The following is a 288,358-nucleotide window of genomic DNA, read 5'->3' on the forward strand; positions in this document are numbered from 1 at the left end:
TCATGTACTTGGGAAAAATATTATGGAGATGGAAAGAGGCCCGTGCTGAAAGCAGCACTGTGTTAACACCAGTCATGGCCATGGCAGAGGAGGATGGGCCTGAATTCAGGTCAGGCTCTGCAGCATCTCCATGGGACCGGGGAGGAGTTGCAGGACCTGCGGGGCAGAGGGGCAACCCTGCAGGTGCCTGAGCCACTCTGAGCTGCCGAGGGAAAAGGAGGGCATGCAAGAGCAGTGCCTGTCACGCTGCCAGCTCGGCCACACAGGCACTCAGCCACCCCTGCTCCTCTGCCAAGCTGTCAGGTTATTAACAGCTCCAGCCTAAAATGGTGCAGATACCAGATTGCAAAGGCAGTGGTCATTTCCATGGGATTTTGTATGGACTGAGATGTCCTTGAAAACAATCCTGCTCAGCCTCACCCTCTAAAATGAGCCCTTATGTTGACGATTGATAGAGAGACAGGAAAACTGATTCAGTGATTAGAATTCCATTTTACTCAGATTTTCCAAAAGCTTATATACCATTTCAGACAGGTTAATAATTTTCCACTACAATAATCAGGTTAAAAATCACACAGAAAACTCATACATTTTACAACAACTATTTGCTTGCAGAAGTGGATTGAATCTTCTTTCTTCCCAAAAGCAGGTTTAATCCCATCTTCTGTAATTTTCACAGTTCTGTTTGTTCCTGCCATGGCATCCTGGTTATCAAACCAGCTATGCTAATCAAGTCTGACTCTGTCTTGTGTAGTCCCACATCTCCCCCTCCTGTATCAACCAAGAACACTCTCTTGATGGCCTTATTAATTAATCTCTGTACACATTGAAGCAAACAAGGTATCATAACTAATAAAATTATTATTAAAATCATTACATGCTTTCTTATTTTAAGAAAATCTTTTAGCCAAGGTGTCAAACCCCAGCCACTAAACAGGTTATCTAGCCAAGATCCAGATTCTACCTTTAGTTTGAACACACTGTCCTTTAGCTGCTGTATGCTTTTATGGATAGATTCCGAGTGATCAGAAAGATTCATACAACACATTCCATCGAAATCTTCACATCCATGGCCTTGGGCAAAGAGGGGGAAATCAATGGTGGCCCGGTTTTGAAGGGTTGCATGCCTTACACTGTCAACATCTGTTTAAAATTTTGATAAAGCGGAGCTGGTGGCATTCGTCTGCTTTGCCAGCCAGCAGGCTACCTTATTTAATTGACTTAAAGCCTTTTTTGCAGCCAGTCCTGGCAAAAGTGAAGAAGCCAAATTCATCTGGGTCACAGACCACAAAGACAAGTCATCATCACAGTATTCATCAAATGCATGCAGACTGCACCTTATTCTGTGGGGATATTTGTGCTGTAAAATCACAAATGTATCAGGTGTTAGCACAGTCAGTCGTTCCAAACTACAGGGACCTCCCTTTATGTGCAAAGGGATAGCTGCCGAGGCCCGAGCTCCACAAACCAGAAACATTCCCGGTGGCAGCCACAGGGGGGCATTACTGGATTTAGAAGGGCTGCCAGAAGTGTGATTGCACCAAAAGGTCTGATTTTTATACACAGGATGAAAGGGAGAAACATTCCAAGCTTCAGACTGATTTTTTTTCCTGTGTAATCAAGGTTAACACAAAAATCCATTTTTACAGAACCCAAGAGTTCTAATTCTTGTGGCTCCAAGGGTGTTATAGGAAGGTAAGGAGTCCACTGATCCCATGTATCAACAGGATTTGAGCTCTGTACTATGCTTTTGGTAGTTTCTGGTATTGGCCAGCCATCTAATGGCAAACCGACTAAACAGGTTGAAAATGGATTTTCTGGGGATGCGAATGTTGGAGTCCATGTTTCCACGAATCCTCTGCAGAGAGTGAGAAGTGCAGGAATTGAATTAAAACCTTTAGAAACTTTAAAATATATAAAGCCACACACACATAAAGTAGAGATTTAAGCCTCAGCTTTAAGCTTCACATACCTTAAGTGTCTAATTGTTAGTGTAGAAGTACAGAGCTTCAGGCCTAGTGATAGAGTTTAGATATAACGAAAATAGAGTAGAGTACTGTTTATAATTTTTGGTATGAATTTTGAGCAAATAAGATAAAGTTTCTCACGTATACTAAGATAGAGTTTTTACACATAACAAGATAGAATTTTTACGTTGGCAAGATAGAGTATTTACACTAATATATATACTATATGCCTAGGTTTTTGATACTGCTTTTCGTAGTTTTTTGTAGTTTTACGAACTTTAAGAATTGTACCTAGATTGGGTAGTGTGTAGATAAAGGTATGAATATGCATTTGTAACATATAGATAAAAAAGTCTCTGGGTTGGAAGTGGAGGTATCGATTGATCAATACGATCTATCAATCTAACCTCCACCTTCTGCAACCTGGGGAAGGAGCCCTGCCAGGGAGCCGAAACGGGATTCTAAAGGTACCATCTATTGTAGTCTTTGTTGCTTGGGATCAGGGCCCCGGGGTCACTTCCCTTTCCCCCCGGAACTCTGGAGCTGCCAGGGACTCTGTGCGGGTTTGGGACCCCAGGACCCCTTCCTGCCACTGCGACCCTGCGACTGGGAACCCTGCTTGGGGTACGGAGTTGGAGGTTGTTTTATCCTAAGGCTGGAATGTTATGTTAAATTCCATGTCAAGACTACTGTTTATTCTGGTATTTTATTTCTAAGACTTTATGCTCACAACCAATTGTAAGATCGCTCATTTAGGACTCTCGCACCTTCAGATATATGCTTTCATGTAATAAACAACTTTGCATAAGACTTTAAAATATTCTTGGACCTTTAAGATCTATTAACCTGTAGAGATGGCCTCAGCATGCGGTAGCCAGGCATAGGGCATCTTGTTTGGTTGCATTAGCTAGAGTTATCCAAACATTTGGTTTTGGTTGATCAACAGGTCAGGATATGCTACAAAAGGCAAGCAATGCTAATAAGCACAGCATTTGATTTAACTCCATGGTGCTTTTGTTTGTTTGTTTTGAAATATGTTGTGGCAAAAGAAAAAACTTTTTTAGCTTATCCCCTTTTTGTCTTTTCTTAAGATTGTTCAAGGACTAGCCAAATATAAGGCACTCAGTTGTTTTGTCTGCACTCTATGTTGCAAACACGGCTATTTTCGGATCTCCTCAAAACTTCCCTCCTGAGAATAAGGAGGTGAGGACTATCCTTTTCTTGTGGCCTGCTGTAATTTAAAATTCAATGGCTGTTTTAAACTACGCTTTTGCCAAAAAGGGCTCAGTGATATCACCAATTTCCACACCCATTACACTAACATAAAACCCAAAGTTCACAGTTTCCTTTACAGGTAGGACAAAAGATGTCATCAGCTGCAGTCTGGGTGGGGTTCCTCCTCTTCCTCTTCTCCCGGGGGCTTGATGGTGTCCTGGCCTCCATCAGCAGCTGTCGGTTGAGGTTCTCGGAATGACTTCATATTCTTTGCAGGAATCCAGCAAGGTCCTTTTTCTGAGGAGATACAAGCAAAGCCCCTCCCCCAGGTGATCAAAGGGTAAGGGCCAAGGATTTTACCAGATTCTGGGTCACGGATTAGTACTGGTGGCTTCTTCTTGCAGGAAAGCGATGTGGATGATGCAAAAGGCCCAGTCATAGAGGGATTTAAGTCTGTCATTGAACAGTTCAAGAAATTAAAAACATACAGGGCTTTGCATAATCGTTCAGCAGGAGTGTCCCCGGCTCCCCCCTTTTGTTGTACCAGAAGACGTTTGAGAGAGCCATGGGCACGCTCTATAATGGACTGCCCTGTTGGTGAGTGGGGTATGCCTTTTTTGTGGGTGATACCTCATAAGGAGAAAAAATTTGCAACTCTACTGGAAATGTATGCCGGGTCCATTATCTGTCTTAATCTGTTGCGGAATTCCTAAGGTGGCAAAGGCAGCAGCGAAATGATGGCAAGCATCCTTCGCTGTCTCTCCCATGTGAGCTGAGGCAAACAGAGCACCTGAAAAGGTATCAATAGAAGCATGCACAAATTTCAAGCGGCCGAATTCAGGAATGTGTGTCACATCTGTCTGCCAAATTTGTAGGCTCTGTAGACCTCTTGGGTTGACCCCTGTGTTCACAATAAGAAGGGAGCAACGCTGACAGTCCGGACACATAGCAATGATACTAGAGGCTTGTGCTGGAGTTAATCCAAAAAGTCTTACTAAAGCCCCAGCATTTTGGTGAAAAAAGGAGTGACTCAGTCTAGCTTGTTCTATTTTGTTAGGCAAAACATGCTGCACTGATAAGGTAACAAATCTGCCTGGGCATTACCTTCAGTGAGAAAGCTGGGTAGATTGGAATGTGACCTGATATGCATCACAAAGTAAGGAGCCATCCTATGGTCTAACAGAGAGACCAGCAGTTTTAACCAGGACAAAAGAATGTCATTTTTAACATTTTTCAAAACAGAATTCTCTGCTCTCTGTACAATACCTGAAACATATGCAGAGTCAGTAATCAGATTAAAAGGTGTGCTGAATTTCTGAAACACTCTGACCACAGCAGCTAATTCCACTATTTGTGGAGACCCTATGTGGAAAATAGGGTTATTTAATTCATGTTCTATAAATAATTATAGACTGGAAACTGTAATATATTGTATAAAGGTATGTGTGTCTGCTCAACCCGCACGTTTCACGGACTTCTGTAAAGCACCTCTCCTGATCTCCCTGGTCCAAAAATAGAAGGTGAGAACACGACGCACTGATGAGACAATGAACACGGACCAACCTACCCCTGCCTACGTGCAGCGAAAATTACCAGGACTTACACCAGTCGAATGCTACGTGCCAGAGGGATCATCACACACTTCTACGACGGTTAAATTACTCAAAGCAAGGACTAACTCTGGACATTAGCATTTGAATGGGCCAGGGGACCCTTTCGGGATTTAGTATAAACAAAGTTAATGGCCGGTGCTTAGTGGAAACAATGGGAGAAAGGCTGCCGAGGGTGAAATTAAGGGTATTTAAGTTAAGCCTCTAGGTGGGCAAGGCGTGAACCCAGCTAGAGACTCAGGCTGCCGGGGTCTTTGTCTCTGGGTCACCCTTGGCTCATTTTTCCCGGGAGAAATTCTGTCAAGTAAGTGTCGCTGTTTGTGGGGTTTTGTTTTGTTTTTTTTATTACTTAAAATTCTGTAATTTGATTCCAAATTTTGTGATTTGAATTTTAATAAACCAAATTATTGAATTTGGTAATAAATTGTCCTGGCATTTATAACACCCTACAACAACAGCAATATCAGATTGCCAGGTTCCAGTTTCAGGATCCCTCCATACAATCACTGATTTACGGGTTTTCCCAGACCCATCTGTGAGTATTGTCATAGCTTGCAAAGGAGTCTCACTTCTCTTTGGCTTGGGGATTAAATTAAAAGAACTTAATAATTTGTGTTTAGGCAGATGGATAGATATCTGCCCTGGGTAATCTGCTAAAGCAATTTGCAATTTTTCAGACATCTGTAGCAACCAATTCAAATAAAACATTGTGAAGGGTAGATAGATACGATCAAAATCTTTCCCAGCCAAAGAGGTCAGTCTTTGACGAGCCTTGACAATCAACATGGCCATAAGTTTATCTTGCATGGAAATAGTCTTGGGCATATTGTTAGGCAAAAAGACTCATTTAATAATTAGCAGAGGGTCTGGTTTTTGAGTCCCACTGAAATATTAAGGCATAAGGCTATCTGTTAGGATTCAGAATGATTAGCCACAGTGGCAGTTCTGGAGCCCACCGAGCTGACTGTCTCTGAGAGATAGCATCAGCTACCTTTTGAAGCGCAATTTGTGCTTTTTGTTTAAGCGTCTGGGTGATAAGAGGTTGGGCTCTCCTCCCAGGAGGGCAAACAATGGCTCCAAATCTGCATTTGAAATCCCAAGCAAGGGACGGATTCAATTTACTGTTCCTAGCAATTTCTGTGCATCATGTAAAGTTTTGATTTTGGTTTGTTATAAATGTCCAGTCAATTCCAATTAATAAAATATTTTTTATTAATTAAAGAATTACAGAAAAAAATTTTGGGCAAACCAGCAATCGAAAGTGCAGTGTCAAGACCCGGGATCGGCACTGGGTGAACCTTAGCTACGGCCTCTATCGCACCGTAACTCCCCTTGTTCACAAATTTAGCATTTTTTGGGGCCCCCTTATATACAGTTTATTTTGCCTGTGGCCCCCATAGTTCTTTGTCTTCTTCCTTTTCCTTATGGGTTTCATTCAGCCGTCTGGTCTGCTGAATAGGGCTTTCCAGGGAAAGATGAATAATAATTTTAGTTTTTCGGGGAGTCTGAATAGGGAGATGAGATGGTGAATAGAGGGGTGTCCTTTCTGATATTGCTGCTAGATTGATATCGTTCTTGACGGCTGGGCACTTCACAGTCCCATCGCCCAGAAGGGTTGGTCTTCCCTCCTTTCAGTTGTTAATGTCAGTGCTTCTTGTATTTCCAGCTCCACCTTGGATTCCTGGCAGCAGCTTTTGTTCATCCTAAAGTGCATTCGCTACAAGCCCGGACTTGTTTGTTTCATTTATTCCCATAGACATATATATACATATATACTATAACACGAATTATCCCATGTTATTTATTACAGGTTGAAATTTGCAAGGGTTGTGCAGAAATAGAATGCATGCCTATTTGCCAGCCCAAATATTTCCAGGGAGATGTCTTTTGAACCTTTTCAGATGCAATGGTCAGGCCTGCTGAGGTAACAGCTTGGCAGACAGCCTGCACTGCTTCTTCCACTCGAATCACAATTTCTGCAGAGATAAGAATATCATCCATATAATGATACAACAGAACATAGGCATTTGTTCCTGGATCGAGCTCAGGATTTTTGCCATGTACCACTGGCATATAGTGGGGTTGTTGCACAATCTTTGAGGTAATGGTAACTAATGATATCAATTTAGTGGTGCCTGCACATTAATGCTTGGCACAGAAAAGCTAAATTTGGGTGTGTGAAAAAGGCATATTGTGTGTGTGGCTCTACGCAGATATTTACTATATGTAATATGCTAGGTAGAAAAGTTATGCAATATTAACATTTTAAATAATATAGTAAATGTAGTTTTTAACATTGAACCTAAGTAAGAATTGTGTGTAAGGTATTGTCCTTAGCTCAAGAGCAAAGAGAAGATAACCCAGAGGTTTCTACACAGAGAGAACAATTACAACAAGCCAGACTAAAAACCCCTCTTGGATGTTTCAGAGGGAAAGATGCATATCTCCTTGAAACCACCCTGACCACTCCAGACCATGCATATCTCCTTGAACCATGCATATCTCCTTGAAACCACCCTGACCACTCCAGACCATGCATATCTCCTTGAATCTACCCTGGTCAAGCGAGACCATTGTATATCTCCTTGAATCCACAAAGCTACCTGGTTAAGCCAGACTCCAGGACGCCAGGGGTTTTGCAAAAGGCTCTTGGCAAACGGGCTTTTCTTAGATAAAGTATGCATAATCATTAAAGTTTGCCCTCAAAAATAGAGATGCTTCTCTCTAACGGGGCCCTTCTTTCTCGCAGCTTTTGTCTGAGAGGAGAGGGGACGGTAGACCTGGGCTACCTTTCTTTGCTCTTATTGCCTCATTATTTGTCCTGTCTCTGAAAACTTTAAAAAGTTTTATTATTGTATTAATTTTTTTGTAACCAATTTTTATTCTTTATTAAATTTTCATAAATTTCAAAAAGCGAGTTATTGGCATTTATCACAGGGTGCATCATCTGGATGCAGCGCAATGTCAAAAAAACAATCTTTTAAATCAATTACTGTTAGATGCCAATTTCTAGGGATCATGGAAGGGGAAGGGAGGCCTGGCTGTAGGGGCCTCATTCCCTCAATGACCTCGTTTATTCTCCTCAAGTCATGCAACAGCCTCCACCCCCCCGACCGCTTTTTAATTACAAACACGGGTGAATTCCAAGGGCTATTAGATGGGACTATGTGTCCCTTTTCCAGCTGCACCTGTACAAGTTCTTCTAATATGCTCAGTTTTTCTAATGACGGGCCATTGGTCTACCCAAACTGGATCAGAGGATTTCCAAGTCAGTTTGGGGGTGTCGCACGCCCCACTGACCCTTATACAAAATTTGACTGCATAAAAATTCCCCACTGAGATAGAACATCTCTCCCCCACAAAACCAGCAGCACAGACAGCACAAAAGGCCTGACAGTAGCTACCCTCCCCTCAGGCCCTGTAATTTGCACCAGGTGTTGCTTTGATAGCTTTGACAGTTTCCACCCACCCCTGAAAGGACCTGGGGGACAGGCATTAATGGCCAATCATTAGGCCATTGATTTCGGGAGATGACTAATATCTGCGCAGGTATCAATGAGTCTGGTTAAAATTAACTCTTTTCCTTTCAGAGACACTTTGCATCGGCAGGTGGGATGCTCAGGGGTTATGCGTTGTGTCCAGAAAATTTGTGATACCCCTGTTGAACCAAACCCGCCTCCCCTCTGATTAGCTATTGGGGGTGTGGATAAGGGGGCTGCTGGGAAAAGAACAAGCTGGGCGATTCTGCTCCCTGCCAGGACCACACATGGGGGCTGTGGGGTCCAAGCCATGATTTTTATTTCTCCAACCATGTCACAGTCAATAACTCCCGGTAAAACAAACAATCCTGTTACTGAGGTAGAAGATCTACCTATAAGCAAGGCATGGTAACTGGGTACTAAGAGTCCATAGATTTCCTGGAGGGAGACAAAAACTGAGCAATTAGACAACGTTACTGCACTTCTTAGGGTGGCTGCACGTAGGTCAGAGACGGTCCGGTGGATGGGGGCTGGGATGGTTGGAAGCTGAAGGTTGCTCCTGGTTACCATGTCAGCTGCTGTGTTCGCTGTAGGATTTGTGTCTGCACTCATTGCTGTCCTGTGCTGTGAGATGCTTCTCTGTAAAAGCTGGCCATTTTAGTGAAACTTGAAGAGGCATTGATTATCGAAATAAAGGCAAAGTCTCTGTCCTTAAGGGCCTTCTTTTTTTTCCGTAACCAATTGTTATGTGTATTCAAAGGGAATAAGGCTAGATCTTTTTTGGGGCCGGAGTCGAAAGGCTCTCTGTCACTGCTAGAGTCAGTGTCTGCATAAGCAATTAGCATTCGGTAGCTCTGGGGTCGCTGGTGGGATAGCAGTAGGGCTACAGGTGGCGAACAGGCTCTATCCTTAGCGTTCGTCAGGGAGGGGGTGCAGACAGGGGACGGGGAGTCGGATCTGGGCAGATTTCAGTCTAGCATGGCCACTGGGGCCGTCTTCGCAATAGTATTGCAGACTGCCTCACTCCTCCCCTCTTTCTTAATCGCATCCATGACCGCCCTTCAAGCAGGAAGCAAGAGAAGCTCTGACTCGTGGCCAGGAAGCGTAGCCAGGTCGTAGAGCTTTACGCCAACTTTGTCCCAGTAGCGGAGAGTAAAAATATTGGGGAACATGCCTGGAAGTAACTTAAAGTCGTGCCTTAGGATAGAGGATTCATGCTTGCTCAGAAAGGCTAGCATGGTTTTATTAACATCTCTCTTGTCAAACATGTTCTGTCCCATACTTTGAATTCCCCTGGCTCACCTGTCACATTGCAGTGTACAGGCTATTGCGGGCCCAAACACAGTTCTCTCACCGTCACGATCAGTTCCAGGGGCGTCGTCAATTGCCGTCAGCTAGCTGGTCCTTCTCCTCACACAGAGCACCAGTTATTGACGATTGATTGAGAGATGGGAAGACTGATTCAGTGATCAGAATTCCATTTTACTCAGATTTTCCAAAAGCTTATATACCATTTCAGACAGGTTAATAATTTTCCACTACAATAATCAGGTTAAAGATCATACAGACAACTCATGCATTTTACAATAATTCTTTGCTTGCAGAAGTTGATTGAATCTTCTCTCTTCCTGTAAGCAGGTTTAATCCCATCCTCTGTAATCTTCAAAACTCTGTTTGTTCCTGCCATGGCATCCCGGTTATCAAACCAGCTATGCTAATTAAGTCTGTTTGACTCTCTGTCTTGTGTATTCCCACACCCTTACAAGTGCTGGAAGCCAGAGATTCTGTCTCCAAGCAACAACACTGCATGAACATGTCTGTGCTAGACTCTCACTGGTAGTGATTTATAAGAATTCTATTCTTGAAATACTTACTTTTGACTTGCTTTGTTATGGGTTTTAGTGGTTCCAAGCAGACCTGAAATAAGACAATGAAGAGCTGGGTAAATAAACAGCACAAGAGATGGGAAATAAAAGCAGCAGCAGCATGGTAGAATGCAATATGCAAATGTTGGCCAGCTTGGCTGCTGTGACAAGTGTCCTGCTGGGCAGCGCCACACGGATGGCTATGGATAGATGCCATGAGCTGTAGATATCACTGGGGCTTGTGGCTCCCCTCCTAACTCCCATTTTCAGGCTTTTTCTGCCATCATGGCAAAACTTTCTATTTAATTTTCCATTTGGAATTTTAGGGAGGTGCTAACAATCCCCCAGGCATGCAGCCGATGGCAGCTCCAGGGGCCTGTGCTGTCGGCTGCACTCACCTGCTTCCCCACCTGGCTATGAAACTCCAGCCCGAAGTAGTCCTTCTCCACAAGGTTGAGGTGGCTGCAGGTGAGGTTGAAGAGCTCTTTCCATAGGATTTTTGCTAGGAAACAAAAACAGCACAGAAGCAGCCGGTTAGGCAATGCTGACAGCAGCCGTGATGGGATTTCAGAGAGATGGGGAGAAGTTTCAGCTCCCTTCCTTCACCCCTTCCCTGACCATGCAGCAGCAAAATCTTACTCAGTAAATGCTGTTGGCTTCAGCATGTACAACAGTACAACTGCATGCTGTGTTCCCTGCTTTTGGAAATCAGATTCCTCCCCATTACTTCTCTCCCATTACTTCTCTCCTTTATTAAGGAACATAAACCAGAAATGAGAGCAAGAGAAAATAAACCATGTTTTGACTCTGTCTGCAACTATCACTGTCTGGGCAGTTCTGTCCCTGGCAAACCAGTGAGTGATCCCCAGGACAAGCACCTGCCTGAACCAGGGACAGCCATAGCAAACGTGCTTAATTAAGAGCCAACGGGAGCAGACCTCAAACCTGTGCAGTGAGTCCGTGTGCCCCAACAGCTGGGGATGAGCTACAATTATGGTTAATGGTAAATAACAGCAACAGGACCAGAGATCCTGTGCTGTGACCTCTGAGTCATTCGTGGGCTTTAGCAATATAAATTGTGGTGCTACATGCTGATAAGGGAGGCCAGGCTGTAGTTATTCCCAGTAAACAGAAAGACTTGGAGGGTGTTTTGTTAATTTGTTGCCATGCTGTATGACCTGGTTGAAGAACAAACCAGGAGGCCCCCAAATCTGGAAAATGCTCCAGAAAGCACCAGAAATTAAAATGGCAGTGACCCACCTCAACAAAACCCTGATACACCTTCATCAGCTAGTGAAAAGCAGACCAAAAAGAAGTATGGGTTATTGCAAAAGCAAGCTGGAGCAGAGAGGCCAGGTTAGACAGCTGCTATATTATAGCATGTTGGGTGATAGAGGGGAAGACAGGCTGCAGCTCCCTGTGGCAGTGGCTGTCTCCAGCAGGGATGGGAGGGACCTGGCTGCTGGTGGTGATGCACACTAATAACCACCTTTCAGGGCTTCTCCTGGGATGAAATTGCTGACTCTGTGCTGAAAGGCTGCAGAAAAGTGATAGCATAATAACAACATTCGCTCTCCAGCACTCCCAGTTCTCCTCAAAATTACTGGATCACAAGGGTAATTAAAAAAATTATAAATGTTTTTTTTCCAAGCTAGAATTTTTCTAGCATGAAAGGCCTTGGCCTTTGTCAGGCAGCCAGGAAAGACAAGCATTTCTTACTGGGTTATTACCTACCATATGCCTGATGGGAGCGACTCACTCTGCCCCAAGCCCAGCACTGCCCAGGGACAGGAGCAGCCCAAACCCAGGAAAACCTGCTCACTGGGAGACACAGCCCTGCTGCTGCAGGGAATGCTTTAGAAGCAGAGTCCTTCTCTTGTAGTGTGTTGCTTGCAGGTGTCCTGTCCTGAATTTTGGGGTGCTGAGGCCAGTGCTTCCTCAAGCACTGGGGTACAGTCATGCCCAGCAGCATCAGCCCTGCACTGCACTGAGAGAAGTGGGGTCTGTGCTGGAGGAGCACAGTGCAAGGCAGAAGCATGATCCATGGGACTGTTTGTCCCATGTCCAAGCCTTCAGGTGCCTCTGAGAATGATGCAGGGCCAGGTGAGCACCCATAGGCAGAAACCCCAGAGTAGAAGGTGAAAAGGAGAGGCTGCACTGGCCCTTCACGCCTTGGTGAAAGCACCTGGGACTGTGAGCAGAATCAGAAAGCCAGAGGCACTTCTAGAGGTAGACAGCAACACATGCAGCACATGGGACACACACACCCATGTCCCCAAAGGGACTCTGGCAACACCCGCAGTCGGATGGCAAAGCCCATTTCTGCAGTGTTCCCATAGGACAGGCTGCTACACTCAGGTCTGTGGTTTAGGGGTGAGCAACAGCTCGTGGGATTTGGTGTGATCTTTTCCCACCACCTTGGGAGATGCCTGCCCTATCAGGCATGTTGCAGCCAGCACAGTGTCATGCACCAAAAGCCACCAGCCCTAAGTCTCCCTGTGCCCTTGCTCCTCTGCCACCAGGCCCACACACCTCCTGTCAAGGAATTCCCAGCTTTACAGGGGACCTATGACCACAAGAGACTCTTTCCTTCATTCAGCTTCAGCTACTAGTTTTTCTGGGCTTGTTTGGTTTGCCCAGCAGCATCCCAGGCCCAGCCATGAGGTTTAGCAGGGAAGGAACAGTGGGGACATTCAGAGATGGGCCAAGCCCTTTCCCTCCCCTGCCCTGTGGGCTCAGACCTGTTATCCCAGGAACCACCTCCAGTGCTCAGCTGAAGGAAATCCTGGGAACTCAGTGGTCCCAACTGTCAGCAAGGATGCAGTGGAGGCAGAAGCCTTCCCGGGTCAGCATCCAGCACCAGGAGAAGAACTTGTTCTCATGCAAAGCAGCCTGGAAATGAGACCCTGCTGCACATGCCAGCAGCTGTGACACCCACGTGTGGCAGGTAGAGACATTTACACTGAGCATGAGTGCAGGGGAAATCAGGTCCTCTGTGTTTTCTTGCTTTTGTCCTTTTCCCTCCCATTATACTGAAGTACTTCACATTCAAAAAAGCTTTCCAAAGTCAGGAGGGGTTTAGGAAGAGTTGCTTAAAATATCTGCTCAAAACTTAGCCCAGAGCACTCCTTTTATACTGCAGAAGTCACTAATTCACTAGAAGCCACTAATTCAGCTACTCATTTACCACAACCACACAGCAGCAAATGCATGAAATGCCTAAAAGGGATTTCCAATACCATTCCATGCTAAAAAAGGAAATGACCGGGAGTTCCTCTAATGGAAGCTATTTGCTGCAATAACATGTCGTGCAGAGCTACAGTGCTGCGTTTTCAGCAAATAAGAAAACAGAGATGGAAAAAATGCAGCAACACTGTACCAGAAGCATCTTTTGAATTGTGTCTCACTATGACCTAATCTAATCAATGGGGGGAGGAGGGGAAAGCATTTTAAAATTACTAGTCTCATTTTTAAGGTGACTCCTGGACCAGGATAGGTTAATTAAACTAAACCAAACAATTTCCATACTGTGTCATATGATGGAATTTCTTTATAATTCTCTTTTGTGCAAAATACTGTGACAAAGAAACGGACCTGTGCATCTGAGAGAGCAGTTCTCAGACTGTGCTATAAACTACAGAAGAGGACAGTATAAGAAAAGCAACAGAACTTGAAAAAACCCTCATTTTATATTAAACACACTGCTCCCACAGGAGATGCAGGTAAGTACTAGAACAAATCTACTTGAATTAGCTAACTCAATTAGCTACTGTGATTATCAAACCCTAATCAACAGTAAATGTGCAATCACACTTGTAAAAAGAGCTTCTAACACACAGTCAAGACACACCTACTTTCAGCTATCTGTACACATATGCATAAATCAAATACCATAGATATTAATACTTAACATTTTAAACCTAGTTCAGAGCTAGCATTTGTTAAATGCGAATTATTAATCATGAAGTGTTGTGGGATGTAGGGTGTCCCAGTAATGGGACACTGCCACACAGAAAATAAGATAGAGTGAGTTTTTTTCCTCAGCTATTCACAGAACTACAGTTTTCTTTTTCAACTGAATGCCCAGGAAGAGATGTGTACAGATGTTTCTCACCAGGGATAACTCGGACAAATATGCTATTTTTATTCTGTTCCCAGACTTTACTTCCTTGCTGAATGTTTACACTGGCAGCCAGACAAATGAGAGAACTCAACACTTGTCAAGACCATCGCTTCATATTAACTGATTTACTAAAGATCACACCAGGTAAGTAAAAACCATTCCTCCTTCTTCACAAATAATGCCAACAACAGTGGAGTGTAGGAGTGCGTTGATACCAAAAAAACACTTATCAATTAGTACTATAAACTTTTATTTTGAATTTTAGATTGGTTTTCTTGTTTGCTGGGTTTTTTTTAAAGCTGAAAACCAGAAGATATGAGAGACCATGCAATCCTTCAGAGCAACAATGATGTGATTATAAACACAAAAAAATCAGTAAGAATATTATATCCACTTACATCAACTAGAAAGATCTTCTGGGAATCATCCAGGAACTGGACTTTCAGGTGCAGCATCCTCGAGCACGCAGCTGGGTGTGCAGCAGGCACGGCAGTCCTAGCAGTGTGAGCCAGGAGCCGGGAAGGGAGCTCTGACTCCTCTTGCACACATAATTCCCTCTCAGCTGGATGGAGAAGGCTGCAGTCACAGATGTGGAGAGGAGGCTGGAGCAAACGAGCTGACTGCCTAAAAACGAATTTAAAAAAAACTCCAACAAAGCAATACCTCCCTTGATTTAAATGTCACCACTGCAATAAAAGATGTTTTCTGCCTGTGAATTATGCGTGTAGTAATAGGGGGAAGATTGGCAGTAATGGGGCTGAGATAAACACAGCTCTTACAGGTGGTGGGCAGCAATGCGAGGGCAAAGCAAGCCCACACTTGGTACCACGGGGTCAGGGGAGAACTGAGCATCTCTCCTGCCAAAGTCACCCAGCAGTGAGTGTCACCCTTGCTCTGCTCTGGTTAAGGTGCACTGTGCTGCCTCCGTGGGGTGGGCAGATCATGTCCTGTCCACTGAATGATGTGTGGACGGGCTGATGTACTTCACCAGAGACTGGAAAATGTTTCCAACTGGACTCACAACTAGTGAAGAGGCAGAGGAGAACCTGCTCCTAATTCCCAGCTCCTACCCTGGTCGAGCAACTTAGTGAAGTCTCACAAGCCTTTGCGACAACCTGGTTCCCATTTCAAATCTGACAAGTCCACGTCCCCACTCATCAGCTCATCCTTGGAGTGCCAGAGCCAGCCACCCACCCTCAGACTCCCGGGCTCAGCCCAGGCTGCTGTGTGCAGCCTTGCTTGGTGTGGTGGGTGCCTGGGGACGCTTGTGCTGCTTCTCTGCCCCAGGTGCTGTGTTGCAACCGTGAGGCCTGGTAGGCCTCTCTGGCGGTCAGTCGCCTAAGGGCAGAAATGCCTAGTCATGGTGACTAGGCCAAAATAACCCTTCTCCCGTGCTTGGACCCTCTCTTATCTCCCTGTAAGACAATAGGTCACTTTCTACCCCGACTCATACTATTGGACCACTTCTCAAAACCTCGGTACCCTATAAAAACCCCACTTTTCCCCCAGCTCAGCAGAAGAGCTGTCCCTGAAACCCTTCACAGAGGATGCTAATAAAGGATCATCTGTGGAACTTGATATAGCGCTTCTCCTCTCTCTCCCTGCGTCTGCCAAGGCACCTTAGCAAGCTTATGAGCTGAGAATCACTGCAAAAGAGCTGATCACTGCTAAGAGCTGTATATCACTATAACTAAGCTTGCTAAGTATTGCCTGTGCCTGGGAGCTTTGCCAGAGTTGCTTGGGCAGGGGGGTACGCAGGTGCACCCCTATCCAGGAACAACCAAGGCAGCCGAGACTGACTGAAGCTACCGGGAGAAGAACAAAACCTGGCGCACCAACTGGGTAGAAAAGCCCAGCAGAGCAGCCTTCATCGCTAAGAGTAACTGCCTTGGTTCGCTAGAGTCCTTCTGAAGATAACTTCTCCGTTATAGAAGAATTTCTCTGCAGAAGCTGTCTGACGACCCTCCCAGTCCAGCCCTGAGGAGTCAGACGTTCGCAGACCACCCTACCAGCAGCTTTTGACCCACATTCGGCTGAGGAGTAAGTAGATTCCAGCCTTTTTTGTGCGCAAGTTCTTTACTTGGGTCTTTTTCTTTTTCTTTTTTTTTCTCTTTTTTCTGCTGGGAGGGGAACGGGAACCACATTACAATGGGATCAAAATATAGTAAATTAAAACGATCCCAGAACGAGAGAGACTTATATTTAGAAATCTTAGAAATTCTATCCCTTAACAACCCTTCTTTCTCTAAAAGTAAAATCTTAAAAACTAACTTGAAAAAGTTTATAAAATGGATTATTTCCCAGTTTCCTGATACTAATACACACTCTATCACTTTAGATTCTTTTTGGGACTCGGTGGGGATAAAAATATACACTTCCCAAATTAATGGAGATTTCTCTGTTACACGATTTCTACCCATTTTTCATAATATTACCAAAGTAGCAGAACAAGCAAATATTAAGAAATCTCCAAGTCCCCCCACAGAGAGCATTCCAACTTTATCTCTCCCGCCAGACTGTGTCCTTTCAAATGCTCATCTTCCCCCTCTCTCTCCAAATGCTGGCCACCACAGGGGGGTAGGGCCCGAGTTCGTCGTGCCTGCCGCTCCTGCTCCGCTCCCGCCCTGTGCCCCCGGGATCACTGTGGCCCCCGGCACGCCCATGCCTCCTTCGCAAGCCCTCCGCCCTCACCCCTCGGCCCCCCTTCCTACGGTTGCTCCACTTTCAGCCACCCCCCCTGGGGACTGAGAACACGAACTCCGTGCTGTCCCCACCTCCCCACTCCGTGCCGCCCCCACCTTCCACCTCCCTCGCGCTGCTCCCAAACCCTTCCTGCGTGCCTGCAAAGCCTGCAGAACCTGCTTATCTCATGTGTGGCCATCACCCTCCCCCCGCGGTACCTTCGAATGCAACTGTGCCTGCCCCTATAGACTCTGCCCCCCCAACACCCCACCCCCCCTGCTCCCTCTGTAGCGAATGTGGCCCCATGCAATCCCACCCTCCCGCCGCTCCCTTATCCCCAGACCATGCAGCCACAAAACCCTCATGTCACTCCTGAGACACCCCATGGTAGCATAACGCTTTTACACACCCCTCAACCCTGTCCCAGCTGCACTTCCTGTAGCCAGGCCTTGCAACCCTCTCTCCAGCACCCCACACCCCTGCAAAATGCCACTCCAAAACACCAGAAAAAGCACTCCTCATCTGAGGACAGTAGTGATAGTGAGTACAGTTCTGATGCAGATGACATTGATCCATGGGCTTTAATTAAAATGGAAGCCACTCGAGCAGGTGACTGGGAGTTGGCTCAGAAAATTTCTGCCTTCCCTGTAACTTATATAAAGGGAAAAAGAGGTGGTGCCTCCACTAGGATTATATGGGAGCCTAATACAAACAAAGAGCTCATAGAACTTCGAAAAGTGGCCAAAGAACACGGCAGAAGTTCACATATTTTTAAAAATTTCCTAGAAGATATCTTCTCAGCAAATGTTTTAATACTCCATGATGTTAAGAATATTGCTCACTGCCTCCTATACCCAGCAGAATATATGCTATGGGAAAGGCATTGGAAAAAACAATTAAAAACATTATCAGACACATACGCTAAAGATCCTAATAGGCAACATTTTTCAGTTGAACAGCTGGCTGGAGAAGGCAATTTGCAGAAACCCTCAGATCAAGCTAAAACTTTGTCTGAGGCAGCAATACAAGACTTGGCTATTGCAGCTAAGACTTCCTTACTTCTTACCCCAGATGACTCTATCCCTACCCTACACTTCTCTAATATTAAACAAGGAGTAGATGAAAGCTTTATCAAATTTGTGGACAGAATTAAAGATGCTCTGGATAAACAGATAGAGAGCATAGAGGCAAGAAAAGAACTGTTATGCAAACTTGCCATGAGCAATGCTAATGAACAATGTAAAACTATTCTGAGAGCCTTACCCTTGGATGCAGAACCTACCATAGAACAAATGGTGGAAAGCTGTACACGTCACCTCTCCACTGAAAACACAGTAGCCCAAGCAGTTGCTAAGGGTATTGCAGAAGGAGTTTCTGGTGCATTTGCAGTAGTGACTTCCAAAGACCAGACGCGCTGCTTTCACTGTGGAGACTTTGGACATTTTATAAAGGACTGTCCAGATAGGTCACCTACCTGAATCTCCCGTAACACCTACCAAATACCCCAAAATCGTCAGCGCTTCCAGCAGCGTTTGGGAAACTACTAGCGGAGCGTGGTCAGGCTCCACGCCAAGACAACAAATCAAAAGCCATCCAGACCCAACCATGCATCATTCCAGGAGATGCCACGTCACATGAAGGGGATCCAACATACAGAGCAATACAGACGGGAACCCGGCATCAGCTGGTAACTGCTTTATCCATTGACTTAAAAAAGAGAGATGTTTATTGTGTCCCTACTGGCAAGTATGGGCCAAAAGGAGGTCCTTTTGACATCCTAATTATAGGTGATACCGTTAATGGCCCGGATGAAATTTTTGTTTTTCCAGCAGTACAAACAGTGCACCCGGGTCAAGAAATCTTGGTCCAGCTGTGCTGCACAGACTTACCATTTTCTCTTTTAAAGGGAACTCCAATTGCACAAGCCTTTCTACTCCCAAAAAATCACAAGGAACAGCTTCCTCTCAACCCTATAGCAATGTGGGCACAAGTTTTGGGACCTAATAGGCCTACCATCGAGTGTGGCCTATCCTGCAAAGGGGAGAAGATCCACCGACTGGGACTTTTGGACTCCGGCGCGGACGTAAGCCTCATTGCACGCTCAGAATGGCCAGCAAACTGGGAACTAGAACTGGTACCAGGTATGATTTCAGGGATCGGTGGAGCCACAATGTCCATGCGAAGCAAGCACAACGTCCTCGTCAAAGGGCCTGAAGGCAAGTTGGCAACTATCCGCCCATTTGTGGTAAGGGCCCTCATCACCCTTTGGGGAAGGGATGTTCTATCCCAATGGGGAGCTTCCTTATAAATTCCCAGTCGGTATTTCTAATTGGGGCCACTGAGGAGCGTGCACTACCAGATACCCCTCAGCTCACCTGGAAATGCCAAACCCCGATCTGGATCGAACAGTGGCCCCTCCCTAAAGTAAAACTGCGCGCACTACAAGCCCTTGTAGAAGAACAGCTTGCCAAAGGTCACATCGTCGAGACCACCAGCCCTTGGAACTCCCCGGTCTTTGTACTGCAAAAGCCTGGAACGGACAGGTGGAGGCTCCTCCAGGACCTGTGTAAAATCAATGAGGTAATTGAGGACATGTGCCCCCTTCAGCCTGGACTGCCTTCACCATCGATGCTGCCCCGAGACTGGACACTTGCCATCATAGATATTAAAGACTGTTTCTTCAGCATTCCGCTGCACCCCCAGGACGCTCCACGGTTTGCTTTTTCTGCCCCCTCTCTTAACAGAGAGGCTCCACTCAAAAGATATCATTGGCTTTTTCTTCCCCAAGGTCTCAAGGTCTCACCAACCATATGCCAATGATATGTTGCTCATGTTTTGTCTCCCATTCGGAGCCTATTTCCAGATGCAATCATCTACCACTATATGGATGACATCCTGATCTGTGCATCAGACAAAGCCTACCTAGACAAAGCGGTTACAAAGACTATTGAAACCATAGAAAAAGCAGGGTTCGAGATCCGTGAAGACAAAATACAGTACACCAACCCATGGACTTATCTTGGATTCCAGATCCGGGAAAGGACCATCGTACCCCAGCAGCTCGTCATCCGAGATGACCCAAAAACTCTGAGAGACTTACATAGTCTGTGTGGATCCATCAATTGGGTATGTCCTCTGCTAGGAATTACAACAGAGGACCTCGCTCCCCTGTTCAACCTTCTCCGTGGCAGTGGAGACCTGGACTCTCCACGCACTCTCACAACAGAAGCCCGAGATGCCATCACCAAAGTCCAAGAAGCCCTATCTTCACACCGAGCCCATCGCTTCGAGCCTAGCCTGCCTTTCCAGTTTGTCATTCTGGGAAAAGCACCCCGGTTCCATGGACTGATTTTCCAATGGGATACTCAGCTTCGAGACCCTTTATTGATACTTGAATGGATCTTTACAAACTACCAACCTACAAAGACAATTACCACCTTCCAAGAAATCATGGCACATCTTATAAAAAAGGCCAGAACTCGCCTCCGTTCTCTCGCAGGGTGTGAATTCACATGTATATACTTGCCATTAACCAGCTGAAACCTGGAGCATTTGCTTCAGACCAATGAAAATCTCCAGTACGCCCTAGATAGCTATACAGGCCAAATTTCCATCCATATCCCAAAACATAAACTTTTTAATACAACCTTTAATCTGACCCCAAAATTAGTACACAGTAGAACACCTCTCAAAGCTCTAACAGTCTTTACAGATGGCTCGGGGTCATCCCATAAGTCTGTAATGACATGGATAGACCCTAAGACCCAAATATGGGAATCTGATGTCCAAATTGTGGAGGGATCTCCACAGATTGCAGAGTTAGCAGCTGTCGTCAGAGCCTTTGAGAAATTCAAAGACGAACCTTTTAATCTCATTACAGACTCTTCATATGTTGCAGGTATAGCTATGAGGGCAGAACAAGCCCTTCTCAAAGACGTTTCCAATCCAGTTACACCAATTGATTTCTGCATTAATATGCTTAATCTCCCACAGAAAACAACCTTACTATGTAATGCATGTGAGGTCACACACTGACCTCCCAGGTATCATTGCAGAAGGGAACAGGAAAGCAGATGCATTGGCCATGGCAGTAGAGACTGCTAACATCCATGACATCTTTGCCCAGGCAAAGTTGTCATATGCATTTTATCATCAAAATGCAGCTGCCCTTATCAGAATGTTCAAGCTCTCAAAAGATCAAGCAAAAGCTATTGTTGCCACGTGCCCGAACTGCCAAAGCTACCAGATACTATCTGTGGGGACAGGAGTCAATCCCTGAGGACTTAACAGCTGCCAGCTGTGGCAGACAGACGTCACTCACTTCCCACCTTTTGGAAGGTCAAGGTATGTGCACGTATCAGTTGACACGTTTTCTGGAGCAGTGTTTGCATCATCTCATCCAGGAGAAACTACACAGCATTCCATAAAGCACTTCCTCCTTGCCTTTGCTACCCTGGGAGTACCAAAACAGATCAAAACAGATAATGGCCTATGCCTCTCTTAAGTTAAAAGAATTCTTCAGTGAGTGGGGAATAGAACACAAGAAAGGCATACCTGCAAATCCCACAGGACAATCCATCATAGAGAGAACACATCAAACCCTCAAAAGAGTCCTAAATCAGCAGCGAAGTGAAACAAAAATCATATCTCCAGTTGAAAGACTCTGCAAGGCTCTCTACGTCATCAACTTCCTAAATGGCACAACATCAGAGCCCGACCCCCCAGTACTTCGCCACTTCGCAAATACCACCCAAGCAAAGCTTGCTGAGAAACCACCTGTGCTAGTGAAGGACCCAGAGACTCATCAAATCTCTGGGCCTTTCCAGTTAATTACTTGGGGTAGAGGATATGCGTGTGTTTCACTACCATCTGGCCCAAGATGGTACCCAGGAAAACACATAAAACCATACCTAGGCACTACAAACACTAAGTCAAACACTGACAAGAGTTCCTCTGAGTTGAATACAAGACCGCCTCAAAACCAGACAAGTTCTGCCTGGAGATGAAGGCGTCGCCAAATATCCACGTACCAAAGAAAAAACCGACCCATCACACGATAGCAGAAGAAACAGAAAAGATGAATAACATTCTGCTGCATCAGTCAAGCTATAAGCCAGACATAGCTTGAACACAAACTTGTCCTCTGAATTACGTTATCTTTTTTTTTTTAATTTTACCCTAAAAACCCCTATTATTCCCTTTCCCAACTCTTACCAAAAACCCCTAACCTCACACCCACTTACCCATCCCCTGCTTATAAAAAAAAAAAAAAAAAAAAAAAAAGGGGGGGGGGGAGGGGGGAAGGAATAGAGAAAAAGAATGAGGGGAAAAAACCCTAACCCTCTCCTCCCATCATGAAAGATAACAAATTTTGTTTATATTCCCTATCAGAAGTCTTATCCCTGTCCAGAGATGAAAACTGGTGCTCTCCTCACTTCTGTTTGGATGCTCTTCACCGTACCATATGCCTGCGGCTGGATTAGCCCACAGCCTAGCCATAATGTTTGGGTAACCTTAGCAAAAACATTGAAACAGGATAACATGTGCTTATCCATGGGAAGCATTGATAACCCACTTTCCACATGTCTAGTAGGGATTCTTTTCATAGCAGATGACTGGCCTGTCTATAACTCAGAACTCCTCCGCACCACAGGTAAGAGACCCAATGCAGTAGATACTTGGGATGATTGGACAGAAATGTTACCTAATGCCCTAGAGGAACCCCAAGAATTGGACTTGCTGGGGTCCACCAAAGCAGCATACTGTGTCAAATTTTACTATAGACGCCCAAGGAATAATGGGCCAGAAATTAACCAGTTAAAAAACACATACAGAAAAGACATATCACCCATTAACAAAGCCTATAACTATCCGGATCGGTGCAATTACACCACTCACGTGATATCTGTATCCTCTCTCCATCCCAAAGTACTACACAAAGGAACGTTTCTCATCTGTGGTGACCGAGTATGGGCTGGGATCCCCTCACACCTTCAGGGAGGTCCCTGTAGCCTTGGGAGACTTTCTACCCGCACACCAAATATTACCTTGTTACATAATTAGAAAAAAGAAAGAGAAGCAAATCGCCACAAAAGATCCTATACGGAATTTGATGAAAACTGTGATCCCAAATTATACAATTGGAATAAACCAAAAAGAATTGCTGTCTCCCTATTCTTACCATGGGTAGCTGCAGCTAAGGCCCTTGGTGAAATAAATCACCTAGGCTGCTGGCTTAGTAAGCAAGCCAACACTACATCTGCTGCCCTGAGTGATCTTTTAAAAGATGAGGAAACCACAAGACATGCATCTCTCCAGAACCGCGCAGCGATTGACTTCTTGCTGCTCGCCCACAGACACGGATGCCAAGACTTCGAAGGGATGTGCTGCTTCAATCCCTCTTCACGCTCACAATCCATCCATGCAAACATCCAGAAACTGAGAGAACTTGTGAAGGACTTAAAAATAGAAAAGAACTCAGACTGGGTCAATGACCATTTTGGTCAATGGGGATTAACAGGATGGGTTGCATCTCTTGTTAAGGGAATTCTGTGGATTTTCATTGTAATTGCCATTGTATTAGTTATGTTCTCATGCCTTGTCCATTGCTTTAAAAGAACTATTGGGAACGCCTTTTTATTAAATACAGAAAGTGGAATTGTTGCAGCTGTGAGGCCTAGTAGGCCTCTCTGGCGGTCAGTCACCTAAGGGCAGAAATGCCTAGTCATGGTGACTAGGCCAAAATAACCCTTCTCCCGCGCTCGGACCCTCTCTTATCTCCCTGTAAGACAATAGGTCACTTTCTACCCCGACTCATACTATTGGACCCCTTTTCAAAACCTCGGTACCCTATAAAAACCCCACTTTTCCCCCAGCTCAGTAGAAGAGCTGTCCCTGGAACCCTTCACGGAAGAAGCTAATAAAGATTCATCTGTGGAACTCCATACGGCGCTTCTCCTCTCTCTCCCTGTGTCTGCCAAGGCACCTTAGCAAGCTTATGAGCTGAGAATCACTGCAAAAGAGCTGATCACTGCTAAGAGCTGAATATCACTGTAACTAAGCTTGCTAAGTGTTGCCTGTGCCTGGGAGCTTTGCCAGAGTTGTTTGGGCAGGGGGGTACGTAGGTGCACCCCTAACCAGGAACACCCAAGGCAGCCGAGACCGACTGAAGCTACCGGGAGAAAAACAAAAGTGCTGCAGGGCCACAAGGAGCTGTCTGACCCCTCTGATTCCCCTCATCCATCAGAGACCGCCTCACTGAGCTTTTGGGTGAAAGCAGCCTTTGGGCAGGAGCCTCCACTTTCAGAAATAAATGCACTGAGCAGTGCCAAAGGCAGGCACTGGACTGGCATAGGGGATCATTATTGTTGCTGCTGGAAAGTCACAACCATACACGATCCTGTGGGACCCAGAATGATAGAAAGATTGTTCAGCAAACCAAAAAAGCCACATTTAGCGCTGCAGAGATTTTTGTTTGGCGCTCCCTTGCCTGTTTCTACTGCAACTTCCCTTGTAAGTTGTGGGAACTGACAGTGGTCAGAATTTCAGGCTTCAGACACTAGCTAGAGTCTGTAGGAAAGACAAGTGAGCAACTCTCTCATTCTGGCCTGAGAATTCTTGTGGAGGAATCCAAACAATCTTTGGGAGGTGAAAAACCGTTAGCAGGTGGTGTTTTTCTAACTTGTTTACTGGCAAAGATGTTTACAAAGAGGTGTAGGCTCTAAATGACCAATCATATTCATTGTACCGAAGTACTGTATAAAAAGAGTGTTTCTAATAAACCTTTGCTGTAATGCCCTCCGATGAAAGCTCAGAGTCTCGTGTCGTTATTTTGCCATCCCAAATCGTAACAATAGTAAGTCACTCCAGACTATTTGCCATGGCCTCTCTTACACTTCCCAAATATTCCTGGGGATGTCAAGACAGAGGCCATCAGGGCAACATAATACCTTGTCATCTCTGGTGCAGAGAAAAAGACCATAGAGCTTTTTATTCACAGAAAAATGTAGTCTTCTGATAACCAGGACAAAAAGGAGCCTGAAAGTCAAAGCCAACCTGCTTTTCCCTGTGAAGCTGTTGCACAAAGCAGCTGAGTCCATTGTGCTCCACTGCCAGGAGGGGACAGCTGTGCCACATGTGTTAGCACCATGTCAAGGACCAAATTTTCAGCGCTGCACATGGCCCTGGCTCTTTGTGTCACAGGAGAAGGGCAGCATCACGTACAAACCAACTGAGGGGGCTGAGTGCACTTTCTCTGCAGTTTAAAACATTTGTGCTGTCAAATATTGACAGGCACCAAGGAGAGGAGCAGCTCTCCTGTGAGTGGCTCTCACATCACAGGCACAGCTCCGCACTGGGAGCACTGTGGGGACACTGGAGTGGCAAGAGGGATGTATGGGGGTGCAATAGATGAGCCCCCAAAGCCCAGAAGCAGCCAAGTCTCTGCTACACACATTCCTAGCATGCCAGGGGCACTGACCCTGGACTCCACAGATGCTGTTAGAAGCTGGGCACCGGCCGGTCAGGTTGTGGGTGTAAGAAAAGGGTTTATTCCACTCCCTTGCCATGAAGGAATAAGGCTGTTTTGGGTCAGACAGGACCTCTGGCCACCCTATAAAGCTATCCATGGAGACAGCATGGAGCCAGCAGCAGCAAACAGGATAAAACTATGTAAACAAGAACTTTTTGGCATAGGATACTAAAGGACAGCAAGAAGAGATGTGGGACAAGCAAGGTTTGCTTGGGGCATGGACATTGTTGCTGTCTGAACAGATGAGAAACCTGTTTTACCCTCACCTATCTCCTTCTTCTGGAGGTGACTTGGGGGCCAGCTGGAGCAGCACACAGGGGGAGCACCAGGAGTAATTCCAGTTCCTGGCCTGAGCCAATGCTAAAGTCCAGCCTGGTATGCATGTCCTTCTTATCTGCAGGGGCAAGGAATAATGTGAAAATGGTGCAGGAAAGCACAGAACCCATGAAGGGCAAGCGCAGCCATAATGGCAAGTGGGGAGGGGACCCCAAGCAGCAGCACCAGAGCACAGTGGGGCCTGAGCAGAAGCATGGTGGAGTGAGTTCTGCTTCAGGGCTCCTTGCTCAGCCAGCTCAGCCCTTGATTTCAAATACTCTGGACCTTGCTACCACCATCCTGCATTGCACCAGCTCTCCCAGGAAGGACTTTCTTCCACTGAGTGCATCTGACCCCATATTAGGCTGGATACATTGGCTCAACGTCTTCTTCAGCCTCTCAAACATCCTGCAGCTTTCTGGGATGGACTGAGCAGAGCAAGAAATAAGTTTCCTTCCTCCCAAATCCTGTTGCCCCTTTTTCCAAGGAGAATACTCACACCGATGTTTGGGGGTTTCTCCTTTGTTCCCTGTTGGTGTTGGAGCAAGGGCAGCTCACAGGACAGGGCAGAGAGCTAGGCACTGCAGTTACAGCCTGCAGAGCCTCCTGGAATGGTGAGCCATTGTCACTGGGCAACAAGTGAGCCAGTTCAGAGCTGCTGTCCTGGTTTGGGCTGGAGATGGGCAAGGAAACGCCCTAAACCTCCCCACTGCCTGCCGAGAGAGGAGCAGGCTGTGAGAGAACAAACTCTGGCAGAGAAGGGACATAACATGCTACCCTTGCATCACTGCAGCTCTGTGCATTGCTGTCCCTTGGGCTTTGGCATGTTTATCTTCAAATTTGGTTTAGAGGAAAGGAAATGAAGATGGATAGATAAAATCATTGAATAGAGATCTGCCAGGGGATTTTAAACACCACAGTCCAAGAGGCAAGAACCCATACCCAGCTCATTGCTGAGCAGACAGAAGTGCACACTCAAAATGCCAGGCAGGACTCGCCCAGGTGGACTCTGGTCAGCTGTGACCTTTTATACACTCACATTTTACCTCCTCTCCCTCAGCTGGAGCTGCATTGAACATCCACGTTCCCTCCTCACCCAGCCATAACTCCCCCAGCTGCAGGGCCAAGGAGCAACCCAGCTCTTGGCTGCATCACTGAGAGCAGGCTCTGGCACAGCCACAGTCCTTCTGAACAGCTCCAGGCTCACAACAGGATATCCCAGCTGGTTAATGAATCCAAGGCATGGCACCAACACTGTAAACAGAGACATTTCTTTCCAGAATAGGGTACCTACCACATTCCTGCTGCCCCTCCAGGAGGAATGGCTTCACTCTCAGCTGAGGTCCCAGCTTATACACAGTTGCTTTAAACTCTTTATAAAATACACCCCCTAGAAAGTATTTTCAAAAAACAAAGCCTGAAAAATTGAGTTTGTTTAGCTTAAAAAGAGAACAAAGGAACAACAATCACCTGATTGATGCAGAGCCACTCCAGGACAGATCGGGAGTGCTCCCAAGCTAAAGAGAAAATGAAGTTTGCTGGAAATTGCAAGGAAGATCTGAGTTAAGTCTAAGGAAAGACCCTTACATTGTGAGGCAGAAAAAATACTGGAGCAGGCTGGAAAAAACAGTTGATTTAGACATGCCTGTTGGGGACAGTCCAGGGACATGGTCCTTCCTTTAAACCTTTAACAATGATCATTGTTTTACATTTACTCCACATTACATTTTGAACATATCTCAACAGTTAGACGTGACTTGCCATGTCCTGCCCTTCTAAAAACTTCTGCCTCAAAACTGTTCTATTTATTGAATATAATAAACAATGATACATTTACATTTTCATCAAATTTTGCTTGCCAACCATCAGCTAAAAAAACTGACATCAGTGTACTGAAACTCATTAGTCATAAGTAATTGTTGGGAAAATGGAAATAATTGCATTTTTTATTTTCTGTTTAAGTGGGGTTCACCTATTACCTTCCAACTGCAGGATAAGACTTCTCTGAGCAGCATTTTGATATCAGGTGACATTATACAGCAGCATTTTCCTCTCCAGTTTGCCCCAGTCCCACCCAAGGCAGAATTACAGAATCACAGAATCACAGAATCACAAAATAATGAGGTTGGAAGAGACCTCTAAGATCATCAAGTCCAACCTATGCCTTAACACCTCAACTAGACTATAGCACTAAGTGCCATGTCCAGTCTTTTTTTAAACACATCCAGAGATGGTGACTCCACCACCTCCCTGGGAAGACAATTCCAGTGCTTTATTACTCTTTCAGTGAAAATTTTTTTCCTAATATCTAACCTGTACCTTCCCTGACGTAGCTTGAGACTGTGTCCCCTTGTTCTGTCAGTTGTTGCCCGGTGGAAGAGACCGACCCCCACCTGTCTACAATCTCCCTTCAGGAAGTTGTAGAGAGCAATAAGGTCACCTCTAAGCCTCCTCTTCTCCAGGCTAAACAACCCCAGCTCCTTCAAGCATTCCTCATAGGGCTTGTGTTCCAAGCCCCTCACCAGCCTTGTTGCCCTCCTCAAGCATCTCAATATCCTTCCTAAACTGAGGGGCCCAGAACTGGACACAGTACTCAAGATGTGGTCTCACCAGCGCCGAGTACAGGGGAAGAATGACCTCCCTGCTCCTGCTGGTCACACAATTCCTAATGCAGGCCAGGATGCCATTGGCCTTCTTGGCCACCAAGGCACATTGCTGGCTCATATCCAACCGGCTGTCGACCAGCACCCCCAGGTCCCTTTCTGCCTGAACACTGTCCAGCCACACTGTCCCCAGCCTGTAATGCTGTAGGGGATTTTTGTGGCCAAAATGTAGAACTCGACACTTAGACTTATTAAACTTCATGCTGTTGGACTCTGCCCAACCATCCAACCGATCTAAGTCTCTCTGCAGAGCCCTCCTCCCTTCCAATAGATCAACACAAGCTCCCAGCTTAGTGTCGTCTGCAAATTTACTAATGAAAGACTCAATGCCCTCATCCATGTCATCTATAAAAATATTAAATAGAACTGGTCCCAGTACAGACTCCTGAGGGACACCACTGGTCACTGGCCGCCAGTTGGATGCTGCACCATTCACCATCACTCTCTGGGCCTGGCCATCCAGCCAGTTCCTGACCCAGCAGAGAGTGCTCCTGTCCAAGCCGTGGGCTGCCAGCTTATCTAGGAGTATGCTATGGGAGACAGTATCAAAGGCCTTGCTGAAGTCTAAATAGACAACATCCACAGCCTTTCCTGCATCTACCAGACGAGTTACCTGGTCATAGAAGGAGACCAGGTTGGTCAGACATGACCTACCCTTTGTAAACCCATGTTGACTGGGTCTGATACCCTGGCCATCTTGTAAGTGCTGTGCGATACCACTCAGTATGAACTGCTCCATTATCTTACCTGGTACTGAGGTCAGGCTAATTGGCCTGTAATTACCAGGATCCTCCTTCCTACCTTTTTTGTAAACAGGTGTCACATTGGCCAGTTTCCAATCGCCTGGAACCTCACCAGTGAGCCACGACTCCTGATAAATGATGGAGAGTGGCTTCGCAAGCTCATCTGCCAGCTCTCTCATCACCCTAGGGTGGATCCCATCTGGTCCCATCAATTTATAAATATCCAAGTGTCCCAGCAGCTCTCTGACTGCCTCCTCTTGGATAACAAGAGGACCATTCCGTTTCCTGGCACCACCTACCAACCCCTGAGGACAGTTATCTTGAGGATAAGCATGAGATTAGTGCATAATCTCATGCTCAAGGAATCACAGAATTAAAGTAAATCTTGTTCTTGTGATTATATCTTTATTTCAGCTTCATCAGCTAAGGTAAGAGGCTCTTTTTACCTACCTGCAATAACAGAGTAGGAAATCCCAGATAACTTCGATTATGCACTGAAGACTCCAAGCACAACTGCAGTTCCAGACACCTGAGACAAATTAACCCTAAGTGCAAAACATTCTTTGAAGTCCCTAAGTCCTGAAATATAAATTTATTTCCATTTCTGTTCTGTTTTCAACCTGTGCCGCACTGTGTTTGACTCCCAGGACCAGAGCACCGCCTCACTCTGAGCCGGATGATCCCAGGACAAGCCACTCGTTGCTTCCATGCTCCCTCTCGTGGTGTTGGTAGTGTCCCACAACAAACACAGGAGAGGACTCGGTGTACAGGGATGAGCAGGTCAGTCTAGCAATCACACATGCATCCATGGGCATTGCTGACTTTTCCTCCTTTTTCAGATTTTGCATGTTATGTAAAAACTATTACCAGGACTGCAGAAGGTAGCTTGCTGTAAGCAAATACAAATGACAGCACAAGCTGTACAAGAAACTAAATACCACCCTGACTCTGGTGATATTCAGACCACTTTATCTCATTTTTGATAAGCCAGTTGCACTGTGTTGTCAGCACAGCTATATAAAAAGCACACTGTGATGTTTAATTCAAACAGGTCACTTCAAAGACATAAGAAAGCAATTTATGCAGCAAGAGAAAGGCTCTTAAATGTATTGAATCAAAGGAGCACTGATGCCTCCAAGGACTTGGACATCGCACAGCATTCTGTGATTTCCTGCTGGGGAGAGGCACCTCACTGAATCATGATTTCAGAGTTAAGATTCTAGCTAAGAGTTAGAAGCAATTCATATTGAACAGGATGTAAGTTAGATAAGCAAATGATAGGTTAATGATTATTAGATGCTTCAACTAGAGCTAATTGTTAAATTGTTTGCCATTATGAGCTTGTTTATAGAAGGAAGTGGAGTAAGTGAACTGTTATAAGAATAGATTGAAACCAGTAAGAACAATGGCCAGCACCTGGACTTTATGTCAATCAGTCATGAGGCAGGGGACCTTGGATCATGCCAGAGGGTCACAGAGACCTGATGAAGACTCCTGACTTCATCCTTTGAGACCACCGACCCAATTCAAGAGAAGAATTGCGCACGCGTGAAGGACTAATAGCCTCATTTTAATACAGAATGGGGATGGGAGGTGCTGGGGTTATGCATATGTATTGTATGTAAGATCTTGAGAAATAAGATCTTATCACTCTCTACAACTTCCTGAAGGGTGGTTGTAGTCAGGTGGGGGTTGGTCTCTTTCTCCAGGCAGCAACTGACAGAACTAGGGGACACAGTCTTAAGCTGCGCCAAGGGAAATATAGGTTGGAAATCAGAAAAAGGTTTTTTACAGAAACGGTAATAAGGTATTGGAATAGTTTACCTGGGGAGGTGGTGGATTCACCATCTCTGGATGTACATAAGAAAAGACTAGATCTGGCACTTGGTGCCATCGTTTAGTTGAGGTTAGGGTTAGACTTCATGATCCTGAAGGTCTCTTCCAACCCAATGATTCTGTGATAAATAGAGGGCAAAGAACCTTGTTTGGGGTGGTCATGCCTTTTGGCGACGACTCCCGTCCCACCCGCCGGTGAATAAACATAGCAATTTCTAACTTTAATTAGTTAGAGGGTCTTCGTCCATGATCATATTGGTTTTTAACAACTCATCACCACACCTGTGTAGCAGTGCACAGCACTGGGCTGGTACCTTTACTTTTTGCTGTCCTTTATTTTTTCACACATGTTGCTGGGCCCCTTGCTGAGCATCAGGAAGGATCCTACAGCAAATGGCTTTGTCTGAGAAAGCTGCCAAATTGAGTCTGCAATGCCAGGTGAATCCTAGTGGAAAGGATAGAGTTCTAAGGAACTATACCGCTTATTTTCATGACAGATGTGGTTTCCCTCTTGGCTCAAGACAAATAACACTGGTTGAGTAAGCTATGATTACACCTAGACAAAGAAACGCACATGTTCTCCAGGTACCTCCAGGCCAATGGATCAGACCCATTCCACCATATAGATCTCGATCCTGAGTTTTATTAACACTTCCCTCCCAGGTAACCTCTCTACCTTCACTCTTTTTTTTTTCCTTTTATTCTTTCTCAAAAGACCCTTAATCACACTTCAATCCTACCAGGGTGCACCAAATTCCAGGAATACAGATCACAGCAGAGGAAAAGGCATGTTAAAGTCACTCTTCCTAGCAGGCAGTGGAGGACAACAGAGCAGTATCCACCTGAAGCTGGGAGCTTGCTACTTTTGTAGTGATCAAAGGTGATCCCCACTTCATGGCTCCTCTTTCAGGGCCTTCTGGCAGGTGGTGGCAGCTACAAGACACATATTTCCAAAACCAGGAAACATTCCTACATTGTGACTGTCCCAAGGTCTCAGGGGTACATTCACAAAACCTTTCCAGATTATTAAACTGGGTCCCAAGATAGAACCATTCAGATGATCCTGTGCTGACAACTACTTCACAGACAGCTGAAAGGAAAGGAATGCAGCTGGACACCCAAGCACTTCTAACCACAGCCTGACACTGGGCAGGCCTTGCAGCTGAAATCTTTCTTCTAATCTATTAAAACATCTGCATTACTGAGATTAGACTTAGAGCATTTGGTAAGGCTGTGCTAATTTCTGGAAATACAAATGGAAAAGAATGACAGGATCAGTAATGTGACTGTGGTCACTGAGACATGGCACTGCAAGGGACTTTGGAGATCCCACATGACAGCCCAACACAGAGGCAGGAGCTACACACGCCTCACATACTCCTTCCTCCAGCAGTGGTTATCCAATATCTTAGAAAATCCTTCACCACCCCACAAAGATGCAACTTGCTCCAGCACTTACATGTGCTCTGTGAGCAGCTTTCTCTTTTCTAACATAAATCAGCTTTCTGAAAATTCTGTTAAATTCTTGTTTTCCCACAGAAGCCATGCTGTGGGTGATTACACAATCATTATTAATTTGAAGAAGAGGGATCTAAGATCTGTCCCAGCAGTAGGATGAATCCCAAGCTGATGACTGATCATCCTATCTTGCCAGTTCCCCAAAAGACAAGTAGCCCTTCAGGAATGTCACAGACGGCAAGGGTATTTTCTCTTTTCTGGGCTGACCAAATAATTTAAACATAATGTCAAGGTAGATCTTCTAAGGACATAAAACTGTATGAACTAGTCAGCCTAGCAGCAGGAAAAAAGAAACAAATTCTGGAAAAGCCAGAAATTTCCCAGAAAGCTGACTGTTTGCTTTACTGAGTTGCAAACCTTTTATTAGAAGCATGAGTCTTAGGACTGAACAAGTTACATTGTAGTCTCACAAATGTATGAAATACTAATCCTTTTCATAAGTCTGAGAATTTTTCAACTTCGTTATTTAAGTTTAGTCCACTTATTTATTTAGATGCAAGAAGTCCAATTTCAAAGTTATTCCACAATGCTGGTGCATCTTGTGAAAAATGTGAAATGATTAATTCATGTTCTTATAATTAATGAAATGTTATTGAAAACTATAAAACTGTATATCTGTGTGTTATATGAAAATGTAAGGTTCAGGACACCTTGTAACATTTGGCTAAACCAAAATGCTGAAAAGGCAGGCGCCACCCGAGAAACTCACATTCAGAAAGAGACAATAGGTTTACGGGGAACTCGGCAGCCTCCTGGAGCACCGAGAGGAGACCCATCAAGATAAGGTGGCTGAAACATCAATGGTTCCTGACTACACCCTCTCCGGTCATCATCCATATCTCGACCATTCATCAGCCTTAAGGATCTATAGAAACTGGACATTAACATATGAACTGAGAAAAGAACTCTTTCCAGCCTGGTCGGAGACACCCTTGAGTTTGAATAGCTAGCCGGGAAACAAAGGGAAATATGGGGAAATACTGCCGAGGGCAGAATAAAGTGTATAAAAACTAAGCCCCGAACCGGGCAAATTTGTGAACCGTAGGGGAGACAGCAGACTGCCAGGTTCTGTGTCTCATGGTTCACCCTTGGCATTTTCCCGAGAAAAAAGACTGTCAAGTATCTCCGCTGTTGGTGGGTTTATCGAAATTCTGTAATTCGATCTTTATTAATAAACCAAATTATTATTTTAATTGGAATATCGTATTGGCATTTATAACAATCTGATTCCAAGCAAGTCCAAGCACCTCCACATCTCTAACACACCCTTCCCCATATGCCTCCAGGAGGGAAGTGCTACAGTTATGATTTTTCTTCCAAGGCAAGAACAATTGAGGTCACCCAGTAACTGGCAGTGTTGCAGAGTCTCAAATACCACGCAAGCCTAATCACTAGAAATATGCTTAGGAGGAAGTAAGGCACTGCTAAGAGAGCTGTCACAACACACTCAGACTGAACCAGCAGAACACCAAGGAGCACAGACATGCCACAAACCAAACAAGCAGCAAAGCCTCCCCTATGAGTGAATATTTTACCGGTTCCTACAACATGATAGACTCTTTCCCATCAATTATTTCAGTTATTGCTCCAGACCCTTTGGAGGGACTTGAAGAAAACAGCTTTGAAGGAGAGCACCAGCAACAAGTAAGCTGATTCTGTTATGAACAAGTTTCCCAGACGGGAGGGGCTGAACTGCCCCTGTCCTGGCCCCATGATGGGACGGTCGCCCCGTCCCCCCGGGGAAAGTGCAGAGCACGCATTGGCATGTTAAAAGAGCTCTAGGAGTGTAGCCCCCCTCCTCCCAGTTTGTGCCTTCGCCCAGCCTTTTGGAGGAATGGGGGTTTTTCCGTCTTGCAGAGAACCCCCATAACTGGGGGAGGCTGCTGCCTCTCAAAAAGCAACTGACCCCCTCCTGGCTAGAGGTAACCCCCCACACCCCAGCCAGTTTGAGTAGGGAGGGAAGCTGCCCTGAAGAAAAGTTGCCTGGCAACTTTTCCCTACCTAATTGAAATGTGAAAAGAAGCTGCCCATGCCTAGATAGCCCTATTTTCCTTTATAACTACCTCATTCAGCAGGTATACCTCAGCTGCGACCAGGACAAATGCATATGCATGCATATATGCAAATAAAACCGCCCCAGTGGATCCTGGGAGGGTTTTTTTAGGGAAACTGACCCCAAGACAAGAAGCTAGAGGCGTCAGAGGAGAATTAGGTAGTGCCCTGGGCGAGCACGAAGTGGATGCACCCCCTGACCTGGTTTGAAGATTCACCATGACCTATGAGGAGTTTGGATGGAATGAGAACCAGCCAGCCGAAGTGACTTAGAGAACGGGGAACTCTCGAAGGTTTCCCTGAGGGTAAAGAGCTGACTCTGCACTGCTACAGCAGACTGCTCATCTGCCCTGCCTCCTGATGGTTGACCAGAGAGAACTCCTAGCCATTCCTATGGGAACAAGGACTCGCTTGCAGAGGAATGATGAACTGGGACAGCACCTGCTCCTTTGGATGGCTGCAGCAGCGTGGAAAACTCCGATCGGACTCTGAAATCCTGCTGATGACTTTAATAATGAGCTGATCACTTTAATAAAGAGCTGAATATTAATAGAGGCATATGCCCTGCTCTTTTCAATTCCATACTAAATACATTGTTTCCACAGAGAACAAGTTTCATCCCTTACAATCCTGCAATCAGCACTATCACTGCCAGCCAAGCTCACTGCTGCCCTCAGCAGCACCAACACACTACTGCCAGTGGGACATCACCTCTGAATCGAATGCTGTGCTGATTTACAGCTCAGAGTCCTTCTCTGCTCCTTGCTGCTGTATTGGCCAGGCAGAGATACAAGTGGCTATGTAAAACATCCGAAACCCACATTATTTCACTTTCAGAGTGCAGAACATCGGGCCATGTCATCTCCTGACACAGAGCCTGCCTGCAGCTCCAGGAGCTGTTTGGCTTCCTCCAGCCAGTGAGTGAGCGGTGACTCAGCCAGCCCCAGCAACTACCCGGGCTGCTGCCTTTCCAGCACAGATAACTCACACAGGTCAACACGTAGTGCTTTGGAACCCATATCTCATTTTAATTAAGAGTAGACACTTCCACCTAGCTTCACACTGTAATTACAGCCCATCCTCCTGGGGCAGATACCAGTGTGCAGCTCCACACAAGGTGTGGCTGGCAGTTCACCCTCTGCCCTGGCAGGGTCTCTCTGTTATGGTTATGGGGTTTGTGTGGCTGTGGGTTGTAGCCCTGCACACCCAGCCGGACTGCAGGGCCAAGCTCTGCCCTGGGCAGTGACACAGTTACATGTCACCTGTGCTGGCTGGGGGAGTGGGGTGGGGACAGGCCTCTCGCCTGTGCTGCAGTTGGCTCCTGCTCTCTGATGGCTCTGGAGGTACACCCCTGTCCTCTGGCTGCACGGGGAAAGCAGGACACAGGAAGATTTCTGCAGGCACCTGTATAGCAAGTAGACCAAAGAAAAAGCTGCCATGAAACACTATATAAACAACCCCAAAACCAGACAGAGCAACATGACATTGCCACACCTATTTAACAAAGGATGCTACACAAGTCTGTGTAGCAGCAACTGAGTTCACTCTCAGCACCAAGACTTTTGAAAGATAATAGCCTTAAATAAAAATCTTATGTCCACATGGAAACAAACCAGTGTTGTAAGTCACAGGGGCTTAACAGCTGTACTCACATCACTTCCCAACCTACAAGTGGAAACAGGAAGCAGCTTCCTTAGCTACACTGAGTGCCATCAGGAATTGGGAGTATTATTGCTGCATTCTGACTTCTTTTAAACCACATGAGAAGTCAGACTCACACAGCAATGAACCCAAATAGCAACATCTCAAAGCAGACTGATCCTAAAGTGTCAGCTCCCATCCTCAGTGACACTAATAAGAACAGGGCATGCTTCACCCTCACCTCTCAGCTAGGTTAGGGAAGCAGACATTTCACCTAAAATCACTTAGAAGCACACTGCTCTTCTCTATCGTTTTCCTCTCAAGATGGAAACTACTTCTCTATTTCAGCAAAGGAAGTGTGAGCAAGAAGAAGGAACAGCACATAAACCTACCTACAAGATAAGGCTAACGCTGTTTCAGCTGGAGGAGGGGTGGTGAGCAGGCTACGTGGTTTTGCCTGTTGACACATTGCTGAGGACTGAAGGTATCAAGGTATCAACTTTTTCTCAACTTGAAATCACATTTTCCTTTAACGCACAGCTTTAGTTACAAACGCAGTACGAAAGGTCAGTGCCAAGACTATGTCCTGAGGAAGATGCACTTTTTGTTACAGGGCCCAGATGACAATCATTGACTTGGCAAATTCAGGGCTTTTATTGAGCATTTAAGATAATTGTTATCAAATAGTTTTGGGCACTTTGGTTTTCTGGAAAAATCTTGTGCCTCTGCTGTGGCAGAGCTCCAGAAGCACTCACTCCGCCAGGGTGGTGGAAAGATGTCAGCTCTGGCTGGAGGGCAGCTACAGACACTGCAAGGTGATGTCAGGACTTGTGGCCATCTTCACACACATAAAGCCTGCATGAAAACAAGAACGTTAAAGACTCGCACAAGACAAACACAGATTTCTTTTGAACAAAGCTCCATTCTCACTGGCCTGTGAGGAGGCTGCTCTGAACTGGCCCCCAGCTCAGGGAGTGCCTGCCTTGCACAGGAAGACAATACACAGCCCTTGCTCCCCCTTCTCTCTCCTCAGAGCACCTGAGCTTTACACCCAGCTGGGGCACAGCTGTACACCCTGTTTCCCCACACCAGGATTCACTCAAGACAATTCAGATGTGGTTACTGCATTTAGAACAACCAGGACCTCAAAAACAACCCGCAAAACAAAAAGCAGCAGCAGCAGCTTGTCAGTTCAGCCCACTCCAGAAGAAACTGAACACAGACTACTCACCCCAGTTTGGTAATACAGCTATCTATTTTATTAAAAAAGTTACAAACAAGTGGATTGTAGGGTTGTCTTACAAAATGACAAGAATGAATTCTACTGGAAAAAACTTTTTACAAAGCATTATAGGTAATTGTTCCATTTTTGCACTTGCTATTCCAGATTTCACCTATCACTGATAAAAATACAGTACATTAGATACAAGCTGTTAGGTTACATTTTTATTTGTAGAGCCCTACTGCAGTGATTTGAACAACTCCTAAACAGATGCTTTAGTAAAGACAATACATACTGCATTTATTATTAGCCTCTTACTCTAATAAGCAACTTCACATGCAAACTATTGAGGAAGCCTAAATAAACTTTTGGTCCCTTTTTCCCCCCAAAGTGTGCTGAAAAACCATCTCTCATTTTCCCAGTCCTGTCACTCTAAGCTGGTTCAAGTTTAAAGGTTTTTTTTATCTGTTTGGTTTTTTGTGGGGTTTTTTTTCTTTTTTCTTGCTGAGGTCAATGAAAATGAACACTGCTTTGAAAACTACCTATAGGAATGAACCACTGATCAATATCAACCAACTTTTTCCTTCTTAGACAAAAAAACCCTAGGACCTTTATGAATTACTTTCCTATCCTATTACTTCCTTACAACCTACAAAAAAGATAAACAACCATCACTTTAAAAAATCTACTTTGAATACAAGGTTTGGTTTAATTCTGATATTAAAGTGCAAACCTAAGTATTAGCCTCAGCCTGTTTATAAAGTTTGTACAAACAGGAAAAAATATTTCAAGTAATCCTACATAAAAAGAATCAGGTGTTTCAATAACCAGGCAGAAATCCTAGTGTCCTTTTCAGGATTCAAATTCAACACTGAATGTAGACACAGAATCTTTATTTCTGCTAATATTGTAAAGTCAGCCTGCATTATTACCAATAAAACACATTAATATTGAGATACTGTACTGGTGATCTTTTATTGTTTTAAATGCCATCATCCACAATACAATTTGTCAGTTTTCAACTGCTTAACCTCATATATCCATCACTGCTTTTACTGGAGCTTTTCTCATAGATATTTAGCTATTACAGGGAAAGAATGTACATTTCTAGAAGCATGTTCAAATGACTAAAGCTGGGCTCCTAAAAACCTAGAACTTTGGTGCAGTAGGTTAGCTGCAGTTAAATTTCTGCAAAAAAATTACACATTTTAAACCACTGCTAGAAAAAGCTCTCATGTATGCAACACGTTAATAAAGGTGAACAAAAAGATTTTTTTACTGTTCTTTGTACATTTTCATTCTGCTCTTTATACCTGTGTTATTGTTAAAATTTTCAAGTATTCAGAGAAAATGTTGATTAGGTAAACAATAAGGAAGGCAATGGCTGTTTAAAGCACGCTTGCAGTTAGTATCACTGAAACCTGGTGCTTTTACCCTTGTTACACCAGCTTGTCTCTAATATTAAACTTGTTTACTGGGGAAAAAAAACTAAAAAGCAATTTTTGACAGTGCAAGAAAAACTTCAACAAATATTGCTTAAAAATATTATTCAGAAAGACAAATATTAGGAACTATAAAATGTAAAGTGATCTTATTTGCATTAGATTTACATATGCAGAGGTCTACTAAATGTCTTACTGTGCCAGGCAAAGCTGAGCTGACAGAGTAGGCATAGAGCCCATTTTGAAGGATACATTATCCCTTTTCAAAGGCATAAAGAAGCACTTTGTAAACACGCAAGTTCAGAAACTCGGTAGAAGGAAAAGTGTGCTGCTGTTTTTCAATGCTACAATTGTCACATTCAATTAAGAAACCCAAGATTGCGAGAAACATCAGCTGGAGACTTTATATCCCATTCCAAGTAATCCCTACTGTCAAATTGGACTGGTTACAAACACATTGTCACAGCTGCATTTGCTAAGAAAAGGGATACTACATCCATACAACAGAGGTGCCTTCAGTATCTTTCCATGACACTGTCACACGTAAACAAAAAGTCTCAAAGAATGACCAACTACATTGTAGGAGAAAACCTTGCAAAGAGAAATAAGCACTGATGTGAGGTAATATACAGAAGTAACCATTTGTTTAAGGCTCAATTTATTCTCCATTAAAACTCTCTTATTTTAAAAGGCATTGAGTAGGTAATACTGAGTTTAATATTTAATAAATACAAGTTCAGAGTTGATTAAAGAAATCAAAATATTAAAAATGAACTCTTGCATATATATGAACTTAGAAAGCTAAAAAAAGAACTGATAGATAAAGAACAGATTTTAAAACTTATGGTAAACATGCTAAGCATTCTCATTAAGGGGTGCGGATCCTGGAGGCCACCAACCTTATACACTTAGATGTATGACAATGTGCTGTAATAGAGACAGGTTTACCAAGGCTCAGCTCTGCAACCTGGGCTGAAAGTTCTTCTAAGCAGCATCTGTGCAAGTTTCCTCTAAGTTTTATCTGCAATTTAAACAAACAAACACAAACAAACAAAACAAACAAAAACAAAACAAACAAACCCTAATGAAAACCATATTCAATACACATCCAAAGTGAACACGGCTCCTCCCCTGCCTGGAATAGCCAGTTTTCCATCCTGAGTTCCAAAGGACTATTTTCCACAGCAGCATTCCCAAATGCTCCACTAACTAATACAAGAGGCAAGCAGGTAACAACCTACTGCTATTCACTTTGTAACAGCTGCTGCGGGATATGAAATTACATCTAAAGATCTGAAAAAGCCACGAAATTTAAGTTCTCTTGTACAGATGCACCAATGCAGGACCTAGTGTATGTATAATACCCAGTAACATACAGCAATGGCCTTTAGCACAAGTTCTGGGAACAGGCAGATGAGCCAACTAACTCAGTTTTGACATCTGTGTTCCCAGCAATCAGACCCTCTAAATGACTCCTAAAAAAGCCCCTTAGCATTCAATCTCAGCAGGGACAGAGCTGTACACCACCATCCTCAATCAAGCACACCAACACATTATCAATGTGACCAAAACATTTTTGCATTTCAGATAACTTGTTTGTAGATCCCAGGATTTATCTGCAACGATATCCTAAAAGTCTCAGGCAAAGCTCAAAGTCTGTAGAAACCTGTCATATGCATGTGGCATGTACTTCACTCTAGCTTGATCCATGGCTTTTCAGGAGCCTTCTCAATTCTTTAAGTAATTTCTCCAAATGAGTCAGGACCTTATGTTTCCTACTGCACCATTTCTTTTCAGCTGTTGATTTGCTCTCAGCTAACAGTTTGTCATGACTCAGTGCTTTGACATAGCCAGGGTTCCCCTTCCTGCCTAACAACTGCTCAACCCCAACATTCAGGAGCAGCACTCCTGCCCTGACAGGAGCCAACAGCCAGATTTTTCTTGCTTGTTTGTATGTTTTCCAACTAGCAGCAATTCTCTCCCAGTCTGGTGAGATCACTCCCACCCCACACACTCTTGCTGGTCCACAAATTTTAGACAGAGAGGGTTCCTGTACTGTCAAAAGCAGTGAACCAACATTTAGCTTCTAATGGGGATGGATTAGACCTGCTTAATAGATGTTTTATCTTTGCTTAGAGCACAGAAGAGGCAAACCATTTACAGTTTAGGTCCTCATCCTACCAGAGTTAGATCCACCCCAAAAACTTCATCTAAACCCAGCATTCAATAATGTGGCCAGCAAAGAATTGCTGGGAATAGTAAGAACAGAAAAAGGAAGTAATGATATTTTCCTCCACATGCCTTTCAGCATCCTTGCATTTGCAGGTTAGGGACCTCCCAATTCAGATTTGTCATCTCTCCATTTGTGTTTAGTTACTAAAATTACCACTACACAATATCTTATCTGGCTTCATTTGCCTATGATATTTTATACCACTCCCTGGTCTCTTCTGTGAGCCAGCAGAAGACATGGGGAAGTTAGACAATACAGTATAATAAATGTGTCTGTGTTGCGCAGCCACATAGACCAGAAGAGAGTACTTTCAGTTTTTATTCCTAGAGAAGAATACTCTTCCTTCAACCTTGCTAATACCAGTTACTCATCAACACAGGGGACAGAAAACACTCATCAGAATCAGTCTTTCATCTCAGTGTTAAGGTGTTACCGATCCTGTTAGTATCAGAAAGACTTTAATGTACAAGCATTGTATCAGGTGCCATACTTTTAAAAAGATCCAAAATAGAAAACAGTATTGTACTGAAAATTCAAGAGAAATACTGGAGCAAGGAACACAAAGCAGGTCCTGGAACTCTCCCATCTCTGAATGCAAAGCAAAACAACAGAAGATGACTGCAGAAACAGGAAAGGGGAAGTAGGAAACAGGATCTGAGAACAACACACATTTTTAAAAGGAACTATGGGTTATCCTGACTATTCAGTTATGTTCCATCCTTCATCTCATCCAAGGCAGCTGACTGGAACAGCAGTTTAGCAAATGCTTGTCAAAAATGTCATGAAAGAGCCTACACATCACAGCTGACAGACAGGCCGAGGTATCAGCACCAAAAAGAAGTTAAGTGGTGCCTGTGAGTTAAAACTGACACTGGAACAGCCTCGGGCAAAGCTAGGCCCAGCAGAAAAATCCACCCTCCCGTGGGTTTCTGCACCAGAACTGCAGGAACACAAACTGTTGTATGTATTGCTCTGTGAACTGACACACCCAAGACGACTCCTGGACACAGCCAGGTTACAGAACTCAAAGATGATGATGATCCCAGGACACAGCTGTAGTTCAAGCCCACTTCCTACACACAGATTTTCAGAAAGCTGGTTCTACTTCCTCAGTTTCAATTTACCTAGGAGGGGTCACTCCTAAAGCAGAGGTCTGACAGGCAGCAATTGTTTCCTGGATCACAGATAAGCAGGATTACAAAGCTGATTAGAGCTATCACAAGACACCATCAGCACCTCTCCTACCAGAGCACATCAGACAGAAATTATCAAGCAGCAAAGGCTTACGATAAAGTTAATGAGATCCTATATCCAGTCAAAGAACAAGGATAGAGTGGGAGCCAGGAAGAGAAAAGTACCCCAAAAGTGTTAGGCTGAAATGAAATATACAGAGCATGAAGCCTGTGAAAAGCCAGAATGAGTAAGAAAAGTTCCAGACATGGTGAGAACTGGACTGAATAGGAAATGGATCAGGAAGGAAAGAATTGTTTGGCACAGGTGAGGAGACTATATTGGGCAGAGACAGCATTCCCCAGAAGCAAGGAAGCAGTTTGCTGCTAAAGGCTTGGGGTGATTGTCTAAGCCAAGCAGAAGGGAGGAGAGGAAATCCTTATCACAAAAGCTTAGATCCTCTGTCTCAAGAGCTCACAAAGATATACAGATGTTTCTTCTGTAGCAAGAACATGTTTAGGAAACCCACCAAATCTAGGCATAAGTTATCTTTCAAAGGAATAATGTGGCCCTGCCCCTTTTTAAATTTCACCTTTAAGATTAAATGTGCTACTTAGTGCTAATTCCAGAAGCAGACAGGTTACAAAGCCTCCCTTGGAAGCAATCAATTCCAGAACTATAAATTTCAAGGATAAAAGACCTGATTTTGTCAGAGTTTAAGACAGTAACCTGTACAAGATGAACCATTAGTAACCCAGGGGATTGCCATATCCTTTGGCATGATACTTCTGGTCCACATAATCTTGTTTGTGAAGCTGCCTTAGAAACAGCTGTAACATTGCATTACTATATGCAATTCAGGATATTACCCATGCTGCACTCAGTTTAAAAAAAAAGCAGTAATTTCTTAGATTAATTTCTTCCTAGAACTCTATAGACTCTGCAGGTGTGATTAATGTACAATGAAAGATTTTATTTGTATTTTCCTCTGCTCCAAAACAACAAGCTTGCTCACCTTTCAACAAGCAAATCTCAAATTTACACACACCTCACACAGTGACAGCAGCCCTTCCTAATTTCACAGAACTGGAGATAAAAACATCATGTATTATCTGTAGCATGACAATGCTAGGGGCCATGAGCACCTAAAACTTTATATTTACAAAGCACTTGATAACAATCTCAAAAACAAGCTTTGAGACTTCACTCTCTGACCTTGCACTCAAGATTAAAGAGGATACATGGTCCAAAGCTTCCAGTAATAACCTATTTTCCCTCTTGTCACTCAGACACAAAAAGCTCCCTTGAGTTAAGCAAGTTACTAACATGACAGTGGGAGTCTGAGCCTCAAGCAGTGCAGCTGTCAGGCGCAGTTCCTTCCCCTGAATTTCCACATCCTCCCTCATTCCTGCACCTGCCCTCGGAGATCACGAGTTGTTTGCAGAGACAGGTCCAACAGACAACTGGAGGTCTGAGGGACCAGCTGGCTGCACACAGAGCACACCAACGGTGCTTTGCAATAATGTAGATTCGAGCCAGCACTGAAACAAGACCTGCAACAGCTACAGGGGAAACAACACTGGGGGGGGTTCAGAACCACCTCATCGGACTGCACATCAGGGAGGAACAGACCCATTCACAGTGAGGTGAAAAAGGTGCTGAAAAAGACCACACATGAAAGGCCAAAGGCAGCTGTCCTGGAGGAAAAAAATAAAAACCAAAGCAACACCTGACACAGGGGAAGCTTTACAGAGGGCCCTCTGAAAGCTACACTCATCACACCTCTTACGAGTCACTGGGAGAGTCGTGCATTGGGAAGCCATTTTACAGTGTGTTCTCTGCTCTGGAGATTTGAGATGAAGAGTACTTTGTGCACGCCCTTGACTATTACATGTGGGCTTCGAGCCACTTCTCACTACTCAGGGTGGTTCTCTTGCAAGAGAAACTTATTCCACTGATAAGGCAGAAGGGTACTGTCAGTTTCTGTACTACAGAACTATTTCTTTTAAACAAGCTCAAAGTCTCAGAAAAACTACTGGGAAACTTGGTCACAATAATCCCATTGAACTCCAAGCTAACTCCCATTACTTGAAAATAATTCAGATACCAGCTACAAGAATAAACCCACTGCAACATCACAAAACACTTATGCAGAATAACATAGCATCAAATACAGCACTGACAGTCAAAATAGGTGCAGATGAGATAATTTACTTTGTGTCATTGTAAAATTACTGCAAGCAAATGCAGCATTCCCTGACTAACCCTAGTGAGGTAACACAAGAAGTCCATTTGACTCAATCATGTGCACAAGCTCCCATCTCCTTTGGAGGATGGCTGCCTCCAGGTTAGACTGCCTCATTTCAGACTCCCTGTCCCTTTATCTCTTACTGAAACACCATGTTTAGACACCTCAGGTAGTGATGACTTCCACCAACCTGCTCTGTATGGCCATGGTTGAGGTTTTTCTTAATTTCTCTCACTGGACGATGCAAGTTGTACAACACTGATCTTGTTTTTCAGGCAGGGAGGCATAGTTCATTTGCCTGACAATCTCAGCAAACAGTTCATCCACCATTGTTTTGCTCTTGGCTGATGTCTCCATGAAGGGACAGCCCCACTCTTGAGCCAGGGCTCTGCCTTCTGCAGATAAGACTTCCCTCTCCGACTCCAGATCCACTTTATTCCCCACTAGGATCAGAGGAACTTTCTCGTATCTCTTCACCCGGACAATCTGGTCCCTCATCGGCTTGATGTCCTGGTCAAACAATCCAGATGGTTAGTACATGCAAGGAATCACATGGAATTGCTATAGAACCACTAGAGAAACACATTTTAATAACCGTCACATGCAACTGAACATCAGAAGACTTCTTAAACTCATAGTCACGCAGATCTAGAATTCGGAGAAAATTTACTACCTATCACTAAGTTACTTCTTTTATACAAAAGCATGCACATTTTATAGAATTTATGTGCATATACAAACAGAAAGTGACTGCTGTGCTCTCAGATAGTCGGTTCAGCCAGAGAAGGACACAGTATTGCTGCTCTGAAGGCTGGTTTCAGCTTTCTGAAGAAGTTGTCTCAAGTCTAAAGACCTGTAACCCTATCAGGGGCATGCCATTACACAACCATTTAGGAAGTTTGTGCTTAGTTTACAGCTTGAGAAATCCATCAATTTAAATAAAGCCTTCTCAGTCCCGGAATGCTTAGAATAATTCATTGTGAATACATTTAATCACACATAAGTAACCAAATTAGATGCTGAAAGAGATTTTATTACCTAGAGATGCATTTATTCAAGTCTGAGCCGACATGGGAAGTTGACACTTGAAAGTCTGAGTCAGCCTCCTCTGCCCCCTGAGTGTTTTAAGTTACTATCAGTACTACAAATTCTTGCATAGTTCTGAGACAAATCAATCTCAGCGTTTGAAGTTACCACTGTGTAAAGAATTGCAGAGTAGTTTACACCTACAGCCTTCAGAGCAAACACACTACAGACAGACGGGAATAATTAAATATTAACACAGTGGATTACTGTACATCCATTCCTCAAATAATGCAGGCTCACTGGAACCCAAAAATCAGTGCAAATGAGAGCAGAAGCACCCCAATGTCACTGCTGTTGTTTTCCAGAGATAAGCATGTCTTCAGCTTGCACAGGGTTGTTTCGAGGCCTCTGCTAAGATAAGGTTTAGCCTTCAGCAGAAACCAACAGTGGGGGTGTGCAAGGTCTTGCCAAACAGCTGGAATACACCCAGCTCAGCAGCCCAAGCCAAGGCAGGAGTTACAAATCCCTGCGCTGAATGGAGTGCTGCTAAACTCACTTAATGCCCAAAAAACAAAGCCTCGTTTCTACAGGCAGCTTAGACCAGTTACTGGCTGAGACACTTCCTTTTATTTTGGAGTTTCAATAGCAGAAATCAAATCCAGATCCACAAATTATCGTGTATAGCTAATTCTCCTCTCCAGTACTCCCTCCACCTATGCTGTGAGAGCATCGAGTTCGTGCTGGACAGAAATATATTTTGGGGGGAGGGAGCGGAAAATAGCAGCTCATTTAACAAGTCACAACTGCAGAACAATGAGACTCTCTCCAAAAGCAACTGCAGAAACATGCCTTTTAGGAAGGAGAGGGGGTTGGAAGGGGAAGTCTCGATTTTAATATCGAGTGATTTCTTCACAAAAGGGGATTGCCAAGAGACTTCTGTTGGGGAAGTGGGAGCTAGTAATTTTTTTCCAGCACTGGGTGAGATTTAACAATGGTGGCATCCTGATATGTCCCTGAAAAGCAAGCAGTTTTCCATCAGGAAGCAGGGCTGGTAAATGCGCTCTCAAGTTGGGCATTTACACTTTTTGCCTTTCGGAGATAAAGCGCTTCTGTGCACACGTGGCTACCCCTAAAACTTCCTCCTAGGCCCAGCGCCTTCCCCGGGGCAGGGCCGGCTCCCTCAGAAGACGAGACATTGGGAGAGGTTACCTGGAAGGACTGCTGGTTGACTAGGCTGTAGACGAGGATGAATCCCTGCCCGTTCTTGATGTAGAGGTCGCGCATGGAGGCAAACTGCTCGGTGCCCGCCGTGTCCAGGATCTCCAGCACCGAGGGGGACGAGTCCACCTCGATCTCCTTGCGGTAGAAGTCCTCAATGGTGGGGTCGTACTTCTCGATGAAGGTCCCGGTGACGAACTGCACTGTCAGGGCGGACTTCCCCACGCCCCCGCTGCCCAACACTACCACCTTGTACTCCCGCATCGGGCCCCGCTCGCCGCTCCCCGCCGGGCCCGGGCCTAGGGCAGGCGGCACCGCGGCCCTCGCATAGCCCCGTCCCGCCTCAGGTGAAGGGCGAGGCCCCACTGCTCCCGCGCCGTCCTGGGGGGAGCGAGACCCCCGTCAGTGCCCGGCGCGGCCCTAGCGCCGCTGCGCTCCTTCACCGCCGCGCTCCTACTGTCGCGGCCTCAGGCGCGAGACCCGCCCGCCAGGGCCGCCCCCACCCGGAAGGGTTTTGCTGAGGCACCGGAGGCGGCCCCACCCCGTCACCTCCCACTCACGTCCGGCGTGCTGCGTCACGGCCCGCCCGAACTGCGCCCGGGGGGGGGGGGGGGCAGATTTGAGTGTGGCACCGAGGTACCCGCGCTGTGATGGGGGACTAATTTGCATGAGGCACCGAGGCACTGTCCCAGCCCGGCCCCCTATCATGGCGGCCTTAACATGGCGGTTACGGCCGCAGCCTCTTCAAGGGCGGCTCTGTGAGGGGCGCGTTGTCCTTCCACGAGCTCCTGCTCGGCACTAAATAACTTGAACGCCTTAACAAACTCCTCTGAGCTTCCTGCCGGGAAAAGACCCGCGGGGGAGGGGACCCGGTCTATGACACCGGCGGGTGTTGAGAGTGGGACACCGGCACCGCGGTTCTTTATCACTGGAAGCCCGCTGGGCTGGTGACAAAGAGGGTCACGAAGTCGATTAGAGGGATGGAGCATCTCTAATATGAGGGAGGACTGGGAGAATTGAGATTGTTAAGCCTGGAGATGAGAAAGCTTCGGGGTGACCTAATTGCCCCTTCCAGTGCCTGAAGGGAATTTACAGGAAAGACAGAGAGAGACTTTACAAATACATGTAGTCACAGGAAAGGGGGAATGCGTTCGGACTGAAAGAGTGTAGGTTTAGATTAAATATTAGGAAGATCTTTACTGTCAGGGTGGTGAGGCCCTGGCACAAGCCACACGGAAAAGCTGTGGCTGCCCCAGTACCTGGAAGCGTCCAAGGCCATTGATTGCAGGAGGTGAAATGAGATCATCTTTAAGGTCCTTGCCAACCCAAATCACTCCGTGATTCTGTAAAAGTTGTTACCTCTACCTGCAAGACTCGTCCCATGTCTGTGCACTTCCACAGCTGCCACAAGCCTCACTGCTCGGCTGCCACGCGCTTTCCCCTGTTTCCGTCGGAGCCCTTTCCATGAGAATCTTCCCAGAGCCAGCATGAGTTTTTGCGGCTGAGCTCGGGATGCTGTGTTCGGTGGCTCTGCACTCCCGCGGCAGGACTGACAGCAGGTGTCAGCACGGCACCAGAGTCATCCCCGGCCGCTGCGAGGACCGGCCCTGCTGCTGCCCCCGTCAATGAAACTCCCTCATTGTTAAGAGGAAGTAACTAAAAAAATCAACATCTGTTTTCTTTCTAAAATAAAATCCGCCAGTCACTTCAGACCCAACTCGATGATTCCCACCCGTAGGAGACACTGCCCTCCAATATAACCACATTTGTTTCTGCTGCTCCCTGTGGTCTGCAAAATTTCAGCAGGCACGTGTGAGGTGCTGGATTTGTCCCTTTCCCCTCTGCATCACCTGTTTGCAAGTCCAAGGCAGACACAGCTGCCGCACTGAAAAGAGCAGGGCATATGCCTTTATTAATATTCAGCTCTTTATTAAAGTGATCAGCTCATTATTAAAGTAATCAGCAGGATTGCAGAGTCCGATCGGAGTTTTCCACGCTGCTGCAGCCATCCGAAGGAGCAGGTGCTGTCCCAGTTCATTATTCCACTGCAAACAGTAGATGCCGAGTCCTTGTTCCCATAGGAACAGCTAGGAGTTCTCTCTGGTCAACCATCAGAGGGCAGAGCGGTGAGGGGTCTGCCACTGGAGTGCAGAGTCAGCTCTTTACCCTCAGGGAAAAACCTTGAGAGTTTCCCGTTCTCTCTGTCTCAGTCACTTGAGCTGGCTGGAGACATAACCCCGGGCAGAGGGGCTGCGATATCAGTCTCAGGAGTTCTGGAGACATAACCCTGCCACATCTCAGGCTAACGCAGCCACACAGGGGCAGCCTTTGGAGTATCCACACTAACTGAGAATTCGTTCATAACAGCACTGTGTCCATCCTGGGCTTCCAGCAGCCCTAGAGAGGTGCCTGGATAAGGCTAAAGCCATCCAAAGGTACTGAGGAGGTGACTCTGCTTGTGGCTGTTTTCACAAACAGCTTTATTTTATTCTCTTCCTTTCCATAAAGAGAACATGTGCATTATGGAAAAAGGTCAGTGAGGACTTTTGTCCTCCAGAACAAATCTTACTTAAGTTACACCAAATTTGATTCACTTTTATTTATTACATGTAAGTAAAAAGCCCTCTCCTTCCTTCACCGTTGCCTCCAGAATTGTGTTGTCAAGTGAATTGCTGGCAGGAGGCAGATGTGCTTGGATAGAAGATTTTCATGTGGCTGGTGAATCAGCTCAAAAACGTAAAAAGGTGAGCATTAAAACAGGCTGCCTCCTACTTTAGCCCCATTAGTAATCATGAGTTGTTGCAAAGTACCTTAATGCACTCAGGGTGCTCGGGATAAAGGAAAGCTGCAGTTGCTCCCAGAGGAGCTTCCCATCTAATTTTAACCACGACACAATCAGCGACAATGACAAATGGGGGGAGGGATAAAAGGGGCAAGGGAGGATGAGGGTGACAATAATAAGATTACACGGTCACTTAGGTTCATTATGTGCATGTCTTTGTGGCACTGCTGGTCCATTATGTTTGTGATCGGTGGAGGAATGACTGTGGGAGAGGAAGGGGCAAAGAGCACAGTGGGAGAAAAGCCAAATATATTTTTGTGCAATTGACTTTAACCAGCAACACCTCACTCTTGGGCTGAGGGGAAGCCCAAGCAGGTGGACCCAGGATTGGGAAACTGGATTTTTTTCCCCTCCTCCAGTATTGATTTGGATTGCCAAGATTTATTTCCCAGCTCACAGCACTTTATACCTGGGCATAGATGCCTACAGCTGAAAAGAAGGACCAATCTCAAAGTGTACCAGGTTGTTTGTTATCCTTAAGATGAGTCATTCCCTTCATTAAACAGTTTGCACAGCTCTCTCACCGCTTTGTGCCTTACCACATATCCCGAGCCACAAAAATAGCTGGTGATGTAAAAGGTTTTGAAACTCTGGATGGGAAGAGCTGCTTCTGCCATAAATGGCCAAGCCCTGAGCCAGCCATGCAGGGCACCTCCTGCCAATACCACCTCTGCCACTTCCTTGCTATCACCATCCCCTCCCAGTGAGGTGTGGCACATCCCGGGTCAAAGGCCTGATTTAATCTCTGCTGCCATTTTCTCCACAGCTCCTGCCAAGGAGATAGGAGCAGGACTTAGCCCTCAGTGCTGCCCCAGGAGGGTTTGCCCTTTCTCAGCAAAACAACCTTCCCAAATGAACATCTGGGCAGGATTCGATTGTTGCCAGAGCAGCTCTGTGCTGTTAATGGACTCAGCTGCTCTATGCTGTGCCTGCAGCCAGCAACAATAAAGCAGGCTCTTATTAAATTAACCTGCTAAGACACAGATCCTGCAGGGATGTACAAGGAACAGACAGATGGCACAAGCAAGGGCCAGGAATAATTGCAATTCCCATCTCATCAATGTGAGAGATGAATCCTGCTCGGTCCTGTGCCCAACAGGGAGGCGGGACTGGGAGCAGTGCCCCGAGAGGTGACAAAGTAGCATCTCCAAGCCATGGATGGAGTGAGGAGCCTGGAACATGTCCTGTGGATGCCAGGGTGGGACTGCAACACCCCCCAGCAGCCAAAGCCTCACCACTGCAGCCACAGTGTGGATGCTGCATGGCCACCACCACCTCTTGTGGGCTGTCCCCACTGCCATCATTAATTGGCTCTGACTCCCTGTGTCTGCCCGAGCTACAAACCAGGCTCTCCTCTGCCAGGAAGCCTGCAGCAGGCTGCTGAGCCAGGGCAGAAGGGATAGCCCAGATTTCACCTCAGTTACTGTCTAGCTGGGGATGTCATTTGCATAAATACATGCAAAACCAGCTTAAGACCTAGTGTCATTTCTTCTTCACCTCTTCCAGAGGTTTTGCTAATGTGTTTATTGTGCCTTATGGTGTTTGGCATGGAAGCTGCAGGGTAGGGACCAGCTCCTCAGGGCTCGAATGGCTACTGGAGCACCAGGGGCTGCTCTCACATACAGCTCATTCAAGGAGGTCATGTCATACCAGTTGCATAACTGCAACAACAGCTTTTAATCTCCGCCCTGTCAGGTTCCAGTGAAATGTGTCTTAGGGGTTGGATGTGTCCACCTGGCCCAGACTCCTAATTCTGGGGCTGTTTCAGAACCTGCAGAGATACTTTTCTTTTTTGCCAGCTTTTCCTGCCAATATAGATGACTCAGAGGCAAATCCTGAGGACCTTTCTCAGATTTCTGATTTTTTGCCATCCCTCAGCTTTTAGCCATTACTCTAGTAGCGACAAAAGGCATGATGGTGCTTCAAAAGAGGTAAAGGACATTTTCCAAAGCAATTACCGATTCTGAAGCAGAAGTAGGGCTGAACTGAAATAAAATTGATACAACAAGGAGGCTATTGGGATTTCTGGGAGAAACATCTCTCTGGCTTGTAGACATGGTACCAGATCACCAGCCATTTAGAAGAGCTTTGCCCAGGAGCTGAACAGCACCACAGGGGAAGATGCTGTTGCTACACCCTGCCACACTCACTCCCTGCAGCCCCTCATCTCCTCACCAGCCCTCTCTGCTGGTTATCCCCTCTGATGCTGCATCTCCTGCTGGTAGGATCAGCATCTGAGCAGGTCCCTGGGTCTCCAGGTGGGTGATGAGTCACCACTCCATGTGAACAAGCCAGAAGTGGTGAAGCCAGAAATGTGGTTTCATGGGTCATTCCTCTTCCTATTTTCTCCAGATGTCAAGCTCTCTCCTCATTGCCCTTCACAGTCCAAGCTGCTGTAATCCTTTCTGCAGTGCCTGGGAAGTGCCTCCAGCTATTGCTCACTGGGTCTGTGTTGGGCTCACGAGCTGCAGCTCCATGGCTTTCCAAAAGTGGCCTGTCCTCCACACACCTGACAGCACAGCATCTTCTCCTTGGGTACCACCTTCCACAAATTTCTGCAAAGCTGATGGGACGGAGCTGCCCTCAGATTTGCCTTTGTTAAATCATCAACTCATGGGACAGCCTCTTCATAGAAATACATACACATACATAATTTAAAGTTTCTAGCCAACAGCAGAGTAAAACTGAAAATACAGCTGCTTAAGGCTAAAAAGCCAGAAGGCAACAGTGAACACATAAACCAAACCTGTTGCTTTAAACTCCAAATGAAAAGAAAGGAGGGTGGAAGGTAAATACTCTGTCAAGATATATTTTTAAGATTTGTAAAAATAAAGCATAAAAAAATTTTAAACTGATGTCTTATAGAAAGGTTCCCATTTGCTTTTAGAATTCCACATGTTTTCCTTTTTTTATCATATTCCTGCAGCATTTGCAATTCAAATGGTACAGAAATGTGTAATCTTGCTCATGAAATTTGCTGGCCAAATGAAGCAGTCAACAATTAATTACAGTGAAACCTCCTGCTTTACTCCCATTGGTGAGAACAAGAGAGAGAAAATGTAAAATTCAACCCAAATGGGGTATTGAGAAAATAATTTAATATGATGTTGATCTTAATAAGCAAAACCATTTCTTTCCTCCCTCTTTTTTAGTAAATTGCTTTTCACTCAACAATTTCCTCACAGCAAAGTGACAAGTATTATTCTGAGTTGTTAATTCCTCCATGCAGGCTTTGGTGCTGGGCTCATTAAAGCGTGCTGAGTCCCTGGGCAGGCGCTGCCAGGTTGTGCTGTGACCTGAGACCAGAACACCCACTGCCTTGTCCTGTCCCCAACCCAGGGACAGGCGGTGTCACTAAGACAGCCAAGCACCTTGTCTTCGTGGCAGGGCCTCAGTGCCTTGGGTGGGTGACACGGGGACATTTCTGTTGGAATACTGGTGGCCCTTTCCTGGAGCATCACTCCTGGCTGGCATGGGATTTACAATATCTGAGTTCTGGCAGCACTCATGGCGTGTGGGAGATACACTTCCCAGGTAGGCAATGCCACTGTCACCAAATGCTGCAGGGTGGCACATCCTACTTGATTTAGAAACATGGAATATCAAATCAGAATATCATAGACCATCTTCCTGGCATGGCCCTGTTCCCCATGCTGATGACACTCACTTTCCCATCCATCTCTTTTCCCCAGCCACAGCTGAGGATGTGCAAACACATCAGCAGAGAGTCCCTGTGCCTGGCACATGTCCCCAAATGGCCACCCTGCACGTGCCTCTGATGAGGGCAGAGGCACATCTTGGATGAGATGCTTCCGGAGGAGATCAGCCTGAGGCTAGAGGGAAAGGCTTTCCACAGCAGTGCAGTGGCAGAGCCATGGGCAGTGGGAGCCAGGCAGAGCTTCTCCCCAGGCTGCCTTTGCCAAGAGCCAACAAACAGTCTGCAGAGCAGGAACATGGCAAGCTCACTATGAGACACTTGATCAGCTTCCCTGTCAAGGGAGGCCGATGGGACAAAGCTGTGTGTCCTCCACACCAGAGCCTATCAGCTCTCCTGGAAAGAACACCTGGCTGTTTGGAGACAATCCAGATACCAGCAAGGGTCTTCATAACACCCCAGAGAGCTGAAGCCTAGATGACATGTGGCATCCATCATTGTCATGTAAGGGAGCCAAACCAGCAGACCTCAGAGGTTGACTGCTCCAGAAGCCTGGGAACCAAGGGGTTAAAGTACTTGGCTAGGGAAGGTTCTGGGAGGAGAAAAGCACCTAAACTGCTTAATTGGAGTATTCAAATTAGATGGGGTTGCAAAGCAGTTAATTTCTCAACTTGAAAAAAACCAAAATTAATATTTGCCAGCCAGGATCAGAAGCAGTGGGAGCCCATCAACAGCTTTGCTGGGGCTCCTCGTGATGGGGAGGACTCCAGAGGTCTCTGCCATAATTACCTGCAGTCTTTACTATTTTGTTCTGCAGTTTATGAACTTGCTTGAGCATTTTGTGGATAAAAGCCAGTGATCTAAACCCCAGCTGTATTTCTGCTTAAAGAAGCAAAGGGCTGCTGCCTGGCATTGAAGTGTGACACTTTGCTGTTTTAAAGAATTTCCTAATTTGCACAGTCTGGAGAGGATCAAACCAATGGCTGGTGGAAGGAAACGGTGGCTCTGCCAGGCTGGTGCTCCCTCTCAGCCTCCAGGACAGGCAACCACCTCCCATCCCTGCACAGATGGACCAACAAACAGCCCTGCATGGACTGAGCTACCACTCACACTGAGGGCTCACTGATATTGATCCATTGCCTCATTGATCCACAGCCATGGACACCTCACTGTCAGCAGCCCCTGAGCAAGTCCAACCATGCCAATGCCAGGGAGAGGATGCTCTTCTCTCTGCCTTGTGCCACAGCAGACCTGGAGACAGCTCCGGTGTGGGGATATGGATTTGGGATGCTGTGGGGACACTGCCAGGGCTCATCCCTAGGTTAGTTCTTGTCTGTGGGCTGACAGCTCTCCTTGCTCTGGTCCATCTGCCTCACTCCTCAGGCTTTTCTCATCTACTTTTTTGCTGTTCTAATCTTTTCTCTAATATTTAATCCCATGCCAAATTCTTTCCCATCCTCTTAAAATTCTGCAATTGTCTTAAATTTTTTTCCTTATCTTGTCTGCATAATTGAGAACCATCTTGAATCCCTGTGTGTTCAGTCTTCATACCTTGTGCCGCCACTATGTTCCAATCACTTAAACATGATATCTTTGCATATTATTCCTGTGGAGACTAATTTTTGCATGTTTCTGTTACAGGTTGACACAGTTTAGTTTTTAGTTAAAGTGAAAATAGTTCCCTGTCAAAACCTAAGAATGTTTTGAAACTGGCACCTATCAGAGTCCATTCTTGAAAATTGACATATTGTTGGACCATTGAGGAAGCTAGATGCGACTTTGAAGAATACCCATATAAAATTCTGAGTGAGGGCAAGTCTTCCCTTTCTTCCCGATCACTCGAACAAGTAACATTGAGCCAAGCCGTTGTCTTACGATGGCCTAGGTCATCTTGGCCCAGCCCTGCTGCTCCCTTCCCCTTGGGGGGAAGTCGGCTTAGGGCCTGGCCATGCCTCTGGGCCCCGGTCGGCTGGCAGGGGAGGCGGCCGTGATTTATTAAAATATGAATATTGATCTAATATCAATATCCAACTGTGACAGACAAAAAACTCTCTAACAGTTAAAGTTAGAAAGTGTATGTTTATTGTGATGCTGGGCAGAGCGTGGGATAGCTCCCTAATGCAAAGATCACAGGTAATTGCAAAGCCTTTTATTTACAAAAATGTTGAATACACAAAATATAAATGCATATTCATACCCCTGTCACTTCCTCTTCTCCGCTTCATACGCTAATTGGCAAAAAGGCTATTAAGCATGCGTAGTTTGTTCCCTGAAATGGGTCGGTGGTCCTTTTGTGAGGAGTGGTCACCAAAAGGAGAAAGTAAAATGAGTCTTCCTCATTCTAAACTTTCAACCTTTTCAATGCAGATGTGATTGATGGATGGTAGAACTCCCTGTTTCCTGTTTTCCAGGACTATTTCAGTGGGTTTCTGGAAATAGGAGGTCTTGTGTTGTATTGATTAGTTTCTCTGTTTGACAAGCAATAAGTTATTAAATCCGGGGTAGCTTATCTTAAATCCGGTTTCTTTTAACCATCCTCTAACTGGTGTCCTTAACTGATCTCCATTTAATCCTGGTAAAAGAAAAAATCCTGGTTGTATGATTCCCAGAGTACAACTCCCTTTCCACCTGGAGGGGAGTTTTGGGTATGCTCTTTTTCCACACATCCAAAATAAGCCATCTGGTGCTTTCCAATAGTAATTTCTCTGTCTATTCATATTTTTCCAAAATTTGGAGACTTCTGGGATCCCAAAGTAAGGATTTTTGCCTGTATCATTACATTGAAAAAGCCTAATTTTGGTATTATATTTACAGTTTTCTCCTTTTATATTTCCCTGTGTCCAGTATAAAGTTGGTTCCTCTGGGATCCACCATGTAGAGGTTCCACTACTGACTTCATATCTTTTACAAGGAGTATTTCCCACTTCTTTAAGGAAATTTTTCCCAGTGCGCCAGAGACATTCTTCCCCTATCACTGTTGAGCTTAAAATCCACCCTTCTGGTCAATCTTCCCCCCCTGTAGTCGTCTGGTTCCACTTAAGGAGTTCAATCGGGCCTAAGCTACTGCCTTTCCATGGCCATTCTTCTGACACCAAAGCCCCTCCACCAACCAAACAACTGGTTATAAGTCCCTTACTTATTCTTTCCCCCAATTCCACAAACACTTTTTTCCTAGTCTTGAGATATCTATATCTTTTTCTAGTTGCTGTTCAAGTTTTGTATACAAATCTCAGAGTGAGATTGGCACAAAATTAGGTTGCTGTGCTAGTTTTGCCTTTTTGTTTACCAGTTGTTCTTTTACTAAATCTTGGGCTTTATTCTCAATAGCATATGTGAAACAAATCCATCTGCCCCCTTTTGGGCACTCCTCAACCTGTTACCACTTGTTCCCAAGTTTTTTACAATTCAGTATTTCTTCCTGTTGGGCACACAATTACTTAATTTGGATGGGTTATAACAGTGGCTGTTGACACGAGTGTGTGTGATAAAAAAGGAACCTTGGTGTCTTTCCATATACAGCTTTCAGTAACACCTGTGACATGACTTTGCTGGTATCCCAGGAGGGAAAAGACAAAAAATGGGTGACAGTAAAAGGAATAACAGAGGTCCGGTATGGCTTATACCTCCACCTTCCCTGCCTATAGGGTTGCTGCCCATAGCAGATGTATATGATCATCTTGGTGGAAAGTGCAGTGGCCAACCCGCTCTTGCCCTCTATTTCCTTGTCACTTCCTTTTTGCTAATTTCCAGGCAAATCGTCTTTGACACTTCTCACTGTTCCTCAAGTATTTTTCACTCAACAGGCACTAATAATTCCCATCCCCAAAGTAGATTTACTATTTTGGCAATTCCTAGTTCTACCTTGTCGTGGTTGCGGGGGGAGGTCAATTTTTCTAGGGGGATGTGAGCAGGCCAATCAGTGATCAGCTTTTCTGCTGGCACCTAGATTAGTCACTCAGAGGTTTAGACACGCCTCTGAGGACACAAAGAGTTAAGAAGCAAGACTCTAGGGGGGTTTAGCCTCTTTTAAATTCTAGTTTCAGCAGAGAAACATCTCCTCTCTCCTGCTCAGCTTTGGGCTGAGTGGGGGAGGGGAGCCACGTGGCCGGGCTGAAGACAACCACACGGTGGAACTAAAGTAAGCTGGGGCCCCAGGGGGAGAAAAGAGTAGACAAGACTAGAACTGAGCTGCTCCATCCAGGATGGAGGAGTAGAAAACTGTAGAAGTGCCTTCTGTGTGTGCTCACCCCCCTCGCCCCCAAACTCCGGGAGAAGGTGCCCAGCCACGTGGGGGTTGCTGAGCCTGAGAGTGCCTGAGCCTGCACCCTGCTTAGAGCCAAAAACTGTTAACCCTTGCTTGGCAGAAATAAACTTTTCTTAGACATTGATTCTCATGACTAGTGGTTTCAGAAGAGAGAAAGAAGCAGCCTAAGACTGAGATGATAAAAGGAGATGAAAAAAACCCCAGATGGGCAGAGATTGAAGAAGAGTGGCTTTTGAGCTGGACTTTTCTTGCATAATGTCAGCCATGGACTGAACTTAAGTCTCTTTTGAACATAAACTACATTTTAAGTAGATACAGCTGCCCCTGCTTTTGCTACAGTGACTAGCACTTGAAGAGTAGAGCGAGCAGAGAAGAGAGGAAGAGAGTGTAGTAGAGCCCTCTGCCCTCAAGGGAGACCTGCTCTTAGAAACCTCAGCCCCTGGGGAAAAAGGAGAGAGCTCAGCATGCAAGCATCCTTAAAAGAGCCCTGTATACAGCTTCAGCCTATGGACAGCGGTGAGAGCGCTAGACATAAGAAAAAAAAAAGAAAGTGTCACCCTAGCAGACTTCTCCGGGCGGTGCCACAGGTGACATAAAAACACATAAGGAGTAGACCCGTGTTTTCTGAAGAACAGTCTGTAGTGCGAGAGAGACTCCTCTCTCCCTTGCTAAATTGAAGATTAGTTTTTTTTAGTAGTGATTGTTTGATTTAAAACCCAAAAGTTTAGTCTGTGAAGAGTAATGTATGGGGGGTAGAAACTGAGAGAAAAGAAGAAATGTTCTGTGAAGTTATTTCTGTCTCTGTGTGTGTTTAAAAGATTTCTGTCTCTGTTCTTATGTAATGTAATAAAGTTTTAGGTTTTTTTTGTTTTCAAGATTTAAGCCTGCTCTGCTCTGTTCCTGATCACATCCCACAGTAGTTGTTAGGGAAAAAACATATATTCATAAGTGCATTAACATCTAGCCAGTGTTAACCCATGACATACCTGGATTGGGAATCGATTTGACACTTGACAGTTCATGCAGTGTGTCGTTTTAGTGAACTGCAATACCAAATTTTTGCACGATTTAAACATTTACATTTAACCCAGCTAGCCTGTCCTGTATTAGGATGAATCAGGCAGGGTATATGATATGACACTGATGGAAGTTGTAATTCCTCTTTGTATAAGTCACAGGCTAAAGCCAGAATATGGGAACTCTCTGACAAACAGTCCTGATCTTCCTGTTTGAAGAGGCAGTATTCCTCTCCAAGGGGGAGTATCAGAGGCGTCTCAGAATTTGTCCAGATGGTGCCTAAAACCACTGATACAAGCTTGGTCTTATTTCCCAATTAGGTGTGATTCTCCGTGTATTTCTTGGATCATTTGGGTCCTCCCAGTTCATTACTACCCAGTTCTCGCTTAAGAGTCAATTTGGTATCACCCAGTTGAGATGTTATAGTCCACTCCTTTGGTTCTTCTGCAGGTCCTTTGATCCTGCTGGTGTGGGTCCACTCTCGTTCCCTGGTCCGGATTGCAGCCTTGGTTGTCAGCAATACCTGAAAAGGACCTTCCCATTGCAGATTTAAAGATTGTTCTTTCCATGTTTTCACTAATACTCACTCCCCTGGATGGATATTATGGATTTTAAAGTCTAAAGGTGTGCTTTGAGGGATTATGCTTTTTACCCGCAAATTTTCAAGGGTCTTTGCAATTGTTTTAACATATTCTTTAATACTCATTTCTTCTACTTCATAGATAGCAGTTTTGTGTTGGGTGGTTAGAAAGGGTAACCCAAATATCATCTCATAGGGTGACACTCCCAGGTCTGACCTGGGTTGTGTTCGGACCCTCAATAGAGCCAAAGGTAGACATCTTACCCACAATATTTGGGTTTCAATCATTAATTTTGTTAGAGTTCTTTTTAAGGTTTGGTTCATCCTCTCTACCCGGCCTCAACTTTGTGGATGCCATGGGGTATATAATTCCCACTTTATTCCCAAAGCTCGGGTTATTTCCTGTAAAACTTTTGACGTGAAGTGTGTTCCTTTGTCTGAGTCTATTCTGTTAACCATTCCATTCCTAGGAATAATTTGTTCTAAAAGGGTTTTACATACCACGTTGGCTGTGGCTCTGACAGTGGGAACTGCTTCCACCCAATGAGTTAGATGGCATGTTATTACTAATAAACATTTCCACCTCTCTACTTGGGGAAGTTCAGTGAAGTCTACTTTGATACTTTGAAAAGGTCGAAGAGCTAATTCCAGAGCTCCTAAGGTTGTTTTTCTCATTACCTTTTTGTTTACCTTTTGGCAAATTATACATCTTTCGGTTACTTGTTTTGCCAACCCAAAAACTCCAATACACCCATAACTCCTTAGGAAATGATCGCACAATGCTTGGGTACCCCAATGAGTTTTTTCGATGCATGTTTTCTAATATTTTCCTGGTGAGTGGCTTTTTAAGTAACTGTCTCCCATCAGGAAGTTTTCATTTCCCAGATTCACCTGGCTCTCCCCCATCTCACTTAATTATTTTTCTTCTGCTTCACTAAACTTCGGAATTTCCAATTCTTCCTTGTTTGACGTCAAAATTAACATAACCCTTTGGATCCCATTCTCAGCTGCATCTTTAGCTTCCTGATCTGCAAAATTATTTCCTCTTATTTCTGGGGTCATTTATTTTCGGTGTCCCTTAATATGTACAACAGCTATTTCTTCAGGCAATTTTAATGCCTCTAAAACCTCTAAAATTAGTCCTTCATGTATCGATCCCTTTCCCTTTAAATTAAGTAATCCCCTTTCTTACCAAATTTTTGCCAAATTATATACTACTCCAAAAGCATACTTTGAAACAGTATTTATGATCCCTTTCCTATGTGCTAAATATTCAAATGCTCTTTTTAGAGCATATAATTCACAAGTTTGAGCTGACCAGTTTGAAGGTAATTTTCCTTTTTCCAGGGTTTGCATATTTTTCCCATCTACCAAAGCATACCCTGACATTCTTTTTCCATGTAACACCTGGAAGAACCATCCACATATGTTGTTTCCCCTTCTGAAAGGGCTTGTTCTTCAAGATCTTCCTGGACTTTAGTTTGGTATTGGATAATTTCTAAACAATTATGTGTAAGGTTACTTTCTGGTTCTCCATATAGGAATTGAGCTGGATTTAAACTTTTGTTTACTTCTAGTGTCAAGTCATCACTGTCTATTAAGATTGCTTCATACGTTACCATCCTAGAGTCTGTTAACCATTTTTCAGCTTTTTGGTTTAACACATTTCAGACTGCATGAGGGGTACACACAATTAGTTTACTTCCAAAAGTAAGCTTACGGCATTCTTCTACCAGGATTGCAGTAGCTGCTATAGCTTGTATACATACTGGCCAGCCATGACTAACTGGATCTAGCATCTTTGACAAATAACCTATTGGTCTCTTCACTCCTTCCAACTCCTGAACTAAAACTCCATGAGCTACTCCACTTTCCACATTTACATAAAGATGAAAAGGTTTTTCTAACGAGGGTAAGCTCAAAGCTGGTACTGAGGCCAGTTTTAGCTTCAGTTCTTCTAATTTAACATCATCTTCCCTGGTTCACTTTATATCACCTCCCTCTGTCAATTTTCCATACAAAAACTTAAATGCCTGTGTATATCCTCCAATCCATAATCTACAATATCCCAATAATCCGAGTAATTTTCTAATTTCTCTTTTCGAAGAGGGAAGGGGAAAAGATAAAACTCCTGCAATCCTTTCAGGGTTTAATTTTCGGCTACCTTTGCTTATTAAGTGCCCAAGATATTTTACTTTGATTCTACAAATTGCAATCTCCCTTTTGATACTCTTAACCTCTTTGCCCCAAGAAAATTTAGAAGTTTTATAGTAGCCTCTCTAACTTCAACTTCAGATTCTCCTGATAATAAAAGATCATCCACATAGTGGATAACTTGTATTCCGGGAGGGGTGGGGAAAGTTTGCAATATTGTTTCCAAAGCTTGCCTGAATAGGTTTGGAGATTCAGTGAACCCCTGTGGTAATTTGGTCCATCTTAGCTGCTGCTTTCTCCCAGAATTTGTATCCTCCCATTCAAAAGCAAAAATATTCCAGCTTTCCTCAGCTAAGGGGCAAGCCCAAAAAGCATCCTTAAGATCCACTACACTAAACCACTGATGCTGGGGTGGGACCTTACTTAGAAGAGTATAAAGATTAGGTACCACCAGGTACCAGGTCCGAGTTCTCTTGTTAACCTCCTGCAAGTCCTGCACTAACCTATAACTCCCACCAGGCTTTTTTACTGGCAGAATGGGGGTGTTATGTGGAGATGAACGAGTTTCCAACGTTCCATCCTTTATTAGTCCTTCTATTACCGGTTTCAAACCTTCTCACCTCTCTAAGGATATCGGGTACTGACATACACGTATGGGACACTCTTCTCTTTCAGTTGTGACCCTTATGGGGTCAATGTCCAGTCCTCCCCTATTTCCTTCCCCAGCCCAGACTTCTTTGTTAATTTTATCTTCATCCCCCTGGCCAAGTTTTAAAACTGGCTCTCATCTTCCCTTCTTCTGGTATAACCCCTATTCCCAACTCTACTTGTAAATCCCTCCCTAATAAGTTGCTGCCTGCTCTAGGAACCAATAGGACATCTCCCATCCAAAATCTATTTTCCCCTTCAATTACTACATCCTTAATGACAAGAGCTGTGAAACTTTCTCCTTTTGCCCCTGTTACTCTCACAGTGTCTTATACTATAACCCTTTGGAGTATTTAATAAACAAGTTCTTTCTGCCCCTGTGTCTACCACAAATTCTAATTCTTCCTCCTGGGGACCCACTTTTAAAGTGATCACAGGCTCCAAATGGTATTTGTCCCCCAGAAAACAGAGCCTATGACTTCCCTATTCCTCCTCTGGGCTCATCTCTCAGAAGATTTCACAGTCTTTTTTTAGGTGAGGGCGCGCACGTTTATAATGCCTCTCCTTCCCACAAAAGAAACAGGCATTTTTAGGGTGTTCCTGGGATTTGGTTCGCACAGGGGTTCTGTTTGTTTCCTTTTCCCTGTCTCTGAAACCTGAATGTCTAGGAGTGGTACCTGGGGGCTTGTGATTTCTCTGGAAGTTACTTTATCGCATTGTGGCTGCCATAATTTTTGCTGTTACTTTGGCTTTTTCCTCATCTCTTTGGACATAAACTTTCTGAGCCTCCTTCAATAAATCATTTAGTGTTCTTTCGTGCCAATCTTCAATCTTCTCTAGCTTCTTTCTAATATCTGGCCACGCATGAGTGACAAAATTAACTCTTAATAAAGCCTGGCCTGCTACTGTCTCAGGGTCTATTCCAGAATATTGTTTCATATTTCTTTTAAGTCTTTCTAGCCATTCAGTCAGAGTCTCTTCCTTTCCTTGCTGTCCTTCAAAAACTTTTTTCACATTTTGACTTTTGTGTGCTGCTTCTTTTATTCCTTTGATTACCAAATTACAATAATAATTCATATTTCTTCGCCCCTCATTATTACTTTGATTCCAATTAGGGGGTGTTATTGGCATTTTCTGATCTCCTTGTCCCCCTTGTGAGTTCTTTCTCTCCCAAATCCTTATTCCAGCAATCCTGATCATAAGTCTTTCTTCCTGAGAAAAAATGATACTCATAATTGACTGCGTCTCCTCCCAAGTAAAAATGTTTGGACCTAAAAACTGGTCTAATTGTTCAGCAGTACCGATGGCATCCTCCAATAACCCTTTAATTTCCTTTTTAAAATTTCTGACTTCTGAAGAAGTCAAAGGGGCATTTACAAATCCTGTATTGCCCCCTCCCATAGGTATTCTCTCAGGGAATATAAATTAACCTCTTTATCGCAGATTTTCTGCTCTTTATTCTTCTTTTTAACTGAATTCCCTGTATGTTGGTATGGTACCTCTCCTTTAAGAAGCGGGTTTCTCTGCACAGCAGGAGCTGTCGTGGCCAAGGGAACAGCAGCCGAGGCGGGGTTTGCTGGGGTTGTCAGAGAAGGAGAGGTGGGGGTGGGGGCTGGTCCCGAAGTTGAATCCTCTGGGGAAGGGGGGGGTGTAGGCGGTGGCTGCGGCCGGAGCCACCAAAGGGGTGGGGTTTTCCAGCGGAAACCAAACCGGGGCACGAACAGTTCGCATGGCGGCTGCTCCTGAAACAGACAAAGCAACCGGGCTGGGGCCGGCCGGAGCAGCTATGGGGGACGTGGCCGGGGGTGGGGCGGCCGGAGCGGCCGTGGCTGGCACTGGTGGGATCTTTAATGAGGACCGCAGGGCTTCCGTGGACCACGTGGCTGCTACGGGAGGAGGGCAGTCCCACGGCTTGTCCGGCGGGGCGGTCGTAGACCACGCAGCTGGGGTCAGGGTGGGGGCAGGGGCAGGCGGAGGCGCGGGCAGCAGCGGGGCAGCCGTGAACGGCGGGGTAGATGCTGACACGAGATTGGGGCCAAGCGGGGTGGCTGTGAGCGGCGGGGGGAAAGCCTGCATAGAGGCGGGAGCCACCGGAGTAGGTGGATGTGGGGGGGCAGGAGCCGGCACAGGATCTGGGTCGAGCTGGGCTATCCCAAACTAGGCCTCAGATTTGGGCCTGCAAGGCCTCAGATTTTGGCCTGCCTAGAAGTAGATAAACCTGTGGCACAGTTAGAAATTCACTTAAGGTGTGTACATGCTTTAGCTAAGATAGGATAGAAATACGGTCGCTGCCTTAAACTGTAATAGCTTACATACTTGTTCACGCTGCATACCAATAGAAATGCACCTGCTACTGTAAACTATTCTGTACGGTAAAAACCAGCCATTTCGTGAATAAAGAGGAGAACTTATTAACCATATTAGTTGGATCGTGCGTTGCTCTGTCTCCAAACTCCAATATCAGAGTCCCTATTCTTTAACTGGCGCCTGAACAGGGACTTGTTTTTTGCTTTTTATTTTTTGCTTTAATGCAGATACTTAGATGCAGACGTTTAAATACGGATTTTATTTGATTTTATTACGCTTAAATGCGGAGCTTAAATGCTGATTTTATTTTGATTTTTAAACTTTTCATCTGAACACAGATTTCGCCTTAATGCGGAGCAAGTCCCTGACGCTTAGACATTTCCTGAGCTCACAGGGCTGGAGTATTGGAGAGCGCTTGCCGCCTGATTCACCCAGAGGGGAACAGCGACACGAGGTAGAAAAAAGTAGTAAGCAACTAACGCGAAGGAGACAAAAGATTTTTAAAAGCATGGAGAAGGATTTTCGCGCGGCAGTGCAACTTTTAGCTACGATTGCTTCAAAAAAGGGTGAAAATATCAAAGAAACTGATATAGACCAGCTAACCATATGGGTTCAAGAAAAAAGAAGGTTCAACCAGCCATCGCTTCATTTTAGTGAAGCAGGATGGAAAGAAATAAGTGAATTATTATGGGACTCTGTTGTGTTGCAAGAGAAAAGCAAAGATTTGCTCAGAATTAGGCGTGATTTGGAAAAAGATGATAAATACCTTGCAAACATTTGCTGCAAAATGCAAAGTCGCAATTTTAGCCTTGGAAAAAACGACTCCCAGTCCCTCTGACTCAGGAGTCTCCCTCTCCGAGCCAGAAGAGCTGAAAAAACTATCTAAAATAGCCAGGTTCTTCAGTATAAATTCCATGCATTCCGTAAGTGAGAATGCAGCTCCGCTTTGCCCCTCTCTGCGTAGAATAGTAGATGCAGCGTGGTTCGAGTGCAGGAAGTGCCTTCACCAGCTCCCGGGGAGAATGAAAGCAACCAGGAAACAGCTCAGCCACTGGACTCAGAGGACGTGGTGAAAGACGAAGAGGCAGGCGGGGCCGAAGGCAGAGCAGGGCGGGCACAAGTGACGCAGCAAGGAGGCAGAGTTCAAGGCGGTGCTGAGAGCAGGGCAGTTTTAGATTTCTCCTCGCCAGAAAAGGAGCTGACATCATCAGCACATGTGATCAAAACAAACATGGCTGCGCCCATGTCAGCCTTTGTGAACTCAGACCCAGCTCAATCTAAAGCCCCTGCACCCCCACAGTCTGCATCAACGCAATTTGTCACCCTATCACTACTTTTCGACACGGGCGTGAACACTTCTATTATAAATCAACTGTACTAGCCATCGGATTGGTCCCTGCGAGCTCCCTACCCCCACGCGGTGAGGGTGAGCAGCATGAGTGTGCCCTCAATAAGCGCAGAACCTGTCAGTATCATCTTTGAAAGCAATCAAGTCATTGTGACTCGACCCTATGTTATGCCAATGCCCGAGGAGCTTCCAGGATTGTTAAGCAGAGATAGTGAAAACATAGAGTGAAGAGGACATATTTCAGCTTGATAAGATCCTCCAAGCCCAAAGCGAAGGAATTCTCACAGCACTTCAACAAGCGTTTCAACAGAACAGCAGGTGGACATTGTAAGAAAAGACCAGAAGAAGAAAATACAATCATCCATCCCTCTGTTGTAGAGCAATCAATCATTGCGTGGGAAACAGTGTAAGAAAGGAACATTTTATCAGAAAGAAGATAAAATAGAAAATGAAATGAAAATGAGCTTTTCGCCAGAGTTATTCATTGTGTGTAAGTTTGAGTTATGTTTTACGTTTTAATGTTGTTAAGATTAATTTTTGTGTAGTTTAGTTTGATTTTGAGTTACATATTACTAAATATATAATTTTAAAGTTTATTGTTAAGATTTGGGCCCTGATGAATTTAAGTTTATATTTAAGTTTCAAGAAGTTTAATTAGTAATGAATTTATATTTTTATTGATTTGCTGCATATAGATTTTATAAGATTACTGTATGTTGTAAATTTTTTATTAAGATTTGTTTGCGTTAGATTTAAATATTAGTTGATTTAAAAAGTGATTTATAATTTATAAAAGGTATGTTTGGTTAATTTGTAAAGTTTAGTTATTTCTCTTCAGAAATGAAACAGTTTCATTTGAAATGATGATGATAGAACATTGATAAATAAGATGTGAGGAGAAGATACAATTTGTTAGATCTTTGATTTTATTGTTAGTTGTGAATTGTTTTAGTCTTTTGTGTTTCATTTTGAATTCATTAGTGTATGAGGGTCTTGAGATACAATTTGTTGACATGTTAAGTATTGATATATTGATTATATAGTATGAAAATATATATAAAAATTGATAGTACTTGTAAGTTGATATTACAGTTAAGTTTTTATGCTTTGTCATTTGTTTATAGGGTTTTTCAAAAAGCATTTGTCATTTTGAATTTTTCTATTAGTTTTTTAGCCATTTAAGCATTTCGTAAATGCTTCTGATAAAAAATGTAGTTGTATTGTTAAGTGCAAGTTAGAACTTTTTCTTAAGCTTCATTTTAAGTACTTTTTTTTTGTGTAAAGATATTATAACAGTTTGCTGTATTTTAGGCATTTTATGTTTATTGTTATTAGAAGTTATATTTAAAAGATATCCTAGAGAGCATCACTCCAACTTAAAGTTTGAGTCCTGGCCAGACTCTGATTTTAACTTGGACAGATGTTGTTTGCCAACAAGGCCCAGAGGCTTCTGCTCCAAAAAATAATATGCAAGTTATCTTGACTTGGCAATTTGATCCTATTAATATAACAGCTGAATCAACTTTGAGGTGAAACCTGGTGTCCTTGCCCAGGAAAAGGTATCAGGATCTTCACTAAAAGAAAGTGTTTCAGCAGTTTGCAGTCTCTGAGGTAATGGCAAAAATGATTTTATAATTACATTTTACTTTCATTAGTATGCAAAAACATCTATTTCGTTCCCTTGCCTTTGAGAATACCAACTCACATACCAAGACTGTTTTAACTTCCCTTCTTCAGAGCTGTGGAGTCAATGAGATGCTAGTAAAAGCTGCCAGAGCTGAACAAGACAACGAGACAGCAGCATTCACCACAGCCATGCAAGATGCCATAGAGCGACAAGGACACATCATTGCAGCTGCGTTGACAGAAAGCAACATCGACTATCCCAGTAACAACAGAGGAGCCTGCAGTCAGGATACATCACCAAGTAGTGAAGAAGAAGAAACCGCAGACGATTTTGAGACTTTAAATTTAAAACTTGTGTATAAATGAATGGCAAGGACTGAGTACTGTGCTTTTATCTTATGCTTTTAATAGCTGGGATCTTAGAGTTTTTCTGAGTGAATCAAATAGTGCTTTGCTTGTAACAGTGTATACAAAAATAGTCAGCCGTGCCACAGACCCAGTTTGGATAGCTCAAAAGAAAAACGGGCAAATGTAGCAAGAGCAGGATGACTTATAGAATAAAGGTTTGAGCTATCCCAAACTAGGCCTCAGATTTGGGCCTGCCTAGAAGTAGATAAACCTGTGGCGCAGTTAGAAATTCACTTAAGGTGTGTACATGCTTTAGCTAGGATAGTTAAGATGGAAATACGGTCGCTGCCTTAAACTGTAATAGCTTACATACTTGTTCACGCTGCATGCCAATAGAAATGCACCTGTTACTGTAAACTATTCTGTACCGTATAAAACCAGCCATTTCGTGAATAAAGGGGAGATCGTATGTTATTAACCACATTGGTCGGACCTGCGTTGCTCCGTCTCCAAACTCCATTCTCAGAGTCCCTAATTCTATATGTAACTACCTCCTTCAGCAAGAATACCTCTGCTGTGACCAAGACCAATGCATATGCATTTGTATATGCAAATAAAACTGCCCTGGTGGATCCTGGAAGGGTTTTTTGGGAAACTGCACCCCAAGACAAGAAGCTAGATTCGTCAGAGGAGAATTAGATAGTGCCCTAGCCGAGCAAGGAGTAGATGCACCCCCTAGCTTAGTTTGAAGACTCACCATGACCTATGAGGAGTCTGAATGGAATGGGAACCAGCCAGCTCAAGCGACACAGACAGACAACGGAAAACTCTCGAAATTTTTCCCTGAAGGCAAAGAGCTGACTCTGTACTCCAGTGACAGACTGCCACTGCCCTGCCTTCTGATGGTTGACCAGAGAGAACTCCTAGCTGTTCCTATGGGAACAAGGACTTGGCATCTACTGTTTGCAGTGGAATGATGAACTGGGACAGCACCTGCTCCTTCCGATGGCTGCAGCAGCGTGGAAAACTCTGATCAGACTCTGCAATCCTGCTGATGACTTTGATAAAGAGCTGATCACTTTAATAAAGAGCTGAATATTAATAAAGGCATATGCCCTGTTCTTTTCACTGGGGCTCCCAGATGAGTCCCCAACAAGGGGGCTGCCACATGTACTTACACTGGGCTTGCCCAGGGATGTCTCTTGAGGCACAGCACAACTTCTGTCCTTTGAGTAGCAGCCATGGTCTGATGCAGAAGCCTGGCTTTCTCCAGGTTGTGGCCCTCACAACTGCAGGGGTTAGAGCTTGGGGACAAGGACCAAAGTGCTGAAGTGCCATTCACAGGGCTGAGCAGGGAGAGAAGGCTCCTCACTTGCCCACAAGCCAAGGGTTGAGCTTTGCCCTCCACAAGAGTGTGGGTCATTTGCCACAGCCCATCACCAGCGGCTAAAAATCTGGATCTTATACTCTGTTGCCTCAACAATTACCAGGTTAAAAGAAAAATCCACACTGAAAGCGGAGTCCAGAGGCTCCTCCAGGCTCCTGGCAACACACCCTGAGCTGGCCCAGCCCCAATTTCAGCTATTTACAGTCCAGGGGGGACACATTTCCGCAGGCAGCCCCCTCAGCCCCATCCTTGCCAAGCTGTCCAAGAGCCAGGGGTAGAGCTGTGGCAGTGTCAGATACCTGTGAGCAGGGGTGTAGGGGGACCATCACATCCCCACACTGGTCAGAAGCTGACTGTCACCTCAGCCCCAGGTAAGCGCTGACAGAGGGATGCTCCATCATTTGGTGCCCTGTGGAAGATGCAGGTTGGTGAGGCTGAAGGTGGGGAGAGGCAGAGGAGGAGGAGGTAGCAGATCTCTCCCAGCTCCTGCTCTGCAGCCCTGTGCCAGGACCAGCCAGGCTGGCTGGCTGGCAGTGGGCATTTGTGACTCATGATCCCTGATCACCATCCGATGACCCATTTACTGCCAGCAGGACAGGCCTCCCACCAGCACAGCAGTCCTGGAGCCTCACAGGAGGGTGGCTGGGCTTTGCCAGCAGCTGTGCTGATGCAGATGGGAGGGGAGGTCACTAGCCGCAGCCCTGGGATGCACAACCTGATGTGCCCCCTGGCTGGGTGGGTAATGGGGGCACACCAGGACCCTCTGTCCCAATGTTCAGTGTGGGAGAACAGGGGCAGAGATGGGACCTGTCCAGGGCCAAGCGTAGCAGGCCTTGGAGCCAGCCCAGATCCCTCACCTCCCACACCTCCCACAGCACCCTCCCTGCCTGCCTGGAGAGCTGGCTCCCAGCAGTGGGACCATGGTAACAAATGCCTTTAAAACATTCTTTATTAAGTGAGAAATCTCACTGTGCTCCCTACGCCAAGCCCTAATACAGTGTAGACCTAAATACAGCACTAATGCAAAAGCTTAAAGGATTTCCCATAACTGAGCAAAGCTGGCAGAGGGGTGAGAGCCTGGCAGGGGGAACTGCAGCCCACCTCCCTCCTCAGCACGGGCTACCCTCAGTCTAACCCCAGTCGTCCATATGTGGCCACAGCCTCCACCCTCGGACTGTTCAGTGTAGGAAATGAAAATCTTCCAAGGCCTCATCCTTCCCAGCTCAGAGCTCCAAGTTGCCCTCGTTACCCTCACCAAAATCCCCTTGATTTATGCAATAGCACAAGTAGCATTGTGACGTGTGACCTGTGCATCACCCGTCCTCCTGCTGCCAGCACTTCTGGGGCCCTGCCTATCCCTAACCTCGCTGAGGGTCACAACAGGGCCAGGGCAGCAGGGCTGGGCACATCCAGCTTCCAAAGCACAAGGGATACTCCAGGCAAGGGAGCTGCTGAGCCAGCACCTGCTGCTCCTGCACACCCCAACATCATGGGGTATGGGTGGCCACCAGCACCCTGCACCCCAGAGAATATATGGTCTTACCTTTGTATTTCCTCTGCCTTAGCACAGCCACACATGGCTCTGAGAACAGTGATGGAAATATCCTGTGTCTCCTTACTAGAATAGCAGAGTATGACCCTCGGGCAGGCTCACCCCCCTGGGCACGTGGCTGGTGGCTTTGATTCAGGCTTCTGTGGGGGAAAGCAAAACAGTTTTCTTCAATAAGAGCTTCCCAGAACGTTTACAAAGCACAGGCACCTTTGCTTTGGTGCAGCCACATGCAGCCCAAAACACCCCCCAGCGTCCCTTATTGTGATCGCCAGGAGCTGTTCACCAGCAGGAGCCCTGCCAGACATTCAGGTGCCACTGTGCTGCAGATGTGAGGGCAAAACTGAGGGCTGGCAGAGCTGTGCGGCAGGTGGGGCCACGGCCACAAAGGCTTCATGGTCATGGGGAACACAGGACATGCAGGAACTGCAGCAGAAACACTGCCATGGAGATGGGCTGAACATTGGTGCTGCGAAGCACTAAAGCAGAAGCTGCATCAATTAGACACAGGCTTTGAGCACGCAGTGGCTGTGGAGGGTGGGAGGCAGAAGCTCCCTTAGGAAGGCTCTGATAACATTTACAACATTTACAGGCAAATAATTTACGTCAACCATGGAGCAAAGCAGAAAAATACCTGTGGAGCCCAGCTGTAGTTGTGAAGAGAGAAATGGTGCAGCAGCACTGTACCAGGGCCTCCTGCCTGGCAGCGGGGATCTTCCTCAGGCAGGTGGTGAAGTGTCACAGTACCATCTCCTTGGGGCTGGATTTTAACTTTCGGATCCAGGGGAAGGGCAGTGGGAACAGTGGGGCAGATGCCAGGGCACGTGCCTGCTAAACAGACTAGCAGAGCCACCCTGAAAAAGGCAAATTGAGGAGGGAAGGGCAAAGCAAACATCGTCCAAATGAGCTGGGATTCCATCAGAGCTGGCTTGCTGGGTGGCTGCTCCTCCAAGCCTGTCTGCATGGCCTTCAGGCTGTGGCATTTTCTGTCTCCCTGTCCACAGACACCTCAGAGGTCTCCCAGCCCACTCAGGGATCCTTTGTTGGCATGTGCTGCCATCTTAGAGATGTACTCAAGGCACCGGAGTGCATCGTCTGCAGTAACAGCTCAGAGCACAAGTGAGAGAGTACAGGCTGTTCCTCACACTGCCCTGCATTCTGACATGACCCCTGCTGGGGAGAGTCAAGGGCTGCTTGTGTTGGAGAGCATATTTTAGATCCACAACTCATTGGGGATTAGCTAAACATTTCTCAATTATCTTACTTCTCAAAATAAAGAAATCAAATTGATCTATTTATACAGCACTAAGACCAGATTGAATACAAACTGGCTTTGGACCATCTGAATATGGAGCAAGTCTTGAAAAATCAAATTTTTCAACAGTCAAAGAAGTAAAAGAGATTTTCGTATTAAATTTGACTTTCCTGCACAAACAAGCCCCAATGAAAAAGTAGATGGGCCAGGTGCTGTAAGACTTCAAAATGACACATGCTGTAAATACAGCATCATGAACAATTTTGGTCAGATCCTTTAATCCAACTCCATATATAAAGCAGTTTGCAGCAGCTCCTCCTGTAACTTCTGCAAATGGGCCCCAGGTAAAATCCCACATCCCTGGCCCAAGGATGCTGTTTGGCCTTGAAACACAATTTGAAGTCTCTTGTTGATGGAGTACCCTCGATTTTCAGTGCTAGTGTAGGACTCTCACCCCCAACCTCCTCCATGGGGGAGGCTTCTGAGCAGAGCTGGTGTCTTCAAGCAGCCAAGGCTCAGCTCATCCCACACCTCAAGAAATGCATCACTTGAAAGCCCCTGTTTCCTGCAGGGAAAGCAAGCCAGACCAAAGCTAGCAATAAAAAGTATGAGCAACCATTCAGGAAAGATCCCATGCTTCCACATCAACTGCCTAGAAGTTTCAGTTCTACTTTTTTTTTGATCTTAGGAACAATTCAGACATTTAACTGTGCCATCCAATGAATCAGGTGTCATTTATAGAAGAAAGCTTCAAGTGGCCTTGACACACAAATAGAGTCAATTAACCTGCAAGAGGTCAGGGGAACAGGCTGATGAAAAAGCAGCAGTTACATAATTTGTCCTGGGCTCGGTCTGTCTGTTCTCAAAGTCAGCAGCTTGTCCTACTGGGGATGAGCAGTGTCTGCCCAGCCTCCTCTGGCAGTGCCTCCTCACCACCACTCCTGCCCCAAACTGCACCCACATCCCCTGAAACACATTCTCAAACTCCTAATCCCTCTCCCAAGTCCCCAAGAGTCAGATTCTTAAACTCCTTTGGGAAAACAGCCAAGGATCCCTCCCCTGCTGTGAGGGGAGGGAACTCCTTTTTGCTGGCACCAAATTCCCGTGGCTGCACCATTCAGGTTCATCCGTCATGCCGGTGTCCTGTCACAGATGCCTGGATGCCAAGGCTGCATCGACACTTGCACATCACAAGGGCAGTTACATCCTTGGGGCTCCCGACATTGTCCTCTGCCACCTACAAGTTGAGTGACACTGTGGCCTGGGACAGCCACGTGCCCTGGCTCGGTGCCTCCAGCTTAATGCCTTGATGGACCAAGTGGTGACTGCAAGCCAGTTTAAGGGTAAAAGCCCCTCTGACGCAATGCTATTGGTAAGAAGGTGGTGACCAAGGTGGCCTCACTGTTGAGCAGTTTTCTTACATCTAAATCTACACAACGTTACAGAAACGACAAACAAGCTCATCAAGATGCAATTTTCTCTTGCAGCAGCCTAGACCCAGCTCAGCCAGGGTGGCTCCAGACCATGGTGAGAGGCAGCCCCAGCCTGTGCTGGCCAGAGGTGTGAGCCTGGCCGGGCAGCCTGGGATGAGCTGGGCACATGGAAGAGAGCTGGGGAATCCAGGCTGCTGCCAAAGGAGAGCTCACTGTTGTATTATTGCAGTGGGACATTCAAAACAGTATCTGACATGAATGCTGAAAGAGAAAAATTAATACACACACCACTGTTCTACAAAAGCTGCAGGCCTTTGAATAGGAGTTGATTCATTCTTCATGGTTATCTTCAAATGCACAGCTGATCTCTTCTCTAATCACATCACAGACAGGGTCAGAAAGGAAGCATGGAAAAATACAAGCCAAGCAGACCATATCACATGTGTCTCCAAAGGTCTAAGGCACGAGAGAAACCAAAAGGCAGCATCTGGAAAGTTTTACTTTTTATTTTTCTAAAATACAAATGTCTGTCTTGTGTTAGTAACTTTATTATGATAGGCCAAATGCATCCAGTAAAAAGGAGGCACTGGCTACAGAATTCAAAATACTGAAGAAATTTTCTGGAAAGAAAATTATTCTGTTGATCTACACTTCAGATATAACATAGATTCAAATTCATTAGTTATTATTTTTACATCAGAATCTTTGAAGTTTGGGACTAATAAACTGGAACTTGAAAAGTTTTTAAAGTAAACTCCTATTAATATATAGATATGGATCCATAAAGAACATAACCAAGAATTTTATACACTTTATTAAAAGATCAAAAAATAAACAATAACAATATAGAAGTAACATACTAAAATGAGTAGCATTATGCACATTTCTAAAGCATGTACAAGCACTACAGCAATATAATGTGGCAAAAAGAAACAAATTCAAAGCATACACCCTGTTGGTAGCAGTTGAGGGAGTGAACTATCCTGTTATGGAACTGAAATACTGCATTAACCTACGCCTGTCTGGATCCAATGATATTTTAATTTCTTACAATTCCACAGGGCTAAGTGTAATCATTTGTATCTATTTTCTAAACTATTCCATTAAATTGATATCTAATGTTTCCCTTACTTTGTTTTACCAGAAATGCCTATGAAAAGAAGAATGTGCTTCAAAGATCTACTTTACACAGTACAGTATAAATGTTTTTATATTTTTAAATTAAAAATTGACAATTGAGGAGAACATTCTCTCTTTGATTTTAGTGATTGCCTAAAATACAATTCTCTATTTATTAAAAAAAATAGTGATTTGTTGTCAGGTGATGTAATAAAGGGTGAGGAGTCGGTTCATTTTCATGATCTAAAAAAATTAAAACAAAGCTAATTGGAAAGAAAAAAAAAATCCCATAATCCAGTCTAAGAATGGTCTTATCATCCCCTCATCTGCTAGGATACAAAAGCCATGGCAACAAAATCATTTGGCTTCCACCACTATCAAATAGCATCTGTGTACAGTAATAAAGAACTGGAACCTTGTAATTCGGTGTCAGGTAATTCTCTGTTGTGTGTTTGGTAAAATAACTTCATTTTATTCAACAGTTGTGTTATTTTGCATGTTTTAATATCTCCTTTGAGAGGCATAGAGAGTTATTTTTGATGATAGAGGATGTCAGTAAAGATCACTAGCAAAGATTTTAGCAGTGTTGCCATGATCATGCTCATACCCCGACAAAGTTTGACCAGCTATGATTCATTTCACATAGTGCAAAATATTTTTCTCTCATAATCCTAGAAATGAGAAAGGGCTTGATTATAGAAACTGATTATGGCAAAGGGAAGCCGTAATCGTGTGGTGGCTTGAACTAGCTGATTATTTTGTATTAAAATCTAGGTTATTATATAACACCAGGGAGCGAAGCAACATCTGATTTTTCCACATTTTAAAGACCCGGGGGCTGCTCCAGTTCAGCAAACCACCACTTGCACAGCCCCGTGGTGCAGAGTGAGTTGTCTGGGCACACACTGGCATCACCAGGAGTAGGGAATGCTGGCCAAGGAACAGGTCTTGGGCTTGGCAGCAACAGCTCAGCCCCCAACCCTGGGGCATCCAGCAGAGGGCGACAGTGACATCGATGTCACCTCCCACCCGTTCTGCTCTGGGGGACTTGACTCACTGCTCGAGTCAGGACCAGACTCATGGCAAAACCAGCTACTTTTCTGAAGCAAAACTGAGGCTTGGGTTTTGCAAAACATCCCCCCAAAAAACATTTTAAATCCCTTAAAAATCCAACAAAACCCAAAACTTGTTCCAATCAAAATTAAATGGGTCAACACAGGTGCTTCAGCTGCTCCAAAATCCCCCAGCACTGCAGAGCCCCAGCAGTACCAACACAAACAGGAACAAGAGGCTGCTCAATGAGGGGCCACAGCTTTGCTCTCCTTTGGTGGCAACTCAAAGGGGCTTGTTAGTCCCAGCCTGGAGCACCCAGCTGGCCACACTGCCACCAGCCTCCACCCTCCCTGCCTCAGCAGCATCTGCAGCACTACCATGTGCCTCTCAAATAAACACCATGGCTGTCACACAGCAGGAAGAACTGGTCCCAGACAATCCCAACCCATCCCTGTCCATCTACAGCTCACCAGCTCCTTCCATTTTGTTACCTTGCCCCAAAAGGTTAAAAAAAAAATCAAGAAGTTGTGACATTTCAAATTCACTCTGGCATTTAAAACACTCACCACAATGACAATCACCTCCCACAGATAAACACGTCCAGACAGAAATAGGATTAGGTGCTAGGAAAAATGTATGTGTGCTGCCATGGACCTAGCACTCCTAAAAGGATTCACCAAGAACACAACCTATCAGAAACATGACCTGGGGTGTGTTTGAAAATGTATTAAAAAAAGTAATTTGAATCTTTGCTAGTGACCTTACTAATTAATTTCACACCGTTTCCCATTCTCTGTGCTGCAGGTTGAAGCTGACCTGTTATCAGTCTGCTGTATAATAAGCTATGGCAAACTACAAAGCTTTTACAACAGCAAAGCAACATCATGCTTTCAGATAAGTTTTTTAGCAAAGAACTCCTTTTCAAAGCCTTAGTAATACCTATCTCTTTTACAAACTTTTCCTGAATTATTACAGACTTTTTATATTCAAAATAAGTTCCAAGGATTTCTTTCATGGACTATGTACATAAGTGCAAAAAAGGTGTGTCTCACACATTCGTACACTAACTGAATCAGTTTAACTGCAGCATATTTGTATCTTCAACACTGTTATGGAGTCATTCCACAATATTTTTTTTCTTATGTACAGCTTATGCTAATATAAATTAGTATTAAAATAGTTATATGCTAATTATTCAGCCCTGATCGTAATGTAATCATGTGAGTGCTCAATTTCTGGAGAAAAGAAAATTGCAGGCAAAGCTATAGTACTGAAACTGATTAATTCTGAAATCCCACTGTGTGAATGGATGTGAAATGAAAGCAAGACCAGTCACTATGTTGTAAATACAGGCTGCTGTGTTTCCCAAGTGAAAATACTGTGGAATAACCCTTGCCACACAACAATTTCTACAAGCTATAAAACCTGACTCTAAATCCATGTGTTGTAAACTTCTTGACTGAAAAAGTGACCTTAAAGACACAAATTCAGCATTGACATGGGACTTTGGGATTTTAAAAATATTCAATCATATCTTTATCTGACAGTATCAAACTGTACCTTTAACAAGCTCATACTGTTACACATCACTTTTAAATTACATGTGAAAATTTCACAAATGTATACAAAGGTAGCCATGTTGTAGTTTTGTTGCCATAGCAACAACAACTTAATATAATTAGTTAACAATGAATCTATCATTGTAGAAGTTACATACAAAGTTAATTTTGTTCTTAAACCGTAAACTATACAAACTAGTTATGGACTGTATTCTATACCTTACCATGCTTCAGTGTTGGTTTAGAATATAACTAAATGGGCTGAATACATGTATGAAAAAATTTAAACTTTCTCTAACTCTCCTTCAAAATTAAATTCATTAGTTACTAAAGATATCAAAAAAAGCAATAATGAAAACCTTAAAAACTAATGGTAGAGAAATGAAAATATATGACATGGATTAATGCGTTGTAGCCTAGTAACAATGAGTTGTAGCTCTATTTACATTTGGATTAGGCTATCAACTATTTTTTTTAAAACTTATTACAGTCTTTAACAAACAGTATATACTCTAAGGCCTTCAACAGGCACATGGTAAAATCAGGTCAATATCATACTAAATCCATTCAACAGGAATGGGAAATTAGATTTTCCTCATAAATTTCACCTTTTTCAGTTTTCATGTCTGTGAAATGTACAAGGGAAAAACAAAACAAGGACTCCAGTTTCTCAATTGTTGTGTACCCGCTGTGTCCTAGAGCTACTCCTACCATGCCAGTGCCAGCCCGAGTCAGGCCAGGTGACGTTGCTGGCACACACGCATTCCGCTCTGGCCACCTGTGCCACCAACATGCGCCTGGCTCTGGGGCCAGCTCTGCAGGGTCCCCGCTGCAGCAGGACAGCTGGAGGAGCAGTGGGACCCCAGCCTGGCCATGCTGCCCTTGGGGAGCACCTGAGCGCAGAGCAGGGCAGCGAGGAGTGGCAGCCGGGAGGAGAAGCGTGTTGGAGCGCTCAGGAACGGGGCCTGCACGGGCTGCTCAGGGAGGTAATGGCTTCTAGAACGTTGTGATGCAAAAATACACGGTCAAAAATCATCAGCTAAAAATTTCCAACTAAAAAACATGGCTGATTGTGAAATCATGTTCCGAATTCCTAAAAACACTGTATTTAACAAAAACAATCTTAATAGTTTTATGAATCCACTTTAAATCCCTCTTTTATTGTCTTCTCGTGTTACAGTTTAGTAGTAGTAATTTTTATTGAAACTACTAACAACCTTTTTTTCATGAAAATTATCAATCTCAGCTTTCATTTTCCCTCTGCATGACCCGTTTTATCCAAGTTTCAGCATTTCTTGCATATTGTTTGCATAAGGCTGAGAGAAATGGACAAAGAGAAATAGTTGGATAAACAAAAAAAATAGGTTCATGGAAAGTGGGACGCTTATAAAAATGTCACTAAAATTATATCAATTCAAACAAACTTACATACATCTCTTGTCAAATAAAGGATGATATTCATGCTTTTATGACATTTGTTTAGAGTCACTAGCTCAGTGACTTTGTAATAGTCTATTTAGGAAATTTATAGTCTGGCGACTGCTTTTTTTTTCTTTTCTTTCTTGAACAAAGAAAATTAGAGCAAGTCATTGCACAACTAGTTTAAATAGTGCTACCTCAAAATGGCATATTTGCCAAGATTGTTTTGAATTTGGTGAAGTTTAGTGCTTCAAGCTTTTCTTTCCTTAAACTCATTTACAAATTAACTCTAAATTTGCCAGCAATATAAAAACTGTTGTGGCACCTAATACAACTACCCTGAACATCCCTCAATGGACCTCTTTCATAAAAAATAATCCTTAAATGCCTTTTTTTTTCCAGTGCTTTAAATGTGACATGAAAACAGCTGTATTCTAGGTTTACATTCTATGCACATCTATGTCAGATGTTTAAATTGATAAATAAAATAGGAGGTTACATCAAAGTTTCAAGATATACAAAAATCGATTTAGCACTGAAAAAATTTCAACCTCCTTGAACTCATAAAGCCATACAAGCTTGAATGCATCCTTTCTGGCTTAAGATCAGCTCTGTTCTTTGTTGAGGCACTGGCACAGGTTGTGCAAAACTCATTTTTGATACACAAATATTTTCAAACAGGAAGTACTCAAATCCACTTTTTCCACTAACAATGTTATGGTTTTGGGAAACAGAAACACAGCGGTGAAAAGAACAGGTATATGGTCGCCAATACAAATGAGAGTCACTGATTTCAGGCCACCTCGCCACTTGAGAGCACAGATGGCTGGGGAACATCCATGGACACAAGCAACTGTCAAAACTCAGGGTCCATAAAGGAGGTCTTGGGGGGATGTTTTTTCCCCTCTTTCTATCAGGGTTTGGTTCAAAGTCTGCTGAACTGAACAAAAAGATTCCTCAAGGCCTTCTTTAGCTGGGCTCCTCAAAGGTTTGTGCTATGAGTGTCTCCACGGGCAGATGGTCAGAGCCTGCCCTGGGGCGCACAGGCTGCGCCCTAGGTGTGCCTCCATCACTCGTGGCCCATGGAGATACAGATTCTAGCAAACTGTCTGTGCTCATACTGCAGGAGAGGGGGCAAGGAAAATCTAACCAAGGTCAAGGAATCAGGAAAAGAGAAGAAAATCTGGCTGTCTGAATTTGGTACTCTACAGGACCACTCTGAGCTCAGGGTGGTTGTCCCTCCAGACACTGTGAGCTGGCCTGTTGCTTGATTCTCTTTCTCTTTGTATGGAGTTTGTGAATTTACAGCAGCAAATCCATCTCTTCCATAATGTCAGTGATACTGTAGAGCTATGACAGGGATGAATTTGGAGGTATTCTCAACCAAAATGCATTTCTGCAGCATAACGACAGGCAGGGCTATCCAGGGTGCACGGGCTGAAATGGTTTTATTCATGCATATGAAAAAGAGGTATTGAGAACTAGCCCTTGTTGTGCAGCACACATTGCTCTTGATCAAGTAGAAGGTGCCAAAATAAATCCACTGACCGACAGGAACTCCATTAAGACAAATGTTTATCTACAGCAGAAAGCTTATGCTGACCTTTTTGCTGCTTTGTTACTGCTGTGTTTGCTTTACAGGGCCAGAGATCACGGGGGGGGGGAAGGAATCACCCACTTATGGAAAATGGTGATCAAATAGATGGGGCATGCTGACAAAATTTCAACAAGAAATAAATAAGATTTCAGGCCAAAATGTTTCAGCATGCTGGGTGGAGACAAGACCCAGGACTCAGTGCTACCCAGTCTGGGCTGAGTCACGGGCCCGGGCCTTCCCCAGCTAATGGCTGGCACCGGCTCCTCTCAAATGCAATGAGCTTTTGCCCCACTGAAGCTGTCTCACTCCACCACCATCTTTTCGTTGTTTGTTTTGACTGCACCATGAGAACAGCGAGAGAGATTGTGCTTGTGCGCCGTTTGCAGCTGAGAATACACTTCAATGGACAACAGAGCTGCAGAAATCCCTTGATGCTTACCCCGTCTGAGCAAATTGTTCCTGTCCTCTTACTGAGCCTGGGCTTTTGTGTTTTGTTTTGTTGGGTTTTTTTTGGTTTTTTCTGGGTTTTTTTGTTGTTTGTTTGTTTTTTGTTGTCCAAAAGTTTCCAGAATCAGCTCATTGTATTGAAAGAAGAACTTTGAACTGGACTAAAATGATAGCCATCCTTTCACATCACTTGTACTAAAAATTTGGAGACTATCTGAAGGCAAGTTTTAAATTATAAAAGGAGCATTTAACATAAGCAAATTTAGCTGACATTGACAGCAAAATCCAGCAAAGGGCAGAACATTCTAAGTTGTGTTTTTCAAGCACATAATTCCTGTTTCCCACAATAACATTTTTAGTAAAAAACAAACAAACCCCCATAAAATCTACAGTATATGAAAACTTAAGACATAACAATAATGAAAAAATGGTACTGAGTATACTTAATAATGATGTACACTTTAAAACAAATCAATAGACTATGATGTAAACAAAACAGTAAGATAACACTTTAAAAATAAGACAAACATTTATCCATCGATAGTATACAGTAAAACAACAGTCCACTGTGCAGATACACTTATGATGGTAGTCATAAAATGATTAAGTGTGTTAAAGTAATGTGTTATAAAAATCTATTATAATTTCCTACTTATATATCTCATATAACAGAGCACTGTTTGTTAATTGTTTCTATAGTGATTTTTTTTTCTTTTTTTTTGACATTCCCATTGATCAGTTTTTGGTTAACATGTAGGCTGCAACAGGCTTACTTTAGAGATGGTAGAGAATGACAGAGGGAAGAGGGGAATATATACAGAAAGGCCATGCGCAGCTTCCCACCAAGAAGTCCTGGTGCTCCATAATTTTACTGTTCAGAATTTCAACATGGTCTGCTTCAGGGGAAAGAAAAAAACAACAACAAAGAAATAGTGAGAAGTTAATACATCTGTATTTTAAAAGTCATTTTAATATATTTACATTTTCAATGTGTTGCCCAAGAGGTTGTCATTAGTGTGTTGCAGACAGATATTTTATTCCATTAATTTTCTGGTGTAGGGAGAAATTGCCAATAACACACTTGGCATCCTCTTAAATCTGCACTTATGACTCTCTCTTTCCCATGCACTTCACACACAATGACAGGACAAATAGCGAAAGAGGGAGGTGGACAAATAATAGTCTTGATTTTTGGATGGGATGCCAAGTAGAGGGTGGCTAAGGAGAGGGCCAAAGGAATCCCTGATCTGTGTTAGCTCTTGTTTCCTTCAGACAGTCACATTAAATCTGATCCTAAGGAGTCACAAATCAAAGGCAAACTGAACCCAGAGATAAAACACAGACACAGAAACCCTATGCTCAGGGGACCCTCTTCTGGGAGAAAATTGCCTCTTTGTGATGTACTCATGAAAATCCTCCACTGAAGGACCCAACAACTTATCTCCTGCAGACCTAGACCAACCAGCCTGGCTACCAGGACTACTTCAACCATGGAGGAAAAGAAAAACATCTGTCAGAGCAGCGAGTGTTTCAGTTACCATAGTCCCACTCAGGGAAAGTCTCCTGAAAAAATGCTGAAAACAATCTCAAAGACTTCAAGATGAAGCTCTTCCAATCAAATGATCCATTATTGGGTGGAACAGGCTGGTTTACACGTTATGGAAGTGGGTTAACATGTCAGGTGTCACGTTTGTCATTTGGAACAGCAGTACAGTCTAAGCTGAACATTTTCACTAATCTGGATAAGCTTGGTGTCACCCCTCATGAACAGGGTCCACAGCCACAGTTAGCAGGTCATGTATACATATGGTATTTATTTAAGGGCAGCAGAGATAAGGGCCACCACTGAGAAAGTAGCTTCTGTTGATTGCTAATAGATATCATTACAGAATTGCTTGCCAAATTAATTTCTAGTATTTAAGGACTTGCCTGTAATATGTAACCTAAGAAAGAAATGGGTTGCATATCTGCATATACTAAATGGTTGCTTTGAGAAAATCTGGTGACCTCTTGTTGAATTGGCTGAACTCTTTATTCTCTTGGGGTAAAAAAACAGTCAAGAACTGAAACTACCCAGAGATTTTAGCTCATGAACATCAGCTAAAACTCACAGAGAAAAGCAATGGAAAAATGACACTGCTGCTATGACTGTGAAACAGTACTCTGTAAGTTCAAGGACAAATTCCTCCATCATTCCCCTCACTATCATCTTAGGGAAGCCCAGGATCTGCAGGTGGGGTGAAGACTATGGTGCTTTATGACATTCGTTCTGGTCTTCAACCCACCATGAGCCAGGCCCTCTGTGCAGCTGACCGGCAGAGTTCTGCCCAGACCAAGCCAGCCTTGCAGATGGCACAGCAGCTGCTGTTGACTCAATCCTGCTTACCCAAGGAAAGGAAATATGTCACTAACAGCAAAAGAGAAGTTACACCTTTTCAGCTGACTCATTACCAGAGCAGTCTTTGCCATCAACACTGCAAATCCCTCAGGCATCTGCAGGTAGCTGGGAGCCGTGCAGAGCAAGAGCAACCTGTAAACAGAGCCATGGGACTGGGGGGATGCACAGGGAGGCTGTGAATGCTGCAACACAGGTACTTGAGACACAGGAAACTCGTTATAAATCATGGGGCTGGTCCGTGTCTGTGCTCCAGCTGCTGAATTCCTGTTGAGTCAGCAGAGCACGAAGCCAATGGGGTCCCATGGGCTCAGTCCCTATGCCTGAGCCAGCCCCGTGTTTAGGGGATGCAGTGCCCACGTACAAATCAATTCACCATAAAGAGAAATACCAAAAAGGAACTTACTGTTCTATTGGGAACTTCTACATCTGTGAAACAAACATGCTGCTACTCAGTTCATCTACTGATAACTGGGATATCTACAGCAAAAAAACCCAAAGAACACAACACATTAAAACATCGTCTTGACATTGGCCTGTTCATTCTGTCTTCAGTATCAAGTTATTACGTACATCAGTGTCTCATAAAACAGGATCCACTCCCAAGTCTTTATTTTGCTACACATCAAGCACAATGTAGCTGCACCACTACTGATGCCTTGTGGAGTACCTGGTGATTGTACTGGGATTTTGACTCCACAGACTACAAGAAAAACAGAAATGCCCTGAAACTATCTGGCTGAAACAGGACTCACACAGCCACAGAGCAACGCTGCACAGGAATTTCTACTTTCCTCTCATGACCAATACAAGTCTGAGTAAGACCTGCTCTACCTGAAAATAACAACAAAGCACAGAAAAAGACTGGCAATTCCTACTGCGAGCAGTAAAACACTGCCTTGGACTTATGCAGGCAAAACTCCTACTGAAATCCTCATGACCTCACACCAACCAAAGACTAGAGGATGCCTCCAGAGATATTACTGGCATTCAGCATGGCTAACAGCCTCCTACAGAGCATAGTGACACCCTGATTTCTTTGCAATAGCTCTAAACCTGAGAGCATGACAAATAGAAATGCTAAAATTAGTCCTGGGGGAAAAAAAATTAAAAAGTGCTTGAAATGTCTCTGGTCTAACTGGGAGAATTTGTGTCACACCAAATTATCAGAAAGCATCACTAGGACAGGTTGTGCATATACAGTTCAGGACTGGTGCAGAAGCAGCCATCACACTCAGTATCTTCAGAGGAAAGTTTTGGAGAGAATTATGGCTTGGCAGACATGCGTGGAATCCTGTACACTTATGGCAGTGTTACAATGGCATGTACTGCACATCCAGAGTCCTTTCTGTAGGGATGGGTGACATGCTATTGGCATAAAAAAACCTTCACACTTCACAGCCTCACTCCAGATTTTTGGGTTTTGGTTGTTTAGGGATTTTTTTAGTAGTTTTTAGAGTCAAATTTTGTGGTGGGGGGAGGCCACTTTGTGTTTCTACTTCCACTTCCCAGCCCAGAGAGGATATGCCAAAATACCACAGGGAAGGTTGTTCGGGGTGGTATTTCTGCTTGAAACTGAAAGCAGAAGTGCTGCAGGTCTTGCGCGACTGTTCGCACGGGAGATTCACAATCCGTTTTTTGAGGACCCGGAGGAAGCGTGTTTTTGGAGGAGAGCCTGCGCCCCTGCCAATCGCCCATCCCTACACTCCGGACGGGCTTGTGCCCATCCCGCAGGTGGCAGGAGCGGCCCCTCTCAGATCCCCGGCCACATGCACGCACGCACGCGCGCACACATACACGCGCACGCTGCCTCTGTGCGTCCCAGCCTGCGCCGAGCCGGGCGGGACGGCGCTTGACCCCGCACGGGCTCCAGCCCTCGCCCGGTCCTCAAGATCTGAACACGTGAAAGAAAGCCATTGAAAGGGCCAAACCTGATTGGCGGTGGCTGTTGCAGCGAAGGGGACGCTGGTGGCAGGAGTTGTTGCTGCAGACACAGTGGTGGGCGTAGCACCGTGCATCATGGGCACTTTCGGAAGGGAACCATGGAAGCGACATACAGGAGGGTGGAGCATATATATATTTTGTTTGGTTGGTTTTATGTAACCATGGCAACATGTGGTGGATTTGGGGGCGTGGCAGGAATCAGCAACAAGCCATGTGACATCATCATGAAGGACACATCGGGGCGCAGCATGCAATCACAGTGCAAAGCAAGACAGTGTTGGGAAAAAAATAAACAAGAGAGAAGGGGAAAAGCCAATTACAATTATAATTAAGGAAAAAACCAAAACATTCTCAACACTTAGTACATTTATAAGCAGAACAATGATGTATTAGACTCCGAGGGCCAAATTTCCAAAGGGGGGAGAAGATGGGTGTGCTAGCAAAAGTCCATGTCAGCTCGCACTTGTGGGGAGTTAGACACAGCCAGTGCACATTCCTTTGGGTGGGGACATTTTGGCAAGCACACCCTCCCGCCCGCCTGGGAAAGCTTGTCTCCTTCCCTTCCCATCCCGTCCCCGCCACCAACCACAGGTATATGATGACCTTTGCAGAGGCTGCTGCAGCCCTTTCACCTGGTTTTCTCGCCTCTCTCTAGCAGGGACAATGTTTCAGCATGGGGCAGAGCAGGAGGCACGGCAAACGAGCGGCTGGCAGACTGAGCTCTCTTCGTACAAATTCAGTATGCTTCCTTTCCACCCTAATTCTATAGGATTTGGCAAAACTCCCCTCTTGCAGAGTGGGGGGTGAGGGGATGCAGAGGGGAAAGGACAGAGAGGGGAAAAATACACAAATGCATCCAAACAGCTACAATTTGCAGGAAGAGCATCCAAAAGGACAACACAGCAGCAGAGAGCTTGGCAGCCTCCTGAAGCTGCACATCCCACAGAGCACAGTGCTGGAAGGGATGCTCTGGTGCACACATGGGCATCCCCCAAACCCAGGGGGGGGAGGTTTGTGGGGCCAAGGAGCCCACAGGAAGGCCCAGCCATCCCCACAAACATGCAGTGGGGAAGCAGACTTGCCTTCCCCTCCACCCCAGCAGCCACAGTCAGCCCCAGCAGGGAAGGAGCATGTGCCTGTGGCTGGGCACACTCCAGCAATGAGATGTTGGAACATGTGGGTTGGAGTTTCCTGCAGGCAGAGGTGTATTTGAGGGACTCAGCTCCCCATCATGCAAGCGATGTGTCCTCCCTGTACTACAGGGATAGGCAGGTTCAAGAGCAGAGTGTTCAGCCATTCATGCCAGAGCTTCCAGACCTGCTCTTGGAAAGCCTTGCACTCCCCCAGGGCTCCTACTTCTCTCCCTCTGGCTAAAGCAGGCACACAACCGCATGCTGGTAATCTTGCATAACCTTGGCTAGAGGATGAAAGCTCAGTTTTCACCCGCCCTGCTGTGCTCAGCAGCTGTAGACAGAGGAGAAAGTCCTCAAAGGCCTGCAGAGGTTTCATCAAGACCCAGATGCTGAGCCTGAACAGAGTGGATCCCTGCAGCATTAATGAGCATGTACTCATTGCCTCCCTGTATCCCACATGCACCTGCAGTGGTACCTCCCCATGATCTCCTGTACCTGCACACCTAACACTGCCCTACAGAGATGACTCTCCAGCCAGTCCATGATCCAAATCCTGTTTCTCTTGCTGTACAAGCAGCATCCTGCTCTGGCAGAGGGGATGACCCCAGATGTGTTCTCCTCCTTAGCACCTTTGTTAAACCAGTCTCCTAAAATATCCTCAGAAGGACAACTAAAACTCCAATCTTAAGTCTGCCTGTTGCTTGATACAAAACAAAAATAAGCCAACAGGATCCTCTCACTTCTATTTCCTTGTGTCAGATTACTTAAATGGGTTGTAAAGACATTTAAGTGACAGATTCTTATCTCTGAAGCAGAACTAAATAGGGGTGGGAACACATCTCCTTGGATTCTCTTATTGTAAGTCACATGAAACACTGTACTGCACAGAAATTAAAAGGGATACAACCATTTAGGCCTCAAAGAAGACAGCAGATAGTCACACCACTCAGCCACCCAGGTTCTCGCTGATGCATACTAACTTCCAGTCTCTTTCAGATTAGGAAAAAGTTGAGAAGTTTGTGTAAAAAAAACATACCAACGCTTGCAGTGGGTGTCATGCACAGAACTGACCCTGCACACCATGCATTGAAGCGTGGAAAGATGAACAAAAGGGATATTTCATTAGTGAAGCTTCAGTGTTAGATATCACTTTAACTAAAAAGCAGCTATTCTCTTTGCAGCATTCAGTATTTAAGCACATGCAACCAGATTCTGTATATTGGTACATCAATAGTTTAAACTCACTTTTAAGAGATCATAGCAAACCAAATTAATTCTTTAATTCTTGGGCAGCAGAGAATAAACTCCTCCCACCTTAGTATTAAATGATATGACTGATCCCAGAAATCAGGGTTGTTTGGGATTTTTTGGGTATTGGGTATGCTGATTTCTTTCTGATCATGTCAACAGAAAACAAATTGCCCTTAGAAGAATGTCATACTCATGGTTAAAATTGACTTTCCAAAAGCAGTTTACTCCCACAAGCAGGGACTGTGATTCAAAGTCTCTAATTTAAGCTGAAAGAGGCATTTATTTTTCTGGACTCAAAAATATTGCAGTGGTGATGCCATTTTCAAGAGACAGCCTGACTCCCCCCTGCCATGGCAACCCACGACGCTGATCTCTCAACAACTGAGCAGGCGATACTAAGAAAAGCAACAGCTTGCTTCCCCTCCCCACAGTGAGAGCTGTCATGTGCCACCTGTCAGCTTTGCCTTCCTGAGCACTGCCAAGGCTGAGCCCAGATCTGCAGTCTGATGTGTAACATAAATTCATCCCAGATCCATCCTCTGACTGCAAATTTGCTTTCTGCCCAGCATTAATGTCTTCAGACGAGAGCAGGTGCCAGCAAGCAGCCCTGTTATGCATCAGCCCTGCGCGTAATTTCATTGCCATGAGACTGGCACTACAGCATAGCGAGTGCTGGGTACAGCTGATTTATGGTGCTCCATCAGAAATGTGTGTCCTTACATCAACTTTGGCAACTGCAACCTTGAGGAAGAGGAGTGTGTAGCCAGCTGTGGGACTTGGCATTCCCCAGGGTGTCAACATTTCCTCAAAAGTATTTCACTTGGCATCTGTCAGAGCTGTAGTAAGGTCAGCTAAGTCCAGCCCCTCCAACACTTTGCAGAGCACAAGGTAAGAGGCTACTACTCCATCTTTCTGCATAAGAATCTGCTTCCCTGGAAGAACATCTTAGCAGCTGCTGATTTCTGAGTATTTCCAAGGGCTCTCATAACAGAAAGGCCACACAAAGCAGAGGGTTTAGGTACCCGCTCCCCAGACCCACACTCCACCTGAGAAAGTTTGCTCTTAGGACAGGATTGACTCTAAAGCTTTTGCCCTGACCCCAAAGAACAACAGCACCAAGGTGCAGGTCCACTATGTGTTTACCTCCAGGGATCAGACCAGAGAAACACTCTGTATTTTTGTAAATATCATCTGACAAGTAAATACAGCATTAAACATTAAAAACACTGGGCATTAATTTTCCTATGATGCTCTGACTTATAATAATGATACTAAAATATGAGCTATCAATTCTGGAATATTCCTAATTCAGCCACTTATAATACTTTCCACTCAAAGCAGGTTTTGTTTTTCATTTGGCTGCAGTTAATTGGCCAGTCAGAAGTCATTCACATCTGCCACATTAATATTTCCAGTCCTATAAGAATTACTGAACTGCATCTTTCAATTTAACTCTGAGACCTTAAAGGTACAATAAAAGCTGGGAGTTAAATTGCTTTTAAAAAGCTTAGGGTATTGTACTGGTCAAAAGACAAGGAAGAGGGAAATATATGCCTTTAAAGAGGATTATATAATTTGTATTTACTAAAGACTAACCATTCCCTCTATAAACATCACAGCTGCTGCAATATGTAGGTCAGTGAGATATAAGCTCAGGGAGGTGCCTACAGCCTCAAGAAAGCAGGCATAGAGGTCTATAAGACATCTTAACGCGAGTCTAAAAGAGCACTATGTAAGAGTCAAAGAATTAATTTGGGATTAACCAGTTGAACCATAAGGAGGAAAACCAGAAAGTATGAATTCAAGAAACATGCAGACATTTTTCTTAGTGTAACTGCATAAAAAAACACCCCAAACCACACAAAAAGGGCTAAGAAGGATCTTTACATGTGAAAAACTCTAAATTGTAGTAGGTGAAGGGGAAAAAGTCAAACAAAAGATGCTACTTTTTCATCCATTTTTAACATGAAACTACACTCCAATACTCTTTTGCTAAGGACTCTTACAAAACTGCTCATTAGCTGAATACCGAAGTCATAAAATAAACAACTATGATGGTGGGAAAGCAAGGAGACACTTACCTGTAGGGATGAATGTAGGCTGTTGCAACTGCATGTTGGCTAGAGCCTGTTGGTAGTGGAAAACGCTTGGGTTAAAGACTGTGGTGGCACCATTGTTTTTTTCAAGTGCTGGCCTCTTTGGTAAAGATTGAAGTGCACCAGGCGGCAGGGCCTGTAGATAAGAGAGTCATTAAAGACAAGTGGAGTAAATAAAGGAGCCCAGATGTGGGTCAAGCATGCAAAAAATAATAGGGGGGTCTGGGCTGCAAATCACCTGCAACTCTATCAACTTAGCGAGACAGGAAAGAGAAGAGCAGCTGTGTCACAGTACGAGTAGTAGGTGAAACTGTTAGGAACAAAAGGGGAAAAAAAAACCCAAAACCAAAAAAAACCCAAAAAAACCACTAAAAACAACCCACTCCACAACCGACCCTCTCCTGGCTAGAGTAACCCCCCCACACCCCAGCCAATCTGAGTAGGGGGAGCACCCCTGAAGGAAAGTTGCCTGGCAACTTTTCCCTACCTAATTGAAATGTGAAAAGAAGCTGCCCACACCTAGATAGCCCTATTGTCCTTTGTAACTACCTCATTCAGCAGGAGTAACCTCGGCTACGACCAGGACAAATGCATATGCATGTGTATATGCAAATAAAACCACCCTGGTGGATCCTGGGAGGATTTTTTAAGGAAACTGCACCCCAAGACAAGAAGCTAGAGGCGTCAGAGGAGAATTAGATAGTGCCCTGGGCGAGCACGAAGTGGATGCACCCCCTGACCTGGTTTGAAGATTCACCATAACCTATGAGGAGTTCGGATGGAATGGGAACCAGCCAGCTGAAGCAACTCAGGTAGAGAATGGGAAGCTCTCAAATCATTTCCCTGAAGGCAAAGAGCTGATTGCCATTGCTCTGCCTTCTGATGGATGACCAGAGAGAACACCCAGCTGTTTCTATGGGAAGGATTCAGCATCCCCTGGGACAGCACCTGCTCCTTCGGAATAAAGAGCTGAATCTTAATAAAGGCATATGCCCTGTTCTTTTCAAAACAACAGCTTCACTAGGTGAGCAATTGGTAAATGCACCAGGAGGAGGGGCAGAGTCCAAAAAGAGGAGGGATGCTAAGGAGCTTTTCAGCAGGACTGACTTAGGTACAGAGGGAGAAAAAAGCACTGGGAAAAGGGAGAGGTGATCATCTGGACAGGATGCTACTAAGAGCAGTTGCAGGCAATAAGCATTAAAAACCCCAAAACAAACAGGAAAAATATAGTAAATGACTAAACCCCAAGAAGATTAGTATAAGCAACAAATGCCATGGAAAAAAATGGATGCTTGCCTCTGGTTCAACATCTGCCTGCATGTATGTGTGCATGTGTGGAAGCGTGCACACTGTGCAGCCACCCCATGTGTCCAGATGGTAAAGCTGTAGCTGTTGCAAATTACACACATAACATTACATTCACAGTAAAATGCATTTCTACTTGTTGGTAGAGAGGCTGAGCAACATGGTCAAGATCAGGCCTGATTCTCCACTGCTCACACCAGAGGCACAGGCCACTACCAGCAGATTTGGACCAGCTCCCACTTTATAGAAGGTGGACTCCATCAAATACTGCTCACTCGTTATTAACAGTGGAAAAAGCCATTGACAAACCCCTTCTTTTCATTTTTTCATTCTATCACACCACTGAACTTCTTCCAGCCTGTCAAACCTGTTTCATGATCAGACTTGGTAAAAAGCATTAACCCAACTCAGGAACTTTTCTCAGTGATTTATTCATCATTCATCCAAGCATATCTCAACAGCAAAGTAGTATGTTAGGTTCTTAAGAGACAGGAATGTTTCTAAGGATTTACAGCTTTTCATTGTACCCAAGTAAGAAACCACATTTTTTCTCCACATTGTGACAGAAAGGGTTTTTTTTTTAAATTATGCCCCACAGTCCTTTTGCACATAACACTCACATTGATGTCAAGGAGATTTATGCACGTGGAAGTCATGCAGAATCAGGTCATTTTTGAGTAGCTGTTAGTCTGTATCATGTAGCAAACTAATGGCTGAAAAACAGGGTTATGACTCCTACTTTTATTTTAATAGGTCACAAATGAATGGTAGGTAACGGAGAAGGTTTGGCTAATGAAGGTTTAAAGCTACAAACAACACTCAGAAGAAAGGACGCAAGTAAAGAGATTTTAAAGTGTTATGAAGATCAACACACAACAGAATGTAAGTGAAAGCTTGCAACAGTTTGTCGCCATCTAGAAACAAGTTTCACTTTAATTTGCTATAGGAGACTGCTCATCTGAGAAATGTTAAGCAACATACTTCCAGGCAAACACATTACTCCATCCTATCTCTACTCACATGGTTGCTTTTGGGTGGTTTTAATATTAAAAAAGAAAATTGGAAGAAATTGCATTTGCAAAACTGCCCTCAGACATGCACACATCCTTTGCCTATGCTAGTGGGCATCCACTCTCAGCATTAGGATTTAATCTTCCCAGATTTCTTCTGGCTGCTACCAAAAGACAGCAGTCAAAGATGGGACAATATTCTGACACAGACACCAAAATCTTTTACTTAAGATCCATATTTTAGGATGATGTTCGAGTTTTCATTTCTAGGTAAGCTTTCATTGGTATCTGTGTTAAATCTGCCTGTTATCTACAACTTGTCTATTTAATAATGGCTACGTGAACGTTCCTCCAGGCACGGCACAGATCTGCAGCTTACAGTCTGGAGTAGTTTCATGTACATCACAGAGGTTTTACAGTTTTACAGTGACTGAAGAACTTGCTACTCAAATTCATGCTCCTTATGGTACCCAATTGCTAAATAATCCTTTTCAGACACTTCCAAAATCTGCCTCAGAAGAAGAATGTACTAATTATAGCAAAGCAAGTGTGCCAGGCACATTATGGATTTTTGACTCCCTGCTTCTTGGCCAAAGGCTGTCACCTTCCCAAACCCCACAATGGTAGTGCCAAAAGCAGAACAGCTGAAGGCTTTGAGACCTTGCTGTGATGTCCCGGCACATCACAAGACAATTCCCAAGCCCAGCACTGCAGTCAGAGGGAGCATACAGACACCAGCAGGCCTCAGGGATGTCAAGACACATCAGACTATCCCATCATCTCTCCAGCATCACCCTCCCTCCTAACCTGCTATAGCCCCTTGGGAGCAAGGGAAAGAAAGGAGCTATGGCAGCCTCAGTGTTGCTTCCTCAACAGCAGCCAGGTGAAGAAACACAAATATTTCCAGAGTGTTCTAAAGAAACAAGCACTCTGCAGCAGCTCCTGTGCCACCTGAAGTCCAGCTCTCACATGGGCTCTGTGGGTAGGGAAGCCAGGAACCCATCTTGATCTGCTTCTGGTTTGACCCAGTCCTGTGGGTCACCCCTCCACCCCAGCAACTGGAGTACTGTTCACATGGGATACATGAAGATGTGCTCCTCCTGTTGCCAACTGATCTTATTTTCCATGCCAAGGTGTAGGAGGGCCCAAGGAGACAGAACGATCTGGCTTCAGCCCTTCTCCAACCTGTGTGCTGAGGTAAGATCCTCAGGACAGGAGCACGCTCACTGAAAGGTCCATTTATATTGCCTTGAAGAGGCATCTAAAATTGCACATGATGAAGCTGGGCCAATACAGCTTCTGCACTGGGATCTAGCAGGGACACAGGCTACAATTTTTGTATCACTCAGGACCTGCAGGAATTGTAGCAGCTCAAGGGGATACATTTCTTTCTTGCATCATGTCCTGGTTCTGAAGGAATCCCACAAGCAGAATATACAAAAGGCAACAGAGACTCCTCACCACCAAATTCTGTAGCCAGTGTCTCCCCACTGCAGGAGAGGAATAAGACTTAAACCCTTGTAGCAAAGAACTTACTTGATGAGTTTACCTCATCCAGCTGTTTGTGCTTTCCCTCTGGGCAAGTTCTGACCACCACAAATACAGCAGCAGTTCTGGACAGTAACTTTTTCTGAGTTTGTTTTTTCCTTTGTGTTTGTGTGCACACATAGGTACACAACCTTTGCAACAGGATCTGGCCATCTGCACCAGTGAAAGGGTTAATTCAGTTCAGTATCCATGTGACAGTCCTGCACTGATCCAAATGAACAATTTCCACTAATTAAATGCCCGGCAGCCTCCCATTTTTGGGCTGGGAAAGCCACATTCCTGCTTGAATGAGCATCTGAACAAAGAGGCTTGTGCCACTTCTTTGCATGGCATGGAAAGCAATTCTTCAGCAAGACTGACAGATAAAAACACACTGCATGCCAAAGTCAGAATTTCCCACGTGCTGGTTAACAAACCTCTCGTTATTTTTTGCAAGACAAGAACTGGATTAAATCTTTGCAACAAACAATGTAATTACACCTCAAAGTTCCCTTCAGATCTGTATCTCCTGGGACAGGATCACACTTTAACCCTTCTGCATTCAGCAGAGGGGCTGGGTCTGCTGCCAGGCATGACAAACACAGAATTATCTGAGAGAGAGCAGAGGTAGCACCTGTTCCCTGGCAAGCAGCAGAAGCAAAGTGAGCAGTTTCCTCTGAAGATCATACATGCTCTTATCACTCATGAAGGGTTCAGAGGAGGTGACATATTCCAACGAGTGGCTGCAAACCTTTTGATGTGTCAGAGCAGGAAGACTCGTACAAGTAGCTTCTTGTGTCCACTCTTCCCTCTCCCTGCTATAGCTGGGCAACAGGAGCTCTTTCTTTTAAAATGTATTGTATCCCTTATTATTTGGGAAAACAGGAAGGAGTTGTCTTCTATAGAGCCAGGACTGACAGCACTGTGAGGATGGCTTTTGCCTCACTATGAGCATCATAAAGCCAAGTAAAACATATTATTTGAGAGTCATAAAACAATCAAAGACAGTATATATGAAGATAGTTTGCAGGCAGAAACTTGGGGAGCAGATCCCATGCTTGAGACTGAAACAAAAGGCATCCAGAGTGAGGTCCCTTTGCTGACACTGTCCCACTGGGGAATGGGGGACTGTTGCTATGAGATTCTCCTAGCTAGCTGAGCATTTCATATAAAGTAGAAGTTTGTGCCTTCTTACGCTCTTTTCATGTAAACACCAGCTATGTTCTGTAAACACAGCCATTGTTTTCACATTCCATACTGGGACAAACAAGACTGTGTAACAGTCCTCTTGACCAATGCGGTGAGAGGTGGGAATAACCACTCTCCAATCCATAGTCACCTTGCTAGAAGTATATAATAGGAAGAATAAACAAGGCAGGTGCTTCTTCTGCCCTGCTGCTCTGATGAACCCAGAACTCTAGCTCCGAGTGTCATTCTGGCTAGGCTCGCAGCAATAGGGGACGAACCACAGACAGAGCCAGCTGAAGGGACAGCCATCTCCCCAGCTTACCCACTGCATGAGCCAAGTCCCACACTGCACCTGCTTCAGTTCCCAGCACAGACCCCCAAGGATGCTGTTTAGCCCTCTTCCCACTAAATCTCAGCTGTGCTCATCACACAGAACACTCCTGTTCAGGGCAGTTACCAGCATGACACTGCCAGGCAAGGCTGTGATGTTGAGAATACAAAGAAAAGTGACTGGATCTGTCCCGCAACCACACAGTCCTCTGGTGTTTAGAGCACACTGCAGACTTAATGAGCTAAATTCTCAAAATCTCCCTGAAACATTGCATCCTGTGACTCCAAAGCTGCCAGTGTTTGGAAAAACAGAGCCAGAGCTGTCTCCCCTCAAGATTATTCACTTTCTCCAAAACACATCCAGGCTTCAGGAGGCAGAGCTCAGACATTAATGGATAGTGTGTGGGGCACAGGACTGGCATGTCTGAATGCACACTGAACATCTCTGGCTGGGATGGGCAGCCTCCCCAGGCACTAACACCACAGACCAAGAGCAGAAGGCTTTCATGCAGACTAAGATGGTTACGTGCAAAGCGAGAAGGTGAAAGGTCCAAGTACCAGGTCAAAGGTTGCCTCGAGCGGTTGCTTCAGTGATCTGACAGCTGTCTGAGTCTTAATTAGCAGGCAGTGAGCACATGATGGCAATGGGCCGGGGAGGGGGATCAAGCACAGTAACAAAAACAGCAAGCAGAGGTGTGTCAAGAGAAAGCAACAATTTGGGAAGGCGAAAAGAAAAAAAATTAAAAAGTGAATGCATTATACAATATATTAAAAAGACAAAGCATGCACAACATGGGGTGGCTGGGTAATTACCTGGCCTAGTGTCAAGTCAGTTATTTTGCCTCGGTAAGTTTTATAAGTAAAGAAATGTCATCACAGGACACGTGCTTTGGAGCTTCGTCACATCGGCTGGCACAGCAGGGCAGGAGCGCTCAGGGATTAGCACCTGCACAGGGACTGGCACTGGGCTCCAGCCCACATGCTGCAGCTACATATCATGCAGAGGTCAGCAGAGCACTCATGGAGAGGGAAGGACCACTGGAAAAGGAGGGAGCTTCAAGCACATGCTTAAGTGCTGTCCTGAACTGGGGACTGAGCCTTACTCAGTTCCTCCAGTGCTGCACTGACTTCAGCCAAGCAGGAGTGAGTAAAGCTACTACTTGTGCACATCAACTAACTGCAGGATTGGGTCCCTCAGAAATGCTGAATTTAGATTTGAAGTCATTCTAAATCTGTTTTAGAAAGTAGACCCATAGCCTGGCATCTGTTTTTCCCTCCAAGAAAACAGAGCACCTTTCTTCCCTTTAATAAAGTCATACACCTCAACAGGTACAGTAAATGCATCAAACCTTGAAAAGTCAATGAATAATGTAGACTGTTTTAGTAGCAGGGATGATGCAACAAGCCATCAATAAATATTTTAAAGGTTCTAGTTAACAGCATACCAATAGGGTAATTACATTTTTAAGAGAACCCAGCTGGATGAATAAAACATGCATTGGCTTTGGTTAAGTAGCAGGGTCCTAGATAATTAGTGAAAAAGTAAAGATTCAATTGTGAGAAACACAAGAGTTTAATTTCAGAAGGTTATTTTTTGAGAGACCTGGACTCAGACCTGACTATTTCAACAACAACAAAAACAGTAAGAAAACTAATAAATAAATTCTGCAGGACAAATAAACACTGCAGTATAAATTAATTGTTCAAATTACATTCCAGGTAATATTGATGCTACAAGGAGGGCACTTGTTTAATTTATAGAACTGCCCTGGCTCTGCATTAAATTTCATTGTGAGTTAAAAGCAACTTCCTTTACTATCTTAAAAAATCGAAAAAGGTATTTAGAAAAAAATTAGTGGCCTTAATTTTAAATCTAAGAGGAGGCAAGAGTCTTTTTAATATTAATTAAAAAAATTTAAGAAATCATAGAAGAGATGGAAGGGACCTCTAGAGATCATCTAGACCAACACCCTGCTCAAAGCAGGGTCAACTACAGCAGCTTGCTAGACTCCATTCAGGCAGGTTCTCAGTATCTACTAGGATGGAGAATTCTGTTGTAGTGTTAGACCTTTCTTTGGTAAATAATTTTTTCCTTATGTTTAAAGGGAATGTCCTGAATTTCAATTTGTGCCAATTGCTTCTTATCTTTTCATTTGGCACCACAGAGAAGAGTTTTCCTCCACCTTCTTTACCTCCCACATCAGGAATTTATGCACATGGGTAGGATCTTCTGGGCCTCTTCTTCCCTCCCCAGCTCTCTCATCTCTGGAATTAACAGGTCCCATTAAACCAAACTCAACAGAATGGCAAACATTTATATCAGCTAGGAGTCACCTAGTGAGTCTTCCTTGACTCATGTTCAGAACTGTAGATAAAAGTAGCCACAATTCAAAATAAAATGCGGGTGAGACCATCTCTACCAGGTCCAAAGCATCAAACAGGTCAGGAAGTCACCCTTGCTTTGTGTCTTGTAATTTCACTAAGTCTTGGCAAAGGTATTGGACAGAAGTTTGCTAAGCTCAAGCAACTGATATCATCTGCTTTTTGCAGAGAATAGGCCAGGATCTCCCTAAAAAGGATATATTGTGTACTGAGGAAGCTGAACTGATCCCTATGACTCAGACAGGGAAGGTGTTGGGTGATGCTGTACTTGCATTCATGTCATATCATAATGTCATGTCAGCAAATCACAGGGCTAGGCACCATGTCCCTACCTGGTGAGATGTACTGTGCCACTGAAGGCTTCATGCTTTGATGAGCACAGAGACAGGATGAAGAGATGGGATGCATCTTGCACATGCTCTCAGCTCTATAGTCAGCCATTTACAAAGCTCTCTACTTTTCCACAAATGACACATGGAATCTCTTAGCAATGGAAATGCAGCTTAAGAAGAGCTCTACTCACCATTGCAGCTGCAGCTGTCTGGTTCACCTGGTGTTGAGCTGCCTTGATTTTGGCTTGCAGGTGTGCAGGGGGATGAAAGTACTTGCATTTCTCCCTAGAGCATCGACCTTTGATGTAATCCATGCAAACTGTAACAGTATTTTCATTTGTGTCTATCATTGCAATATCTATAGGGTGAGCATAGCGGCAATCATTCTCACCACGTGTACAATTTCCACGCTGAAACTCTCGACAAACCTTAAAAGAAAGTCACACTGTTGAGCAGAACATCAAGTTACTTTTCATTCAGTATTTTCAACACAGAATATGAGTTCAGTTGGCCACATTAAACCATGTGGATGTTCTAAATCCATGCTCATCTGGGATAGCACATATATCAACAGACATGGGGGCAACTGGTGCTACTCACAACTGCTTCAGGGGATGAAAAAACCCACAAGGTTAATAAGGCCAATTAACAAATGCAAGTAGAGAATTTGTGCAGAATGGAAAGTGACACCAGAAAATCAATGTCATTTTGACAGAACTTTTGCAGCTCAGGATTCCTCCCTTGCCTCTAAAGCTTAAATGTTAATAACTATGCCATTTGTGTCTCACCTGGATTATGTTTTTGTTATGGAGCACATTCTTGGATAGGACATTTAATTCTAAATGTTACATGCTACTGCTATTTGCAACAAGTACTTTTTCTTAAACATGAGGTACCTCTTTCTCATAGTCTCCCTGCCCTTCACAATAAAACCCTGACCCTGTCATTACGTGACAGCAAATTTGATTACAAAGCAATGTGTTTGAAGGTGTTGCCAAAATTACTAGTCGTACTAGGATCTCACAGATCCTCATAAGTTATGACGGCTGAAGCATCAGAGGCAGAGGAAAAGGTTTCGCAAAAAGTCTGCAAGGTTTCTTGTCTGAGAAACTGAAAGAAGTTGTTGAATAATACAGCAAGTGGTGTAGCTCACATATCAATGTGCAATCAGACTGACTGTGGGAAAAGGTGAGACATCAGCAAGGCAAGATAAAGTACATAACACAAAACGTGTTTTGAAATTACACCCTTCTCTGCTATCTTCCTGTGTTATAATTTACACCTGCAGGGGCCTCTGAATTCAGGTCCTCAGCCCTTATCTCCTGCAGAGTCTCTGCTTAGGGTTTGAAAAACATAAGTTCTCGGCCAATAAGTCCCAGCATGTCCAGCCAACTGGGGAGGGAGAGACGTCTTTCCAACATCCCACACTCACCACTCCCATCAGTGTAATGCTTAAAGCTTTCTCTAAAAGCTCAATAAGCCCATCTCTAGAAAAGGGAAATGTCTGTTACCTCCAAAACATCTCCTACCCAACAAAGTTTAAGGGCAGACCATCTACTTGTTTTTTTGGGTTTTTTTTAAGCATGTCAGATCACATACAAAAAAACAATCCTAACCCTGGCTCTAATACCCACTGATACCAGAAGTGTGAGTTTTCCCAAATTTCCAAGGATTTAGGAGAAGGCCCCGCAAGAGCATCTGCTCTGTCAGAAAGCAATAGCCCTGTGCTAGGAAAGCTGCAAGTTAAACTCTGTACTGTGCTGCATCAGGTCATTTTAGCAGAGAGCAACAGCTGGGACCACATGTCCTGTTCATCCCTGTCAGCAGTATTATAACAGATGTCCAAATACCTCCAGTTTATCCGTACGCATCAGTTTCTGCCCAGCAGAGCCTCCCGGTACTGTAACAGTAGGATTTCCAGAAACCAGGACAGGAGTATTTGGTAAAAGCTCTGCAGGAACTAAGCCCATCCCAGGAGAAACATGACTCAGGTAGGGATTAAAAGCCATTGTGGGGCTTGTTGCAAGCGATGGAGTCACAGGAAATGTTGTCTGTGTACAGAAAGAGGAAAAACAAAGTATTAGTTAAAAATCTCTGTCTTGGATTACCCATCAAAGCCTTGCATCACACTTCAATCCTTTTAGACAATTTGATTAGCCACATCAAAATGCTGTGCTCTCCAATCTACTCATTTATTTGCGATTCATTTGCTTCTCCTGACTCACAGAGATTTGTGACTCATCCTGAATACAAGGCATCTTTATTTATCAGATCAAAGCATACTGATGATTTTTATAGTTTAATGACACAATTAAGGATTTCATGCCAGCAATTAGGGCAGGCCCAAATTAAACAGACTTCTCATTCCCAAATAAACGTCTCAGCTTCTTTATGCCTACACTGCAATGCTATGGAGAGACTCCAAGGTAAACTGCAGCTTCAGGACCTGGAAGCAGGTAACCCCATTAGCTGCACTGCTGTATCCACCATCAGCCTGCCCTGAGCTCCATGTTAGCATGGCCAGTGAGCCTCAGGTTAGACCAAAGGCATCATTCAGTCAGGTGAGGTGTCTCTGCTGCAGTACGCTCAGTTGGTCAGGCATCCTGCACATCTGGGGTTGGTTTCAGAGTGTCAACAGACTCCAGGCAAAAGCTATTTTGCAGAAGGATCTAAGCCTGTGCGCCATATGAAGGCAGCAAGAGGACACCAAACTCATTAATGTCACAACATGCCAGATCTCAAAGCTTTGGCAAGAGCAGGTGAGTCTTGGGCTTGAAATAGCAATGACAGAGTGTACCAGATGAGATGACTCAGGTGGACTAGTGTGAGGTCCAAGACCCCACCTGTGCTACAAGGAGCCATGTTCTCTTTGGGACAGAACAACAGGCCATAAAGATCTCTACCGCTTCAGGTCCCTACATTGTGTTGGGCAGGTCCTCTGTGTGTAGCAGAACTTCAGTGCTGGGGGCCAGAAGCCCTTCCCTGACCTGAGCTTCTCCAGCAGCACTCGTCCGGAAAAGGAGCTGCTGTGCTGGCAGGCAGGTGAGCACAAGGCACCTAAGCAGATGCTCAGTTTAAAGTCTGGGACTAGCCCCTATAGCCAGGGAGTTGATGAGGTTTTAAAGTACCAGATCCACAGTATTCTTGGGAATTAAACCAATTTCAGCTGATGAAAAACTCCACCTGCCCCCACTGAAGATGAGAGCATGCATGGCAGCACTCCTGCTCCTGTAGCAGAGGCTCGAGCACCCCCCAGGGAAAGCAGGCTGAAACTTGCAACCGTTTTTATTTTCCCTCCTGTCACCTGCTCCACTGTGAACTCTGGGTTCCAGTTAAAGCTGCTCACATTGGCAGGTGTCCGTGATACCATCCTTGGGAGCTACAGCCTCTACTTGGCAACACAAGTGTGCTTACACAATGGCCTGGGGCAGTATTTTGGCCATACACATAATTCCCTCCTTTCTTTTGTTTTGGTACTTCTAGTCCTGTGAACTTCTAAAAGAAACCACAGATGGACAGTGTGTTTCTTGACAGCATCTTCATCCTGGTACTTTCATACTTTGCTTGTTGGGATGTGGAAGAAGTTAACCCACAGCAACCCCAGCCAACTATCCTAACCCAGCTTTAGCTCAACAGTGCCCCTTCCTAAGGTCAGTAACAGCAAGCAGCTCCCGAGCCGATGGGAAAGGGAATCATTGACAGAATATATCCCATTTTTCTCCTCCTCAGTGAGGAGACACAGCTTCCTGCATCAGTGGTGCTGAATGCTTTAAGCGTAGCAGAACCAAATAATTCTCTTTCTGGGAGGGATTACCAATTTTCCTTCTTGTGAGCCTTAGTCAAGCATTGCTTCAGCTGTTGGGAGACTTCAGCCACTAAAGCCAGAGACCCCCAATCAATAGCCCTTTATTAAATAATTTTCTTCTCTCTTTTAATTAATTCTCTGTGGCTCCTAGACATTTTACACCTTTTGCTGCTAAAAACAAGCTCTTTAGAATTTTCAAAGCTGTGATTCCCTGAACACTTTAGTGAGAAGGCAGCATCCATTACACTCTTTTCTTTTGTGCGAGTACCAGTAACTACAGCGGTATCTGCTGAACTTCCATCACCATTTGCACCATAAATTATATTTTAAGGAGCTTCTCCCATCTGGCCAGTCTGCACAGGTTATAGTGGTGAGACACTAATTTTGAAGCTTTAAGAAAAGCTAAGGTTACAGTTAACAATAGATGTCGCTGATTTAGCTGAAATGAATAGATAAGCTTTGCTGAAATCAGTTAAAAGTTAGAGGATAGTTAAAAGAAACCGGATTTAAGATAAGCTACCCCAGATCTAATAACTCATTGCTTGTCAAACAGAGAAACTAATCAATACAACACCAGACCTCCTGTTTCCAGAAACCCACTGAAATAGTCCTGGAAAACAGGAAACAGGGAGTTCTACCATCCATCAATCACATCTGCATTGAAAAGGTTGAAAGTTTAGAACGAGGAAGACTCGTTTTACTTCCTCCTTTTGGTGACCACTCCTCACAAAAGGACCACCGACCCATTTCAGGGAACAAACTACGCATGCTTAATAGCCTTTTTGTCAATTAGCATACGAAGCAGAGAAGAGGAAGTGACAGGGGTATGAATATGCATTTATATTTTGTGTATTCAACATTTTTGTAAGTAAAAGGCTTTGTAATTACCTGTGATCTTTGCAGTGCGCATTAGGGAACTATCCCACGCGCTGCCGGGCGTCGCAATAAGCATACACTTTCTAACTTTAACTGTTAGAGAGTCTTTTGTCCTTCACAGTTGAACATTGATATTAGATCGATATTCATATTTTAATAAATCAGTGGGGCCTGACATGTTGTCAGCATTTGTTTTATGTACCCATAGTAGCCCAAACCTTGCAGTACATGTGGCTTGCACAAATGTGTCAGCAAACCTACCCTATGTTTTTCAGCACTTAATACAGCAGAAGTACTCTGACTGAGCAGGTGTGGCACAAACATTGCTCCAAAATGCCAGGAGATCCTTTAAAGCAAGATTCTCCTGCTTGGGGTTAAACACAGCCAGCAGCCAGGCCAAGGACCTTGCTGGTTTCTGAGACAAAGGGAAGATGTTCCTCCCATTGCTGAAGGAGGGATTTGTGCAGACTGGGAATGCTGGGTGGACTTGCAACACCTCACACTGAGTGAATTCACCTGAAACATTCACTAAGAGATTATATACCAGCCTCTTCACCAAAGAGTGAAAGAGGTCCACTACAAAGGTGGAAGCAGGATCTGCTTCCTGAAACACAATCCCCATCTCCCTCAAAAGCAGTCCCTCTTCTCACTGGGAACAATAAGCAAGGGCTAATGGATCCAAACCCAAGCTAAAGCAAGTGAAGAAAAGATGTGCATCAGAAACAACTGAGTAGTACGATCCACTTGCAATCCTGGAGACCTGCAGAGTGATGCTTGTAGGAGCAGGATGAGTTTTTACTGCTGCTGCTGTTTGTTCACCCCTTTCCGTGCCCTGACATCTGCTGCTGTGTTCACAAGGTTTCACAAGCACTCCTTCTGCCTGTCTGCATCATGTGCCTGCTTCCCTGATTGGAAGTGACAGTTGTGCTCCACACCCTGCCCGCAGGCCGGGGCTGATGCTTGCAGCCAAGCGGGTGCACAGCCAGGGAACAAGCAGACCTCACTCAACATATTAAACCTACAAGAGCTGGAGTTTTAAGTCTGGAGTGCATGAAGCACTGAGAACTGCGCCTTTGTGAGCTGGCACCAGGGAGCTCTGTATTTATTGTGGCTGATGAGGGGAAAAGATGGGCTGTGCTCACTGCCAGACCCGGCTGCCTGTCTTGGATTGGGAAATCCAGTCTGGCTCATGCATCAGTACCAGTAATAGGGATGCTGCCAGTCAATTCTTTCCTCTATGTCTGTGCAGGTCTCCCATGTCCTCAGGGAATGTGAGCAAACTTTTTCCTTGCAGCCAGAACCCAAATGTAATTTTTACTCCAAACAGCCCATCCTCAACATGCCTCCTGTCCACCTCTTGTGACAGCTGTGCTGCTTTTGGCTGGGAAACAGTTAATTTTCTCCACAGTAGCTAGTGCAGGGCTGTGGTTTTGATTTGTACTGGAAACAGTGTAGATAATTCAGGGATGTTTTTGTTGTTTCTGAGCAGTGCTCACACAGGGTCAAGGGCTTTTCTGCCTCTCACCCCACCCAACCAGCGAGTTGACTGTGGGGGGCAGCACAAGGAGTTAGGAGGGGACAGAGGACAGCTGACCCCAATTGATCCAAGGGATATCCCAGACCGAATGCCATCATGTTTCTGATATAAAGCTGTGGGAGGAAGAGAGGGAGAGGAGACCTGACAGAGCAATATTATGGCTGTACACTAAAAAACCAAACTCTCAACTTAATTGCTGGTGTGCTCTAGGGCAAAACATAGGGATCGAAAGTATCAGCACTTACTCCTGCTGCCCCCCTTAAAGCTCTTGCTAATTCAGGAAATACAGAGACAGCTTTCCTTGCAAATTAACTTTTATAAATCATAGCATAGAGACACTACCAGTAACTCCTGTGCAGAGGGAAACAGGCTACAGTGCAGCAGGAAAGGGTTCAGGCTGGTAGCAGCTCACAAGAATGGTTTACTGAGTATTAAAATGCTTGTAAGAATAGTAATAATTTTAAAAAGCTGAAATGGCTGTTGTGAGAACATCTCAGGGGGAGGGTTGCCAAGGACTTTGACAGCTCTGAGCTCCTCACAGACCTCAAGCATGGAAGTTGGGTTGAAAGTGTGAGCAGAGAGAGAACCATCCCAGGGAGGGACATTTGTCACCACTGGTGACAACAGAACCTGGAACAGCTGACTTTGTTAACAATCTAGAAGTAGCATTCGATTTGGCTAGCAGAAATTGTGCTAAAGCTAGAGAACAAACAGAGTGGGTGTGAAGAGGAAGGCAGAGGAGTGGTTGGTGTTTTGTCAAATACAAGCACTGTCTCAGCCAGGAAGGGTTGATTCTGAGTTACCTCAGACCCTAAAAAAGGGAAAGCCTGAAAATGAGAGGCCCACTGTAAATACAGAGGTGTTGATAGCCTGAAGGAAGGGAGACAGGTCACTGCTAAGCAGCTATATATGGAAAGCACACAAAAACAATGGCAGCTTGCAGTCTGGTGATAGAAACTGAAGATAAAGATCATGTACTGACAAGATTGAAAACCTTGATATTAAAAACATAATTGATGCTGTCAGAAAACCCAAAACTCTGAATTCCCCTCCAGTGTAACTGCATGAGGCTAGCTGGCTGCAAAACCACACTCCAACATGAAGGCTGAGCATGCTGGAGTGAATCCAATGGGCCAAAGCATCCAGCTACCTACCACCACAAATGCTTGTTTCTCCAACCAGATTGCAAAGACACACCCCTAGCTCAAAGGATCTCATTTGTGGGCTGCTGTAGTGTAAAAGGTGTTAACACCCCACAGCACTGTCTCTTGGCAGATAACAGCTCCTGGGTGGGCCAGGTTAGTGTGTTTCTTCATTCCTAGCATGCCTTTGACTAGAGGCTGAATAAATCAGGTTTTTGCTGCATGGAATTAATGCCTGTGCAAAGCACCTGTTGAAATAGGCTCCAGCACTTGCTCCAAGCATCACTGGCCAAGCAAGTTGCTCACCCTCTGCTTCAACCCCTCCATCAGCATCAAGGAGTGGCAGCAGGATCCTGCTGCCCCAGGAGGGAACAAAGGGCTGGGTTAAAGTCTGGGCTGTCTTCAGGGACATGGGTGACTCAGAACTATCAAGATAGTCCTGTCTACAAAGACCTTGACATGAAGAAAAGATGAAGAGCTTGAAAACAAAGAGAGGAAACAGCTTCCCTAGGCAGCAGCAGAGGCAGCTGCAGGGCACGAGCGGTGGCAGGTGTGTCACCACTGCCTTGCTCCATCAACAGCTTGTTCAGGAACTAATGGGAAAGCACTGGGAAAACCAGTGCCCTGCTCCACCACATCACTTGGACCCTGGGCTGCAGCACCTCCATGGTCAGCTCCAAAAGTCTGTCCCACACTGCTGCAAAAGGATAAAGCAGTATGGAGAGGGTGGGGACTAGGCCCAAGGTGCAGCACTTTTTGGGTGGTCTTGCACTGGCACACACAGGACACAAAGTGACCATATCTGAGAAACCAGACATAACATTTAACAAAGCAGCTTTCCCTATCAATGCCAGAGCCCAGCTCATAGACAGATACCATTTCAGGAAGCCTGGTGAAGAGCTGCTATGTCAAGTGCCGGTTTGATTTGGATTTGGTGGGGGTTTATTTTCAGTAGTTTTTCTGGTGAAACTGCACTTTAAAATGTCTAAGCATTCAGCTATTGTTTGGCGCTATTAAGCATGCTGTTTCAAATCTCATCTCTGGCAAGCATCCCAATTAAGCAGGCATCCCATTGATCAGTTTTCTGATGACACGGGATTTGTTCTGCTGCTGCATCAGATGCAATACTTTCTGCTTTGAAAAATTTCATGTGTCTCCAGGAGGTCCCATCCTTCTCATTTAGAGAGAAAAAGATCTCAGAGCCAGCTTCCACTGACAGCATCTTGGAGAAGTCAAAGGCAGTTGAAAGAACAATTTCTTACTTGTCCCGAAATTGGTGTGGAGCAAGTTGGGCAGCAGGAATCAGACCAAGAGCTTGTTTAGTCTGAGTAAAGTGTGGAAAAGCATGGAGTAGTCACTGCAGAACAAATTTTTATTTTTCTTCTTTGCCTATATCTCCCTCATGGCACAATTTAGAAACCAAGGGCCTTTCTAATCAGATAAGGTTACCTCTGAAATGAGAGCACTAACCAGACAAACCAACACATTCAGTCTCAGAGGCAATTTAAAATGCAGGAATAAAATTTAAGAGCATACTGGACCTGCAAGACTGCAAAGTGGGAAGATGGGAACTTTCCAAAGGGGAAATCCCAAATATGCTTTGAATAGCCAGCCAAAGAGCGTCCAATTTGAATTCCCCACAGAGGAAAACTTCAAATAGGAGGGGTTTGCTTTTGGTACAGGGCTTGGAAACCAATGCCACTATTTTGTGAGAATTCAGGATTTCCTTCTGATGTGGACATACTTTCAAGTTCCACAAAAAAGAGATGCAAGACTACAGCAGATAAGAGCCTAAGGCATAGCACAAGTAAAGACCTTTTCTGTGGACAATTTTCTCTTCTGTCTTACCTTTTCATCTTCAAGATGGGAAGAATAAACAGCATTTTCCTAGCTTATAGGGCAGGGCCAAGATAAAGCTACTAGCAGACACACAGGATGATCAGAGTGATGGCAAACATGGAAAAGCCCCCAAAACACAGGAGGAATATGCCAGACTGAGGAAATGTCCCAGTCTGGTGGCAGACCACCATCATGAAGGGACACTGGCCAGCTTTCCCTGCTGAAACAGGGAAACCTCCATCACAAGCTCTAACACCAAACATCACAACAGCCTCCAATGAGGAGGAATCCTTCACTGTTCTCTGGTGAGAATAAACCAGAAACACCTAAGCTTTTCAAAGCTGGGGTGACAGATGCTGTGTCCCACATGGGCGGAGAGGCCAGGCACTGTAGGTGGGACACCAGGAGGCCACCTTCAGGCTAAAATAACTTGTCTGAAGGATCTGGCCAGTCCTCCCGTGGAGCATAGCAGAAGGAGTCTCACCCAACTACAGCACACTAAGTGTACATTGCCCCAGGAAAGATATTCAGCTTCAACTTTAAAGTGACAATTCCTAATTAACTCTCAGTGCAGCTTATTCACATCAGCATTGAAGAGCTGCTTCAAGACCTCTGATGGTTCTTAAAATATACAGTGACAGACTAAAACTCAGCTGACAAATGCCATCCCCTCACAGATACACCAACCAGCAGACAAAAGCCATCCTCTCCCTGGCGTAACAGGGTTCTCCAGCCTGAAATCTGTTTTACCTGACAAGCAAAAGCAGGGATAGGCAGTGAAGGCTTCTCTGAACTACCTGCTCTGCAATCACCTATCTCCCACAGGCTTCCTTTCCTACCTGAAGAGAAGAAAATCTTTCCTGCTCTTACTCTAAATCAGCATTACTGCGAAAAACAAGTGACTGGGCTATGACATCAGCACAACTCTGCTGGGACAACTACAGTGAAATGGGTCTCACTCCCAGACATTAAAAAGGATTAAAGTCTAGGTAGGATTCATCTTCCCCAGTTTTAGTCCAACAGTGCAACACATCTAGTCCAAGGCAGTCAGCATCATCTCAGTGCAAAACAACTATCCAAAACAGGATCCAATGGAATTGAGCCACTCAGAACTTCTGGAACATACATCAATCAACTGGTCAAACAAGCACCTGGTGGTAAGACCCTTCCACTTGAAGCCCTGAATCTCACAGCTCCTCAGTTATCAGAGGAAAAGAGAGACACAGCTTGTAAGGAGATGTAAAGGTAGCATCAGACACCCCTCTGAAAGATTCTGCCCAGTTCTGTGCAGCACGGACAATGGCCTGAGCTCAGGTACAGGGCTGGGGCCTCTGTGAACAAACAGGGGAGGAGCAGGGAGCAGTGTGAACCCTATGGGTCCATGGCTGTAACTCACAATTGGCTGTAGCTGTGTGCCTGGTAGCATGAACTGCATCTGCTGAGCAAACATGGCTGCGGCCGTCTTCTGCTGGATCAGGTTGTTGCGTCCATTTATTTCAAGTTGTGTTTTTAAATGTGGGGGAGGGTGGAGATATTTGCAGTTCTCTCGGGTACACCGGCCCTAAAAACATAATGGAACAGCATTTCAGTGAATGTTACACCCAGGGCAGCAAGATAAATTTAATTAAGGATTGTGTGGGTTACTGGAACAACACAATCATCGAGGCGGAGGCAGCCTGGTAGCTACAGTGCCTCTTCTGTGATTTTTCTATAGAAGGTGAAGAGAAGAGCAACATGACTTCTCCTGCAGTAACACTAACTGAATACTATCAAGCTAAACCAAAAAAGTCAGGCTTCCTGATGTTAAAATGATTGTTGTAAGAAAATAACCCAAAGAGTCAAACACAAACACCATGTCTTGGGTTATGCAACCAAACAAAAAAAAAGTGTATTCTATTTCATCTGTAGAAAGCAGCTGGGAGGTGGTTTCTTTGTTTCTTTATCTCTTGTAACTCCAGGGGGGGGAAGGTGGATGCCTTCTGATAATAGACCATCTGTTAAAACCAGGTGGGACAATGTTTCTTATCTCTTTCATCAACTTTGTCCACCCTCCAGGGGATATCTTCTGTTCATGGGCCATTAAGGCTCACCAATGACATGTCACATTACATCATCCCTTTGTGAGATGCACCACCCAGTGGGGAGGAGCCAACCATTCCCTACCCAGATAAAATGGGGACACAGGGGCCCCAGATCATCCTCTTTTCCACTGGATTCTCAGAGGAAGACCAGACTCATCTCACTGCCATTACAGGATCATCTCTACTCCAACAGAACCACATCTGTCACTCCAGGAGGACTTATTTGGACTGCTTCCAACACCCTGGCCAACAGGGTGTCAGGTCATATTCCTGACTCCGTCAGGGTTTTCTAGAACTTTGCTTGCTTGTTTGGTTTTTTTTTTGTATTACTGCATTTGTATTTTTAATATTCCTAGTAAAGAACTGTTACTCCTATTCCCATATTTTTGCCTGAAAGTTCCTAATTGAAAAACTGTAACAATTTGGAGGGAAGGGGTTTTTACATTCTCCATTCCAAGGGAAACTTCAGTTTTCCCTGACAAATACCTGTCTTTCCAAACCAAGACAGATTTTGGTACCCAATGTGGGGCTCGAAGGCATTAAGAGAAAGAAGTAACAGTTCTTAGGTGACTCAGGTTCTTGTGTACCAGATACAGAGGCCTTGTTAGAAACCATCATGTGGTCTAGCTTGCCCAGGTTTGGGTGGCACATGCTTGTGGCTGTGTTTCTGCCATTTGTAGGCCCTTATCTAAACATGGGCCCTATAACTAAGGCTACTGTGGCTGTTATCCAGTTTATTTTATGGGTTAATAAAGTGAGGAATTAATGGATTTTTAACTTCCTCTGGAAGGCAGGCACATGGATTCAGAGCTATCACACATAAACTGTGTGTTTTTGGGGTTACTTTAACAATAGTACCTACTGTGAAAAAATGACACCGGAGGAAATTTTTTCCCAACCCTTCACTCAGCTGTTTGGGTCTATTCCACCAGTTTTTGAAGGGTTTAAATCTTCTCTGAATGCTAATGATATCATACAGTGGCTAGTATTGCTCACGGGCCTATTCTATTTAGTATTCCGAGATAAGGGGAGATTGGCCCAGATAACCACCCTGATACCTACCCCAAAGACTAGAGATGTTTCCAAAGAGCCTGACCCTGCCCCACAGCCTGCCCCAGAAATGAACAACCCAGATTGGGTGGGGGTTCTGGTGAAGGAGATAGGCCAGATGCTGAAGGAACACATTTCCCCAGTGGTGGCCTCATTAGCCTCATTGGCTCCAGCTGATGGGAAACCCTCCCTCTGCTATGACAAAGGAGAGTCTGATGGCGCAGCAGTGGAACCCACAGATGTTACAAGTGTCCAGGTTCCAGCTGAACCACAGGGGCAGTCACAGCCAGCAGCAATTGCCCCTGTGGAAACAAAGAAGTCTAAGGTGAAATCGGTGAACCCAGGTAATCAGGATAAGAAAGGAGGGCCCTCACAACCCACAGGGGAGCCAGAAGTTGAGATCATCACTGAGTCCCTGTTGTATGAAAGTCTCTGTAATTTGCAAAAAGATGTTGTACGACGGGGACGTGAGGCTCACACAGCCTGGTTACTTCGGGTCTGGGACCTTATGGGTACAAGTGTGCAACTGGATGGTGGTGAGGCAAGGAATTTGGGACCCTTGACCCAGGACTCAGGTTTGAATCAGGTATTCGTAAGAGAGCCAGGGCCCCTTTCCCTCTGGGAGTGGCTTTTGATTGTAAGGGAGAGGTTTGTCCACAGAGAAAGAATGCAAGAACACCACCATAGAATGTGCTGGAAGACTCCTGAGGAAGAGATCCAACAGCTGAGGGAAGTAGCGGTATTGGAGGCACTTTTTGAGAGGAGCAGACAGTATGATAATGACCCCGACAAGGTTAGGTGCACAGGGCAAATGTTGTGGAATCTGGCAACTCTAGGACCATCTCAATACGCCACATTCATTGCAACAATTAGTGCTGAAGGCAACCGACAGACAGTGGGTTCCATAGCAAACAAGCTTAGAAATTAGGAGAGCATGATCAATGGCTCGATACAGGCCCATGTCTCTGCCGTGGTTAAGGAACTTAAAGAGGAGATGAGGGAGATGAGGGAGGAGATGAGGAGAAACAGTTCCCATGTGGCACCGGTACGAGTTACAGGCCCCAAAATCAGAGCCCAATGTTCCCCAGCTAGAGAGAGAAGGTACAACCCACAAGGTGACCTGTGTTTTTTTCTGCGTGACCATGGAAGACATGGGAGTGTGGCATAAGAAACCCACTTCTGTCCTGGCAGCACGGATGCGTGAGCTAAGGGAGAGAAACACTAACCGAGGGAGTTCCACTATAATGAAGGTAGCCTCAGCCTCCCGTGACCAAGCTGCCAGGTATTACAGAAGTAAGGATGCTCTGTCAGACCCCCTTGAAGGAACCTCTACTATATATGCCCAGGAAGGGAATAGCAACCAGTGCTAGAGGGGCCCTGCCTCTAGCCAGGAAGAGGCACGGGAAAACCGAGTCTTTTGGACGTTGTGGATCCAATGGCCTGGCACATCAGAGCCACAGAAATATGAAGCTTTGGCTGATACTGGTTCGCAGTGTACCCTAATGCCATCGGGACATGCGGGAGCAGAACCTACTTCCATTGCTGGGGTGACGGGGGGATCAAAGCAATCAACTCTGTTGGAAGCCCAGGTGAGCCTGACTGGGAAGGAGTGGCAGAAACATCCGATTGTGACTGGCCCAGAGGCTCTGTGTATTCTGGGCATAGACGTTCTCAGGAATGGCTACTACAAAGACCCTAAGGGATTCAGTTCGGCTTTTGGAATAGCTGCTGTGGAGGCAAAGGGCATTAAGAAATTGAACACCTTGCCTGGACTGTCAGAGAACTCATCTGCAGTAGGACTCCTGAAGGTAGAAGATCAATGAGTACCTGTTGCCACCTCAACAGTGCACTGCCAGCAGTATTGGACGAATCGAGATGCTGTGATCCCCATCCACAAGATGATCCGAGAGCTGGAGAGCCAAGGGGTGGTCGGCAAAACCCACTCACCCTTCAACAGCCCCATTTGGCCTGTGCACAAGTCTGATGGAGAATGGAGACTGACTGTGGACTATTGTGCCTTGAATGAAGTGACTCCACCGCTGAGCGCTACTGTGCCGGACATGCTGGAACTCCACTATGAGCTGGAGTCCAAGGCAGCAAAGTGGTATGCCACTACTGACATTGCTAATGCATTTTTCTCCATTCCTCTGGCAGCAGAACGCAGGCCTCAGTTCGCTTTCACATGGAGGGGTGTGCAGTACACCTGGAACCGACTGCCCAAGGGGTGGAAGCACAGTCCCACCATCTGCCATGGACTGATCCAGGCTGCACTGGAAAAGGGTGAGGCTCCGGAACATCTACAGTACATTGATGATATCATTGTGTGGGGGAACACAGCAAGGGAAGTGTTTGAGAAAGAAGAAGATCATCCAGATTCTCCTGGAAGCTGGTTTTGCCATCAAAAAGAGCAAAGTCAAGGGACCTGCCAAGGAGATCCAGTTCCTGGGAGTAAAGTGGGAAGATGGGCGGTGTCAGATTCCCACTGAGGTCATCAATAAGATCACTAATCATCACATCAATAAGATGTCTCCACCGACCAGCAAGAAGGAAACACAAGCTTTCCTAGGTGCCATAGGCTTTTGGAGAATGCACATTCCTGAGTACAGCCAGACTGTGAGCCCTCTCTCCCTGGTTACCCGCAAGAAGAACGATTTCCACTGGGGCCCTGAACAGCAGCAAGCCTTTGCCCAGATCAAGCAGGAGATCGCTCATGCAGTAGCCCTTGGCCCAGTCAGGACAGGACCAGAGGTGAAGAACGTGCTCTACCCTGCAGCTGGGGGCCATGGTCTTTCCTGGAGCCTTTGGCAAAAGGTGCCTGGTGAGACTCGAGGCCGACCACTTGGATTTTCTGGAGCCAAAGTTACAGAGGGTCCGAAGCCAACTACACTCCAACAGAGAAGGAAATCTTGGCTGCCTATGAAGAAGTTCAAGCCACCTTGGAGGTGACTGGCACAGAAGCACAACTCCTCCTGGCACCCTGACTACCGGTGCTGGGGTGGATGTTCAAAGGAAAGGTTCCCTCTACTCACCATGCCACCGACGCCACATGGAGCAAATGGACTGCCCTCATTACACAGCGCACTTGTACTAGAAACCCGAGTTGCCCTGAGATTTTGGAAGTAATTACCAACTGACCAGAAGGTGAAAACTTTGATCTCACCAAGGAAGAGGAACAAGAGCAAGTGTCACGTGCTGAAGAAGCTCCACCCTACAACCAACTGCCAGCAGAAGAAACACGCTACGCTCTTTTCACTGATGGTTCCTGTCACATCGTAGGGATGAAATGGAAGTGGAAAGCAGCCGTATGGAGCCCCACACGACAGGTTGCACAAGCCACTGAAGGAGAAGGTGGATCAAATCAACTTGCAGAACTCAAGGCTATTCAATTGGTCCTGGACATTGCTGAGAGAGAGAAGTGGCCAAAGCTCTACCTCTACACTGATTCATGGATGGCAGCCAATGCTCTGTAGGGTTGGCTGGAAAGGTGGAAAAGGCCAACTGGAAGCATAGAAGAAAACCAATCTGGGCTGCTGATGAGTGGAAAGACATTGCTGCTCGGGTAGAGAAGCTACCTGTAAAAGTCCGCCATGTAGATGTCCATGTCCCCAAGAGTCGGGCTAATGAGGAGCACCAAAACAACGAGCAAGTAGATCAAGCTGCGAAGACAGAGGTGTCAAAGATAGGCCTAGATTGGCAACATAAGGGAGAGTTGTTCCTCGCTCAATGGGCTCCTGATGCCTCAGGTCATCAGGGCAGAGATGCCACCTATAAGTGGGCACGAGACAAAGGGGTGGATCTAACCATGGACAGTATTTCTCAGGTTATCCATGACTGTGAGACGTGTGCTGCAATCAAGCAGGCCAAGTGAGTGAAGCCCCTATGGTATGGTGAGCAGTGGTCCAAACATAGGTATGTGTAGAATTGCATTTTATTGAAATGGTATGCTCTGGCTCACCCCTGGAAAGTGTATGGTTTATCCCAAGTCTGTAACCTCCCCTGCAGTATCCTTTATCTGTAACCCCATTGGCCTGAAGATCTATCCGCGCCCACTTTGAATCTGCCTGTTAAAAGTGCAAACGGAGTGGGCTCGCTCTCTTTGCCCTGGAGGCCTCCGGAGGCTCTGCTCCTCTCCCCTTCCCTCTCTCCCCCTCCTTCCCCCTCTCCCTCAGTGACCATGCTGCCTTCCTGGGGTCGAACTCCAAATAAATCCTCATCTCATCAGCACCTCACCAGCCGTCTGGAGTCTCCTTGCCTGCCTGCATGCAAATACCAACGAACCTAAGGCCCGGGGAGCTCCCGGGGAACCCTCCCTGGGAACCCCCCCTGAATCCAAAATGCAACAGGTATGGGGAAGCCGGGCAAATTGACAACGTCACCCTTCCCCAAACCCACCAAGGCAAGTGCTACATACTGACCATGGTGGGAGCCACCACTGGATGGCTGGAGACCTACCCTGTGCCTCACGCTACTGCCTGGAATGCCATCCTGGGCTTTGAAAAGCAAGTCCTGTGGAGACATGGAATCCCTGAGAGAATCAAGTCAGACAATGGGACCCATTTCAAGAACAGCCATATAAACACCTGGGCCAGAGAACATGGCATTGAATGGATTTATCACATCCCTTATCATGCACCAGCTGCTGGGAAAGTTGAATGATGCAATGGACTACTTAAGACTACCCTGAAGGCACTTGGCTGTGGGATTGCATTTTATGGAAATGGTTTGTTCTGGCTCACCCATGGAAAATGTATGGTTTATCTCAAGTCTGTACCCTCCCTGCAGTATCAAGTTATCTGTAACCTCATTGGCTGGAGAATGTTACCGCACCCCTTTGAACCTCTGTGATAAGAATGCTAACGCAAGGGGGTTTGCTCTCTTTGCCCCTCTTCCCCTGGAGGCCTCTGGACGCTCCCCTTCCCTCTTCTCCCTTCCCCCTCTCCCCTTCCCTTCCCCCACTCCCGCAGGACCATGCTCCCTGCCTGGAGTGGGACTCTGAATAAACCCTCATCTCATCAGCACCCCACCGGCGTCTGAAGTCTTTTTGCCTGCCAGCACGGGAACACCCACGACCCAAGGACCCGGGGATCTCCTGGGGAACCCCCCCCGGGAGCCCCCCAAAAATTTAAACAACAACACTTGGCGGGGGAAGCTTCAAAAATTGGGAAGCGAATTTAGCAAAGGCCACCTGGATGGTTAACACCCGAGGCTCCATCAATCAAGCTGGTCCTGCCCAGTCTGAACCCTTGCACATGGTGGACAGAGATAAAGTCCCTGTGGTACACATGAAAAGTATTTTAAGAAAGACTGTTTGGATTAACCCCACCTCAGGCAAAGGCAAACCCATCCATGGGATTGTTTTTGCTCAAGAACTTGGTTGCACTTGGTGAGTAATGCAGAAAGATGGAGAAACCGGTTGTGTACCACAGGGAAGCCTAATCCTAAGTGAGAATTGGGTTTAAAGGTTCACTGTGTATACTAGAGATTACTCATTTAAGTATGCTACAGATAGTAATAGAATAAGGGGTGGATAATGTCTTGGGTTATGTAACCAAACAAAAAAATGTGTATTCTATTTCATCTGTAGAAAGCAGCTGGGAGATGGTTTCTTTGTTTCTTTATCTCTTGTAACTCCAGGGGGAGGATTGTGGATGCCTTCTGATAATAGACCATCTGTTAAAACCAGGTGGGACAATGTTTCTTATCTCTTTCATCAACTTTGTCCACCCTCCAGGGGATATCTTCTGTTCATGGGCCATTAAGGCTCACCAATGACATGTCACATTACATCATCCCTTTGTGAGATGCACCACCCAGTGGGGAGGAGCCAACCATTCCCTACCCAGATAAAATGGGGACACAGGGGCCCCAGATCATCCTCTTTTCCACTGGATTCTCAGAGGAAGACCAGACTCATCTCACTGCCATTACAGGATCATCTCTACTCCAACAGAACCACATCTGTCACTCCAGGAGGACTTATTTGGACTGCTTCCAACACCCTGGCCAACAGGGTGTCAGGTCATATTCCTGACTCCGTCAGGGTTTTCTAGAACTTTGCTTGCTTGTTTGGTTTTTTTTTTGTATTACTGCATTTGTATTTTTAATATTCCTAGTAAAGAACTGTTACTCCTATTCCCATATTTTTGCCTGAAAGTTCCTAATTGAAAAACTGTAATAATTTGGAGGGAGGGGCTTTTACATTCTCTATTCCAAGGGAAACTTCCGTTTTCCCTGACAGATTCCACCTGTCTTTCCAAAGCAAGAGAAACCAATGCTTTTAGAAGCTAGTGGCAACAATTCCAGAAATAACAAAAAATCCCTGTTTCATTGTGTGGGTTGCTTTTCCCCTCCTTCCCAACACCAGACCACCTAATTGGCCCTGACATCCAGACAATGAGAAACAAAACTGTCTCCACCACTTCCCCAGCTCCACTGGAACAAACTTTAAGAGGACAGCACTTTAAGGCAGCACCTCTGATTCACAACATGTGGGCACCCTGAGATGCCGAGAACTGGCAGTCACAGGAGGGAGGAAGAACTGAAACGATTTTCCCCCTTCATGCTTTCATTTGTCAAATGTGATGTGTGTTGCATCGCTGACTCCTTCCCCCCTGCAATAAACAAGCACTGGCCATGCCACTGGCTCCTAAAAAGCAAGAGATCACTGATGTTATCCCTGCAAATCAACTGAGATCATCACTTTAAAGACATATATAAACTGTGCCTTACTTTAATAGTGCTTGCAAGCAGACATAAAATAAATATCAATACATCACTAAATAAGAAAGCTAGTAACAAATGTTGTCATTAAGATGAAATAGTTCTTTAAAAATAAGTTTTTTTCTCTCCCCTCTTTCTTTTTTAATTTCTTTCTCAAGAAACAAGAGGCATACAGAAAACATGAAATACTTAATGTAACTTTATGCAAAAAATGGTGACTTCTTTGAGGAACAAATTCTTTTGAGCCATTCAAAGCCTATTAAAATAAGGCCAGACCTGGAGGCCACAGAGCTGTTACATGACAGATAATTAATAACAGTTCCTGCAGCTAGCAAAGGCACAGGACCATCCATTACCCAGCCTGTCCCAGGCACCGTCGTAAAGGGCTGGACACGGAGTTCTCAGTCTCAGTGTAATTAAATTTGCTTTCCAAAAGGGGCACATCAGATGACCCCACGTTCCTGCCCCTGTTAGTAGGATCACGTGCATCAGAGCTGTAACCCCATACAGGTCCACAAGGATACAGCTGTTACATATCACTCACCCAAGGCTCAGGTGGGAACCTCCTAGGATCAGCCCCTGATGCATCCAGGATACTCCCATGGGGATTCTTTAAGGCTTTTGCAAACATACAGGTGGAACCGCTGGACAGTCCAAGTACCACTGCAAAAAGTCAACCCCGTGACTCACTGCAGGGGCTGGTTTTGAATTCCCAGCCAGGCTCCCCAGCATACCAGGTTGCTGTACAGCAGCCTGAGATGTCCAAGCTTTACTCTGCCCCCCTTCCTGGTGGGGATAACAGCATCACTGGGGAGAGGGCTGCAGAGCTTGACTGCAGCTTAAAGGGGGCTGTTTGACGTGCCATGGGAACAGGCTCCTCTCTTATCTACTCCGAGGAGATCAGAGTTAAACAAAAGGCAAATAATTCAATGCAAGAAGTGATGGGCTAAAGCCAGTGGGATGGGAAAAAAAACCACTAAAACACTTCCAAACTTTAGCAGCCTGGCTTGGTGGAATGAAACTCTGTGGTCCTGCTCCTAAAAGAGCCCAGTGGCTCCCAACAACCCAACTCTAAATGAAAGAGGCTTTTAAATGTTATTCTTTCGGCTTCTCAGCAATCCAATAGCCCCAGATCCCCAGTAGTGAGTTAATTGCTCACAGGCCCTGAGGACACAAATCTTCATCATCAGACACTTTCTCACATCTGTGTGAAGTGAGGGTAAAATGGCAGCTGGCTGGTCCTCAGACACCATTGCCACTACAAAGGAAATAAATGCATTAATCTGCAAAGAGAACACTCATCAGAGTACTGGGCAGGTTTGGGTCATTCTGCTCATGCTGCACTGGACCAGGCCTCTCTACAGCCTTTCCCATCACCTGGGACCCAGCAAGAGTCCAGGGTTCAACCTCAAAGCATACCTGTAGTGTCCCACCTCCACAGCTCCTGCAGGGCTGCTGCTGACCAGACGTGGGGAGCAGACCCCACAGAACTACAGGCTGTCCATGGCCAGGCAGCTGCTCAATTGTAATGTCCAGCCTCTGCAGGCTTACACATCAGCCTTAGAAATTCCTCTGGACTGTAACTTGGCAAAAGTGCTTTGGGTTGGGGAAACACTTATTTCTACCAAATTTGGAATAAATCTGTGTAGATGCTTCTACACTGCAGGAATGGAGAAGATGAAAAAAAGAACTACTTTTTTTTGTAAACAATACTTACACAGCTGACTTCAACTTGAGAAGGACTTTGCTATTTCAACCGAAATTGTGAATATCACTGATACCAGCAACCCCAGCTTGGTGTGAAGCTTTGTTCTACCTTTTTTTTTCTCAAAGCAGTTTGTTTAATTCCAACAGGGGGTTCTACAAACAGATTATTTTTACCACCAATAAAAAAACCACCATACAGCACGAGGCATTCATCTTGCAGACAGTCTGTAAGCTGAAACCAGTGCCCACACAGTGCTACTGGTTTCAAGGACACCTATTTGTAAGAAACAGAGCTGTGCAGATGCTGCTGCAGAGCAAAGGCTGTGAAATGCTGTCAGTCAGGCCTTGGAGGGCTCAAGAAAGACTAAATGAATCACTGCTACACTCAGATTCAAACCCATGCCTTTGGTCTAACTCCTCACCAACATTTTGATCCTGAGCACCACCAACCACTGTTTCACTGGGGCATATTGGAAGCCACAGTTGAGTTAAGCTGCCCTCTCCAGCACCACAGTAAGTTCTTCATCTCTCAGACAATGAATTTTAGGAACTGGTGATGTGACAGTGACACAAAATGTTCCCAGTTTAGACATCTTGCTGTGTAACAACTTTCAATATGTCTCACTATAGTGATGAGCACCACTAGTACCCCCTGAACTCCAACACTGGTAGGGGTGAGCCCTTCTTCTACCCTTCCATCACAACACCTACAGTTCTTGGTACTTCTCAGAAACATACACAATCTTCCAGACCAATTTCAGCTCTACAAAAGCTGCCAGAAGGACAAAGGAACTGCCATTTTTATCTCCTCAGTACCAGCTGCAACACAGCAGGGAAAGCAACAGGGAACTGGTAGCAAATCTGCTGTGTGGATACTGGCCTGGAGATAACTAAGGACAACTCCATTTTATACCTGTGTAGCCTATGAATACAACATGAGAAAATACAACAGGAGTTAGGCCCCCAGTTTTAGATGAGCATATTTATGCTACAAGGCACAGTTTTCCAGCAGGGACTAGCTGTGGCTCCAGCATATCGAAAGCTCAGCATAGGGCAAAGGACAGTTCCAGGGCTGTACACAGAAGATCAACTGAAACATTCTCCAAGCTGAGTGTTGCACGAAAAAGCACCAGTACTGCACCTGGAGTGGCCACTGCACGTGTTGGTAGGGGCCTGGTGCTCAGAGACTGATCTGTGCTGGTAAGCAGCACGTTGAGCCTGCTGGCACCAGTGCAGCCATCCTCCTGTAACTGGAAATTTGAAATTTGCTGCTGTCAATTTAGCCTGAGTACTGACTCCAGGACAAGTGCATTCCCACCCTGTCTCGGGTGGCACACAAGCCTGCAGCCAGGGAATCACCATCCAGTAACAGACTGCTGCTGGCCTTGGTAACATGCTAAATATAGCTGTATTTTCTGGCTCCTTGCAAAATTGAAGGAGTCTGAAGTACCATATTCATCTGCTTCTTTGGCAACTACAGCCAGGAGGGAAAAGCATATGGACTGCACTTTCATAGGCTTGAAAAATGGATATTAAAAATAAATTATTAAAGGATTTTATAAGAGTATCTTCTCCCGATTTCTTCCCACACACTCCCCCATCCTTACAGTAGGCTGCTGGCATGTGACTGACTCTGTTGCCAACTTAAGTCATGCTGTGATGGTGTATACTGTAAATGGCTGGCATCTGACACCAGCTAACATGACAGCAGCTTGCACTGCAACAAAGCCAGCTGTTTGGAGTGCAGCACTGATGGCAGCACACTGAAATCCAGTAGAAAAACCAGCATTACACCTGGCTGTGTGGAGTTTGCATCTTGTCATCTGCATCCTAGCTCAGAGGGATGCAAATAAGAGCATTCTGGGTAGTGCACCAGGCTGGATGAACCTTCCCTAAGCATGTTGCACAAATTCTCTCCTCCCTGGCTGCTGAAGTGAATTGAACTGTGCTGCAGAAACAAGGCTCTCAGCACAAACCTCAACGCTTGCCCACATGTGCACCAGTAATGCAGTTTGTTATGGTCTCTTTAATCCCGGACACCAGTGAGGGGTTCCAGACACCCATTTCTGGTTTTAATGACTGCACACTATGTCTCTCAATCATATGAGCAGTTCTCATGTGATAATCTTCAGGCTAATGTGGCTTTTCACACACTGGAGGCTGCAGTAGGTTGATGCCCTGACTGTGCAGTCTTTTCCACGGACACTGATGACATATGCAATGACTGACAGCAAAAAGAATGAAAAGAGACCAGGCAGGAAAGGATTTCCATGTTTTACACAAAACCAGGCACCAAAACACAGCTTGTCTACATAACTTTTCTCTGCATGAACCAGCAGATTTCCACCTCCCCAAGAGGAACTCAGTGAGGAGGCACATTCAGAGATGTGCTGGCCCTGCTTACTCAGTGCCTGTCGCTCCAATGCTGAGGCATGAAACACTCTACTTTCCATCCCCCTCACCACGTGCACACAAAGGCTCTCTCCTGACCATGGATCCTTGCTCTTGTCACAGCCTTGAATGGCTTTCTCATACACAATACAACCTCAACCACCATGGTGTCTGCCCCACATTTGCAGGGCAGGCTGCAAATTCATGCCACAGAGCATGAATTGTCCTGCAACAGTGGGAGACAAAAAGTGGGAAGCTCAGGGTTGCATCCCCATGTCCATGCAGCACAGCTAAGAACATGTACTGAGCAGCACATGCTGCTTCAGGTCTACCCCTACTGCCACCTGCTCTGTAAGAAAAGAGAGGTCCTAGGAGGCTGAGTTGGTACCTGGTGCACAAGCTCCAAGTCCTTCACCCATCCTATAAGGACTTGCAGCTTCAAAGTTACCCTTCCAGGACAGCAAACCACCAGTGCATCACCTCTACTGAAGTGCTTTGTGCTCACTGCAGTTTGTCCCTAAGCAACCTGCTCCAGGGCTGAGCAAGTAGAATGCTGGCTGGATTGAGTGGCTCATCCTACCACCTGCAGTGTGCTGCATGGCTCGTCCAGCCACATCCAATACTGCACCACGCTCCTCCTTCCACAAAGGTAGAGAGCTGTCCATCTCACGGCTGGATCAAACGCCTTTCACTGGCAAACATCAAATAACATGGAAATAGCATGTTTTCAAGTGGAAAACAAAGGAGGCTGGAGCTGACAAGTCAGTCTGATCATTAGCGAGTGTTACATCTCAGATAGGTATTCATGCAGCCCAGCTGTCACTTGCTGAAGTTTAAAGCCAGTCCTGAACACACCTTTATCTGCAACTCCTTTCTACAGGCTAATGAAATTTCTGAAATTATGCTGCCAACTGAGTCAGTGAGAACTGCAACCTTGCAACCTCCCTTGAACATAGACCCTGGCCCAATACATCAAGTAACTTCCACTTAAGAGCAATGCTTTCCTCCTAGCAGTGTTGGAGCAGCTCACTTTCACAGAGGTTTTCAAGTGCAATTATGTAGAAAAAAAACCACTGCTTGAATATGTTCTCATGGAAGGTTGTTAGACCCCTACAAGCATGCTAAAAAGCAGATCTAGAAGAATCTAGTGAAGTGATATGTTTCCCCATTGCTCACACAGATCACCTATTTTCTTTGTACCCATTACTTGTGTATTTCCCAGACACAGGACTCCAACACATCAGTCTCCTCACAGCTGATTTTCAACTGCAGTTTTGCTCTACTTGAAACAGAAACCTAAAACTTCTGGTTTAGGCCAGAACAAGAATTATTCCCTTCCTCCTTGAGGAAGGGCCCATACTTAAAGGCTGTGGTCACATCTACTCCCCTTCCTTAAAACTCTCAGCTCTAGACTATGCAAGCCATCCTCTTCCAACTCTCCCAGCACAGTCTCCAAGCTTTTCCTTAGGCTACTCCCCCAATCCCTGCTGCTGTGGGTACCTGCACCAGGCACTGTGCTCCACCTAGCCCCTGACCAGTGCTATGCAGGTACACAGATTTGTTCACATGTCCTGCAGATGACAGTGCTGCTTTTACATCCCTGCATGGCATGTTCTGTCCTACTAACAATATAACGTTCTTTGTCTCACTCTCAACAAGCCTTTTCCAGAACTGTTGCATTTCAGTGAAATGGTATGCTCTGTGTCACCCCTCAAAAGTGTACGGTTCATTCCAAATCTGTAACCCTCCCCTGAAGTATCACGTATCTGTAATTCCATTGGCCCAAGTCCTTTTCTGTACCCATTTTGAATCTCCCTCTTAAGCTGTGCAGGGAGATGAGAAGCCTCTCTCTCTCTCTCGTTCCCCGCCTCTTGCTCCTGCTCCCCTGCTCCCAACCCTCTCCCCCTCTCCCCCTCCCTTCCCCTTTCCCCCCTCCTCTTTTTCCCTCAGAAACGGTGCTGCTTCCCGGCGTGGGACCTCCAATAAATCCTCCTCTAACTAGCACCTCCAGAAGCCGTGTGGAGTCTCATTGCCTGCCTGCTGACACCAAAAAACCCACAGCCTAGGGGGGGCCCCCGGGGAACCCCCCCAGGGGACCCCTCAAAACACACTGCAACATAGAACTACTCCAGACCCAGCTATGTTGCACCCTGTATGAGGCAGCTGATTCACTCCAACACTGTATTTCATACTGCTTTTATTGAACTCACTCGCCTTTTTATGGATTACTTTTCCAACCTGTCAAGACTACCTGCAACTCCACATCTGGTTCTCTAAAGAGTGTCTGTAGTTCCTCCCAGCTCAAAGCACCCTACCAATTTAACAAGCATACTCTCTCTATTCCATCATTCAAGCCATCAGAACAAAACAAAACTGAACAGTCCTGCCAAGCATATCCTTCCAGACTGCCACTGAACGCAGTTTTCCAAGCTGTTGTGGACAGTCACATAAAAGTTTATCCTATGCTTTGTTCCCTGTCCTGTTTGGAAGTGGATTTGTGCTGCATCAAAGACTCCCAAACCTAACACCAGCACTTCATTCTCCCTCTCTGAAATAACTCATTTCAAAGGCTTTCCAGTTCTACTTCTTTTTCTGCTCCTTTTGGGACAGATGTTGGGATTCTGGAGAATCCATGCTCTGCAGCCCTCCCACACCAGCAGCCCTACTTATACAGTATTGGGTACAAAGAAGCTGGTGGTCTAACATTACTTGTAACAACAATAAAAAATACAGCACAGCTGGCTGCTGACATTTTTCAAATGCAGGTGTAACACCCACTTACAGAGAGCCCAGAGACTGCTGTTATGGTGAGGATCCTGCTGTGAACAGATCACAGTTGGAAAGAAAAAGCAAAATGTATCTTCTGGTTAGCATTACCAGATGGCAATCAGCCTCGAAGGCAAGGGAAGCAACAGACTTCCTACCATACAGAAGTTTCAATTTCAATGTGTATGAATAAAAATGCTAGAGTGAAGGTTAAACTGGTAGTTTCTAGCTATGAATGATACAGACCCTGTGAAATGCATGTTCTAGTCAGGAAAGTGTACAGTTCATGAATACAAAATTTGCTGGAAATAGAATTCAAACATCCCATAAAAAGCACAAACCACAGTTTTACAATATCTCTAGGATGAGTTTTGCCTAACTTTGAAATTCTCACCTCTGAGTATAAAGAGCCACCTCCCTGAGCCTGTGCAGACAGATGAGAAAAAAACTGCTAAAAACACCCCAGGTGTTATTTTGGCCCAACTCAGCTCCCTTGCAGTCACTTGAGAATGATTTGCAGATTTTATGCTATTCTGAACGATGCTCTGAGTTGCAGCAGCAGCATGTCAGCTCTGACCCAGGGCTGCTGAGCTGAACAGGGACATGTCTTTTGTCAGGGTACAGAAGACGAGTCAGACCTGCCTTTCCACACAGCTTCAGTGGAAAAACCAGAACAGCTCTCACAAGCTCCCAGAGCCACCAACATTCCCAGCACTCTCAAAGCAGCCCCAGCTTGTCACTAAAAGAGCAACTGAATTTCATGGCTTCAATGAATGTTAGGTCAAGCCCTTTCTGAGCAAGCCTAGATTTGATTTTGACTGAAATGAGTGAACCTTGATGTTTTGCATGATTCCAAATGAAAGCAGGTGACATTTGGCAGCTACGACATGAGTTTTGGGTCCTTTTGAACTGAGAGCTCAAAGCAAAGCTCAATGGCACATGCAAGTGCAAGGCAGCTTGAAAATCCTTGAAGCACACCAAGCAGACACTCTCACTCTGTTCACCCCACTGAAGGGAGGCTGGTACACTTTGCACAGTCCCAGCCTACCCAGTTTTCCTCTCCCTACAGCTGTGGGGCAGAGCCTTGGGAAGTCAACCAATGTTTGAATTTAAAAAACACAAAACATTATATCCCTCTGCAACTTTGAAAGAACAGGTCAGTGAAACAACCACTTCAGCTCAGGTAGGGTCTAGCTCCATGTCCAGGGAATTAGAAAAATGCACAAGGAATGGAAAGCAAGTAATCCCTGCCTCTAAGACACTGATGATGCTCTTTGGCCTCTCACTGTGACTCTTCTGCTGGGATATTTTTGCTTTGCAGGGAAGATGGAAAGAAGGACACAGAAGGTAAAAAAAGCCAGCATCATTTTTGCAAAAGGTATTCAAGTGCAGAAAAAAAGCTGCCTACAGCCAGCTGAGAAGACTGCTGAACAAACACTGCTAAAGACCCGTAACACTTCCATTTCTATCATTCCAGCCTTTGTCTGTGAAAGCCAACCTCTACCACAGACACAAATCAAGCTGTAGGGGCTGTGTTGTGTGCCACTGGCTCAGGGGGATGTGCTGTGCTTGAAGGCTCTCTCCCATCACAGGACTGGAAAGTTGTCCCTTGCCACCAAGACACGATGACCAACCCCTGTGGCACGTGGCCAAGCTGACAGGGCTTTGGTCACCTCCTTATTGCAGAGTTGGACAGGTCACCACCAAAAGGCATAGAAGGGACAGCAGCACTTTTCCCAAGCAGAGTACATGCTTCCCACCCCATGGCACAAACAGTTTAGCAGCTGAACAATTTCACTAGTATATTAAAAATGTACACTGAGCACATCACAGCGCTTCCTTCACACCAGGGTAACAGAGTGATCAGGTGCAAATGCTGGGAACAAACAGATGTACAGCGTGGCCAAGCCCTACTGCACATGCCAGTCCTTTCAAATAGTCTGTATAAAAGTGCAAAGCACTTGGACAGGGGGGTTTGCACGCTCAGATGTGCTCTGCTGGAACTCAAACATGCTTATCTAAGACTCGCTTAAAATCTGCAGACTCAAAATGATTGTCAAGCTTGTTTTTGTTACATAGCTCAAAACAGAGCAGGAGACAAAAACAAAGCAGAAAGCAGCATTTCTATGTCCTCACCTCCCTTTTTGGTAGCACCTTAACTGGTGACAGCCACTCACAGCCATTGCCAATCATTTCAAACCACTGACCTTGGCAGGCAAATCCAGCTCCAGAAAGAAAGGATGGCTTGTTACCACAGAGCTCAAGTACTATCACCCTGACATTTTAAAATACATTTGAATTAGGAACAGGGGGGACATGCAACTACTGCATTCCAATAGACTCTAAGCAGCCACAGGCACTAGCCTAAATTCCAAAATCCTTATTCACCTGGCAATTAGGGAAGCTGAGAGCTGCTATGAGTGAAGTTTTGCACATTGCTGAATACAGCAATGTTCCACTGAGTTTCCCCAGGACAGCACAAAGAGGTCATGGCTGTCCTCCTGCTTTCATGCAGGATTTTCATTCCAAGCTGTTTATTATACTTGAAGGTTCTTAAAAACTCAGAGCAGTTATTTTGTTGGGGAAAGGCCCTGTAGCTCCTTCATTATATTTTTACATCTTGACAACTCTTTCCAGCTCTGTTCCCCTGCCAAGCTCTCTTCTTTGAGGCCAATGGCACACTCTGTTATGTTCAATGAAAAAAAGTATATTGATTTTAATGTTTTTGGTTTGTGGAATATTTTAGCTTGCTCCAAGCAATGGGCAGTGTTTACCAAACCCAAGAAATATATATTAAAAGAGTATGGCACTGTCAAATTATATTTTTTGAGTTGTAGAGCCACAGAGCAGAAAAACATGTTTATCTGAGAGATTACTACTTCCAATAATAGCACTCTCACACCACAAAAGACAGGAATAAAGACTTCATCAAGCTCTTTTCTTTTGTATCCACCAATACATTTTGATTATGCTACATTTGTGAACCATATCAGTCTGTTGCCACCACATATTTGAAATGAGGTTTAAACAGAGTAGAAGTATTATCATTTAGAGTTCTGAACTGAGTATTTTTTAATGTCTTCCAAGTATTATTCCACTTCTCTCCTAGGTTCAGGAATGTTAAAAGCACAATAAAATAGGCTTCTTTAATACAGTATCAAAAATAAGCTCTCTCCAAGACAAATAAGACTTTACAGACTGGTCTGGCCACAGACCTGCTGAAGGAAATGATCAATAACAACTACAAAAGAAGACATTTAGTGTCCAGTAAAGAGAACAGGTTTAAGAGCATGTTTAGCCCTGGGACCACTGCATGTACAGAGTACAATGTGGAGTAGGTGACATCCAGCAATGTTAATATTCCTGTGGGTTTCAATGTGGGATTGTTTCTAAGTAAAAATATCAATTCTACCTGGAAGATAGAAACACTGGCAAGTCATTGATTTTTCTTCTATAATAAATTACAAAAAAAAGCCATGCCAGCTCTCTGGAACAATACTGCATAAGTACTGTATTAAAAAAACACCACAAAACCCCAAAGAAAAACAAACAAAATTAAACTTCACATATGTCTTCTACCTTCTGTCTCCCTCAGTTGTGTCCCTCCTGATTGCTATTACATCAGACCAGGATTTGAAAACAGCAAGTGCAGTTTCTCTTGTCCCTTAAACCATCTTTTCATTGTAAATCCCATAATCCAATTCTATAACTTTTACCAGCTGAATCTGTCAAGGTCATATGGAAAGTTGATGCTTCTGACCTTCCTCTACCTACAGTGTCTGTTGAATATTACAATTGCAGCAGGCAAGCCCCACGTAGACAAAACCAAGCAAAGCACATTAAAGCCCAGGAGAATAAATGTCAAACTACCGTGTTCATGAATACAAATATCAGATGTGTGACCACCTCTAGCAGCCTCATGCCTTCAAGTTTACACAAGGGAAAAGGCAAATAGGGAAGAGCAGAGATTGATAACTGTCTGATCCAAACCTTCCCTCCTGTCCTGCAGAGGGTAGTCATGCTCAGAAAACCTCATTTTCACTGTGCTTCAGAAAGCAAAATGAAATTGCAAATAAAAAGATATGGAGGTGGCTAGGTTTGATTGGGTTTTTCTAAGAACTTGGCAGAATACAACCATTCCCTGAGCAGGGAGGGATGTGGCTGGGCTCTGCCACTCTGGCTTTTCACACTTCAGGTGGAAATACCAAGGTATGTCAACATGACACAACAGTCTCTCTGTGCAATAGCTTAAGCCAACAAAGGAGGCAACTGCAGGGCAACAGTAGATGCAGCAGTACAGGAGGGTGCTAGCCGGCCTCAGTTGCCACCACAGGATTTGCTCCCAGACATCTGTCAGAGTCAGGGGTCTGATGTTCTAAGGCACAGGACACCTTTCTGCTCTTAGCTAGGATTTGCCCCATGGCAGAGAGCAAAGCTAGCTTGCCCTGCTCCTCACCCAGACAGCCCACTGATGTCCCCAGCTGTTTTCTCAGGTGATGGTTCAGTTGACCAAAGACCAAGCTTTGTCCTCATGCTCCTGTTTCAGATACACATGCCAGGCATATTTGTACACAGCAGCACGTTTCCCCCCCTCTGCTCTGGCTTTGCAGAGAAGCTACCAAGCTACCAGAAAAGGGCTGTGTGCCACCAACTCCACAGCAAAGACCCCAAAGCTTTCTGGTCCATGCCAGGCCTCAGATTTCATGCCCACAGTATAATGAACTTGCTGTTGGTCAAAGGATTAAAGGTGCAGATACAAAAGGTACTTTCAAGAGAGCTCCTGCAGCCTGCTAGGCACAGCAGGCAAGGACCACACATCTCACACGGCCCTTGGGCTCCCAAAGAGGACATTCAGGCGGGGTGACACTGAATCACAGACCTCCATCTAGGAGGCAGCAAGGCTTGAAGAGAAAGGAAGAAAGAGAAAAAAAGGAAAAAACCAAGCAAAAATAAGAAGAAAGCCTGCCTTGCCCTAGGCAAATATTCCACCTCAGTCAGCTTTTGCAGACTGATATATTTAGTGATTTGTTTATTACAGACAGTAACATATGCACATTTAAGTCAGAGAGGGGATTGTTCTCTTAAAAATCACCTTCAGAAGTGCTCTTTAAAAAGCACCTGGCACTAGAAAGCAGATATGCGATCAATATTTGCTACCATCTCAAGTGAAAGGGAGGTTAAGGCAGTGAAAATGTTTGTTAGGAGCTGAGCCCATGTAGAAGCATAGCAAACTGTGGTGGCAACAGAACAGACCTTTTTCCACAGATGCAAACGCAAGGGGCTCAGTGCCAAAGATAATACATTGACATCTCTATGGGCAAAAGGAGAGTTTGGCAATGACAATTCTGAGATAAAACTGCAATTAGTGAGACATATTTAGGTGTAGGTTCCATGCACTAGTCACAAATACCACACAGGCAGCCAGCTTTAATGAACTCGATGCCCAATTCTGTGCCAACATCTGAAAACCTGTTAATATAGAATGGATTTATTACAGAGCAAAACTTCTACCTGTTCTTATTACAACACTGCTCACAGATCCCTGTTCCCACAATCTGTTATGCAGTCTCATGAGGGTCTGTGCAGATTCACACTCCCAACCTCACTCAGCCAAAGCAGATCCATGCTCTTGTCCCTAACTGAGCACACTCAGTTACAAAGTAACGAAGCCTTCCCAGGAACAGTAAGCCAACACATGCTGCAAACCAGACTGCTCAAGGAGGCTTTCTGCTCACCCTGCATTCCATGCTGACCTAGATAGCAAAAATTTGGGGTCTGTAGGTCTCTACACCAACATACAGCCCAAACACATCAAAATCTAGCAAGAGTGGTCTGCTTTCTCCATGTGATGCCAGGAATGGGTATTAACTGATAATGCATTATGCAGAAACCATGATTTTTCAGGTGCTGAGAGGTTAATTCCATGTAGTCATCAAGATCTGTTCCCTTCTGTGTAACAAGAGCTGTAGGACAGGACACTGAAAAGGTTGTATGCCTAGTGTCCTAGGGTGACTTTATGATGCTTGTATCCCCAATCGTCTGTTCTGTTTGTTGGATATTGTGTTCTGTACCTTTAAGACTGGTTCTGAGAGTGAAGGAGGGGGAAAGAAGAAGCATGAAGATTGTTTTCAGAAACTGTACTCACTCCTCCACATTCTGCTCCTGGACTGTATTCGTCTGAAGCACGGACAGACAGCAGAACACATCTCCTTTGCTTTTAGTTGGTTTAGCTAGGTGAGGCAGAGAAGTTCCCTGGACTGTTTTTTTTCCTGTCTTGGGACAGTTTAAACCTGTCCTGGACTGAAAAACCCAGAGAGACACCAGGAGCTCACACCTGCGGCCCACCGGGGCCCAGGACAGCATTTTCTAGCACCAGAGGGACTGGAACTGATAAGAGACAGAGAGCCAAGCTACACCCACAGCAAGGACTTTCTCAGTTTGCCATCTCACTTCAGAGCAACGAGAGGTTTTATTGTTTCATATTATTCATTTTTTATGCTTGTGGGCACTTTGTTAAATAAATAGTTTTTTCTACTTTTCTCTAAGATTTTTTCCTGGACCAGTTGGGGGAGGGGCCATTTGGGTTTGCTTTTCAGAGGGATCCCATTCGGAGGTTTCCTCCCAAATTTGCCCTAAACCAGGATACCTAGCTAGGTGGATGTATCCATTTACTCCTGTGGGATGCAACTTTTGGTCTGACCTAAATTCTCCTCTGAGCAGCCCTGGTGTAAGTGCCAAAACAGCTAAGAAAGGAATGTGTCTTGCATGTACATACATGTGTGTCTGTCCATCCATCTGTCCCAGCTGACCAACAAGAACGGTACTGATCAGGGCTTTCCTTTCATTTGCTTGGTGCTTTGGAGTTCATATTTTTAATAACTGCCAGATTCACTTACTTAGATTTGAGAGCACAAGAGAAAAGCTTGGGGAGGCAGAAGCAACTAAAACATATCCATGTGGATGTGCTTGCTTATTCAGACTTGAGGCACAAAAGCAAACTGATCAAATTACCATGGTGTCACCATGAGATTTTACTAGTTGCTGAGCATTCATATTAAAGCAAAAGGTTTGCACCTTCTCACCCTCCTTTCATGTAAACACCAGCTATGTTCTATAAACATAGCCATTGTTTTCACATTCCATGCTGGGACAAACAAGACTGTGTGACAGTCCCCTTGCCCAATGTGGTGAGAGGTGGGAATGCCCACTCTCCAATCCATGGTCACCTTGCTAGAAGTATAAAATAGGAAGTAATAAACAAAGCAGGAGGATTTCTCCCTGCTGCTGTCTGATCTCCCCAAACTCCGGACTCTGTGTGCCTTTCTGGCGAGGCTCACAGCGACACCATGGGGTTTTTCTGTCTTTCCTGTATTGCTGCTCTGCTTTCCGAACTCCTGCCCTGAGCTGCTTATCCTTGCTCTGTTCACCAAGTGCAGCACAGACTGCCTGAGATGCTCAACCTTTTGTAGATGAGGAGGAATGCAAGGGTTAGCTTTTGAAGGCTGTTTTCTATTAGAAAGCAATCTTAAACAACATGACTTCCTTAGGCAGCAGACACCTGATCTCGTGTATTTTGCTTTTGCTACAGACAAGAGAGATCTTCAGATGCAGCACAATCCCTTCCTAAAAGGGCAGCAAGAAAAAGACCTTTCACTGCCCTCACTGGGCACAGTCAGGATGAGTCAAGCTGCAATGCAAGTGTTCATTTGTTTTTAGGTGAGATGGGCCCATATAGATGAGGGTAGGAAGGACTGGAGGGATTTTTTCTGCAAGGAAGAGTGACCTTTCTTGAGGACATCTGCAGTCTCTCTGCCATGTGAGAGGAGTAGCTGCAAAGAAGCTCCAGGGTCATTAGCAAGTCTAGAATGCAGCAGGACCAGTGCCTAGGTAAGCAAACATTCCAACACTGCTGGAAAAATGCTCCAACTGGTTTAAATCAAGATAGATGGACTTCTGATAGGGCCCCAGCAGAAGTCCCTGCACAAACTTTTTCTTCAAGTGCCTCTGATACAGGCCAAGAAGGACAAAGTAAGAAAAGTGCTAACACTTTTTCCCTGATTGGGCTAAGCACTGAAAGGATGCTTAAAATCATTCTCCAATAATTAGCACAATCAAAACAGGGGAAAAAAAACCAGTTTTGAGTAGTGTTTTTTGTCCTACCTAATGTAAGCTCTATTCCAAGTAAAGACTTCTAAAGATTTTATATTACTGTGGACTCTTCAAAAACCCATGCAGAGAAACACAAAACAACAATGAAAATCCGCTTAATTCAATCTGTGCTTTATCACACAAGGCTGCAGCAGGGGATTTCTGGCTGTGGTAATACAAATACTCATCAATGCCATAGCTCAGGGTCCTGCTCCAATTACTACCCAAACAGAAAATGAGACAGTCCCAGCCTGAAGAGTTTTTAGTCTAAATACACCAGACTTGGTGGAAAAACCCCAGGCAGCCAGGGGAAGCCTCAGCAACACCCAGACTCCATTCCAGCTGCTCTGCTGTGATGGCCCTTGATGCCTCCCAAGCTCCTTCCTGCCAGCAGCCTGCCCTGTGTCCCATCTCTGCATGGTGTCCCACCTCTGCAATGCTAGTTAAAAGTGATCCTGCCCATTTGTCTCCCAGCCCCCAAGTGATTTCCCTCTCCCTGCCACCAACTCTCCCAAGGATGGTACAGAGCAGTTTGAGTGGGCTCTGGTGACAGGAGTGATGTGGGCTGTGCGGGGCAATCTGCACCCTTCCTTGACATGCCAGCCAGCAGATGCCGACAGAGCTGGCAGTGATGGGTGGCCAGGGTCCCCTGCCACATCCCCAAGCTCCCCAGTCCTATAGGAAAGTGACTTGGGGAGCTGCACCACTCCTCCCCAGAGTTACCCCCACCTCCTTCCCTCGAGGTCATCCCTCACAGCTCAGAGAATGTTTCAGACATCCCTGTCTTGCTTTTATCAACCCTGATGGCTTTCCAGTTTCAAGCCTCAGAGTGACTCAGCCTGCCTGCCTTGTTCCAGCTCCCACCCTGCAGCACATCACCGAGGTTTTACAGGCAACAGAACTGACACAGCAGGGAGTCAACCGTGATTACATTTTCATCTGCAAGGGCACCAGATGCACTGAGAAATAAAAATGACTGCTGAAGCAACAGGAGAGGAGAGCAAGAGACTTCTCAGGTTGCCTTGTACAGTCCCTGCAGACACTACAGCAAGGACAAAGAAGACAGGGGAGCTGCACTAGGACTTAGAGACAAATAGGCCCAGAGGGGAGGAGGAAACAGAGCAGAAAGAAGAAACAGGGCATTAGAATAAGGCTTCAAGTCTTGCACCATCAGAGCAAGATTTGGGAGGGTTTCTGCATAAGCAGGAGCCTCTTTTAACACCTTCCCCTACAAAGTTTGGGAAGGAGCAACATTCCCTCCAAAGACAACTCTCTGTCTTGAAAGTCTGCTGGTTTATGAAATGATTCCCTCACAGGGAGGAAAGAGCTTTCCTTCCTACAGCTGACCTAAAACACCATCATCTCTGCCATGCCTGGATGACCTTCCAAGCTCTCCTTAAAGGCTCATCTATATGTCTGGCTTTCAATTCCCCACAACCCTGAGCACTAAAGTGCTACTGCATGGGATGAAATGTCCAACCCCATGATGCTCTAGCTTTCTCCTGGCAAACTCATCCTGGGTTTGCTATCTGCAGCATCACGTGGATGGGACTCTGGGAGCAGAGCCCAAGCACTGCACGCAGCACAACACTGCACAAACCAACCATTTGGGATCAAGAGCACATAATGGCTGCAAGCCTTACCCATGCTCTGATCCTTTAGGAATGGACAGCAAGAGGAAGAAACGTAGATCAGTGGGATCGGCCAATACCATTGGGGCATACACGCTGAGGTTTTGTATTCGGACTCTGCTCAGTTGAAGCAGGGCTCTTTAAGGACCTAATCTCTGTGTGACTGTTCCCAGCACCAGCCATGTCCCTGTGGATAACAGGGACTTAGCGAAGCACTGTCATGATAGCCACAGTCTCAGGCACACGGGCTGCAACTCCACCATGTTGGTGCTGCCCTGGACACCTTTGAACCCCCAGATAGATACTCCACACTTTCTCAAATGCCCCTCTGTTTAAGAGTTATCTCCTCTCACTATGCACCCAGAGCTGATCACAGCACTCAGAGTTCATAAGGCAAAGAAGTAGTAATGAGACAGAGTTAAAGCACCATGTTTCAGGCTATTGGCTTAAATCCCCATCAGAACCTGGTGTGGGTACTGCTGGGCAGAGATGTGGACATCACTCATGCAACTCAACTAGATTCCAACACTCCTATCTGTAGTGGTTGTTTGGGGTCTTTTTCTGACACCAGTATAGGAGAACAGCTGAAAGTTAGTGCTGTGTTAATGCAGAGTATGGTCAGAGGCAAGATAAAACTTGGAGACCACTCACCAGTCAACTGGGCAATGCACTGTGATACCATATTCATGCTGGAGTACTAGCTAAACTGCTCCTGGTTCCCATTCCCAGAATTTGCCTCACTTGTTAATGGTGCTCTGTGCACTTAGCAAGGGGTGGGGGCCAGCAGCACGCCTGCAGCAGTTATGCTGGACTGGGTGGTGGGTCTTTCTCTTCAATGTGCAGCCAGACTAATACACAAAGTAGCTTGTTTTAAACATTCACATTTCACTGCTGCAAGAGGAAAGCTCCTTCCCAGAGCACAGGCTGCCACCTTCCAAACAAGGTCAGACACTGACCTCTTCCTCCACCACTGCCAATGACCTTATTAGCACTGATCATGGTTCTAATAATATCCCGCATTGTAAGCAGGCCATCTGCCGTAACATTTCACTACAAACTTGGGGAATTGCTTGATTTGAGTATGCTCATGTCCCAGCAAGCCAATCATGCCCTCTCAGGAATATGCTTCTTCCTCACAGCTTTAAGCTAAATGTTGCAGAAAGACACCTCCAGGTCTCAGCTTTCCAGCTTGGAGCTGAGGCATGCAAAGAACAGCACCAAGCCATTCTCAGGTGCTGGCTTCAGACAGAGGAGGTAAAAACACAGTTAGTGGTTAATAATCCCTCACTCCAGCATTCGGCTCCTCTGGCAGTGGGGACATCAAGTAACCATGTCACTGAAATCCTAAACCAAGGCCAAACGCTAACCAGACATTCAGAGCCAGATGCAAAACTCAGGGCTCCCGAGATATCATCATTACCTTTGTGCCATGTACTTTCTACTGTGTGGACAGCAGAAAGATTTTACTATCCTAACACATTAGCTATGGTTAAGCTGAATATTTTCACTGCCATTACAGAACAGGGGGCTTTCCTAACAGGCAGGTAAGCTTACAGAATTAAGCAAGTTTGATAGCTATTCCTTTAGGAGGAGCCAGGGTTTGAAATGCTTACTCAGTTAGGACACCTGTCTAAAACACCCAGAATCTTGCTAGTACAGCAGCTCAGCTACACTCCAGCCTTCAAAGACATTTTTTTGCACTGCTCCTGTGAGGTCAAAAAGTGCAATTAGGCACAGAGACCAACACTACAACACTTTGAAGCAGTTTGCATCACCACAAGGCTCTGAAAAGTGGTTTTCCAAATCCTTGGCCTTTCCTCTAATCAAGACTATCATCAGACATGGCACAAAGACTATATGGGGTGAGGAAGGGGGTCAGTGCCTGGGTCCCTGCTGTTTTATGAACAGGAATAAAACAGTATTAATAAGTCAGAAGTAAAACTGTGCCTGTATTGGGCAAAATTCACCTAAGGTCTTCAAAGCATTTATTTTAATACCGGCAAAACAATATTTATAGGGGCAGAATTTCAAAAAGCTCAGCTCCTCACTTGAAAATCTAACCACTTACTGAAATGCTCTGTGAGAGATGTCAGGCAGTAGGCTCTCCAAAAAGCCTGGCACATCTTGTTTATACTTGTTTTAAAGCTTCCAAACAGCTCAATTACATAAAAGCATGTTACTGTACCCTCCTTCAGAAGGGTGAACCAAGTGGCAGAAAGCTATTGTCAGCTAAGGGATTACATCAAACTGATGCTATGCCACTGAAGAAATCCACCAACTCCACATGCTTATTCAGGCATCTTTCACCACCTTCCCTCCAGCTCATTTTGCTGGCCTAATACAATCAGGAGCATGAGAAGTCCCCAGGTAGCTTCACTGACACTGCAGCAAGACAGGACATCACAGTGAAACATCCTCTTTGCCTCAGACTCTGTCCAGGCATAGACACTTGTAGGTTTGGTGCATCTATTTCAATCCCAGTGTTAGCAACTGCTACACATCAGGGCTGGAAGACATAATGCTTGCAACTTCCCTAGAAGAATTTGGCAGTGCCACATTTTGCAACATGGCACTATTTGAGGTGCCAGAGCTCACTGTACGCACACATTACCCCTTTTGTGCTCCCTTGGCCAACTTCTGACTCACAGCAGGCAGGAGTAAATGTGAGCACAGCCACTTGCTATCTGGGCCCAGCACCTCATCTCCCTCCTCCCTGTGCAGAGGAAGACCCTAGGGCTCACAAAGCATCCCCCTGCAGTTGTGCTGGATCACAGGCATGGAGTTTGTACTTGCAGATCCCAGCAGGCTTGTCAAGACTGCAAACTCAAGGTGTGCATGCAAAGAAACTCCCAAAAGCCAAAGGTGGCAGAGCAAATGACTGCAGGCAGCTCTCCTCCTTTAGAGAGTGGCTGAGAAGACCACTTCCCACACTCTGAACTTGATGCAACAGCTCAGTCCAGCACAATGAGCTCTTTGCTGCCTGCAAGAACTCTACAGCATTCAAAATCAGGTTTAAGTATTTTGCAGAATCAGAACCTTGGTCTGGAGGGCTTTGCCCTTCAAATGGGAAAGCAAGCTTCAGGAGCAGGTGGTGGCATGCCACGGCTAACGGAATATTGCAATATGCCCATAAAAGGTTTCAAAATGTATCTGCTTAAGCACACACAGAAGCTCAGAAGGGTTTAGAGTCAACATCCCAAAATAATTTCTCTCCTGTTTTTTAGGCAAGTGTGAGCAGCAGTCAGCACTTTACCATCATCTTCCTGACCAGAAACCCAAGGTTACTCTTGGCTAATATTAATAATGTAAAAGCTACTGGCTTCACCCTTTGAGGATGGTGGCTCACACCACAGGGAGAAGAACAAGGCAACATGAGCTGCAGGCAGAGGCCCTGCATTGCCAGGGCTGGCTGGTGAAGTAAATGAGAGACAATGCTGGCAGCAAAACCCCACTGCTGAATTTGCTTTGCCCATCTCCCTGAAGAGGCTGGTCTCCAAAGTGTGGTCTCAGGACCAGTTTGTAGGCACAGCTCTGCTTTCCAACACGTACAAGGGGAAAAGCACACAAGTCTGAGCCCCACAGAAAAGCTGTAATCAATAAATCAGCTGCAAGAAGACAGACAAGGATGGTATTCCTGTCCTTGCCCCTTGCACTGGGAGTGCCTCCCAACATGCCAGCCTGTGCCTACACCTCTGCCAGCCTCTTGAACCTGTCCCAGAGACACCACGCATGAGACTGGCACTCACACACAGGCAACAGCAAAGGCATCTGCTCCTGCGTGGGCAAGCCCTCAGGAGAAATGTGGGGTCAGGAGTTCTGGGGCACAGATGGTGCTCTCTATCTGCTGCACAGCAAATACCCAGTTACCAAATATCCACCCTCTGCAAGAATATGAGCAATGAGCTGAGAAGAGAGCATCCCTCCAGGGTAGCACCAGAACTAGACTATGCACCAAGAAACCTACAAATATCTCACCTTTCTTGCCATGTTACCATGCACAACACCATGTTTCATAAAGCACATATCCTTGTAAATGTAAAGGCATTGTTCCCTACTGAGGCTGCTCAGCTACAGAAAGACCCAGTTGAGATAAGGACAAGGCCAACCTCTTTGCTCTCCATAACACACCTCAAAGATCACCACCTTGCTTTAGAGCACAGACAAGAATTCCTGTCAAGGACTCTGCATTACACCTTTGCAAACGGCTGGCAATGAATAAGACCTTCCTGCATCTCCCTGTCTATTGCTGTCCCTGCAGCACAGTCACCAGGTAACACCAGCCTGTTTCCATTTACACAAGTTCACCACCCAGCAGCTATGAAGAGAGCCAGGACCAAAGGAATTCCAGCTGCGGGACTTTGTATTCAGTGCCTAAGGCGCTCTGTCCTCCCGCTAACACTGCCACAGTGGCAGCAACCTGCAACAGAGAAGCAAGGGGACAGCTCAGAGCAGCAACCTTCTAAACCATGACTGAAAAACCCACCAGTGCTCATCTGCCACGGTTCAGCTGTCAAAAAGTCACAGATAAATGAAATGAGACTACTGGACCATCAGAGAAACCATTGGATAACACTAAACAAACCAAACATGCTGTGCACAGACCCCTGTCGCACAGAAAGATCAGCTAGACAGATTAAAGAAACAAGGTGTACCCTTTCCCTGGAAAGCTGAACATGCCTAGGGATGTCACATATCTTCAAGTAACCAGCCTTAATCCCACATAGAGCATCTACAGTCCAGACACTGGGGCAGGCCTGGGAGATGCTCAGCCACAGGCAGTGCCAGGTAAGCTTTTCCATCAGTGCTCTCCATCCCACAGATGTGCCAAAAACTTCTGAAGACACTACAGAGAGTACAGACAGCATGTGTGCCAATAAAATTAAGCTGTGATAATATGGAGCTTGTTGTAACCTATAGACAAGAAGGGATCAGGCCTAAATTATTTTTCCCCCCACAAGCTCTCCTCCTTGAAATACCAATTTACTTCAGAGAGAAATACAAAGAGAAATACAGAAATTACCAGAGAAATACAGTATTAACAGTTTTTATAAATAATATTAAATCTAAATACATTTTCCCCCACTTTAAGTTGTTTGATTTGGTAGTTACAAAAAGCACTTATGTCATAAGACACACAAGCATCCAGAGCGGACAGAAAGCTGCTGAAAATCTACTGTTGCCACACAGGTAAGTGGCTTAATGACCAAAGAAATGTGGATGTTTGTCACACAGGTGACTTGGCTCAACACAGTTCTTGTGGAATATTTATATCTCCATTACACTGAGCTGAGACATGGAATCGGAACGTCTCCAAAAACATCACTATGGCTTTGTTTGCTTTCTTCTTCTCTAAAAGTGTAACCATATGCTAAAGTTTAGTGGGTGTTTTTAGTTGTTTCCTAATTTGGAGTTTATTTAAATTTGAAAAAAATAGATTTAATTGCCAACCAGTAAGTGAGAAATAATTCTAGTCAAGTCAGCACAAACCAGGTACAAATTAGCATAAAAACTGTGAGGAACAGCCTCAGGCACATCAGTTTCAAGATCATATAGTACATCCATTGCCCAAGCAGTGTGAACATTTTAGATTGCTGTGGGATTTTGAATATTATTACCAGAGAATAACACTTCTTTTAGAAAACAGACAATTTACACAAAACTACTTTTAACTTCTTTTTATGCCTATTTACAGAAATCTTCTCACCTTCTTATAGAGTACTGCTTTGAAACATGCAATAGTTTAACAATGTTTTTCCCATTAGACCTCCTAAAGTCAAAATTCACATTACTGAAATTTTTCAGCCCACTATTTTCCATCTCAAAATGCTCTTTGAAGCTTCAATTCACATTAATGTTCATAAAGAAAATTTTAAAACCCCTAAACAGCAAAAAAAAAACCCAGCCCACACCTCACAAAGCTGTGTTTGTAAATTTTAGACAAGTCCTCAGTGCAGATAACCAAACTGTGAGCAGTATAAATCAAAGCCTTTGTGAACACCTGATGTGCATTACCTTAACATTTTTATATAGTATGTCACCATCTTCTAATGCCCCATCTCTCAGCTCTCCGCTCCATTAGTGACCGAATATGATGCTTTTTTTTTTTCCTTCCTGGCATTAGAAACTGAAAACACAACCAATGACTTGCTGGCCAGGAACTAAGAGTCAGACAAGCTCATATCCTGCCCTCCTTGTGAAAAATATGGGATGTTAATTCATGTTCTTATGGGTTATAACATATTAAAATTATGAAAATCACTGTATATATGTTATATGAGAATATAAGTTTCAGTCTGCCTTGAAAATTTGCTAAGACAAAAAGCAGGCACCATCCTGGAATTTAACAAGGAGACAAAGGATTTACGGGAAAACCGGCCGCCTCCTTGGCATCAGGAAAGGACACATCAAGATAAGCTATCAGTCTTCTCCTCCCTGGATGGCAGAATCATCAGGCCCTTATCTTCAGACAACACCCTCATCCGAGCATCATTAGAGGAACATCATCATCCACACCTCCGGAGATGAACTTTTACCATTCATTAATCTGGGCGTCAATACACTCATGGGAAACCAGAAATTGACACCTCACAGCAGAGAAGAAACTCTTTTCAGCTAAGCCAGAGACAACTATGAATTTGAATAACTAGCTTGGAAACAAAAGGACTATGAGGAAATTTTTGCTAGAGGCGGGATAAAGTGTATAAAAACTAAGCCTCGAACAAGGCAAATCTGTGAACTCAGGGGGGACGGCAGTTGGCCAGATACTGCGTCCCAGTTCACCGTTGACGATTCCTGGGTAAATCGTCAAGTATCTCCACTGTGGGTGGTTTTGTCGAAATTCTGTAATTCAATCCTTTTTAATAAACCAAAAATTATAATTTTAATTAGACTATTGTATTAGCATTTATAACATTCCTGATCCAGCCTGAATAGGAAAGTTAATGACTTGATGAGCAGCCCACCAAAGTGTCAAAACAAACCTTTGTAGTTTAAAAAACATGGAATTTTAATTTGTGTTCTTATGGGTTATGGTATGTTAAAAACCATAAGTAACCACTGTAAATATGTTATATGAAAATGTAACCTTAGTTACAGCGCACCTCAGAATTCACTGATCCTGAGGCAGGCACCACGCTAGAATTACCATTCAGAAAAAGACAAAGAATTGTCAGGAAATCCTGGCTCCTTCGTTGGCATCAGAAAGGAAGACACATTAAGATAAGCAATCAGTCCTTCCTCCTGTGGACAGCAGAGCCATCAGAGCACCATCATCGCCCAGATCCCCAGAGAAGAACGCCCTTCCATTCATAAACTTCAGTTTCCATTCACCCACGGGAAGCCCGAAATTGGCACCTCGCACTACCAGAGGAAAATCTTTTCAACAGACCAACGACGACTATGAATTCGAATAACTGGTCCCGGGAACAGAGAGACTGTGGGGAAATCTTGTGCCAGAGGCAAAATAAAGTGTATAAAACCTGAGCCCCGAACAAGGCAAATTTGTGAACTTTAGGGGTGGCAGCAGTGTGTCAGATACTGCATCCCAGTTCACCCGTTGACAATCCCGGGTATATCGTCAATGTAACTCTGCTGGGGGTTTTTACCAAAATACTGTAATTTGATCTTTTAATAAACTAAATTACATTTTAACTGGACTTGTGGATTGGCATTTATAACAGTAGGAATTGCCATGATCCAGCAAACCATGTTGCAATCCTTGCAAAAAGCACTGGCTCTGTATGGGACAGTGCACACAGATCCTGGGAGAGAAGCAACGAACGAACCCAGAGGCCACCTGAGTTTACAGGGATGACATGACATTGCTCTCCTTTGCTCAGAACATCTCTGAGGTGCCACAGGACCTGCCTAGGAGGTACCAAAGAGCACTGGCCACTGACCAGCAGCCCTCGTGGTCACTTCTGGAAGCAGGATGGGCCAACATAGCCAGCTCTTATGCCTCTGGATTGCCCTGCAATCAAGCAGTGCAGCCTCTCCTGTCATTCACACAAATTAATTCAGAGAACACTGCTTCCAGAATAACAAGGAGGGATTCACAAGTAGAGTGAGAGCTCTCTTGGCATCTAATTCAAATCACAGCTTTTTGCAAGGAACTATTTGTAATAAATACTGTCGAATAATTCATGTTTTGGTGTACGTTATAGATGACCGGGGATAATTCATGTTTTTAGGTTATATTTTGTTAAGAATATGCGTATAAAATACATTTAACCTATAAGCAGGGGTTTGCACTGGAAACGGGCAGGCCCAGGCTTGTAAAAGTTGCTTTCCAGAAAGGACAAAGGTGTAGCTGGGTGGAGAGAATGAAGCCAAGTACAGCTATTAAGTAGGGAGCGCAGCCCTTTCTGATAACAAGGACTGTTATCTTGCCAAGCACATCAAAGGATCCTCTGAAGAGCCTATTCAATGGAGAGAAGGACTGAGTAAAAAAAACCCAAAATGACTTCATGAAACGGCTGTTCAATGGACGATTCAGCGGAATTGGGAGGACCTCGGGGGAAATAAAGTCTATTCAAGGGGACCTAAGATTGGGCGGAATTCGTGAAGGGGGGGGGGTGTGTCACAGTGCGACAGAGGCTGTGGGCTGTGATGGAGGTTCACCCAGTGCCGATCCCGGGTCTATCGGAATTGTCCTTTTGATTGCTGGTTTGCTTAAATTTTGTTCAATATTTTCTTAAATTAATAAAAATTCCTTTATTAATTTGGAAAATTGGCTGACCATTTATAACAATTTGGCACCCAACGTAAGGCCAGTTTTTGGACCGGCAGCCCCCTGTTTTGGCCGGGAGGCACCCCACTGTTTTTGCGGCCCGGCAGAGCAGGGAGAGTTTGTAAAATCGAACTGGCCAAGATGAACCAACCAAATTTTTAACCGCAATCAAAAGGGGTTGAGATAAAAGGGCTAGCTAGCCAGGGAGGGTTCTCAGGAACTCAGGGGAGACCCAGGGAAAGGCCTCCGGGACCGCAGTATTTTTTTTCACTTGTAAAAATCCTTGTGCATGAAGAATCCATGCAAAAACAGGAGGCTGTGAGTATTGCATGGTTGAGTGGGGGGGCAACCGAGTGTGTGCGAGTAAGACGTGATTTATCACGAAGCGAGTGGGGATTCTAAAGCCGCAGTTCCATTGCTCCCGCAAGAGACACGGTCGGCCGCATAGGAAGCGAGTGTCGTCTTTTTCTGTGTTACCCCGAACCTTGGTGGGACGGGGGAACAGGTCAGTCGCCAGGGGCTAGGAGGGAAAGGGTACGTCCTTAGGAGTTAAGGACTGGTAAGCCCTTCTAGCCGGGACCAGGGAAGATCCACCTTAAGGGAACTGAGAGCCCACTGCCAGGTGAACACTCGCGGGACAGTCCCCCATGGGTTAGTAACTTGGTGGTACCGAGCCGAGGCTTGGAAAAGTACTCAGTATAACGGTGTTATATTCAGGGTCGGGAGGACGTGAAGCAGGGAAGATGGGATCCTACCTGAGCAAGAGTCAAGGGAATTCCGTGGGAGGAATGACTAGTGTCCCTGAAATCCTGTGGGGAAGCCCATTGGGATGGATGCTGGAGACTTGGCACGAGTGTCCAATGAGGAGGAGAAAGTCTAAGGAAAAGATGGTACACTTTTGTATGGAGGTCTGGGGAGGAAAGGAGATTAGAGAGCATGTAATTTGGCCGGTGTTTGGCACATTCGAGCAGTGGACTTGTCAGGCTCTGAGTGATTACGTGAAGAGCAAGGACAAGAGGGAAGTTGAAGAGTATGATTATGCCCTGTTATGGGAGCGGGCGCGAGTTTGGTTGTACCCTGTAAGGGCTGCAGGAAAAGAGGAATGGGAACCTCTAGATTACCTTCCCCCTCCCTATGCAGCACACTTACCCTCGCCTGCCCCAGCCCCTGTCCCTTCCCTGGCGCAAGCGGGAGCAGCGGCTCCTCAGCCATTGTCTGCTCAGGCACCTCCTGTGGTGGCTTCTGCGCCACCGCTTGAGGACAGGGCCCCACAAACAGAATTTTAAATACTGCAGGCACCCCCTCCACACCCCCAGACTTCCCCTGTTTCCGAGGAATCCTCCTCTGAACATGGAGGGGCTCCCCTTTCTGGCCCCAGCCAGAGCGCATCATGTCTGGCGGCCACTCCCCCAGTCAGGAGAACTAGGCAGAAAGAGAGAAAAACTAGTGAAGAGGAGAGTGAAAATGAAGAGGATGAGCACAGATTACTCCCCTTAAGGGACCGCTCCGGGTGTTATTGCATATGTAAATGTTCCTATTAATACCTCGGATGTGAGAGCATTTAAGAAAGATATGGGAAAGGTTGATGGATGATCCGATCGGGGTGGCGGAGCAGCTCGATGAGTTTTTGGGGACAAGCATTTATACCTATGAAGATATGACAGCAATTTTAAGATCTTTGTTTAACCATGAGGAGAGGAAGTTGATCAGGCAAGCCGGAATGAAGGAATGGGAACGTAGGAACCCCCAAGGTTCACCTGGCAATGTAAAATGGCCCAGTCAGAATCCAGGATGGAAGGCGCAGTCGAATGATGATCGGAAAAGCATGATAGATTTGAGGAATCTGGTGATTCAAGGTATAAGGCAGGCAGTGCCCAAGGGCCAAAATATTAGTAAAGCTTTTAATGAATGTCAAGGAAAGGATGAGACTCCTTTGGAGTGGTTGGACTGACTCCGAAACAGTCTCCAGATGCATTCTGGAACCGATCCCAATTCTCCGGTGGGAGAGGTGCTTTTGAAAACCCAATTCGTGGCGAGGTCATGGGAAGATATTAGAAGGAAATTGGAGAGGACAGAGGACGGGCAGGCCAAGGGACTGCAGGAATTGTTGAGGGAAGCGCAGAAAGTGTATATGAGAAGGGAACAGCAAAAGGCGCAGGCAGGAGTGTTGGTAGCAGCTGTCAGGGAAATGCAGAGGAAGAAGTTATCCTCCAACTCTGGGAAAGGAGGGACGAGCGGAACCAGGAGAGGGCGCTCGCCTCAAGGGAAAAAGGAGCCGGGAAAATCCAAAGAACCAAAAAAGTGGTATTACTGTGATGGTAAGGAACATTTCAAAAGGGAATGTCCAAAAAGGATTAAGGATGAGCAGGTCTTTAAGTTAGACGCATGAGGAAGTCTTGGGCTCTTTTTCCTGGGGTCATGACCATCTGATGAGCCTAAGATAAAATTAAGAATAGGCCCCCACAAGGAAGAGATTTCTTTTTTAGTAGACACGGGAGCTGGACACTCTATGGTCCAGCAGTTGCCGAAAGGGTGTGTGAAAAGTAGGGATATGGTGATGGTGATAGGGGCAAAGGGGGAACCCTTCAAGGTCCCTGTTCTTAAAAACGCAGAGGTTGAATCAGAGAATAAAATTTGTGTTGAGAATTTGTTATTGGTAGAGGAAGCTGATTATAATTTGTTAGGAAGAGCTTTGATTGTTGCGTTAGGAATTAATTTGGTAGTTGAGGGTCCAAACATAGTGATGAGTTTGTATAGATTAACTGAGGAGGACGAGAAAAAGATAGACCCTGTGGTGTGGTACCAGCAAGGGGAAGGAGGGAGAATAGACATGACTCCGATTTCTATTGAGATTCAGCAGCCCAAGGAACCCATTAGGGTCAAGCAGCATCCCATTTCTATGGAAGGAAGGAAAGGGGTGAAGCCCGTGATGGATGATTTAGTGAAGCGGGGAATTTTAGAGCCATGCATGTCAAGACATAATACCCCGATTTTGGCCGTGAAGAAGCCAGATGGGAGTTTTAGGTTGGTACAAGATTTGCAGGCTGTGAATCAGAGGATAAAAACTATTTTCCCGGTGGTAGTGAATCCGTACACCCTTCTGAATCAGATTTCCCCTGAGGACACTTGGTATAACGTGATAGATTTGAAAGATGCGTTCTGGACTTGTCCCCTGTCAGAGGACAGTCGAGATTTTTTCGCATTTCAGTGGGAGGATCCCGAGACCCATAGAAAGCAACAGTTTCATTGGACATCTTTGCCCCAAGGATTTACTGATTCCTCAAATTTATTTGGTCAAGCTTTAGCGCTACTCCTAAGTCAGTTTGTCCCAGTGGAGGGGACCCAGCTTTTGCAGTACGGGGATGACTTGTTAGTTGCTGGACCTAGGGAAGAAGAGGTGAGGGCAAGCAGCATAGAACTGTTGAACTTCTTAGGGAGAAAGGGATTGAAAGTGTCCAAGTCAAAATTACAGTTTGGAGAGCCAGAGGTGAAATATTTGGGACACTGGCTCACGAAAGGAAAAAAGAAATTAGATTCAGATCGAATTGCAGGAATCATTTCATTACCACCCCCTAGATCGAAGAGGGAAGTCAGACAATTGTTAGGGCTTTTGGGTTATTGCAGACAGTGGATTGAAAGTTACAGTGAGAAGGTGAAGTTTTTGTATGAAAAGCTGACCACGGATAGAGTAAAGTGGTCAGAGCAGGACGAGAGAATGTTTGAGGAATTGAAAGGGACTCTGGTTAGTGCTCCTGTTCTAAGCCTTCCTGATATAAGAAAGCAGTTCCAGTTGTTTGTAGATGCAAGCAATCACACAGCACACGGAGTGTTAACGCAGGACTGGGTGGGCATTAAAAAACCGGTGTGGTATGTGTCAAGGCTTTTGGACCCTGTGAGCCGAGGCTGGCCGACTTGTCTGCAGGCAGTAGTGGTTGTGGCATTGATGGTGGAGGAAGCAAAAAAGATTACCTTGGGGGCACCTTTGGTGGTATATACCCAGCATAATGTTAGGGGTATCCTCCAAGAAAAATCAGACAAGTGGCTCACGGATGCTAGGTTGTTGAAATATGAAGCTATTTTGATACAGTCTCCTGAGTTGGAGTTGCAGACTGCAGCCATCCGAAACCCCGCCCAGTTCTTGTTCGGGTAAGTAGCAGAGGAATGCAATTATGGTTGTTTGGAGGTAGTGGAACTGCAGAGAAAAATAAGACCGGACATAGAGGATGAAGAGCTGGAAGAAGGTGAGAAGTAGTTTGTAGATGGTTCTGCGAGAGTGACAGAAGGGAAAAGAAAGGGTATGCAGTGGTGGATGGAAAATCTGGAGAAGTGATTGAGTCAGGACCACTGAGTGCTGGCTGGTCACCACAATTCTGCGAGCTGTATGCAGTTCTGCAGGCACTGAAGGGACTTAAAGGGAAACGCGGCACTGTTATGAACAAATTTCCCGGTCAGGAGGGGCTGTGCCATCCCTGTCCTAGCCCCCATAGCGAGACAGCTCCATCCTTCCAGAGAAAAAAATGCTGAGCACCCATTAGCATATTAAGAGCTCTGAGAACTCAGAATGCAACCCCCCCCTCCCAATTTGTGCCGTCACCCAGCCTTTTAGAAAAATGGGGGTTTTCCCTTTTTGCAGAGAACCCCACAGCTGGGGTGATGCTGCTGTCCCCAGAAAGCTGCTGACCCCCTCCCGGCTAGGCTAGAGGTAACACCCCCACATCCCAGCAAGTTTGAAGACGAAGGAAAGCTGCCTGGTGGCATTCTACTACCTCATTAAAATGTGAAAAGGAGCAGGTCATGCCTAGATAGCCCTGTCATTGTCCACTGTAACTACCTTTCCAGCAGGGATACCCTCTGCTGTGACCAGGACAAATGCATATGCATTTGTATATGCAAATAAAACCGACCCTGTGAATCCTGGGAGGGTTTTTTAGAGGAACTGCACCCCAAGATGAGAAGCTAGATGCATCAGAGGAGAATTAGAGGGTGCCCTGGCCAAAGAAGGAGTGGACGCACCCCCTGGCTTGGTTTGAAGATTCACCATAACCTATGAGGAGTCTGAATGGAATGGGAGCGAGACAGCTCAAGTGACTGAGATAGACAACCGGAAACTCTCGAAATTTTTCCCTGAGGCTAAAAGAGCTGACATCTGCTATGCTGGACTCCAGTGACAGACCCCCCACCACTCTGTCCTCTGATGGTTGACCAGAGAGAGCTTCTAGCTGTGCCTGTGGAGACAAGGACTTGACACCTACTGCAGGCAGCTGAATGGAGAACTGCAACAGCACCTGCTCCTTCGGATTACCACAGCAGCGTGAAGAACTCCACACTTTTGGGAAGATTTCCGAAGAACCTGGGTTGATTAGTACCAAGGGAAAGGGGTTGATGCATCAGGAATTAGTAAAACAAATTTTGGAAGCTGTGAGGGGACCAGAGGCTACCGCAGTGGTTCCTGTAAAGGGACATCAGTCAGGGCTTCAATTTAGAATGAGGGGAAACAATTTAGCTGATAAGGAAGCAAAAAGGGCAGCAATTTTAATGATGAGCACCTCAGAAACCGAGACAGAAAGTACCCCAAATTATCCTCCCTGGTTATCCCCACAGGAGACAGAGGAATATAAGAAGTTGGGGAGCAGATGGGAGGAGGGAAAAATGGAAGCTACCAGATGGTAGAGAATTGTTATCAAAGGAATATACCAGGTGAATTTTGAATAAGTTACATCAACAAACTCACTGGGGGGCTCAGGCTTTGGCTGAACATTTTCTAAAATTTTTCAAGTGTAAGGGAAATTATGAATTAGCCAAATATTTATTAATTATAATTGGCTTTATAACATATTTTTAAGTTTTGTATCAATCTGCTTGAGAAAGGTTCCTTCTGCAGCCTAGAGATGTGCAAACTCCCCCTTCGAAGAAACAGCTCAGGACAGCAAGATCCAGCCTTGCACTTTCAACCTAATCAAGACCAGATATTTCACGGCCAAAGCATTGCACAACACAGTGTTCCTGCAGAGCATGTTCTGGTGACCCCCACCTAAGCATCAGTGAGGGCTCCCATTACCTTCAATGAGTCCTGTGTGTTCTTTACAAGATTACAGGTAGCACACAGTTACCTGTGCAACAACCCACACTGAGGTAGTCTGACTGCTTCTAGAAGTGTTACTGCTTTTTCCACTGCATCAGGTGAGACACTAATTTTGAAGATTTGAGAAAAGCTAAGGTTATAGTTAACAATACATGTTGCTGATTTAGTTGAAACAAATAGATAAGCTTTGCTGAAATCAGTTAAAAGTTAGAGGATAGTTAAAAGAAACCAAATTTAAGATAAACTACCCCGGATCTAATAACTCATTGCTTGTCAAACAGAGAAACTAATCAATACAACACCAGACCTCCTGTTTCCAGAAACCCACTGAAATAGTCCTGGAAAACAGGAAACAGGGAGTTCTACCATCCATCAATCACATCTGCATTGAAAAGGTTGAAAGTTTAGAACGAGGAAGACTCGTTTTACTTCCTCCTTTTGGTGACCACTCCTCACAAAAGGACCACCGACCCATTTCAGGGAACAAACTACGCATGCTTAATAGCCTTTTTGTCAATTAGCATACGAAGCAGAGAAGAGGAAGTGACAGGGGTATGAATATGCATTTGTATTTTGTGTATTCAACATTTTTGTAAGTAAAAGGCTTTGTAATTACCTGTGATCTTTGCAGTGCGCATTAGGGAACTATCCCACGCGCTGCCGGGCGTCACAATAAGCATACACTTTCTAACTTTAACTGTTAGAGAGTCTTTTGTCCGTCACAGTTGAATATTGATATTAGATTGATATTCATATTGTAATAAATCACATGCATGGAACTGCTATAGGAGATTGAGGAAAAAGGGGGAAAAGGGTGATTCAGTAAGAATATGGATGCTGTACATGACCTGATCAGTGAGGTGAGACCATTGTTTGCTGGGTTATCAGCAGTTCCTGTATGAAGGCATTGTTCAAGCTTAAGATGTCTGTGAGAGAGAAAAACAAACAAACCACCACCCCCCCCCCCCAAAAAAAAAACCACAAGCAACAGCAGCACACAATGGATGCAGATAAGCACTGTCTGAACAAAGCCCTGGGTGGCTGCAAGACAACTGGAAAACATTAGACACAAGCATCCTATATCCTCCCTCCAATTAAGCAACACAGATGTTCTGCTAATGCAGGGCATGAAAAGACAAGAGAGCACTAAGCAGCTATTGAGCCCTCCACAGGAGAGAGGGTCAGTGTTCCACAGCTGTTAGGCACAAAGACATCCACAGGATGGGCACAAAAAGCCTCTTAAAGGGTCTGAGAATGTAACATCTCTCTGGTGACCGGTAAGGGTAGCCACCCTTACAGCCATGAGCCCAAGACCACTGTAAACAGAGCTTTGCAAGCCCAGCTCTGGCCCAGGATCAGAATGACCATTATTTGAGGGTTTAGTCCCCAGGGGGGTTATCTCCACTGGGAAATGCATGGCTTTAAGACACACACACACACCCAGGCTGCAGCAGTGGGGACTGCAGCCCTCCATGGCACAGGGAAACAGAGCTCTGTCTGTTATGAACGAATTAAAAACTGCCCGTGGTTGCTGCTGTGGTCCTGGGAGGGGGCTGGGGGCTATCCCTGTCCTAGCCCCATAGCAGACAGCCGAGACAGCCACACCATCCCCCCAGAGGAAAATGCAGAGCATCCATTAGCATATTAAAAGCTCTGAGCACTCAGAATGCAACCCCTCCTCCTCCCAATTTGTGCCGTCACACTGCCTTTTAGAAAAATGAGGTTTTTTCCTTTTTGCAGAGAACCCCATAGCTGGGGTGAGGCTGCTGTCCCTCGAAAGTCGCTGACCCCCTCCTGGCTAGAGGTAACCACCACACCCCAGCAAGTTTGAGGACGGAGGGAAGCTGCCCCGAAGGGGAGCTGCCTCATTAAAATGTGAAAAGGAACAGCTCCTGTCTAAATGGCCCTGTCATTGTTCACTGTAACTACCTTTCTCAGCAGGGATACCTCTGAGGCAACCAGGACAAATGCATATGCATTTGTATATGCAAATAAAACCAACCCTGTGAATCCTGGGAGGGCTTTTTTGAGAGGAATTGCACCCCAAGATGGGAAGCTAGATGCATCAGAGAAGAATTAGTGCCCTGGCCAAGCAAGGAGTGGACGCACCCCCTGGCCTGGTTTGAAGACTCACCATAACCTATGAGGAGTCTGAATGGAATGGGAACGGGCCAGCTGAAGTGACTGAGACAGACAAGGGGAAACCCTCGAGATTTTTCCCTGAGGGTAAAGAGCTGACTCTTCACTCCAGTGGCAGACCCCTCATCGCTCTGCCTTCTGATGGTTGACCAGAGAGAACTTCTAGCTGTTCCTATGGGAACAAGGACTAGGCATCTACTGTTTGCAGTGGAATGATGAACTGGGACAGCACCTGCTCCTTCGGATGGCTTCAGCAGCATGGAAAACTCTGATCAGACTCTACAATCCTGCTGATGACTTTAATAATGAGCTGGTCACTTTAATAAAGAGGTGAATATTTAAAAAGGCATATGCCCTGTTCTTTTCATGTCCACTGAGAGCTGCTGGATCCATGGGTCTGAAGCAAGTGCTCCAAGACCCACTTTCTTGTCTGCCAAGAGGGGTGCAGAAACAGCCCCATCACCTTTGGCCAAGTGCTCTGCACAGTCAGGAGCTCTCCTCGAGTACTTCCCAAAGACAGAATTGTCAGCCCTCCATGAGGCTTTCCTAAGTCCAAAAATCCTGTTCTCTGAAAAATTCAGGCCACTTAACCAGCACATACTGGGCATCTACTACTGTGTCAAGAGGAAACTGCAACCAGAACGTTATTTAACAGCCAGTTACACAGGAAACATTCTGAGCTGTAGAACATCACACACTACTCCTTCCCAGTTTTTTGTTTGTTTGTTTTCTTAACATGGTGTTCCCCATCCCTTCTTCACTGCTCAAGTGGGAGAAGTGTTTGCTCATACCAGTGGGTGGGATTTGAACCCCAGCTGCCCATAGACTTGGTCCTGCACATCATCTCAGCCCTAGCTGTGCAGAGAGGGGTTGGCACAGAGAGCCTGGGCGTGCTTCAGGAACTGCACTGCCAACAGCACACATGGGGAAGCATCACACACTGGGTGACAGCACAGCTCAGAATCCAGCCAAGCTGGGTGGCTGCACAGGGACAGCTCCCCAAGATGCTGCAAACACCAGCAAGGGGCACAAAACTACCCTTCACAGCATGACAGCCCTCCTTTCCATTCACAAACACTATAAAATATGAACATATTCATCTCTTCATTAAAAGTATCTGCACTGCCACTGGCTACAGTTCAAGTTTCAAGGGCATAAAGAACAAGATCTTTTCCCCATTCAATAAAAAGTCTGTCTCTTAATGTCAGCAAACCAGCAATGTAAATGAACATTTGAAAGTCACTGTATAAATAAGAGTCATTTCATATAATCAGATTAAAAAGAGAAAACCGAACACAAGCAGAAAACTTGAGCTTCTTGGAAAAAGAACAGAAATGAAAATATGAAGAGGCCACTAACAGGAACAAAATGAGTAAACCACTGTTAGTCCAGATCCAGTCCTGGTCTGAACCGCTGCATATATAATTCTACCAGTTCTGTTACTCATTATGCTCATAAAAATAAATACAAATCTTTTCAAGCAACAGTTGACGTTCAAGAGAAAACCTATAAGATTATAAAATTTTCCAGACTCTTTCTATAAATTTTAACATGTTACTTTGGTCAAAACATTAAACACAATGTCAAGAATTCTCATTTGCTATCAGTTATCCATATGGTTTCAGAGTAAAAATACTTTTGAAGAGTCATATATTTGGGAAAAAGCAAAAAAAAAAAAGTGGATCTTCCTTTCCCAAGAACCATGGTGGAGTGAGGCCAGAAAGAGATGCCCACATCCCCCTCCTGTGAGCCCCCCTACTCCTCACCCTGACTCCCAGTCCAGGTCTTTGGTATTTTTGAAAGTCACCCCTGAAACTCCAGCAGGGACAAGCAACCAAGAGCCATTTACTGCCTCCAAAATCGACTCTGCAAGGATTAGCATCAACCTCAAGGCTCAGCCATAGCTCCAGCAGGCCTGGCAGAGCATTCAAGTTTGTGTGTCCCTAGCAGAAAGCATTTCCCCAGTGGCCATTTCTGGAAAATGTTGTTCTCCAAATATTTTGGCTGGTCCTCATCTATGGGACAACTTAAAGTGCATTTGCAACTCTGTCTCCAGGAAATACATGTAAAGTTGATTCCTTTTCTTCAAACGCAGCTTTCATTTCTGCTCATTAAAAGCACATTTCAGATCCCTGCATCAAACGCACAGCTGATGTGATCTGGACACTCAAAACTGGGTTTCAGTTCTCTCTACTCTTCTTATTTCATTTGCTGCCCACAACCTATGTTCCCTGTTTCAGGGACAGCTATATCAGACCTGAGCTACCACTGAAAAATGCCCTGGGTAAAATCCTCTCCCTGCAATGCCTGGCACTCCAGGCAATCGTACTCGATGTCAGACTCAGCCTAGACTTCGGGAGCAGCATTCTCCCTGCAGACACAAAGCAATAAACAGCTGTTCTAAACATCCCACACCCCTGCACACCGAGCCTCTCAGAAGGGAAAGAAAAGCAAGGAAGCTTAGGTAATGCACGCGTTACCATCCTCACCTTTAGGGAGTCAAAGCAGGCAATAACTCGACCATTTTCCACATGGCAACTCCGTGACGGATGGGCGAACTTGCACTCTGCATCAGACCGAGAACAAGTCCCTCTCTGAAACTCTCGACACACTTCTAATGTCAGCCATTTTGTATCACGAACCAGGGAAACGTTTACAGCCATATTAAAAACCAAAAATTAAAATGCAGGCAATCACACCCTTCCTCAGGGTAATATTTACTGCTGATCTTTTTTTCTTCTTTTTTTTTTTTAAAAAAAAGGGTAAAAAAGTGAATTTAAGTTAAACATGAAGAAATAACTAACTTGTTGCTTTGGTAAAACTCCTATATATCAGCACTTAGGTTTTCATTTAAGTCAAATTGTGTTTCTTTAAACAAGAATTAAACATAAAGCCAATCATAAAATAGAAATCTTATCAGAACAACTGAAAATCAAATTAGAGGCCAGCTCCTAAAAGTGCAATTGTAGAAGTTAAAATACAAGTGTTATATTTTGTGCCACTGCCAAAGTTACTTGCAAATCACTGGCAGACTTTCAAAAGAATTCTGTGCTCTCTAGTTAATAGTTTCAATTATTCTTGCAAAAAGCATATGCTGCTGGCAGCACTTCAGTTTGCAGAATGGTCTCGGTTCTTGGGGAGAAAACTTCGGGTTTGGTTTTTTTTTTCTTCTATTTCTTGCTTCTAAAAATTATGGTTCACGAGCATCAAAACAGGCATAAGGATGTCTGATTTTTTTTTTTTCTCTTCCTTTTCTTTTAAATATGTGCTACATAGTCGGGGGAAGGAAAAAATAAAATAAATGGCTGAGCAAACTGCGTCTAAACAGGGAGAAAGAAAAAAAAAAAAAAACCAAAAAAAAAACCACCAAAAAAACCCCAAAAGGGCAAGGCTGGAGGAGCCGCCGTAAGGGCACGGACCGCAAGCAATGCCAAATTAAACACAGAGGGGGGCGAGGGGCAGAGAGAGGCAGCCCTAGACAGAAATCCAAGCAGCGGTGGCGTCAGGAAAGGCACTTTTCAGCAACCTGCAGGAAAAAGAGAAATATAATCAGCCAGGAGCTTGCGGCCCCGCTCGGGCGGGCGGGCGCGGGGCGGCGTCGGCAGCCATTGCGGGCACGGGGGCACTGCCCGCGCAGCGCTGCGCATGGGAGGCGGCGCCGGCCAATGGCGCTTGCCGTTACAGCAGCACCCACGGGCAACCGACCAATACAAGAGACCGTTTCATAGGGCCGTGGTGGGTGTCCGGCGCATGCCGCAGCCCCGGGACCGGCCGGGGGGGGGAGGACGGGACAGCCCAAACTCCGGGCAGCGGCGGGGGTGCGCCCCACAGGCCCTCCCAGACTACGAGGGAATAGCTTGCACTTTTTTTTTTGGGTGTGTTTTTTTGTTTGTTTGTTTGTTTTTAATATGAACTAACCCACCCCCTCTTCTGTAGGAAACGTTCAGGCAGGAAGAGCAGCCGGTGGCTTATATACAAGGCTCCAGCTCAGCCTTGCACCGCTCCGCACTTCCAAGGTGTTCCATTAAACCCATCCCCTGCGCAGGGCTGCTCCTGCGATGGCACATGGAGACAAATGACTGGTTCGCAGCCGCTCCTCTATGGATTCAGAGCCTACAAAACTAAGAGCAAACACGACAGGGAAACCTAAGCCACACACACAGAAAAAATTAACTCATTGCTTACAGCTGTAGTTTTCCACCAGACCAAAGGCAACTCGAATTATTCTGACTCCAGCAACTCGTGTTATACAACAAACAACTTTCAACGCATTCCAGCTGAAGGCTTCCTTGGCATCCACTAAAATGTTAAGCTGTTCCTAGAGTCTCCCATTCTAATATTAGCTGTACCATTGCAGTCTGATAGGATTGTGCTGTTTCCAAGTTCCCAAAACCCAGCCCTTGATCTTCCTAAAGTACGACCATCCACTTTTGCAAACATTTGACAGGCACGGGATGTTGCCTGTGTGACTGCTATTAGGATTTCAAGCTTTCGTAGAAGAGCCTTCAACTACAAAAAAAAAAAAGAAGCTTAAATTCCTCGTTTATTATTGGCGTGTTATTGCAATTACACTGATGAGTAACTGAAACCTACTGGAACTGGAAACAATGGAAACAATGCCACCAATAAAAAGGGTGGAAAGAGGCTGTCAGCAGCAGCAAGCGGTGGGGCACAGAGGCTGTTTGATTCACAGATTCAATTATTTCAATTTAGAAAAAAACAACACTCATTAAACCTACACTGCAAGTACTTTCTAGGCTTAATTGGACTCAATAACAAAACCTGCCCAGATCCCTGCAATCCAGCTTGAGGCATCAGCACAAAGCTTGGTCTGACCCATGCTTCTGGAAGGACCTCTGCATTTTTGCACATCAGGTGGGGAACAGAGACGGCAAACGTCATATTTGCTAAGCGTGTTTTAAACTTCAAAGAGAAGGAAAAAAGGCACATCTAACTATGCTCGTGCCTTTTGGGTTTTGTAAAGAGAGGCTCTAAATCAAGCAAAAGAAAGGAAAAGATGGGCAGAAACCTTCTGCAGGGAGCTAAGGACTAGCTGGGTGCAGCTCTTAAAAACGAGCTAGAACAGGTCAGATATGGGTGGGGATTAGAAAGAATGCACTCTCAGAAGTTCTGAGCAGACTGCAATACAACCATCTTGTGGATTAAGTGCCTATTCCACAGCTTCAGACTCTCTCAAAGGAAGTGAGGGGTCTGCTAATGCTGGGGATAGAATATGATGGGTCTGAGTTAACGCCGTTACACCAAACACCAAGATGTCCAAACAGTGTAGTAACATCTGCCCTTCCCAGCCCTTCAACCTCAAGAAATCCCAGTGTAACAAACCAAATGTTGATCTTGCTCTCAAGCCATGCACCTCAGGAGCACACACTGCCCACAGGTACGTGGCTGCGCTAAACTGCTCAGTCCTCAAAATGAAGAGCATCATGTTAATGAAAGCTAAATCAAATGAATTCTACAAAACATTAAATTACAAATATCAAAACATTCAGACATATATAACACTGTGGATATTTTTCTTTACAACTTGTGGAGGAGGAAACAAACCCACTGATGGAAAATGCCCTTGCCCCACACCCTGAAGAAGAGCACACTCATCTGTTCAACATTCAAGAGACAAGAAATTTTCTGTGCTACGGGAACAACCCACCTCCCTGCAGAAAGACTGACTCATCTCAGACCCTAGTGAAAAGAACAGGGCATATGCCTTTATTAATATTCAGCTCTTTATTAAAGTGATCAGCTCATTATGAAAGTCACCAGCAGGATTTCAGAGTCCAATCGGAGTTTTCCACGCTGCTGCAGCCATCTGAAGGAGCAGGTGCTGTCCCAGTTCATCATTCCACTGCAAACAGTAGATGCCAAGTCCTTGTTCCCATAGAAACAGCTAGAAGTTCTCTCTGGTCAATCATCAGCAAGCAGGGCGGTGAGCCGTCTGCCACTGGCATGCAAAGTCAGCTCTTTACTCTCAGGGAAAACTTTCGAGAGTTTTCCATTGTGTCTCAAGCACCTCACCTGGCCAGTTCCCATTCCATTCAGGCTCCTCACAGGTCATGGCAAATCTTCAAACCAGGCCAGGGGGTGCATCCACCCCCTGCTCGGCCAGGGCACTCCTCACATCCAATTCTCTTCTGACAAATCCAGCTTCCTGTCCCGGGGTGCAGTTTCCCCAAAAAACCCTCCCAGGATCCACGGGGGCGGCCCTATCTGCATATACAAATGCATATGCATTTGTCCTGGTCGCAGCAGAGGTCGTTACAAAGAACAATAACCGGGCAATTAAGGCCCTAGCCGCTCCTTTTCACTTTTTAATGAGGTAGTAAAGTGTTGCCAGGCAACTCCTCTTCAGGGCAACTTCCCTCCCCACTCAAACTGGCTGGGGTGTGGGGGTTAAACAGGAAAAACCCCCTAGGACAGGGACAGCCCAGCCTTTTTTTCTTTTTTTTGACCGGGAAACTTGTTCATAACACTAGCACTAGAGCTCCTCTACTGGAGGGAGCCAAATTAATGAATATGTTTTTCATACCACAATTCTGCAGCCTGTGAGGCACCTGGCAGAGCACAGCAGCAGCACACACTGCCCCATCACTTGTTTGCTGGGCACTCAGGACAGCAGTTAAGCACATGCTTTACTCTAAGCATGCCAACAGTCTTTCTGGAAAAAAAAATCTGAAGCATGTACTTAAGTGCTTTGCTGAATCAGGGCCTAAATAAATGAATCTACTTCACAGGTTTATCAGGACTGGGAGGCCAGCAAGCACAGGCAGCAGTCATCGTATTTCAGCTTACATGATCACAGCCCAGAGGAGCACGAGTTAGGTTTTTCTGCAAGTCAACAAATACAGTTCTGTCAGTGTTTGGATTGCTGCAAATCCCTTTCCATGTGGTCACAGGGAAGGCTGGAAACACACACATGCAGGGCTGACATCACAGCAAGTGCTGCACACTGCTGCAGCAAGGCTCCCACGCACAGCCCAAGGACAGCGCACCTCAGACAGGAACCCGCCACTGACAACACAGAGTTTCAGCTCTCCCAGGTTTCAACTCCTGGCAGCAAACAACTGTTCTCATCAGAATGCACCCTTACAATTCCTTTGTATTATCCTTTTTTTTTGGGAGGGGGAGGGTGTTGGGTGGCTGGCATTTTATTCCCTTTGTTCTCCTGTCTGTTTCAAATGGGAGGAATTAAAAAAAAAAGCATCCATGCCAAAAACAACATACAACCTACAAGGATTAAAAAGTAGCTCCAGAAATCAGGGGCTTCATTAGCATGCAAGAACTACAACCAAGTGTAGGTGCTGCCTTTTGAACCCTTCCCAGCAAGCCAGATGTGTCTGGCAGGGCTGAGCTCCTCCACTACCAGATGTGCCAATCTTATTTCAACGGCATCAAAGCTGGAGAAAGCAGCAGAGCAGAGAGAAAAGCCTGTGGCCTTTATCCCTGTAAAGAAACTACAATATCCCTGAAGCCTCTGCTACAGGGCCACTTGCTGGGCCAGGCTCTAATTGCCTGAGCTGTAGGAGGATGGGGCTTGCTCCAGATGTCAGACCCAGCTGTTATAAACATAGATGGTTAATTCATGTTCTTATGATAAATTAGAAATTTATGAAGTTGTATAATGTGATATCAGGTAAAAGTTTATGTTTTAAAGAGACTTTGCAGCAGACGGCGAAACTGACAGCCCTGAGACCGCTGACACCTCCATTCATAAAAGAACAAAGGGATTTTTCCGGGAAAGCCCGCAGCTGCCCAAGCACCAGGGAGGGGACCCCGGAGATAAGCTGGCACCAGCAACTCACACCTTGGGTGCCAGCTTCTCGGACCATGTCGTGGTTGCGGGGGGAGGTGAATTTTTCCAGGGGGATGTGGGCAGGCCAATCAGTAATCAGCTTTTCTGCTGGCACCTAGATTGGTCACTCGGAAGTTTAGACACGCCTCTGAGGACACAAAGAGTTAAAAGCGGGACTCCAGGGAAGTTCAGTCTCTTTTGGGTTCCGGTTTCAGCAGTGGAAACATCTCCTCTCCCCTGCTCAGCTTTGGGCTGAGTGGGGGAGGGGGAAGCCACGTGGCCGGGCTCAGGACAACCACGTGGTGAAACTAAAGTAAGCCGGAGCCCCCGGGGGAGGAGAAGAGAGTAGACAGGACTGGAACTGAGCTGCCCCGTCCAGGATGGACGGGTAGAAAACTGTGGAAGTGCCTTCTGTGTGTGCTCACCCCCCCCGCCCAAAACTCCGGGAGAAGGTGCCCAGCCACGTGAGAGTTGCCGAGCCTGGGAGTGCCTGAGCCTGCACCCTGCCGAGAGCTAGAAACTGTTAACCCTTGCTTGGCAGAAAGAAACTTTTCTTAGACATTGATTCTCATGACTGGTGGTTTCGGAGGAGAGAGGGAAACGGCCTGGGACCGAGATGATAAAGCACGATTGGAAGGAACCCGATGGGCAAAGAATGAGAGGGGAGTAGCTTTCTGAGCTGGACTTTTCTTGCATAATGTCAGCCATGGACTGAACTTAAGTCTCTTTTGAACATAAACTGCATTTTGGGTAGATAGAGCTGCCCCTGCTTTTGCTACAGTGACTAGCACTTGAGTAGAGCGAGCAGAGATGAGAGGGGGAGGGTGTGGTGGAGCCCTCTGCCCTCAGGGGAGACCTGCTCTTAGAAACCTCAGCCCCTGGGTAAAAAGGGGAGAGCTCGGCATGCAAGTATCCTTAAAAGAGCCCTGTATGCAGCTTCAGCCTATGGACAGCGGTGAGAGCGCTGGACATAGGAAAAAGAGAGTGTCACCCTGGCAGACTTCTCCGGGGTGGTGCCAGGGGTGACATGGAAACACATAAGGGGTGGACCCGTGTTTTCTGAGGAACAGTCTGTGGTGCGAGAGAGACTTCTCTCTCCCTTGCTGAATTGAAGATTGGTTTTTTTTGAGTAGTGATTGTTTGATCTAAAACCCAAAGGTTTGGTCTGTGAAAAGTAATGTGTGGGGGGTGGCAACTAGAAGAGATGTTCTGAGAAGTTTTTATTTCTGTCTCTGTGTGTGTTTAAGAGTTTTTCTGTCTCTTTTCTTATGTAATGTAATAAAGTTTTGGTGGTTTTTTTTTGTTTTCAAGATTTAAGCCTGCTCTGCTCTGTTCCTGATCACATCCCACAGTAGTTGTTAGGGAAAAAACATATATTCATGGGTGCATTAACATCTGGCCGGTGCCAACCCATGACAGACCATCAAGCCACATCCTCGATATCTCGACCACTCATCAACTATAAGGACCTATTGAAATTGGACATTAACACTTGAACTAAGAAAAGGACTCTTTTCTGCTTGGTTGGGGAGCCTCCCGAATTTTGTTTAGTTAGTGGGGAAACAATGGTGAATCTGGGGAAATATTGCCACGGGCTAAATAAAGTGTATAAAACTCAAGCCCCAAACAGGGCGAATTTGTGAACCGTTGGGGGAGATAGCAGGCTGCCAGACCCTGTATCTCACGGTTCACCCTTGACATTTCCCGGGAAAACTCTGTCAAGTTTCTCCGCTGTTGGTGGGTTATCGAAATTCTGCGATTTGATTTGTTATTAATAAACCAAATTATTATTTTAAATTGGAATATCTGATTGGCATTTATAACACAGCCTTACAGCTACCGAAGTGCAGGAGAACAAGGGCAGTCTGAGGAGCAAAGGTCACACCAGGGCTCGCCTCTGGCAGAACTAAGATACCCTGACCGCTTCAGGTAACATGAGGATGAGCGTATTCACTTGACACTTGAATTCCTCCTGCTTGCCACAAAACTGATCCCCTTCCACTGACAGCCCCCACGGATGTCAACTTGTGAGGACACTTCCTGACAGCCAAATTCAGAAATGGTAATTTATGTGACAGGATGGATTTGAGCAGCTCCCAATATTTAAAATAGATTTTTTTCTTTTTAAGAAAAAATGACTCAGTAGAAGTGCCAAGGTGGGTTCCTTATTTACTGTTTCCCAAGCATTTCTGGGTCACGACTGCTCAGTTGAGAAACAGAAGTGCTGTTGCCCTAACTCAGTCCCAGTGAGTAAGAAGAGCAGCTATTCCTTTCACCTGAAGAGGAATAGGGATACTGCAGACACACTGGAGTTTTCCTAAGGTTAAGTTCCAGCTGTGCCCATTCTTAATCATATGCAATGCTGTCCATGCTCCTCTTCCACTCAAACCACCCACACGTGACCCTGGAACTGAGGACCGGCTCTCCTGAGTCCAAGCTCAGCCCTACACTGCCAGGCTGCAGTGTGCTTTACCTACTTTTGCAAGTTATGGTCAATGAAAGCTCAGACCCATCATGGATGGATGGATACCCTGGAGGCACAGCAATAGAGAAATTGTGCTTGCAAAATCAAGACTTCAAATTTTATACTGATTCCACTAAAACTAAATATTGCTATTAATATTCACTGAGTGTCTAGATACTGTCAGAGGCCAAAAAAGACTTTTGTCTATGGGCTTTCCTCAAAACACTAACTTCAGCTGGCAGTACAAATGCCACACTCATCAGTCCTTGCACCTTTGAGATGATTCTGTAACTTGGGCTTTTTATTGCACCTTAATGAGTAAGGAAGAGCTTGGTGTGCCCACCACCACATCCTTGATAAGCCAGAAGAGAGAACTCCTCACCCAAACAGCAGTAAGATGTTTCCATTATCAAACAATTCTTCCAAATAAACACAGTGTTCCTGGAAACACTGCAAGGCAAAGAGAAATGGGAGCAATGAAAATAGCACATTGAACTGTTTTGTTCTGAAAGAGAAAGAAAACTCTGTGGAGAATACCACCACCCATCCAACAGCCTTCCTTTCTCTTCCACTTTCACAGCAAGTAGTAAAGAACATATGAAACTATATCCTTGCTTATCAAAGGAACCAAAAAGTTATAGTCAAAGGCAAGGTTTTACTGAAAAGTGTTCTACTGTTACATTTATTGGCAGTGATGCATGAGTTAATACAATGCACATTTGTGGGCAATTTTCCAAGTCAGTGAGGAGGGGAAATAGTTAAAACACCTTCATCTAGGATCTACCAAGCCAGGAACACAGTGACAGTCGAGTTGGCTGACATTAGAGAAGTTCATTTTGGGCCTCAGAAAAACCCATGGCACATTAGTGCTGTCACCACTGGATCACAAGACTTTACTTGGGACTGATTCAAAAGTGCTGCTTCACGACAGCAAAAGAAGCCACAAAAATAACCCCCATAAAGTCCAGGCATGGATCCTCCATTGCTGAAGCACCAACGACAATGCTCTTACCCTACCTCACATAAAACACAGCAGTGTTCAGATTCCCACAGACACTATTCCTTTGCTGGTGGAACACTGACAGTTTGCACACAGCAGGGCTGCCTTGGACACAGGCTGGCTCCCACCCCCCACACTCCCAGGCTGTGCACTGGGACCGGAGCCATCTCGGCAATGGCAGCTTCTCCAGGGCTTCTCAGCGCTTGTGCACTTAATGGACAGCAGTATCAAGACCAAAGAAGGCCAATTTATTTTCTGTCACCTGCAAGAGCTATTTTTGCTTTCAAATTAGAAAACAATATTCCATTTTTTGCTCTGGCCCTCATACTTTAAAACAAACACTTCAGGGACACAGTAGACACTTTGAATATTTCCTCTGTGAACATTCTGTACCTGGACACTCTCCCTCAGGGAACAGTTTACCTCATTTAAGGTAGACCTTTACAACTAAAAGAAAATAAATCTCCTTTTGTTCTTCTACCAGTTACTCAGAAAAAGATCGAGTTTCCTCTACCATGGGCATACATGAAAACTTCCTGTTCGAGGTCTAATCACAGATGTAGGGGGGCATGAATCACCAGGGGTCACACCACGTGCCAAAAAAATCAACTCAGCTCTGAGTGCTGTCTGTTCAGAACAGGATGGCAGAACCCAGAAATAAATAATAAACCCACACAAGTAAAACAACCTCCCAATACTGCTGTAATGGAAAAACCTCATTTTCAGGACATAAACCCACTACAGAAGTGACAGGGTGGTTGTTTGGGCATGCAGGTACCACACAAATCTGTGCTGAAGCAACCACTAACACTTGTCCTTCTTTCCCCACTGTCTCTCATTCTGCTGGCTTAGAGCAACTTTGGAGAGTGGCTGTTACTGGTCATGACCTCTCTGGACAGAGCAGCACAAGGAACATCCTCCTGCCCCTCAGTGGGGAAGGCTGTACATACTGTATCCCATCTCTTCAGAGGCTTGCCAGCCTTGCTAAACTCCTGGATTTATGGCACCATGGGAGACGGCTGTGGGGCTCTGCAAGGCCAGCAGTGCCACTGTCCTTGGGAAAATGGATCATGCATCACTGGCCTCTGGGCGCTTCCCACTGCTCTTAGCTGCCCTGACAACCTCAGCACCTCTTTTACATGCAGAGGTGGGCAACTAAAAAAAACAAAGGGAAAAAAAAGAGGAAAATATGCAAAATAAAGTAGCAGGAAGGAAGGAAGCTCTTCACTGCGGAGAAAAAGAATGTATAAATGCAGGGAACTTTATCCTCCCTTGTGTACATGCAATTCTCTACACTTACACCCTGAAGCAAACAATCACAAGAAAAAAGAATGCTGAGTTTAAGGAAATATTGAAAAAATCCCTTTTTGAAATCTACCATTCTTCAATGTGCACTATATGGTGCTCCTCAGCCACCTGAAATATTCAGTCTGTTTTTCTTCTTCCTGAACCTTCAGCACTTCTTGTCCACCAAAGTTCAAGGAACTCCTCTCCCCTCCACTCCTACCGGATTAGTTCTTCAAAATGCTTCCACAGGCAAACAGCTGGGAGCTATTTCTCACTATCTGCTGGGAATTTCTAAGCCAAAAATTCACTACAAAAACATTGCACTTTAAGGAGCTTTGCTGTTTATTTGTTTGTCTTTGTTCAAAGTCAGAGAAGCTGCTGTGCTGGACCCACACATGAGTCTTGGCAGAACAAATACCATTCCATAGGGTGTTCCAGGGCAGCATGCACTGCAGTGCTTCAAAGGGAACTTCCCCCTCTTTCACTAAATAGATTTGTTGTTAGAATAACCACACATGCACACTTCTGTTCTTTTGGGCATTTGATTTTCTGCCATCAGCTTACTTGGAACCAGGTAGAGGTCAAGACCCCTTTCCTACTCCAGCTCTACTAGGACTGATAGTGACCCACTGCTATTTCACCCCTGTGGAATCTGGGGGATGCTCTGCTGATCAGGCAGCTAAGTGGGAGTTTTCCTGGACTAAGGCCAATGCCAGTAAGAGACACATAGAGAAGGATGCTCTCTTCTATTAGGACCTGCTTGGCAAATCCCTTGTGGCCTCCTACATGAGGCAACTTCCCACTGCCGAGGCCCAGGGAGCCACCTTACAGTGGGGTGGCTTGTTGCAGTGTGGATTTGGGGGGGGGTCCCCGGGGAGGGTTCCCCGGGAGGCCCCCCAAGCTCTATGTTCACTGGTATTAGCATGCAGACGGGCAAGGAGACTCCAAATGGCTGGTGAGGTGCTGATGAGATGAGGATTTATTAAGAGTCTGATGCCAGGAAGGCAGCATGGTGAGGGGGGACAGGGTAAAGAGGGCGAGCCTGCTGCCTTTGCACTCTTAACAGGGAGTTTCGAAGCGGGCGCGGGTCGATTCTCCGGCCAATAGGATTCCAGAGACACAATACTGCAGGGGAGGTTACAGACTTGGGATAAACCATACACTTTCCAGGGGTGACATAGAGCATACAATTTCAATAAAATGCAATTCCACAGTGGCTGACCCAAAAGGAGCATTTCCTCTACAGTGCAGAAGCAGCTACTGCACTTGCTGTGAAACAGTGCTAAAACTCTCTCCAGTGTCAGCACTGCTTGGGAGGGGTTAGGACCACAATTACACCAGCTGCAAACACAAAAGAAAAGGGAAAAAAACCATTGGCAGGGATCTCTGGAGGTCAGCTAATCCAAACCCCATCTCAAAGCACAGCCAGCTTCAGAGGTGGATGCTTCCATATCCAAGCACAAAGAGAGCTGTCTTGCACAAAGCAAGCTCAATTGAGTCAAACAAATTTACAGAGGAGACAGGAAAGGCCAAGGCTCATTAAGGCTTGTTCCCCACCAAGTAATGGTAAGAAATAGGATCAAGCAGATGTACCCCACAATCTACCTGATTATCCTACTCAGTGTTCAAGAAACCCCCAAGGTCCTTGCCAATCAGATACATGTCCGCATATGTTAGGGACAGCTGAGGGGAGGGAATGCTTTTACCCAACTGCCCTTCCTGGCATTCTGCTGACAGAAACGACCTACAGCTATCTCCTAAGCTCCAAGTATGATCCTAGCCCTCAAGACAGGCAATATACTCTGTCAGGCAGGAGAAATACAGAAACAAGAGCCCGGCTCAGCCATTCACTGTGCCACAGAAGCAGCCTGGGACTTTCAGGAGGTATCAGATGTGTTTTATACAGAGGGGAGACCAACCCAGGTCTGGTGCTTCATAGGTGCCTCTTCCCAGGCACACATACTTGTGCCTGGAAAATTCCCACTCCAGACTTCACCATCACAGAACCTTCTGCTCAAAGAGACAAGTTTTTCTCCAACAAAAAGGCACTTTCCCTGCAGGTCCCATATTATATCTTGTAGAAGCACATACATACTCCTTCACACACACTACAACTGATGAGACTCCAGTGTTAACTGCCCTACCTGGTCACCACAGGCCTGCAGAAAGAGGAGACAGCATTTGGACTGTGGTTTGAATTCTTTCTCAGCTGGAAGAATTTAGAGAAAACAAAAAAAGTTTCTTTTAATATTCTTTGTACTGAGTGCTTGGATAAGCCATAAGTAACTTGGCAGCAAACCAGTTTGGTACAAACACAGCACACCAGAACACAATGCAGTCATCACAAAGCCATTGCTCTAGGCCAGACAGTCATTTTCCCCTTTACACAGGACAGGCCTCCAAAGTCTTTGTGCTCCTACATTTGAGTCCATCTGAGTTATATGATGTGCTAAAAATGAGGACTCATCCACAACAGGGAAAACACTTATCATTTATGGGCTACATGGAAGGGAATACAGTGCACAAAGGTACTCAAAATACATTTGTCAAACAATTCAGGACTTGAGAAAAGTAAAGCCTTGACTTGTTGTTATGGATTTCAGATGGCACAGAAATAACAACATGACTCTCCATGATGGTAAAGATGAGAGCAAACTTTATTCTTCTAAATTCTACTTTTATAGAGAAGTTCAGTACAAAGAACGATTGGTTATTCAGTGTTTACACCCTTTAGTAAACATTTCTTTCCAGTAAACATGTTGGAAAAAACACCACCTGCAGATGGTTTCTCACTTCCCAAGGTTTGTTTGAATTCCTCTTTTAGATTTCTCAGGCTAACATGAGAAAGTTGCTCACTTGCCTTTTACACAGACACTGGCAGAGCCTGAAGCCTAAATTCAGACCAATGTCAGGCCCACATTGACTTGTTTCTCAACTCAGACCACTAACAGCATCCTCAGGTTGCAAATCAAATATGCAATGACAGAAGGAGACTAAAAGGCTGGTAACAAAAGCATCCAATGTATTTACAATATTTTCTTTCAGAATTAAAATCAAGAAGTTAGAACACGTAGGAAAACAGGAAAACCAAACACAGTGGCAACTGAGAGCATACTTTCCACTTCCATATGCCAGTGAAAATCCAGAGCAGCCTAGTCCCAAACCCCAAAGGCATTATTGTTGCACAGGTAGTCATCATTTTGACAGGAAAGATGCTCTAGTCCTGTCAGACTGGGACCCTGGAAACAGGGGCTCAAACACTGCTGCAGCCACAGGTGCCACAAGTGACAAGTCACTTAATCCCTCTGCAAATGGGGGCTGTTACTTTCCCATCTCTCAGTGATGTCTGGCAGATAAAACACAAGAACTGCAATTAGGCATTAAGAAACTGCTGCAGTAAAGGTTGCACAAGCCCCAGATGAACACATCCGTTTCAGACCCCACAGTCATTACAGTATGAAGCAGGATAGAGGAGAGAGAGCAGAAAGCATGCGCACACACAGAGATATCTGCCCCATTAATCCAGCAGGATGAAAGGCATGTCCAACAATTCCAATCCTGCTTGGGCAGCAGGAAACACCCTTCCCAGCGTGCAAGGGAGGCACTGCTGTTGTACTTACAGGGGAGCAGCCAAACCAAAAGGCACCTAAAGGTGTAAGGGCTAGTTATGGCAGCGTACTTTGGCACCAAGCACCACCCACTCTACTCTCTGTCCAGTGCCCCTGTGGGAAACAGGGTTTAGGGGTGCATGCAAAGAGAAGCCAGCACAGCTAAGCCCTAAAAAAGGCAAGAGGAAGTCAAAATCACCCTTGAGGCACTTCCCAAGCCATTCAGAGTTGTGTTGGCCTCTCCTACCTTCCATGCACCCCAAAATCTGTTACTCATTACTCTTCACCTCACTGCCAGGTGGATGAATCAACTTTTCAGGGCCTGAATATCCTGTTTTCCCTGACATGCCTGAGTCATTGACATCAACTGAAATCCTCAGATCTTCAATTATCTCATTACTCTCCTGCATCTGTAACACATGTCCCCTGTGGAAATCTTAGGGACCCGAATTATTTTCAATTTTCCCGTTCCTTAATGCCCGTGGGCATGCTTTTCTTCAGAAAGCATCTAAATCAGCATGAAATCTCTGAAACAAAACCAGGAACCCAAGAAGGTGAGCAGTTGTACAGATGAGCAGTGTTTTCCATGTGCCCCACCGTTCCTGCCACCAGTCCCCAGCCACGTGCAAACACACAAGCACCCACCCCTGCCTGGCTGGGCATCTGTCCAAGCTGAATTTTAAAGAAGGTGGCAAAAAAAAACCAAAAACAAAAACAAGTAGGGATACAGTTAATTAAACCTTGAGCACACACACTGAACCACTATCCATTAATGCACTTCTGTCCCCTCACCCAAGAGAAGGAGCTTGGGTGGTGGCAGAGGGAAGCAGGGATAGATGGCAAGTGAAGTCTTTGTTTTAATTGGCTGCTGTTAAGAACATTAGAAGGATGTCTGAAGGAGAATGATTATGGGCAGAGTGCAGAGGAGGTAATCAGAGGTATCCAACAAACTGAATTTATGATATGGCTTAGCAATCCATCACCTTACTATCATTCCTATGTACATGCACATACATAAGCCTCAAAACATATTTAGCTCAGGGGGTCTGGAAAAAAGAGGCTTTTCTTGCAACCCCAGCAAACAGTACTTTGCTCCTTATAATATTACAGATGCAATCTTTCTCCAACAAGGGAGGAAAAATCAGATATAAAGGATAAATTGTTTTAAATTCTTCTTAGTGTGAAGCCAACTTTGTTTACTAAACACATACAAGGGAACATATGTGTACAGCACAAACTCAGCAGCGGAAATTTGGCTCCCTGCAATTCCCTGTTATACAGATGCATTTTTTTCCAGAGGAAGTCAAATGCTCTTGTTTATTTCACCACTAATTGAGGAGTTCAATGAAATTTTCTATTGGGAAAGTCTAATGAGGTCAGAATAAGAGAACAGAGTAACTAGGAAGGAATGTCATTGCATTTTATTTTTAGAAGGATAAAGATGGGGCCTCACAAGAGGTAGGGGACAGGCCTGTTTTGGCACAGAGGGCCAGGCTGGAACGCTTGGTCCTGTGAGCCTGAGGGGGTTTAGAGCTTTTCTTTTTTGCAACAATGAATCCCTTGCCAAAATCAGTGAATGAGTGGAGGGGTCCAGCTGGGAGAAGAGCAGGGGGTGCACAGACCTGGGGAATGACTGAGGGGCAGCTCTCACACACTCCCCTCCCCAATCTGTTCCCCTTTCTTTCCTGGGAAGATGAGCACCTTCAGCAACTCCACTGATCTGTGGATCTCTCGACTGCAATTTAAAGGGAATCCAAGTTACAACAGGGTAAACATGGAGGGAATCAAGAGCAAGAAAAGCTCAATGCAGAAGCGCAGAGGAGCACATGGTTCTGCAAATGGAGCCGTCATGACTGCAACAGGAAACAAGATTGACGGTTGTTAAGGCTGGATGTCAAAACCCAGAGAGGAAGCCTCAGGGAGAGGAGATGGGCCAGAGTAAGGCTGTGAAAATGAAAAGGAAGGAACAAAGCTAAATTAAAGAACCAAGGTAGAGCAGAAAGGGGCTCGACTGGGGTAAACAGGTAAGGAGGAAAAAGGGTGCATTCAAGAGCAAGTAGGCCGTGGTCTGTTTCCTGGCATCAGGTAATCTGATTGGCACAGAGATAAAAGAAACAGAGGCTTAAATAGCTCATAGGAGCAGACCTTCAGCTGGAGAGAGCCATCATTGCTTAGCAATTAACTCCCTCGAAGGCTCTGCCCCCAAACCCGTGGAGAGCTGACCCTGATGAGCACTGCCAGTGCAGAACGAAGGAGCACAAGAGGAAGTGTCTTTCCAAGGGTTAACAGACAGCAGAGAACAAGCTGTTCCATGCATTCAGGTCACAAAAAACAGAACTGGGACTCACCACATGAACCATGCAGATACTGCTCTGCCAGGATCACCAGAGCTCAAGTGCAGGAGCAGCCAACTCTGCCTGCTAGGAACGAGACTGGCAAGGAATTTCACCTTAAAAATGTGCAAGGACAGCATTAACCCAGGGGAGTATTATTTCAGGAACATTGAGAGGCATCTGATAAGACCAGAAACTAGAATCTCTGTTCTGCCTCCTGATAATCTGTCTAGGAAAGGAGTAAGGTAAAACTCTTTAGGGGGAAAGTGTACAGGACCCAGGCATAAAACAGTCTTTCACCCTTTCTTGTGCTGTCAAGTGCTGCAGGTTTTCTATTTGTGCTGAACACATAGGTGGAAACAACCCAGAAGACTGGAACCAGAACCCCAGGAATGGTTCAGACAGGGCAAGAAAATGCTCCTTGACAGGGAGTCATGAGAGGCTGGACTTCCCCTCCAGCATGCAAACCCTCAAACATCATGTTTCAGAGTGGCATGCTCTTTGTGGGTCCTTCCTCTGCTCCTGTCCACAGGCAGGTGTGGGCAAAGAAGGCAAGAGCAGTAGGAGTGTGGAGGAATGACCCTCCTTCCACCTGGGCTACAGCTGGTGAAAACAATCCAGCAGCCCCCATAGATGCCCAGGACTAACAGCGCAGCAGACAGGCATGCTGGTGCTTCAGCCTCCCACTCCTTCTGAGGACTCCCTAAGCATGCCACTGTTTACCTGCTCACTATTCCCCATCCAACTCCTTGCTTAGTGCTTACCCAGTCTCTGCAGCACTTTTGAAAGCTTCATGTTCCCACTACCTTTAGGCAAGGACCTCCAGAGCTCCACTATGACTCGTGAAGGGAAAAACCTCCTATAAGTCCCTAGCCACAGTCATGCCCTCATTTCCCTGCCCTTCCCCTGGCTAGTTTTATGATATGCCACAGACTGAGCATCAGTCTCTTCCCAGACACACATGCTTTTTGGGGCTTCCAGTATCAGCAATGAACTTGAAATCTATGTACAGCAGTTGACTGTTAAAGCTTATTTTCCTGTTAGATAAAGGGAAGGGGCAGAGCGAAACAGTCATCGCAGGATGAAATGCCACAATTTCCAATCCTTTCTGGGAGTTTGACATGGCAAGTCTCATTTCCAACCCCAGACTTAAAAGAAAGCTTGCAATTAAAAAAAATTAACAGTGACCTTGAATACAATGGCTACAGTTTAACTAACCCACATTCAAGCTTTGTTAATCAAGAAGCTCTTCGGTAAACTACAGCACAAAGGCACTTTTCCAAAGATCAGGTTACCTCAGCCCAGCCACACCGGGGTGGAAATTTTAGAGACCTTTATTTAAAAGCTCAAAGTTCTCCACTGCTGAAACCACCCTATTCACTCTTCACCCTCTGCTCTGCAAGGAGCAAGGTGAGCAGGAGTCTGGCTCAAGCCGTGCATGGCTAAGGCTGGGCTTGCAGTTAAGCAGTAACAACCATGAAGCATTTCCTAAGCACTGATGACCAGCTAGGTGGGGTTACATCCACAGACCTAATCAGCATCTCAACCTCTGGAACTGCACAACAGAGGTTGCACCAGGATTATAAAACAGAATGAGAAGACACTCAAAACATGCATCTTTCAAGGCTCTGGAGAGACTTACAGCTACGTCTTCACAGATAATCACATCACAGGTACAGCACAAGGTTAGCAAGTAAGTGCCCAGAGCTAATGAGCCAGTTTATCCATTTTATCTAGCAGAGAAGTGTTTTTTACCCTCCATTCCACAGTAATGTTACCTTGACAGGTGCAGTGCCCACAGTAAATACTATGTCTGTCCCATATTCTGAATAATCCCTTTAGGGATGAAAGCAAAGATAAACATTCAGGGAATGGATGTTTCCTGCAGCCTCCTGCACAGCTCACAGCATCAGAAAATTAAGAAGACTGGAAGAGCAAAGCCTGATGCTGCTCCTAAAGCAGAACTTATTTGGTATCATTACTCATAGGCCAGTTAAACTAGGGAGTTGGCTACTCTGGACTCTTTTCTGCTTACTTTTTTATGGATTACAGAGGAAAATATAAATTTCAAAGAAATGTCCTGGAAATGCCATGTGCCCTAGGACACTGAGCCTAACTTTGCCTCTCTCCTTAAATTGTTACCCTCAGCAAAATATCAACTGCATGCCTTTGCTCTTATTGACTAGCTGGAATACCACTGAAATATGGTGGCAGTTGGTAATTAGTATTTTTTAACTCTTGGGAAGTGTTTTTTATGGCAGTACTTCCTGCTGGGGGTTGGTTTTAACATGTTGTCCTCACTCCTCTGGAAGGCTCACCAAGACCACATCAGATGTAGACATCTGTGCATGTGGATGCACCAAGGTCTTACAAGTGTTATCAGACTACAGGAGAGCTATGAAGTCCAAATGGTCTTGTTTCCACCCAGGCAGATGTTCAGCACTGTAGATTTGTGCTGTTTTCCCATCATTCTCCTCTCTTGGCAGTTTTAATTGCTAGATCAGCACATCCCCTGAGGTCCACATTATTTCTAACCAGCCTGAGCTCTGCCTGCAGACAGGAGGGCTCTTTTTGTCTGGATCTTTGTTCTTTAAACATAATCTAAATATCACTCCTTTAACACCTGATTTAGTATTTCAACCCCTCTAATTACACACAGTGAGATTTTATCGGAAATCTGATTATTGTTTCAAAGTCTGAGCATTTCATCCCAGCCTCAGAATTGATCTATTGACTGCCTTTAAATCTCACATTTTAATTTAACATTTAACACCTTATACCTGCATAATTACATTTCCCATGATCAATATCAACAAACACCATCTCTGGCCCTCTCCTGACAGAGAGACCTTGGAGACCCTGCTCTGCCAAACAATCAAGACAGCTTTGCTCTAGAACATGGACATTTACAGGGCTGATCTATCCAGAGGAAGAGGAAGAGAAAGGAAAAATGAGAAACAGCAGTAGTGAGTAAGTAGCAAGGTTTAGTAAGTAACACCACCAGAGGAGATGTGCAGGTACAGACCTGGCCATGGTGGTGGCACAGGGACTGGCCTGGCCCCAGGATGTGGGGAGCAGACACTCCAGACGGTTCAACATCCATCTGTCCCACTCCCACCTTGACTGAAGGGAAAGTGGGCTCTGAAGCAGGGAGACATCAAGTATAGGCTCCATTGTAATTCCTGCTCACTCCAAACAGTGGGTGAGCTGGGCTTAGCCTGTCCAAGAGCTGCACCCAAGCACTGGGCCATGGGAAATGCCTCACTGGCTTGGTATCTCCTGGCATTTAACCAGCCTGCAGGTCTAGTCCCCCTTTGCCTCCAAACAGCACAATAGGAAGAGCAAAGTGCCCCTCTGGTCGCCGAGTCTAGTAGATCTCTTATTAGTGGACACAAACTGCACAGACTAATTAAGGAAGACACCCATCATGCTGCCTTTCTATCCAGCCACTGCCAGTCTCAAAGGTGGCTGGTATAAGGCACTGGATCCAGCTTTGCTAGGAGAACAGTGCCCAATCTCTTTCTCTAGGCCATAGGAAGCAGAACTGGCTGTGCTTGACAAGGGTCAGGTCCTCCTTGTACCCCGTCTGCAATGCGTTTGTGTTGCGACTGGAGATGGAAGATTACATTGTCCCTGGTACCACAGAAAACAGGAATATTTGTCCCTTAATAATTTCTCTAGCATATTAAGTACAAGTCATTCTTATGCAAAGACTGCCCTGTACAGCTGCCAAGGTCAGTAAGACCTTGCTTTATTTGCTGCATAAGGGATGGTTGCGCAAGTTTTACCTTCTACATATTTTTCCATGTGTTGTCTTAGATTTCCCTGCTGCTAATGTCTATGCATCTTGCTGTCTGTTTAGTAGGTCATGCTACCTCCTCTGGCTGTTAATAATGACTACCCAATATCCAGTGCTCCAGAACAGTCTAATTTCCAGCAAACCAACTCCTACAGTATGTTTAATTCAAAAGACAGCAAGAACAACATTGAATAACAATTTTCAAGGAAAACATGCTCCACAGCTTTTGCTAACAACATCAATATGTTTCTACTTTCGGGGGGTCGTGACCTGCTATCCACTCACAGACATCACTGTTCACATTCTAGTATCTACATACAGATGATTTTTTGTGCACAGATTGCATTCAACCACATGGCACTGCCTGCACACACAGGCTCTGGATTACAATATCAGTGAGTGCAGCCTTCAGGAAGCAGCCAAGTACTGAAGAGCCTGGCTTTAAATAGATGACAGGATCTGAAAATAATTCCCTATGTTTTTTAAACTTGCAGACACATTTTTACAGACTACAGCCAGTAGTTATACCTACACTAAGGATTGTCCCTCTCCCCAGTTTACTAAATCCTGTAAAATTCCAGGTACAACAGTCAAATTTAGATATTTACACAAGGAAGAAAAACAGTATTTTGAAACTGTACAATGATACTGCAAAACACAAAGTTCTTGACATTTAACCCAAGCAACTCCTTTGCAGAAGAACAGAATTAAGTCATCTATCTGAGGTCAGTGGCCAGTTGGGAAAACTTGTCAACAACCTGTCCTGCTCAGGAAGCACCCTGCCCCACCCCAGCCTCTGAACCCAAATCAGTGGGGAGATGGCAAACAAAAATGTCAAACACATCCCCTGATCTACCAGGAGCAGTGCAGCAGTCCTCCAGCAACTCATCTTTCCTGCTGGTTTATTTCCCCACACTTGATCCACCACAGCAGCATTTGGTGTTGAACTCCAGCTTAGCAGTGTCTGATGCAAACAAGCTTCCAGCCAGAGACCTGGTCTGGTGGGAACAGCAAGCCAGGACCCCAGACAACAGCTCATACATCCTTCTTCCAGCTCAGAAATCAAGCTATTTTAACTCTCACTTTGCCCCTCAACAATGCTTGAACCCCATTCACAATTTACAGCTAACAACACTTAGGTCACACACCCTGAGAGCTACAAGATCCTCAGGGTAGAAACCCTCTTCCCCCTTTACCCTGCAGCAGTCTCTGACTGTCATGAACAAATTTCCTGGTCCTGGAGGGAGCTGGGCTATCCCTGTCCTAGCCCCATAGCGAGACAGTCGCACCATCCCCCCAGAGGAAAACACAGAGCACCCATTAGCATATTAAAAGAGCTCTGAGCTCTCAGAATGCAACCCCCCCTCCTCCCAATTTGTGCCGTCACCCAGCCTTGTAGAAAAATGGGCGCTTTTCCTTTTTGAAGAGAACCCCATAGCTGGGGTGAGGCTGCTGTCCCCTCGAAAGTGGCTGACCCCCTCCTGGCTAGAGGTAACCCCCACACCCCAGCAAGTTTGAGGACAGAGGGAAGCTGCCCTGAAGGAAAGTCACCAGGCAGCATTCTCCTACCTCATTAAAATGTGAAAAGGAGCAGCTCATCCCTAGATAGCCCTGTCATTGTTCTCTGTAACTACCTTTTTCAGCAGGAATACCTCTGCTGCCACCAGGACAAATGCATATGCATTTATATATGCAAATAAAACCGACCCTGTGAATCCTGGGAGGGTTTTTTTGAGAAACTGCACCCCAAGACCAGAAGCTAGATGCATCAGAGGAGAATTAGAGGGTGCCCTGGCCGAGCAAGAAGTGGACGCACCCCCTGGCCTGGTTTGAAGATTCACCATGACCTATGAGGAGTCTGAATGGAATGGGAACCAGCTAGCTGAAGTGGCTGAGACAGTAAGCGGGAACCTCTCAATTTTCCCTGAGGGAAAAGAGCTGACGTCTGCTATGCTGGACTTCAGTGACAGACTCCTCACCGCTCTACCCTCTAATGGTTGACCAGAGAGACCTTCTAGCTGTTCCTGTGGAGACAAGGACTTGACACCTACTGCAGGCAGCTGAGTGGAGAACTGCAACAGCACCTGCTCCTTCGGATTACCACAGCAGCGTGAAGAACTCCGGTCGGACTCTGCAATCCTGCTGATCACTTTAATAAGGAGCTGAATATTAATAAAGGCATATGCCCTGTTCTTTTCATGACCTTGGTAAAACTCCACAGCCATTACCAGTAACACAAACCATCATTCAATTTTAAATACATCCTGGTGCCAGTAGTCTCTCAATTGGAGGCAGGCATCACTACAATGGGGCTGCATAGAGGGGTTAAGAAGCACTGCTGAAAAGGGATACAAACAAGGACTCCAGGCCCTGAGCAAGCACAGTCTGCCATACAAATGGTGAGCATCACTTGTGAGCAAGAGCTGTCTGGCTGAGTATACTGCCTTTATTAACAGAGAAGGCTAGAATGATGGAGTGGGCTAATTAACTGCATTTTACTTTAGAAAACCCAGGTTTAAATCCTGGCTCTTGTCACAGTTGACAATTAATTTAGGGACCAGAATAAAGGCCAAGATAATTTAACTTCTACAAAATCATCAAATAGTTTCCCATCCCCTGACAGAGAGGCCCAGAATTCTATGCAAGGCCACTACTGCTTATACAGTTATTTCTCCAAACATAAAAGTTATTCACTGACTGACATGAGTGGTGATCACAGCTATCCATGCTGCTTAGCTGGACTGAGCACCCCAAAATTATGAATCTCACCATTGAACATGGCCCACACTTCATGATGCAGTGCCACACGAGTTGCAGGTCTTACAGGGAGGGACATCATGCCTGGCAGGATTTAAAATTCAATTTTCATATAGAGTCATTTATCCCTTAACTTTGAAGAGCTAAAGCACAGCTGTGGTGTAACTAGTTACTTCACTGGAAAACCACTAAGACTGGTTGTGGTCCAAGGGAGCTGAGGGTAACTTCCCCACTTCTTCCTGGCTGAAGGCTGCCCAGCAGAGCCATGAGGGAAGCAAGTACTTTCCCCATAAAGTAATTATCTATTTTTATCATGCTTGTAGAATTGCATTTTATAGAAATGGTATGCTCTAGCTCACCCCTAGAAAATGTATGGTTTATCCCAAGTCTGTAACCTCCCTGCAGTATCATGTGTCTGTAACCCTATTAGCTGAAAAATCTTACTGCGCTCACTTTGAACTTCTCTGTTAAAAGTGCAAACGGAGAGGGCTCGTCCTCTTTGCCCGGGAGGTCTCCAGAAGCTCTCCTTCTCTCTCTCCCTCAGTGACCATGTTGCCTTCCCAGAGTAAGACTCCAAATAAACCCTCATCTCATCAGCACCTCACCAGCCATCCAAAGTCTCTTTGCCTGCCTACACACAAACACCCACGACCCTAGGACCCGGGGAACCCTCCCCGGGGTCACCCCTAAAATCTAAATTACAACAATGCTAAGAAAGGTTTTCATTTGGAAACTAAAACTCCTGCTTCAGGAAGAAGCTAAGCACCCTCTTCCTTTCTGATTTATACCACAGAAGTGTTCATCTAATCAAATCAGCCATTTTTTCCTGAAAGGCTGAAAGGAATCATTGTGGAAAAAATCAAAACAGCTAGACCAGCTCCTGAAGGTCTCCAGGCAAGAAGTACAGATAAATTACATTCCTGACCCTGGAGGTGGCATGTTCCTTCATACTACTGTTTGTAGTGTCACCTCACCCACCCCAAAGGACAGAGATCCATGGTGTCAGAGCACTTCTGAGAGCAACATACCTAATGTGTAAGCAGCAGCTAATAATCATGAAGCATAATTTCAGGCACAATATGCTGTTCTACCAAAGTATGGGGCTACTGCTTCTGAAGCGCCATCACCCTCCTCTTTCCTTCTCCCTAAAAAAGAGACAGCCTCCAACATCCTCAGCCACCAGCACATCTGAATTTGGGCAGGAAGACACAATGGAGGCAAAAAGGAGCACAGAAACACTTTCTGAAGCAGCTTCCAGCCCATAATGCTCCAGCATACAGCTCAGCAATACAGCACCTTTCATCTGCACCAAGCAGGAGACCCAGACACTTAACCCTCCAACACAACAAAGTGAGGGGTGGTTGTTGTCATCACAGTAGGGGTTTTACACCAAGCCAAAGGTTTGTATGGGAGGTGACCCTTGAACAGCTGAAGAAGAAAGCTTAAATCAGATTTCTATCCAAAAAAGACTCAGGGGGAAGGGATCAGTCAGAAGACACCCATGAAGTGGAGCAGCAGCCACACTATCCTGGGGTTCACAGAGAACTCAGGGACCAGGAGATCCCTGCTCCCAGGCACAGCAAGATTCCCAAGGCCAACCCAAAATCTGCAAGTAAGAGCCACACATCTCCTCCCACTGTTATCTTTAAATCCTCTTTACTCTGCAGAGCTATTCTCCACCCTCCTTCCCTTTTAATCAGGCCTAACCTACAGATGTCAGCCTCATCTTGGCTAAGTCAACACAACTGCCACATCTAGGATGCTGTTACAGGAAAAATCTTACACTTTTGGCTGGATTCCAGAGTCCACCTCTTGGTCTAGACCTGACCTCATTCCTTTTCTGCAAGCTTAATCCTATACCTTAAGGGCACAGCAAACACACAGCGACTCCAATGTGGGCCTTTCTATGCACAGTCTCCCCTTCAGCCTGCAGAGACTCTTTTGATCACTCTACACAAACACCAACAATTATTGACAGGAGGCTCTCTCAAAACTGATAGTTCTTAAAACCCACACATGTTCAAAACCAAAAAAGCAAACAAAACACACAGTACTTTCTGAAAGCTGAATCCTTACCCTAGAGCTCACCCAACAGGACATGAACCTTAAAGCAACAGTCCTTAAAGTTTCCTCAGAAGCAACTCTGGCCTCACTGAAACTATAGCCAAGTTTGGTATATCCAGCCTCATCTAAAGGTTAGAATGGAGATGAAATCAACCTTAAAAATCATTTATTTCCAATGCCTCTGTCATGGGCAGGAATATCTTCCACTAAAACAGGTTACTCAAAGCCCTATCCAACTTGGCCTTGAGCACTTCTTCATCCTTTGTCAGAAACACAAGCCAGGACACCAATTAAACACCACAAAGGACTTCAACTAGATACCACATCACCCCCTGACAGCACCTTACCAGGCACAGCTCAGTGACCTGCTGCAATGGTATAGTCAAAGAGCAAGCTGGCTCCTCTATTTTGCTACATATGTGGCCTGGTCCCTGCTGTCTCCACCCCATGTGGCCAATATGCAGGAGGCACAGGCTAGAGATGGATGGACAACAGCTTGTCCGATCTTGCCCAAACATACCATACAAACAAGGTATCCAACACTGAGCAGGATCTAGCTCCTGCACTTCACCTTGTGACCCAAAAACCTCAATCCCAGTCACACATCAATAGCAGCAGTGGGAATTATCTGCTTATTCCAAGAAGGCAGCTAGCTGTGGATTCAACCTTCAGGTAACAACACAGGTTTTTGTTAGCTCTCAAAAACATTTGCACAGTGCTTTGTTAAGTGGTTGTGGGCAATGTTTGAAACTCCAATTATCTCTATCTGATACAATTCTGAACCAATAGTCTCCCAATTCACAGGAGCTGTAAAAGCAAGACTCCAAGGCTAGGAAGAGCCTTCGGATCAAATTGTCTGAGCTCTGAAATAGTCCTTGAATACATGCTACAAGAAATCCTCCATACAAACACACCTTTCATATCATGGGAGGAGGGGAGGGAAAAAAAAAGGGATTAAAACCAAAAGCCAGATCCTCAAGTAACAGAAAAATCAGAGGTTCTCCCTCAGTTTACAGTACCACAGATTTGAGCCAAAGCTGCTTTTAAAGTCCTTTTATGAAATATTTTAATATTTCTACCTGCTACATGTGCAATCTAGGCAGTGCTTTTCAGAGAAATTATTTATTCAAGCTTTACAGTGACTAACCTGAATTTCCAGACAGCTTCAAAAGAAAAGCTGAAGCATTTCTTTACAAAACACAAAGAGCATTAGACTTCTTCCCTCCTTGTTTTTCCGTTTTCTTTTTTCCTCCATCCCTCAGCTGAAACATCTCTACCTCTCATCTAATAAACAAATTACATATCTTTCCATAAAAATATGCTCTTCCCTTCACCTACATGCCAAAAATACGCTGACAATTTTTTATCTTTCTTTGCTGCCACCACTCAAAACAGAATAAATTCCTTTCCTTTTTTAAAAATTGATTTTCCAGTTTAGCTACATACATGAAAAAAAACAGCAAGTCTTACATCACTGGCTGCAGTCTTACAACCCAGAATAAACTGAACACCATGCTGAAAAGCACGGGATTACCAAGGGCTTGGCATTAGTGGGATACCCTAGGAGAAACAGCCACAGTCAAAAGGAAATTACAGGGTCAGCGAAAGTGGCCACACTGTTGCATGAACTGCCTCAGTGTTACTTCCCAGTAAGTAAGTAGCATCACAACACTTAAGTACAATTAAAGCTTTAATCCAAGCCATCAAATGAAGGACCAGTCCCAAAAGGCATGGACTCACCAGGATACACTTCCTGGCACCCAGGATAGGTGTCCTGAGGACAGGGAGCTCAGGTAGCACACACCTCACTTCACCACACCTTCACTATGTACCTACCACAGGGGAAGCAATGCCACAAATAGCAGGTCTAGTTTAAGGTTCTTACAGCTGTATTTCATCAGGAGTAAGCTCCAATTCTGCAACATGGAGGGCAGATATACATTTTGTTGAAGAGAGATGCCCTCTACTCAACCCAGCCTAAGACCTTCACTTACATGGGGCTGTGATTAGGGGATTCAGGTCATAAGAAAGCAGATCTCATGCTTTAATTCTCTTTCATTTTGGTTGCCTGGATCTCCAGGATGAGCAATATCACATTCCTACAGAAACCCAAGTTCGTGTACACCAGCTCTCTCCCTCAGAAGAGAGAAATGTGTGAGGTTGATCATGATAATCTCCCACCCGAAGATTCTGATGTGCCACGGCACTCTTTCCCCCTGTTGAAAGCTCCAAACAGCAATCCTAGAGCCGGTCTTGCCCCCTCACCTCCACAATCCAGCTAACAATATTACATCAAATTCATTGACACCATTGCATTTGTACCTCCCCTCTGGTAAACCATCCAGAAAGTTGTGCATCCAAAACTACAGCAGCCCACATCCTCTTGCACTCTCAGTTTCCTCCTAAGATCACCCTGCTGAGAATCTCTTTGGCAACATGTCATAGTTGAGATGACCATGCACTCAGAGTGCTTCAATAAAAACTTCAGAAGGCTTCAAGCATCAGCACTGTGCTACCTAGAGGTCTTTCATACCTTTTCTATGTAGTCTCCCATGGGCAGCTCCACACAGGTCTGGCTCTCTCTCCTTCTGCAGTTCCAGCTCGCTAATTCCTGTCCCTAGCACAGCCACCTAACTGTCTGTCCTTGGCATGACCACCTGTCCCTTCCACCTCACAACACAGCCAGCAGACGCCAACTAACTCTCTACCCACTAACTCACTCTTTTATCACACCCATAGCTGTGAGGGCAAGGCTGTTCCCACTCTTTGGTAATTAACACAGCTGCAATATACCGGAGGCAAGATTGCCTTTAGCACTATATCTGTCTTCCCACAGCAACACACAGGTTCAAGACCATCCTAAAACCAATCACGAAAGGATATCAGATTGCAGCCCTTGTTTCATTCTCCTGTAAGCATCATGCAGGATTAATCTCTTGCTAAATGATCTGGGACTATGGTAACACACTCCTAGATTTGTTACGTATTTGTGGCAGCTTTCACTACCTGCAGATCCTGTCCAAAACTACAGAAGAAAAATGTGTGCCCTTGGGAGCTCATAGTCTAAAGGCACGAGGCCAGGAGAAACATTCTGTTCTAATAATGCAGTTCTACAGAGAGCTGGGAAAAAAAAGAAGCCACGTCTGTATGCTTCTCAGAAGCAGATTATGGTTAATAATACAAAGATTACTGACATTAAATGAATTTAAATTCATTCTTCTATCATTCAGAATATTAAGGTTTTTTACCTTCCTCATAGAATCACTCCCATTTGTAGTCAGCCTTCCTTTCTGCCTATCACAAATTTTATTTGAACAATAATCACCACAGTGGACTTCTCCCCCTCGACAGTTTTGTTGTATTAGGAGTCTTTAAAAAAAAGGATTTGAACATTAGTTTAACATAAAAAAATTAGGAAGATAGGATGCTTACAATTGCTGCATAAATCTCTGAAGAAGTTTCTGCAATCCTAACGGGTTCTTTGCCTATCAACAGGCAAGGGGAGAGTCTCACTTGTGCTGTAGTAGTGTCACTCCTGCAGGCAGAACAAGTGGTGTTTAGCCCTGGGCTCTGTCAGGGAGAGGAAGCTGACACTCGCCAGCGTGGAACACACCTAAACACCAGCATGTGTCACAGGCACATGGGACCAACAAAAAAGTGTCTGTTGCTGGTGACCAAAACTTGATTTTAAATTTGAGTCGCTCCTCACTAACATTCACATTGAAATTGAAGACACTAATCTGCACCACTCCACTAGGAATGTAATGGTTTTACAGCCAGCATCAGCAAACTGAAGATGGAGCACAGTAACAGCAGCAAAGCCAAATAGATTTATTTTCATGAGAAAAAACTCCTTTTGAAATTAAAGTTTCAGTTAAACTGTAAAATCCCTCTCCCCAGTCATCATGACAGAGAAATATCGAAGGATGCTCAACAGAAAGCCATCAGACAAGCAAGTCACCAGTCACGTGTTTGCTGCTGAACATCCCGAATGATTGAGCTTAAAAAGCATCTCACAAGTGTTTGAATCTACATTTTACTGAGAGAAAGGGAACTTCATGTTGATGCCTTAAGTTTTAGCTTTCATGCTTTTCAGATTCTGTGCTGCCTAGGGATGTAGTTCTGAGCCTCATATTAAGTGTTAGTAAGCTCTCTTCGCAGAGTAGGTAGACAAAACAAATCCCTTTTCTGATGAAGACCAAGGACAACAAGTTTCAGGCCCAAAAGCATAAACAATGGTGGACTGAAGAAGGAAAACAAGAAGGATGATACTTCACAACCCAAAGCTGTAATTGGACAATTAAACCCCAATATGCAAATGGACCAAAAGTGTAAGACCTCATGACCAGTTGTCCATTTTGTGACCATTTTAAGTCTACCTTGGGTGTAGCCCTGGTCAGGCTCTTGTGCTGCCCAAGGTGTACCCTTAAAGGCCTTTCAATAAATATCTACTTTATTATCTAGCTCTGTTCAGTCTCTGTTCCAGGTCAGCCTTCCCAAGGCATTAATGTCAAAAACCTGCAAATCACTGCCAGTCAGTCCCAAATCTGGCATGCTTGGCTGGACTATGGCATTCCCCACTTGCTCTCCTGGTCCCTACATTGGGAAGTCAAGCCAACACATCCCCACACCTACAAAACCAGAATTAGTGGGCAGTTGTCTGAAATGTAGTGTGTGGTGAATTGCCGCTGCATGGGATCAGTCCAACTCAACTGTCCAGTCCTTTTGTTTCAAAAAGGGAAGTACTCCTGCTAAAAGGCACCTGCCTTAGCTCACGGCCTTATGCAATGGATGCTCTAAGCATTTTTCTAATTAAATCAGTACATGATTATGAGAGTGTTTTACTGAACCAAAAAACCCCAGCACCTTGTGAAAGGCCACCAGAGACTGACTCAGCCTCACCCATGCAGATGCTCTCCGGCAGCACTGGGCATCCTCCAGCTCTGCTTTCACGACCTTTTCCAGCTGACCCAAGCACAGGCTGCATTGGCCCAGGCATCATTCCTGCCCTTTCCCTCAGCCAGGACAAGTGTTCATGAGACTGACAAAGCAGAGGAAAGAGGACAGCAGCAGTGAGGAAAGAGAACACATCTTTCAGTGCCAAAAAACACATGAAGTGCATGAAGGAGCAGGCTTAGCTTCTCATGGCATCCATGAAGCCAAGAAAAGATTTCCACATCTTGTCCCGAATACACACATTCTCCATAAGATGTTTCAAGACCTAGGGGAAAAGTTTATCATGTAAGCTGGCATGCAAAATGGTGGCATCACCCAACTAGGGGCATCTACGACAGTCTCTACACCTGGGCCGAATTTAGAAATCCGGGTATCTCTAGAAAAACAAGATGGGTGGCACTGTACAGAAAATAAATAAATCTGTTATTAAACACATGAGAAGCTTCCCTGTACCTTATTAATAGATCTCAAGGTCTTGTCAGAAGGATAACCTTCCACCTAACACAGGGCACAGAATGAATTTGGCGCTTGGTAGCAGCATCCTCATTCCAACCTTGGTACCTGATCATCAGCTACTGAATGAGTCATATTACAACACAGTCACCAGAGCTGGAAAGTCCCCAACCCAGCAAGTCTTTCCCTTCAGCAAGGTTCATAAAACCTCATGCAGAATCCGCCCTACATGCCATATTCATCTCCACAGTCTCAGAAGAAACATGGATCACAGCTACTCAACCCACTGCTCAGCAGACCCTCAAAATCATGATGAAGGTGGTCAATCCTGTGAGAGAGCCACCCAAGAGAGGTGCCCTGGGCAGACTGGTCCAAGGGAGGGTGCAGTGCAGGCATGGCAAGGAGTGGGGATAACCTGCCTGCATTTCTGAGCAAAGGGGAGAGGCTGGTTGCACCCAGAGGCAACAGGGGAGGTGTCACCTCACTGCGGAGATGCAGGAGGGAAGGGGCTCACTGTTCATCCTGCAGGAGAGCAGCCCACTCTGGTTTCCTTATTTACATGACCTGAAGTGCAGCTTCCTCAAGCACCATGTGAAAGGTGCTGCTTCATTAGCCAGACCACGCCTAGGCACTTGGGACACCGCCAAAGTTAGCTCATTACCGAGGCTCTGCTTAACGAAGGGCACTGAGGTTGTGACACCAAGTGCTTCACTGAGTAATTAGTCAAGCCAAATTCGTCAGTGATGGACTTGGTTTGAGGAACAAGCAGAGTACACAGAATGGAGGCCTATGTTTGTGGATCCAGGAGTCAAGTGCAAACGCAAGGTGGAGATTGTCGCTACTGAGTACGGACGGCATGGGAGTAACGACATGACTCTCAGCGTAGAGCAAAAATGAGAGCAATCTTTATTTTCCAAGTTCTCCTTTTATACAGTACTTCGGTACAATTCATATGATTGGTCGTTAGAGCCTACACCTCTTTGTACACATCCTTGCCCAGTAAACAAGTTGGAAAAACACCACCTGCTGATGGTTTTTCACTTCCCAATGTATCTGAAATGCAATACAAGCCCCCTGGGCCAGCACTGCTTATTACTATTTATATAAAAATGTTCAGACTATATTTGAAAAGAGCTCACTAATACCTGGTATGGCCATAAAAAGATTTATCCATCCTGACTTGCTGGCTGCAGAGTAGGAGATCCTACAACTGAGCAACTTAATAGTGATCAGCATTGATTAGGAGTTTTGACCAGATTTTGGGGAGAGAAACCCAAACATCACTGCTGCCCAACCAGGGAAGAGCCCAAAGAGCCTGATCCTCTCTTCTCCATCAGTTTTGCACCCTATGGCCTGCGGTAACATTTTGCATGCTGTGGACTAAGCCGGTGCTCTGGAGAACAACTCCCAGCAGCAGCCCGGCAGTTGGCCATGGCTCAGAGCTTGTCCTTTACCGAGCAGGATTCCCCATCAATGACATGGGGATGTTTTACAGCTCACCATTCCAGCCTTTACGACCCCTTTAACAACTGGTCCATTAACCCACACAGGCTCCTCCCAGCATCACAGCCCTGCATTATGCAACCACACCTCACCACCACACAGTCCCGGAATCTTCCACCAAAACATTACCAAACGCTTCACAAGCACCAATGAATTAAGTCCCAGCATCCAATTAACTCCAGGAGCAGAGAAGCAGGCTGAGGTGTCCCCATCTCCCTGTGAGCCTGCTGAGGAGTCAGGCATGGCAGACAGACCTGCCAGCTCCCTCCCTCTGCTCAGCTACAGACCTGTGAGATATTTCAAAGGCTCTTTCCAAAACAGTAGGAAAGGAGAAAAAAAAAAGGTTTCTGTTTTCCTTGAAAAGCATTGAAAAGCAGGTCGTGCAACAAAGTGCTAATAAAGGTTTCACCATCCAAACTAAAAGTCAAAGGCAGCAATGAAGTGTGTCTGAAATATAAGAAACATGTTGGCACGGTGTGAAATTTATTGCTGCCTAGCAGAATGAAGCCAAACATCTTAATATGGAAAAACACCGCTACTTTTGACCCAAACAGATTTGGAACAGGAATTAAAAACAAATCACCCAGCTGTGACCTCCCCACACTAAGAGGAGCAGCAGCCAGTGTTTCCTGCCCATCCTTACCCTGTCCATGGCTGCCACAGTTGGCACGCTGTTTGCTCAGGGGCCACTCCCACCTAAAACAGTTTGTCTTTAAAGCTGTTGTAGGCAAGATCAGGCCTTTATTGAAGAGGATTCAGCTGGGAAGAGCTAGGAAAATGGAACTGCAGGAATCACCCCAAATTCTGCATCCATTTGCAAACTGCACAGGGACAGGCTCCCTTAAAAGGAGATTCCCCTTCTTTCAGTGGTTCTACATTTTCACCAGCCAAATTCCTGACTCAGGACAGGCATATTTCAGGAGTTAATTTTGGTTTTACTACATCATCCCCAGCAAACCCTGAGAAATTAAGTCAAGCCTCAGTTGGCTCAAAACATAATTGCATTTCTCTTAAATAATAACGTTGCTTTTTTTTTTTTAGCTTGTGCATATTACATACTAATTATATTTTAAAGCTTTCATTTGCAGCTACAGGAATAACCCAGAAAGACATACAGAAGACACACAGATGAGCTAATTTTCAAATCATCACTTGATGAAGGACATGAAGCTTTAAAAAAAGACAGACCAAAGGACTTGGAAAAAAAATGAAACATGCAAAACTGAAAGTCCATTATCTCTTTTGCTAAAGCCAGTAACTCAGTGCCAAAGAGAATGGATTTAAGACCTCAGCAGAGCAAATGCTGAATATCACACACGTAATGCAGCAGAAAATGTCATTTACACAATTGCTACACACTGAACAGCAGCTCAGAACCTGGTATTCTGACTAAAATTCTGCTTTCAGCAAATCTCATAAGTACCATTTTTATCAGCTCAAGCAGATTTTTCCTAAAAGATTTTAAAAGATTACATGCCAGGTGTAGAATACTTCATAAAGCAGAATTTTTGCCTTGCATGATTTTTAATTTTTTTTTAATATATAATAGCAACCAGCAAATTACAGCCATTAGTACGACACTGCCTTCACAGCAGATTTATGGCAGCATTACCAAAAGCAGAATTTCATCCAACAACACTTCTGGATAACACAGATGTAATAAACGCCAAGCGTTTGTTTTTTGGAATTTATAAAAGTTTAATAAAGATAAAATGGTTATAAAAATAATAATACAAATATAGTAATAAAGGTTAAACAATTAGAGTTAGGACAATTAATGAGACAATAACAGCAAAGAATTACAGCCCGGGCTGGGTACCTCTTCCTGGACCAAAGTGAGCCAGGAAAAGGACCCCATTAAAAGAGAATTTACTCCTTAAGAGGAGTAACCTCATGATTATGCATATTTTATTTAAAACAAGAAATTCGCCTGGTATTTGTCAAAAACTTTCTGTTAATCCCTAGGTGCCTTTGAGTCTAAGTCAGGCTTGAAAAAGTTCGTTTCTGTTGATAAGGAGAGCCATAAATTCTTCTCCACTGGAAAATTTAGGGGTCTCTGTAATTGTTATCTCTGTGCAAAGAATTTCTTGATTATCTTCTCCTTTTCTTGAGCCAAAAAAAAGAATATCTCACACACATAGTTTCTATTTTAACCACTAAAGCTTGATTTTAATTACACTACTACATTTACTATATTATTGAAATGTTAATACAGCATAACTTTCCAACCTAGCATAATACATATAGTAAATATCTGCGTAGAGCCATATAATATGCATTTTTCACAACAGACATCTGCAGAACCAAGGGGGAAAAAAGCACATAAGCATGCACAACCACACATTTTGTGCATTACCATCCAAGACTTTTACAAGGATGAGTGTTTTGTGGCACTGTTCTGCAAGACAGTACCCTGAGCATGCACAAGGGTATGGTACACTCTTCTGCACACAGCGACCTCCAGTTCTACCTCATATTCTTTTAAATCCCTCACCTTCATGCTCCTAAATACAGCTTTGGCAGAGGAGCTGCACTTGCAAGGAAGAAAACTCACCCACACTCCTGTTACAGTGCTACATGAAATCCTCCCTCTGCCCCAGCAAGCTCCCAGCAAAAATATCCAAGTTTATCACGCAGTGGAAAGAACAATAAGTGTGAGTCTGAAAAGGCAGTCAGAAGTACCGCCAAATAATCAGAGCTTTCCAAAAAAAAGGCCCTCCCTTAGGAAGCCTGCCAATCAAGCTCGATCATGAGGCTGTTTTCCGAGGGTGAATAGAGTTCTTATTGACACAGCTTCTGTCTGCAGCATGCAGCCCTCCACAAGGCTTTCAAGAGCAGATTGGATTACACAGACACATTCTCTCTGATTTTATGCATTCAGAAGCCCTCAGACATAAAATACCTGGCTAAGAAGGCCACCGCTTTTTCAGCTTGCTATCGGCCTACATGCTTTTACAAAAAAAACCCCAGGCAAACAGATCCTGGCAAACTTGGGCTCCCAAGGCTCTCATCCTCACTCAGCAGGGCCTTATAATTTGCAGGCCAATCCACAGATTTGCTCCATGTGAATAATACAAGACAACTCATTCCCATGGTGAGTACTTAACATCAGAATGAGAGAAGGGGAAAAACAAATATCTGCTGACACTATTTAAAATGGGAGATGATAACATCGCTCTGGGTAGACAATCCTTCCTTGAAGATGGCATGGAAAAAGGGGAGGATACACACCTTTCAAAAGAACAACACACTGCACAGCTTAGCAGGCAAGAGGTGGCCAACTGCAAAAGCATCACAAGCACAAATTCAGATAAATCATCTATCCAGGGGCAGCAATTTGCACACATGGAAATCTGGAGAAAACAAACTCAAAGGATCCATTTATACAATTTCTATACTTAGGGGGCACAATAAGGAATTCCATTTCAGCAGCAGACACAGACAGAAAGTCTGGGGAACCTGTGGTGTTGCATTAGAGGTGAACAGAGAATTATGAAATGTTTTATTATAAATGCTCCAGCTTAAAAACTGAATTTCAGCAAAAGAGACAAGTCTGTGCTTAAATCATATGACAAATTAGAAACTGAGCATTGCCCAAGAGATGGATGCATGCATTGCCCAGAGGTCTGGACTACACCAATTGAAAAGAAGCTCACAATCCCCTCCTCCAAAAAACAGTCTAAAAAGCAAACCAGTACATTACACATGAGTAAGTGGATCCCTATCATCTAAAAAGGAACTCCTGCATCAACTCAGACACACTGAATTGAAACTTCTCACTGAAATATTACATATGGCAAATACAGACTATCAAGCAAGCTTGAGCTTCAGAGCTTTTAAGGGATTTTAAGAGAAAACACACACTGTTCAGTAAAGACATCCTCTCTTCCCTGCTTCCAAGCTGTAGTCGCTCCCCAACCAAGATTTTCTAGCATTTTGCAAAAGATTTTTCTCACATTTTCCCTGATGGCTGCTAGGAGGCTGGACCTGGGCAATGGAAATGCAAGATGCCATGTCTATCTGACATGACAGTTCTTTGGTTGAATGTTTACACTGTTTTCAAAGCACACCAAGAAAGCCATCACTCCTGACTGCCTTTGGATATCGAGATCTAAGCAAACTGTGCTTTTCAGTGCTCAGCCTCCCTCTCAATGAGCAGCCTCGTGTTTCTAGTACTCAGTTTCCACACATGACGTCTAGTATGTTCATGATCCAAAAAGCCTGCTCCTATGAATGCTCCATACTCTTTCCCAACACATCTGAGTCATGCAATGGTTCACTCCACTGACAAAGCCAAGTTGTCACCACCAGCACAAAGGGGTGTCCTACTGTGGGCATGTAGTGGTTTCACGTTTGCTAATTCCTGTTTCTCAAAATTAGTGTAGTGGTTTGAGTGTCTACCAGAATCATTTACTCTTTTTCTGCTGTGAGATAGTGAAATGGGGCGGAAAGAACTCCACAACTAATAATAGTTGCTAGAGCGGTATGTATTTTAATTGACGTCGAGATGCGTGGGGAATAATAATTTCTCCAAAGACATGCAGGGACACCAGAGAGCTTGCCCCCCCCTATTATTCCCTGAGGTCTTACATATGCATGGCATTGCACAATCCACCTCATATATATTCATTCCCTGGCCCCGCCCATCCTCACCTCATATGGTAATTAACTCCACGCCCTTCTGGGCATGCTCGGTTCGTTGTGGTGGTCTCTGAGGGTCTCCAGAAGATGAAGGAAATGAAGTCTTCCTCAGCGAACTCTTCACCCTTATCTCCTTTGCATGTGCTTTGGCTCTTTTGGCACTTTTTCAAGGCAAGGAATCAGTCTCTGCCGGCTAAGAGTCTGTGTTTTTCTCTTTATCTGCATTCTTAGACTTGTTACCTTGCTGTGTTTAGGTTAGTCCTTCTTATCACCGAGGGGCCCCAGATGCTTTTACTGCCTTAAAATATGTAAAGAGTAACAGACACAGCACTCGATATTCACTAAATGGCTTCTAAAATGTAATTTAGAATACGTTCTAAAGCAGTATTTAAAATACATTCTAAAATACAGTGTATGCTTTTAAGTTTACTACAAAGACCAGCTAGAGTTTTCAAACCTCTGTCTCATCCCCCCTCTTTTCCATAGACTTAGTAATTTTTTTACTACTACTGGGTTTTTTTTTTAGCTCTGACTATTTTGATAATTTTTTTAACAATATCTTATGTTTTAGATAATGAGGTTAAAATTGTTATTTGCTTTAACATCTTTTAGTTTTATATCAGTACTATAATAGATATTATTAAATTTATACTAATTAATATTAGTAAAATAATGATGAGGTGACGGTGTTTAAGACTAGTTGCTGTTGCTGACTATTTAAAGAGCGTATCCCACCAGTTGTGGTTTGCATCTTGCTTTACTTTTTGTAGGACTTTATTTTTTTTTTGTATTATGTTGGACAGTTATTAAGGGTTTTTTTCTGTTCTATTGAATTTCTTTTATAATTTTTATTAAATCTTTATGTTTTATTAATTGCTTTACTAGGGTTAGGTTCATTCTAATAAGCGTGGGTAACAATATGTGATAGGATGTATAATTATACTTGATCAACTGGTGGGATACAACTGGTGCTAAATATGAAAAGTTACACTTGACAATCTTAAAATTGTAGATATAAAAATTAGAATGATCTTTAGTAGGTAAGGATACATTGTTTTTATTTTTCTTTATAAATGTAAAAGCAGTTTTTAAGTATATACAACTATGGCTAATGTATAGAATTATAGTCTTTTGGTTAGTACTTGGGTGAATTTTAAAATGGTAGAGGTTTTGTTTAGCGTCTAGACATATGTTTTGGGCATTAATTGTGTTACTCTCATATAAATGTTGCTCTTGAGTAGTGTAAGATTTTAAATTTACAGTTTGCTACTTTTTGTTCACTATTTGAGCTTATAATTTATGTTTAATGGGATAGAGTACTATGTTTCTATGGTTTAATCTTAATGGGATGATGGGGTGAATTACATAGGTTGTGGTATTGCGTATAGTAAGTACAAAGGCAGTGGCCGTGTTGGCAGTGGGATCAGAGGTAAAATTTACTAAGGTCTACTAGGACTGGAATTTTCTTTTAAAGTCTTTAGTATTACCTTAAATAGCTTTTTGGACTTTAATTGGAAAGACACTTTTACTTTTTTTTCTTATGATTAAGGTAGTGGTTGATTGCACTTACAGTTGTGCTTACATATAACTGAAAGCTAGAGATGTATTATCTTGAGTTACATTAAGTGTCGTTATTCCATGCCGTCCAAAAACCATAACGGCAACCAGTGAGGACAGCACAACTGGCACCCCATAAGCCTCCCACAGACTGCTACACCTTGTGGGACCCCCATCTCCCATCTTACATGGAGGTAAAAGGCTTACAGGGAGGGAAACTCCCAGTAAGGGGACTGGCTTACTGGGACTGAGCGATGGACTAACATCTATCATCACAAGTCTCTTCATTCTTCATGGGAGGGAGTTTTTAAGAGCTACAAGCAGCTAGTCTGCCGGCAAAAGGACCATGCTGGGGACTCTTATCAACTCTCCTGACACGGCTGCTGCAGCTTATGGACGGTACAGCCCTAGCAGCTACTTATGGACAATTATGGACGATTTGCATGCAGAGTGTCGGTGCCCTAGATCAGTGGTCCTTCCGCCTGTGAACCTCCATGTTCTTCAGTTTCTGTGAAGCTACCCATATCTTTCCTTACCCTTTGTTCCTAAGAGTGCGGCAAGAAGTGAAAACTGCCAGGATGTCTTGGAGCTGCTACCGTCTCTCTGTCACCCCGTGCCCCTCTCCATCCCATCCCCCTTTCCCTGAAGACAGGACAAAGGTCAGAACCCGTCCAGAGGTGACGCGGGACTGCTATCATCCTCCTGCCGTCCTGTGTCCTCCTTTGCCCCATGTCTTTCCATATTCCCCGTTCCCTGCCCAGGAAAGCAGTGGCCACGCTGACTGGCACTCCTCCCAAAAATGGCGCTTACCACGTGGTTTTTGAGATCCCCTTTTTCCCACCGAACTCCTTCTCTTCCAGTCCCAAGTCTTCCCTTCCTCTCCCACCTACCTCCTCCCCTTCCAGCCACGCTGTTGCAGCTGGCCCCGCCCCAAGCCCGCATGGCAGCCAGCCTGCGGAGGGGCCGACCCTGGGCCCGCACGGCAGCAAGCTGGCAGAGGGGCTGACCCCGGGCCCACATGGCAGTGAGCCGGCGGGGGTGCTGACCCCAGGCCCATGCAGCAGCAGAGGCGTGGGGGGGTTAGTCAGCCGAGAGAGGGCTGAGCCCTGCCGTGCTGTTGCTGGCCCCACCGTTGCTGCTTTCACTGTTCTTTGCTTCACAGTCATCATCACTAATCCAACAGAGTAACACCACAACACCAGTACCAAAGTCAAGACCAAACACTAAGGACTATGCCCCTTGTCAAGAGGAGACCAAAGAACTGCATCCCTTCTGGTAAGAAGACCAAAAGCCAAAGGAGATTGAACTATTAACTCATTAAATGAAAATGTATTCATTTAATTCAGTATAATCATTTCTGTTACTCTATCCTCTGTAATTAAGTCTCAAATGCCTTTTCATTGCTTGTTAATTCAGCTTAATAATGTTCATTTTAGTTTTGTAAACTATGAAGTCATATTCCTGAGAATCCCCTTATTATGAGTTATTCAACACACCTTTCAAACAATTTATAAATGGAGGAGTTGTGAGTGTTCCTGTTTCAAGGTCATTAGAATCTGATCCTACTTTCCTCGTGTTAAACCCTCCTCTGATCCAGACCCTAAAACTCCACCCCTACAACACCTGATAAATCCCCATGACCAGGCTCCTCTACCCTCGTCTTCTTCGCTTTCCTTTCCCTCCCCAGTCCTGGGAGAAATAAAATGGATCTTCGTACTTAACCAAAGAGACTTGTCTCGTCCGTTTTCCCTGCTGGCGGCTGTACCTCCCTGGACACAATGGTCACTGTTGCCATATGATGCAACAGTGTAACTTAGGTTTGAATTTGAGTACTGGTGTAGGTTGTAACAGGCTTAGTTTCGGCATTTATTTTAAATTTGAATGAAAGCTTAATAATACTATGGGTCTAAAGACAAATTACTTTTACAGTTTGTATTAAAGTAAAATTATACTAACAGTCTAATTCTTTTGAATGATTATAAATCTCTTGGTGTTGGTTTGTAGGAGAGGCTGAGATATTGATTTGAACTGCTTTCTTATGGATAGTCTTATTATCTGGCATTTTATCACAACTACTAATAATAGGGGGGGCAAGCTCTCTGGTGTTCGTGCGTGTCTTTGGTGAAGTTATTCCCCACACATCTCGACATCGATTAATATACATACCGCTCTAACAACTATTATTAGTTGTGGAGTTCTTTCCGCCCCATTTCAATATGATTAGGAGAAAAGCAAAGCAGGCTCAAACATAAAAGGTATAAAGATAGGTTTATTAACAAACACCAAAAGAAGAAAATGAGAATCAAAATGAAACCTCCAAAATACTTTCCCCTCCCCACAAACTGTTCACTTTCCCACTAACAACATAAAGAGACAAAACCTGGAACTCTTAGTCAGTTTATCACCCATAAAAGAGTCTTTCATCAGTTCATTTAGAGAGAGAAGTCTCTTTTAGTCTGCCATGGAATTTTCCCACTGACAACATAGAACAGTTTTCTTGTGGGTTTTAATTCTCACAAAAAACAGCCGCCCGGGAACCTGCTTTTGTCAAGTCCCTCCCATTGGCAGCTTTCCCACCAGCTGCATATGGGTCATGGATGCTCTTGGGGTATCATTTTTAAAAATGAACGGTTTCAAACGCAAAGGATTTTCTTCATCTCATGGAACAGAGGTCTCCTTTTCCCTGGGGCAGAGAGCTTCATATCTCATCTCTCTCCCTCTGTTCAAACTTCTCATAAAAATCACAGCTTCTCATGGGATCATAGCTACTTCAATGTTCACTTAGTCCATCACAAATACCTTTGCTCCAGTCCACAATCTGAACAATCTTATTTTCCCCAATGCATATTTTTCACGATTTAAAGGGATATTCTAGCATATTACAGTCTGTTACCATGGCTCACAAGACTTTCAGCCCAAAAATCAAGGCATCTTCTCCATGTTCTCATCACTTAGGATCTTTACTCTTTCTCTCTCTTCACTGGCTTCAGTTTCATGCTGTGTCTCTCCACATCTCACTTTGACTATTTTCCTCTCACTTGGGGAAAGGGTTAATGTCCTCAGGTCTTAATTTATGCAGTGAAAGAGTTAACATCTCGCCTGGGTCTGTCTTCCTTGGGCTTCGGCTCACGGTGATGGATTTCAAAGCCCACGCTGATGGAGGGGGGGAACTCACCCCAAGAGATCGATCAGAGCGGCCCAGAGAACTGGTGGTCAGAAATCTCAGCAGCCAGGACAGGCTGATGGACACTTCTCCCACCTCTTGCTGGTACTAGAGTGGCCCCAGCCCAGCTTGGGCCCAGAGCTGTTATCAGGGGCCCAGTAGACACCTCTGTCGGCCCAGGCTGTCGGCTGGGCAAGCTTTAAAGTTGGCTAGATGTTAGTAGCCAGGGCCTCCCTTCTCCCCCCCCCCACCGGCAGCTGCTGGGACCTGGGGCCTGGCTCAGCCCTGCCAGGGCTGCAGCAGTGGCAGAGCCTGGCCAGGCCACTCCAGGCCTGGGGTGGGGGGGGGGGGTGGGGGGAGGGGGGCCGTGGCAGAGTGGGGCTGGCCCTGCTGTTCCTGTTACCTCTCTCCAAGGCCAGAAGAAAGAGAGAGATTCCCGGGAGTTCTCTGATTTCAACCCTATGTGTTTGAAGAGGCGTGTCACCTTCCTAATGGCTATATTAGCTGTCAATTTTCATGCCTAGTCACTAACTGGTTTTGCTATAACTTCCTCGGAAGAATCACTTCCTTGCTAAACCAACACAGGGCATCAGTCACCAAATCCTAACTGTACATTCATCAGCTTCACCTGTGCCTGCATTCGCCACAAAGAAAATCTTCATTTGTTTTCAAGCTCCTGACTGAGCTGCAGGCACTGGTGACTAAACCAGCCATGGTTTGACTTGTGCCTTTAGGAAGATCCATTTGCCAGACATTAGCAATGCAGTTATGCTGTGGCCCAGCCTCATCCTGTCCTTCCTGGGCCCCCCAAGTCCTTGTGCCAACACAACCATTTCTGTGGCCACATGGAGAAGCTGAGTGATGGTTAAAATGAGTGTCCTCTTTTTTCTTGTTATTCAGAAAGATTATTCTTAAATCACAAGGATGGAAGAGTATGGAGGAAAAGGCCAGAAGCAGCATCACTTCCACCACAGCACCAGCTTCACAACTGATTTGCAAGCCATTTGCAAGTAAGAAAGCCAGCCTCTCTCTGCAGTCACAAGTTTTTAAGTTGCACTTTGAGATTCCCTAAATGTGCAGAACAGCCCCTCAAAACTTCACGTCTAATAGCATCATAAGTGCAAAATTCTAAGCTCCACATATTCCTCTTGCCAAGATGGGACAAGCCCAGGTGAAAATTTCTAGGTCTGTAAAATTCTAAGAATAACATTTGAGGCTTATGCCAGCCATTCCTCAACAGAGAATAAGAGGGCAGAGCAGGCTCCCATTGCTTGTGATATGGAACTTGGCACAAAAACCACCAGAAAATCCTCTGTGTGGATTCAACATCTCAGAGGGACAACTGCCCAGCATCCCTACTGTCAGTAACCTTCCTGCAGCACATGGTCCAGCACTGGGAGGGAGGAATGACAGGTCTAGATCCACTCCCTCTTTTTCCATGTGGGTCCCTCACTCCCTCACAGAAATGGAAAGGATGTGGCACCCTAAATTCTGCTGACCTGGCCAGATGATGCAGGAGGCTGAGCAGGACAGTTTACAGCACTGTGGGGCTAATTCCCTTGCTGACCACCAGGTCTGCTTTGGGTCCCTGTCAACATATCCCAAAAGGCCAATAAGGCAGCACCAGATCTGCAGTGGCCACACAGCTGTAAACAGGCTGAACCAGGTGCACACATAAAACTCAGCTGCTCCTAGGAAGGTCAATTGAGCCTGAAGTAGACTGCTCCTTCTGCTATCAGCACATCCCATAATACCTAGAAGCTTCAACACAGTCCATTGTCTTTGAAAGAGAAACACTCAAAACACTGAAATAGTTTTCAAAACTTTTCTGGGCCATCTCTACTTTAAAATTACTTCATTTAAATATGTAACATGTCTATATATATATACACAGACACCAAGGGAAACTATCACCCATGAGCAGAGCTGGTGCCCACACACTGACCTCTGCACAGCCTCCCAGGTCTGCCTGTGCAGCTCCACACCACTACAACCCTACAGCAAACCAGAGCCACTTGAAGCCATCCCAAGAAGATCCTGCCCGACTGGCAGGAGCACTGAAAAGACCACAGCCTGCAGGCTCTCCACCAGACTTGCTAACACTCATCTTTCTTGGGGTTTGGAGAGTAATGGGGGCAGGGAAGTTTCAAGTCCGAATTACATAGTCCTTTAAGTCCTTCACTTCTGCACAAAGCTGAACCCCCAAGTCCTCCCCTTCAGGATTTTTTCCCTCACAGGACCGAAATGCATGATTTAGATGTTCATTAGTAAAATAAGCTCCAAGGAGCATGACTGTGCCATGTACTGCGTTTCTCCAACCTGGAGAGCAGCACCACGGCAGCCTCCACATACTACCTCAACAGCAAAACACCCACAAGGAGGACCAAAGGGGGAAAACATCTCTGCAACCCCATGGAAGCTGCTCTATGGAAACTTTAACTGCATTACTTCTGCTTCTGTATAATCCCAGAATAACTAGCTTAATACAGACTGCTCCAACTCAGGTATTCAATAGTTTCTTCATGGTATAGACTATAACCTCACTCTAATTACAGGATCATGTTACATGTCCAACAACTGCTGCAATTTGGTCTTGCCTGATACACCCCAGCTGAAAATTACTCATCCCACCTCTCACTCTCTTACTTTTTGGCAACCTTTGAATGGAGGCTGGGATACCTAGCAACACCGCAGCATCTGACATGCTCGCACCCCAAGCCCCATAAAGATTAAGTCATTATTTCCTTGTGGTAACAAAGGCAATGACTTCCATCAGTGCAGAATAAACTAGTTTTAGGCAAATAGCACAGACACGACACTACTGTTTATACACTTCTCTATGCAAACGCAATATAGGATCATTGCTAAGAGCCACAACACCACAAATTTGCATGTTGCTCCCCGAGCCCGGTGCTGATCACACACGAAGCCTATTTGAGCAAGAAGGGATTTTTCAGAGGCAAAAGCTGCAGGACCAGTCAGTCGGACTTTCACTACCTCAAAGGCAGGGAATGTTCCTTACAGCAGCACATGTCTTGCCTTTGAGCTCAAAACTGCATCCGTGGCTCCCACTGACATGAAACGGGAAGGTTTTCTCCCCGCAGCCGCTCGCCCGCGCCTGAGCCGAATGTTAACAGGTCTCTGTCTCAGCGCCGGCCTCGCCACCGCCTCATGCTCGGCCGGGGAATGTTCCGCTGCCCGAGCGGACGAGCTGTACGGCCATGGCTCGGCGATGATTCAGCAAGGGGGTGGCTCCCGGTGAGAAGGCACACCTCCTGCGAGCTGTCACACCGCGGGGCCGGGGCAAAATGGGAGAGAACTTGGTCTATCATGGCTGCACTTTCCAAAATGCGTAACCTGGGCTGGTAGGAGCGAGGGGGGCGAGGGGAGAGGCGGCAGGGAGGCTGGGAGGGTGTGTTTCCATCAGCAGGCACATGGGAATAATTGAAGGAAACATCTCGAGGTTTTTACCGATGGCACATAAAAATGGAGAAGAAAGAAAAAAAAAAAAGCCAAACACTTTGGCAGCCAGCATCAACTTCGCCAGGCTGTGTTCTTTGTTTCTAGGCAGACTCCAGTGCAGTGGCAAGAATGAACAAATGCGCATGTCTTCATAAGAGTCAGGAAAAAAAAAATTAAAAAAAAGAGGAAAGGAAAAAAATCCCCCCTCCGGCCCCTCTCTCGCCGCTGCGGCGGTCGGAGCCCTCCGGAGACTTTGAGCTGCTTTTCCAGAAGTAAAACTCCGCTTCCCGCTGCTCCGAGCAGGGGTTTGCCACGCTACCAGGCGTCCAGGGCTACGGCAGCGCCTGCAACACTTTCGGCGGCAAAAATTAGTTCTGGTGTGGGTTTTGTGATTTTTTTTTTCCTATTCAAGAACAGAACGCCGCCTCCGCCACGCTCCAACCGCGCCAGCTGCCCTCCGCAGCCGCCCGCCGGAGCGGAGCCCGGGCCCGCCGCCGCCAGACAAAGGAACCGCGCCAGCACCCGCGGCCAGCCCGCCTGCGCTCCCAGGACAGCCGCCCGCTGGACCGGAACCAGCCGCCGCCGCGCCCCCTCCCCGGAGCGCGCCCCCCGTCCCCGGGCGCCCGCGGCTCGGAGCGGCACCGAGCGCCCCGCGGCCGCCCCGGCCTTACCTCACAGCAGCGGCGGCACTCGCAGACAGCGGTGGCCGCTCCGTGCCACGCGCGATGGCGTGGGGCGAGCCACGGGGACCGGTTTAGCGCGGGGGCCGCCTGCGCGCCGCCATTTTAACGCCTCCCGCCCGCCCTCCGCCCCCCCTCCGCCCCCCTCTCCCCCCCTCTCCCCTCCTCTCCCCGCGGCCACGCGCGGCGTGGAAATGCCACTCAGCGTCCCCCCTCGTCCTCCCCGTCCCCGCCGTTACATTGACGCAGTGGCTCCTGGTCGCCGGGCCCGCCGTGGCAGAGCTATCTCAGCAGGGCAGCAGCAGCAGCCACCGCCGTCATGGCCCCTCCGCCGCCGGGCGCACATGGTACGCTCCGGGGCTGCGCCGCGCCGCGCCGCGCCCCGCCGGCCGCGCGCCGCCCGGCTGCTGCCATGGTAACCGCACCGCGACCCCCGCCCCGCCGCGACCCGTGAGACGCGCCTCGGGGACGCTGCTCCCGCCGCTGGCCGGGATGCCCGGGCACCTCCCGGCATCCGCACCTCTGCCCGGCGCTATGCACAGAGCCACCGCGCTCCCGCACTGAGCCCACCTGTCCCCAAAGCCACCGCCACCTGCTGAGGGGCTGCGTCGTCTCGGTCCCCAAGCCACTGCCATACCTCCCTGCCGTGTCCCCTCCACCCCCGTCATCACACTTCCCTGGCTTATCCACTCCGTCCCCAAAGCCACCATCGCACGCCCCTGACATGTCCCCGCTATCCCTGAAGCCACCATCACACCTCCTTGCTGGGGCCCTGCTGTCCCCAAAACCACTGTGACGTCCTCCCACTGAGGGGCTGCATCCCTACTGTCCCCAAATCACCATCACGTATTCCTGCTCTGTCACCTCTGTCCCCAAAGCCACCATCATGCACTTACCACACTGTTCCCAAAGTCACTATCACACATCCCCACTGTGTCCCTGCTGTCTCCAAAACTACCATCACGCCACCTTGTTGTGTCCCCACCGTCCCCAAAAACACCATCACATCCACCTTCTAAGGGGCTGTAGTTCCACTATCCACCAAGCCACCATGATACCTTCCCACTCTGTACCCTCAGTGCCCAAAGCCACTGTCACAGCCCCCTGATGAGGGGTTGAATCCCTACTGTCCCCAAACCACTGTCACATATCCCTGCTGTTTCCTCTCTGTCCCCAAAGCCACCATCACACCTTCTTGTGTGTCCCCACTGTCCCCAAAGACACCATCACATCCGCCTGCTGAGGGGCTGCATCCCCACTGTTCACAAAGCCACCATCTCACCCCCCCATTGTGTCCCTGCTGTCCCAAAGTCACCATCATATACCCTCCACTGTGTCCTCTGTTGCCAAAGCCACCATTACACCTTCCTGCTCTGTCTTCTCTGTCCCCAAAGCCGTCATCATATGCCCCCACTGTGTCCCCACTGTACAAAGTCACCATCATACCTTCCCACTCTGTACCCTCTGTCTCTAAAGCCACTCTTACATGTCCCCACCGTATCCCTGCTGTTCCCAAAGTCACTATTACACCTTCCCGCTCTGTTCCTGCTGTCCCTGAAGCCATCATCATATGCCCCCACTGTGTCCCCACTGTACACAGTCACCATCATATCTTCCCACTCTGTACCCTCTGTCTCTAAAGCCACTCTTACATGTCCCCACCGTATCCCTGCTGTTCCCAAAGTCACTATTACACCTTCCCGCTCTGTTCCTGCTGTCCCCGAAGTCACCATCACCTCCTCCACTGCACCCATCCTTATGTCCAAAGCCATCATTGCACCTTCTCACTGAGGGGCCATATCCCCGCTGTCCCCAAGCAATCATCACATTCCCCCAAACACATCTCATTTGTCCTCAAAGCCACCACCACAGCCTCCCGTCACTGAAGCTGTTGTCACTCCAGCCCCCCCCCAGAGGAGCCGTGTCCCTGCCAGGCTTGGCCACCCTTACCTGGGTGGTGGCACAGCTCTTCCATGCTGCAGTGCTCATTTTCACTCTTGTTTTGCAACAGAAGATTGCATATGCCAGGACAGTTGCAAGGGAGTAGGCGCAATGTGAAGCAGATGAGCAAGTAAATTGTGAAGCCGCTGTACATGTTCTGCATACTGCAAACGAAGAGCTAATTTCCTGGCAGCTGGCTTCAGGATGCTTCAAGTCAGTCTCTGCCAATGTGACCCTTAAAAACCTCTCAGACTGTGGCTGCAAGCAGCCCTGCTCCTTTCTGACTTTAGCATCTAATTCCCACAAATATAGATAATTGGATTATGCATTTTGTTATGGGGAGCGGAAAACAACCAGCAACCACTGGATCACTGAGGAAAACAGTCAGTCACCTTTTTTTTTTCTTAATTCAGCATTTTTGGGGGGGTTGGTGACATTTTGTCAAGCATGAACTCAACCAGAGGCAGAGAGAAGCAGCTGAGGGTTTATTGCACTCAGAGTAGCCCTCCCTGACAGCAGCACTAATGGGAACAACACTAATAAAACTGTTGTGTTCGTGGTCTGAGCAGCAAAGCGTGAGCCTTGGTTTTTGTGCCCCGTTCTGACAACCACTTCCCTAGTGAGCACCAGCAGACCACTTTGCCTCCCTTCCTAGTTACCACCACTGATTCATAGTTAAGATGAATTAGTTAATGGTTGCAAAGTCAGTTGAAGATGACAAAGTGTTACATGCTGCTGATAAAACCATAATGATCCCACTGTGAAAGATTAAACACACAATGAACTGTAAAAAAATACCACATTTATGGAAAATTCCTCTTCCTGCAAGGACAAAGGATTAGCTCCTAAAAAAAGAAGGATGAGCACAAATTTGCACCACAGGATTGTGTCTCAAGGGTTTGGCTTCTTCTTGGGTGTTTGCTACTGATTATTTGTGTGTTCATGGGCACATCACTTGGGCCAGCAGTTACTGACTTACCTGAACATGGCAACTTGATCCAGAGCTAGCCAAAAATCACCAGAAGATTTTGGAAAGGGATGGTCCTTTCAATTTTGTATCTCTGCTTCCCAGTCTGCTAAATGGGATGAAGATTGCAGCTGTGTAGCCTGATTTTTGCAGACAACATAATACAACAGTTACCAAACCCTCTCAACATGGTCATTAGAAGCCTGGGGAGCTGTGCTGCCTTGTTAGACACATCACACTACAGTGCGAAGAATAAAAGTGGGTGTGTTGGACTTTCTAGGAGATTTTTCTTGGCAATGAGTCTTGCTTTAAATGTAGAACTGGTAGCTGTGCCACTGGTAGGGCCCCAGGTTGCTGTATGTAGAGCAGTGCATGTCTGATGCTCTGACCTACAGGCAAGAAGGAGAAGAGGAACCAGGAAAACCAGGTTTGTCTGTAGCTTTGGGCCTGCACAGGGCCACATTCATGGTGATGAGGCACTGGTGTTTCTGGCAGGGCAGAAGCCATGGGTGGGGATTTGCACAACAGGAACTCCAGGTAGTTTAGGATTTGGCACAGAGATCTCAGAGAACTCCTCTCCAAAAAGAGCAGCCCTTTGATAAAGTATCCCTCATTTCCTCCATCAAACTGCCCTTTCCAAGGAGCATGCCTGAGCTGCATCAGCCTATTGCATCTTCCTCCTTAAATCTGATGCTGCCCTGCTTTGATGGCGATCAGTTGATTACTGCAGAAAAGCTGAATCATGAAACAGAGGTTATAAATTATAAGGTTGTTTTAACAAAGGGAATGAATCCCACATCATTCAGAAGTTGGGGCAAGGGACTGTCAGCTAGGGCTTGCAGGTCTCACTTCTGCCCTGACATTCTTTATGTCCTGGAGCAAATTAAAATCTCTCTAGCCTTTAATTTACCTCCTTGTAGCATGGACAAAGCAGCAGACTCCAGTTATGCTTTCTTTGTACAGCAAAGCTCCTGATGTGACAACAAAGCAATGCTGGGAGCTGTGTGATGCCAAGGGCTGGCTTGCACTGCCACCCAGCACCTTGCAGAGCTATTTTCTGCCATGCAAAATGATCACATGCAATATTTCAACAATGTTCATAGACATTTCAGATGCAGAGAGAGACTAACCAGTCTGATTCCCCTCTCTTGTGTTTCACAGTCTTGCATTTCAATTCCCACATGAAGCCCAGTAACTTCTGTTTCATTTTGCTCACTGCAAACTCAAAATAGACAAGTTTTGCAACCCAGAGACTCATGCTGTGTCCTTCAGGCACTGGGGTGCTGCTGATGTGCTGTAGGTAGCCAGCCCAGGGGGAGGGAAGATGGGTCTGGTTCACCTACAGCTAACTGGGAAATTTCCTGAGGATGCCACTTTCGCACACTTAAATTCTTCCAAGAAAAGCATATTTCATTTTTCCTAGGAAAGATGACTCAACTCAGAGAAGCAGGAGATTGAGGCAGGGGCTGGCCAGGTTTCTGTGCATTTCCCAAGAAATATGAACAACTCCACATATAGATCCTTTCAAACCTGTCTTCTCTGCTTCATGCCTGAGTTAAGTCCTTTAGGTGTGTCTTCCCAACATTACACAGATAACTACCAAGGTTAAAGAACTCTAGATTTTTTGAAAATGTTTTGTAAATATACATATTTAAATATATATACACATGTATATTTATGAAAACTTTAGGAGATCATAAACTTGCCTGACATACTTACTTAAAATCCTGTTAAGAAGGACTTTTGCTCCTGGAGGAGCTTACCTTGCTCACTCAAGTTTTCTTTGAATTAAGTAGTGATTTCCACACAGAAAATATTAGATAGAACCCAAAGCAGAAATTGCTTGGATCCCAAGTGTGTTTTTTTCCCCCTGGCCCATCTTCACTTACCTGCTCTGGAAGCAGACACCAAACCTGCACTGGCTTGGGACACACAGCAGCGCCTTGGCACAGGTGCCCGAGAACTTCCAGCCCAGCTGTGAGAAGTATAACAGGACCAACCTTGCAAGCCAGTTCCCTCTTGCTGGTGCCTGCAAGGACATGTGGCTGTGTGCCAGCAGATGGAATAACCATTGCCCTGCGCTAGTTATGGGGCAGGGATGCTGCAAGGCTGTGCTAATTAGTGCTTGAGACGCCTCTGTGATCTGTAGATGAAAGGTGATTTACAGCTGCTAATTATTGCTCTCCTTCATGTGAAGTCTATTATTTCCTGGTGTCCCTCATTTTGACTCATGCCACATCCCGTATTTGGCACAGGGCAAGTTCCTCTCTGTAGAGGTGGTGCTTTACATCTCCAGCTGCTTGCACACTGTACAAGTGTTTGATCTGCTCTCAGCATCCATTTGAGGCAGCTTGGCTGTGTCTATGCTTGGGAAACTTGGGCTGGAATTTGTACAAAGTTGAAACACTTGAGCAGATGGCTTAGCTGGTAGATTCAGAGGGGCTGCATTCAATGCTGGAAACTCAACTGGGTTGCGCACTCAACTCTGTGAGCAGTCAAAGGACCAGCTGGGTGAACCAGAGAGGAGAAACAGGAATATCCTGAGCTTCTCTGCTTGGGACTGCCCCAGGGAAGAAGCCAGAGAGGACCAGACTGGGGCCTCTTAGTCTATGGCTTCTCATCTGTGTCCCAAACCTCCTGGACAGGAATTACAAAGCAGGAGAGGTTTGTGTCTCTGGCAGGTATCTGGAGGGAAGAGATATTAACGTGGTTTTGTGAACAGCCCATGGATAACAGAAGGAGCAGGTATATTCAATGTCCTTCCCACGTTATGCCCCATGGCACATACACGTTGTAAGGGCACAAAAGCAAGAGCCATTTTGCTCTCCTTGCTAAAAAAACCAGCAGAAAGTAGCATGTGGTGTAAGGTAGTTGTAACAATAGAGGAAGAAATATCCCTGATACTCTACACCAAAGCAATTCTAGCACAGAGTGGGATTTCCTTCCCCCTCACTCACTGTGCAGCTCTCCAGCTGGGAAATAAATGGCCACTCACACAAGCTGGCACAAGGCACTCAGGGATTTTACATCTGAAAGAGATCTACATCCTGCCTAGCCCACAGAAGTTTCCACCTTCCCTGAAGTCCACAAGATTTTAATCCTGCAACTGATGAGACTCCTAGGCAGCCTCACATACCAGAGAACAAGGGAGACTGGATGGGGCTTCCAGTCCCAGTGCAGCCATCTCTCCATCACCCTGTTCCCCTGGCTCCACCAAACTCTCCTGGCAGCTGTTTGCCTACATAGTGAATTGGTCTGGGTCTGCTGTTACTCTCCCCATACTACAGTCACACTAATTCCAGCTTTGGCTTACTCTCAACAAACCCATTTGGGCACTGTGCCACCTCCTTGGGAGCCAATGATGGCAAGTGTAAGGAACGAAATAAAAACTGCCCGTGGTTGCTGCTGTGGTCCTGGGAGGGGGCTGGGCTATCCCTGTCCTAGCCCCATAGCGAAACAGCTGAGACAGCCACACCATTCCCCCAGAGAAAAATGCGAGCATCCATTAGCATATTAAAAGAGCTCTGAGCACTCCGAATGCAACCCCCCTCCTCCCGATTTGTGCCGTCACCCTGCCTTTTAGAAAAATGGGGGGTTTTCTCTTTTGCAGAGAAACCCCATAGCTGGGGTGATGCTACTTGTTGGAGTCTAGAGCATCCCTCTGGCCACCCTGGGGGGTTTGGAGACCGGACGGGGGGGTCTGGGATCTGTACAGGGGGGTCAGTTGGGCCCGCGCGGATCCCAGGAGGACACTGGCTCTGATTCCTGTCCATGGGAGTGAACACTCACATGCAGGAGGAATCACAAATCCTAAGAATTTGAGGTGAGTAGTGGATGGTTTGTTGTAGAGTATAGATATAGAGGTTAGGATTCTTAGCATGTGGGGCCGAGGGGACAAGGTGGAGGAATTGGGGAGTGGCCCCTGTCTTCCTTGTTCTTGCTCTCGTCCCCCATCTTGTGCTGGGTTGGGTTTAGGAGATTGGCTTGGAGTGGAGCTGACATGTTGGTGTGGGTGGTAGACATTGGTAAAGTTTTGTGAATGAAAAGTGCGTCTCGGACAGTGGTTGGGTCAGGGATGCCGTGCGTGGGGTGTGGGGCTCTCTGATCCGCCCAGTCTGCCGCGTGTCCTGCTCTGCTGGGGATGCCTTGCAGAGCTGAGAAAGAACTAAGATAAGGTACCCTGCCAGGGAGCCCTGGCAGAGCTGAAAAAGGACTGAGATAATGAAGAATAAACAACCTTGGAAATGTGCACCGGCGGACTCAGCTTGTCGTCTCTACGTCTAGTGTGTAACACTTAGGGCAAAGAGAAGACTGAAAACCTTATTACCTCTGGGAACAGCAACCCAGAGGAAACTCCCAGGGAACAGCAACCTTGGGAGAACCCTTATTACCTTGGGGGTCAGCAACCCCAGGGAGAATCTCAGGGAAACAATAACCCTGAGAGCTACTGTCCCTTGAAAGCCACTGACCCCCCCCCCTCCTGGCTAGGCTAGAGGTACCCCCACACCCCAGCAAGTTTGAGGTCAAAGGGAAGCCTCCCTGTGACATTCTCCTACCTCAGTAAAATGTGAAAAGGAGCAGCTCCTGCCTAGATTGCCCAGTCATTGTTAGCTGTAACTACCTTTTTCAGCAGGGACACTGTATGCTGTGACCAGGAAAAATGCATATGCATTTGTATATGCAAATAAAACCAACCCTGTGAATCCTGGGAGGGTTTTTTAGAGGAACTGCATCCCAAGACAAGAAGCTAGATGCATCAGAGGAGAATTAGAGGGTGCCCTGGCCAAGGAAGGAGTGGACGCACCCCCTGGCCTGGTTTGAAGATTCACCATGACCTACAAGGAGTCTTAATGGAATGGGAACTGGCCAGCTTAAGCGACAGAGACAGACAAGGGTAAACCCTTGCGGTGTTTCCCTGAGGGTAAAGAGCTGACTCTGCACTCTAGTGACAGACCCCTCAGCCCTCTGCCTTCTGACGGTTGACCAGAGAGAGCTTCTAGCCGTTCCCGTGGAGACAAGGACTTGCCACCTACTGGGGATAGCTGGGTGAAGAACCGCAACAGTACCTGCTCCGTTGGATCACCACAGCAGCTTGAAAAACTCCAGTTGGACTCTGCAATCCTTCTGATGATTTTAATAAATAGCTGATCACTTTAATAAAGAGCTGAATATTAATAAAGGCATATGCCCTGTTCTTTTCAGCAAGAGTCCTGCTTGTCCTCTGCAAAAGCCCTACTAATGTACACACAGGCTGCCCACGGGTGTGTAGCATGAAGGAATCTGAGAGCTGAGCAGAAACAAGATTGCAGAGCTGCACCCCAGTGGCAATGCACATGCATACAGAAAGAGACTATTTCAGAAGTGTTTGTGCCAAGTGGATTGATGAAGGTTGCAGCAGTTTTCTGGGCCAGTGTCACCCTCACATCCACCCGCAGATCCCTTTTTGGGGGCCATGAGACCCATGGTTCCTGCAGCCCATGCTGGAGAAACTTGGTGCTTCAGGCTGATGTTGTGACACCTTCCCCTGCTCCACATTCCTGCAGTATTGTGAATCCTCTGAGCTACTAAGAAAGCCACAAGCTAATTCCTTTTCTTGCTACAAGACAATTGAGTGAGTGAAACACTGCTATGAGGAGTGTGGCGTGGTTACTCATTAGAAGTCCCACCTATGCTGCAAAGGGAAAACACAGAAAGATCTCCACCATAAAATCTGCCTTCTGCTGTGAAGTATTTTTTTGCTGCAACAGTTTCTTCAGAAGGCTTTGTCCTGAATTGTTCAATGTGTCAGGGCAGAGGGGCCTTGGGTCCAAAGTTGCTTTGCACGTCACTCACCCTCATGGCAGTGAAACCCAGCATTTGCTGAGACAGGGTCCTGCATTGTATTCCTGCAGTTCTGTATGGATTCTACTAACTATGGGGAATGCTGAAAATAAGTCTTCAAAACCTAATCCCGCTCAAGCAGAAGCTGATTTTAGTGGCTGCTGCTGAGTATTAACCTTGAATGTGTTACCAAGGGGTAAGCAGAGACACAGGCCATGAGCACCACTTAGAAACTGACATTTTACATAAGAGGTTGACAAACCAGGATCATTTTGACACCTTCAATAAGATAAATCATGGTAGAGTATTATAATTCTTTTATTTTTAGCAGCTGAATATTTGCAAATAACAGTTTTTAATAACCAGGAGTGCTGACATCAAACTGCCACACCCCTAACTGAAATCATCACTCACTTCTTCTGGCAGGTAGGGAGGGATTTCTCAGCTTTCCTCCTCCTTTTAAACAACCTCTGCAGCAAAGAAACACTAAAAGGTGGAAAAAACAAGCTTGCGTGGTGGTGACATTGACAGATGTGATGGTGCGGGCTGTACATGATGCTGTGATTTTTTATTAATAACTCTGCACTGCAGAGCTCAGTTAGGAAAAGGAGTGCCTGAGTGCACGAGGAGGACAGCTTTGTTCTTTGGACTTGCAAGAGAAAGAATGTAACATCAAAGGTAGAAACACAGGAGGGGAACAAGGCTCACAAAGGAGGCAGTGGGCTGTGGGTGGCTGTGAGCATCAGGTACCTGCAGTAAATGAGGCCCCAGCCATCAGGTATCCGGGCTTTCAAATCAATTGACTTGGATCAGCAACAAGAGGGCCGGAAAAGATGCTCTCAATTTGTGGGAGCAGATAAGAGAGGTCCAGTTGTTTTAAACAAAAGGGTTTGGGACTTTTTCTTTGCTGACTGTTATGGTGGATTACCCAGAGAAAAATGCTTGGTCCTTTCCTCCAGCAAGGGAGTGTTCTTGTCCCTCCTTGCCCATACAAATCACCAGTGAAGAGGTGTGCAGAGCCAGGCAATATGGGGAAGGAGGGATTCCTTCTCCAAAGTCAGCAAATGGCTGCAGCCACCGCATTTGTCCCTCTCCCAAGCAGTCACGGAGGAACTGCTCTGCAGGGAGGACATGGGCGGCTGTAGGAGCAGTTGGGCTCAACAGCGCAGAGAGCCCGAGTGCCAGCATGCGATGAACACACTGTCCCCAGTCATGTCGCTGCACCGCCGAGGGAAAGGAAACCAAGCTTCAAAGGGAGGGAGGCAGGAGGGGCCCGAGTTTCCGGGTGTTATGAACAACTTTCCCGGTAAAAAAAAAAAAAAAAAAAGAAAAAAGGCTGGGCTGTCCCTGTCCTAGGGGGTTTTTCCCTATTTAACCCCCCCCCACACCCCAGCCAGTCTGAGTAGGGAGAGCACCCCTGAAGGAAAGTTGCCTGGCAACTTTTCCCTACCTAATTGAAATGTGAAAAGAAGCTGCCCACGCCTAGATAGCCCTATTGTCCTTTGTAACTACCTCATTCAGCAAGAGTAACCTCAGCTACGACCAGGACAAATGCATATGCATGTGTATATGCAAATAAAACCACCCTGGTGGATCCTGGGAGGATTTTTTAGGGAAACTGCACCCCAAGACAAGAAGCTAGAGGCGTCAGAGGAGAATTAGATAGTGCCCTGGCCGAGCACGAAATGGATGCACCCCCTGACCTGGTTTGAAGATTCACCATGACCTATGAGGAGTTCGGATGGAATGGGAACCAGCCAGCTGAAGCAACTCAGGTAGAGAATGGGAAACTCTCAAAGCTTTTCCCTGAGGGCAAAGAGCTGACTGCCACTGCTCTGCCTTCTGATGGTTGACCAGAGAGAACTCCCAGCTGTTTCTATGGGAACAAGGACTCAGCATCCACTAGAACAGCACCTGTTCCTTCGGATGGCCGCAGCAGCATGGAAAACTCCAACCGGATTCTACAATCCTGCTGATGACTTTAATAATGAGCTGATCACTTTAATAAAGAGCTGAATATTTAAAAAGGCATATGCCCTGTTTTTTTCAATTGGGGACTGAAGGCTGGGATCAGATAAGATCGGGGACTAGAGAAACGAGGGTCCAAACCAATATGGTTATATCACAGGTTCTCCTACTTTATTCCGCGAGATGTCGGGTTTTATACAGACAGAATAGTTTACACGAACAGGTGCATTCTGATAGGCAGTGAACATACAGAAGTATGTAAGCTATTGCAGTTTAAGGTAGCCACCGTGTCTTCCCAGTAACTGTCCCATGCTAGCAGCACCACTACCTTAACACATTTCTAGTAACAGATAAGGTTATTTGTGCTGCGTATGTGGAACGTACTGAGGCCTGCTAGACCAGGCCTGAGGCCTGGTCTGAGGCCTGGCTTGAGGCCCAGTTTTGCGGATAGCTCTACCTTATGATATAAGCTATCCTCCTACACATCCCCCCTTTTTTTCTTTAGAGCTATCCAAACTGGGTCTGTGACACGGTTGGCTGCTTCTACATATACTGTTATAAGCAAAGCACTACTTGAGTTACCCAAGAAAAACCCAAAGATCTTAGCTGCTAAAAGCAAAAAGATGAGAGCACACTATATTCAGTCTTTGCTCTTCATTCATACGCAGGTTCTAGATTAAAGTTTCAAATCATCTGCTGTCTCTTCTTCTTCTGCGTTGCCTGATGATGTATCACAGCTGAAGACTTCTCTGTTGTCACTGGGTGGCCAGGGTTACTTTTGTCAACGCTGCTGCAATGCTGCATGTCTGTTGCTGTCTCGTTGTCTGGTTCAGCTTTCGTTAGTATCTCATTGAGTCTACAGCTTGCAGAAAAGAAACTAAAACAGACCTGGTATGCGAATTAGCATTCTCAGAGACAAGGGACTAGAATCGGAATTTTGCTTACTAATGAAAGTGATAAGCGATTATCGAACTATTTCTGCTATCACCCCAGAGACTGCAAACTGCTGAAACGCTTTTCTTTAGTGAACCTTGACATCTTTCCCCGGGTAAAGATGACAATCTTCACTCCAAGCTGATTCAGCTGTCATTCTGATTGGATCAAATTGTCAAGTTAAGATAACTTGCATATTATTTTTTGGAGCAGAAACCTCTGGGCTTCGTTAACAAACACCATCTGTCCAAGTTAGAGTTAGAGTTTGGCCAGAACTCAAACCTTAAATTGGAGTGATGTTTTTAGCATATCTTTTAAAGACAATCTCTAACAACAATAAACATAAAATGCCTAAAATACAACCAACTGTCATAATATCTTTGCACAAAAAAGACATTTAAAAGTTAAGATAAAAAATTGTTCCGATCACTCGGGAACTCGTCTTTTCTGGAACTCTTCTTGAAGACAGTTGAGTACCAATTGGAGCAATCACAGGATCAACACCTGATGGAAAAATTATCAATGCTGCTTCAGGTATCTCTCTCCAAGACCTTCTGAAAAACACTTAAAGATTTAACAAACTGAAATGCAATGTCTCGACTCACACAAGAGGTACCAAAACAAGCCCAAAATCTCATTTCAAGCGAAATGCGTAACACAGTTAAAAGAATCAAATGAAGTTTCAAAAGGACATGCTAAAACATTGCATAAAACATACAAGATTAATTACAAAAGAGACATACTATATACTTAACATGACACTTAAGAGAAAATTCTGACTTGCACTTAACAATACAACCATATCTGTTAACAACATTTATGAAATACTTAGATGGCTAAAAAGATAAATAGAATCATTTAAAATGACAAGTACTTGTTAGAAAACCCTACAGACAAATAACAACATAAAAACTTGAACATCAACTTACAAATGCTACTAATTTATATACTTAACATGTCATCGAATTATATTTTAAAACTCTTATCTCTTAAAACTCTCATACACTAGGACAACTCACAACTAACAATACAATCAAGGATCTAGCAATTTGCACCGTTTTAAATCTTATTTATCAATGTTCTGTTATTATCATTTCAGTTAAACCTGTTTCCTTCTTTTCCCTCTCTCTCACTTTTTTTTTTTTTTCTTTTTTTTTTTTTCTTTTTTTTTTTTCTTTTTTTTTCCCAAGCACAGTTATAATGTCAAACTTGTTTTCACTGGGCAAAACTGTTTATTTACTCATTGCCCTAAGACCTTTCTCAAAAATTTCTTGACTCTACTGCTACTGCTGGCAGGATTATCAGTAAATTTCTGCTGCCCTGGCATCCTCCTGCCCAGGAAGTTTGTTGGCTCTGCTAACTGCCTCTTGAATGTCGGGTAGTTCAAAATGCTGTGAATCATGTTTCTAAAAGCTCTTATGTGGCTGACAAACGACAAACATGGACTTTACAAGTACAATTTCAGCCTGTAGATTACTTAGCTGTTTCAGGAAACATTATTCTCAACTCACTGGCTGTGGTCGAAGCTGGGAAGATTTGCTATTTGGAGAACCTGGGAGAAGGTCACTCAGCTTGAGAGAATTTGTGCCACATGACTCTGCTCAGCAGAAGGCTGGGCCGTCATGGCTCTGAATTCAAGTTACCTCTATTATAACTGATCTTGATCCTCTCAAAATTCACACTGACTGAAAAGTCTCACTGGCTAAAGTCCCTTACCCTTGTCCCATTCTGTCAGTCATGGGGACATCACGGCTCTCAACCCTCTCCCTAGTGCCATCACTGAACAAAACATACCACCACAGTCCTCAGGCTCTGAAACTCATCCCCTGAGGCACACTACTGTGCGTCCCCATCGCTGCAGCGCAGGACATGCTCTCCTGGGACTAAGCCAGCACAAACTCCCTGAAAAATGACCCACTGGTCACCGCCCCAACCCGCCAAGGAGGGGTCATAAAAACAGATTCTCTCAGGCCATTCACTCCCCAACCTCAGGAGTGACAAAGCAGTAAAAGCTAATGTGCAAGACAGCTTTCCCTCATCTCTCTCCCCCAGCACAGAAGACCAAACCCAAGAGCAGTAGCAAAGCTTCTCTGCACAAACAGATGTGCCAGGGGCTGGCTTCAGCCAGCTGCACCCACCTCTCTAGGCAGGACAACAACGCTGAGAGTTCTGAGATGAGGCTTTGTTCAGCTCTGAGAATCATTCTCAAAAACAACTACTAGAAGACCTAGCAGTAAAGCAAGGGACCACTCCAGCTGGAGATGTCAGCTAGAGCCCTCTCAGCACCACTTAAATGTAGCTAGCAGGGCACTAATAACTATTTTCTATGTAATTTTAAATCTGTTTCCTTTTCCTCTCTCTCTTTCCTTTTTTAATTTCTTTTCTTTTCTTTTCTTTTCTTTTCTTTTCTTTTCTTTTCTTTTCTTTTCTTTTCTTTTCTTTTCTTTTCTTTTCTTTTCTTTTCTTTTCTTTTCTTTTCTTTTCTTTTCTTTTCTTTTCTTTTCTTTTCTTTTCTTTTCTTTTCTTTTCTTTTCTTTTCTTTCTTTTCTTTTCTTTTCTTTTTTTCTTCTTTTTTTTTGACTAAACTTTACAAGTTAAACAACTATACCTTTTACAAATTATAAAGCACTCTTTAAATCAACTAACTCTTAAATCTAACATAAGTAAGTCTCAACAAAAATCTACAACTCTCATTAACCTTATAAACTCTATATGTGTGGTAACTCAATAAAAATTCATTACTAATTAAACTCCTTAACATTTAAATATAGACTTAAACTTAACTTAAACTTATCAGGGCCCAAATCCTAAAAACAAGCTTTAAAATTATATGTTTAACAATAATTAACTCAAACTAAAATTAAGTTACACATAAATCAATTTTAACAACATCAAAATGTAGAAACAACTCATCCTTACACAGAGGTAATAACTAGCTAAAAACTCATTTCTATTTCATTTTTTGCTTTATCTTTTTCATGATAGGATGTATCTTTTTCACATTGTATTTCTCACACAGTGATGGATTCTTTCACAATAGAGGGACAGATGACTAGTTTTCTGTCTTGGTTTGAAAGACAGATATCTGCTAGGAAGGGGCAGGACCTCCCTAGAGATGGAGAATTCAAATCCCCTCCCTCCAAATTATTCCAATTAAAAGGAAAATTAAAGGAGCTTTCAGGCAGAGGTATGGGGGTAGGAATAACAGTTCTTTACTAGTATATATGACAAAACGACAAACAAACAACAACTACAGTATCAATAATAAACAGAATCAAGAACCTTGAGGGCTTTCTTTTACAAAAAGCCCAGAGCAGTTTGATCTGGGTGCCCCTGCAGGACTCCGAGAGGCCGAACTGGAAGGAAGGAAAAGTCCCGGGCTGGTGGATGAGATGAGGTCTGCGCTGGCAGCTGAAGCAGCAGGGGTGTCCCGGCAGGGCTGGGAAGTGCAGGGCTACAGAGTAGCAGGAGAGCCTCAAAGGTCCGAAGAAGCAGCGGCGGTGGGGGGGGGGAGGCTGGGGAAAGCGAGTTCAGGATTCCTGGGTACACAGCAGATGACGATAGATTTCCCAGGATGAGGCAGAGGCAGAGGGCAGCCTGACCGTCCTCCTCGGCGCTGAGAGCAAGAGTGCCTCCCCCTCCCCCAGATCTTTTTTGCCTTTCCCAAAGCTCATCATCTCTCCCCTCTGAGGGACACTCCCAGGGACTCATAAACAATAGGTGTAGCCTCGTGCTGCTATATCCCTCAAGCACTCTTTGTTCTGACTAAGTAGTCATCAAGGCTTTTGGAAACTTATGGGAAAAAATTCTGTGAGAAGAGAAAAAAAAAAACCAAATCTAACCCCCAACATCATCCACCCCAAATTTTTTCCATACCAACCTATTACATTGAATTTAAACCTTTAAAATATATATATATATACACATGCATGACCTAAATTATATACATCTATACATACAGATATGGGTACAGACACATGATGTGGGTAGTTCATCCTAAAACAAGGTCTCCTTGAGGTATGCATCGGGTCTCTCCATCCCTTTGCATCACCCACCAGGTGCATCCTGGTCCCTGAGCGAAGACAACCCCACGGATGGGATTGTCTTTGCTGGAGGCAGAATTAATCCAAACAGTTTTTCCCAGCATACCTCTCATGTGTACTACTGGAACCTTATCTCCATCTGTTGTTCTCAGGGGCTCAGATTGGGCAGGGCCTGCTCGGTTGGTGGAACCTCGAGTGTTCACTAACCATGTGGCCTTTGCTAAATTAATCTCCCAGTTCTTGAAAGTCCCCCCACCCAATGCCTTCAAGGTGGTTTTAAGCAGGCCATTGCACCGTTCAACTTTCCCGGCTGCTGGTGCGTGATAAGGAATATGGTACACCCACTCAACGCCATGTTCCCTAGCCCAGGCTGCTATAAGGCTGTTCTTGAAATGGGTCCCATTGTCTGACTCGATTCTCTCAGGGGTGCCATGTCTCCACAGGACTTGCTTTTCCAGGCCCAGGATGGTGTTCCTGGCAGTAGCGTGAGGCACAGGGTAGGTTTCCAGCCATCCAGTGGTGGCTTCCACCATGGTCAGCACGTAGCGCTTGCCTTGGCGGGTTTGGGGAAGGGTGATGTAGTCAATTTGCCAGGCTTCCCCATACCTGTATTTGGACCACCGCCCGCCATACCAGAGGGGCTTCACTTGCTTAGCCTGCTTGATTGCAGCACACGTCTCGCAGTCATGGATAACCTGAGAAATGCTGTCCATGGTTAGATCCACCCCTCGGTCTCGTGCCCACTTATAGGTGGCATCTCTGCCCTGATGACCTGAGGCGTCGTGGGCCCATCGAGCTAGGAACAACTCTCCCTTGTGTTGCCAATCTAGGTCTATCTTTGACACTTCTATCTTGGCGGCTTGATCTACTTGCTCGTTGTTTCGGTGCTCCTCATTAGCCCGACTCTTGGGGACGTGGGCGTCTACATGGCGGACTTTTACAGGTAGCTTGACTACCCGAGCAGCAATGTCTTTCCACTCATCAGCAGCCCAGATTGGTTTTCCCCCACGCTGCCAGTTGGCCTTTTTCCACCTTTCCAGCCAACCCTACAGAGCATTGGCCACCATCCATGAATCAGTGTAGAGGTAGAGCTTTGGCCACTTCTCTCTTTCAGCAATGTCCAGGGCCAACTGAACAGCCTTGAGTTCTGCAAGTTGACTTGATCCACCTTCTCCTTCAGTGGCTTGTGCAACCTGTCGTGTGGGGCTCCATACGGCTGCTTTCCACTTGCGGTTCATCCCTACGATGCGACAGGAACCGTCAGTGAAAAGAGCGTAGCACGTTTCTTCTGCTGGCAGCTGATTATACGGTGGAGCTTCTTCGGCACGTGTCACTTGCTCTTGTTCCTCTCCATCTGTGAGATCAAAGTTTTCACTTTCTGGCCAGTTTGTGATTATCTCCAAAATCCCAGGGCGATTTGGGTTTCCGATACGGGCGCGCTGAGTGATGAGGGCAGTCCATTTGCTCCATGTGGCATCGGTGGCATGGTGGGTAGAGGGAACCTTTCCTTTGAACATCCACCCCAGCACAGGTAGTCGGGGTGCCAGGAGGAGTTGGGCTTCTGTGCCAATCACTTCTGAGGCAGCCTGGACTCCTTCATAGGCAGCCAAGATTTCTTTCTCTGTTGGGGTGTAGTTGGCTTCAGACCCTCGGTAGCTCCGACTCCAGAATCCCAGTGGTCGACCCCGAGTCTCACCAGGCACCTTCTGCCAAAGGCTCCAGGACAGGCCATGGTTCCCGGCTGCAGAGTAGAGCACGTTCTTCACTTCTGGTCCTGTCCTGACTGGGCCAAGGGCCACTGCATGAGCGATCTCCTGCTTGATCTGGGCAAAGGCTTGTTGCTGTTCAGGGCCCCAGTGGAAATCGTTCTTCTTGTGGGTTACCCGGTAGAGAGGGCTCACGATCTGGCTATACTCAGGAATGTGCATTCTCCAAAAGCCTATGGCGCCTAGGAAAGCTTGCGTTTCCTTCTTGCTGGTCGGTGGAGACATCGCAGTGATCTTATTGATGACCTCAATGGGAATCTGACGCCGCCCATCTTCCCACTTTACTCCCAGGAACTGGATCTCCTTGGCAGGTCCCTTGACTTTGCTCTTTTTGATAGCAAAACCAGCTTCCAGGAGAATCTGGATGATCTTCTCTCCTTTCTCAAACACTTCCCTTGCCGTGTTCCCCCACACAATGATGTCATCAATGTACTGTAGGTGTTCTGGAGCTTCACCCTTTTCCAGTGCAGCCTGGATCAGTCCATGGCAGATGGTGGGACTGTGCTTCCACCCCTGGGGCAGTCGGTTCCAGGTGTACTGCACTCCCCTCCAGGTGAAAGCAAACTGAGGCCTACATTCTGCAGCCAGAGGAATGGAGAAAAACGCATTAGCAATGTCGATTGTGGCGTACCACTTCGCTGCTTTGGACTCCAGCTCGTACTGAAGTTCCAGCATGTCCGGCACAGCGGCGCTCAACGGTGGAGTCACTTCATTCAAGCCACGATAGTCCACAGTCAGTCTCCATTCTCCGTCAGACTTGAGCACAGGCCAAATGGGGCTGTTGAAGGGTGAGTGGGTTTTACTGACCACCCCTTGGCTCTCCAGCTCTCGGATCATCGTGTGGATGGGGATCACAGCATCTCGATTCGTCCGATACTGCCGGCGATGCACTGTCGAGGTGGCAACAGGTACTCGTTGCTCTTCTACCTTCAGGAGTCCTACTGCAGATGGGTTCTCTGATAATCCAGGCAAGGTGTTCAATTTCTTAATGCCCTCTGCCTCCACAGCGGCTATTCCAAAAGCCCATCTGAACCCCTTAGGGTCTTTGTAATAGCCATTCCTGAGATAGTCTATGCCCAGAATACTCGGAGCCTCTGGGCCAGTCACAACCGGATGTTTCTGCCACTCCTTCCCGGTCAGGCTCACCTTGGCTTCTAACTGAGTCAATTCTTGTGATCCCCCTGTTACCCCGGCAATGGAAATAGGTTCTGCTCCCTCATGTTCTGACGGCATTAGGGTACACTGAGAACCGGTGTCAACCAAAGCTTTATATTTCTGTGGCTCTGATGTGCCAGGCCATAGAACCCACACAGTCCAAAAGACTCGGTTTTCCCGTGCCTCTTCCTGGCTAGAGGCAGGGCCCCTCTAGCACCGGTTACTACTCTCTTCCTGTGTATACATAGTAGAGGTTCCTTCAAGGGGGTCTGACAGAGCATCCTCATTTCTGTAATACCTGACAGCCTGGTCATGAGAGGCTGAGGCTACCTTCATTCTAGTGGAACCCCCTCGGTTAGTGTTTCTCTCTTTGAGCTCACGCACCCGTGCTGCTAGGGCAGAAGTGGGTTTCCCATCCCACCTTCCCATGTCTTCCCCATGGTCACGCAGGAAGGACCACAGGTCAGCTCTTGGGATGTACTCTCTCTCTCTAGCTGAAGGACATTGGGTTCTGACTCTGGGGCCTGTGGGTCGCACCGGTGCCACATGGGAACTGTTCCTCGTCATCTCCTCCCTCACCTCCCTTATCTCCTCTTGGAGTTCTTTAACCACGGCAGAGACCTGAGTCTGTATTGGGCCACTGATCATACTGTCAAAATTTCTAAGCTTGCTGGCTACAGAACCTACAGTCACTCGGCTGGTATCAGCATTAATCATTGACATGAATGTTTTGTATTCAGATGGCCCTTTAGTTGCTAGATTCCACAACATTTGCCCTGTGCACCTGACGTTGTCGGGGTCATTGTTATGCTGTCCATCCCTCCCAAAAACTACCTCCAGTTTTGCCACTTCTCTCAGCTGTTGGATCCCTTCCTCAACAGTCTTCCAGCGCATGCTAAGGTGGTGCTCCTGCATTCTGTCTCTGTGGACAAACCTCTCCCTTACACTCATTAAAAGCCGGTCCCAAAGGTGAAGGGGTCCTTGCTCTTTTACAAATACCTGATTCACACCTGAGTCTTGGGTCAAGGGTCTCATATTCCTTGCCTCACCACCATCCAGTTGCACACCTCTACCCATAAGGTCCCAGACCCTAAGTAACCAGGCTGTATAAGGCTCACGTCCCCGTCGTGCAACATCTTTTTGCAGAGTACGGAGATTTTCATATGACAGGGACTCGGTGATGATCTCAACTTCTGGCTCCCCTGTGGGTTGTGAGGGCCTTCCTTTTTTATCCTTATCACTTGGGTGCTCTGATTTCACCTTATATTTCTTCCTTTCCACAGGGGCAACTGCTGCTGGCTGTGACTGCCCCTGTGGTTCAGCTGGAACCTGGACAGTTGTAACGTCTGTGGGTTCCACTGCTGCACCTTCAGACTCTTCCTCTTCAGGGCAGGGGGAGGGTTTGCCAGCAGCTGGGGCTAATGAGGCCACCACTAGGGAAGTGTGCTCCTTCAGCATCTTGCCCATCTCCTTCACCAGAACTCCCACCCAATCTGGGTGGTTCATTCCTGAGGTGGGCTTTATGTCAGGGTCAGGTGGTGGGGCAGCATCCCCAGTCTCTAGGGCAGTGTCAGGCTCCATGGCAGCACTCTCAGTCTCTAGGGTAGTATCTTTATTCTCTGGGGTAGGTATCAGGGTGGTTATCCAGGCCAATCTCCCCTTATCTCGGAATATTAAATAGAATAGGCCTGTGAGCAATACTAGCCATTGTATGATATCATTAGCATTCAGAGAAGATTTAAACCCTTCAAAAACTGGTGGAATAGACCCAAAGAGCTGAGTAAAAGGTTGGGAAAAAATTTCCCCTGGTGTCATTTCCTCACAATAGGTACCATTGTTAAAGTAACCCCACAAACAAACACTTAGAGTGTGATAGCCATGTATCCATGTGCCTGCCTTCCAGAGGAAGTTAAAAATCCATGAATTCCTCACCTTATTAACCCATAGGGCAAACTGGATAACAGCCACAGTAGCCTTAGTTATAGGGCCCATGTTTAAATAAGGGCCTGCAAATGGGAGAAACACAGCCACAACCACATGCCACCCAAACCAAGGTAAGCTAGACCACATGATGCTATTTAGGGAGGTTTCTATACCCAGTGCACAAGGTCACTTAAGAACTGTTATTCCTTTTCCTCTCAATGCCCTCAAGCCCCACAGTGGGCGCCAATAATCTGTCTTGGTTTGAAAGACAGATATCTGCTAGGAAGGGGCAGGACCTCCCTAGAGATGGAGAATTCAAATCCCCTCCCTCCAAATTATTCCAATTAAAAGGAAAATTAAAGGAGCTTTCAGGCAGAGGTATGGGGGTAGGAATAACAGTTCTTTACTAGTATATATGACAAAACGACAAACAAACAACAACTACAGTATCAATAATAAACAGAATCAAGAACCTTGAGGGCTTTCTTTTACAAAAAGCCCAGAGCAGTTTGATCTGGGTGCCCCTGCAGGACTCCGAGAGGCCGAACTGGAAGGAAGGAAAAGTCCCGGGCTGGTGGATGAGATGAGGTCTGCGCTGGCAGCTGGAGCAGCAGGGGTGTCCCGGCAGGGCTGGGCAGTGCAGGGCTACAGAGTAGCAGGAGAGCCTCAAAGGTCCGAAGAAGCAGCGGCGGTGGGGGGGGGAGGCTGGAGAAAGCGAGTTCAGGATTCCCGGGTACACAGCAGATGACGATAGATTTCCCAGGATGAGGCAGAGGCAGAGGGCAGCCTGACCGTCCTCCTCGGCGCTGAGAGCAAGAGTGCCTCCCCCTCCCCCAGATCTTTTTTGCCTTTCCCAAAGCTCATCATCTCTCCCCTCTGAGGGACACTCCCAGGGACTCAAAAACAATAGCTGTAGCCTCGTGCTGCTATATCCCTCAAGCACTCTTTTTGTTCTGACTAAGTAGTCATCAAGGCTTTTGGAAACTTATGGGAAAAATTTCTGTGAGAAGAGAAAAAAAAAAAACCAAATCTAACCCCCAACATTTTCCTTCTTTTTCTGGTGTTTTCTTGCAATGTCCACTTGTTGCATGTTTTCACTATCTCTGTTTAACAATCTTGAAAGCTTCCTGGGTAATAGCACGACATAGGGTCGAGTTACGATGCTTGCTTATCTTCAAAGAGGATACTGACAGCCTCTGCACTCAGCGAAGGGGGGGGGCTGTAAGGGCTTGTGTCAGCTCCTTTTCCTGTTAGGAGGAATCTAACACCGCTTCCAGCACCGCCCTGAGATCCGCCTCCTTGCTGCATCACTTGTGCCCTCTTTGTTCCGCCTTTGGCCCCGCCTGCCGGGTCTGGCAGCTGAGCCACCTCCTGGTTGTTTTCATTCAGCCCGAGAGTTGCAGGGAGAACTTTCTGCCCTCTCCCTGCACAGCCGGCCAGAGACGAACAAAGGGAGGGGCAAAGTGGAGCTGCATTCTCACTCTCGGAATGCGTGGAATGCATGGAATCTCCACTGAAGGGTCTGGCTACCTTAGATTTTTCCTGTTGTTCCTTTATCTTGGGGAGGGAAGCAGAGGGACAGGGAATCTGTTTTTCTCCGGCTAAAATTACGGCTTTGCTCTTTACTGCGAATGTTTGCAAGGTATTTTTTGCTTTTTCCCAAATTACGCTTAACTCTGAACATATCTTTGCTCTTTTTCCCGGTAAAACTACAGTGTCCCATATTAATCTTCCTTTCTCTTTCTGTCCTGCTTCTCTGCAAAGAAATGATGGCCGCTTTCGCTTTCGTTCTTTCTGAACCCATAGGGCTAGTTGTTCCATATTAGTTCTCATCTTATTGCCCCTTTGGGAGGCACCGATGGCTACACGCTGAAAATCAGCAGGGTAATCTCATGCCATCGTTTCTTTTTAAAGTTTTTTTGATTCCTTCTGCGATCGCTGCTTACCTTCTTTCCGTCAGCAGTGGGAGGGGCACCGCGGACCTTCCAAACGAACCAGTCAGCAATCGCTCCCCGATCTGCCTTGCCAGCTCGGAACAGGTGTATGCAAGCACAAGAATCACTTTCCAAGCACAAGGACTTTCCTGCATCTAAGCAAAAACCACGCATTCAAGCGACAAAAAACCTCATTTAAGAGAGAAAAAAAAAACAAACACCTCATTTAAGAGAAAACACTGTCCCTGTTCGGGCGCCAGTTGAAGGCTGGGATCAGATAAGATCGGGGACTAGAGAAACGAGGGTCCAAACCAATATGGTTATATCACAGGTTCTCCTACTTTATTCCGCGAGATGTCGGGTTTTATACAGACAGAATAGTTTACACGAACAGGTGCATTCTGATAGGCAGTGAACATACAGAAGTATGTAAGCTATTGCAGTTTAAGGTAGCCACCGTGTCTTTCCAGTAACTATCCCATGCTAGCAGCACCACTACCTTAACACATTTCTAGTAACAGATAAGGTTATTTGTGCTGCGTATGTGGAACGTACTGAGGCCTGCTAGACCAGGCCTGAGGCCTGGTCTGAGGCCTGGTTTGAGGCCCAGTTTTGTGGATAGCTCTACCTTATGATATAAGCTATCCTCCTACAGGGGACTCATTCGGGATAGCCACGCCCACAAAGGACCACCCCCGAAGAGGACGATCATCTGTTTTGAGGGATCCTTGGGAATCGCTGGCTACCTCCGGACCTTGGCATCAGCGTGGGACAAAGCAACGCAAAAGAACGCTGGATTGGCCCTGGGATCAGCGCTGGATCGGCCCTGGTCTCAGCGTGAGACCAAGCAACCCAGAAGAACGTCAGATGGGTGAGATAAATCCGTGGCAGAAATGCAAGGTGAGTGAATGAGTGCTTGAGTGAGATGGGGGCTGTCAGCTCGGACCCCCAGAGCAAAAGTGGACCCCCTAGGATGGCGTTTCTGGTCTCCCGAGAGGGTGCCGGCCGAGAACAGGCGGGAAGCGAATGGCATAGAAGAGTGACTGAGGCGCCTCCTTTGGGGAGGGCCCTATCGAGCGTGCAAAGGTTCTTGAGGTTTGAGGTAAGATCCTCGCCAGGGCAGGTGAGAGGTCCCTGGCAGGGCTGCCCCAGAAGGCAGATGAGAGGAGATCCCCAGCAGGGCAGGTGAGAGGTCCCTGGCACGGCTGCTCCAAAAGGCAAGTGAAAGAACATCCCTGGCACAGCAGGATGCCCCATCAGGCAGGCGAAGGATGATCCCCGGCAGAGCAGGTGCAAGGTAATGTCCCTGGCATAGCAAGACAAGATGCTCCAGTAGGCAGGTGAGAGAAGATCCCCAGCAGGGCAAGTGAGAGGTCCCTGGCAGGGCTGCTCCAGAAGGCAATTGAAAGAGGATCCCTGGCACGGCAAGATGCCCCATCAGGCAGACGAGGAAAGATCCCCGGCAGGGCAGGTGCAAGGTAATGTCCCCAGCACGGCAAAGCAATATGCTCCAGTAAGCAAGTGAGAAAAAGTCCCCGGCAGGGCAGGTAGAAAGTCCTGGGCAGGGCAGGATGCCCTGACAGGCAGGCAAGGAAGATCCCTGATAGGGCAAGTGGGAAGTCCCTGGCAGGACAGGGCACGATGTCCCACCAGGCAGGCAGGCTGTCCCCAAGAGAGTTTAAGCATATCCTGGCAGGCAAGTACGATATCATTAGCAAGCAGGAAAGCAGGCATAAAGGTGACCAAACAGACAAGAAAGCAGACAGGCAAGCAAGAAGGCAAGCAACATTTATTAGCAAAAAAGGCAGGCAAAAAGAGCAGCCAGATACACAAAATGGGAGACAAAGGGGACTTGGCTGGAGTTCGGGTGTGAGGATCGGCAGGACGTTTGACCTCACTCCGGCAGGGAGTTCGAGTCTCCTAAGCCTAGGGGGCAAGGGGAGCTTGGCCAGAGTTCAGGTGTGAGGCTCGGCAGGACGTTCGACCTCAGCCTGGCAGGGAGTTCAAGCCTCCTAAGCCTTGTAGGAAAGGGAGGCGAAGGGGACTCGGCTGGAGTTCGGGTGTGAGGATCGGCAGGACGTTCGACCTCACTCCGGCAGGGAGTTCGAGTCTCCTAAGCCTAGGGGGCAAGGGGAGCTTGGCCAGAGTTCAGGTGTGAGGCTCGGCAGGACGTTCGACCTCAGCCTGGCAGGGAGTTCAAGCCTCCTAAGCCTTGTGAAGTTAAAGAGTTCAAACAAGACTCAGCAGGGGTCCAAGCCTAGAAAGCCCAGAAAGAAGTCCAGACTTAAGTTGAAAAGTAAGAGAGAGATACCCTCAGCAGAAAACAACGGGTGTGAGTCATAGTAGTAAGTGTCATAGCCAAGAGAGAGAGTTTTAAAAGAGACAGAAGAAAAAGTGTCAAGAGTGGGGTGCCAAGAAATTAGATTCTGACCCTTTTAAGTTCAGCGAAGAGATTCAGAATGTTTAGTTGTGAGAGATCAGACAAGCTTTAGTTATGTTAAAGTTTAGATTGCCCATCAGAATATTCCAGTTCAGATTGAGGCACTGTTAAAGTACTTAGTTTTTCCTTTTATTTTAAGGCCTAAAAACTGAGATGATGTTACAGTAAACAAGCAGACCCTTCCAAAAGGACAGTAAAGAAGATTCTCCCTAACAGCCCCCTGGAACAATTGTCAGACCAATAAGATCCTTAAAAGACCACAAAGAGTCCAGATAAAGTTGACATATTATAGTAAAAGAATATAGCTGAGATTAAAATTACAAAGAGAGTAGCCATAGTGTAAGACCCGAATTCAGTAAATGTGTAACCAGTTAAACCAACATCTCTAAGCCCAAGAAGACCCTGATGTAAAACAACTATCTTGTGCAGCCTGCTGGCTAGAAAACTATAAGTAATGAAAATGTGAAAATATGCAAACTTTCCCTCCTACCCCAGCTGTACCTCCAGTCTCTTCCTTAACCTCTCCAACAGTTCCCCTTCACCAATTGTGATACCCTCACTTCCCCCACTTGGGAGTGGAAACCACCCCTGCCCAGTGTTTCTCTTGGCCTCTGTCTCCACTACTGCTCCCTCTACCTGGTGTTTTAGAGGAGGAGACAGATTACAACACCCGATCCAAAGCACCAAGAACAGAGAAGGTCTTTTATCACTGTGGAGGCCTAGCCAGAAAACAGTCTGGGGACACAGATCTGGGTGCAACAGAGCACGCAGGGCAGAAGACCGCCTCTTAGTTTATTTTGCTATTATATATCTGTGGCAAGGTGACCATGGATTAGGGAAGGGTATTGCCACCTCTCACCCACATTGGTCCAGGAGGCTGTCATTCAACCTCCCCTTCTCTTGGAGAAGAAATTCATAACATTGCTAATATTTACAAAACATAGTCCTGTGTTTACAATTCACCAGCGTGAGAAACTGCACATTTCTCCTCTAATATGAACGCTCAGCAAACCAGGAAAATGCATGGCAACAGTCTTTCCCCTTAGAAAAGTTCCTAGAGATTAATTAAAAAGATTAAGTTTATAAATGCACCTTTGACAGCCCCTGAAGTCCAGGACTCTAAGAAAGAGAGAGGGTTTAGTAGAAGACCCTGTTGGAATGTCTAACCAGCTACACCAGCTTCTGAGGCCAAATAGTTATTCCTAGACAGCGTTGAACTCTATTCTAATGGTTCTGTTCACTCCAGAAGAAGCCCAGATGGTCCAGATGGCAAAAATAAAGATATAAAGAAAATAAATAAATAAATAAATAAATAAAAATAGACTGTGACACCCAAGAGACCATGAGATGCCCTTAATAGACACCAGCTAAAATTCAGACCAAGAAGAAAGAAAGCAAAGCATGAGAGACTATAGATGCCTAATAGTGAGAATCAAGGTCTATGTTCTACCTCTCAAAACTACTAGACCCAGTAGTTAAGAGATGGCCAACTTGCCTGCAAACAGTTGCAGTAACAGCTGCCCTAATAAAAAGAAGTCCAAAGGTTGATCCTGCAAAAGAAAAATTGCTAAGCCAGAAGACTTAACAGTAGTTGACTGACTCTAAAATAATGAACACAAGTGACTTAGAATTCATCACCCTATGCAGTTTCTCGCTAGAGAACCCCTAGCCAATCTAGAACACAATTCAAAGGAAGAAGAAATTTAGTAACTGCAGACGAAGAGAAAGCAGAAGTGCTTTATGCTTTGTTTTGCTGCTGTCTTTAGTGAGAAGACAGCTTGTCTTCAAGACAGTTGTCTTACTGAGTCAGTAGACAGTGTTAAAGAACAGAATAGTCCTCCTGTTATCAAAAACAAAGTAGTCAGAGGAGTAATTTGCTTGAATGCCCACTCACATGAAATCTATCCCAAAGAGATAAGAGAGCTGATAGATAGGTTTGCAGAGCCACTCTCCATCAACTACCAACAGTCCCAACTCACTAGTGAAGTTCTAGATGACTGAGTGCTAGCCAATGTAATTCCCATTCATAAAAAGTAGAGAAGAGCCTAGTAATTATATGCCAGTTAGCCTGACCAAAGTACCGAGTAAGAGAATATAGCAGTTTATACTGACAGCTATTGTGCAGCACTGATGAGATAGACAGAGTATCAGACCCAGCCAGCATGAGCTTAAGAGAAGTAAGTAGTGTTCGACCCCACTAGCCTCCTCTTCTGACCAGGTGACCCCCCTGGTAGATACAAGAAAAGTTGTATATGTTGTCTATTTAGACTTCAGCAAAGTCTTTGACACTGTTTCCCACAGCTTATACAAGAATACTCTTTGCTAAGTTAAGAACTGGCTAGATACCCAAGCCCAGAGAGTAGTAATGAATGGTGCTGCATCCAGCAGGCAACCAGCCACCAGTGGTGTCCCTCAAAGGTCTGTGCTGAAGCCAGTTCTATTTAATATATTTATTAATAACATAGATGAGAGTATTGAGTCCTTCATTAGTAAATTTACAGACGACACTAAGCTGAGAGCATGTGTCCATCTGTTAGAGAGTAAGAAGACTGTAGAGAAACCTCAAATGATTAGATAGATAAGCAAAATCCAATAAGATAACTTTTAATAAGTCCAAATGCCAGGGTTGCATTTTAGCCACAATAACCCCCTGCAACATTACAAGCTGAAGGTAGTGTGGCTGCACAGTGCCCAAGCAGAAAGAGACCTGAAAGTGCTAGTTGATAACCAACTAAATATGAGCCAGCAGTATCGTGGGCTTTATCGAGAATAGTGTGGCCAGCGGGAGCAGAAAGGTCATCCTTTCCTTGCGCATAGCACTAGTAAGGCCACGCCTTGAGTATTGTGCCCAGTTCTGAGCCCCTCAGTTTAAGAAAGATGTTAAGATGCTTGAGCGTGTCAAAAGAAAGCAACAAAGCTAGTGAGAAGCTTAGAACACTAGTCCTGTAAATACTAGCTGGAAGAGCTGAAGTTGTTTGGCCTAGAGAAAAAGAGATTCAGAAGTAACCTTATCACTCTACAACTCCCTGAAAGGTAGTTATAGTAAGGTGAGAGTTAGTCTTGTTCTTCAAGCAGCAACTGATAGAACAAGAAGACACAGTTTTAAGCGGTGCCAAAAAAAAAAAAAATTTCTGCCTGGAGAAGTAGTAAAGTCACCATCCCTAGGTGTGTGTAAGAAGAGACTGGATGTAGCGCTTAGTGACATAGTTTAATTACAGTTAGACTTGATCCTAGAGGTCTCTTCCAGCCTAGTGATTCTGTAATTCTGTAAATCTGAACCTTGAAAGAAAACACTAGAAAGTCTCAAAAACGAAAGTCTGAATTTTCCCCCTGGATACCTGTGCCCATAAATACAGTCCCAGAGTTTGAATATTAAATAAGTAACCCCAAATGTGAAAGTCCCTTCCAGGTGCTGCTCACAACATATACCGCAGTGCGAACTCCGGAAAGAAGTCGGACCCATGTTACCGGAATTAAAGGACCAGTACCGCCCCCTGATGCTGGGCCAGACCCAACAAGACCACCTGCCAGCTCTACGTAGACTGCAATTGAGAGATCAGGAGACCTAAAGTTAACTGTCAAGGAAAGACCAAAGCAGTATATACTAAGAAAACGCCCAGTAAGAGACTGTAAATTGATGTGGGCTTCAGCCCTATCAAAGAAATAGAGGAGGGATTTGTTATGAACAAGTTTCCCGGTAAAAAAAAAAAAAAAAAAAAAAAAAAAAAGAAAAAAGGCTGGGCTGTCCCTGTCCTAGGGGGTTTTTCCTATTTAACCCCCTCCACACCCCAGCCATTCTGAGTAGGGAGAGCTTCCCTGATGGAAAGTTTCCTGGCAACATTTCCCTACCTAATTGAAATGTGAAAAGAAGCTGCCCACGCCTAGATAGCCCTATTGTCCTTTGTAACTACCTCATTCAGCAGGAGTAAGCTACGACCAGGACAAATGCATATGCATGTGTATATGCAAATAAAACCACCCTGGTGGATCCTGGGAGGATTTTTTGGGGAAACTGCACCCCAAGACAAGAAGCTAGTGGCGTCAGAGGAGAATTAGATAGTGCCCTGGCCGAGCACGAAATGGATGCACCCCCTGACCTGGTTTGAAGATTCACCATGACCTATGAGGAGTTCGGATGGAATGGGAACCAGCCAGCTGAAGCAACTCAGGTAGAGAATGGGAAGCTCTCAAACCTTATCCCTGAGGGCAAAGAACTGACTGCCACTGCTCTGCCTTTTGATGGTTGACCAGAGAGAACTCCCAGCTGTTTCTATGGGAACAAGGACTCAGCATCCACTAGAACAGCACCTGCTCCTTCGGATGGCCGCAGTAGCATGGAAAACTCCATCCGGATTCTACAATCCTGCTGATGACTTTAATAATGAGCTGATCACTTTAATAAAGAGCTGAATATTAAAAAAGGCATATGCCCTGTTTTTTTCACGGGGACGACTGCGAAGCTTGGGATAATTATTAAAGACATTTGGGTCTTGCTTTCACATGCCCTCTTCTTTTTTGTTTTTTTTTTGGGTTTTTTTTGTTGTTTTTTTTTTTTAATTAACTGTAACCCCCATCCTGGCTGCTAAACAGGGATCTGCGGAACTGAAGCTTGTTTAAATGTAGTGATTTACGTTCCTTTGAAAGTGAACTGGCATTTCTGAGGAACCCCACCCAAGCCTATCAAATACCATGGGAGTGCACTGACTCACTGGCTGCTGGCATTCACTCCTCTCCCTCGATGGCTGGAGCCTCCAGCCAATTTGTGCACATGTGAGACATTCCTGGTAAGTGAACCCCAATCCCCAGAGGCACCTTACGCAGAAGAAGTGCCTGCCAAAACCTCCAGCTCCCAGGAGAGGCTCAGAAGGGAAGAACAGCAGCACTGCAAGGTTGAGTCAAGCTGTAATCACCCGAGCGATGCACTGGAGGAAGCAGCGTGTTTATACAGCCTCTGCCTCCAGCGAGGGCTAAGAACCTGCTGCCAATTAACAAGCGTTCGAGTCACCCAGAGGCAGAGAGCCCTGCGGAATGGCCTGCCTGGCAAGCCTTGGCAGAAGCCTCTTTACTTTGCTCCACTGTGAGAGCAGCCGGGAGGGTAGATGAGCTTGAGGAAGCTCCAAAAAAATTCAGTGCTGCCTGCAGAAAGATCAGCCGGGGCAGCAATACCCTCTTGAACACCTGGCACAGAGGAGCCTGACTTACAGAAATCAGTTCAGCCATTTGCAGGTGCAATCTTGGTTAAATAAATAAATAAATAAATAAATAAATAAATAGACATCACCACATTGTTAAAATGGCCCCTGCCTACTCAGTGCTCTGCTCTGTCACATTAATGCAGTTGTATTTGATGAACTGAGGCAGAAAAGTCCCTTTTGACTGCAGTGCTCCCAACAGGCTGCAGAGCCACCCTTACAGGCTGGTTCTTGCCTGGCTCATGGGGCATCTCCCAGCTTTTGCATACATCCCATATACAAGAAAGTCCCCTGGGACCACCTGTTCACTGCCCCACCCACCCTAAGGGACCCTTTTCCCATGCACCCAGAGATAGCAACACTGATCATGGGTGTACCAGGGTGGTGTTTGCCTGGAAGAGCATGTGCTGGGCTCCTACAGTTCCCAAATGCCATAAAGGGAACCAGCTGGGCCAGTCTTCCCTTTTTTTTTTTTTTTTGCTATCCATCCATCCATCCATCCATCCATCCATCCATCCATCCATCCAATATCTGCTGTAATAAAAAAGGCAAATCAGAAAACAATGCTGTCTGTTTGTGTGTTGTAAACTGGGAGAACAGCAGCTACTCCTGGGCTAAATGGGAAGCCTTTCCTTGAAAGCCATAAAAAGCAGTCTCTCCTTTCAGTTGCTGCTTCATATAACGAAGAATAGCTTCTGCCAGTCTTCCTGCCTTTATTCTAAGTAAAACCAGGCACAATGATGGGGAACAACACACAGAACACAACTCTGCCCCTCAGTGCTCAGCTGTGCCTTTGGAGAGCCCAAGATGCATCTGAGAAGCAGAAAACTTTTTTCCCGACAATGTCCAGCATGCAGGGGAACCCGAACACACACTGTCCCTGGTGTGTCCCTCTGAATTGTGGCATCGTCTCCAAACACAACCAGCACCATCCCCCCTGGAGGCTTTCCCTGCAGATCACAGCACTGAGAGACACTGTGTCTGGTGTGCATTGCAGATCACTTTGGAGTAATATCTCCATCTCAGATTGAAACAAACCTCCCTGGGTCATTGATGGACTCAGGATATGATGATCTATGGAGGTATCACCCTTTCCCAAATGGATTCTCATTTCTTCCTCCAGGGTCACTGCTTTAAGCAGAAGTGTGTGACAGACTTAATCAGAAGCTAAAAGCTGCTCTAAATCTACTCTTGGGCTGCCTGGGCAGCCTAGCCTGCACACTCCCCACTGTCCCCAAACACACAGAGGCTTTGTTTAAGCATGACTCAGCTAATATTTCTTTTTCCATGACTTACAAAAGGTGCACTAATCACTGTGGGAGAGCAGGAGAGGCCAGGAAGGATTGCCACTCCTTGCACCACTGTGGTACTGACAATGGTCTGAAATTAGGCATCAGGCAGCCACTGTGTCTGTGTGAAATCATCACATACTACCTTCACACAGGCCTGAGAAAGTAGCCTGGGAAATATTAAGGAGGAAACCAAAAACAATCCTTGGGAAGTGAGAAATGTTTACAAAAGGGTGTAGACTCTGAATAGCCAGTCATGTTCTTGGTACCAAACTACTCTATAAAAGAAGAATTTAGAAGAATAAAGATTGCTCTCATTTTACCATCATATAGAGAGTCATGTTGTTATTTCCTGCCATCCAAAAATCATAACAACATATGGTGACCTGATGTTCTGAAGTCCACGCAGCCAGACCATCACTGCAGCATAGCTTGCACTATTGTCACCTGCTTCCTCAGAGAGGTAAGTGAAAATTCTCACACTTTTCTAAAGAAGGCTGGTCCTGCTGACCACGGGGAAAGATCAATCCTGTCCAAAAATAGCAGGTCGGACGGCACCTGAAAACTGGACTTTGATTCCTAGAACAGACAGCCGGGCAGAGGTTCCAGAAAAACTTGGGGAACCACTCCTCTCCTGAGAGAGGACAGTTCGCACCTTTACTGACAAGAGCAGCTGGAATTCTTCGCTGCTGACAGCTTCTTTCGCCCCCCCCCCGACTTCTTCCATTTCCATCTGGGAGATCACAGTGAGCGTCTGCAAGCCTCTCCCTGTCAGCAAGGACGGCGCTTCTGCTTGCAGCATCTGCTGGTTGCTGTCTCCTCCTCCTGCCTCAGGGCTTCCAAAGCCCGGTTCAGTCTTCTGAAGAGATGGAATATCTCCGCTGTGCTTCAGATGTCCCTCCAAAAAGCAGGCAGACAGTGTTGGCCACTCAACACAGCTCTTCAAGGAACACCGTGGTTCCGCAGTTGAGACGAACTCATATGAAATATCGTGTAACAACAGTTTTTCCCCATTGTCCCACTTCACCCTCCCCTTCGGTATCCTTGTGGGTTTCAGGGAGAAAAATTCACTCTAAGAGTGTTTTATGCTTTTAACTTCAGCTATGCTTGTTTTTATGATTGCCTGTGTGAGTTTAGGGCTTATTTTTTTCTTTGTCTTCTGTGTTTTTACTTTGTTTTTTACCTCCACATGGGTGGGTGGGGGGGGGGGGGGGGGGTGCAATGAGACTGAGGCTGTGGCATTACCGAGCCAGTCTCTCTGCCTTCTCTGTCTCTCGCCATGCCCAGCCCCCTCTTTTCTCCCTGCAGTGGCTGCGGGTGATCCGACCTCCTTTTTTTTTTCTGTTTTCCCTACGCGCAATTCTCTCCCCATCCCCGCGGTTTCACGAGCGTGGTGGGAGAGGGGAGACCCATGCCCTGGTGGGAAGCTGGCAGCTGGTGCTGCCAGTGGCCTGGGTCCTGCTTTCCTTTCCAGCTTCCCGGTGGGCGGGAGGCACCCCAGGCCCATGGTTTATTTCTCTCACTCCATCTGTGCTCGGTTTTCCCCCTGTCCTGCTCCAGGGTGCTGCTGAAAAGAACAGGGCATATGCCTTTATTAATATTCAGCACTTTATTAAAGTGATCAGCTCATAATTAAAGTCATCAGCAGGATTGCAAAGTCCGATCGGAGGTTTCCACACTACTGCAGCCATCTGAAGGAGCAGGTGCTGTCCCAGTGGATGCTGAGACCTTGTTCCCATAGAAACAGCTGGGAGTTCTCTCTGATCAACCCTCAGAAGGCAGAGCACTGGCAGTCAGCTCTTTGCCCTCAGGGAAAAGTTTCAAGAGTGTCCCATTATCTGCATCAGTCAGCTCAGCTGGCCAGTTCCCATTCCATTCAGGCTCCTCACAGGTCATGGCCAATCTTCAAACCAGGCCAGGAGGTGCATCCACTCCCCGCTCAGCCAGGGCACTATCCAATTCTCTTCTGACGAATCCAGCTTCCTGTCCCGGGGTGCAGTTTCCCCAAAAAAAACCTCCCAGGATCCACGGGGGCGGCCCTGCCCTATCTCCATATCCAAATGCATATGCATTTGTCCTGGTCATAGCCGAAGTTACTCTTGCTAAATGAGGTAGTTACAAAGGACAATAGGGCTATCTAGGTGTGGGCAGCTTCTTTTCACATTTCAATTAGGTAGGGAAAAGTTGCCAGGCAACTTTCCTTCAGGGCAGCTCTCCCTACTCAGATTGTCTGGGGTGTGGGGGGGTGTTACTCTAGCCAGGAGAGGGTCAGTTGTGGGGTGGTTGTTTTGTTGTTTTGTTGTTGTTTTTTTTGGTTTGTTTTTTTTTTTCTTTCGTTCCTAACACTGCCACCTTCCATGGCGGCAGCTGTGATTTCTCTCTCTCTCTCACTCACTTTTTCCATGCTCGGTCTTTCCCCCCTCTCCGCGGGTGGGCTGCTTCCCCCCCCCGGCACACACTCCGTGACAGCCACCACTTCTCATTCTTCTTCTGTGCGGATCTGCACGGTGCCGCCGAAACAAGTGGCTTGGAGCGGTCCTTCCGCTCCTTCCCCCTTCCCCTGCCCTGCACAACAGGGCAAAGAGCGGTCTTTCTTGGCTTGCCGCCCCTTCACCCCCCCCAAGAGTGATGGGAACTGCTCCTTCCCCCCTCCCACTCTGCTGCACCGTGCGGCGTTACGAATAGGGCATGAGGAGGCGTTTGCCACTTTGAGACAGCTTATTTCGCTGTGGGAGTGCTTGCTTGAAATTTAAAGTATAGCTTTTTTTTTACAGAGAAATGGGGGCCTCATTTGCCTGATTTCCCCCACCCCTGCGGAGCTGCAGCCATGCGGGGGGGCCCTGGGGCCCTGAAGCCCCACTTCCTCCCTCAGGGCAGGGCCAAACAGCTTCCACCACCTCTGAGGTGGGTGAAAGAATTTTTCAGAGGGACAAGTTGATTTTTTGTTTGGATTTTTCCCTCCCACCCTCCTTCAAAAATTTTCTTCTTAAGGCATCTCCAGTTGTTGCAGCTATGAGGCCTGAGAAGCCTCTCTGGCGGTCAGTTGCCTAAAGACAAAGAAATGCTTAGTCATGGTGACTGGACTAAATAACCCCTCTCCTGCTCTCAGACTCTCTCTTATCTCCCTGTAAGACAATAGGTCACTTTTTACCCTGACTCATACCATTGGACAATTTCTCAAAACCTTGATACTCTATATAAACCCCACTTTTGCCCAGTTCAGTAGAAGAGCTGTCTCTGAAACCCTTCACAGAGGATGCCAATAAAGATTCATCTGTGGAACTTGATACAGTGCTTCTCCTCTCTCTCCCTGTGTCTGCCAAGGCACTTAGCAAGCTTATGAGCTGAATATCACTAAAGCTGAAATCACTATAAGAGCTATCACTGCAAAGCTGAAATCACTGTTAATTAAGCTTGCTAAATATTGCCTGTGCCTGGGAGCTTCGCCTGAGTTACTCGGGCAGGAGGTACTTAAGTGTATGCCCTATCCAGGAACACCAAAGGCAGCCGGGATCGGACTGAAGCTACTGGGAGAAAACAAAACAGAGGGATTGTAAAAAAGCAATCCTTGAGATCCACAATGAGGACCGGCCAGTCCATGGGAAGCATGGTAGGCAATGGCATGCCTACCTGCAATGTTCCCATGCTTTCCCATCACGGCATTCACTTTTCAAAGGTCTTGTAGCAACCTCCATTTCCCAGACTTTTTCTTGATATAAAAAACAGGAGTGTTCCAGGGACTGGTAGACAGTTCCAGATGACCCTGGTCCAATTGCTCCTGTACAAGGTCTCGAAGGGCAATTAATTTGTCATGAGGGAGAGGCCACTGGTTCTCCCAATCAGGTTTGTCCACCATCCACCGTAACAGAGGCGTGGGACAGTCTGTGCCCTTCATCGCAGTGGCCCCCATGAAAAATCCGTCCCCAAATGCACCCCCCACGGGGCCAAAACATCCTGTCTCCAGAGGTTATGAGTGGTTTTGCTGATATGAGGCCAAACCATGGCCATCTGTGTCTCCGGGTGTGTGATGATCATGGGCTGCTGGCTCACGTAGCACTGCTTTTTTCCTTCCAAGCCCACGACCGACTTAAAGACTCATCTGTGGAACCTCATACAGTGCTTCTCTCTCCCTGCGTCTGCCGGCGGCACTTAGCAAGCTCATGAGCTGAAATTACTATAGAGCTGAACTTGCAGAGCTGAAATCACTTATAGCTGAGCTTGCTAAGTATTGCCTGTGCCTGGGAGCTTTGCCCGAGGTACTTGGACAGGAGGTACTTAGCAGTACCTTCTATCCAGGAATACTTAAGGCAGCTGGGATCAGACTGATCTTGAAGCTCCAGGAAGGATAAATCCAGTGAATAGAATTGGAGCTTTAAATGCCTGTTCATAATAGAAGAAAAATAAAAAGAAAAACAAAAACAAATAAGCAACCTTTGTTGCATTTTGCAGATAACACAAGTGTTATGAACGAATTCTCAGTGGGTGTGAGTGCTCTAGGGGCTGCTCCTGTGTGGCTGCCGTGGCCCAAGATGTGGCGAGGTTGTGTCTGCTGCAGCCGCCCCAGCCCTGAAGGATCCGCTGCCGGACCCCTGCTGCCATAGGCCAGGCCCTGCCCTGGGGGGATGCCTTGGCGTCCGCCAGAACCAGTGCAGCTGCTGGTGTGGTGGCCCCTGCCCCCGGGAAGCAGCCGCCCTGCCGGCCAGCCCTGTCACTGTTGGCAGGAGCCATGGCTGGGCAAAGAGAGTGCCGAGCGTGGTTCCGCGTGGATTTGGAGGGGGCAATGGGAGGCACCAGTGCCCCGGCGCCTCGGGGACGGGTGACCCCTGCCCTGGCGGGAGTGGACCTGCCACCGTTCTCACGGAGGCTGTAGTGCCCTACTGGGCGGCAGCTATCCTGCCGGTCCTGCATTTCTGAATTAGCGTGTTAAAAGCTAGTTGATTGTCCTGAGTGTATCTACTGTAGTCAGAGCTCACCTAGCCCCCCCCACACTGCCTACTCGAGGAATGATGCATATGCAAATAAAACTGACCCTGTGAATCTTGGGAGAGTTCTTTGATAAGAAAGGCACCCCAGGATGGAGAGCTGAATGCAGCAGAGAGGCACTAGATGGTGCCTTAGACAAGGAGGAAGTGGATGCACCCCCTGGCCTAGTTTGAAGACTCGCCATGATCTATTGAGAGTCTGACTGGTGTGGGGACTGGGCCAGTTCGAGTGACTGATTCAGAGAGAGAGAAACTTTAGAGGTTTATCCATGAGGGTAAAGAGCTGACATCTGCTGCTTTGCACTTCAGAAACAGGCCTGACCCACTCTGCCTTCTGAGGGTTGACCAGAGAGAGCCTCTAGTTGTTCCCATGGGAACAAGGACTCGGCACCTACTGCTTGCAGCTGACTGATGAACTGGGACATTTTCTGCTCCTCCGGATTGCTACAGCAGCATGAAAAACTCCGTCAGGCTCTACCACCCAACTGATCCCTTTAATAAAGAGCTGAATATTAATAAAGGCATTAGCCCTGTTCATTTCACAAGTATTATTATTGATTATGTATTATAACTATCAGTTATGAGTTTTAAGAATTATCTCAGTTTTTAAGATGTTTATCGATGATATATTGTTTATATAATGTGAATTCAATGATATGATAGTTATTTTCACAGTTCTACAGCTGGCTGCTGCTTCTTCTTCTTCTCATGTATGTCACCATGACATTCTCCTAGTTTTCTGAGTGTTCATATTAAAGTAGACGTGTGCACCTTCTCATGCTCGTTCATGTAAACAAGGAGATCATGTTTATAAATATTACCATTGTTTTCACATTCCTCTCCAAGGAGAGGAGAGGTTGTGTGACAGTCCCTTTGACCAATGTGGTTGAGAGGTGGGAATACCACCCTCCAATCCATGGTCACCTGTTACATTCCCCTGGGGAAATGGTTTCTTCCCCCTCAGGGACCCCTGGAACTCCTGTCATGTAGTCTGACCCTTCCTTCCCTTTCTGACCCCATTGGCTGTGTGCCAGCTTGCCCCTCCCTCAGAAGTCCTGAGAAAAGACCCTGTCCCCCTGGGAGCTCTCTCTCTCTCCTCGGACACCACCTGGAAATAAACATCACTGCAGCTAAGGGTGAGAGCCTCTTTTGAATCCTTTTCCTGTCTCTTTGATATATTCCTCCTAGGCCTGAGAAGGACTGGGCTAGCTTAGACCCTTAAGGGAAATAAAGGAGGTTTATTTATCAGTCACCTTTCTAAAAGTATATAATAGGAAGTAATAAACAAAGGGCAGAGATTTTTCTCTGCTGCTGCTGCTCTCCCAAATTCCAACTCCGTGTGTTTTTTGAGCGTGGCTAACAGCGACATCTGGTGCCCACATGGTAAAATAGCAAGCTGTAGGACAGGAAAAAAGAAAAAAAGAAGAAAAAACTGTTTTCCAATGCTGCAATCATGAAACCCACAATTTTGTCAGAAGATCGACTCCTGATGGAACTCTTCCGATCATTCGTGATGTCCTGTGAAGCCAAGCTACCCAGTGGACAAGTGAGAGAACTGTATTCCTGGGGAAAAACACACGGAATTTTTTATAGTGCTGGGAAAGCACTTTCAATGGCCCTGTGGGAGATTTTAGGGAAAAGCCTCTTTGCATCCGTCCTTGATGGAGATCTCAATGCGGGCATGCTGTTGCGGTCTTGGGGGACAGTTTTTCTACTTCTTAGAGAGATTGGCCAAGATTCCGATTCTGGAATTGGGATCAAGACAGACAGCAGAGCGGGCTCCCCTGCCAGCTCTGTCCTTCTGGAAGATGACCTGTCTGAAGCGGGGTGTGAGCCATCGTGGGAGGTCTGTACCCCCGTGTCGGGGGTTGCGAATTTTGGGAGGGGTAAGGAGTTTTTTGGGTCCCTTTCCTGGGGCACTGCATGCCAGGGTGGCCGGTGAGGACCTCCAGGTCCCTGGGGCAGACCTGGGGTCGGCAGCACCTGCTGCACAGGTGCTGGATGCCGACAGCACCCCCCCCAGCCCTGGAGTGAGGACGGAGGCGTCTTTGGGGCCTGCGCCGTTGGCGAACGTGCTGGCGGGGGGGGGGGGGGGTCTCTGCTGACCCACCGGCTGGCCCGGCCCCTGCTGAGGGGGCGCCGGGCCAGCCCCCACCCCGTGGGCTGCATCAGAGCAGCCCAGCAGGAGCGAGGCCGTCCCGCCCTGCCCCACATGCGTGGCATCCCCGCACAGCCCACCAAGAGTGAGGGGGGTGCCGCGGTGGCCCTGCCGCTGCCACCCCCCTCCCCCGGCCAGCACTTGAAGGCTGAGCTAGGATCAGGCGCAGCGGCCATGCCTCCGCCATCCTCCCCCAGCCAGCACCTGCCTGCCCGGCCCTGACCTCCCCTGAACCGAGTGGGGGCTGAGGGCTGCGGCGGGTCTGCCGTGCCCCCCTCCCCCGGCCCGGACCTGCCCGCGCGGCACATGCCCATCCGCACTGAGCTGTCACAGTGGACATGGGAAGAACCACACGAGGACACGCTGGTGAGCGAAGCAGGAAAAAAAAAGGGCGAGTTTATTTACAAAACCCAGTTTTATACATTTCCCATGGTGCCCGTGGATTGGAGGATGGAATTCTACCTCTCAATCCATGTTGGTCAAGCTAACTGTCAATCACATTTCTCCTCCTACCTAGAAATACGTAAACAATAAAAGACAGTTAGCAAAACATGGCCAGTGTTTATAGTAGAAAATGTGATAAGGTGAAATTTCTGCCTCTAATATGAAGAACATAACAGAAGCCTTAAAAAAGTCTTCAAAACCAGGGTGACATCTCACCCTTTTTATCTTTAAAAAAAGAAAAAGGAGAAAAAGAAAAATGAACAATTTTTACAATGGAAAAAACTGTACAGAGTTCAATGATTATCCATGGAGGAATCATCAGAGCGATCACTCGCGTCATCTGCGTCCGAGTTATCGCCCAAGGATTCATCCATTTGATGACCTTCCGTCTGGTCACGGCCTCCATCTCACCTATCGGCCGGATTCTGCCTCTGCTGTCGCAGGTCAGGATGGAGACACTTTGAAGGTACCCAGCGTGCCCCAGTATCTGTGGACACGCACGCATACCCACGCCCCATAACGATCAGGTCATAGGGTCCTTCCCATTGTTTGGTAACTAAATTCTGGACCCGAACCTTCGCTCGAGGCTGATGCGTGTCATCTGAAGCCTGCAACGAGAGGAGGTGGTTTACAATCACAGGGTTACTTGAGTTCTGCGGAACTGTAAGGTAATTGATGGTGTACAATGCTTTGGCCAAGCGACTGTGTGGTGTTTCACCCTGCATTCCCCGTTTTTGCTTCTGGAGGACATGCTTGAGAGTACCATGAGCACGCTCTACAATTGCTTGTCCTGTTGGAGAATGAGGGATGCCAAAGTTGTGAGTCACACCCCATGCCTGTAGGAACTGCCGTACCTGTTGAGAGGCATAAGCAGGACCATTGTCAGTTTTCACGACGGAAGGTATGCCTAGTACAGCAAAGGCCTGCCTCCAGTGGGCAATGACATAGCGGGCTTTCTCTCCAGTGTGAGCCGAAGCCCACATCGCAGAGGAGAATGTGTCCACCGTGATATGCACATACTTGAGCCGGCCAAACTCGGCGACCTGGGTGACATCGGTCTGCCAAAGCTCCAAGGCCTTAAGGCCCCTGGGGTTAACCCCTGCCGGCAACAGTGCACCAAGGGCATGACAGTCGTCACAAGAGTCGACAATGTCACGAGCCTCAGTGGCCGTAAGGTGAAACTGCTTCTGCAGCGTATGTGCATTTTGGTGGAAGAACCCATGCGATGCCTTGGCCTGCGCGAGCGTGTCAGGCTGAGGAGCAACCCATGCTGGGTTTGCCAACTTGTCAGCCCTTGCATTACCTTCCGCTACGAAGCCTGGCAAATTTGTGTGACTTTGAACATTCAGAACGTAATAGGGATGAACCCTGGACTGAATTGCACACCACAAGGTCTTCAGCAGATGAAACAAGGCAGGGTTACTGACTTCCTTCAAAACTGAATACCCTAATCGCTGTGAAATGTCAGCAACATAAGCTGAGTCCGTGACCAGATTGAAGGGTGTCTGAGAGAATTTTTCGAATGCCATGACGGCAGCCCTTAGTTCAACCAGTTGGGCTGACCCGTCCTCATGGCCTTCCAAAATCTGCCATTCAGATCCATCCTTCCAGGTAACAATGGCTTTTCCTGTTTTGCCTGAACCATCAGTGAAGACGGTGGGTCCTTGCACTGGCTCTTGGCTATTTTTGGGTCGTAATGAAAATCGAGTATCTTTTGCCACTTGCAATAGCTTGTGGCTGGGCAGATGATAAGTGATCTGCCCTGAAAAACCCTCTAGAGCACTTTGTAGCGAAACGTTGTTCGCATAGCTCCAATCAAATTCCTCCCTCTGAACCGGGAGTATGATCTTTGAGGGATCTGCACCCATCAATTGTAAGCAGAGTTGTCGACACTTGATTATCAAGTGTGCAATCAATTCAAACAACGCAGTTGCCGTCTTGTGCGGCTGATGAGGCAGGAAGATCCATTCCAAGACGTGCAGAGGATCAGTCCAATCATCGTTCCATTGGCCAATGATACCTGTAGGATGTAAATCAGGAGTGGTGATGAACACAGTGACATCAGTGAAAGGTTCAATACCGTACACCTGGCGGGCTGAAACAGCTTGCTGCACCTCCTCCAGCACTTTTTGTGCCTCAGGGGTCAATTGATGAGGTGACTTTAAATCAGTGTCCCCTTTCAATAATTCAAACAAGGGAGACAGTTGTGCGGTGGTTAGTCCTAAGTAAGGACGTAACCAAGTGATGACACCTACCAGCTTCTGAGCATCATTCAGTGTCTTCACAGGTTGCACAAATTGCACCTCCTGGTGACGGATAGTCCGTTCCAGAATTTTGACACCTAAATATTTCCAGGGAGGTTGCTGTTGTACCTTTTCTGGAGCCACCTGCAGTCCATGTGAATGCAGAGCATTCAACAACTGAGGCTGTATCCTCAGCAGCTCATCCTGGGTGGGTGCAGCCACCAAAATGTCGTCCATATAATGATAGACGTGAGCATCAGGAAACTGCTTGCGGACTCCAGATAAGGCACGGGCCACATACCATTGGCATAATACCGGGGAATTTCGCATTCCTTGAGGCAAAAATTTCCATTGATATCTCTGTGCCGGTTCAGCATTGTTTATTGTTGGTACCGTGAAGGCAAATTTTGGTCTGTCATCGGGATGCAGAGGGATCGTAAAAAAACAATCCTTCAGATCCACGATGAGGACCGGCCAGTCCGCGGGAAGCATGGTAGGCGACGGCATGCCCGCCTGTAATGTCCCCATGCCTTCCATCATGGCATTGATTTTTCGGAGGTCTTGTAGCAACCTCCATTTCCCAGACTTCTTTTTGATACAAAACACAGGAGTGTTCCAGGGACTGGTAGATGGTTCTAGATGCCCCTGGTCCAACTGTTCCTGAACAAGTTCGCGAAGGGCGACTAGCTTGTCATGAGAGAGGGGCCACTGATTCTCCCAGATGGGTTTGTCCACCAGCCACCGTAAAGGAGGCGTGGGACACTCTGCGCCCTTCGTCACAGTGGCCCCCATTAAAAATCCGTGGTGATTCGCACCCCCCACGCGGCCAAAACATCCCTCCCCCAGAGGTTCTTAGCAGTGCCCGTAACATAAGGCCAAATCGTGGCCGTCTGTCCCTCCGGGTTGGTGATGATCACAGGATTCTGGCTCACATAACACTGCTTCGTTCCTCCTATGCCCGTCACAGGTGTCTGCACCAGGCTCAAAGGCCACTGCGGGGGCCAAGCTGCCAGGGAGAGAATCGTAACATCGGCCCCAGGGTCCAGGAGGCCGCGAAGTTGAATCTCTGATGGCATTGCACCAGCCATGGACACAGTACACACCATCTCAGGACGGTCTTTGGTCAGGGCAACAGTCCAGTGCACTTGAGGTGGCCCAATAGAGCCGAAGCCGCCGTCACCTCGTGACCGGTCCTCCGTCCTAGAAATAGAAGACTTAAAAGGAACAAGTTGAGCAATTCGTGTGCCTTTTGGGATAGTCAGAGGGGGGGTAGGTGTGGAGACCATCGCGTGAATCTGCCCTGAAAAATCAGCATCGATGAGTCCCGTGTGCACAATGATACCCTGAATGATGGCACTAGACCTCCCCATGAGGAAAGCACTCATGCCATCACCCAAAGGACCAAAGGCATCCAAGGGGACCCTGTGTATCTTGTCCGAATTTATGAGGACAGATTCTGCTGTGCAGACGTCAACACCCGCTGAGCCGCGGGTGCTGGCTGCAAGCCTGCTAAGCAGACCTCCATCGGTTCGGGTGGGGGCAGAGACACTTGTGTCTGAGCGTGTCTCTGCTTCGCGCTGCGTTTCGTGTTTCCCGACACCAGAAGGGGATGGCCATTGGTATGCACCGTCGCCCTGCAATTATTTGCATAGTGATTTGGTTTTCCACATCGAGCGCACAGAAACAAGGGGGCCGTGGTTTTTTGCACTTTCTTCCCCTGTTTTTTCCTGGTTTTGGGACTGCCCTGCTGTTACAGCCTGCCCTGAGGGCCCATCCAAGCAGGCTGCATCACAGGGGCCATGGCTGGTTGTACAGCCATAGCCACAGGTGACTGCACAGCATCAGCCAAGGCAACAAACTTGCGGCTACGTGTGCTTATCTTTGCACAGGCCTCTGCCATCTGAGCGATGGACGGATCACCAGGAAGTGTGTCGATGATCCTCCTGCAATCAGTATTGCAGTTGCCTCGGCCCAGGTGCTTAAGTAATACCTTCCTATGCTCAGGATCACCGACCTGCTTTTCCACTGCAGCAGTCAGCCTTCCTGCAAAATGCAGGAATGGCTCATCAGCTCCTTGAACAATTGTGGCAAACGATTCCTCTGGAGCAGCCATTTCTATGGTCTGAACCAGAGCTGCCATCCCTACCTGCTGGCACTGCTCAAGCACCAAGGGCGCAAACCCAACTTGTCCATTGGCATCGGCATAATTTCCAATGCCCAGCAGCTTATCGGTATTAACCGTGCGCCTGACATCAGTTGGGCCTAATGCGGCATTTTGCTGCACTGTGCTGTTTGCTAGCTGACTCCATTTTAATTCGAAAATTTCATATTCGACAGGTGGAAACAGAGCCCGAGCTAGACTCCGGATGTCGTAAGGTGTTAAAAGATGACCGTTGAAAAACCTGAGCATCTGCATTACTTCACTAGATCCCAGGCCATATTTCCCCACCTTATCACGAAGCTCCATCAAGGCTTTCCAATGCAAAGGCTGGTGGGTGTCATGGGTAACACCTGTTAGGACAGGGAAAGCCTGGAGACCTCCTGGTAGGGTGGCAGGACCTGCCACATCCCGTCCCGTGGGCTCCACAGGGACAGAGGCAGACACTTGGCTGGGGGCCAGCTGAATGCCAGACACCGGAGGTCCAGCAGCGTCAGAAACAACATCAGTAGAGCTAAAGAGCCTCTTTTCAGACTCCGGAGGACGATGTGTACACATGCATTCCTCCACTTCCTCCATCTTGACTCTAACTTCCCCCCAAAATCGCTCGTGGTCCTTCGGCCGCACTGTGACATTACAAGGAGGGAGTGTCCAGGTGGAGGATCCCAGAGCGCGGGGTCTCTTGGCCCTGGGAAGGGCCGGTCGGACCCCAGCTGTGTCCCCACCAGCGCTGAAATTAAAAACTGTAGCGCCTGCTCCCATTGCAGGCGCAGCGCCGGTGGGAGGCTGCGGGGACGGGCCCGCTGGCGCTTCCGCAGCCCCGGCGGTGCCTGCGCCCGCCGCAGCACGGGTACAGTGAAAAGAACAGGGCATATGCCTTTATTAATATTCAGCTCTTTATTAAAGTGATCAGCTCATTATTAAAATCATCAGCAGGATTGCAAAGTCCGATCGGAGTTTTCCACACTACTGCAGTTTCTCTGAAGGAGCAGGTGCTGTCCCAGTGGATGCTGAGTCCTTGTTCCCATAGAAACAGCTGGCAGTTCTCTCTGGTCAACCATCAGAAGGCAGAGCACTGGCAGTCAGCTCTTTGCCCTCAGGGAAAAGTTTCAAGAGTTTCCCATTCTCTACATCAGTCAGCTCAGCTGGCCGGTTCCCATTCCATTCAGGCTCCTCACAGGTCATGGCCAATCTTCAAACCAGGCCAGGAGGTGCACCCACTCCCCGCTCAGCCAGGGCACTATCCAATTCTCTTCTGACGAATCCAGCTTCCTGTCCCGGGGTGCAGTATCCCCCAAAAAAACCTCCCAGGATCCACGGGGGCGGCCCTGCCCTATCTGCATATCCAAATGCATATGCATTTGTCCTGGTCATAGCCGAAGTTACTCTTGCTAAATGAGGTAGTTACAAAGGACAATAGGGCTATCTAGGTGTGGGCAGCTTCTTTTCACATTTCAATTAGGTAGGGAAAAGTTGCCAGGCAACTTTCCTTCAGGGCAGCTCTCCCTGCTCAGATTGTCTGGGGTGTGGGGGGTGTTACTCTAGCCAGGAGAGGGTCAGTTGTGGGGTGGTTGTTTTGGTTTTTTGGTTTTTTTTTTTTTTTTTTTTTCCGTTCATAACAAATCCCTCCTCTATTTCTTTGATCGGGCTGTAACCCGCATCAACTTGCAGCTTCCTACTGTGTATCCTCTCAGTAGACACTGCTCAAAGAAATTTAGGAGTTCTCTAGGGGAATTGCCCAGCGGGAGACTGAGCAGATGTGGGAGGGGTGCCTTTAAACTTGGGTTTTTTATCAGGAATTAAGACACACTCGATAACAATTTAACTAGGGATAGGTCTCTTGGTCTCTCAATTGTTATCTACGTAGAAGAGGTGGCAGGTGGTCCTGTTGGGTCTGGTTCGGCATCAGGGGCGGTACTGGTCCTGTGACTCCGGTAACGTGGGTCTGACTTCTCTCTGGAGTTCGCACTGCGGTATGTGTGGTGAGCAGCACCTGGAAGAGACTTTCATAATTTTCCTCTTCTTAGTTACAGAATTACAGAATCACTAGGCTGGAAGAGACTTCTAGGATTAAGTCTAACTCTAATTACACGATGTCACTAAGTGCTACATCTACTCTCTTCTTACACACATCTAGGAATGGTGACTTCAGCTCTTCCAGCTAGTATTTATAGGGCTAGTGTTCTAAGCTTCTCACTAGCTTTGTTGCTTTCTTTTGACACGCTCAAGCATCTTAATGTCTTTTTTAAACTGAGGGGCTCAGAACTGGGCACAGTACTCAAGGAGTGGCCTCACCAATGCTAAGTGGCCTCACCAATGCTATGTGTAAGGAAAGGATGACCTTTCTGCTTCTGCTGGCCACATTATTCTCAATACAGCCTACGATATTGTTAGCTTTGGCCATCAGGGCATACTGCTGGCTCATATTTAGTTGGTTATCAACTAGCACTTTCAGGTCTTTTTCTGCTTGGGTACTGTCTAGCCACACTACCTTCAACTTGTAAGGTTGCAGGGGGTTATTGTGGCTAAAATGCAACACCTGGGATTTGGACTTATTAAACGTTATCTTCTTGGATTTTGCTTATCTATCTAATCATTTTAGGTTTCTCTACAGAGTCTTCTTACTCTCTAACAGATGGACACGTGCTCTCAGCTTAGTGTCATCTGTAAATTTACTAATGAAGGACTCAATATTTTCATCTGTGTTATTAATAAATATAATAAATAGAACTGGCTTCAGCACAGACTTTTGAGGGACACCACTGGTGGCTGGTTGCCTGCTGGATGCAGCACTATTCGTTACTACCCTCTGGGCTTGGGTATCTAGCCAGTTCTTAACTTAGCAAAGAGTGTTCTTGTATAAGCTGTGGGAAACAGTGTCAAAGACTTTGCTGAAGTCTGAATAGACAACATAAACAACTTTTCATGTATCTACCAGGCAGGTCACCTGGTCAGAGAAGGAGGCTAGTGGGGTCGAACACTACTTACTTCTCTTAAGCTCATGCTGGCTGGGTCTGATACTCTGTTTATCTCATCAGTGCTGCACAATAGCTCTCAGTATAAACTGCTTTATCATCTTACTCGGTACTTTGGTCAGGCTAACTGGCATATAATTACTAGGCTCTTCTCTACTCTTTATGAATGGGAATTACATTGGCTAGCTCTCAGTCATCTAGAACTTCACTAGTGAGTTGAGACTGTTGGTAGGTGATAGAGTGGCTTTGCAAACTTATCAGTTAGCTCTCTTATCTCTTTGGGATGGATTTCATGTGAGTGGGCATTCAAGCAAATTACTACTTCTCTGACTACTTTGTTTTTGATAACAGGAGGACTATTCTGTTCTTTAAAAATATCTACTGACTCAGTATGACCACTGTCTTGAAGACAAGCTGTCTTCTCACTAAAGACAGCAGCAAAACAAAGCATAAAGTACTTCTGCTTTCTCTTTGTCTGCAATTACTAATTTTCTTCTTACTTTGAATCATGTTCTAGATTGGCTAGGGGTTCTCTAGCGAGAAACTGCATAGGGTGATTAATTCTAAGTCACTTGTGTTCATTATTTTAGAGTCAGTCAACTAGTGTAAAGTCTTCTGGCTTAGCAATTTTTCTTTTGCAGGATCAACCTTTTAGACTTCTTTTATTAGGGTAGCTGTTACTGCAACTGTTTGCAGGCAAGTTGGTTATCTCTTAACTACTGGGTCTAGTAGTTTTGAGAGATAGACCGTAGACTTTGATTCTCACTATCAGGGATCTATAGTCTCTCATGCTTTGCTTTTTTTTTTTTTTTTTTTTTTCTTGGTCTGAATTTTAGCTGGTGTCTATTAAGGGCATCTTGTGGTCTCTTGGGTGTCACAGTCTATTTTTTTATTTTTGCTATCTGGACTATCCGGGCTTCTTCTGGAGTGAACAGAACTATTAGAATAGAGTTTAACTCTCTCTAGAAATAACTATTTGGCCTCAGAAGCTGGTCTAGCTGGTTAGACATTCCAATGGGGGCTTCTACTAAACCCTCTCTCTTTCTTAGAGTCTTGGGCTTCAGGGGTTGTCAAAGGTGCATTTATAAATTTTAATCTTTTTAATTAATCTATAGGAACTTTTCTAAGGGGAAAGACCTCCTCTGTTCTTGGTGCTTTGGATTTGGTGTTGTAATCTGTCTCTTCCTCTAAAACACCAGGTAGAGGGAGCAGTAGTGGAGACAGGCCAAGAGAAACACTGGGCAGGGGTGGTTCCCACTCCCAAGTGGGGAAGTGAGGGTATCACAATTGGTGAAGGGGAACTGTTGGAGAGGTTAAGGAAGAGACTGGAGGTACAGCTGGGGTAGGAGGGAGAGTTTGCATCTTTTCACATTTTCATTACTTATAGTTTTCTAGCCAGAAGGCTGCATAAGATAGTGGTTTTACATCAGGGTCTTCTTGGGCTTAGAGATGTTGGTTTAAGTGGTTACACATTTACTGAATTCAGGTCTTACACTATGACTACTCTCTTTGTAATTTTACTCTTTGTGGTCTTTTAAGGATATTATTGGTCTGACAATTGTTCCAGGGGGATGTTAGGGAGAATCTTCTTTACTGTCCTTTTGGAAGGGTCTGCTTGTTTACTATAACATCATCTCAGTTTTTAGGCCTTAAAATAAAAGGAAAAACGAAGTACTTTAACAATGCTTCAATCTAAACTGGAATATTCTGATTGGCAATCTAAACTTTAAGATAACTAAGTCTGATCTCTCACAACTAAACATTCTGAATCTCTTTGCTGAACTTTAAAGGGTCAGAATATAATTTCTTGGCAACCCACTTTTGACACTTTTTCGTCTGTCTCTTTTTAAAACTCTCTCTTGGCTATGACACGTACTACTATGAATCCCACCCATTGTTTTCTGCTAAGGGTATCTCTCTTAACTTTTCGACTTAAGTCTGAACTTCTTTCTAGGCTTTCTAGGCTTGGACCCCTGCTGAGTCTTGTTTGAACTCTCTAACTTCACAAGGCTTAGGAGGCTTGAACTCCCTGCCGGGGTGAGGTCGAACGTCCTGCCGAGCCTCACACCCGAACTCCGGCCGAGTCCCCTTCGCCTCCCTTTCCTACAAGGCTTAGGAGGCTTGAACTCCCTGCCAGGCTGAGGTCGAACGTCCTGCCGAGCCTCACACCTGAACTCCGGCCAAGCCCCCCTTGCCCCCTAGGCTTAGGAGACTCAAACTCCCTGCCGGGGTGAGGTCGAACGTCCTGCCGAGCCTCACTCCCGAACTCCGGCCGAGTCCCCTTCGCCTCCCTTTCCTACAAGGCTTAGGAGGCTTGAACTCCCTGCCAGGCTGAGGTCGAACGTCCTGCCGAGCCTCACACCTGAACTCCGGCCAAGCCCCCCTTGCCCCCTAGGCTTAGGAGACTCGAACTCCCTGCCGGGGTGAGGTCGAACGTCCTGCCGAGCCTCACTCCCGAACTCCGGCCGAGTCCCCTTCGCCTCCCTTTCCTACAAGGCTTAGGAGGCTTGAACTCCCTGCCAGGCTGAGGTCGAACGTCCTGCCGAGCCTCACACCTGAACTCCGGCCAAGCCCCCCTTGCCCCCTAGGCTTAGGAGACTCGAACTCCCTGCCGGGGTGAGGTCGAACGTCCTGCCGAGCCTCACACCCGAACTCCGGCCGAGTCCCCTTCGCCTCCCTTTTTGTTTATCTGGCTGCTCTTTTTGTTTGCCCCCTTTTTTTTTTTTCATAAATCTTGCTTGCCTTCTTGCTTGCCTGTCTGCTTTCTTGTCTGTTTCCTCACCTTTATGCCTGCTTTCCTGCTTGCTAATGATATCTTACTTGCTTGCCCAGATATGCTTAAACTCTCTTGGGGACAGCCCACCTGCCTCCTGGGACATCATGCCCTATCCTGCCAGGGACTTCCCACTTGCCCTATTAGGGATCTTCCTTGCCTGCCTGTCAGGGCATCCTGCCCTGCCCGAGACTTTCTACCTGCCCTGCCAGGGACTTTTTCTCACCTGCCTACTGGGGCATCTTGTTTTGCCATGCCGGGGACATTACCTTGCACCTGCTCTGCCGGGGATCTTTCCTCGTCTGCCTGATGGGGCATCTTGCCGTGCCAGGGATCCTCTTTCAATTCCCTTCTGGAGCAGCCCTGCCAGGGACCTCTCACCTGCCCTGCTGAGGATCTTCTCTCATCTGCCTTCTGGAGTAACCCTGCCAGGGGCCTCTCACTTGCCCTGCTGGGGATCTTCTCTCGCCTGCCTACTGGAGCATCTTGTCTTGTTGTGCCAGGGACATTACCTTGCACTTGCTCTGCCGGGGATCATCCCTCGCCTGCCTGATGGGGCATCCTGCTGTGCCAGGGATCTTCTTTCACTTGCTTTCTGGAGCAGCCCTGCCAGAGACCTCTCACCTGCCCTGCTGGGGATCTTCTCTCATCTGCCTTCTGGAGTAACCCTGCCAGGGGCCTCTCACTTGCCCTGCTGGGGATCTTCTCTCGCCTGCCTACTGGAGCATCTTGTCTTGTTATGCCAGGGACATTACCTTGCACCTGCTCTGCCGGGGATCATCCCTCGCCTGCCTGATGGGGCATCCTGCTGTGCCAGGGATCTTCTTTCACTTGCTTTCTGGAGCAGCCCTGCCAGAGACCTCTCACCTGCCCTGCTGGGGTCTCCTCTCACCTGCCTTCTGGGGCAGCCCTGCCAGGGACATTACCTTCCCTGTTGGGGATCTCCTCTCATCTGCCTTCTGGGGCAGCCCTGCCAGGGACCTCTCACCTGCCCTGCCGAGGATCTTACCTCACACCTCAAGAGCCTTTGCACGCTCGATGGGGCCCTCCCCCAAGGAGGCGCCTCAGTCACTCTTCTATGCCATTCGCTTCCCGCCCGTTCTCGGCCGGCACCCTCTCGGGAGACCGGAAACGCGATACTAGGGGGTCCACTCTCGCTCTGGGGGTCCGAGCTGCCGGCCCCCATCTCACTCAAGCACTCATTCACTCGCCTCCCATTTCCGCCACGGATTTATCTCACCCATCTGGCGTTCTCCTTTGCTTGGTCTCACGATGATCCCAGGGCCGATCCAGCGCTGATCCCAGGGCCGATCCTGCGTTCTTCTGTGCTGCTTGGTCCCACGCTGATGCCAAGGTCCGGGGGGTAGCCAGCGATTCCCGAGGATCCCTCGAAGCAGATGATCGTCTTCTTCGGGGGTGGTCCTTTGTGGGCGTGGCTATCCCGGACGAGTCCCCAATTGAAAAGAACAGGGCATATGCCTTTATTAATATTCAGCTCTTTATTAAAGTGATCAGCTCATTATTAAAATCATCAGCAGGATTGCAAAGTCCGATCGGAGTTTTCCACACTACTGCAGTTTCTCTGAAGGAGCAGGTGCTGTCCCAGTGGATGCTGAGTCCTTGTTCCCATAGAAACAGCTGGCAGTTCTCTCTGGTCAACCATCAGAAGGCAGAGCACTGGCAGTCAGCTCTTTGCCCTCAGGGAAAAGTTTCAAGAGTTTCCCATTCTCTACATCAGTCAGCTCAGCTGGCCGGTTCCCATTCCATTCAGGCTCCTCACAGGTCATGGCCAATCTTCAAACCAGGCCAGGAGGTGCACCCACTCCCCGCTCAGCCAGGGCACTATCCCATTCTCTTCTGACGAATCCAGCTTCCTGTCCCGGGGTGCAGTATCCCCCAAAAAAACCTCCCAGGATCCACGGGGGCGGCCCTGCCCTATCTGCATATCCAAATGCATATGCATTTGTCCTGGTCATAGCCGAAGTTACTCTTGCTAAATGAGGTAGTTACAAAGGACAATAGGGCTATCTAGGTGTGGGCAGCTTCTTTTCACATTTCAATTAGGTAGGGAAAAGTTGCCAGGCAACTTTCCTTCAGGGCAGCTCTCCCTGCTCAGATTGTCTGGGGTGTGGGGGGTGTTACTCTAGCCAGGAGAGGGTCAGTTGTGGGGTGGTTGTTTTGGTTTTTTGGTTTTTTTTTTTTTTTTTTTTTTCCGTTCATAACAACAGGGCTCTTCAGTAGGTGTAGGTTCCGATAGAACCCCCGAGTCCCATGCAGGCAGATTACAATGTGCTGGGACGGGTGCGGCTGGCGGAGCTTTCGCTCCACTGTGCGCCTGCGCACTCAGCGCGGGGGGAGAACGGGGGGCGGGCACCGGCGCTGCCCGCGGGGCTGCGTCCCCGTCTCGTGCCGCAATCAACGGCGCAGGCGCGGTTCGCGGGACTGCACCCTCGCCGCGCGCCGTGGTCAGCACCGCAGGCGCGGCCGGTGCAGTGGGGGGGGACCCAGGAAAGGAGTGGGGATCGGCGCCGCTCCGCCCTTGCCCGAGCCAGCCGCCGCTCGGTCCGGGATCCCGCCGAGTAAGGTTTCACCGAGGCTCCGCCGGCCAATAGCAGGCGGCAGCCCCCCCGAAAGGGAATGCACGGACTGCTCACCCAACAGGACGGGGGCCGGCGAAGAGCCGATACAGGCCCCGCCTCCAGCGGCGCCCGCCCCCTGCACGCTCTGCAGAGGCGGCGCAGGCGCAGAGGCGCCCAAGGAGCCACCCTCGGCGCCCAAGTGGGGCGGCGCGGGGGGCGGCTCCACCCTTGACGTATCCAGAGGATAAGTCGTGGAAGTTCCGCATTTCGGGCAGAGCATGGTAATAGAATCATGCTCTACAAGGGGCGGGGCCCGCGCCGCGGGTTCCTCCCCGCCCGTCAGTGCTGGGAAGGCTTGAATGGAAGGCTCTTCCATCCCCACTCTCCGGCGCTGTGGCGCAGGAGTGGGCGGGGCCGGCCGTGACGACTGCGGGGCCCCGCCCTCTCGCGGTTCGAGCGGCCGGGGCGGGTTCAGACTTCCCTTGTTCCCCAAAAATTCGAAATCCGAATCGGAGAGGAACAAATCTTCCAGCGCATCAGCCGGAGGGGGAGGAAAAGAATCCTCCGACCTCGGAGACAGGGGGTCGAGCTCGGACGGAGATCCCACGTCCGACACCGCGGCCGCGTCCCTTTGCGGCCCCCCACCTACCACCGGAGAGGGAGGGTCGCTCAGAGAATCTGCCGAGATCTCCGAGCTAGCGGGATCCATTTCCCGGAAAAAGAGATCAATCTTTCGCCACACAACCAACAACCTGGCTGCCTCCAGCATGAGGGGAGAGGAGAGAAAGTCCATGAGGCACTCCCGCAAACTGCCACACACCTCCCCAGAAAATGCGTCCGCCGGATCGCTAAAGAAGCCACGCCCCCGGGCCCATTCAAACAAACCCTGAAGTTCTGCCCATGAAACAGGAACGTGCTTTCGTTCCATAATAGACTTCCAGACATCCAAAGCTATGGAGTCCTCTTTCAAGACCTTATCGAAAGGCATTGTGCAGCAGAAAAAGGGGGGGTAAACCCACCAAACAGAGTCACAGAGCCTAGGGAAGGAGTGAGAGGCACTACAGAGCCACAGAGCCTAGGCAAAGAGTGAAGGGCCCGACAGAGCTCACCCAAACAGTCCTACCACACACGTCAGGGTCACCAGATGTCACAGTGGACACGGGAAGAACCACACGAGGACACGCTGGTGAGCGAAGCAGGAAAAAAAAAGGGCGAGTTTATTTACAAAACCCAGTTTTATACATTTCCCATGGTGCCCGTGGATTGGAGGATGGAATTCTACCTCTCAATCCACGTTGGTCAAGCTAACTGTCAATCACATTTCTCCTCCTACCTAGAAATACGTAAACAATAAAAGACAGTTAGCAAAACATGGCCAGTGTTTATAGTAGAAAATGTGATAAGGTGAAATTTCTGACTCCAATATGAAGAATATAACAGAAGCCTTAAAAAAGTCTTCAAAACCAGGGTGACACTGAGCGGAGGCTGAGCGGAGTGGTGGTTCTGCTGCCCCCCCACTCCCCCGGCCGGCCCAAGCCGGCTGTTCGGGGGGCGGGTGAGGCTGAATTGCTGTCAGATTTGCACACTCGCCCTGCCCTGGATCAGGACGCATTTTCTGGCCCAGTCCGGCTGGTGCCATTGTGGAGCCGCTGTCTGAATGTGCAGCTGTACTCGAGCCTGTCCTGAGAGCTGTGGGCATGGTTTCACAGCCTCATGGCCACGCTGCCCTGTCCTGGGCAGATCTGTCTCCCTTCCGAAGGGACGTAGCCAAGTGTGATGTCGGCTCTTCTGATGTCATACTATTAATCCCTGTTAAATTTGCAGATTTGATCCTTCCACATGAAATTAGATGCCTGGCTTTGGCGTTGTTTGGATCTGTTCAGGTTTCTGGCTTTGAAGACAATTAGAAATGGCTGGCTGCAGAAGTGGCTGTCCAAAATAGTCAATTGTCTCAAGAAGATCCCTTGTTTGGGGTCGGAGCCGATCTGCTTACCGGGAGAGGCGAATATGCTTACCCTGACGTGCAGTTTGTCTTTTCTCAGAACGTGCTGGATCAGTGCCGAGAAATAGGCATAGCAGCACTGGTGAAAAGGATGTTATCCTCTTCTCTAAAGCAGGACTTTTTGACTATAGTCCAGAGGCCAGATGAAACCTTTGTTCAATTTGTAAGGCGTCTGAGGCATTCTTTGGAGAGGCAAGTTGAGGATGACACTTTGAAAATAATTTTGCTGGAACAATTTGCAGGGAGAAATGCTAACAGCTGCTTGTCAGAGGCTCCTCTGAAGCCTTCCTGAGATTTCTGATGTGCTGGACATGATCCAGGCCTGTGTGGATGTGGACACCTCTGACCTTAAGGTGTCTGTCCTGGATGCTGCCCCATGGCCATCCGAAAAGGGGCTGAAGAGTGGGCAGCAGACACAGGCAAATGTTTAGGCCAGTGGAAAACTGGGAAAGGAGGCACAGAAAGTGACTCCCTTGTTTTTCTGTGCACGGTGTGGCAAGCCAAATCATACTGCGAACATATGTAAAGCAGTGGTTTATGCTGATGGCCGGCCCTTGTTGAGCTCGGAAAATTTGAAGCAGAGGAAGCAGAGGAGGTGCTGAAGACGCGCCCGGAATCAAACACTTCCCCAAGCCATGGAACAAAAGCAAGTTTGTTTGGCCAGTTTGCAGCCAGCACCTGCAGTTCAGGAGGTGTTGATGTCATCACAGTAGCAATGGTCATTTTGGACTCCTGCGAAGTGCACACTTGTGCAAAGTGGCTTCCACACCCACCTCCCATGTTGCATTCTTTGAGACAATTCAAATTGCTCAACTTGTGTTTTTAAAGTTTTCTGTCCTCAGGTTCGAGGATTGGTGTCGTGAAGGCGACTGCTTCAAGTCTGCTGAGCTGCCTCAAGTGCACTGGACTATGATCCTGTCTGATCCTGAAACCTTGTGTACTCTGTGCCACCCTGGTGCCACCCATCAGAGATGCCTCTTTGAGATCTGATTGACATGGACATGGATTTGGCCATCCTCTCCTTTTCTGCATGGCCGCCACAGTGGTTTCTGAATCCTATGGAGCTGCCTGTTGCTGGATTGGGTGGAGCAGCGTGATGCTGTGTGAGCCAGCAGGCTGTGTTAATCGTGGACTCAGAGGAACTGTTTTCGATGGTTCAGCTTTATGTTACTGTAGCCATTGTGACCTTTGTGGGGGAATGTGCACAGGGTTGGGGGAGTGCGGTTTGGGACAGGACTTTGATTTGAGCAATTTTTTTTTCTTGGAATGCTCCTGCCTTTGCATCATACAGAAATTTGGAAAATGAAGGTTGTCTGGTTGAACCACTGTAGAACATGCTCTGGGTACTTTGAGCAGGTTACCACAAGGGGATGCAGGGTGAAACCCTGCACAGCAAAGGCAGAATCAGGCCAACAAGGAACCTTCACACCATAACCAAAATGAAGGTCAGTGAATTTTTACAGGTTTTTTTTCTCTTTTTTCCATTTCTACAATTGTTCATTTTTCTTGTTTTCTTTTCTTTTCATTTTTTAACAGTTAAAAGGGTGAGATGTCACCATGAGATTTTCCTAGTTTTCTGAGTGTTCATATTAAAGTAGAAGTTTTACCTTCTCACACTTGTTCATGTAAACATGGAGATCATGTTTATAAATATTACCATTGTTTTCACATTCTTCTTATTCGAGCATGGCTAACAGCGACACGTACTTTGCTATTTGTCTATAACTGCCTGTAAGACACGTGTCACCCAAGAATTTTTCCTTGCTTTCTAGCTGTCTATGCTAGTTTTGCATTCATGATTTTCTAAATATTTTCAGATTTCCAGATAAGGTTATCTGAGTTTGTAAGGATGCCTCCTCTGTCCTGACGGTTTGAGATGCAGTTCCAGTCCTGGTCACAGACCATCTCAAGAGCCTGCTGAGCTCAGAGCATCTCTATCCTGACAAATTTAGGAGGTGTCAGTTATTATATTAGTTTTTATCATAAGATTTTTAAGAATCTTGGTTTAAAATTGGTATAAGGGATTCCTTTACAGTTAGAGCTTTCGGCACTGGCCATGCTTGAGCTCTCTATGGATGGGAATTGCCTGTTTGCCCAGATGTTTTAGCAAAAAATTACACATGAGTTATTTGACTCAGCAATTTGACCTCTAAATATAATAGCTGAATTGGTCTTTGGAGTGAACCTGGAACTCCTGCCCAGGAAGGATGAACAGGCCATCACTGGAAAGAAGCACTTCAGTTTTTGCAGTTTCTGGGCTGATCAAAGTTATTATCAAAAGATAAAATGCAACGAAGTAACATTTATGTTACGAATCTGGAAAAAATAATAATTATGAAACCTGGATGTTGAATTTAGACAATGGAATCGGACAAGTTTATCATTTTAGGACGGTGGAGTCTAACAAGTTTGTTAACTTAAGGAGATCTGCCTGTGTTTTTTCATTAGCAGGTTCAGCAGTCATGTCACCCATCACCTTTGAGGAGTGAAAAGGGACATTGCATAGCCTTAGTGGCTGTCACATAGACTGCAAAGATGACCATGTGGTTGGAAGTTATGGAGACAACAAAGTCCTGTGTCAGCAGCACGGTCCTGTTTTCATCCATCTTCGAGTCGCTCCCTGCTTCAGACTTCAAGAAGACATCCAGTGATGCCAAGGATCAACATCTTGTCTCAATGGACCCTTTCTTTTTCATTTGTTTTAATTTTATAGTAGATGTTTGTTGCTGTTTGCCATGCTGAAATGACCACATGGACCATGGAAAGTTGAGAGAAAGACAGAGAAAGGGGAGAAAGCCCTGATTTTTTTATTTCATCCTATTATATACTTTTAGAAAGGTGACCCTGGATTGGAGGGTGGAATTCCCACCCCTCAACTACATTGCCCAAAAGGACTGTCATTCAACCCCCTCCTCTCATGGAGAAGAATGCAAAAACAATGACAGTATTTACAAAAACAATCTCTTGTTTACATGAGCAGAGCGTGAGAAAGTGAGAACTTCTACTTTAATATGAACGCTCAGAAAACTAGGAAATCTCATGGTGACAGATATTGTTTCATTTAATTTTCTTACACAGATGTAGTTGTATTTTAGGTAAAATTTCACATGCCTTCGGTATATGCTTTGTAGTTATTAAGGGCTGTTGTTTCACTTTGTGTTTTTGCCTTGTGGTGACTGGGGTCATGTAGATTTTTTTTTGGAGTCAGATATCTTTTTATTGATTTTTTTATTAAGTTTATTTTTCTTATTATTCTTTTTTTTTTCTAAGTTACATCCTACAGGTCTCATGGGCCAATTGAGTGAATGATGGTCCAATCCTGCACATCCTGCAATGGGTCTCTGCCCCTTCACCATCACATGTATTATTGCATCAAAAAAAAAAAAAAAAAAGGGTTTACCAGGTTGTCCAAATTATTGAAAATATTTAAGCACAATGTGCTTCAGGGCAGATTGCTTATCATCTGCCCAGTCATAAATTATCAAAATTGGAAAAATAAACCAGTTTGTGGTTGCAGGTGTTGATCAAAGCAGGAAAAACCCATGTTATCTGAAAGGATGATTCCTAGAGTGATGAATCTTAATGAATTAGACTGCCACTTTTGAGCAGGCTAATGATGTTTTGTTTTCTGTATTAGAATTAGCAAATAGCGAAGTTTGACGCTGGTGCATGGATGTGATTGTGAAGGGTCTGACAGCAAATGCCAGAGAGCTTTCCTGACCATTTAAGTCAGTGCCCAATGGAAGTTCTATTTAGTGATTGTTAGATTACTAACAGGACTTCTGGTGTCATGTTTGTCCTTTTCTTGCAAGGGCCCTGCAGGAGAGGGCACAGACACAGACGCTGCCCTCAGCTTTAGACAAAAAGGGGGAAATGTGGTACTGACAGTGGTCTGAAATTAGGCATCCGGCAGCCACTGTGTCTTTGTGAAATCATCACATACTAACTTCACACAGGCCTGAGAAAGTGGCCTGGGAAATATTAAGGAAGAAACCAAAAACAATCCTTGGGAAGTGAGAAATGTTTACAAAAGGGTGTAGACTCTGAATAACCAGTCATGTTCTTGGTACCAAACTACTCTATAAAAGAAGAATTTAGAAGAATAAAGATTGCTCTCATTTTACCATCATATAGAGAGTCATATTGTTATTTCCTGCCATCCAAAAATCATAACAACACACCACAACAGCTCCAACCCTTGACCCTCAAATGTGATAGTGTGTGTATCCCACCCACCGAGCTGTGCATCCACCTCTGTGCCAGGGTTTGGCTGCAATCCTGGAAAGCCTTCTCAGTTAGTTAGCTAGTGTCTGTTACTTTCTCCCAGCCTGTTGCTGGACTTATTTACCTCAGTGACAGGTTTTTTGGGGACTTGCAGCATCAGGCCTAGAGTCCCTTTGAAACTTTATAGAGATGGGAGTACGAAACGAGCACAGGAGCAAGAGGATATAAATAAATGGGAGATGTCTGCTGTGGAAAATAGGGTTATTTAATTCATGTTCTATAAATAATTATAGATTGGGAACTGTAATATATTGTATAAAGGTATGTGTGTCTGCTCAACCCGCACGTTTCACAAACTTCTGTAAAGCACCTCTCCTGATCTTCCGGGTCCTAAAAATAGAAGGTGAGAACACGAGGCACTGATGACTTACCCCTGCCTACGTGCAGCTAAACTCATCGGGACTTTCATTGATCAAATGCTACGTGCCAACAAGGACTTGCAACGATCAAATGCTACGTGCCAACAGGATCATCACACACTTCTATGACAGTTACTCAAAGCAAGGACTAACTCTGGACATTAGCATTTGAATGTGCCCGGGGACCCTTTCGGGATTTAGTGTAAACAAAGTTAATGGCCGATGATTAGAGAAACAATGGGAGAAAGGTTGCCGAGGGGAAAGTTAAGGGTATTTAAGTTGGGCCTTTAGGTGGGCAAAGGCGTGAACCCAGCTAGAGACACTGGCTGCCAGGTCCTGTGTCTCTAGGGTCACCCTTGGCTCAACTTTTCCCGGGAGAACTTCTGTCAAGTAAGTTTCGCTGTTCGTGGGGTTCGTATTGTTTTGTTTTTATTGTTTGAAATTGTTATAATTTGATTCTAAATTTTGTAATTTGGATGTTAATAAACCAAATTATTGAATTTGGCAATAAATTTGTCCTGGCGTTTATAACAATTTTGACGCCCAACAGCGGGGCCAGTTTTGAATATTCTACGGATCCCTGCTTCTGACCGGGGGGCGCCCCGCCGTAAAAAGCGGCCTGGCAGAGCGGGTAAGTCCGGAAGAACGAACTGGCTTTACGAACCCAGAACCCACAACAGCGAAGGTATTAGGCATTAGGACAAGCTAGCTTGGGGGGGGGGCTCGGGAACTCAGCAGGGGTTTTCCCCTGGAACCGCGGTATTGTTTCACTCGTAAAAATCTAAGTGCATGAAGAATCCACGCAGGAAAAGGACCATAAGTATAGCATGGTTGAGTGGGGGTGACCAAGTGCTTGAGAACGTGTATGTGCGTGTGAGTGTGTGTGAACGAGACGTGATTTATCACAAAGCGAGAGCGGACCTTAAGGTCGCGTTTCCGCTGCTCCCGCGAGGGACACGGCCGACCGACGGGGAAGCGATTGGAACGCGTGATATTTCGCTTCGTGTGTGAGTGTTACCCGACGGGGTGTGGGGGTCACCAGGGGTCCTGGAGGAAAGAGGACGTCCCTTTTTGAGTTCGGGGACGAGTAAGCCTTCTTGACCGCGACGGAGTGGGGTCCGTCAATTTTTTCGGTGGCGGTTACAGAGCCCCGCGGTTAACCGAACATCCACGGAACGGTCATCCATTGGATCATTAAGTTAACGGCACCGAGTTCGGAAACTCGGGATTTAATTTTTTAGTATCCCATAACTTCTGTGCCACGGGGAGTATGGGATCAGATCTCAGTAGAAATCGGGAGGATTCCTTAAGGGAAACCTCAGCGGGGGCTGCTCTTGAAATCCCTCGGAAAAGTCCATTAGGAAAGTTGTTGCAAGGTTGGCAAGAATGCCCAATTAGGAGAGGAGCATCTAAAGATTGGATGATTTATTTGTGTATGAATGTTTGGGGAGGAAAGGAGATAGGACCTGATCTTATATGGCCTGTGTTTGGTACTTTTGACGAATGGGCGTGGGAAGCTCTGTGGGAACATGTAGCGAAGAAGAAAAGGAGAGAATTTGAGGAATTGGCATATGTTCTGTTATGGTATGGGGTACGAGTAAAGCTGTATTCTGAGGAAAGGGAAACACGGAATGAACTGGACTACGGGATAAACTTCTCTCACGGCTCGGTGACCCACATCCTGTCAGCCCCTACCCCTACCCCTTCCTCCTCCCCGGCCTTCTCAGGGGCAGCGTTAGCACTGCCATCCGAGACCCATGCGGAGCCCCGAGCTCAGCGGCCACTCCAGAAACCTCCCTCCCGTTCAAGGAGATTCCCGAGAGGGAATCCTGCCCCCGTTTCTGGTCCTGACCCCGCACCTCGGCCACCGACGCTAAACTATGGAGAAAAAGAGAAGAAGGGTAAGAAAAACGAAGGGTGGAAGAATAAACCAGACAGGTATACACCAGTTAGAGCCCTGGCTAAAACCAGGACCCCCGAAGGAGATCTTGAAGAACCCGGGAGGGATTCAGGGTGGGACAGTTGGTGTGAGAGCAAGAACGGCCCGGGAGGAAAAATGGGGAAAAAGAAGCATTCCCGTAAAAATTTAAGCTAGACAGTAGAGCAAAACAGAAATTACCAAAGGTGAATTGGAATGCATTAGAGATTAACTAGTGGTGTTGGGAAGCGTGCAAATTAGAAATGCGAGAATTCACGTAAGTCTGCAAAAGGAGAAAAGATAGAAAAAGGAATTAAAAGGAATCTTGCTTACTCTTTTCCTTGGTGGTGGTAGATCTTTTACTTCAGGCTGAATACATTTTGGAGGCTCCCTAGAGTTGTGTATTTTGCTTTAAAGGGTTTTTTTTTTTCTCCTGGACGAGATCGGCGGAGTTTTTTTCAGGGAAAGGAACGAAACCCGCTCCCTTCCCCCCCCCCGCAAGCGGCAGGGCGAGTCAGTCCATGGTTGCCGGGAGACGAAGGATAGCGGCAGTTTTAAAGTGACTAGACGAGGCTGCCTGGGGCAGAAAACCGCCCTGTAAGGCGAAATAGGAAGCAAAAATGGATAAAAGTATTGAGAGAAGAGACCAAGAATGAGAGCTATACTTATGCATGGGAAATACCTAGGTGTTTGTTCTTGAAAAGCTGAAAATATATCTTCCTTTTGGTTGCCTGTCTACTGCATGTGAGGATTTTGTGCAAATCAAAATGTTGATAGTATGGTGGATATAGTTCGTCTATGTTTGAAACAATTGCTACATTTTGAATTCGGACTGTTAGCTTGAGCAGGAATATGGCATTTGTGTTGGCAGACAGTGTATTGCAAGGGTTTTGTGTGTTTAAGTTTTTCTTTCAAAAGGTTGAAGCATGTGGCCGGTGGAGTCCAAATTAAAGCGGCTGTTGAGAGGCAGGAAACTAAATCTTTCTGTCGAGATAGTGTTAGAATGGTAATTGGAGTCAGGATTCTAGTATTAAGTTGAGAAAGTGGTATAATTCTCTGTGTTGGTAGTTACAGGATTTTTCTTTATTCTTTGCAGTTCCTATTCTGTATGTATTTTATCTAGTTGGGAACCGGGATTCTTAATTTTAATTAGTGACTCCTTAGAAGGAGATGGTTTGTGTTGTCCCTTTGATATTATGTCTTCTTACTTGCTCCTCAATTTGGAGGATGTGAACCTTGAGGTTGCCCTGGTGCCTGTGTTTTCAGGGGTGGAGAGTAAGTGATGTATGAGAGGCAGCATTTTGTCACCAGTGTTAAGTTTGGTCGGTGTTTGCTTGTGGTCCTTCGAGCCATGTATTTAAGTTTAATAATACGCAAGAATGGATAGCAAATACAGGAGCTTTGCTTTGGGAATTAGGCATAAATTAACTCGAGTTTGCTTGTTAAGAAAGGCTAAGTTTGTGAAGTCTTTTTAAGACTGAAGTAAAAAGCAGTAGTGTTAATGTTCTAGCAATTGTACTAGATAAAGCTGTCTGATTACCGGGGCCTGATGTTTACAGTGACTCCTGGCTTTGGAAAACTTTTCTGAGTTTTAAGTTCCGAATTTAAGTAATGCATAGTATATTACAGAGTATTTTGATGTGTTTTAACCATAGCTTTTGATGCCTTCCATCTAAAACAGATGAGTTAGTCTTGCTACTTTATTCACTTCTTTTGATAAAAACTGGAGAAAGCTCAGACCCGCAATAAGTTAGAAGTGCCTGAGGCGATGCCATTTTTATATTGCTGCCAGTATTGTTCTTATAGCATCTGTATATGTCTAGAATATTCTATAAGTGGTAAAGGAATAAGTTCTGCTATTTGTAATATCATTTTCTTCTATTTAGTGTGCCTTGTTTTTTCTATGTCTTGTTAAAATACTCCCCCAGGATTATGGGTGAGGTCTTAAGTTTTTCTTTTAATTTGTATTAGGTACAAATGTTGCTTAAAGGTTATCCCTCATTACGTTGTCCTGCTCACTGATTGTTTGAATTGGCTCCCTGTCGAAGTGGTCACTTCAGCTATTACTGCAGATTGTATCTTGCCGCGCTGGGTAGGGGTCTGAAATATAAATTTGTAGTTCAGTTAATTAGCAGTAGTGCGGACTCATTGCACTGAGACTGCAGAAACTGAGGGAAGATGTGTGTAACCTTAAACTGCTGGTGTCTAAAAACGTTGCAGGATACGGGGTTTTATGAATGTTTGTCGGTATACCAAATCACTCTGAATGTGCTGAGTTTGGTTCTTGAAATAAGCCCAAATTGTTTGTGCTTGTCTATGATTTTTTTAAAACTGAATTTTTCTTTAAAAAGCTAAAACCTGTGTTAATGCTATGGGATTTGGAATAGCCTTAGTGTTTATTGTTTACTCGCTATATATCCAGTGGACATTGTCAGAAGTATTGGTAGAATGTAAAAAGAATTGTTTGTATGTTTCAGTATAAACCTCGTTTAATAAGAAGTAAAATTCTCTTTCTGTTAATTTTAATTTTTCCTGTAACAGTACAAAAAAAAAAAAAAAGAGGATTTTTTTTTGAATTTTGTATTGAGTTCTTTAAATTCTAGATAAGGAATTAAATCATTCTTGTGTGAAAAGAAGATTTTGAGTCGTATGAAGAATTGTAAATTATTCTGTATAAAGGGGATGAGTGAATTATGAGCTAGAAAACTCATTCAAATATTCAGATTGTCTGAATAATAGTCGTAGCATGTTTTCTTCCTGTAAGGTATTTCCGGAGATTTTTCAAAAAGTACGGTTAAAAATTAAACTTGCATTATACCTAGATCTGAATTGATAAATTTAATTTGAAGCCAGCTCTGAGAGAGCTTCAAGATGTTAATTTATAAAATCAGATAGATTCTGGAAAAAGAGGGGTTTTTTTTCATGTGACAAAGGTGTAGTCTGTGCTAACCCCTCACTTTTGGAGGGTTCCCCTGTTTTGTTTTTAACAGGTGTTAGAACATCAGGAAGGGTGAATCTGGAGCTCCAGAAATTTAAAGAGAAGGAACTCCACCCCCAGGATATCAGGAACAAATGGCAGAAGAAATATCCATGCGCTGCTCTGAACCTGGATGCCCCTGCAATAAATTTGGGTGGTGCACTGCAAGTGGGGGTGGAGGCCGCTGGCGTTATGCCACAGGTGTTCTGAGGAAGAACAGACTCTGACTATGCGATTCTTAGACTGTGCCACACGTTTGGGATTGATAGAACCAGATTATCCCGGGTGGTATTCAATATACAAAAAGGGGTTAAAGGGAAAATTGGATCTAAAGGCCCAAGTGTTAGCCACTGAGTGCCATCGAACTAATGTAGTGCCGTGTGTGGCAGAGCAAGTAATCTCGGTGGGGAGCTTTTAAAAGGAGGTGTGCCGTCCGAACCACCCCGAGGGTCCGAGCAGAGAGCCCCTGCTGTCGCGAAGAGAAAAACTTCCCCGTTGTTCGGTTGCAACCCGACAGACGCTGGGCCAGACAGAGGGAAGCTTCTGCGGATCACTCTAGGAGTGTGAACCAGGCTGTGCGCTCGGTGAAGGGCCAGCCCTGTGACATAAGGCTCCTCCAAAAAGTTACCCCTGTAAAGACACAAGTAACTAGCTGGCACTCAAAGGCAGTCAGGGACATGGGAATTGGAAAGATAGAAGAAAAGCAGAAAAGGCAAACATGGTTCAGGAATCGCTGGTCAGGTGTTTCTCCAAGGAACGAGAAACTCAAGAGAGGAAAACAATTAGGCTATATATAAAACATGAATTAAAATTGTTGACAAAAGAAGAGAAATGGGGGAGTTGTGGAAAATAGGGTTATTTAATTCATGTTCTATAAATAATTATAGATTGGGAACTGTAATATATTGTATAAAGGTATGTGTATCTGCTCAACCCGCACGTTTCACAAACTTCTGTAAAGCACCTCTCCTGATCTTCCGGGTCCTAAAAATAGAAGGTGAGAACACGAGGCACTGATGACTTACCCCTGCCTACGTGCAGCTAAACTCATCGGGACTTTCATTGATCAAATGCTACGTGCCAACAGGATCATCACACACTTCTATGACAGTTACTCAAAGCAAGGACTAACTCTGGACATTAGCATTTGAATGTGCCCGGGGACCCTTTCGGGATTTAGTGTAAACAAAGTTAATGGCCGATGATTAGAGAAACAATGGGAGAAAGGTTGCCGAGGGGAAAGTTAAGGGTATTTAAGTTGGGCCTTTAGGTGGGCAAAGGCGTGAACCCAGCTAGAGACACTGGCTGCCAGGTCCTGTGTCTCTAGGGTCACCCTTGGCTCAACTTTTCCCGGGAGAACTTCTGTCAAGTAAGTTTCGCTGTTCGTGGGGTTCGTATTGTTTTGTTTTTATTGTTTGAAATTGTTATAATTTGATTCTAAATTTTGTAATTTGGATGTTAATAAACCAAATTATTGAATTTGGCAATAAATTTGTCCTGGCGTTTATAACATCTGCTCTTGGCTGAGAATAACCCTGTTTGATGGGAGAAAACTTTTGTCTTATTTTCTGTTTTATCAGTGGAACAGCATTTGACAAGACCACTGCTTGGCTTTTATTTTCTTGTCATTCAGAGGGAAACATTTCTGCCTTAACCGAGATGTTCCTTGCTGTGAAAAATATGGGATGTTAATTCATGTTCTTATGGGTTATGACATATTAAAACTATGAAAATCACTGTATATATGTTATATGAGAATATAAGTTTCAGTCTGCCTTGAAAATTTGCTAAGACAAAAAGCAGGCACCACCCTGGAATTTAACATTCAGAAAAGCACCAGGAGAAAACACATTAAGATAAGCTATCAGTCTTCTCCTCCCTGGATGGCAGAGTCATCAGATCATTATCGTCAGCCAACACCCTCACCCAAGCATCGGAACACCACCATTAGAGGAACATCATCATCCACACCTCCGGAGATGAACTTTTACCATTCATAAATCTGGGCGTCAATACACTCATGGGAAACCAGAAATTGACACCTCACAGCAGAGAAGAAACTCTTTTCAGCTAAGCCAGAGACAACTATGAATTTGAATAACTAACTTGGACACAAAGGGACTATGAGGAAATTTTTGCCAGAGGCGGAATAAAGTGTATAAAAACTAAGCCCCGGACAAGGCCAATTAGTGAACCTAGGGGGAACAGCAGTCGGCCAGGTACTGCGTCCCGGTTCACCCTTGACATTTCCCAGGTAAAAATAGTCAAGTATCTCCGCTGTGGGTGGTTTTGTCGAAATTCTGTAATTCAATCTTTTTTTTGTTAATAAACCAAAATTATAATTTTAATTGGAATATTGTATTAGCATTTATAACACTTGCAGACAGAAAAGCAGCCAGTACCTGAGCTGCAGCAGAGACAGCTCATCAAAGCTCCAACAAAGCTGCTGTTGTGCTGTAAGGCAGCAAAGCAAACAGCCTGCACCTGTTGAGCTTCACATGTGCAGCACTGTGACTACCATTAACAACAGTATGGGCTAAATTCTCATATCCCTGCTCTGATTCCAGCCGTATTCCACTAATAGCCCTACTCTTTTCCATAAAGCTGCCGGGGAAATAATCATTGTGAAAATACAGGACTTGGAGTGACTGCATGGCTCCTCCTGGCCTTGCACAGTGCATTAACCTCTTCAAGGATCCATCAGCACACAGGGATTGCATCACCAGCTCCCAATATTAGCTCCCAAAGGAGGCAAAAATGAAAATCTGCTATCCTAAATCATACTTTATAAACAAGCGTCATTTAGCTGAGGAAAATGGGGGCTCAGGAGGCCATCAGAGTCTGGGACTTCGCTGGTGAGCTGGGAGCTCTCTTTCCCTGTTTCCCAATGCAAAGAGGGCTCAGGCAGAGGGAAAGCAGAGGTGCTCCCTCTCCCCCAGCCCCAAAGACTCCCCTCTCTGGGAAGTAGTATTGGGAGCACAGGAGACTTTAAGAAGAGATTAGGCAAATTTGTGGGTGGTGGGCACACAAAGATGTGGGAAGCAGGAGAAAAAGATGGAATTTCAGATGAAACAGAGTTGCAAAAATAATATCCTGTCTCCTGAAACATTTTAATTGACTCCAGGTTACCTTCAACAATGGCTGTCTTACTGAGAGTGGGATACTGTGTAAAAGCATCTCCTGGATGTATAAACAATGTTTCAATGGGGAAGAGGAATACAGGGCAACATTTAGATGTATTGAAATAAGAGCCTTTTTCTCATCTAAAATTTTAACCAACACCAGCATATTTGTTAGGAATGGAAAAAACAAACAAACAAACAAACACAAAAAAACCCCACTCCACAACTGACCCTCTCCTGGCTAGAGTAACCCCCCACACCCCAGCCAATCTGAGTAGGGAGAGCACCCCTGAAGGAAAGTTGCCTGGCAACTTTTTCCTACCTAACTGAAATGTGAAAAGAAGCTGCCCACACCTAGATAGCCCTATTGTCCTTTATAACTACCTCATTCAGAAGGAGTAACCTCGGCTACGACCAGGACAAATGCATATGCATGGGTATATGCAAATAAAACCACCCTGGTGGATCCTGGGAGGATTTTTTTAGGGAAACTGACCCCAAAACAAGAAGCTAGAGGCGTCAGAGGAGAATTAGATAGTGCCCTGGGCGAGCACGAAGTGGATGCACCCCCTGACCTGATTTGAAGATTCACCATGACCTATGAGGAGTTTGGATGGAATGGGAACCAGCCAGCTGAAGCAACTCAGGTAGAGAATGGGAAACTCTTGAAACTTTTCCCTGAGGGCAAAGAGCTGACTGCCACTGCTCTGCCTTCTGAGGGTTGACCAGAGAGAACTCCCAGCTGTTTCTATGGGAACAAGGACTCAACATCCACTGGGACAGCACCTGCTCCTTCGGATGGCTGTAACAGCGTGGAAAACTCTGATCAGACTCTGAAATCCTGCTGATGACTTTAATTATGAGCTGATCACTTTAATAAAGAGCTGAATATTAATAAATGCATATGCCCTGTTCTTTTAAATTGGGGAATTGTCCGGGATAGCCACGCCCACAAAGGACCACTCCCAAAGCGGACGATCATCTGCTTCGAGGGATCCTTGGGAATCGCTGGCTACCCCTGGACCTTGGCATCAGCTGGATCGGCCCTGGGATCAGCGTGAGACCAAGCAACACAGAAGAACACCAGATGGGTGAGATAAATCCATGGCGGAAATGGGAGGCGAGTGAATGAGTGCTTGAGTGAGATGGGGGCCGGCAGCTCGGACCCCCAGAGCGAGAGTGGACCCCCTAGTATCGCGTTTCCAGTCTCCTGAGAGGGTGCTGGCCGAGAACGGGCGGGAAGCGAATGGCATAGAAGAGTGACTGAGGCGCCTCCTTTGGGGAGGGCCCCATCGAGCGTGCAAAGGTTCTTGAGGTGTGAGGTAAGATCCTCGGCAGGGCAGGTGAGAGGTCCCTGGCAGGGCTGCCCCAGAAGGCAAATGAGAAGTGATCCTCAGCAGGGCAGGTGAGAGGTCCCTGGCAGGGCTGCCCCAGAAGGCAGGTGAGAGAAGATCCCCAGCAGGGCAAGTGAGAGGTCCCTGGCAGGGCTGCCCCAGAAGGCAAGTGAAAGAAGATCCCTTGTAAGGCAGGATGCCCCAGTAGGCAGGCGAGGGATGATCCCCAGCAGGCCACGTAGAAAGTCTCGTGCAGGGCAGGATGCCCTGACAGGCAGGCAAGGAAGATCCCTGATAGGGCAAGTGGGAAGTCCCTGGCAGGACAGGGCACGATGTCCCACCAGGCAGGCAGGCTGTCCCCAAGAGAGTTTAAGCATATCCTGGCAAGCAAGATATCATTAGCAAGCAGGAAAGCAGACATAAAGGTGAGCAAACAGACAAGAAAGCAGACAGGCAAGCAAGAAGGCAAGCAAGATTTATGAGCAAAAAAGGCAGGCAAAAAGAGCAGCCAGATAAACAAAAAAGGGAGGCAAAGGGGACTTGGCTGGAGTTCGGGTGTGAGGATCGGCAGGACGTTTGACCTCACCCCGGCCGGGAGTTCGAGTCTCCTAAGCCTAGGGGGCAAGGGGGGCTTGGCCGGAGTTCAGGTGTGAAGCTCGGCAGGACGTTTGACCTCAGCCTGGCAGGGAGTTCAAGCCTCCTAAGCCTTGTAGGAAAGGGAGGCGAAGGGGACTCGGCCGGAGTTCGGGTGTGAGGATCGGCAGGACGTTCGACCTCACTCCGGCAGGGAGTTCGAGTCTCCTAAGCCTAGGGGGCAAGGGGAGCTTGGCCAGAGTTCAGGTGTGAGGCTCGGCAGGACGTTCGACCTCAGCCTGGCAGGGAGTTCAAGCCTCCTAAGCCTTGTGAAGTTAAAGAGTTCAAACAAGACTCAGCAGGGGTCCAAGCCTAGAAAGCCCAGAAAGAAGTCCAGACTTAAGTTGAAAAGTAAGAGAGAGATACCCTCAGCAGAAAACAACGGGTGTGAGTCATAGTAGTAAGTGTCATAGCCAAGAGAGAGAGTTTTAAAAGAGACAGAAGAAAAAGTGTCAAGAGTGGGGTGCCAAGAAATTAGATTCTGACCCTTTTAAGTTCAGCGAAGAGATTCAGAATGTTTAGTTGTGAGAGATCAGACAAGCTTTAGTTATGTTAAAGTTTAGATTGCCCATCAGAATATTCCAGTTCAGATTGAGGCACTGTTAAAGTACTTAGTTTTTCCTTTTATTTTAAGGCCTAAAAACTGAGATGATGTTACAGTAAACAAGCAGACCCTTCCAAAAGGACAGTAAAGAAGATTCTCCCTAACAGCCCCCTGGAACAATTGTCAGACCAATAAGATCCTTAAAAGACCACAAAGAGTCCAGATAAAGTTGACATATTATAGTAAAAGAATATAGCTGAGATTAAAATTACAAAGAGAGTAGCCATAGTGTAAGACCCGAATTCAGTAAATGTGTAACCAGTTAAACCAACATCTCTAAGCCCAAGAAGACCCTGATGTAAAACAACTATCTTGTGCAGCCTGCTGGCTAGAAAACTATAAGTAATGAAAATGTGAAAATATGCAAACTTTCCCTCCTACCCCAGCTGTACCTCCAGTCTCTTCCTTAACCTCTCCAACAGTTCCCCTTCACCAATTGTGATACCCTCACTTCCCCCACTTGGGAGTGGAAACCACCCCTGCCCAGTGTTTCTCTTGGCCTCTGTCTCCACTACTGCTCCCTCTACCTGGTGTTTTAGAGGAGGAGACAGATTACAACACCCGATCCAAAGCACCAAGAACAGAGAAGGTCTTTTATCACTGTGGAGGCCTAGCCAGAAAACAGTCTGGGGACACAGATCTGGGTGCAACAGAGCACGCAGGGCAGAAGACCGCCTCTTAGTTTATTTTGCTATTATATATCTGTGGCAAGGTGACCATGGATTAGGGAAGGGTATTGCCACCTCTCACCCACATTGGTCCAGGAGGCTGTCATTCAACCTCCCCTTCTCTTGGAGAAGGAATTCATAACATTGCTAATATTTACAAAACATAGTCCTGTGTTTACAATTCACCAGCGTGAGAAACTGCACATTTCTCCTCTAATATGAACGCTCAGCAAACCAGGAAAATGCATGGCAACAGTCTTTCCCCTTAGAAAAGTTCCTAGAGATTAATTAAAAAGATTAAGTTTATAAATGCACCTTTGACAGCCCCTGAAATCCAGGACTCTAAGAAAGAGAGAGGGTTTAGTAGAAGACCCTGTTGGAATGTCTAACCAGCTACACCAGCTTCTGAGGCCAAATAGTTATTCCTAGACAGCGTTGAACTCTATTCTAATGGTTCTGTTCACTCCAGAAGAAGCCCAGATAGTCCAGATGGCAAAAATAAAGATATAAAGAAAATAAATAAATAAATAAATAAAAATAGACTGTGACACCCAAGAGACCATGAGATGCCCTTAATAGACACCAGCTAAAATTCAGACCAAGAAGAAAGAAAGCAAAGCATGAGAGACTATAGATGCCTAATAGTGAGAATCAAGGTCTATGGTCTACCTCTCAAAACTACTAGACCCAGTAGTTAAGAGATGGCCAACTTGCCTGCAAACAGTTGCAGTAACAGCTGCCCTAATAAAAAGAAGTCCAAAGGTTGATCCTGCAAAAGAAAAATTGCTAAGCCAGAAGACTTAACAGTAGTTGACTGACTCTAAAATAATGAACACAAGTGACTTAGAATTCATCACCCTATGCAGTTTCTCGCTAGAGAACCCCTAGCCAATCTAGAACACAATTCAAAGGAAGAAGAAATTTAGTAACTGCAGACGAAGAGAAAGCAGAAGTGCTTTATGCTTTGTTTTGCTGCTGTCTTTAGTGAGAAGACAGCTTGTCTTCAAGACAGTTGTCTTACTGAGTCAGTAGACAGTGTTAAAGAACAGAATAGTCCTCCTGTTATCAAAAACAAAGTAGTCAGAGGAGTAATTTGCTTGAATGCCCACTCACATGAAATCTATCCCAAAGAGATAAGAGAGCTGATAGATAGGTTTGCAGAGCCACTCTCCATCAACTACCAACAGTCCCAACTCACTAGTGAAGTTCTAGATGACTGAGTGCTAGCCAATGTAATTCCCATTCATAAAAAGTAGAGAAGAGCCTAGTAATTATATGCCAGTTAGCCTGACCAAAGTACCGAGTAAGAGAATATAGCAGTTTATACTGACAGCTATTGTGCAGCACTGATGAGATAGACAGAGTATCAGACCCAGCCAGCATGAGCTTAAGAGAAGTAAGTAGTGTTCGACCCCACTAGCCTCCTCTTCTGACCAGGTGACCCCCCTGGTAGATACAAGAAAAGTTGTATATGTTGTCTATTTAGACTTCAGCAAAGTCTTTGACACTGTTTCCCACAGCTTATACAAGAATACTCTTTGCTAAGTTAAGAACTGGCTAGATACCCAAGCCCAGAGAGTAGTAATGAATGGTGCTGCATCCAGCAGGCAACCAGCCACCAGTGGTGTCCCTCAAAGGTCTGTGCTGAAGCCAGTTCTATTTAATATATTTATTAATAACATAGATGAGAGTATTGAGTCCTTCATTAGTAAATTTACAGACGACACTAAGCTGAGAGCATGTGTCCATCTGTTAGAGAGTAAGAAGACTGTAGAGAAACCTCAAATGATTAGATAGATAAGCAAAATCCAATAAGATAACTTTTAATAAGTCCAAATGCCAGGGTTGCATTTTAGCCACAATAACCCCCTGCAACATTACAAGCTGAAGGTAGTGTGGCTGCACAGTGCCCAAGCAGAAAGAGACCTGAAAGTGCTAGTTGATAACCAACTAAATATGAGCCAGCAGTATCGTGGGCTTTATCGAGAATAGTGTGGCCAGCGGGAGCAGAAAGGTCATCCTTTCCTTGCGCATAGCACTAGTAAGGCCACGCCTTGAGTATTGTGCCCAGTTCTGAGCCCCTCAGTTTAAGAAAGATGTTAAGATGCTTGAGCGTGTCAAAAGAAAGCAACAAAGCTAGTGAGAAGCTTAGAACACTAGTCCTGTAAATACTAGCTGGAAGAGCTGAAGTTGTTTGGCCTAGAGAAAAAGAGATTCAGAAGTAACCTTATCACTCTACATCTCCCTGAAAGGTAGTTATAGTAAAGTGAGAGTTAGTCTGGTTCTTCAAGCAGCAACTGATAGAACAAGAAGACACAGTCTTCAGCGGTAAAAAAAAAAAAAAAAAAAAAAAATTTCTGCCTGGAGAAGTAGTAAAGTCACCATCCCTAGATGTGTGTAAGAAGAGACTGGATGTAGCACTTAGTGACATCGTTTAGTTACGGTTAGACTTGATCCTAGAGGTCTCTTCCAGCCTAGTGGTTCTGTAATTCTGTAACTTTAAAAAAGAGAAAAAAAAATGAAAGTGTCTTCCAGGTGCTGCTCACCACACATACCGCAGTGCGAACTCCAGAAAGAAGTCAGACCCATGTTACCGGAGTCACAGGACCAGTACCGCCCCTTATGCCGGACCAGACCCAACAGGACCACCTGCCACCTCTTCTATGTAGACAGCAATTGAGGGACTAAGAGACCTATCCCTAGTTGAATTGTTATCGAGTGTCTCTTGATTCCTGAAAAAAAAAAGAATTTTAAGAGCACCCCTCCCACATCTGCTCAGTCTCCCGCTGGGCAATTCCCCTAGAGAATTCCTAAATTTCTCTGGACAGTGTCTACTGAGAGGATATTCAGTAGCAGACTGCAAGTTGACGCGGGCTACAGCCCGATCAAAGAAATAGAGGAGGGATTTGTTAGGAATGGAAAAAACAAACAAACAAACAAAACAAACAAAAAAAAAACACTCCACAACTGACCCTCTCCTGGCTAGAGTAACCCCCCACACCCCAGCCAATCTGAGTAGGGAGAGCACCCCTGAAGGAAAGTTGCCTGGCAACTTTTTCCTACCTAATTGAAATGTGAAAAGAAGCTGCCCACACCTAGATAGCCCTATTGTCCTTTATAACTACCTCATTCAGAAGGAGTAACCTCGGCTACGACCAGGACAAATGCATATGCATGTGTATATGCAAATAAAACCACCCTGGTGGATCCTGGGAGGATTTTTTAGGGAAACTGCACCCCAAGACAAGAAGCTAGAGGCGTCAGAGGAGAATTAGATAGTGCCCTGGGCGAGCACGAAGTGGATGCACCCCCTGACCTGATTTGAAGATTCACCATGACCTATGAGGAGTTTGGATGGAATGGGAACCAGCCAGCTGAAGCAACTCAGGTAGAGAATGGGAAACTCTTGAAACTTTTCCCTGAGGGCAAAGAGCTGACTGCCACTGCTCTGCCTTCTGAGGGTTGACCAGAGAGAACTCCCAGCTGTTTCTATGGGAACAAGGACTCAACATCCACTGGGACAGCACCTGCTCCTTCGGATGGCTGTAACAGCGTGGAAAACTCTGATCGGACTCTGAAATCCTGCTGATGACTTTAATTATGAGCTGATCACTTTAATAAAGAGCTGAATATTTAAAAAGGCATATGCCCTGTTCTTTTCATATTCAAGCAATGCACTTTACTTTCAGCAAACTGCTCCTACAGTTTTTTTTTTTTGGTGGTTTTTTTTTAAGGGTTTGCTCTTTAAAGACACCCTTTTTCCCTGGGTCAGGAGTAGGCAGGGCCCGGGGCTTTGGGGAGAAAGGCAGGAGCCTGATAGCAGGTTGGGGACTGGTTTTTCCATGGCTCCCTCTAGTGTTTACAATACAAAATGGGACTGAACACAGACAAGGAATTTCATGCACTCCTAAAATGCAACCTAAAATAGATTTAATACAACAGGCACTTAAAATGTATTTCCAGAGAAGATGTTTTCTGTAGTAGAAATTCTGCCACTCTTGCACAGAAAAACAGCTACTGAGGCTGCAGGAGCAGCTGGCTCAATTTGGCATGCTCACAGTCTGATTTCCTGTGTTTCTGAACCAAAAATAAAAAGGTCAGAAAGACTCTTCTATAATAGCAGCTCTGGCCTATTTTTCACTTATTGCTTTTTCATTTATTCATATTTTCCTCAGGGACTGATCTCCCTATTAGAATAATAGGGTTATTTTCTGAGACTAATCTAAGAAAATAAATTAAAAAGTCTAAACCTTTCATTAGATCTCAAAGAGACAGAATTTCTCAGTCAAGGAGAGCTGAGACACCTCATGATCAGCAACAGTCTTCCTCACACAACAGCCTATGGCAAGAAGCATCCTTGGCTTTGGGGGCCTGAGAAATGGGCTCTTCTCTGAGGTCTCACAAGAAATTCAATCTTGAGATGTGCTCTGTAAGTCCCCTCCTATCCTGGCTGCATCTTCTTTTCTCCCCTGGATGCTGAGCCCTCCCTTGAGGAGCCAGGCTGACCATCAAACAAAGCAAAATAAATGAGCCACACCCCAAAACTTTGGTCAAGCAAATCCAAGGTGCATCCTGCTTAATTATTATCAGTCCTGAGAATTAATCAGAACAATTTACCAGGACCAGAGCTATGGTGCTACATGCAATTGCAGGGGATGCATTCAACTCCCCACACAAGGTCTGTGAGGAAGATGAGCAGTACCAGGGTCAGATGAGGACCATTGGCCTCTATCCTGACCTGCTGCACACAAGCAATATATAAAAGGATCAAGAGGTTGCAAAACAGTAGAGTTCTGTTATGCAGCTGACTGATGGAAGGCAGCTTTGCCATGCTGTCACCCTCAAGGCAGCGTCTCTCCCACCCCCAAAAGCAAAGTGTTGCACCTCTCCATGCCCGGATTTCCCTTCCAGGGAAGGCTATAGGGCTGCACAGAATGGCCCCTGCACAGCATCCTGCAGGGGACAGAAGCCTGTAGCTATTGCACCATCCCCACAGGCACAGGGGACAGCATCCCTGCCCCAGAGGCTGGTGCCAGCTGAGATATTTCTTTAAGGGGACAGAATGAACTGACACATGAAGATTCAGAACCCACATAGCAGCAGAACCTTTTCAAAGAGCATGTCACAAGTGTTAAGGGTGGCTGAGATGCTTAGATTGTCTCCACTTGGCCTCTGCACTTGGTGGGCTCCCTCCACAATTCAGCTGGTTGCACTTGCACAGAGTGCAAATTTATCTGGCAAAAGCATCCCTCACAGAGCAGCAGCCAGCCTTCATCTGGAGACAGCAGGAACTGGAAGATCCTCTGCTCCCCTCAATGGCTTGTTCCAGCAGTTAATCACCCTCACTCGGAAATTTGTTCATGAACCAGAAACATAAAATTAATGATTTCATTCATCTCCTGCCTTGGCAGTCTGCTTGGGCTGCTTGTTCTACTGACAGCAATGATTCAGTAATCTGAAAAACATTGCACTTCATGTACAGTATTAACAGCTGAGTGTACAGATACAGAGATTGTATTTACCCTCATGTAAAGTGTCTCGGTTTGAGGGAGAGATGAATTTTTCAGGGAGTTGTGGGCAAACTAATCAATGGTCAGGTTTGAATGTTAGCACTTTTTAGTGGCTACTGAGGTGTTAGACACGCTTCTGAGGATACAAGGAGTTAAAAGCAGGGACTCCCAGAGGGACTTCTTCTTTTGGGTTCTGGTTTCAGCAGGGAAACATCTCTTCTCCCCTGCTCAGCTTTAGGCTGAGTAGGGGAGGGGAGCTACGTGGTTGGGATAAGAAGAACTACACAGCCGAACTGAAGTAAGCTAGGGCTCGGGGGCGGGGGGGGGGGGGTGGGGAGAGAATGGACAGAACTGGAGCTGAGCTAGCTTCATCTAGGATAGAGGAGTAGAAAACTGTAGAGGTGCCTTCCGTGTGTCTCTCCCCCCCCCTCCCCCCACTGACCTTGGGAGCGCTTGAGCTGGCACCCTGCTGAGAGCTAGAAACTGTTAACTCTTTCTGAGGCAGAAAGAAACTTTTCTCAGACATTAACTCTCATGGCTAGTGGCTTCAGAAGAAAGAAACAGCTTGAGACTGAGATGATAAAAGAAAGATAAAAAGAATCCTAGATGGGCAGAAATGAAGAAGAGTAAGTTTTTGAGCTAGACTTTTCTTGCATAATGTTAGCCATAGACTGAACTTGAGACTCTTTTGAACATAAACTGCATTTTGGAGTAGATGTAGCCAGCTCGACTTGCTGCAGTAGAGCAAACAGAGAAGAGGAGAGTGTAGTAGTGCCCTCTGCCCTCAGAGAAAAAACCCTCAGCCCCAGGGGAAAAATGGAGAGAGCCCGGCATACAAGCATCCTTAAAAAGAGCCCTATATGCAGCTTTGGCCCATAGACAGTAGTGAGAGCATGTTGTGGTTGCGGGGGGAGGTCAATTTTTCCAGGGGGATGTGAGCAGGCCAATCAGTGATCAGCTTTTCTGCTGGCACCTGGATTGGTCACTCGGAGGTTTAGACACGCCTCTGAGGACACAAAGAGTTAAAAGCAGGACTCCAGGGGGGTTCGGCCTCTTTTGGATTCTGGTTTAAGTGGAGAGATGTCTCAGGCCTTCTTCCCCTGCCCAGCCACGAGGCTGGGTGGGGGAGGGGAAACACGTGGTCGGGCTCAGGTAAGTCGGAGCCCCAGGGGGGAGAAGAGAGTGGACAGGACTCTGGAACTGAGCTGCCCCAGCCAGGATGGAGGGGTGGAAAACTGTGGAAGTGCCTTCTGTGTGTGCTCACCCCCCTCCCGCCCCCCAGGAGAAGGTGCCCAGCCACGTGGGAGTTGCCGAGCCTGGGAGTGCCTGAGCCTGCACCCTGCCGAGAGATAGAAACTGTTAACCCTTGCTTGGCAGAAAGAAACTTTTCTTAGACATTGATTCTCATGACTGGTGGTTTCGGAGGAGAGAGGGAAACGGCCTGGGACCGAGATGATAAAGCACGATTGGAAGGAACCCGATGGGCAAAGAATGAAAGGAGTAGCTTTCTGAGCTGGACTTTTCTTGCATAATGTCAGCCATGGACTGAACTTAAGTCTCTTTTGAACATAAACTGCATTTTGGGTGGGTACAGCTGCCCCTGCTTTTGCTACAGTGACTGGCACTTGAAGAGTGGAGCGAGCAGAGATGAGAGGGGGAGGGTGTGGTGGCGCCCTCTGCCCTCAGGGGAGACCTGCTCTCGGAACCTCGGCCCCTGGGTAAAAAGGGGGAGAGATCGGCATGCAAGTATCCTTAAAAGAGCCCTGTATGCAGCTTCAGCCTATGGACAGCGGTGAGAGCGCTAGACATAAGAAAAAGAGAGTGTCACCCTGGCAGACTTCTCCGGGTGGTGCCACGGGTGACATGGAAACACATAAGGGGTGGACCCGTGTTTTCTGAGGAACAGTCTGTGGTGCGAGAGAGACTCCTCTCTCCCTTGCTGAATTGAAGATTGGTTTTTTTTGAGTGGTGATTGTTTGATCTAAAACCCAAAGGTTTGGTCTGTGAAGAGTAATGTGTGGGGGGTGGAAACTGGGAGAAGAGATGTTCTGAGAAGTTTTTATTTCTGTCTCTGTGTGTGTTTAAGAGTTTTTCTGTCTCTGTTCTTATGTAATGTAATAAAGTTTTGGTGGGTTTTTTTGTTTTCAAGATTTAAGCCTGCTCTGCTCTGTTCCTGATCACATCCCACAGTAGTTGCTAAGAAAAACATATACTCATAGGTGCATTAACATCTAGCCAGTGAAAACCCATGACATAAAGGCTGTCCTGCAGCCTACAGAAGGTGAAGAATGACTTACCTCTACATCTTAATTTTTAGCATTGCCTCTGCGACCTTTGGTTTGGCCTTCACTTTTGTGCATAAGTGACAGAAAAGAAGTCAGGTCAAAGGGGTGAGGATTTAGGGCATGGGCTGCCAGATTCAGCAAAGAAGAGGGAGGCAGGAGTATGTGGACCCCACTCTCCCTTTATCACAGCTCATGGTCCATGCTTTACAAATCTCCAGCCCAAGCACTGTTGTTTTATCCACCACCCAGGTGTCATGGGAGGAAAAATCTCTGCTGACAGAGTGCGTTTTGTGAGTTCCATCCTGCTCAGCAGCTGAGCACCACTGGGAAAAAATGGAGAGTCCGACATTTCAGTTCTGATCTTCTCCCCATCTGAAATCTGACCTGCCACTCCCAGAAAATCTATGCAGCCAAACCAGATAATACCACCCCTCTGCCCTTCCATGGGAAAGAGAGAGATCAGCTATGACAAATGCAGAAGGCCACAGAAGGTGCACTGCCTTAAAGAGCCATCAGAGTAATCTTAAAATCAATATGATGTTTGACAAAGAGCCAGCATGGCTCTTTCCAGACTGAAAGGCCCTTGAAGGGACTTGGAATTCTGCAGGCAGCACTTTGCACACACTGACGCTGATGCAGCATTTTCTCAGCAAGGCCATAAGAAGTGAATTTAAAAAAAAAAAAAAAAAAAGGTAGCATTGCAATGGTGTGACCAGCTGGTGAGGGGAAGTGGCACCGTGTGTGAGTCAGTAGCACCACAGCGACCCTGCAGAGCCACCCACACACCACGGGCACCGATGGCCGGGCAACCATGGCGTGGAATGTGTTCTGAAGGGCACCGGAGGACGGCAGGATGTCCTTAATTATAATTTGTGTTCTCTCCATGATGGAACTTCAGGACAAGATGGAAGGGACTGTTTGGGAAAGCTGCTCCTGCCAACCGTTCCCCCTCTGCTTGGTGCGGCCCTGGCAGTGCCTTCCTGGCACATCAAATGAGCCCCAGCAGGCAGCAATATTTTGGCAGAGTCTGGTGCATGTGGGCTCCCTGGGCAGGATCTGGCAAGGCTGGACTTGGGGGATCCATGAGCAAACCCAGTATGGATGTCGTTGAAATATAGCAGTGGTTGAAATACAGACACTGAAGCACAGGACTTGAGTGAATCACTTGTGTGATTCCCTCCTCATTATTTCCATACATTTGTACTGTAAGAATATATTTTTCTGTATTTTAAAAATTCAGCATATCATTACTTTTTATTCACAATTCATTACTCCCAGGAAGCACCCATAACTTTTATATATATAAATAAGCAATACATCCAGACCTGCTGTTATAGGTTGACAGTTTGGTTTTTAGTTAAAGTGGAAGCAGTTCCCTGTCAGGACCTTGGAATTGTTTTGAGACAGGCACCTATCAGAGATAATTTTTGAATATTGACAGATTGTTTGACCATTGAAAAAGCCAGATGCGACTCTGAGAAATATCCATATAAAATTCTGAGTGAGTCCAAGTCAGCCTTTCCTTCTGGCCACTTGAACAGGTAACAGCGAGCCGGGCCATTCTGTTTGAACGGCCCAGGCCGGCCTGGCCCTGCTACTCTCTCCCCCCTTGGGGGGGAGTTGGCTCAGGCCTGGCCATGCCTCCGGGCCCGGGCCCCAGCCAGGCAGGGCACTGCCCCTCCCCCTGTTAGGTGGGGGAGGCAGCCGTAGGGCTGGTCAGTCTCCATGAGCTCCCATCAGGGGAGGGGAGGTTGCCTACCCCCCAGAGCCCCAAAGCCAGCTGAGCCAGGCCCCTAATAACAACTATGGGCCCAGCTGGGCCAAGCCCACCCCAATTTGCCATCGAGGGGTGGGCAGAGCCCCACTCCCTCTCCTCCAGTGACTCCGGGGCAGAGAGGGAAAAAGGGGGGGGGAAGCCCAGCCGCTCTGAAGAGCAGCAGCGGCCAGAGTAGCTGCTGCCCGGCAGAGATCACATGACCATTGCAGGCCTGGGCAGATTTAACCCTTTCTTAGCAACATGAAGCTTTCGAAGCTCAACTCTTCCTTGAGAAAGAGGAGAGATGGGCAGAGTAAACATAGAAAATACCCAGCATGAAGTCAGAGAGAGAGAGAGAGTGAAAGACTAATTAGAGGAAGGATGGAGGAGTTGCCTGCTGGCTAGACTTCTTATAGAGCCATGGAAATGAACTCTGTATATAGATTAACCCTTCAAATGTTTATTTGTAGATTTTTGAGCAAAGGTGTTTGTGATAGATTGAGTAATATTGCATTAAAATCTGTGATTCTTGTAGTCCCATGATATGTTTAAACAGAGAGAGATGAGAAGGCCTTTGTGTCAGCGAAGAAGTGAAGAGACATCTCTGTTCCCTGTGCTGAAAAATCCTTTGCCTCTGGAGCTGTTAATCTTTAAAAGGTGACACCCCAATATGCCTGAGTTCACATGACCCATGAGCATCTTGGGAAACTGCTAATGGGAGGAAGGGTCAGAGGTGAAAAGAACACGGCATATGCCTTTATTAATATTCAGCTCTTTATTAAAGTGATCAGCTCATAATTAAAGTCATCAGCAGGATTTCAGAGTCCGATTGGAGCTTTCCACGCTGCTGTAGCCATCCGAAGGAGCAGGTGCTGTCCCAGTTCATAGTTCTACTGCAAACAGTAGATGCCGAGTCCTTGTTCCCATAGGAACAGCTAGGAGTTCTCTCTGGTCAACCATCAGGAAGCAGGGCGGTGAGCAATCTGCCACTGGCATGCAGTCAGCTCTTTGCCCTCAGGGAAAACTTTCGAGAGTTTCCCCTTGTCTGTCTCAGTCAGCTCAGCTGGCCAGTTCCCATTCCATTCAGGCTCCTCACAGGTCATGGCAAACCTTCAAACCAGGCCAGAGGTGCATCCACCCCCCGCTCGGCCAGGGCACTATCCAATTCTCTTCTGATGAATCCAGCATCCTGTCCCAGGGTGCAGTTTCCCCAAAAAAACCTCCCAGGATCTGCATATACAAATGCATATGCATTTGTCCTGGTCGCAGCAGAGGTCGTTACAAAGAATAATAACCAGGCAATTAAGGCCGGAGCTGCTCCTTTTCACTTTTTAATAAGATAGGAAAGTGCTGCCAGGCAACTCCTCTTCAGGGCAGCTTCCCTCCCCACTCAAACTGGCTGGGGTGTGGGGGGATAAACAGGAAAAACCCCCTAGGACAGGGACAGACCAGCCTTTTTTCTTTTTTTTCTTTTCTTTTTTTTTTTTTTTTTTTTTTTTTTTTTACTGGGAAACTTGTTCATAACAGAGGGGTCATGGAAGCAGGTTTTCTCTGGGTGGATGCTTCTGTGACAGTTGAAACCCACAAGAGAACTGTTCTAAAATCCTCAGTGGGATCCAAGACTCTAAAAGAAACTCCTGACCTAAAGAAGTAATAAAATACTACTTTTCGAAGAGTACGACTGACTGAAAATCACAAGTTGTCTCCCTATGTTGCTTGTGAGGAGAAAATTTTTGAAAGTGTCATTTTTTTCTTTTTTTTTCCTCCTTTATTGTGTGTTAATAAAACTATCTTTTTAACCTTTAAGTTGAGCCTGTTTTGCCTTTTTCCACCCAAAGTCTATCTCAAAGAAAAAAAAAGAGAGTAGACACAAAAAACCATCACACCTGCTCATTGCATTCATCTGCCACCCTAGCAATTAGCCCCTCTGATCTGAGGGGCTAACCCTGTGATTTTCTATTGAATCAAACACACGCCCATAAAAAAACTTTGAAGGATTACAAGAAATGGGGCAAAGGCAACAGCAGTAAATGCACTTCCCAGCAGCAGCAGAGGCTATCCCACATCATCACTAAACCCCCGGCACTGGGAACTGAGGAATGGGGATTTCCTTACATTTGCCTTTAGTCCAGCAATGGGAATTTCTCCAGGTGTGGCAGTTCTTCAGAGAAAACAAAAATCCCAGTAATGACTGTAAATCTGTGGCTGGTGTCTGCAAACACCTTTGGGGAGCACAACCATGGGGCACACTGGGCACCAGGCAGTGGCAACCGGGTTCAATCTGGATGCGGTGGCTTCTACGTGATGCCTTGGAAGGCTGACCTGAAACAGAGACTGGACAGAGCTAGAGAATAAAGTAGGCATTTAGTGAAAGGCCTCCAGGATCCACCTTGGGCAGGACAGGAGCCTGACCAAGGCTGCACACAGGGTGGACTAAGAATGGCTACCAAATGGCCCCCCGGTCATGAGATCTTACATTTTTATAAGTTTTGGTCCATTTGCATATTGGGGTTTAATTGTCCAATTACAGCTTCAGGTTGTGAGGTCTCATCCTTCTTGTTCCTCCCTTCAGTCCACCGTTGTTTATGCTTTTGGGCCTGAAAGTTGTCCTTGGTCTCAGCAGGAAAGGATTTGTTTTGTCTACCTGCTCTGTGAAGAGAGCTTACTGGCACTTAATATGAGGCTCAGAACTACATCCCTAAGCAGCACAGAATCTGAAAACACGAAAGCTAAAACTTAAGGCATCATACCCACCAGACCCAGACATGCAGTCAGCATGGCCCGTTGTGCTGGTGTGCTCCCAGGATCACCGGGGCCCAGCTGGGATGTGCATCACAGCACCTTCCCTGTGGGGAGAATTTTGGCTCTTTGTGTATTTACAGCCTCATAAAACTGTGAAGCTGCTCCCAGGAGCAGAAGTTCCTGCTTGGCCCAGGCTGTGAGTTGTGAGTAACCACCAGCCACAGTCATCCTGGTATTTTGACTGGAGGGGTTTTGCCGAGCTGATGTTTTGGATGCGAGTTCGTGTTGAGGGCCCCTGCCCAGCTGCGGTTTCTCACCCAGCCAGATAATCACTTTCTGCACCCCTCTCTGTCCCCCAAATCCCTGCCATGGGGCTGACTTGGGGCCAGCTCAGCCACATGCAGAGTGCACCTGCACAACCACAGATGCTCCAGGAGGGCTGGGCCCCCTGTCCCATGTATCTGTGTGTTACCATGAGATTTCCTAGTTTGCTGAGCGTTCATATTAAGTAGTTTTTCACCTTTTCACGCTCGTTTCAGGGAAGCAGCAGTTATTTTTTGTAAACATTATCATTGTTTCACGTTCTTATCCTTGGAGAGGAATGACTGTGTGACAGTCCCTTTGACCAATGTGGGAATTGGAGGTGGGAATACCACTCTCCAATCCATGGTCACCTTGCTGAAAGTATATAATAGGAAGTAATAAACAAAGCAGGGATTCTCCCCTGCTGGGCTCCTGCTCTCCCAAATTCTGGGCTCCATGTGTCTTTTTGAGCCAGGCTCACAGTGACATCCGTGCCCAAGCAGCCTCTCTCCAGGGCATCCCCGGTGGGTGCTGCGGCCTGGTGGGCTTTCACTGACCTCCAGACAGTCACAGCCTGTGGGGACAGGGACAAGGACTGGGCTGGGCTTCTGCCCTGTCACCCATTAGCAGGGGATTGACTTCAAAGACTGATGCTGCTGAGGGTGCTGCAGCCATTCAGACAGCTTTATTCATTAGTAATTAGTCAGGCTTTGTCTGGGATCTAGATTAAACCCACTTTCAATTATTTTGAAACTGTGAGATTTCCCAAGCATTAAAGATTATGTACATGCTTGCTGATTCTACAGCAATTATTCTAATGTAATGTTTTCTATTAATATACTTCCCAGATTGTCATTCCCAGAGGGGAAATTCCCAGTATCCTCCTGTGGAGCACACATCTCCCATGAGGCATAACCCCCTGTCCTAGGGTGACTTTATAATGCTTGTATCCCCAATTGTCTGTTCTGTTTGTTGGAAATCGTGTTCTGTACTGTTGGGAAGGATGAAGTAGAAAGACCCTGCAAATATGGTGGTTTAGATTCTGGGAGTCTGAGTTCAACAAGCGAGATAGAAATGAAAGCATGCTTTGAGATTTAGGGTGTGGGGTGCAGGGCCATCAGCTTGTGAACAACGACCTGCTAAGCTGAGGGCCAGATCGTTTGAGGGCCAGATCGTTTGATTAAACAATCCCCTTCTGCTTGCCTTGGGTGGTGGGACATTCCTATTGGCTGTATGTGTTGTTATCTTGTATTAGATTGGTTGGTCCAACTCATACTATTCAACTTGGAAAGATATTTAATGTACGGTATTGGAGACCTCGCGCGGTTGCTCTACTCTCTGCTCTCTCGGTTCGCTGTTCCTGCTCTCCTGGCCTGCTTTAGCTGTGCCTAACAGCTACAAGCAAGGCCCTCACAATAAACCACGTGCTACCCCTGCTACTTTGCTTATAGAGATACTTTGTCGCCGACTCTACCGTCACGGAAACACTCCTTCACTGTACCTGTAAGTCTGGTTCTGAGAGCGAAGGGGGGGAAGAAGAAGCTCACAGTTTGTTTGCAGAAACTGCACTCCCTCCTACACATTCCAGCTCCTGGACTGTGTTCGTCTGAAGCATGGACAGACAGTGGGATAGAGATCTTTTTTGCTTTTAGTTAGTTTAGCTAGCTGAGGCAGAGAAGTTCCCTGGACTGGTTTTTTTTCTCTTTTTCTTGGGACTGTTTAAACCTGTCCTGGACTGAAAAACCCAGAGAGACACCTGGATCTCCCACTTGCAGCCCACTGGGGCCCAGGATGGCATTTGCCAGTGCCAGAGGAACTAATACGAGACTGAGGGAGCTGAGCTACACCCACAGCAAGGACTCTCAATTTTGCCATCTCTCTTCAGAGCGACGAGAGATTTTATTGTTTCATATTATTCATTCTTTATGCTTGTGGGCACTTTGTTTGTTAAATAAATAGTTTTTTCCACTTTTCTCTAAGGAGATTTTTTCCTGGACCAATTGGGGGAGGGGCCATTTGGGTTTGCTTTTCCAGAGGAACCCCATTCGGAGGTTTCCTCCCAAATTTGCCCTAAAACAAGACATCCCCCTAATCACCTGCTTATATGGCACAAAAGAACACTTTCCATGTGCATCACCTAATATTAATAACATTACAGAGCTGTTGCTGTATCAACTACCAAGCAATGATAGCAAAAGGGAGAGAGACCCCTTACAGCCACAGCCCACCCAAAACCCAGCATCTGTTGCATCGTATGGCAACAGTAACTATCGTGTCCAGGGAGGTACAAGCTGCCGGCAGGGAAACAGATGAGACAAGCATCTGTTTAGGGTTTGGGTCAAAAGAGGGGTAAACACAAGGAGAGTAAGAACAGATTTCAGCCTCTTAGAAACAAGAGGATTCCACAATTCCTCCATTTATAAATTGGATATAATAAGGGGATTCTCAGGAATATTGACTTCATAGTTTACAAAACTAAAATGAACATTATTAAGCTGAATTAACAAGCATTAAAAAGCATTTGAGACAATTACAGAAGATAAAGTAACAGAAATTATGATATTGAATTAAATGAATACATTTTCACTAAATGAGTTAATAGTTCAATCACTTTTGGCTTTTGGTCTTCTCACCAGAAGGGATGCAGTTCTTTGGTTTCCTCTTGCCGAGGGGCATAGTCCTTAGTGTTTGGTCTCAGCTTTGCTACTGGTGTCATGGCTGTTACTCTGTTGGAGTGATGATGATGACTGTGAAGCAAGGAGCGGTGAAAGTGGCAGTGGTGGAGCTGACAGCAGCACAGCAGGGCCTGGCCATCTCTCAGGCTGCCCAGCTGTGTCACCCCACGTCTGCCGCGTGGGCCTGAGGCTGGGCCATCTGCAGCATGTGGCAGGAAGGGGGATAAGGTAGGTAGGGGGGAAGGGAAGACTTGGGACCAGAAGAGAAGGACTTCGGCAGGAAAGAAGGGATTGTTAGCGTAGGAAAACATATAACCACACGAAGGCGATCATATGCAGTTCTTTATTTGCGCGCGGCGACACAGGGGCATACAGTGCCCAAATCTTGTGCCCCAAAAATACACAGTCGATTTGTGATTTTTATAGTTTAAATTATACACATGTTAACTAACCCCCACCCCTAGATACTGATTATCCTATTCCTTAGTTACTATCTTAAATCATACCTACGCTTCTACCCTGATCCACACTTGATTTGGTTAAAACAATGCTTCTCAATTATCCCCTGAGTTGCAGTCACACTTGATTCGGTCATTACAATGGCATGGAGCTGGTTGCAGAAGCTGACGCTTGTTCCAAAGCCGAGCTGCGTCAAGTTCCAGTTGTATGTTCTCTACCTTCCTCCCCCCATACATACCTCAACTTAACCCCGTGGTTGACTTATACAGAAATTATATTTTTTTAACCCTCCACCAACAGGATCACAAAGCCCATGTGGTAAGTGCCATTTTTGGGAGGAACACCCGAGTCAGCGTGGCCACTGCTTTCCTGGGCAGGGAAAGGGGGATATGGAAAGACATGGGGCAAAGAAGGACATAGGACAGCAGGAGGATGGTAGCACTCCCGCGTCACCTCTGGATGGGTTCCGACCTTTGTCCTGTCTTCAGGGAAAGGGGGATGGGATGGGATGGAGAGGGGCACGGGGTGAGGGAGAGACGGTAGCAGCTCCAAGTCATCCTGGTAGTTTTCAATCCTTGCGCACTCTTAGGAACAAAGGGTAAGGAAAGATATGGGTAGCTTCATAGAAACTGAAAAACATGAAGTTTCACGGGAGGTAGGACAACTGATCTAGGGCATCGACACTCCGCATGCAAATCGTCCATAATCATCCATAAGTAGCTGCGAAGGCTTTACTGTCCATAAGCTGCAGCAGCCGTGTCAGGAAAGTTGATAAGTCCCCAGTGTTATGAACAAATTTCCTGGTCCTGGAGGGGGCTGGGCTATCCCTGTCCTAGCCCCATAGCGAGACAGTCGCACCATCCCCCCAGAGGAAAACACAGAGCACCCATTAGCATATTAAAAGAGCTCTGAGCTCTCAGAATGCAACCCCCCCTCCTCCCAATTTGTGCCGTCACCCAGCCTTGTAGAAAAATGGGCATTTTTCCTTTTTGAAGAGAACCCCATAGCTGGGGTGAGGCTACTGTCCCTCGAAAGCAGCTGACCCCCTCCCGGCTAGAGGTAACCCCCACACTCCAGCAAGTCTGAGGACAGAGGGAAGCTGCCCTGAAAGAAAGTCACCCGGCAGCATTCTCCTACCTCATTAAAATGTGAAAAGGAGCAGCTCATGCCTAGATAGCCCTGTCATTGTTCTCTGTAACTACCTTTTTCAGCAGGAATACCTCTGCTGCCACCAGGACAAATGCATATGCATTTGTATATGCAAATAAAACCGTCCCTGTGGATCTTGGGAGGGTTTTCTTGAAAAACTGCACCCCAAGACCAGAAGCTAGATGCATCAGAGGAGAATTAGATAGTGCCCTGGCTGAGCAAGGAGTGGACGCATCCCCTGGCCTGATTTGAAGATTCACCATGACCTATGAGGAGTCTGAATGGAATGGGAACCTGCTAGCTGAAGTGACTGAGACAGACAATGGGAAACTCTCGTTTTTCCCTGAGGGAAAAGAGTTGACGCCTGCTATGCTGAACTCCAGTGACAGACTCCCACCGCTCTGTGTGGGATTGCATTTTATGGAAATGGTTTGCTCTAGTTCACCCCTGGAAAATGTATGGTTTATCCCCAGTCTGTACCCCCCCAGCAGTATCCTGTATCTGTAACCTCATTGGCTGGAGAATGTTACCGCGCCCCTTTGAACCTCTGTGATAAGAATGCTAAGGCAGAAGGCTCTGCCCCTCTTGCCCCTCTACCCCTGGAGGCGTCCGGACGCTCCTCTCTCCTCTCCCCCCCTTCCCCCTCCCCCCTTCCCCTCTCCCTCAGTGAATAAACCCTCACCTCATCAGCACCCCACCGGCGTCTGAAGTCTCCTTGCCTGCAAGCCCGGGAACACCACGAACCAAAAGACCCCGGGGGTCTCCGGGGGGCACTCCCCGGGGACCCCCCATAAACTTAAACAACAACAGATGGCGCCCAACGTGGGGCAACGGCATCGGCGACCCTGGGGCAAGATGGACCATGGTAACTCCGTTTCTGTGCCGTCTCCGGTGGAGCGGCTGTCCTGGGCCATCGCGGCCCGGGTCGGCCCCTCCCCCACCGCGCAGAGACCTCGTGAGCCACCACGCGGCTGTCCCACCACCGCCGACCAGCCCGGCGCGGGCCCGGGTCCCAGTTCCTTGGGGCCCCGGCCCGCCTCGGCGCTGCGCGGGCTGCGCAGCCCCGCCGGGCGGCGCGGCCCGGGCGGCGCGGCTCCGCCACGGCGAGGCTCCGGCGTGAGCCCCGGCGCGGCGGGACCGCTGCAGCGGCGCGTGGCGGCGGCGCGGCCCCGGCCCGCCTCGGCTCGGCGGCGCGGCCCCGGCCCGCCTCGGCTCGGCGGCGCGGCCCCGGCCCGCCTCGGCTCGGCGGCGCGGCCCCGGCCCGCCTCGGCTCGGCGGCGCGGCCCCGGCCCGCCTCGGCTCGGCGGCGCGGGCTGCGCGGCAGCGGCGCGGCACCCTCTGGCCCGCGGCAGCCGCGGCGCGGGCGGCGAACCGGCGGCGGAGTGGCCCCGGCCCGGCGCGGCCCCGGCGGAGGAGCGGCCCCAGCCCAGCGGGACCGCGGCGCGGGGCAGTCCCGGCAGAGCCAACACGTGGTCCCGGCCCCGCCGCAGCGCGCGCGGGCCCCAGCACCGGGAGAAGCCGCGCAGACAAGCAGCCCTGGACAGCAGCGAAAGAAACTCAGCCAGACGGCCATCAGAGAAGGAAAAAGCAGTCTTCAGTTGTGCCCAAGCCCCGCACCTTCCAAAACTCGGTTTTGTAAATTGTGTAACCTCCTTCCTTACCCTTACTCCCTCCTCCCCTCGCTGCTCCTTCTCCCTAACCCCCTTTCCCTTAACAAACCCCCGAGAGTTAACCCTTTCCTGCTAAACCCGGCACGGCACAGCTAACACCACGTGCTGCGCTGTGACCGCATGGCCACCATGGCCACGTGCTCTCAGTCCCATCTTCCGCTTTTCAAGTCCCACAAGGTAAACGCTAAGAAACCAAACCCCAAAGCTAAAGTGAATTTGTAATACCAGTTTTACAGCCTTGTATAATTGTTAATGCTACTTTGATTCCCTTTCCCTGTTTTTCTGCCCCTGTCCCTTGCTGTTCTGGCCAAATAGCAGGGTGTCCCAAACCCCTCCATTTCCTTCCCATCCCCATGAAGTAGTTTTTACAATTATGCCATTCTAGCTTTTGTGTGTGTTCATATTGCAGATTCCCCTGTTTTCTGTTTTAGAAAGCAGAGGCCTTTTCAGGTCACAAGTGTGGATCCAAGGGAAGCAGTTTTTGAATTGTCTTCTTGTAAGGCGCGATTCAGTAGTGTAGACTATTGAATCTGTAACGCTTTTGGGTTTATGCTGTCCTCAGTTAGTTCTGAGGGTGATTGATAACCTAAATTGGTGTCTGAGAAAGTATTTGACGGTTTTTGTAGTTTTTTTCTTTTGTTTTTCTTTTGATGACCTAAAACTGGGGGTCTTTTGTTTTGGTTGAACCAGTTGGAAAGTGAAAGGAGTGGTTTGGCTCAGATCCGTGAGTGTCGGTGACTTGCTGTTCAAGCCTTACGGGAATTCCGTGACAGATAAATGGCAGCTTGAGTTGATTTAAATTCCTCACTGCCCCTGCCCGGCCCCAATGGGGGAACTGCAGCAGGCCACCTGGAGAATCTGAAGCCGTGTGTGGAGCCCGGGGAACTCCACGTGTTTTCCTGTCCCTAGAGTGGGAGCATAGTCAGCGCCACAGCCTAAGCTGGGGGCTGTGGTGGTCTGAAAAGCCAGTTGGAAAAGACTAGACACTATTAGGCCAGTCACGCTGGAAAGGCTCAAACAAATTTGTTAACTTGTTTCAAGTCTTGCAATATAAACTCACATAACCCGTCTACTGCAATTACAAGGTCAGATCAACTGTTCACAGTATAACATAATCCTTACTGCAATTGTATTTAGTTTCATGCTGCAAAAGTGTAATTACTGTTTCATTTTTTAAATTGTTAATTGTCATATGTCATATTTCTCTTCTCACATTTTAAAGAAAAAAAGGGTGACTTGTGGGATTGCATTTTATGGAAATGGTTTGCTCTAGCTCACCCCTGGAAAATGTATGGTTTGTCCTAAGTCTGTATCCTCCCTGCAGTATCCTGTATCTGTAACCTCATTGGCTGGAGAATGTTACCGCTCCCCTTTGAACCTCTGTGATAAGAATGCCAAGGCAGAAGGCTCTGCCCCTCTTGCCCCTCTACCCCTGGAGGCGTCCGGACGCTCCTCTCTCCTCTCCCCCCCTTCCCCCTCCCCCCTCCCCTTTCCCTCTCCCTCAGTGAATAAACCCTCACCTCATCAGCACCCCACCGGCGTCTGAAGTCTCCTTGCCTGCCAGCACGGGAACACCACGACCCCAAAAGACCCCGGGGGTCTCCGGGGGGCACTCCCCGGGGACCCCCCATAAATTTAAACAACAACAGCTCTGCCCTCTGATGGTTGACCAGAGAGAGCTTCTAGCTGTTCCCGTGGAGACAAGGACTCGCCACTTACTGGGGACAGCTTAGTGAAGATCCGCAACAGTACCTGCTCCGTCGGATCACCACAGCAGCATGAAAAACTCCGGTTGAACTCTGCAATCCTGCTGATGACTTTAATAAATAGCTGATCACTTTAATAAAGAGCTGAATATTAATAAAGGTATATGCCCTGTTCTTTTCACCCAGCATGGTCCTTTTGCTGGCAGACTAGCTGCTTGTAGCTCTTAAAAACTCCCTCCCATGAAGAATGAAGTGACTTGTGGTGGTAGATGTTAGTCCATCGCTCAGTCCCAAGTAATCCGGTCCCCTTACTGGGAGTTTCCCTCCCTGTAAGCCTTTTACCCCCATGATTTTAAGATGAGGGTCCTACAAGATGTAGCAGTCTGCAGGTGACTTACAGGGTGCCGGTCATGCTATCCTCACTGGTTGCCCGCGTCCTCCATCAATTGTTGCATCGTATGGCAACATTAACCATTGTTTCCAGGGAGGTACAAGTCGCCAGCAGGGAAACAGATGAGACAAGTCTCTGTTTTGTTAAGCACAAGATTCCATTTTATTTCTCCCAGGACTAGGGAGGGGGAAGAAGGCAAAGGGGAAGATGGAGAGAGGGGACAGGGGCCAAGTCGTGGGGTTTTATAGGGTGTTGTAGGGGCGGAGTTTTAAGATTTGGGTCAAAGGATGGGTTAACGCAAGGACAGTAAGATCAGATTTCAGCCTCTTAGAAACGGGAGGATTCCAAAAGTATTTTATTTTTTTAGGATGTTTCAAAAGGAAAAGGTCACAATATTTCTATCCCAAGTCAGGCTAAACCATTTAACCTGAAATCAACGGTTTAATTCAGCTTGTGGATCATTTGAGCTCATTACAGATTGCCTTTACAATCTAAAGACAGCATTTAAAAGAAGAATGTAATTTCAAAGAGGGAAAATGAAGTGTGAGCTGAGAACCTCAAAACATAGAGATGTTCCAAAATCTCACCTTTCCTTTGGTCTAAATATCCCCCGAACTCATCCGTTTCCCCACTATAGTTCTCATAATTCCCAAA

The 288,358-nt window shown here is 46.1% G+C and overlaps 2 protein-coding genes across 15 annotated transcripts; both read right to left on the reverse strand.

The window, feature by feature from the left end:
* Positions 1-10,145: 10,145 nt before the first annotated feature.
* Positions 10,146-47,331, reverse strand: LOC134565284 (ras-related protein Rap-2c). 2 transcript variants are annotated; one of them, XR_010083855.1, is made up of 5 exons: positions 46,790-47,331; positions 44,745-45,064; positions 14,658-14,883; positions 10,535-10,638; positions 10,146-10,188 (listed from the first exon to the last, which is right to left on the reverse strand). XR_010083855.1 is itself a non-coding variant. In XM_063424805.1 (3 exons), exons 1-2 carry the CDS (start codon positions 47,060-47,062, stop codon positions 44,786-44,788), a joined length of 552 nt encoding a protein of 183 aa, XP_063280875.1. In that variant the 5' UTR covers positions 47,063-47,330; the 3' UTR covers positions 37,476-39,924; positions 44,745-44,785. The 2 variants fall into 2 exon arrangements, 1 of the variants encoding a protein (XP_063280875.1); XM_063424805.1 differs by lacking the exons at positions 10,146-10,188; positions 10,535-10,638; positions 14,658-14,883 and adding an exon at positions 37,476-39,924 and having other exon boundaries at positions 46,790-47,330.
* Positions 47,332-73,701: 26,370 nt separating this feature from the next.
* Positions 73,702-197,843, reverse strand: LOC134565281 (muscleblind-like protein 3). Of its 13 annotated transcripts, none has more exons than XM_063424796.1 (10): positions 197,714-197,834; positions 152,430-153,466; positions 107,894-108,058; positions 99,149-99,349; positions 97,490-97,726; positions 89,210-89,360; positions 86,914-86,949; positions 84,732-84,826; positions 83,207-83,280; positions 73,702-81,301 (listed from the first exon to the last, which is right to left on the reverse strand). In XM_063424796.1, exons 2-9 carry the CDS (start codon positions 152,601-152,603, stop codon positions 83,224-83,226), a joined length of 1,116 nt encoding a protein of 371 aa, XP_063280866.1. In that variant the 5' UTR covers positions 152,604-153,466; positions 197,714-197,834; the 3' UTR covers positions 73,702-81,301; positions 83,207-83,223. The 13 variants fall into 13 exon arrangements, 10 of the variants coding, with proteins under 10 accessions (XP_063280866.1, XP_063280865.1, XP_063280872.1 ...); XM_063424795.1 differs by lacking the exon at positions 197,714-197,834 and adding an exon at positions 197,466-197,598; XM_063424802.1 differs by lacking the exon at positions 152,430-153,466 and having other exon boundaries at positions 197,714-197,843.
* Positions 197,844-288,358: the final 90,515 nt, after the last annotated feature.

Source organism: Prinia subflava (genome assembly GCF_021018805.1).
Source record: "Prinia subflava isolate CZ2003 ecotype Zambia chromosome W unlocalized genomic scaffold, Cam_Psub_1.2 scaffold_54_NEW, whole genome shotgun sequence".
Lineage (NCBI taxonomy): Eukaryota > Metazoa > Chordata > Aves > Passeriformes > Cisticolidae > Prinia > Prinia subflava.

What these genes read in the sequence shown, in the direction of transcription:
- LOC134565281 (XM_063424796.1), bottom strand. Translation starts at nt 152,603, where the DNA reads ATGGCTGTAAACGTTTCCCTGGTTCGTGATACAAAATGGCTGACATTA. An exon ending in GCACACAGCTACAGCCAATT is followed by an intron (nt 99,350 to 107,893) that starts GTGAGTTACAGC and finishes TTCTGTACACAG; the next exon opens with ACAACATTTCCTGTGACTCC. An exon ending in AGACAGCTGCAGCTGCAATG is followed by an intron (nt 89,361 to 97,489) that starts GTGAGTAGAGCT and finishes TCTTATCTACAG; the next exon opens with GCCCTGCCGCCTGGTGCACT.
- LOC134565284 (XM_063424805.1), bottom strand. Translation starts at nt 47,062, where the DNA reads ATGCGGGAGTACAAGGTGGTAGTGTTGGGCAGCGGGGGCGTGGGGAAG. An exon ending in TCAACCAGCAGTCCTTCCAG is followed by an intron (nt 45,065 to 46,789) that starts GTAACCTCTCCC and finishes TTGTTTGACCAG; the next exon opens with GACATCAAGCCGATGAGGGA.